Source organism: Salvelinus alpinus, chromosome 1 (assembly GCF_045679555.1).
Source record: "Salvelinus alpinus chromosome 1, SLU_Salpinus.1, whole genome shotgun sequence".
NCBI classification, from domain to species: Eukaryota; Metazoa; Chordata; class Actinopteri; order Salmoniformes; family Salmonidae; genus Salvelinus; species Salvelinus alpinus.
The window spans coordinates 30,324,947-30,613,304 of NC_092086.1; the positions used below are offsets into that span (position 1 = coordinate 30,324,947).

General features: G+C 42.7%; 12 protein-coding genes, 5 long non-coding RNA genes and 1 other non-coding gene across 25 annotated transcripts in view; 6 read left to right on the forward strand and 12 right to left on the reverse strand.

The window, feature by feature from the left end:
• Positions 1 to 4,187, forward strand: part of LOC139573091 (aquaporin-8-like) — a 7,038-nt gene extending 2,851 nt beyond the window's left edge. Inside the window, exons 3-5 of the mRNA XM_071396150.1 lie at positions 1,665 to 1,879; positions 3,142 to 3,276; positions 4,034 to 4,187. Coding sequence (XP_071252251.1) covers positions 1,665 to 1,879; positions 3,142 to 3,276; positions 4,034 to 4,076 — 393 coding nt within the window. The 3' untranslated portion in view covers positions 4,077 to 4,187. The remainder of the gene's footprint in view (positions 1 to 1,664; positions 1,880 to 3,141; positions 3,277 to 4,033) is intronic.
• A 1,473-nt stretch (positions 4,188 to 5,660) lies between these two features.
• aqp8b (aquaporin 8b) lies at positions 5,661 to 11,652 on the forward strand. The gene is made up of 5 exons (XM_071396164.1): positions 5,661 to 6,104; positions 6,878 to 7,004; positions 7,722 to 7,936; positions 9,260 to 9,394; positions 9,699 to 11,652. The coding sequence occupies exons 1-5, from the start codon at positions 5,845 to 5,847 to the stop codon at positions 9,739 to 9,741; spliced, it is 780 nt and encodes a 259-aa protein (XP_071252265.1). The 5' UTR covers positions 5,661 to 5,844; the 3' UTR covers positions 9,742 to 11,652.
• Positions 11,653 to 15,924: 4,272 nt separating this feature from the next.
• On the reverse strand, positions 15,925 to 23,915 carry LOC139573109 (meteorin-like protein). Its single transcript, XM_071396205.1, has 4 exons — positions 23,712 to 23,915; positions 22,871 to 23,274; positions 18,835 to 18,894; positions 15,925 to 17,286 (listed from the first exon to the last, which is right to left on the reverse strand). Exons 1-4 carry the CDS (start codon positions 23,801 to 23,803, stop codon positions 16,949 to 16,951), a joined length of 894 nt encoding a protein of 297 aa, XP_071252306.1. The 5' UTR covers positions 23,804 to 23,915; the 3' UTR covers positions 15,925 to 16,948.
• Positions 23,916 to 28,290: 4,375 nt separating this feature from the next.
• cbx8a (chromobox homolog 8a (Pc class homolog, Drosophila)) lies at positions 28,291 to 30,991 on the reverse strand. Its single transcript, XM_071396192.1, has 5 exons — positions 30,735 to 30,991; positions 30,554 to 30,597; positions 30,111 to 30,176; positions 29,883 to 29,949; positions 28,291 to 29,358 (listed from the first exon to the last, which is right to left on the reverse strand). The coding sequence occupies exons 1-5, from the start codon at positions 30,801 to 30,803 to the stop codon at positions 28,489 to 28,491; spliced, it is 1,116 nt and encodes a 371-aa protein (XP_071252293.1). The 5' UTR covers positions 30,804 to 30,991; the 3' UTR covers positions 28,291 to 28,488.
• A 7,021-nt stretch (positions 30,992 to 38,012) lies between these two features.
• Positions 38,013 to 47,318, reverse strand: cbx4 (chromobox homolog 4 (Pc class homolog, Drosophila)). The gene is made up of 5 exons (XM_071396179.1): positions 46,991 to 47,318; positions 46,852 to 46,895; positions 46,015 to 46,080; positions 43,370 to 43,436; positions 38,013 to 41,848 (listed from the first exon to the last, which is right to left on the reverse strand). The coding sequence occupies exons 1-5, from the start codon at positions 47,057 to 47,059 to the stop codon at positions 40,409 to 40,411; spliced, it is 1,686 nt and encodes a 561-aa protein (XP_071252280.1). The 5' UTR covers positions 47,060 to 47,318; the 3' UTR covers positions 38,013 to 40,408.
• Positions 47,319 to 93,069: 45,751 nt separating this feature from the next.
• On the reverse strand, positions 93,070 to 120,282 carry tbc1d16 (TBC1 domain family, member 16). 2 transcript variants are annotated; one of them, XM_071396219.1, is made up of 13 exons: positions 119,802 to 119,992; positions 113,747 to 113,953; positions 112,548 to 112,710; positions 111,944 to 112,264; positions 102,925 to 103,119; positions 102,554 to 102,701; positions 102,198 to 102,362; positions 101,700 to 101,848; positions 98,996 to 99,130; positions 97,172 to 97,358; positions 96,822 to 97,001; positions 96,315 to 96,461; positions 93,070 to 94,667 (listed from the first exon to the last, which is right to left on the reverse strand). In XM_071396219.1, exons 2-13 carry the CDS (start codon positions 113,919 to 113,921, stop codon positions 94,395 to 94,397), a joined length of 2,238 nt encoding a protein of 745 aa, XP_071252320.1. In that variant the 5' UTR covers positions 113,922 to 113,953; positions 119,802 to 119,992; the 3' UTR covers positions 93,070 to 94,394. The 2 variants fall into 2 exon arrangements, with proteins under 2 accessions (XP_071252320.1, XP_071252329.1); XM_071396228.1 differs by lacking the exon at positions 119,802 to 119,992 and adding an exon at positions 120,150 to 120,282 and having other exon boundaries at positions 94,260 to 94,667.
• A 589-nt stretch (positions 120,283 to 120,871) lies between these two features.
• gaa (alpha glucosidase) lies at positions 120,872 to 138,690 on the reverse strand. Its single transcript, XM_071396242.1, is given in 21 exon segments — positions 120,872 to 121,668; positions 122,547 to 122,699; positions 123,159 to 123,323; positions 123,667 to 123,765; positions 124,566 to 124,707; positions 124,851 to 124,999; positions 125,254 to 125,405; positions 125,807 to 125,940; positions 126,100 to 126,217; positions 126,318 to 126,402; positions 126,539 to 126,652; positions 126,956 to 127,066; positions 127,315 to 127,446; positions 133,675 to 133,793; positions 135,750 to 135,869; positions 136,083 to 136,179; positions 136,294 to 136,459; positions 136,862 to 137,013; positions 137,260 to 137,306; positions 137,309 to 137,963; positions 138,248 to 138,690. Coding segments are annotated over 21 exon segments (3,042 nt in total). The 5' UTR covers positions 138,314 to 138,690; the 3' UTR covers positions 120,872 to 121,602.
• A 10,935-nt stretch (positions 138,691 to 149,625) lies between these two features.
• Positions 149,626 to 157,831, reverse strand: LOC139573127 (uncharacterized). Its single transcript, XR_011674544.1, has 2 exons — positions 157,795 to 157,831; positions 149,626 to 150,649 (listed from the first exon to the last, which is right to left on the reverse strand). It is a non-coding gene; the product is annotated as an uncharacterized lncRNA (long non-coding RNA).
• An 8,515-nt stretch (positions 157,832 to 166,346) lies between these two features.
• On the forward strand, positions 166,347 to 169,424 carry LOC139573128 (complement C1q-like protein 4). The gene is made up of 3 exons (XM_071396264.1): positions 166,347 to 166,494; positions 167,762 to 167,917; positions 169,010 to 169,424. The coding sequence occupies exons 1-3, from the start codon at positions 166,422 to 166,424 to the stop codon at positions 169,297 to 169,299; spliced, it is 519 nt and encodes a 172-aa protein (XP_071252365.1). The 5' UTR covers positions 166,347 to 166,421; the 3' UTR covers positions 169,300 to 169,424.
• Positions 169,425 to 176,491: 7,067 nt separating this feature from the next.
• LOC139573137 (uncharacterized) lies at positions 176,492 to 181,034 on the forward strand. The gene is made up of 3 exons (XR_011674545.1): positions 176,492 to 176,667; positions 176,769 to 177,961; positions 179,940 to 181,034. It is a non-coding gene; the product is annotated as an uncharacterized lncRNA (long non-coding RNA).
• LOC139573144 (uncharacterized) lies at positions 181,026 to 183,462 on the reverse strand. Its single transcript, XR_011674548.1, has 4 exons — positions 182,832 to 183,462; positions 182,315 to 182,720; positions 181,779 to 181,993; positions 181,026 to 181,505 (listed from the first exon to the last, which is right to left on the reverse strand). It is a non-coding gene; the product is annotated as an uncharacterized lncRNA (long non-coding RNA).
• Positions 183,463 to 186,426: 2,964 nt separating this feature from the next.
• LOC139573147 (serine/threonine-protein kinase/endoribonuclease IRE1-like) lies at positions 186,427 to 213,958 on the reverse strand. The gene is made up of 15 exons (XM_071396292.1): positions 213,824 to 213,958; positions 207,763 to 207,816; positions 207,095 to 207,343; positions 201,391 to 201,639; positions 198,753 to 198,824; positions 198,478 to 198,540; positions 197,862 to 197,943; positions 197,525 to 197,729; positions 196,626 to 196,728; positions 196,064 to 196,257; positions 194,454 to 194,601; positions 188,905 to 189,032; positions 188,574 to 188,697; positions 188,219 to 188,289; positions 186,427 to 187,998 (listed from the first exon to the last, which is right to left on the reverse strand). Exons 2-15 carry the CDS (start codon positions 207,779 to 207,781, stop codon positions 187,747 to 187,749), a joined length of 1,959 nt encoding a protein of 652 aa, XP_071252393.1. The 5' UTR covers positions 207,782 to 207,816; positions 213,824 to 213,958; the 3' UTR covers positions 186,427 to 187,746.
• A 415-nt stretch (positions 213,959 to 214,373) lies between these two features.
• Positions 214,374 to 221,384, reverse strand: LOC139567801 (uncharacterized). The gene is made up of 2 exons (XR_011673466.1): positions 221,321 to 221,384; positions 214,374 to 215,838 (listed from the first exon to the last, which is right to left on the reverse strand). It is a non-coding gene; the product is annotated as an uncharacterized lncRNA (long non-coding RNA).
• A 10,219-nt stretch (positions 221,385 to 231,603) lies between these two features.
• samd9l (sterile alpha motif domain containing 9 like) lies at positions 231,604 to 243,515 on the reverse strand. 6 transcript variants are annotated; one of them, XM_071396340.1, is made up of 5 exons: positions 243,281 to 243,476; positions 243,057 to 243,105; positions 242,458 to 242,512; positions 237,079 to 237,135; positions 231,604 to 236,971 (listed from the first exon to the last, which is right to left on the reverse strand). In XM_071396340.1, exons 4-5 carry the CDS (start codon positions 237,080 to 237,082, stop codon positions 232,347 to 232,349), a joined length of 4,629 nt encoding a protein of 1,542 aa, XP_071252441.1. In that variant the 5' UTR covers positions 237,083 to 237,135; positions 242,458 to 242,512; positions 243,057 to 243,105; positions 243,281 to 243,476; the 3' UTR covers positions 231,604 to 232,346. The 6 variants fall into 6 exon arrangements, with proteins under 6 accessions (XP_071252441.1, XP_071252414.1, XP_071252422.1 ...); XM_071396313.1 differs by having other exon boundaries at positions 231,604 to 236,974; XM_071396321.1 differs by having other exon boundaries at positions 231,604 to 236,974; positions 242,012 to 242,512.
• A 2,444-nt stretch (positions 243,516 to 245,959) lies between these two features.
• Positions 245,960 to 273,749, reverse strand: ern1 (endoplasmic reticulum to nucleus signaling 1). Its single transcript, XM_071396382.1, has 22 exons — positions 273,423 to 273,749; positions 267,132 to 267,252; positions 263,526 to 263,559; positions 263,107 to 263,179; positions 262,446 to 262,518; positions 260,732 to 260,854; positions 257,133 to 257,234; positions 256,241 to 256,502; positions 254,884 to 254,962; positions 253,331 to 253,490; positions 252,918 to 253,033; positions 252,624 to 252,827; positions 251,869 to 252,100; positions 251,576 to 251,666; positions 251,085 to 251,274; positions 250,748 to 250,847; positions 250,342 to 250,541; positions 249,966 to 250,113; positions 249,154 to 249,281; positions 248,884 to 249,007; positions 248,095 to 248,162; positions 245,960 to 248,006 (listed from the first exon to the last, which is right to left on the reverse strand). Exons 1-22 carry the CDS (start codon positions 273,501 to 273,503, stop codon positions 247,380 to 247,382), a joined length of 3,336 nt encoding a protein of 1,111 aa, XP_071252483.1. The 5' UTR covers positions 273,504 to 273,749; the 3' UTR covers positions 245,960 to 247,379.
• A 74-nt stretch (positions 273,750 to 273,823) lies between these two features.
• LOC139573196 (uncharacterized) lies at positions 273,824 to 275,188 on the forward strand. The gene is made up of 4 exons (XR_011674557.1): positions 273,824 to 274,074; positions 274,161 to 274,274; positions 274,473 to 274,591; positions 274,777 to 275,188. It is a non-coding gene; the product is annotated as an uncharacterized lncRNA (long non-coding RNA).
• On the forward strand, positions 274,922 to 275,063 carry LOC139540284 (small nucleolar RNA SNORA50). Its single transcript, XR_011668151.1, has one exon. It is a non-coding gene; the product is annotated as a small nucleolar RNA SNORA50 (small nucleolar RNA).
• Positions 275,189 to 275,689: 501 nt separating the features above from the next.
• tex2 (testis expressed 2) overlaps positions 275,690 to 288,358 on the reverse strand; it is a 56,549-nt gene continuing 43,880 nt past the window's right edge. For both annotated transcript variants that reach the window (XM_071396369.1, XM_071396360.1), the window contains 7 exons: positions 287,581 to 287,736; positions 287,240 to 287,339; positions 283,186 to 283,306; positions 280,301 to 280,408; positions 279,655 to 279,864; positions 279,104 to 279,224; positions 275,690 to 278,145 (listed from right to left, as the gene is read on the reverse strand). In XM_071396369.1, coding sequence (XP_071252470.1) covers positions 277,990 to 278,145; positions 279,104 to 279,224; positions 279,655 to 279,864; positions 280,301 to 280,408; positions 283,186 to 283,306; positions 287,240 to 287,339; positions 287,581 to 287,736 — 972 coding nt within the window. In that variant the 3' untranslated portion in view covers positions 275,690 to 277,989. The remainder of the gene's footprint in view (positions 278,146 to 279,103; positions 279,225 to 279,654; positions 279,865 to 280,300; positions 280,409 to 283,185; positions 283,307 to 287,239; positions 287,340 to 287,580; positions 287,737 to 288,358) is intronic.

The following is a 288,358-nucleotide window of genomic DNA, read 5'->3' on the forward strand; positions in this document are numbered from 1 at the left end:
TGTATATGTTCAGTACTAGTCAAAAGTTTGGACACACCTACTCATTCCAGGGTTTTTCTTTATTTGTACTATTTTCTACACTGTAGAATAATAGTGAAGACATCAAAACTATGAAATAATACATATGGAAGAATGTAGGAACCAAAAAAAGTGTTAAACAAATCAAAATATATTTTACATTTTATATTTTTCAAAGTAGCCACCCTTTGCCTTGATGACAGCTTTGAAAACTCTAGGGATTCTCTCAACCAGCTTCATGAAGTAGTCACCTGGAATGCATTTCAATTAACAGGTGTGCCTTGTTTAAAGTTAATTTGTGGAATTTCTTTCCTTCTTAATGCGTTTGAGCCAATCAGTTGTGTTGTGACATGATAGGATTGGTATACAGACGATAGTCCTATTTGGTAAAATACCAAGTTCATATTATGGCAAGAACAGCTCAAATAAGCAAAGAGAAACGACAGTCCATCATTACTTTAAGACATGAAGGTCAGTCAATCCAAAACATTTCAAGAACTTTGACAGTTTCTTCAAGTGCAGTCGCAAAAACCATCAAGCGCTATGATGAAACTGGCTCTCATGTGGACCGCACAGGAAAGGAAGACCCAGAGTTACCTCTGCTGCAGAGGATAAGTTCATTAGAGTTAGCTGCACCTCAGATTGCAGCCCAAATAAATGCTTCACAGGGTTCAAGTAACACATCTCAACATCAACTGTTCAGAGGAGACGGAGTGAATCAGGCCTTCATGGTCAAATTGCTGCAAAGAAACCACTACTAAAGGACACTTATAAGAAGAAGAGACTTGCTTGGACCAAGAAACACGAGCAATGGACATTAGACCGGTGGAAATCTGTCCTTTGGTCTGATGAGTCAAAATTTTTGATTTTTGGTTCCAACCGCTGTGTCTTTGTGAGACGCAGAGTAGGTGAACGGATGACCTCTGCATGTGTGGTACCCACTGTGAAGCATGGAGGAGGTGTGATGGTGTGGGGCCGCGTTGCTGGTGGTTTGCGCTTAGTGGGACTATCATTTGTTTTTCAACAGGACAATGATCCAACACACCTCCAGGCTGTGTAAGGGCTATTTGACCAAAAAGGAGAGTGAAGGAGTGCTGCATCAGATGACCTGGCCTCCACAATCACCCGACCTCAACCCAATTGAGATGGTTTGGGATGAGTTGGACCGCTGAGTGAAGGAAAAGCAGCCAGCAAGTGCTCAGCATATGTGGCAACTGGAAAAGCATTCCAGGTGAAGCTGGTTGAGAGAATGCCAAGAGTGGGCAAAGCTGTCATCAAGGCAAAGGGTGGCTACTTTGAAGAATATAAAATATAAAATGTATTTTGATTTGTTTAACACTTTTTTGGTTACTACATGATTCCATGTGTTATTTCATAGTTTTGATGTCTTCACTATTATTCTACAACGTAGAAAATAGTAAAAATAAAGACAAACCCTTGAATGAGTAGGTGTGTCCAAACTTTTGGCTAGTACTGTATATTATTTTTTATCACACTTGAAAAGACAAACTCTGAACAGATGTAGAATATGACCAGTGGAAAGTAGCAGTCGATAAGCAAATGTTAAATAATGTTCTTCTGTATCTGGACCTATACTTTTCTCCCTACATATCCTATATTCATATCAGTAATATCTCCTTCTCCAGGTGATTTCCCCATCCATGAACTATGCCAAAGTTTCAGGGGCAGCATTCAACACAGTGCAGGCAGACACCCAGATAGTACCAGCCACGGTGGCAGAGGTGATCATGACTCTGTTCCTGACCATGGTGGTGTGTATGGGGGCCGTGAATGGACGCACCCGCAGCCTGTTGGCCCCTCTCTGCATCGGGCTGACCGTGACCGCAGACATCCTGGCTGGGTGAGGACCCATGGGGTAGAAGGTATGGTGTAAGAGGGGTGGGTGGGGTGGTCGTGGAGTGGATTGATGTAAGGTGTGTGGGTAAGGGATGGGAGGAGGGCTGGGAAGGTTTGAGAAATTAGCCTGGAGAAAGACTGTACTGTACATTCTGCAGAAAAACTTTTCAGATACAAACAAATCAAATCAAATGTTATTAGTCACATGCGCCAAAAACAACAGGAAAATAACAGACCTTACAGTGAAATGCTTACTTACGAGCCCCTAACCAACAATGCAGTTAAAAAAATACAGATAAGAATAAGAGATAAAAGTAACAAGTAATTAAAGAGCAGCAGTGAAATAACAATAGTGAGACTATATACAGGGGGGTAGCGATACAGAGTTAATGTGCCGGGGCACCGGTTATTTGAGGTAGTATGTACATATAGGTAGAGTTATTAAAGTGACTATGCATAGATGACAACAGAGAGTAGCAGTGGTGTAAAGAGGGGGGGGGGGGGGGGGGGCACTGAAAATAGTCTGGGTAGCCATTTAACTAGATGTTCAGGAGTCTTATGGCTTGGGGGTAAAAGCTGTTTAGAAGCCTCTTGGAACAAGACTTGGCGCTCCGGTACCGCTTGCCGTGTGGTAGCAGATAGAACAGTCTATGACTGGGGTGGCTGGAGTCTATGACAATTGTTAGGGCCTTCCTCTGACACCGCTTGGTATAGAGGTCCTGGATGGCAGGAAGCTTGGCCCCAGTGATGTACTGGGACGTTCGCACTACCCTCTGTAGTGCCTTGCGGTCGGAGGCCGAGCATTTGCCATACCAGGCAGTGATGCAACAAGTCAGGATGCTCTCGATGGTGCAGCTGTAGAACCTTTTGAGGATCTGAGGACCCATGACAATGCTTTTCAGTCTCCTAAGGGGGAATAGGTTTTGTCGTGACCTCTTCACGACTGACTTGGTGTGCTTGGACCATGTTAGTTTGTTGGTGAAGTGGACACCAAGGAACTTGAAGCTCTCAACCTGCTCCACTGCAGCCCCGTCAATGAGAGTGCTCGGTCCTCTTTTTCCTGTAGTCCACAATCATCTCCTTTGTCTTGATGTTTGATGTAATGGCCTACCTTTGTACAGTATAGTTAACTACTACTGAGATAAATACCTGTACACTACCAATAAAACACAATGTACACCACAATACACTCCTTACTGTGTACCGTAAGACACCACATGCTCTATCATTCATTCATGCATCGCTTTTATATCACATCCTCTACAGGGGAGCAGTGTCTGGGGCATGTATGAACCCAGCTCGTGCCTTTGGCCCGGCCGTGGTGGCCAACTACTGGAGCTACCACTGGATCTACTGGGTGGGACCCATGTCTGGAGCCCTGCTAACCGCCAGCTTCATACGGTACTGTACGGCTCTGATCTTCTGGGGCCTGGATACCTGGCTGTTTACATCATTGTCCTGTTTGGATTTAAACAGAAACAGACTGGAGCCCAAGCTACTATTGAAACACTTTGGTTGGGAAAGCAGCCTTAATCTTTGTCCTTGAAATGACCATTAATACTAAAATAATGACCCAACTGGAGCTCCATAGATTAGAATGGAATATATTTACTATTGAATGGAAGTTGCCTACACTAGCTGCAAGTGTGGGATTAGAAGCCTTGTCTGCCCATAAATTCTTGCAAATCAGCAAGAGAATCTACCACCACCATATGTTGTCTTGTGCGATAAAACACTGTATCGTAACATAGCTGTTAGACAGGGCTGTTAGACAGGGCTGTTAGACAGGGCTGTTAGACAGGGCTGTTAGACAGGGCTGTTAGACAGGGCTGTTTGTCCTCAACTTGATAAACATGAACTGTCCCTCTAAAATCAATGGCTAGCTATGTGATGGAAAGTTACTCTTACAATGGGTGCTTTTATACAATTCTTAAGTCTGGGAGAGTCATTAACCTAGTTTTAACAATGTGTGGATTTAACACCTTTTTATCTTGATTTTCCTTGTTAAAGTCTTGTGTTGTCTAAGACATATTTTGGGGAATTATTTACATTTCTGTTAAAAAAAACTAAAGAAACAATGTGTGGAAGCAACAACTTGTTGAGTGATTACATTCAACAATTCTGTACTATTTTGATGGTGTGTTTTTTCTATTTTCAGATTACTGCTTGGGGATGAGAAAACCAGAGTTCTCTTGATGTGATACAGTTGTAGGTTTCCAGTTCAAGTCCATAAAAATGTAAATTTCCAAAATCCACATAAATTCTAACAGTATTTTTCTGTTACTATTTCCATGTCTCTTAGTTTAAAATAATCTTACCAATGTAACTTTATTCTATACCGGTATATATAGATTATCTATTGTCCATAAATGTAATCTATTTTATTCAATGCCATTTGTATAAACGAATTTTTGTGCATTAAATATTGCATTGCATATTTCTTTCTATGATTGATCCCTTTTGACATAGTAGAAGTGACTTCTGGCCCATAGTCTGTGTTTTATACCGCCACCTTTTGGTTATGTGGTGAACTACAGCCTTGCATTGATCTGACTCTCACTGTACTGTGATACAACCTTCCATATGCGTCATGCCTTTTCACTGATTATCTGCACACAGACATCCAAAAACTAGCCACAGTAGATAACATTGAATTTGACACTGTAATTGCTATCTTGACTGAAAGTCTAGCAGCATCTGTCATGATATGAGTGTCTCAGCCATAGAAATATAATTACTAGAAAGGACATAGCCCCTCAGACAACCGGTCCTCCCATTATGGCCTCATTGACTTGAACGTGGACCTCTCTTCTAGTAATTATATTTATATGGCAGACACTCATTTGAGACAGTAGTATGTGAACGTTCAAAAAAAATTGCAGTGAAGATTCAAGAAATTAAGTATAAACGTGTACAGCAGAGGCGTCGTCGTCATGTCCATTTATTGATTTGTACGTTGGAAATATAGAAGATACTGTTTCTTTCATACACAATTAATACAAATTAATTATTAAATTAATTCATTAATTCCATTAGTGCCCCCTCAAGAATAAGTACATACATGATGCCTGTAAGCACAGTAACAGTCTGATTTTGCCACATTCTACACATTTACAATGTCAATTTATCACCTGTTATTTGCTGATGGATGTGTCTACCATTTAGGACAAATAATAAGATATTATGCTAACGTGTAAAAAGCCAGTTTCATGTTTCACTGGATTGTCTTTTACTCCCTTCAGAGAATAACAGGAGCAGACTTTGCACAGGTGCAGAGACTTCGTCAAACTGTCTAGTTTTAATGCTTCATCCTATCTAGCTGGGACTGGCTAACATCAATGATCTATGCATGATTAATACAAGCAGGTTAACCAAGATGAAACTGTTTTGCTTGACCTGTAAATCTAGAACATTATGTCTGGTAGTAGGCTGCTGTATTAACAAACTAACAACACATTTAGTTTATTTAAATAGTCAAAACATATCATAATCATATTGACATATGCTCTATGCTGAAAATGTTGTTTTCAGATCAGTGGCAACAAAATATCTGTCTGCTGGACGATTACTATACTTTTAAACTGTGAACTGGTTGTCTGTTGTACTGTGTTCACTAGAGTAAACTGACTTGGATTAATCATAACATGGATATCAGTGTCAAAGAGTCCATCGTTGGTCAATGGAGCAATTCAATTTTATGCTCTCTCTCTCGCTCTCTTTCTCTCTCCACTCTCTATCTTGCCCTATCGTTCTTTGAACTTACCAAAGTTCAAGTGATTAGCAACGCAAACGGGTATTTGGACACACACCTGCGGACATTATCGCTAGTGCTGCACTGTATCTCTAGATACAAAGACTTCTCTCTCTCATCTATTTTCTCTCCAAACTCCTCCATTCTCTCTCTCTCTCTCCTCTATTCTTGCTCTCTCTCCTCTATTCTCACTCTATCTCTCCAAACTCCTTTCCACTATGACAGAAGGGACAATGGAACTGGGTGACATTGGGACATCCCTGATGGCATCAGACTCTAAGAAAGCACCGGTCAAGCCTCCCAACAAGTTTGAGCGCCTGGTCCAGCCGTGTCTGGCTGAGCTGGTGGGGACCATGTTCTTTGTGTTCATCGGCTGTGTGTCGGTCATAGAGAACGTGGAGGCAGCAGGGAGGCTGCAGCCAGCCCTGGTCCATGGTCTGGCTGTGGCAGTCATGGTGGCTTGCATGGCAGAGATCAGGTCTGTGTGTTTATATACAGTGTATTGATACCCTGTCTCACTGTACTCTCTGTACTGTGTTGTTTTGGATAAAAGTGTCTGCAAAGTGTCTCATATTACATCATTACAGTGTTGTACTTTGGTCTCCTTTTGAGATTAACGTTAATCATTTGTTTTCAATAGAGCATTTATATTTTGCATGAACAGTATGCTGTGTGCTTTAATATGAGTGGAATAAATGCATTTGAGTGCAATGCATGCCCATTATTCCATTATATTTGCAATGTTTTATGTTGCTACAATGTTCTATACTGCTACAACGTTCTATATTGCTACAATTTTGGGGTCAAAATACTGAACACACACGGAGTGGAAACCCATTAGTCACGTATTATTTTTGTGGTGATTATGTGTTTCTTCGTCATGTGCAGAGTTCAAAAACAGTCTTTCACAGATAAAGGTAATAGACCTAAGGTTGTAAAACCATTCTCATTCCAGTGAGTGCCATTCAACTTATAAACAGTGGCCATTGTGGTGTAATGATTTCACAGATGCACCTGACACATACATATCCCAAGTTTATAAAGCAACTGACCCCATTCATATTGTTATACCTAATAATTGAGTGAACATATTAACAATGTCTAATCAATATCTAAAGCCAATCTCCTTGAACTGATACAAAGGTGAAAGTGTGAAGGTGAGTAATGTTAAACTGTGAAATATACTGTGTAAAACCCAACCCTCCTGGGCTATCTGACCATTCTTCTGCTATTTCTCTCTGACCTCCACAGCGGCTCCCATTTTAACCCACCGTTTACCATTGCTATCTACCTGTGTGGAGGCATGAAGCTGAATATGGTGGGGCCCTACCTCATCAGTCAGCTCATAGGGGGTGTGCTAGGTGCTTCTATGTCAAAGGTGAGGGTTAATGTCACGTTCTTTATACGAATCGGACCAGGGCGCAGCGTGGTATGCGTACATTCTTTATTATAATAAGAATGAACACTGAACAAACTAACCAAAATAACAAAACGACATGTGAAGCTATACAAAACGAGTGCTGACAGGCAACTACACATAGACAAGAACCCACAAACACCAAAGGGAAAATGGCTACCTAAATATGATCCCCAATCAGAGACAACGATAAATAGCTGCCTCTGATTGGGAACCATATCAGGCCACCATAGACATACAAATCACCTAGACCTACAAAAACCCCATGACATACAAAAACCCCTAGACAATACAAAAACTAACGTACCCACTCTAGTCACACCCTGACCTAACCAAAATATAAAGAAAACAGAGATATCTCAGGTCAGGGCGTGACAGTTAAACCTGATATCAGTGTTCATTCAATGCACATCTATGACTAACAGTATCTGTGGAGGTAGAATTGTGTCATGCACCTTGAAATTATTTTAAATGCAGAAAAAATTATAAATTGGATTGAGTCAAATCAAAACTAATGCAAAAAAACTATAAAATGAATGTTCACAACTACAGTGATTAGATATGCAGACAACAGACATGACAGCAGTTTAGCTCGTCAGACAATGCATTGGGGTTTGTAGAAGTATAATGACATCACTGCCAGTAAAAGTAAATGAACCTGAATCCATTGTTCCTCAGCTGATGACCACAACAGAGAACTACTCCAAGGCCCAGGGGGCAGCGTTTGCCCTGCTGCAATCACAAGATCAGCTGTGGGGGGCTCTGTTTGGGGAGATAGCCATGACCTGCCTGGTCACCATGGTGGTGCTGCTGGGGGCGGTCAACGCCAAGAGTAGCAGCCCCATGGTGCCCTTCATGGTGGGCTGTACTGTCATCATCAACATCCTGGCTGGGTGAGATACTGAGAGGGCCAAGAGTGGAATTTTTCACTTGTACTGTAACTAGGCCCAAACTTTTTCCTGGCTACTTGACCTGGTCAGTTCTTGCTATAGGGTTATTAGGGCCTAGAGGTTTTCCTGGCTACTTGACCTGGTCAGTTCTTGCTATAGGGTTATTAGGGCCTAGAGGTTTTCCTGGCTACTTGACCTGGTCAGTTCTTGCTATAAGGTTATTAGGGCCTAGAGGTTTTCCTGGCTACTTGACCTGGTCAGTTCTTGCTATAGGGTTATTAGGGCCTAGGGGTTTTCCTGGCTACTTGGCCTGGTCAGTTCTTGCTATAGGGTTATTAGGGCCTAGAGGTTTTCCTGGCTACTTGACCTGGTCAGTTCTTGCTATAGGGTTATTAGGGCCTAGAGGTTTTCCTGGCTACTTGACCTGGTCAGTTCTTGCTATAAGGTTATTAGGGCCTAGAGGTTTTCCTGGCTACTTGACCTGGTCAGTTCTTGCTATAGGGTTATTAGGGCCTAGAGGTTTCCCTGGCTACTTGACCTGGTCAGTTCTTGCTATAGGGTTATTAGGGCCTAGGGGTTTTCCTGGCTACTTGACCTGGTCAGTTCTTGCTATAGGGTTATTAGGGCCTAGGGGTTTTCCTGGGCCTGGTACAAGTCATTCCCAAAAAAGGATTTGTTCTCTTAATAATTAGCCTGGATAGAGAAGGTTTGGAAAAAGTTTATTTGGAGGTTTGTTTATTAACTGTTTAGAAACCACTATTATATAATTTGTTACCTATTAAATAGAGTTTGTTATAAATTATTTACATGGATATAACATGCATTATTATACACTGTTTAAACGAATTATATGCTGATTTATAATATGTTAATGCTAATAATGTACAAAGAAATAATTAAAGATAAACAAATATTCAAGTAGAGTTGTTATCAACGATTACATCCACAACTGAAGATATGGAACAGCCACTGCTAAAATGTGCATTATTGTGACATAAAGATTAGATAAGCATCTTAGATAGGTAGTGCAGATAACACGCTCATTACATTGCAATTATGACCTTCTGGGAATTTTTAAGGAAGGTATTTACTATTCCCACACTACACCATGATCATGGCAAAACATGAAATAGTTGTTATCTCAACATTTAGTTTCGTAGCATCATGGGTAGAGATACAGCACATGGTTGTTTTGATGGACATGGTTCTGCTGCATACCTGGAGATAATCATGTTTTCTACTATCATGGTTCTGCTGCATACCTGGAGATAATCATGTTTTCTACTATCATGGTTCTGAAACTCTTTGTGGTTATTATTTCTTCAGTGGAGATGTGTCTGGAACCTGTCTGAACCCGGCCAGAGCCCTGGGTCCTGCTATAGTGGCCAACTACTGGACCTACCACTGGGTTTACTGGGTAGGACCTATCACTGGTGGACTGGTGGCCGCTGCACTGGTTAGGTGAGGATAGACTACACACAGAGATCCTACTAAATGACTTCTAATATGTAATTCTATGAGGCTACGTCCCAGACAGAATAGTCTGGTTCAGCAGCTATACTGTAAGAATGTGTTCGAGATTTTGCAGGATGATGCATGGAGAAACTGAAGTACTCGCACACCATTTCACTGTATGTGTTTTCTCATGTTCCTCAATGTGTAGTCTTTTTATTACTGATGTGAAAGCGAGCATACTGAATGAAGATCTATAATGTCACAAGAAAGCATCATCTTCAGAACCTCTTATGCTATCTGTTTTTTTCAGACTACTGCTTGGAGACCGGAAGACACGTATTCTCATGAAGTAATATCATATATCGAGTTGACAGGTCTGAGATTACCATTGTTGTTACATACAGTACCAGTCAAAAGTTTGGACACACCTACTCATTCAAGGATTTGTCTTTATTTTTACTATTTTCTACATTGTAGAATAATAGTGAAGACATCTAAACTATGAAATAACACATATGGAATCAAGTAGTAACCAAAAAAGTGTTAAACATATCAAAATATATTTCATATTTTAGAATCTTCAAAGTAGCCACCCTTTGCCCACTCTTGGCATTCTCTCAACCAGCTTCACCTGGAATGCTTTTCCCACATATGCTGAGAACTTGTTGGCTGTTTTTCCTTCACTCTGCGGCCCAACTCTTCCCAAACCATCTCAATTGGGTTGAGGCCGGGTGATTGTGGATGCCAGGTCATCTGATGCAGCACTCCATCACTCTCCTCCTTGGTCAAATAGCCCTTACACAGCCTGGAGGTGTGTTGGGTCATTGTCCTGTTGAAAAACAAATGATAGTCCCACTAAGCGCAAACCAGATGGGATGGCGAATCGCTGCAGAATGCTGTGGTAGCCATGCTGGTTAAGTGTGCCTTGAAATCTAAATAAATCATTGACAGTCTAAATAAATCATTGACAGTGTCACCAGCAAAGCACCCCCACACCATCACACCTCCTCCATGATTTACGGTGGGAGCCACACATGCAGAGATCATTCATTCACCTACTCTGTGTCTCACAAAGACATGGCGGTTGGAACCATAAATCTCAAATTTGGACTCATCAGACCAAAGGACAGATTACCACTGGTCTAATGTCCATTGCTCATGTTTCTTGGCCCAAGAAAGTTTCTTCTTATTATTGGTGTCCTTTAGTAGTGGTTTCTTTGCAGCAATTAGACCATGAAGGCCTGATTCACACTGTCTCCTCTGAACAGTTGATGTTGAGATGTGTCTGTTACTTGAACTCTGTGAAGCATTTATTTGGGCTGCAATCTGAGGTGCAGTTAATTCTAATGAATTTATCCTCTGCAGCAGAGGTAACTCTGGGTCTTTCTTTCCTGTGGTGGTCCTCATGAGAGCCAGTTTCATCATAGCACTTTATGTTTTTTTCATCCTGCACTTAAAGAAACTTTCACAGTTCTTGAAATTTTACGGATTGACTGACCTTCATGTCTTAAAGTAATGACAGACAGTCCTTTCTCTTTGCTTATTTGAGCTGTTCTTGCCATAATATGGACTTGGTGTTTTACCAAATAGGGCTATCTTCTGTATACCACCCTTACCTTGTCACAACACAACTGATTGGCTCAAACGCATTAAGAAGAAAATAAATTCCACAAATGAATGTTTAACAAGGCACACCTGTTAATTGAAATGCATTCCAGGTGACTACCTCATGAAGCTGGTTGAGAGAATGCCAAGAGTGTGCAAAGCTGTCATCAAGGCAAATGGTGGCTACTTTGAAAAATCTCAAATATAAAATATATTTTGATTTGTTTAACACTTTTTTGGTTACTACATGATTCCGTATGTGTTATTTCATAGTTTTGATGTCTTCACTATTATTCTACAATGTAGAAAATAGTACAAATAAAGAGAAATCCTTAAATGAGTAGGTGTATCTAAACGTTTTACTGGTACTGTATATTATCACCATTATTGTTATATTATCACCATTGTTGTTGTTATTATCATCATTATTGCTATATTATCACCATTGTTGTTGAATATATTACCACCATAATTGTTATATTATCACCATTGTTGTTGTTATATTATCACCATTACTGTTATATTATCACCATTGTTGTTGAATATATTATCACCATTATTGTTATATTTTCACCTTTTTTGTTTTCCCAGTATATTTTGGGGACACTATTTTCCTGTGACTATTTGGGATTAAAAGCTTTTTATAAACAAAGTGACAAGCTATTGTCAACCATGTATTTTTAACATACACTTAGTGTACAAAATATTTAAAAGACACCTGCTATTTCCATGACATAGACTAACCAGGTGAATCCAGGTGAAAGCTATGATCCCTTATTGATGTCACTTGTTAAATCCACTTCAGTCAGAGTAGATGAAGAGGAGTACAGATTAAAGAAGGATTTTAAAGCCTTGAGACAATTGATACAAAGGTGCCTTTGAACGGGGTAGTATGTGCCAGGCGAACCAGTTTGTGTCAAGAACTGCAATGCTGCTGAGTTTTTCATGCTCAACAGTTTCCCGTGTGTATCAAGAACGGTCCACCACCCAAAGGACATCCGGCCAACTTGACTCAACTGTGGGAAGCATTGGAGTCAACATGGGCCAGTATCCCTGTGGAACGCTTTCGACACCTTGTAGAGTCCATGCCCCGACAAATTGAGGCAGTTCTGAGGGCAAGGGGGGGGGGGTGGTGGGTGCAACTCAATATTAGAAAGGTGTTCTTAATGTTTTGTACACTCAGTGTATATCAGTCAAGTTATTATCAGCACAGAACAGTTTGTGTCGAGGACTGACTATTGCAAACACCCAGGAATAGTGGAAATGTGGTTATCACTGTCAGATACTGAGACTCAATTTCAGTATTCCCTTAAAGAAGACCAACAAAAGAATGCCCAAATGCAGAACATTTTGTAGAAAAGAATGTGGAAAAGCCAACTGAATTTCCAACCAGGTGTTTTGTGTATGGAGGGCTTCACCACTTTGTAAAACTTTGGCCCAACTCTCCATCTCATTACCTTATGAATCAGCGGGGATATAAAAAATTTAAAATAAACTTTCCCCATAAGTCAATTACCAAAACACTCAGTTCAAACGCAAACAACAGACGGCAAAATAATGAAGGACCTTTTCAAAACCACAGGGTCCATCTCTGGCATGAGCGTTGTGCTCCCATGCTCCTGGTCCTATAGCCTGTAAAGGAGACCCAGTCAAAGGCTGGCCTGGAGGGTCTCATGCTGTTTCCACATTGTACCCCGGGCCTCCCCACAGCAGTGGCCCACATGGGAAAGCTGGCCAGGCGGCGGGATAAACCAATTACCCCCCAGATGGAGGGGACTCCTGCCGGCACACCATCCGAGGGGCTCACGGCCTCCCGCTTCCAGGCGCTCCTGGAAAACCCCGGGACGTCGTTCCCTCAGAGTCCGGCTGGAGAATTCCCAAAGATGGGAATTGTGTGACCTCAAAGCCCCGGAGAGTAGACAATATTCAGCTCGGAAATTTGATATGGTACGCCCCTCAGGAGGACAATGGTGACTTGGTGAGGGAGATCTGGGTTTGAAAATATACTTTTTTGGAGACTTTAGGAGATGAGTTAGAGTTGAGAGGGGTTCATAATTTTTTCACACCACAGTTTTGCATTTAATAGTATTTAAAATGTTGGTTAAAACGCTATGCCATTTAGGGTTTTTCAAGGGTGCTTTTCTAAGACAAATGTCCTGCCTGAGTTGGCGAACAGCAAACATAGTGGATTTTAGCAGGTTAATCTTATAGGTTTAACCTTAACCTCATCAAGTGGGAGGAGAAGAAAGAAGAAAGTGAGAGAAAGCAAAAAATTGTGAAGAGAGGAAGCCTAGGGGATTATAGTATCAGGAGTTATTATGATCAAAACCTCACGAAGAAACTAAGTTTGACAATAACTGGACGAACTGGAAGGATAAGAGAAGAGAGACAGAAAGAAATAGAAGAGAGATGGAAAGAGAAGATAGATAAAAAGAAAGAGGAGAGATAGAAAGAGAACAGAGATAGAAAGAGAAGAGAAAGAGAACAGAGATAGAAAGAGAGAGATAGAAAGAGAAGATAGAAAGAGAACAGAGATAGAAAGAGAACAGAGATAGAAAGAGAAGAGAAAGAGAACAGCGATAGAAAGAGGAGATAGAAAGAGTAGATAGAAAGAGAACAGAGATATTAAGAGGAGATAGAAAGAGAAGAGAAAGAGAACAGAGATAGAAAGAGGAGAGAGATAGAAAGAGAAGATAGAAAGAGAACAGCGATAGACAGAGAAGAGAAAGAGAACAGCGATAGAAAGAGAAGAGAAAGAGAACAGCGATAGAAAGAGGAGATAGAAAGAGTAGATAGAAAGAGAACAGAGATAGAAAGAGAAGAGAAAGAGAACAGCGATAGAAAGAGGAGATAGAAAGAGTAGATAGAAAGAGAACAGAGATATTAAGAGGAGATAGAAAGAGAAGAGAAAGAGAACAGAGATAGAAAGAGGAGAGAGATAGAAAGAGAAGATAGAAAGAGAACAGCGATAGACAGAGAAGAGAAAGAGAACAGCGATAGAAAGAGGAGATAGAAAGAGTAGATAGAAAGAGAACAGAGATATTAAGAGGAGATAGAAAGATAAGAGAAAGAGAACAGAGATAGAAAGAGGAGAGAGATAGAAAGAGAAGAGAAAGAGAACAGTGATAGAAAGAGGAGATAGAAAGAGAACAGAGATATTAAGAGATAGAAAGATAACAGAGATATTAAGAGGAGATAGAAAGAGAAGATAGAAAGAAAACAGAGATATTAAGAGATAGAAAGAGAACAGAGATATTAAGAGGAGATAGAAAGAGAAGAGAAAGAGAACAGAGATAGGATGAAAGAAAGAAAGAAAAAAAGAAAGAAAGAAAGAAAGAACGAACGAAAGAAAGAGAAAGGGTTAAAAGATAGAGGAGATAGAGTTGATCTTGGTGGATAAAGTGACCGGTCTAATGGCTTGAAATTGCCCCCTTGGATTCATGAGGCCCAGTGGTTCCTGGCTAACAGCGTATGATCATTATGTCTGTCGGGGCCTTGTCACCGTGGGCCCATTGTGGGGGCCCCATTCAGCCCACAGTCATTTACACTTTCATTGGCAGCTATTTAGTCCCAATAAAACATTCAACACAGCAATTTGTGAATCCTGCTCAGCCAAGTAGACGTGTGGAATAGGCATAAAAAGGAGTCGCTTTAAAAGTCAATGAATTGTTCCATCTTTTTGGGGGAGGGGCAAGGGGAGGGAACTTAGATTTTTGGGGCCCGAAAAGTCCCCCTCCCACCTCTGCTCACTCTGTTTCCCAGGCTGTGATCGGGGAGCAACAGCCCCAAAAGAATAGACTGATTCAGCCTACTCATTTTCTGTCCCCATCTTAGCCATTTGTATATCATTTTACGCTGAGTTATTCCATTAACATTAGCACTGCAGATAATTAGGCCGGTATAGGATGCAGTGGAAAAGGGCCAAAGTAGAAACTTGTTGGACAGTTGGCTCTAAACTCCCATATCCCTATAAAATAGAGATGATGCACTGTGTTGCATATGGATGGGGGTATAACATCCCATTTAAGCCTATTCCATACCAGATATATCAAAAGAAACAAAAGCCTTGTGCTTTTAGATGCTGGTCTTTAGGAGGGGCTCATGTCTCTGGACTTTACTGTTCATGTCTCTGTTGTGAAACACTCTATAGACCACAGCTAGATGGACTGGATAGACTAAATACAAATCTATATTAAGAATTTGCATTCAGACGCAGGTTGTAATACTTTTAAAATTCAGATTTTAAATGGATCGTTTTCTATCACTAGGGTTATTTGAGGCTATATTAATAAGCTCCTTGAACATTGGCCATTAACTATCTATTAAGTATTTATTAACTCTTATCTAAAGAATTTCACCTTCAACACTGCTGAGATTGCTAAGAGAAAGAGCCCAAACTATGTACCTCTGCAGTCTAATAAAGACTCCCACATTCATCACCTCAGCTTTCTATCTGTCTGTCTGGTCCACAGTTTGCTGAGCTAGCAAGACTGGCAATACTAATGTGATACAATATGTTATAGTGCCTTGAGTTGTCTCCAGCCTCTTCTGAGACGTGAGTTTAAATCCCACTGCTTCCAACTAAAGCACAGGTCTGTTGAATGTGGCTGATGAAGGACAGAGGGTCTGAGACATATAATCAATCTTAAAGCTGAAGAAAAATAGTCTTCTTCATTCACTATCCCAGCAGCTCTGTAAAACCCCACTCTGTCTGCGTCACTCAGTCCACTGACTACCCACAATAGAGCAGGAGGGGCTGCCACGCCCAGGCTAACACTGAGGGGAGGCCTGGTGGTTGGGGGGGCAGAGGTGAGGGGGTTTGGTGTTGACATCCCCTCATCTTTCAAACTCTCCCTCTAATGCTTACGGTTGTCTAACGCGTAATGCCAAAAGCTCAATGAGTGAAATGAAAAATGCATCTGTACCACATGTTTAACAGTATTGTTTTAATAGACAATAGATACAATAGTGCAATAGATGTTTTTGTCATTTAAATGTGTTGCAGAAAATTGTAATGCAAATATTCATGATCATTATTTCCTACAGGAGGAGCTATTTTCAACAAATATTTTCTCATAACGCTCAAGAACCACAATAAAGAATGTTATGAAGAACAAAATAAATCTCTTGTTCAAAAGTTTAAGTAATTGCTTGAAAGTGCATTTCAAGTCAGTCAAAAAAGTACACAAGAAATCCCCACAAACATTGCTTATATATTTGGCAATAAATGGTAATCAAACTGAAGGTTTGCACCTTCACTGTAGCATCATCCCATACCCTGTAATAAAACCATAATGATACAATCAATATGTAAATAATCAAATCCTTGTGAATTTACACAACATTTCATTTACATTACAATAACATATTTCAAAACCTATTGTACAAAGGAATAAACAAGACCACATAAAACCTCTAACAACAATCAGACATTAAATTCATATGATTTCCTGCCACAGTAGTTCAGAGGACACCTCTCACGCCGAGACCCTGAAGTGAGCAGCAGTTGGTGTGGGGAGAGACAAAGCGTGAAGCAGCAGTCTAACCATTTTTAGTATCTGGGAGCTGTGGGCGTTGAGAAGAGAGACAAAGGGCCAGGCTCTCTAAGCCTTTCCCTGCTGGGGCCGGCAGGGGCCCCTCTAGTGCTGCCTGGATGGGTCCCCTGTGGGCCCCTGCCCTGGGCCTTGTACTCCTTGTGCTCTACAAGTGCTCCAACAGATTTGTCCCTGCTGGTGTTGTGAGCGGTATAGCATCAGGAGGAGTAGAAGGGACAACATCTCTCAAACCGCTGTGGTCGTGAGGAACTCATCTCGCTCGCTTGCTGCCACGGCGACATAATCTCGACCACGCCAACTGGGGTAGAAAGAAGAGACTCAATGTGTTCCATTTAAGAAAATAAACCCTACCTACAGGTCAAAGGGCTCATGGATCACCACTAGGAAATGGGACACACCCTCAGTCCAGCGGGAACTCACAGGGGTTCTGGCGAGCCGCCCAAGCTGATTGGTAGAGGGACATGAAGTCTTTATAGCGGGGGGCACAACCCAGCCAGGCCTCCCCAAAGTGTTCTGTCCCTGTGAATAGGAACTCTCCGCCCCCAGGCTTTACGTGACACTGTAACAGTGTGTGGATGTGACCGTGCCATGAGGAACTGGAACCGGGAACCCCTATGGTGCCAGTGTGGCGCTCAAACACCCCGCTACGCTGCCGGTACACCCTCCCCTCTGAGACCTCCACCAACGATGTCTGCCGCTCAGCATTGTGGGATACGCTCCTAATGGAGCCGCGAACCACTGGAGGGGCAGAGGAGGGGACTAACATTAGAGACTGTTTTCAGTCATCCCAATCATTTATGGTTATGTTTTATTGTAATGAAAACCAATTAATATGAACAGAAAGATGAGAAATGTATCAATTAAACAGCCACCAATACAGTATGATTCAGCTGATCTAAATTGTTGTGTGCATTTCAATAATGTGCTTTTTTAAAGCGGCCAAGAGGGAAATTAAAAAGTTAACAGGATCTTGCTGTGTGAGCATGAGTGGAAAAAGGATTCAAATCTTCCCTCCAAAAACTCCACTTTTAGTCTCCACATCCCCCACTCACTCTCACTCCTCTCAGTCTCCACATCCCCCACTCACTCTCCCTCCTCTCTGTCTCCACATCCCCCACTCACTCTCCCTCCTCTCAGTCTCCACATCCCCCACTCACTCTCCCTCCTCTCTGTCTCCACATCCCCCACTCACTCCTCTCTGTCTCCACATCCCCCACTCCCTCCTCTCTGTCTCCACATCCCCCACTGACTCTCCATCCTCTCTGTCTCCACATCCCCCACTCACTCTCCCTCCTCTCTGTCTCCACATCCCCCACTCACTCTCAGTCTCCACATCCCCCACTCACTCTCACTCCTCTCTGTCTCCACATCCCCGACTCACTCTTCCTCCTCTCTGTCTCCACATCCCCCACTCCCTCCTCTCTGTCTCCACATCCCCCACTGACTCTCCATCCTCTCTGTCTCCACATCCCCCACTCACTCTCCCTCCTCTCTGTCTCCACATCCCCCACTCACTCTCCCTCCTCTCTGTCTCCACATCCCCCACTCACTCTCCCTCCTCTCAGTCTCCACATCCCCCACTCACTCTCCCTCCTCTCTGTCTCCACATCCCCCACTCATTCTCCCTCTTCTCTGTTTCCACATACCCCACTCACTCACACTCTTCAGTCTCCACATCCCCCACTCACTCTCCCTCCTCTCTGTCTCCACATCCCCCACTCACTCAACAGAAATCCCTCCATTCCCTCCTTTCACTCTCTGTGGCCATTTACACTTTCATTAGCCAGCTATTTTCTCACATCAAAAAGTCGATGATGGCGATTTGTGAGATCAGGGCACGGGAGTCAGCCTATAAATGAAGTGGACTCAATGGTAATATTGCTTCTGCTCTGTTGCAGCCTTAAGCCAATGGGTCTCCCATTGTGCAGCCTCAGCCCTCACATCTGTCAGGCCCCTCTGCCCAGCTACAGAAGCTGTTCGCTGGGAACAGATCAGGCCCACTACCACCCCCCCCCCCCCCCCCAACACATCCACACAGACACAAAATCTCCTTTCCAACACCCACTCACTCACTCACTCCACCCCAGGCCTTTATAGCATAAATTAGTGGTGATACCCAGCTGATGAGGGGACAGATTGGGCTACATGGATCTATAGAGAACTAAGGAGATAAGACACAACGAGTCAAAAGCTATAGCTGTTCACCGTATTTATAAATGTTTGATATAGTATCTAGATTTGTAAATAAGAACAATAATGAATTATTTATGTTCTATTGATACATACCAAAGTCACTGCTGCAGATGGCCAGGAGGAGCTCTGTGTCATTGCAGGGACGGCAGCTAGCTGTGGGAGGAGAGAGAGAGAAGTTTAGAGAAAGAGTGTGTGTCTATGCAGAGGAAAGGGACACACATCACCCTGTGGAGCACCAATGCACATCCTTTCACTTCACTTGTCTTCTCACAACTCTCTCTCTAATCATTCTCTCTCTCTCGCTTCACAATCTCTCTCTCTCTCACTCGGCCCACTCCATACTCTGCATCACCACCCATTTCTCTCTTTCTCTCATATTAACCATCATCATCTACACTTCTTATAGTGATCATCTTACTGAACACTATCACCCTACTGTGAGGGTCCACTTTCAACACTTCAGACCACACCCAACACCCTACTGTGAGGGTCCACTTTCAACACTTCAGACCCCACCCAACGCCCTACTGTGATGGTCCACTTTCAACACTTCAGACCACACCCAACACCCTACTGTGAGGGTCCACTTTCAACACTTCAAACCCCACCCAACGCCCTACTGTGATGGTCCACTTTCAACACTTCAGACCACACCCAACACCCTACTGTGAGGGTCCACTTTCAACACTTCAAACCCCACCCAACGCCCTACTGTGATGGTCCACTTTCAACACTTCAGACCACACCCAACACCCTACTGTGAGGGTCCACTTTCAACACTTCAGACCACAACTAACACCCTACTGTGAGGGTCCACTTTCAACACTTCAGACCACACCCAACACGCTACTGTGAGGGTCCACTTTCAACACTTCAGACCACACCCAACGCCCTACTGTGAGGGTCCACTTTCAACACTTCAGACCACACCCAACACCCTACTGTGAGGGTCCACTTTCAACACTTCAGACCACACCCAACACCCTACTGTGAGGGTCCACTTTCAACACTTCAGACCACACCCAACTGTGAGGGTCCACTTTCAACACTTCAGACCACACCCAACACCCTACTGTGAGGGTCCACTTTCAACACTTCAGACCACACCCAACACCCTACTGTGAGGGTCCACTTTCAACACTTCAGACCACACCCAACACCATACTGTGAGGGTCCACTTTCAACACTTCAGACCACACCCAACACCCTACTGTGAGGGTCCACTTTCAACACTTCAGACCACACCCAACACCCTACTGTGAGGGTCCACTTTCAACACTTCAGACCACACCCAACACCCTACTGTGAGGGTCCACTTTCAACACTTCAGACCACAACTAACACCCTACTGTGAGGGTCCACTTTCAACACTTCAGACCACACCCAACACGCTACTGTGAGGGTCCACTTTCAACACTTCAGACCACACCCAACACCCTACTGTGAGGGTCCACTTTCAACACTTCAGACCACACCCAACACCATACTGTGAGGGTCCACTTTCAACACTTCAGACCACACCCAACACGCTACTGTGAGGGTCCACTTTCAACACTTCAGACCACACCCAACACCCTACTGTGAGGGTCCACTTTCAACACTTCAGACCACACCCAACACCCTACTGTGAGGGTCCACTTTCAACACTTCAGACCACACCCAACACCCTACTGTGAGGGTCCACTTTCAACACTTCAGACCACACCCAACACCCTACTGTGAGGGTCCACTTTCAACACTTCAGACCACACCCAACACCATACTGTGAGGGTCCACTTTCAACACTTCAGACCACACCCAACACCCTACTGTGAGGGTCCACTTTCAACACTTCAGACCACACCCAACACCCTACTGTGAGGGTCCACTTTCAACACTTCAGACCACACCCAACACCCTACTGTGAGGGTCCACTTTCAACACTTCAGACCACACCCAACACCCTACTGTGAGGGTCCACTTTCAACACTTCAGACCACAACTAACACCCTACTGTGAGGGTCCACTTTCAACACTTCAGACCACACCCAACACGCTACTGTGAGGGTCCACTTTCAACACTTCAGACCACACCCAACACCCTACTGTGAGGGTCCACTTTCAACACTTCAGACCACACCCAACACCATACTGTGAGGGTCCACTTTCAACACTTCAGACCACACCCAACACGCTACTGTGAGGGTCCACTTTCAACACTTCAGACCACACCCAACACCCTACTGTGAGGGTCCACTTTCAACACTTCAGACCACACCCAACACCCTACTGTGAGGGTCCACTTTCAACACTTCAGACCACACCCAACACCCTACTGTGAGGGTCCACTTTCAACACTTCAGACCACACCCAACACCCTACTGTGAGGGTCCACTTTCAACACTTCAGACCACACCCAACACCCTACTGTGAGGGTCCACTTTCAACACTTCAGACCACACCCAACACCCTACTGTGATGGCTGAGCTTGAGACAACTGATTGATGGATGAGGATTACAGACAGCTTGCCACTCCATTGACACACACATACCAGCAGCTCCATCCGGCCATCCATCCATCCCTCCTCAGTTCATCCAGACAACAAGCCAAGGGGTCAGATGGAGGAATGTCTGCCATGTGTCTCTACTCCATTCACATCTCCTCCACCATACTAGCACTACCCACACAAATCAAAAGCATTGATGAGTCTCGACCTCCATGTTTGACTTCTATTGTTTAGCGGTCTAATTGAATGACCCCAGACTGGTGACCCCAATCACTGGTATTCTCCACGGAACTCCTCCACTCTGTCAATATTGGGAGAGAAGGACTCAGACAGACAGACATCACATCATCAGGACAGGAGAATGACATCACCCCATTGAGACAGGCCCACACACACACACAGAGAGATGAGGCATCTGTAGAATCCAACAAGTATCTGCTGTCTCCATTGAGATACCCGGGGGCCAATGGCCCTCCGCCACCCTGGTCCCTGCTCCCTGGTTTTGTCCCTCCGGTGGAAATGAGACCACCAGACAAAACAACAGACAGGTCAGCAGCTGCTTCCTAGACCAGGCAAGATTGGATTTGGTCTTTAATTGGATAATTGACTGATTTCTTTGGGCCTCAGTCTCCCCAGAACACCCCTCCACCCACACAGTGAATGAGCCCACCTCTTGTGCCGTGTGCTGTGATGCTAGGAGTTCATTGTCTTCTATGATTAAGTTAGAATGTATCAGTGTTTTATTATTGATGCACTTGCTTGGAAATGGTTAAATGAATCAAGAAGATGGGTCTAAAGTAAAAAACACTTAAAAACAACTGAAGGCATGATGATTTGCATTAAGGATACTTGTTGACACTTTCATTCTTCACTGCAATGTTCTTTTTTGACACCAATACAACTGACAAAACATACATAATTTTTTTTATATCAATAAATTATTAGGTCTATTTACAATTGGGATTGCAACTCCAACAAAAGTGTCAAATGAACATCTTATCACCATGGCATACAAATAGTGAATTCGTATTATCTCCAAATGTCAGTGGTGCAAAGTTCTTAAATTCGAATAATTTAACGTAGCCTACTACTTAGGTCGTTTTTTGTGGTATCTGTACTTTAAATTTTTGACAACTTTTACTTCAATACATTCCTAAATAAAATAATGTACTTTTTACTCCTTACATTTTCCCTGACACCCAAAAGTATACGTTACATTTTGAATGGTTAGCAGGACAGTAAAATGGTCCAATTAACGCACTTATCAAGAGAACATCCCTGTTCATCCCTACTGCCTCTGATCTGGCAGACTAACTAAACACAAATGCTTCGTTTGTAAATGATGTCTGCGTGATAGTGTGCTCTATCGACAAATATGCTTGTGCCGTCTGATTTGCTTAAAACATAAGCAATGTTTTATTATTTATACTTTTACTTCACTTTTTATGCTTAAGTATAGTTTTGCAATTACATTTACTTTTGATATTTAAGTAAATTTAAATCCAAATACTTTTAGACTTTTACTCAAGTAGTATTTTACTGGGTGACTTCCTCTTTTACTTAAGTAATTTTATATTAAGGAATCTTTACTTTTACTCAACTATGACAATTGGGTAATATTTCCACCACTGTCAAATACTCACCCTGCAATACACTTTGGCCGAGGTTGGGCGCAGTGGTCCGATTGCCCAGCAACTCATATCTGAAGCCTACTGCGCGTTGGCTGATATCCCTCTGCGGGTTTGCCAGGAGGAAGATGGCTGGCTTCTGAGGTCCGTCCGCCGGGAAACAGAACACCTGCTCCGGCCGCCCGCCATCCGTCATCAACAGGTCCAGTTCCCCAGCCCGCTCGATGTAGACGCTGGCGCCGTTGAAGCTGCGGAACGGTTTGATACAGACCGTTGTGTGGCGCGCAGAGGACAGGTTGGGTTCCAGGACGACCCGAAGCGCCTGGCCCGGGTAGACCCACTCCACCGAACCCTCCGTGCAACGCAGCCGCACCTGCTGCACAGTCCGCGAGTTAGCCTCAGCCTCACGCGCCAAACCACTGCAATCCAAGAACAAGGAGAAGAGTTCAAATGGGCACACTCACTCAGAAAACAATGGGCCAGCCCAGCGGCACACTCACTCAGAAAACAATGCAGGTCAGAAAATAATATACGACGAGAGAGATTAGCCTATACTCACATAGAATATGTATATTATTTCCCCCCACTCAATCCAAGTGTTAAAACATTTATTGTTTTGGCAAAACCCATTTTGATAGGATAACTGCAAGTAGCGCTATTGCATATTATTGCTTGTTGTTGCAATAATATGCAACAATAAGAATACACAATTACCTGAAAACGATTAGGATATTGGTATAAACAGATAATAATCATAAATATTTAGACAACAACGTTTTTAGAACGGCTAAACGCAATCCCAAAGTCAAATACCAGTTTGGAATTCTGGCTACTAAAACAAAGCATAATCCCTCACCTCCCAGTCCAGTTGCATAGGTCTGCCGCGCAGGGAGACAAACAGCACAGGAACAGTACATACATGACAATCAGACTTAGAGTTGGCGACATTGCAACCACCAAATATAGGAATAAAAATAGAATCCAAAATCAACTTGGTGAGAAGACATCACCAATGTTCCGCTCCAATCCTTCTGCTTGCTCACTGAGATGGTCTCTTAGCAACATGTGTGGACGCCTGTGACTGACGCTGCGGCTGCATTGTATGAGTAGTAATGTCCACCCTAGCCCCCTGACAGCGTTGGTAGAAAATGGATGTCCTCGCTATGTGTCTCTGTGTGTATGTGTGTATGTGTGAGGATGATGATGGTTGATACAACCGGGAATGGATTTCGTCATCATTACCGTTGGACCACAATGGAAATAAGCTGTTGAGCTTAATTGTGTTATCCTTGATGATTTTCTTAAATTGTATGTGGAGGCGTCACTGGCTGGAGCACCCTTATGTATGTATTTTACAACTTGTCAAATAAATTCAATCAATCAATCGCGTAATTACCAAGCCCAAAGATTTGTAAATCGAAACCGTTTCAAAGGCGGTAATTTGCATTTGTCGTTACATAATTTAATGATAGAAGTTGTGTAAAATGGATAAAACAACATGTATGCTATTTGTGGCAAATTGTAGGTATAGGCTATCAATCGGAATAGCCTGTGGGTACAATAATCGAAAAAGCTTGACCAAAACGTAATTACATTTTTTTTATCGCATTATTTAGGCCTGCGTTCCCACACGACTGAGTACTTAATACGCGTTCAATCTCTTTTAGCTTTTGTTTTAGGTCAGTCCAGTGAAAAGACGATCCGCAGTACTGGCTCCAGCCATCTGTCACCTTCAAGTGCACTGCGCGACTCACAGCTTTTCCACACCTGGATAATAGGAGCCTTCATGAAACTTTGGGAAATAAATGCCGACAAATGCCAATGACTTCTTATTTAGAAGCCTTTTATTTATGCAGGCTAGTATTGATACGTATTTTCTGAACACTTTATATTTGCACATTCAACCCCTAAACATTGGCCTATATAAGTAAATAACTCATAAAATAAATTAACAAAATAATACGATGTTTTTTGTATATATATAGATAATTGAAATCGCATTTTGTAATGATAGGCTTGGTTCTATAAAACGAATGGTAGGCCTGACGTCCACAGATAGTATAGTTTGGGTGGTGAGTGGGGGTGAAGGAGGTGGGGAGGGCGAATAACGGTAATGACGACGAAATCCATTCCCGGTTGTATCCAACTAGGAACAGGCCCAGGCCAAGAACTGAAAAAGGCACAACGTATTTTTGATACTTGGGCTCTATCTAGTGGCCGTGTACATGTAATGCACATCTGGAAAATGCAGGGCATGCGCGTCTCGGTTTAACGTTAATGAGGGTTAAAACCTGTGAACGAAATAGCAATCCTTCTGCGCCCAAGCAACAAAAGGTGCAAGTCAAGTCCATGGCGACATCTTGCGGGGTTATCCAGCAACCACATGTGTATAATACTGTTGGTTGTTCACAGGACTTGGTTGGCCCCCTCCGGTGGTGCGAGATCAAAGGCTTATGCATTTTGATGGGAATGTGGTTTGGTAAATTGCACTCATATGGAGAATTTAGGCAGATGTTTTCTCAGCTGCGGGGAAAGTCCACTGCTAGGGTATGGGCTTACGAAAGGATATGTCCTTTCCTCAACCAGGTGGAAATTTAACAGACATAGGCCTACTGTGTAGTAATAACATAGTCTATAGGCTAGATTTTAAAAACTGCTAAGAGTTCAAATAGGGCACCTTTTATTCATTTTAAACACTAATAATGTATGTATTTCTTAACCTACACTATTTTAATTTAGTCTATAAAAAGTATTCCGAACTATACCCAGGAATAACTATTATTTTCAATCCTATATCAGAATTCAGCTGTAAGGGAAGGCCTTGTAACTGTCAATGGCAGTTGAGTGGCTCACGCTGTTGTCACAGCCAGGTTCATTTTCACACGCGCTCTCAGGTTGGTCTGTTTGTGTCACGTGTTCGGAGGCCAGAGCCCAGTTCCCTAGGGAGAGCAACATGAATGGACACTTTGTTATTCAAAAAAAAAGAGAGAGAATAACCCTCTAGTCCGAGTGGCATTCAGCTCCCAGACTGACTGAATTCTACAGAAGGCTAGTGGTTCAGTGTCCCATAGGGGCAGACTAGTCATCTGGCATTTCGGGCAAATGCCAGAAGGGCTGATCCATTTTTGCCTGCATAACTTGTTTTTTTTCTTCGCAAAAGTATCATTATCTGGCTAGTAATGGGGGCCTCAAGCAATAAAATGGTCTCGTTTGGGGTCCCCAATTAAAATGATGGGCCAGAGTGTTAGAAATGCCAGAGATTATTTAAGGTCACAGTCAGCCTCTAGCTCAGCACTCTAATATTTCTGTCTCCCTGCAGGCATGTCATTTACATTTTACATCATTCTTTAATGTGAACCCCTTAAAAAAGTTACAAAATCATGCAAAATTTAAATGTAACCTAGTAGCAGTATTATAACTCCTATTGAATAATATATATTAAAATCGTGAATAATAAAATAAAAAGCTCATAGGCAACATAGTCTGTGACACTCCACCCAGTCTTGAGGGTTACTGCCGTACCTGCAAGGGCAAGCACCCCATCCCATATCGAGGCACGACCACATCTTATGAAAATAGTCAAATATGCCACACAGACGTCCCATCGTCACACACATCCAGCAGCATCTGCGTTTCATCTGCACCTTTTGAACGATCATGGCCCTCCTGCCCAGGAGCAACCCATGGCTGGCTAAAACGGTCCCCGACGGCAACCACCTGTGATGAGACTCCTGTGCCCTCTGGTCCCTGCATTGTAATATAGCCTACCCCACTGCCGTGCGTCTGGCACCGTCTATACATTGCTTGTCGCAAAAGACATAGGCCTAAAACAATTAGGAGACATAACGTTGCACATACACATGGGTTGGCCTATAGTCCCGGGCGTGCGAGAGAAATTGATTGCAGTACATAAATGGTGTGAGGCCTACTGTATTAATATTTAACCTTTATTTAACCAGGCAAGTCATATAGCTCAGTTTATTAAAGGAGGCGTGGGTCATCAGGGTGTGTGATGAGTCATATTTCGTATTTTCCAAAAGAAAGAAACGTCAACTGTTAGGCTGACATGAATGTAAAACCTGTATTATATTAGGCTATAGATAACGAAGCAAATCTACAATGCAGAAGCCATTAGATATTGGCATTATCAAAAGTAGGAATACTACCCAAGATGCAATTGGACATGATATATATTTTTTTAATGAGCGTTCGACTAATTTAATTCAAAGGTTGTGGTCCAATTCAAGATCCAAAAGATGAAGCCGTCTGTGGCCCCATGTGTGCCATTTCTTTCGGCAGTCTGTCAATAGACCTAAGAATAACAAGTAAAGTGATCAAATATTGACTACATACATGCACGTCCTTGTCTGCTAATCAAGACCCCATGCGAATATCCCTCTAGATTGTGAACAAATAATTAGAAAGGACAAAATTGGTCTAACGAGCAATAGATCATCAAAACTCATGAGCTCGCACCATGACCAATGCTTCAGAGCTAATCGGTAATGAATTGTTATCTACCCTAACTGAAGTAAACCTACCATTTAGATACTGTCAAAAAGTTAAACTCTGACAAATCCTGTCCTTAAACCCCGAATTTTCTTGACACCACTAGTTGTTTGCCTGAAGAAACCCAAAACCTCAGTTAATCATTGTCCCATTTAATTATCTTGTTCGAAGGTTTCTTCAAGCAAACAATTAGTTGTGTCAAGAAAATCCATTGACGGGTTATTTTGAATATTGCGCAAAACAATTCCCAAATGGCTACTTGAATAAACCAACAAAATACCTTTTACAAATGATTACCTCAAATCCCAAAACAAATTAACTCAGCATCGGAAACTAATTTGTTTTGCTCGTGCATTTTTAGTGGAAGTCATACCTAAAATATCGCTAGTCCCAGTCCCCGCTGTGCTGAACTGATTTGACACACATCAGGGCGTCCAGGGAACAATTCAACCGCCGAGCTCCAACTACACTGGCTGCTGCACCGGAGCACAGAGTTGTGTATTAGGGTAATCGTTAGCTATAGGTCAAGGTCGTCCATTGAACCTTATCTGACATACATTTTCACACGAATATTCTCGATTTATTGCATAGAATATGCTATGGATAATGGAAGGTAATTTCCAAATATTTTTAAACATTAGGCCTACCCACTAGAGTAGGTCTACATGCATGTCTATCCTTGCAATTATGTTAATACAAAATATATATATATATATTTTTTAATGTGTCCAGAAAATCGTATGAAACGTTAGGGAAAGTCCTTATTGCTATATTAAATAACAGCTATTACATACCTCTATAGCCTACCACATTTAAACCAGGCTGAATTGATAGCCCCATTAGAAGGTGAGGAAATGTAAGACTCTTAATGTATTTAAAAGTTTAAATGAAAATACGAAATAGTTATCCAAAAAATTATATTCAAATAAACTATATAGACATGTTTAATTTGGTCATTATTACATTAAATACTTTGACATAATACATATTAAACATACAACTCTGGATATAGTTAGGCCTATAGAAAATGTATCTCAAATTATCATGATTAAGCTATTACCAACTTCTTACACATAGCTGTTGCATTGTTAGTCATGTTATGTGAAGCAGATATTGACTTCATTTCATCTTTTATCTTTGAAAAAACCTTTGTCTGTGCTGCTCTCTTTGATGGTGACTGTCAAAAAGTTTGTTGTCACATCTGTTACCACCACCTTCTCAACATTATCCAGACGTGGCCTCCAAGACCCTGCTGACTGCTCTCCAGAACTCCTCGATGCAGGCAATTTGGCGCCAACAATGGGCCTAGACTGTTGCATGGATGAAGAAGAGTCACTGGCTCTGTAGAAATGGTTTTTGGACACATGCTTCAGTTTGGGGTGGGGGACAGACATGCCCCCAGGGCATTCTAAAGTCCTGCGGCTCTGGTGATCGAGTCTAGCCTTATGGACGAGTCTACCATCATGGCTATTGGTGCCAGGATGGGACACAGTCCCCACCCGTCTGTGAGCGTTGTTTGATTTTGGCACAATGCTGGTTCCCTCTTGAAACCTGCGTGTCAACTGGATGACACTTCTCTCAGATGTTTCGCCTTCATGATGACAATGTCTGGACATTTTAGACAGACCGTATGGGACCTGCTGCTCCTCTAACCGACTCCTCTTCTCGGGCTCCTCTGTTGGACAGCTGTCTGGCTCCATGTTGAATCGTAAACGTAACTTGGGTTTAGGTCCCCTTTTTTTAGGGATGTTGACAAATTCCTCAGCCATGAATGAGGGCGGAGGCGCCGGTCGCGACCTTCTCTCTGGCAGTCTGACCCTCACACTCTCTCCTCGGTTGACCGTGCTAGGGGGAAAGATTGTGGGCACGACAGCCCGTAGTCCCTCTCGAGCTCTCGGTGTAATCATAGGCGTCGGAACAGGGTATGAAACACGAATCTCCCTTGGCATTTCTCTTCTGCATTCATAAGTCTTTGCTGTGGCTTTCGCCTTTGCCTGTATAAAGGTGGTCAAGTTAGATAAGTATGGGGTTTCATAAACATGTACTTGGAAGGCTAAATCCTGTTATTTATAAGCTGTATTATAGCAGATATTTTCCAACGATGAAATAGGCCTATAGCCTATTTGACATTGTTCATCCACATGCCATTTCCCTACACCAAAATTATTATTACAATGATGCCAATTTTGTTGGTAATGACAATGTTTTGCATACATTTATTTCCCACTGTAACTTGGAAACCTGTGTTACTTTATTCAACTTGGAGCTTGACCAATAGCATCAAAACGGAAATTAAAGCAGGGGTAAAAAAATAAAAATAAAATAAAGAGCAAGATAACAGACAATGTTGCACTTTCATCTATTTATTAGCTGAATCAGACATTTTGTAGTCTGACATTATATCAGACCACAAGACTCATGATTCAATTGTCGGAAAACATAGGTGATGAGTAAGAAAAGAAATATGACTGAAATATGGACTAACTAACTCATGACCGTCACTGTTTAATTCCCCCACCTTCAGCAGAAATGTCTCGGGCTTCGGTCCCCTCTTCTTAGGCCCAAATAACTCCCTTTCACGCTCCCTGTGAAATAAATACATACAATTTTCGTATGAAACGTAACTCGCTCTAAATAATTGAGTCTTATTTGAGTTATGTTAAATGCATGTCGTCTGTTGGGGATAGCCCAAGATGACATATTCGCACTCTGCCAGAAGAGGCCTGCTGTGCTGTCAAAACCTTACCTCTCTTCGAACGCAGCGAAGAGGCGCGCATCTAGAATGTTTTCCTCCGGTTCCCAGGTGCTATATCTATCCAAAAGAACGATACGGTAGCGTAAGAAGAGTGTCACATTTGTGGCGAAAGCGTTCACCAAATGAAACAATGTCGGCTGAGAATCTCGTTGCTTTCATTCTGGCATTGCCTAGCGGACAGCGACGTATGTGAAGGTAGCAATCTGCTAATGTTAGCAACACTCTTGTCGTGTGCTTGTGTGTTAAAATAGCCTAAGCAAAGTACGCGAATGTTACCAAAACCATGCCCTTTACGCAATCAACAAGCCTCGGTTACATGGCCTAAACATGTCATGAGCACACGTTGGTGCACATAAAAACAAGCATTCCGAGAGATAAAACGACAGGCTGGAAGCTCTGCTGTCAGCTTCCAAACCAGAGTGTAGCCTACTCACTTTTTAGACCAGCCCTTCCATTTCACAAGGTATTCCATTCGACCCTGCAATATAACAACAAATATGGAGAGAATTAGGCCTACTTATTGTCGATAGAATGTCATTGCGATGGTGCACAAACACACGATTAGCATACATTATTGTTAGAAACGCAGAGGTGTAACGAAAATAAACTGCATACTCTTCTTATGCGTTGTTTGTTGATGGACTCCGCAGCGAAGACACGCTCTCCAACAGCCGATAGCTCCATGTTTACTTCAACCTCGTTTATAAGCTATATATTGTTTTCTTTCTACTGCCCTCGCTGTTTAATTCCACACATCCCATAATACGCTCAGTGAGGAAGACGTCATCACGTTTTATATGGGTTGCCAAGCACCACAGTCGGTGGGACCGTATCTTGTAGAGCGCATTGGCTCAGCTGTTGCTACGTGCTCTGGGTTGCTAAGTGAAGGGGAGGAGTTAATTCCTCTTGAGTCTAAGGAAATGACGCTGATTTGGTGGTTGTCAGGTTTGTGCGCAGGAATGTCTTTGGCATAAGAGAATAAATAACCGTCTGACTATGGCACACAAAAGTATTATCCATTTCAAAATAATTTGTTCATTTATATTCATTGTATAGTCTACCCAACCTCTTACCTTGCATTGTGACTATTTCCTTGAACAGATATTTAAATAGCCAGTCATCGGCATTTAGAAATATAAAAAAGAGCATTCATTTATTTGATATGAAAATATCAAAGTGAGAATCAATAAGAACATGACCTTGAGGCTCGATTGTATTTCCACCGAATCTAACTGATAAGCTAGTTGCCAGGAATCCCATGCACCAACCTAAATACAAATGCATAGGATAGCTATGTGTAGCCTAGAGATGGGAAAGTATGTTATTTTATAATCTTGCGCTATTGTTCATTAATGTCCAACTACGTGAGGCTAAACTCTACAAAGGTCAATTAAAATTGACCTTTCAAGTTGTATCATTTCATGAAGATATTGTTTGTTTTTTATAGGTAATTTACTTTATTGTGGGGTGCTGAATCACTGGTCTCTTTGGTCGTCCGATAGTTTAAAAAAAACTAATTCGGTTGAAGAGTTATGAATTTATGAAAACAATTAAAAGTCAAATTAAGAAGAGTTGAATGTTAAGTTTTACTGTCTGAAGATGAATAGGTAAACACAACTGAAAACGATCAAATATTTCAAACACAACTTAGCCATAGAAATGTGAACATATGATAACATAGCCATAACAAGAATAGACAGGTCTTTGGAAAAAAGAATGACGTGATAATGACATATAACTATATTACATAGTCTAGCACAAGGTAATAACAATAATCATGTTTATACTTACTAATAATAATCATAACAATATTAATACATTGCTAAATAACCAAATTACTTAAAATAAATTATGTTGGTTTGTTAAAAATGTATACCAGTTTTTGTATTTACTATAACGAATGTTATTGTTTGTTATTATTATTATTATCAAGACGCTTTGGTTGCTTTAATTGCCTCATGAACGTATATATTTTTTAATAATTAGGCTTACTTACACAAGTTTTTAGGCTTTGTGTTTTCAGAATGATTTTGTTTTTATAAGGAATTTTTATACAAGAGAAAAGAATAATATGATTTACGCCTCCTATAATAAAGAGATAACTGAGATCTGAAACATATCCTACAGAAACCTACATTCATTTGAAACCTATAGTATTTGACAAAATGTGGCTATCAGTCCTCGTTAGGTAACTTATTAAACAAATTAATACAAATATAAACCCCTTGAGTTCTGTCCCTTGATCCATGCAAACTACAGACTTTCTTTGGTGAAAAATAAAGAAAGGGTAATGAAGGCAGAGCTATGAATTACATAAAGATCAAACTGCGAAAACCCGCGTTTGTTATCTTCTGAATGTATTTAAGAGTAGGCCTAAGTCATTAGAGTACAGTGTTATTCAAGTCCACATCAAAGGTTAAACTTGTTCAGAAAATGAAATTGGGAAAATTCAATTATTCGACTATAGCCTGCAATTTTTTGTACACAACTAAACACGTTGTACAAGTAAGAGAAGAATCTATAGAAAAAGTGCAGAGTTACCAAAGGGAATCATACGAGTTATGAAAATATAATGAGACAAAGAGATATGTATGAATTTGATTTAGATAGAGAGAGAGAGGGAGAGGAGAGGGAGAGAGAGAACGCGAGAGAGACTTACATATCATACTAAACATTACATTGTAGGTATTTTACAATTTTGTATGATAACGAAATTATGGAACGTTTCTGTCAACAATGTGAATTGATATATGACTAAATTACTCAGGCGTTTCCACAATATCAATAGAAACAGGGAAATCCTGCTATTACACAATTACAGTGTATTGCTGAATAGCATACAAAGCATGGCGAGTGTGCACAATGTGTGATAATATAGTGTTTATAACGCCATAGCGGTTCATCAAACCGACAATATGCTTCGGATTTGGAAAGAAAACGCTCGTGCGTTTGGTGGAATGGCTCTAGAGCCTATGCGAAGGGGAGAGCAGAATGTACATCGGATTTGTTCCGTATTTGACCTTCAGATGCCAGATTATTTCGCCCTACACTGTTACCCAACAACACATGCTCAACATAACACGTAGATATGGCCACTGTAGCCTTATTACAGACGAGGAGACAAAGGACGGCGGACAAAAGATGCATGGGTTGCATTGGAAATCATATGCCACCATTTTGATACGCTCAAAAAATGATACCGACATTTCAGCGCAATGTGGGTATTAAAACGACAACATATTAAGGGAACGCGCTAAGCCTAGAAGAGGTAACGCCTAACTGCAGGACTCCATATTTGGTGGTCTCGATGATTGGTCTCAGCTTTACTGCAGTGCAGCAATGGCGACAGCCATACATGGATACACAGTGCGAGTTGGTAAAATATTATTGGCTCGCTCGTTTCTGGGCAACAGCGGTTACTCAGCTCACTACAAGCGCTGATCGCTGTCCTACTTTCATGGAGGACATTATCTGTTGTGCAAAACGCGTAGCCCGAGTAAGAGGAAAACCACAGACACACATAAAATACATGTATGTTTTCAGCTCGAGAAGAAGAACCACAGCCTCGAAGCAAACTGAATTTACTCTGCCTCTCTCTCTCTCGTGTTTATTCAACAACGATGCTGCAAATAAGTCTTGGCGGATTGTATTAGTGTTTGGCCATGATTTAACACTAAATAAATGTAATCTTCACAAATTACATTTAATTGACTTATTTGTGAATCCTTTATAATTAGAGTGGCATATAGGCGTGTGCTACTGGCCCCCATCTGAAGTGTTTTAAAAAATCTCATAAAAAATACACAAAACAGTCATTCGAATTGATTGGTGTTATTAGTTGTTGTTTGCCCTAGGCTACATGGCAAATACGCCGTGCAGTAGGCTACGTCTGCAAATGTAAGATGATACAGCAATGGCTGGCTGCACTGGAAGGTTGTGGTGTGGTGATAAAGGGGGAATGTGAAACATCGCACTTGTTCTATTTATATGCTCCAACGTGTACAACGAGGTTTCTGTTTGACTACAGAAAGCTGAGTCATCTCAGAGTCATGCGTGTCAGTCATATCTCAGGTTCACGCAATCTCTTATGCGATCTTGAGGTTGGCTATTTCTATAATGTCCTTCACTTGTAAAGATAGTCCTGTGTGTGTTTGCTTGTTCCAGTTCTGTGGCCCGTCTTGTAGCCTAATTATATCTTCTTCAAATTGACCGCCAAGTGGCCTCACCTTATATGACTGTGTGTATGTGGCAAAAATGGGCTACCTTGAATCATAAAGGGTTATTCGCCTCTCCCAGTTACAGAACATTTTCACCAAAAGGGTTCTTAAAGTATTCATTGAGGGTTAATTTGTTAGGTGAAAGAGGTCTACCTGCAACCAAAAAGGGTTCTGCCTGGAACTACATTAGGTTATCCTTTAGACAGCAGAAGAACAATTTATGGGCCAATTTTTATAAGAGTATGTCCAACTCCAGATATATTTAAACCTATTTTCCGATATGTATTATGTGCACCTTTGGCAATTTGCTATCCACACCAAACACCTTGATTGAAAATAGACTTGTTGATGAATTTCGATGAATCATTTCTGTTGGTTACTATCCAAGTGCATTTGTCCAACACTAAGGTTGTTCGTTCCCCTTACTAGTGATTCTGGCTTTCGTTAAGATCAAATACAATTTCTCGAAATGTGCCTAAGTTTACGTTGCATTTGCCTATGTTACACTGTGTAATAAACTAAAATGGCGTGCTTCTTCGGTCAGTAGGCTAATTCAGAACGGGATTCTGTATTGAAACTGACATGAAACGCCCATTGCACTACTCAAATCTGTAGTTTATTAGGCTACACCTCCAACTCTCAGCGCGTTATGCCGAGCGACCATTTCATACACCGCAAAGCCCCTGCGAACATTCGATCCGCTGCTTGAAGCGGGTATAGACGAGAGAAAATGGCTGTCTCCTTTTCAGCAAGTTACAAACGCTGTGTATGAATAATGGAACCTTTGACTATAGGGCCAAGATATTATCCTAAAAAAGGAAGACTTATAAACGTAGATGCAATATAGCTATCCTCTAACCCTTGCATCTACAACGGATTCCAGTGCAAATCAAATGGAGACTGATACAAGCTGGCTATGTGCCGAATTGTTTAATGATAAACATTAGTTAAGTTACTTCAGCTGTAAACATCTAAAACATTTAACGCTGAAAACGGAAAACAAACACATAGGCTACTTGTGGGACAGTTGGAAAGTAGATGCCTCAACAAACGAAATGTAGCCTTCATTCACCTTCATTCACCTCGATAAAGTCCTCATTCCTGAAATGCATGATGAAAACACGCAAACCAATTAATTTAAACTTTTCTATATGGTTCACCAAACGAAGAACCGTCATTCTAGATAAAATAGACACATTCTCTATGGCTCTTAGCCTAATGATATCCGATTAAGAACCATTGACATTTTTTTTAATGATATAGGCTATACTAACACGATTACAATACAGTTATACACTTTAACCTACAAATTAAAAAGTCTAAAATATGTGTCCATGAACATGGACAGCTGCATACTGTCCATACGGACAGCTTTGAATTCTTAAAGTTGTGATTAAGCCCAAAGTGAGATTTCAAACTTGCAACAAATGCATAGGGAAAGGGATGTCAGTGAGCCTATATATGACACCGATATAGTCTACCTGATCAGACTCAAATCTATGGCGAAACGATTTTTCATTCTCTGGACAATTTCAACATTTATTGGCATGATATAGCCCAGAGAGCAATTCAGAGGTACCGCGCTGCGCTTCTACAAATGTGCAGGACTTGTCAAAAACTCCGCTTGGTTTTGTGTATGAGAGCTATCTGCAAAAATATGAAACAACATTTGATAGGCTACAGACAAGTTGAATGTGTAATTGGACTTTTGTGCATGGATCAAATAAATGGAAATAAATTTAGAAGTGAACGCATTCCAAAAGAGAATTGCTGAAATGATTTTATTTGTCCCTGCTTTTTAGATTAATAGAAGTAGCTATTTCCGAAAAAGTCTTTCAAATAAGGACATCACCGGCCACTCCCCATGTGCGTGCATCGCCAATTTACATTTAATACAGAAGCAACATTTACTGCCTTGCTCAAGGGCACACCGATTTTGTCACCTAGTTGGCTCTAGGATTAGAACCAACAACCTTCCAATTACTGGCCCAACACTCTTAACCGCTAGGCTACCAGCCGATTAAAACTTCTCTCAAAATGTGTTCAGTTGGCCCATCAATCTTGACATATCTATCTGTTCCAAGGTTGAATGACACACTCCCAGTCTAAAAAACATTATTTGATAAGCAACTCCCATTGAAAGACCTCGGCATGTTTTCCAGTCCAGTCCAAGGTCTTTCACAATGTAATGGTTACATTGGTTTTAGATTAGGTCTATAGACAAGGTCATGGCCCATATTATGTTATATATTATATTAAGTCTAAACAAGCCATACAACATGTTCTGATGTTCATGTAACGTTTATGTATAGGCATACTCCCTCCCAATATGGGTAGGTCTACTTTCCCTGTTACACTTGACTGGTCTGGGGCCGAATCATTGAGAAGCGCGACCGCCTGTAAACTCGAAGTTCCAGGAAGCAATACATTGACACATTTTGAGCCTAAATTCCAGGTATGTGCGCTTTTTTGCAACTGCATTCGCGCCATCATTTGGGTTGTCAATAAATTGGGCTTTGGGAGTTACTGTAGGCTACCATGCACATCTGAACAGAGTTAAGCATACATCTCAAATTGTCTTTAGGTATTTGAATTTGGAAACCCTAGATACAGTTCACAAATCTATAACTCCCACAGCACGTCTCCCACCAAAAGACAAGGCAACCTGACACATCTCACCGCCTATATATAGGACGAATTATGAATGGATCGACTGCATGATCATTAGACGAGCCTACTGGATAGGCCAAGGTTATGCGTGTGTGGGAAAAATAACAACCGAAGACGAGGCCTACCACCCCATGACAAAACTTACCTGAAGGACAAATCTTGCATGTAGTCAGGCCAAGACACATTGCTGAAACGGCACGTGAGTTTGTCAAAGCCTCAGTTGTGTTCGTACAAAAATGGAGTGAGTGTGGGAATACGTCAATTGTAGCCTACATCAAACAGCCTAAAGATGTGCAGCTGTGCGACTTATTCAAAGTTAATGTAAAAGACTTGAGACTTGGTTGATAGAAGTGAAAGCCTAATAGAGGTCTTCCTTCCCATTCCACAAAGCCTTTCACATTGTGATACAAGAGGTATCACAATGTGATATTGCATAAGACCCTCACCTCCCCGCTACGTAGTGGTTCTGACTACATTCCTGCCAAGGGTCACGCTGTCTTGCTCCAACAGAAAAATAACGCATCAGTAAAGTAGTAATAACACAAGTGCCCAGTACAGTTATTTAACAGTTATTTAAGACAGAAGGCCCTTTGTTCTGGATTGTAAATGTGCTTAAGCAACTTCATACGTGGTTCCATTCAGAGGTCACATTATTACCAACATTAATGTTTTTTAAAGGAAAGTTAGCCTTTTTTGTCAAGCTGAAAACAAAAAACGTGGTCGGTAGCCAAGGCCTAAATATTAACTTTAGTGTCAAAATAAAGAACATCACATGGCACATAAGTAGAATAAAGTGAATAATTATTTTAAAAAATATGTATATATATAACATATTTGGGGGTAGTTGAAGGAAATTATAATGCCTGTTACAATATGCCAGTCTACAAATAAAGGATTTTCCCCCATACTGACTGAAACAATACTTCAATTAATTTGCCTTAAGAACTGAATGTCATGCACAGCATGTCCCCATAGCAGGCCAAAGTCAGACAATGTCAGAAAAAGGTCAGTTATCTTGCTTTATTGTAAAACATACCATAGCTGTGCCAACAGTACTAATTCCAGCCCCTCCCCATCGGAACACACCTTAAAACAATTATTTTGCCTTTGAACCAACAAGTGCAGGGAAATGTAACCTGGCTCCAACAAATCAATGGTAACCAAAAGGATTCAAAAAGGTACAAAGTTGTGCTAAATGTTGTACAGACAGGTATAAGATGTTCCACCTCTAATGCAGAGGGCATCTAAGTGAGCTTAGTTTTGGACAGCAAAATAATAATGATAATAAATCATATCTATTTAATCATTATCATCATAACAATCATATGTAAATCCATAATCCGTCATTTTCTTTCTTGCTTTGCATTCAGTGTGCATCGAAGGCAATTTAGACTGTAATGTAGGTTACATCCAACACGGTTTCAACGACAGAAGAAAGTACTCTAACATACACTTTAGCAGCAATATCAAAAGAGCTTGTGCTCATTGGATCATGTATGTTAGGATCAAAATATCAGCCTCTAAACATAACCGACTCACAATTAGCTTTTATATTTTGCACAAAGATGGGTGTTAGGAAACACTGAAAATACACATCTATGACTAGTAACCCAGGTAGCTTCGATAAGCTAAAGACAGAGAAGTTATACATGTCAATCTATCAGGCCTTTGTAAAGCAAGCATCAATCGCAAGTTAAGATGAATGCCCCTACTGTATGTGTGAAATGCAGAGGAGGCTGGTGGGAGGAGCTATAGGAGGACAGAGGCATTGTAATGGATGGGATGGAATAAATGGATTGAATCAAACATGTGGTTTCCATATGTTTGATATGTTTGACTCCAATCCATTTACTCCACTCCAGCCATTACGATAAGCCTTTCCTACCAGCCTCCTCTGGAGAAAAATGTCACCCTGTCATAAGGTCAACTTAAATGCAAAAATAGTCCTACACAGACCTGCCACAAATAGTTCTGCATAGACCTGCCACAAATAGTCCTACATAGACCTGCCACAAATAGTCCTACATAGACCTGCCACAAATAGTCCTACATAGACCTGCTGTATGGGCTTAGTAGACCATCTGTGGGTCTTCACCAATGCAATACATCAACCTAATTAGGGTCACAAGTCAATAAATCAGAATTTATCTTAAAGGAAAAATGACTCAGTTGATAAATGAAAACTCTGGTCATCATTACTCACCCCTGAGAGCTAATTTCTTAAATGGTTTGCCTGCCTGCCACCGTGCAATTCAATAGTGCAAGTTATATTTTACACTTTGTTTTCTCAAAAGGAAAACATGCAATGTAGCAGCTCATGGCTAAGATTGACAGGGTTTGCTGAAACCGGTGTTCAGTTAGTTGAAATATATGTGTGTAACTCTAGTTTTCAAACGAGAGCATTGGAGGATTTGTCAGAAGTTGGCTTCAACCTCATGTCAGAGTACACCCCTCGGTGAAACTGGGACTGTATGATGTCGCTGTGGGTGCCCGGCACACCCAACATTCATATTTGCATTTCTTCTTCCATTCATTTCTCCTGCACTCACAAACAATAACAAAACTCACCAACGTGAAATATGACACAGTAGCCTCAGACTGAGCACACCTGGCTGGAGTAGATTGTAAAGCAATGGAAATAAGTATAACTCATATGGAGAATACATATACAGTACATAGTACAAATTAATATACACACATAGGTGAATGCAATGAAGTGCTTTTAAACGGATCTTTGATCACCATAGTTACTCAACATCATCTACTTATGGACCAAAATAACCACCATTATTAAGTAGAACATACTGTATGTATAAAACGGCATACATCTCAGGCTAAACTCTTAGAATAAAAGGTGCTATCTAGAACCTAAAAGGGTTATTCGGCTGTCTACATAGGAGAACCCTTTGTAGAACTCTTTTCGGTACTAGGTAGAACCCTTTTGGTTCCAGGTAGAACCCTTTTGGGTTCCATGTCGAACCCTTTCCACAGAGGGTTCTACATGGAACACAAAAGGGTTCTACTTGGAAACAGAAAGGGTTCTCATATGGGGACAGCCCCAAAAAACTTTTGGAACCCTTTTTTCTAAGATTGTATATGTTTGGTATATATCCATCAAGCCACAACAGCAAAAGCTATTCTATATGACTTGATATTTCATAATGGACATTTCACTAGTAATTAACATCCACCTGAATGCAGTCACTGAAATCCATGAGGGCACTTTCTTGGCTACCACATTACCGGAGAGTTGAAGTATAAAACATCATAAGAAATGTATTGATTTTGAATTATAAATTATAAATCTCCATATGTACAAATCTTCACGTTTCTTTTTACATATACACATATTGATAAGGCCGTCAAATCAGTAGTCCTCTGTCTCGATTGGTCCAGGGACTGTTAAACAGAAACGTATTCCTTAAAAGTGACCGTGAGACAGTTCGTGGTGATGTCAGTGATGACAATGTTGCCCATAAAAGGAGAGAACTTTAAGACAGGCTCTTTTTCAGCCTCCTCTGTTGTTGTTGTTGCTGTTGTTGTTGTCGTTGTTGTCGTCTCTGACTCCTGTACCACTGCAGTTGGATCCTTAGGCTCTGGTTCTGGCTCTGGCACTGGCTCAGGTTCAGGTTGTTTTCTGGTTCTGGAACAGCTAAGATCCATAGGTTCTTCCTGACTGGTGCTGGAGTCCGTAACCTCATACCCATACCCGCTACTGCTGCTCCGGCGGGGGACAATGAGGTGGAGGTCCATGGGTTTGTCCTGGGGCGGAGTGGGCACAGCACTGGGGACACTGATGCTCCTGGAGCTCAGAAACTTTTTACACGCGCCCCTGTCCTCCTCGGGATGGGAGAGCTTGCGTTTGCGGTTGTTATTTGTGGTGGGGAGTGTCCGGATCTGGTCCATAGGGCTAGGGGTGGGGAGGCTAGTATCCATCGCCCAGGGGGAAGGGGTTGGGTTGGTGGTTAGCTGTAGGGGGTGATCATCCGGTAAGTCCGCCTGGCCCCTCGCAACCTCTGTGTTGTATTCCTCAGCCGTGCTGGGCGATGGTTTGGAGAAATGTCCGTCTTCTGGAGAGCATTTCTTGGGATGCTCAGCGGCCGGAGGGGAACTGGCATTACAGATCTCTTTAGGGACATTGGTGGTCCCCTGTACCTTGGTCATGTCTGACTGCTCGGCGTGTTGAGGTTTCTCTTCTCCAGTCAAGTCTGAAGAGTGTTTACCCTTGGCCGCCCCAGCCTTGTTGCCGTCCATGTACTTGCTCATGACGATGACGATGCGTCCATTCTTGTTCTTGTTCTTGATGATCTTCATCTTGCTGCTGACGGCGCTGGGTAGGGCTGCCTCCTTTGGGCTGGGCTTCAGGGCGCATTCGCTCTCAGCCTCGTTGACACGCACCGCTGCTTTCTTCATCTCCACCACCGTCACGTCTTTGACTTTGCTCAGGCAGCCCGTGTTTTTGTCGCGAACCCATTTCTGCTGCAGTGCCGGCGGCAGGTTCCACCCAGGGTTGGGATTGGTGGGCGGACTGGGTTCCTGACCTTTGACCACGTCTTTGGGCCTGGTGGACTGGGTGTTGTACATATTGGGGTCAGGCTGGTAGTGGTGGTGTTTCTTGCTGTTGAGCTGATAGAATAACTTCTTCTTCCCGTTGCCTAGTTGGTCCGCTGAGACTTCCTGTTTGCTGGGCTGGTACTGGTGGTGCTTCTTGCTGTTCAGCTGGTACTGTTGGGGCTGGGAGCGGTGCATCTGGATCGGGTCTGACCTGAGGTGGTTCTCGGTCTCCGGAGACGTCTCCTCGAATCCAGCAGGGATGCTGGATCTCCGTGCAAACGAGGGAAGCTGAAAAAGTCGGAAGACAATGGAAGGTTATTATTCTGGAAAAATGAAAGCACTCCTTTCATCTTTTATTGTTCGGGTTTAACTGACGAGGGAAATAGAAAAGGCAAAAGATAACCAACAGAAATCTATCCTAAGTCTACATTTATGCTATGTTGCTTTTCATAACTAGTCATTAGCCTTAGCCAGCAATCCAATAAGACATTATCAATCCCATCAAGGGTAATTCAAAGACATTGTCAGAGCACAAGAATACAATATCATTGCATAAATTATCCACATACTGTAAGCCTAAATGCAACACACAGGCCTTGGCTAATGGCTACATTTGTACATTGGGATTCAGATGTTATCGGAACATTACATTCTAGTTCCTGGCTATCCTGGCATAAAGGACACAGACAACCGATCTATAACTTTGTGTGAGGAGAGCATCCAGTCAGTGCTCTCCTCCTGGGATTCCTTCCTCCATCTTCTCAGATCCCTCTCCCTTCTTTCCCTCTCCACTTCCCATGCATGACCCACCCCCCAGGCCACGAGAATGCTATTTCAGAAAGGGGAGGAAGACGCTATGTCTGTGACCTCAGGGTCACTTAGGTGCCACTAGACATGTCACGCTTGATCCTTGATGTCAAACCACGTGTGGTTGTAGCAATGTGGTGTGTCTCTTAAAGGCCCACTTTGTACAGACATTTTTGAGGATTGTCTATCCTTGCATCCATATCTATGAACTTGAGAGTGGTTACATTTCTCCAGCCTTATCCGTCAGCTTTGTAGCAAACTAAGTGGCAGGGCTGCCATTTTGTTGTTTTTCAAATGAAGTGGGTCTTTCAGGGCTTGACTACTCGTAGTAATAAACACAGTGGCACTAAATCACTAGCCGTTAGTAATTAAATCTGGCTCCAAGTGTGTTCTTACAAAATCCTCAACCTCAGGGAACTGTGAACTGTGTTCTGTTATTCTTTCACTTCTGCTTTGAATAATTCTAGAAAAGGCACATTTTAGAGCTAACAAATTGCAAGCGTGAAAATGGAATGGCATACCAAATTTCCCATAGGCAACATGGTTATTCATTTGGGGAGGAGAAAATAACACTTGTAAAATCTTAAAAGGGAAACATCCATTTGCACATGTGGCTATTAGCATAAAATAAAATGAATGCGCTCAAGCAATGCTTCCAGAGCCTGAGGCAACAAACTGGGTTTCATGATGAGTGTGTAGGCCAGACCAGCTGGAGGACCCCATACCTCTCTCTCTCTCTCCTAATGCAAATCTACTCAAAATAACCACAGATATAATGACAGGGATCTCCAAAACACCTGACACTGGTGTGTTACAGGAACTTCTGTTCTCTCTCTCTCTGTCTCTTTCTCTCTCTGTCTTTCTGCTGTTCAGTGGCATCGCAACTGCAGTTTAGTGGCATGTCAACAGAATGGCTGACTGAAAATCCTGTTCTTTTTAAACAAATGGAACTATTAAACATAAAAACAATATGGACAATAAGGTGGGGATGATGATCGTTACCTGGACTAAGAGATGTTTTGGTTTTGGTCCACGTTTACGATATCCCATCAACTGTTCCTGTCTCTCTCTGTAAAAGATGATGAAAAAAACATATATTTACCATGAGGGTGGAGGTTGGCAGGAAACATCATCTTGTGTCATCAAAAAATGTTTGACGTATTGACATACTGGTAGCTTTACAACATATTAATGAACTGTACATATTGACAGATGTGCACAAACAATACAAAGTTTGCAAATATATCACTCTATTGGTCTTATTAATAATTCTGTAGCATCTCTAGACCAAATTATTTTTTTTAAATAATCTCTTCAAGGTTGAAAGTGGAATTCTGATTTTGAAGGCTAATGAAGACCCGAGTGTGACCTGCTGCAAAGCATTCTGGTCTGTCTGTATTTGCATAACTCTCTCCATAGTAATATGCCAATCATTCCATATTCTCATTATAATGAAGGAATTCAATTAGTTCTACAGCAGGGGGAGAATCTCCCCCTCTCTTTTCCACATCCTCTCCCACCGCCAGTCCTTACACCTACCTATGGTTCTGTCACAGTCAAATCCTAATTAGGGTCACATGGTGTGTATGAAATTGAATAAATACAAGGTTGAAGTAGGGTTTACTGAAAATGAAATAACTGCAGCACAACAGCATCTACCCTGCATAAAGATTAGGTGAACACAATGGTCTATTATTAACTATGCACATTTGAATATATTGGGTTGTATTCCCGAGTAAATTACACTCACTGAATAAATGCATTTATAACTAGATTCCAGAGAACTATAGTCTACCAAGAATAACATTATATTTGTTTGGGTTTACAAAACTCTCCCCACAAAAAGAAGAGAGAGAGCTGTGCAGGACGTTATGATTCTGTTGTGATCATATGCACAGTCATGTCCATATGAAATAATTGCTCCCTGGTTGAGGCCTTAAGTCATAACAAGCTCGTAAATATAACCCACTGGCCCAATGGCAGCTGGACTCGACGCACCCGCACCGCTGTGCATTAGCGCATGTGGCTAACACACAGCATTAATGTAGTAGGCATACTATGCTACGGTATGAATGTTTAAGCAAAACACTGAGCAAACCGGTGATGACACGGCCAGTCCCCGTGAACTTTCTGCATCATAAAGCAATAACGTGGTGTGATTTTACACCGGAGACGTCCAGCGGGGCAACCTCCCTTTACAGAAGATTTGGCAATTACAACCTCCCATGTCGATTCCCCTCCCCCATCCCCCGGGACCAGAGCAGAGCGAGCCGAACACACAGGCCTGCTCCTTCCCTCCTCACAGCGCAGAGGCAGCGCTCTGAGACCGACCGTCCAGCCCAGACACAGACAAGGCCGCCGGGACACTGGAGAATATGAGGTCGCCAACTGGAAATGCCGGAGAGCAGTGGATGTCAATTACGGTTTCCAAAAATGTGATACCCATCCCCCGTCTTTTAGGCCTTCAGCCTTCTATGCATCTCCCTGTCCCCACACCGACGTGAAACACGGAGTGGTGGTGGTGGCCTATGGGGCGGGTAGCCTAGGTTATCCCGTGGGTGAGAGAGAGACCAGCCGCCTGCACCACGCAATGCTGTTGTGATACGTTGTTGGAGTGAAATGACTGCGACATATGTTGTCATTAACGCAATCGAGTATGCATGACATTGCTTGTGATGTAGACTATTTGTGAATTTGCGGCGCAAAATTGTTTAAGCCCTATAGGCTTTCGCCCAGACATAATACTGTTATGTAGCCTTGCTTATAATCAACTCTTATAGATACTCCAAAGGTTTTAGCGAATACAAATATTATTCCGATCAATAGTTATGAAATAAAATGTGGTTTAAAATATCCCATTGCGTTTGAATGTAGCCAAACGATAGGCCTAACCATTCGTCGCCTGAATCTTAAAGCTAATGGTTGAAATCAGCCCATGTTTCGGACTACACAAGAGTGGTTTTGTCATCATAAGAACTTTCACAATGACATATTCATGAATTGACTCACAGGGACCAGACTATCAAAATACCATTAGGCCTATATGCGCAAATTCGTCGTTCATTCACAATAGCATCCCATCGCCGTTATTTCCTGCACCTGCAAGACTGGCTCACTTTTGACAGCAGCCCAAGTCTCCGATTGTAATAGGCTACACAATAGGGCCGCAAGCAGGTAAATTAGGCCAATAGGAAGATTGCTAATGAAGGATATTGACTTCATACATATATTTACATAGTTTATTGATGGACAACCTCACACCGAATGTCTAATTCCAACAACTTCCTCCGTTTATTTTTCTCCGTTTATTTTATAGCAGTTCTTTGCATAGGACTAGCCTACATTAACTGCCATGCCGCGGAGCATGGACTCATTGAGACCCAGACCTTGACAACAAGCCATGGATTTGTCTAGGCTATTCAAATGCAGAATGCAGAATTTAATACTAAAACTATGCACACGTGCGCGTATCTAATCAATCCATACGCGTGTCTTTGGAGTTCTCCCAACATTCAAACACATCCCCCCATGGGAGGCTGTGTGGTATATGAATAACATGCGCTGCTACCCACCGCCCCCCTCCTCTCGTGACCATATAAGGTCATGACTCAACTCGAGGCTGCTAGGCCATATCCAAAGTCTCTCACCTGTTTTGGAACGCCACGAGAAGGCGCGGGTCAAGGATGTTTTCCTCGGGTTCCCATGTGTTGTATCTGTAGAAAGAACAGAAAAAAAATATGTAATTCATGTTGAGAAAAACAACATAGGCTATTCCCTTTTACAATATAGAGGCTACGGTTGTCTCTCAATATATGATGGGTTATGAAGTACATGCTGTTCTTGACTCTAGCGTGCAATGTCGTTACAGTAGTCTTCATGCGTAAAGTAGCCTATACACCAGCATGTTCCATGTGTTACAGCCTACTAATGGGTTCGTCTCGTGGATTATTCACTATGTCTGGCAGGGGAAGCCAATTCCAAAACAAATGCGGATCATGCCTGCCATAGCAAATAACCCTGGGTATGTCTCAAGTAGGCTACGCGAGAGAGAGAGAGAGAGAGAGAGCGAGAGAGAGAGAGCAGTACACAATTCAAAAGACAGGGTAGGGTCCCTGCTCTATCCAAACGCGAACGGTATAAAACCAATAATCTTTGCACTGTGCACCGAGTTACAGTCGGCCATTTTAACGCCACTGTCTCGTAAATTCGCTGGCAGTGCAGATATAATTAAAACGGGATTACATGGCTGTGCCTACCCCCTTCCCTCGCATAAATTAGTGAAGGCATCCGTATCGCTCTCCCTCTCTCTTTCTCGCTCCCCTCTATCTCTCTTTAGCTCGCGCCCGCGTCCCCGTAGCTGCCTTTCGAGCGAGGATTTTTTTGTTGAAAAACAAAATCGGTTGCTCCCTGCAAAATCCACATATGGGTACTATAGTGTGTCCGAGCATTTAAATCATATGCACGAATCAATGTTTCACACTTACTTGGGAGACCACCCTCTCCACTTTACCAGGTATTCTATTTTGCCCTGTCGGAAAAGGGAGAAAGAGATTTGGTGAGAAAACCGATAACATTCGAATTGAGCTCAACGCTATTGAAATGTGCATTGGTGAGAAGTTTTACCTTCCGAATGCGCTTCTTTTCGATACCCTCCACCGCAAAGACGTGCTCTCCCGCGGCAGGTAGCTCCATTCTGGCTTGAATCCGTTTGAAGCGAACGAACGTTGAAATACGTTGATGCCTTCGTTCACTCGGTGCGTTCTCTCCTTTGGTAGTTTTCCAGTTATAAGAAACCAAACTGTAATCCCTCCACCACTCCTCTCTCTCGCTCCTTCTCGCTCTCTCTGTCGCTCTCTTGCCCTCTCTCCTCTCTCTCTCACACACTCTCGCTGGGTCCTGGCTCGAAGGCAGTAAGCAGAAAGATATCCACAGTCCACACTAGTGGAGCTGCAAGAACACTTCATGCAATAGCCAGGCACATGACGTCAGAGCGAAGAGGGGGAGGTGAATGGCAGAGGTTTGTACCCGCTCCGTGTGTGTGGAGCAGAGTTGGGCTGCAAGAGACAGGCAGCTATGGAAATTATAATCCATTACTGTATAATTTACATCCACGAGCAAACCATACCTTTGTTGACTAAATATGTATCATATACCAGGTTTATTCGATCAGCACAATACGTATGTTGAATTGGAATCTTCCAATGCCATTTAGAAAAATAAAATACAAAAATGTAGTTTGAAAACATGTTTCATGTTTAGGACTTTTCAGAGGTGTATAACAACATGGTATTAATGCTTTATAGTCTATTTTCCCCCAACATTATACTTGGCAATTTGTATCATCAACTTGCTGGGAATAGAATAGAACAGAATATAATATAAGGCGCAGGTGCAAAGTCTTCTCCGAATGTTAGACACATAAGAGCCTGTCGATACGATGATCGTGTCTGTAAATGTAATAGATACATTATGCAATGGTTTCAAGAATAGCTCATCAAAATACGTTATGAAATAGTTTTCATAATGAAGCCTAAGAGCCGAAATTGGTCAGTGGGACAACACGTGTCAACCTTCAGATGAATATACACGTGTTGTTGTGGATGCTGAACATGTTAATAATAACTTCATATTATTCAAAGGGAAATTGTGTCATATTTTAAGGTTTCCTAAAGAAATGGGCACAATTAAATGAAGAGGGGCATTCAGTGGGCATTGGTTTAATGCGACCCCAGTAGGCTAGGCGTCATGTTCTTCAACGACGACCATAAGCTGCCTATTGACTTTACCTTTTGACTTTCATGATCATACTCAATGCAGTAGCCTGCTTGAATTATTTTAAAATGTGGAGAGCCTATCGGTTATGAGGTTACCAAATATCTAGGTCATACACTAGGCTACTCTACACCGAAACCAGTTTCGTACGCTCTGGTCGTTCACAAATGCCATCTGAACATTGATAGACATCAGACGGCTGCTGTAATCGATATTTTGCGTAACTTTAGGCTTATATTAGCTATATATGGCTAAATGTGCTCTCTAAAATGTAATTCAATAATATTTCAATAGGCTATTAAAATGCATGTGCAGAAAGATAGGAGCTATAGTAAAGCAACTTCATATGCTACCCTGCTGTGTCGGGTACTACTTCATTTAATAGTTGTGCCATTAATATTTAGGCTACTCGTTTGTAGGAAATGAATGATTGATTAGACGACCGATAACACCATTGCGCATTTGGTGTATATGCCGCAATGGTGACACATTTTGATCAGGTCTACCTCAAAACGATTAGACGAGGGGTAAGTCGAGAAGTCAACACCTTAATGCCAAGTATTCTAGCTGATACATAAAGCGTTTCCCTCTCAACTATAATTCAGCACCACAAGGGTTAATGCACGATCTTTCATAGAGCGGCAACCGCCAGCCTATTGCAACCAGGCACGATACAGCTCTGCCCTTCCTTATAAGGTAATGGATAGAAACCAGCGTAATATCACACCGTGTAATAATTAAAAGCCACATGTCACACTCAAAATACATACTGGGCGACGTCCTGATACCGCCTGCCGTAAAAGCGCTCGTGAAAACGACGGATTTGGATCATATTCACGGTTTTCATTTGCCCTTCAACTGCGGTCAGAGAGCGAATACGCCCTGCTCCCTTAGCAACAGCATTCGGAGCGAAATACAATTTAACCGGGACTATAGAGCCAATACAGCCCGTAATTAAATGTCATAGGTAGAGCTCACGTTTTTCTATCGTTTGCGAATTTCCTGTCTTATTAGTTAAGCGTTTTAGAAACGAAATGCAAGGCTGAAGGCAACATGAAGCCGTGGGTTGAAAACGATATCTATAATTTAGAGGTGTTATTTTCAATGGCTGTTAAATTGTATATAGTAGTAGGCTACATGCATTCATCCCCTTTCCATGAAGTCACATTAGTAGGGATGATTTTGACACATTGAAGGGATCATTCATTCTTCATTGGCTGCTCCTGACGCAGCCATTCTGTAATGCTGCTGCCGACTTTTTCCTGATAAGAGTTTGATGGAATGTCGCAAGTGCATTTTTGTGTTGTCTCTCACGTCGATACAAACACCCAACTCAGCACAACCACATAAAATGTCTACACACTAACCTTGTATAATCACCACTGAACAGAAACGAACGACCCTACTAAAGTAGGCTTAGAAACGCATTGCACATAGTACATTGTTGTTTCAGAAGGTATTTGTCTGTTTGAACAACGTGATATGGTTTTATCTTATAGTTTTTGTTTCAGCATTTAGTTTTCAAGTAAAACAAATGTCGCCCCATTTAATAAACCCTATTCCAGACTCACAAACTACTGTAGGCTGTGAGAATTCAGGTATAGGCTAAATCAACCAACCTGCCAACCCTGCGAGAATTGGTAATCATTTGGGTGTGGTTGCACTTGCAAGTAGACTGTTTTAATACATTTTCGCACACCTTGATTACATGAAACGTTTCCCGCTGTGTAGACCTATAGCCAATGTTGTTCTCGACCCATATGACCATTATATCCGCCTCTGAACACACAGGTGCAGAAACTCACTGGTTTGGCTCCAGGCTCGGATGCATCTCTAGTCAATAGCTGTGCCAATAGTTTTAGGTAAATGCAATCAACTTCGGTTGTTCATTCCGACTAATACAGGATTAGGATGCCTAAATACAACCGTTTCTAATTGATATAGTTGGATGTGTATTGAAGAAGGTAGGTCGTCCATTCCAACAGTGTTTCTATCGCACCACCTTGTTTATTTTATAGACAGCATTTATTTAGCCGCGTTGAATCCAAACATTGTCAAATTATTCTAGGCCACATTTCGAGTTATGAAAGCAGCAATTGAACAAAACAATTACTTTAATTGATTCAAGTTAATTAACAGATAAGTGCACTTTATAAAGCGGGAATAGGCCTATGCGTAAAACGGTAGGCATAATGTACCAATGCTGCTCGCAGTGTATCTCAAAGTTTCTCCATAACATACGTTAAGTCAATATAAGTTGTGTCTATTTGTGACCGGATAAAGTATACCATATTGTAAGAACCGTGGACGATTTTTACCCACAATTACTACGTTATCTTATTTACACTAACTTCTCAAGTCTGGGAAACAAAATACATCGTTTTTGTAGTGTAACGCAACTGTAAAATTGACACAACAGCCGAGCCAAAAAGACAGAAGAAATGTTTTCAAATGAGAAATGGCATGGCACATGTTCTAAAAATGTAAAACATTTCAGCTACTGTTAAGCTATCAGATATGAAGGTCAACATGCGGTGGATTGCCACCCCTGTTGGAATGTCCATGACGGTGTTACAGAAAACGGATGTTAGGTATGCATGCACATACATGGGCCTGGGTTAGAATGAAGAAGATTTTTGTTTCGTCATCCCATGGGTAGCTCATTTATCATAGAATGGATGGTGGAAGCACTGTGCCATTTAATACATGAAATAACTGATGGTTTACCACTGTTTATCAGACTGGGCTAAGCCTTTGGGCAGGAACATACTTTATAGAATACACAAATGTGGTGGTCTCATATGTTGTATTTCGTTATTACTTGTGTACATTTGCACTATGTGTAGATCTTCACTATACCTCAGATGGCAAGAGAGGTCTGCAGATCTCCAGGAAGTGAGAGAGTAAAAGAGTTTGAGAAAGAGGTGTGCATGTTTGTGTATGTGTGTGCCTGTGTGTATATCTGTGTGTGTTCAGCAGGGCCCAGGGTCAGGCTAAACCGTGATCTCTGCTCCCCTCACCGTGGGGAGTCATGAGGCGGTGAGGAGAGAGATGCTGGGTGAGATCCCAGACTATGACCTTTACACAGCCTCATCCCAGAGCCTCTCTCTCTCTCCGCTCACAGTCTCTCTCTCACAGCCTGCCTGTATAATCATCCAACCCACAAAATGGTGTCTGCTTAGAGAGGGCTTGGCACTTGTAGTGCCCAGACTGTGCCAACTGGGGAAATGGAGAGATCTGGGTGGCGGGGCAAAGTGGGGCAGAAGAGGGAGAGAATAAAATAGAAAGAGGAGAGAGTGAAGAGGGCAAAGAGAGGGAGAGGTAATGTCAAAAAGAGAAGGATAAGAGGATTAGAAAGGGAGGGATGGGAGGAGGGAAAGAGGAGAGAAAAAGAGAGATATGAGAGAGAGAGAGAGGCAGCAGCACCAGCAGCAGTAACAGCAGCAGGACCACAACGGATGCCTGCATTGCTCAGCCAAGCATCTGATTCATCTCTCACAGAAAGATGGAAGAAAAGAGGATTGGATGAGGGGACAGAGTGGAGGGGTAGAGGGGTAGAAGGGGTTGGGGGTATTACAAAAATGTTAAGAGGGCCCTACAGCCATTCTCACAACGCTCAGTGGGCGGTCATTAAGCCCCCCTATCAAACAGGCTGATGTGGCAGGGAGAGGGGGAGACACACACAGAATTAGGAGGGGACCTTTTCTCTCTATGAGAATGCAGTTTGAGATTCTTCAAGCTGTACACTGTATATCTGGCAACCTTGAAACACTTGGATTTTCGACAATGCGGTTTAGCTTATTCCAAGCCTTGTCGAATTAGCAACTCTATTATGGGGAAGGAAGTGATTTTGTTTGCACGCTTGGAAAAAAAGCATAATCAATGCATTGTAATCACTGCATTAATTTTGATCAATTCTGTCACAGTAGAATATGCCAAGTGAACATATGAATTCATTGAAAATGATATGATAATACAGCTGGTCATTTTAAATCCAGACTCCTAGCATTGAGGTTTTAATGCAGCTATCTCCCTTCATCTTGGTTTGTTTCTGACATATGTTCAATTATGATAATGGTAACAAATGAAAGCCATTAGTATCCAATTAATCTTGGCACGCTGCAGATTTTAAAGGCCCAGTGTAGTCAAAAACGTGATTTGCCTGTGTTTTATATATATTTCCACACTATGCGGTTGGAATGATACTGTGAACTTGTGAAAATGATGATAATGCCCTTTTAGTGTAAGAGCTGTTTGAAAAGACCGCCTGAAATGTCTGCTTGTTTTGGTGGGATGGAGTTACAGATGGTAAATTAGTTAATAGACCAATAGAGAAAGAGAGTGCCAAACTTCTCTCCCAATAACAGTTCATTTTCAGTTTCCCCCTCCCCACATTCACCCCCTTGGATAGTACAAGCCAAATTCTTGCTTGAGAAATTGCTCTTTGCTAAGAAGCTATTTTTCTTTCTTTTTGACCATTTTAATTGAAAACAATCACGGGAAGGAACTTAATTATTACCCAGAAATGATTTGATATTGTGATAAAAATGGCTACATTCGACCTTTAATGCAGCCTACAGCCTCTGCATCAGCCTGCATGGGCTGTGTGTATTAATGCGGGAGGGAAGTGGAAATTCCTCCTCCAGTGTCTTTGTCAGGCCCATTGTTGTCGTGTGGGGCTGGTCCATGGAGAGGAGCTCTCTGTGAGGGTGGGCTGCCTCACTTTCCTCCCTGCCTGCCTGTCGTCGTGTGGGGCTTGCTCAGTCACCCCCCCCCCCCCCCCCACCCCTAACCCTCCACCCCTCCTGCGACCCCCCTCTACTCCCATACCCAGGAGCCTGAGCAAGGGGTGTGTGGGTGGGAGTGAGGGGGAGCGGGGAGGGGAGCTGTTAGAGAGCACCATGCTCCCTGGGGATGGGGGGTCTAGTAGGGTGTGTGTGGTGGAATCCGCTGCAGCAGACCTGTCAATAGTGTATCGAGCCACGGCGCTATGCTGGGCTGGGATGCAGTCTATGTACAGTCTTTGGATTCTACAGGGCTGTAGTATACAGCCGAGATTGAGCAGGCATAACACACAAATACAGAAGGAATAGATACAGACTACTGCCCTCAATGATACCTATGTAGCAAATGCAGTTTCCCACGCCAGTTGTGAGACAATGTATGTTTCCATGTTTGACCGTTAAGATGTGGTTTCATCTTTATGAACTACAGCCCACTGTCTCTTTGTTCTTGTAACGTGGAGTGGGTCCATTCATTAGTGTCTCAGGTTGACATCCCATAACCGGAGCTCTTTCTTCAGATTCACTTCCTCTTCCTGGCTCCTGTTATGTTAATGATGAGTGGCATAGCTAGGCCCGTCGTCTTTGGCTGAGTGCTTATAATCCTTGTTGTCTTCCCCCTCCGTCTCTTGGGACGGCTTATTTGCTTGTTTTAATTGCATTTTAATTTACAATAGCCTGGAAAGGCTGTGACGAGAAGCTCTCTCTCTCTCTCTCTCTCTCTCTCTCTCTCTCTCTCTGTCTCTCATATTCTAAGAGACCTCTAACAAACAACAGTAGCAACGTCAAGCGCAGCCCACACCGCGTCTCCAAGTCAACACAACAAACCAGCAGGTATATATCACAACCTGGTTTACTCTATAGTGTATATGAGAGGTCAGCGGAGGTTCAAAAACAATCAACTGTCTGGCCAGATAGAATTGACAGCGAGAGTGGCTGGATGTTAGAAGTCGATGATGTAGATGGAAAGAGCAGGTCTAATAAGAGGAAGGGTGGAGGGGAGAAGAGAGGAGGCAGACAGACAGTTTAATGTGCCGGCCTATCTATATGGAAATTCAGTCACTCTGGCTCCTGCCATGCTGATTCTTTTTTTATTTCAGACTTGATTTTGATTGGCTTCTGGGAAAGCAAAGAGGAGTTCAGAAGAATAGTCCAGAGATAAGGCTGGCTTTCTTATTTGGGCAAAGAACACAATGCGGATTAGAGATTTGTATTAAATCTATAGAGACAGTAGGGCTGTGGTAGGAGGACTGACGTTTTGTTTCAATCACTTAGACATTTGCAGTCCACTGCGTTTTGGGATTGGCACATAAGAAACAAAGGCATGGATGAATGGATTTGTTTTCTGTCTTTTTCCCTCTCTCTCCCTCTCGCTCAGTATCCTCTCTCTTTTTCCCTCTCTCTTCCTCTCGCTCAGTATTCTCGCTCTTTTTCTTTCTTTGTGGGACTCGTGTGTCAAAAATCATAAAAATACTGTAAACATCCACGCACGCACGCACGCACACAATAACAAAATACACAAATGTACTTCCCACTTTTCTCCTCTCATGTTTACCTACACCTGAGGCTGATGTCCTACGGCATTCCTTTCTCTCGCTCTCTTGCTCTCTCTCTCTCTCTCTCTGTGTTTGTGTATGTTGGTGTGCACTTGTATGTGCATGTGTGTGTGTGTGCATGCTTTAGTGCCTATGTGTGCACATGCATGCGTGTGTGTGTGTGTTTCTCTCATCAGCCTGACATACCTTGTAACATGCATTAGAAAAAAAGAGAACGAAATCACTGTCATGTCCCACAGTGAAGTGTCACTCAGTCAATCTGTCCCCTCTTTCACCTAGCAGACCCTCCCAGTGGCATCCATATACCAGCTGACCAACAATAGAGACCCTGCTTCATAATGTGCTTAACAAGACAAAGAGACAACATACCACAGATACAATGGAGGCTGGTGAGGGGAGGAAGGCTCATAATAATGGCTGGAATGGAGTCAATGGAATGGTATCAAACACATCAAACACCTGGTTTCCATGTGGTGGTTACCATTCCATTGACTCCATTCCAGCCATTATTATGAGCCGTCCTCCCCTCACCAGCCTCCACTACACAGATAGAAGAAAGCACTACACAGTAAGTAATGAAAGCTGATACATTTTAAGCTGTAAAAGGTCTTATTCAGCAAAGTGTTTAATTGATAACGATGCTATGGGTGTTATCATTAGAAATATATTTGAGAGCAGGAGAGAGGGTATTTACCAGGATAGGAGGATTGTGTTGGTTATTTCAAGCCTCTCAAATGACTTGCGCCCCAAATGGCACCCTATTCCCTTTATAGTGCACTATATAGGGAATATGGTGTAATTTGGGACTCACCCAAGGTCTCCAATATTGTTTCTATATGACATACTATATGTCTCATGTCTGTGTGATGGTTATTTAAAGGGAGCGGTATGGATTTTCTCCCCCATTCAACTTAATGGTAAATCAATAGCCTAGCTGGATAAAAGATGGGAGACGGAATTGAAGTGGAAACACAGAAACAATATGAATAAATACATATTTAAACTGCTGTTTTTAATCTAATGGGCTGGTTTATGTTTTTATTTTTCTTATACTTTTATTGAGCACCAACGTGCTATCACTGTAAGTATGGTTGGTTGGGGCCTCCCGAGTGGCGCAGCAGTCTAAGGCACTGCACCCGGGTTCGATCCCAGGCTGTGTCGCAGCCGGCCGAGACCGGGGGACCCATGAAGTGGTGCCCATGAGGCGGCGCACAATTGGCCCAGCGTTGTCCGGTTTAGGGGAGGGTTTGGCCCAGCGTTGTCCGGGTTAGGGGAGGGTTTGGCCCAGCGTTGTCCGGTTTAGGGGAGGGTTTGGCCCAGCGTTGTCCGGGTTAGGGGAGGGTTTGGCCCAGCGTTGTCCGGGTTAGGGGAGGGTTTGGCCCAGCATTGTCCGGGTTAGGGGAGGGTTTGGCCCAGCATTGTCCGGGTTAGGGGAGGGTTTGGCCCAGCGTTGTCCGGGTTAGGGGAGGGTTTGGCCCAGCGTTGTCCATGTTAGGGGAGGGTTTGGCCCAGCGTTGTCCGGGTTAGGGGAGGGTTTGGCCCAGCGTTGTCCGGGTTAGGGGAGGGTTTGGCCAGCCGGGATGTCCTTGTCCCGTCGTGTTCTATTTACTCCTTGTGGCGGCCGGGCGCATGCACGCTGACTTCGGTCGCCATCTGTACGGTGTTTCCTCCGACACATTGGTGTGGCTGGCTTTTGGGTTAAGCGTGCAATGTGTCAACAAGCAGTGTGGCTTGGCGGGGTCGTGTTTCAGAGGACGCATGGCTCTCGACCTTCGCCTCTCCTGAGTCTGTACGGGAGTTGTAGCGATGGGACAAGACTGTAACTACCAATTGGATACCACGAAATTGGGGAGAAAAATGGGGTAAAAAGTAAAAATAAATAAAAAGTATCATTATTTGGATAGTTGGTGGTTTGAACTTTGGAGGTTATTATTGGCCAGAACATACAGAATGTTGTAGGGAGAAATGCTGTATAAAGCAGATACATTCTATCCAGAACAAAGTGACGTTTAAGTGTGTAGGTGCGTTTCCTGTTTTGTTTGGATTGGGAACGTGTACGCGTGTATGTTTGCGAGTGTGTGTGTGTGTATGCATCCATGCAGTCATCTGACAACATGTTCCAAAAGGGATAATTCCACGGGCCCAGGGAAGGGAAGGGAGGAGGGACAGGTTGTTACCATGACTTATGGATTTCTCTGCATTTTCCGGCAGCACTGAAATATGGGAGAGGAACAGAACAGTAACTCATTCTGGGAAACAGAATAGTACAGGCAGAGATGAAAACATGAAAACTGAGGAGAGGAGAGGAGAGGAGAGGAGAGGAGAGGAGAGGAGAGGAGAGGAGAGGAGAGGAGAGACAATAGAGGAGAGGAGAGGAAGAGACAATAGAGGAGAAGAGAAGAGAAGAGAAGAGAGGAGAGAGAAAGAGACAAGAGATGAGAGGAGAGGAGACGAGACGAGAAGAGAGGAGAGGAGAGGAGAGGAGAGGAGAAGAGACGAGAAGAGAGAAGAAGAAGATAAGAGAGGAGAGGAGAGTAGAAGAGAGGAGAGGAGAGAGGAAGAGGAGAAGAAGAAAAAGAAAACCCACCACTGTGGTCATGAACTCATGCTGGATGACATAGAAGGTGAGATGGATCCTCTCAGAAGCCTTTCCATGATCTCAGTCTCCTCTCTCTTCCTATCGTTAACACAACAACCAGCAGCAACACACCCTTGCGTGAGTCACCAGCCATTCAGTCACCACACTCACACTGACGTCGCCTTTGCTTTGTATAGGGGTCAAGGAATCACATTAAATCCTGTTTAATTATTTCTACCACCATAGCTGATAGACTGTGTCACATTTTCATGTTCTTCTCTCACTCTGTGGTAGCTTGGTTCCACACCTGTTTGTGCTTTCTTGCCTACTCCTTTGGTAAGTGTAATGGCAACAACCATAGGAGTTGGCTATACAGCACAAACAGATCTGAGACCAGGCTAGGGAGGTGGAGGGTGTGGATGGAAGATTACTAGATGATTCAGGTACAACGCCTTCAGAAAGTATTCAAACCTCTTGACTTTTTACACATGCTGTTGTGTTACAGCCTGAATTTAAAATAGATTACATTCATATTTTGTGTCACTGGCCTACACACAATACCCCATAATGTAAAAGTGGAATTATGTTTTTAAGTATTCAACCCCTTTGTTATGGCAATCCTAAATACGTTCAGAAGTAAAAATGCTTAACAAGTTACATTACAAGTTGCATGGACTCACTCTGTGTGCAATAATAGTATTTAACATGATTTTTTAATGACTACCTCATCTGTGTACCCCACACATACAATTATCTGTAAGGTTGAGAAGTGTTTTTCAAACACAGATTCAACCACAAAGACCAGGGAGATTTTCCTTTGCCTCGCAAAGAAGGGCACCTATTGGTAGATGGGTAAAAAAAAAAGCAGACGTTGAATATCCCTTTGAGCATGGGGAAGTTACTAATTACACTTCAATACACCCAGTCACTAGAGAGATCAAATCAAATCAAATTGTATTTGTCACATGCTCTGAATACAACAGGTGTAGACCTTACAGTGAAATGCTTACTTACAAGCCCTTAACCAACAATGCAGATACAGGCATCCTTCCTAACTCAGTTGCCGGAGAGGAAGGAAACCGCTCAGGGATTTCACCATAATGGTACTTTAAAACAGTTACAGAGTTTAATGGCTGTGATAAGAGAAAACTGAGGATTGATCAACAACATTGTAGTAACTCCACAATACTAACCTAAATGACAGAGTGAAAAGAAGGAAGCCTGTACACAATAAAACATTTCTAAAACATGCATCCTCTTTCGAACAGGGCACTAAAGTAAAACTGCAAAAAATGTGGCAAAGAAATGAACTTTTTTGTCCTAAATATAAAGTGTTGTTTTCGGCAAATCCAACACATCACTGAGCACCACTCTTCATATTTTCAAGCATGGTGGTGGCTGCATCATGTTATGGGTATGCTTGTCATCGGCAAAGACTAGGGAGTTTTAGAAAAGAGAAACGGAATAGAGCTAAGCACAGGCAAAATCCTATAGGAAAACCTGGTTCAGTCTGCTTTCTAATAGACACTGGGAGACAAATCCACCTTTCAGCAGGACAATAACCTAAAACACAAGGCCAAATATACAGTTGCTTACCAAGACAACATTATAGCCAAGTTAGAGTTTTGACTTAAATCAGCTTGAAAATCTATGGCAAGACTTGAAAAGGGCTGTCTAGCAATGATCAACAACCAACTTGACAGAACTTGAAGAATAAAAAAAATTATATACAAATATTGTACAATCCAGGTGTGCAAAGCTCTTAGAGACTTACCCAGAAAGACGCACAGCTGTAATCACTGCCATGTGATTCTAACATGTATTGACTCAGGGGTGTGAATACTCATATTTGCAAACATTTATAAAAATATGTTTTCACTATGTCACTATGGGGTATTGTGTGTAGGTGGGTGAGAGAAAAAACGATATTTATAATCCATTTTGAATTCAGGCTGTAACACAATACAATGTGGAATAAGTCAAGGGGTATGAAGACTTTCTGAAGGCGCTGCATGATGCAGATTGCAGCAACAGTGCCATTGTTCCTGCATATCTCTCCTCTCTTGCCCACATACACTCCCAGCCAGTCAGACAATGCCTCTCATTGTCTCCCCTTTGCCTACGTTGGAGAGCTCTTTCCTGGGTAGCTCCCTAGGCCAGGCCCTCTGGTTCCTGGAGCTCATTCTATGCTAGCTGATGTGTGGTGAGCGTTCTGGCACCAAAAAATGGTTGCCTGCATCACCCAGGTGGGTGCCACACATTGGTGGTGGATGAGGTGAGTTTCCCCCTTACTGTGTAAAGCTCTTTGAGCTTTCACCTCAATTGGTAGAACGGTCTTTATAAATCCAACATTTTATTATTGTCATCTCTTAAAAGAGCCAGAGGACAAAACCTATCTGATGCCTTTCCAATGGGATTCAATGGGATTGTCTCTAATGGGATTTGAATACAAATGGTCAGATAGAGAGAGGAGGAAATGGTACTCCTCTAGGGTCATGACAAAGCTATTGGCAATGTTGAGTTGAACGGTGCATGAAAATGTTGCACATAGTGATGTTGTTCTGCTGTTTATGTCTCTTCTCTCTCGTGCGGACACCTTCCTCATGATCAGTCGAAGTGTGAAAATGAGAAGGCACAGCCCTTTGCTTGCCTTCAAGGCCACAAGCCACAGGATGTGCCTGACACCTTTGCAAACACACACACTCACACACACTGCAATGTTCGCTGTTGCTGTACTCATGCATGGGCAGATTTTGGATTGGAGCCTATGGCACGCACGCACGCACGCACGTGCACGCACACGCACACACACACTTGACACTGTGTTTCTTCTCCTTGTCCTCTGTGTGTATTTGTGGTCTTTGTCAGTTTGATGGGTGAGAGAGGTTGGGGGTGGGAGGTATGATGTTAATCTAACACTCACATCCTCCCCTCCCCAATCTTGCCTGACAGTGTGCTTCTCTCTCACACACACACACACACACACACACACACACACACACACACACACACACACACACACACACACACACACACACACACACACACACACACACCCTTACTCTTGCACAAAGACGCACACACCACACACACACACACACACACACACATGCATGCACATAGGCATACTTGCTTTGTATGGTCAGCTCTAGCTGTTTATAGCAGATTGAGAGGCAGACATAGAGATGGCATGTTTGAGTAGAGATGGGGCATTTAGCACCACATACACACACCTCTACTGTTTACAGCCTGGGTAACCTGAGAGACAGAAGTTGACAGTAGAAAACCTGACGGCTGCGTAACAGTCCCTCCCTTCCCTACTGTACACTTACACCCTCTTTGACACTAAAGCGCAAGCTACTTAAAAGAAGACTGCTTTAGGAACATACGGAACATACAGGGAATTCCAGGGCAACGATAAGAAGAAAAAAGCAGCGTTTGAAGATTAACATAAACAGCTTTAGTCCCTCAATACGATACTTCATAGCCACTGCATGAGGCACTCAGAAATCACATCATTAAAAATGAATGAAAAAAATATATATTTTTACTTACCTCTTTCAGCAGGTGTTTACCTGGTTGCACTGAGAAGCATAACAAGCAATATTGGTACTTATCAAACAGAACTAAACGAAGGGTAACTGTCTGGTAGAATTGTTTTATTTTTTTGTGCTCCTAACAACAGAGAAATGATTAGGTCATTATTAATAAGTAAGTACCTATATTACTATGTCATTGGAATGTAAATAGCAGGCGGTAAAAAGTAACAGGGTGTAGCAGGCGGTAAAAAGTAACAGGGTGTAGCAGGCGGTAAAAAGTAACAGGGTGTAGCAGGCGGTAAAAAGTAACAGGGTGTAGCAGGCGGTAAAAAGGTGTTGTTGAGCTACATAGAGATTACCTCATCTCAGAGTGAGGTCACATTGGCATTATGGATTTCATCACAGCTTACATTATTGGAGATATTGAATTATGGATGGACACTTGCAGAATGAGTTTGTAATTAAACACTCCCTAGTGTGTGTTTGGGGTCTGAGTCTCCAGAATTACAAATCAACCCTATAAGGAGGAAACCAGATAACAGTAGAGCATCCATATTAGGAAGTCTTTAGATTTCAGGCAAAAAGCAGAGCAACGGAATCTCAGAAGGACGAGGAATTCTGAAAGTAAAGACGTATTATCATTTAACATGTGGAGAGGTATTATCATTTAACATGTGGAGAGGTATTATCATTTAACATGTGGAGAGGTATTATCATTTAACATGTAGAGAGGTCTTAACATTTAACATGTGGAGAGGTATTATCATTTAACATGTGGAGAGGTATTATCATTTAACATGTGGACAGGTATTATCATTTAACATGTGGAGAGGTATTATCATTTAACATGTGGAGAGGTATTATCATTTAACATGTGGACAGGTATTATCATTTAACATGTGGAGAGGTATTATCATTTAACATGTGGAGAGGAATTATCATTTAACATGTGGAGAGGTATTATCCTTTCACATGTGGAGAGCTATTATCATTTAACATGTAGAGAGGTATTATCATTTAACATGTGGACAGGTATTATCATTTAACATGTGGACAGGTATTATCATTTAACATGTGGAGAGGAATTATCATTTAACATGTGGAGAGGTATTATCCTTTCACATGTGGAGAGGTATTATCATTTAACACATGGAGAGGTATTATCATTTAACACGTGGAGAGGTATTATCATTTAACATGTGGAGAGGTCTTATCATTCCACATGTGTATAGGTCTTATCATTTCACATGTGTACAGGTCTTATCATTTCACATGTGTACAGGTCTTATCATTTCACATGTGTCTGCTCTGCTTGATAACTACTTACTGTTAATGCTTATTATTTTGGGGTTGTTGTGCCCAGTCAGTTGTATTGAGTCAATCAGTAACCACAGCAGGTGCATGAAGCAGTTTTTCTTCAATGACCTTGTAGCCTACTCACTGCCATTCCTATAACTTTTCTAGTCAAAGATACCTTGTACATTGTATATCCTTATCTTTGACAGTGCATTCGGAAAGTTACAGCCTTATTCTATAATGGATTCAATCCTTTTTTCCCTCATCAATCTACACTCAATACCCCATAATGAAAAAGCAAAAACAGGTTTTTAGAATTTCTTAGCAAATTTATACAAATACAAAAAATGGAAATATGCCATTTACATAAGTATTCAGACCCTTTACTCAGTACCTTGTTGCAGTACCTTACGCAGTGATTATAGCCTTGACTCTTCTTGGGTATGACACTACAAGCTTGACACACCTGTATTTGGGGATTTTCTCCCATTCTTCTCTGCAGATCCTCTCAAGCTCTGTACGGTTGGATGGGAAGCGTCGCTGCACAGCTATTTTCAGGTCATCTAGCTGTTGGGATTGGTTTGGTTGAGGTGTCTTTCTCAGTCTAATACAGCATTGAGTTCCTTGTTACATTAGGTTTCCATGATACTGTATTTGATAAATACACCCCAATAATCTGTGCTACACATGGTAATGATAATAAATAATAAATCACACAATCTTATGGAGGGAAATGACTTTGATTCCTCTCCTAGTTATTCTGTATCCGATCTCATTTATCTAGCTTCAGGAGCTTTGTATTTCCTCAGGCTGCATTTACATGCCACACAGGGATCCACACGACACTGTACAAAGACAACATTTTGACAAGCATTAAAAACCGTGAACACACAGGCTCACCGGGCTCCCCTTCCCTCCCGAATTCCAACGCAGAAAAAAAATCTCTTGATGTGGGAAATCATCAGAGCACTGGTGGAGGCAGCACCCTCAGCCTTTGCAGAGGTTACACACACACACACACACACACACACACACACACACACACACACACACACACACACACACACACACACACACACACACACACACACACACACACACACACACACACACACACACACACGGTGAGCTGCGAGAGAGGAGCCCATTAAAATACACTACGGAAAATGAGATTTGGGAAGCCCTGTGAAAAACGATGCGTGTAATGATCTCTTTCCTCCTCCGTTTATCTGCTGAGGATTTGGAGGAGGCTTTAAGGTTTTCCACCCTGTGGCCTCCTCAGCCTCCCCCGTACTCAGCATTAATATTCATGCTTATTCTCTCTCTCTGTAGGAGTTTTGTTATTTTTAATATACAATATACAGACTCTCTAGTGGCTTCTATTGTTGTGAATACTCAAAGACTGGATTATCATTATGAATTTATAGACACTGCAGGAGTTTGTGCTGTTATGAATATGTAGTCTAGAATCAGTGTTTGGTTGTTGTAGACTAGATGTACATAAGGATTGTTTTGGGTTGAGTGTTGTGGAAAGGTGAGTCAGAATGAAAGAGAAAGATCCCTTGTTTCACTTCTTGTTTTTTGGTTTCTAATGAACTTCCTGAGAGGGGGGGGGGGGGGGGGGGGGACAAAGAGACAGAGATTGAGAGAGTGTAATGTTTACTGTATATTTTTTATTGTTAATTTCATTTTAGATTTTTATCTATTTCACTTGCTTTGGCAATGTAAACATAAGTTTCCAATGCCAATAAAGCCCTTTGAATTGAATAGAGAGATAGAGAGAGAGATGACTCATCACCTCAGTGCACCCAGATCCATTCAGATCCAGTCTGGCCATCTCTCAACAACAAACTCAACATCAACATATTACACCATCTGTACTCGCTCATTTTTGCCATCAAATTATTTTTCTTCACATTTCAAATTTGTTCCCTATTCAAAACAAGTTCCTAAATATGTATATATATATATATATATCTCACTCTCCTTCCCTCTCTCTTTCTCCTTCCTTCCCTCTCTTCTTCCCTCTCTCTCAGGATGTTCATAGGAAACCAAGAGAGGCAGATGTAGTGTCAGCCTACATACACTATGTAAAAGCCCAGCTGTCTACCGGTACAGCAGCACGCTGCGCTGTGGCCTGCTGCTATTCTACACAGAGTGAAACCACACTGACAGCCACCACAGCGGATAACAGCTAATGAAACACAGAGAGAGAGAGCTCACAGTCCAAGGCCAAGACATACATCTGCAATGTAAAGGCAACTACAATATCGGGTATTTTGACACAACAAGCACTGTAGTTGTTTGGAGTTAGTTGACAGGGGTGATGCAACTAGAAGATATTTCAGACTTTTTTTCAGACTCCTCTCCTCTCCTCTCCTCTCCTCTCCTCTCCTCTCCTCTCCCTTTCACATGCAAATCAGTGTTTAATCTCAGTGCCTTAATAGAGAACCATGGCAACAGAGACAGTCCTAATTAAGCAGAGGCTCAGGTTAAGAGCTGCCTGTATGTTGCTACCACTCACATTCAATCAGCATATATATACATATACACACTCACTCAAAAACACACATGCACTCACACAAGTTCTATAGCAGCTTATAAATCCCGTAGCTGTGTTCATTGTCATGTGACTATGACTCTAGGTTCTGCCTCTCTTATTTCCAGCCATATTAAAGCTATTAGGAGAACACATGTTCCAGACCAGACCTCCTACAGCCAGACAAGACCCAGACTGCACTTCAAACTGATGAAAACTACTGCCAGACAAGACCCAGATCACACTGCAGACTGATAAACTACTACCATACAAGACCCAGATCACACTGCAGACTGATGAAAACTACTGCCAGACAAGACCCAGATCACACTGCAGACTGATGAAAACTACTGCCAGACAAGACCCAGATCACACTGCAGACTGATGAAAACTACTGCCAGACAAGACCCAGATCACACTGCAGACTGATGAAAACTACTGTCAGACAAGACCCAGATCACACTGCAGACTGATGAAAACTACTGCCAGACAAGACCCAGATCACACTGCAGACTGATAAACTACTACCATACAAGACCCAGATCACACTGCAGACTGATAAACTACTACCATACAAGACCCAGATCACACTGCAGACTGATGAAAACTACTGACAGACAAGACCCAGACTGCACTTCAAACTGATGAAAACTACTGCCAGACAAGACCCAGATCACACTGCAGACTGATGAAAACTACTGCCAGACAAGACCCAGATCACACTGCAGACTGATGAAAACTACTGCCAGACAAGACCCAGATCACACTGCAGACTGATGAAAACTACTGCCAGACAAGACCCAGATCACACTGCAGACTGAAAACTACTGCCAGACAAGACCCAGATCACACTGCAGACTGATGAAAACTACTGCCAGACAAGACCCAGATCACACTGCAGACTGATAAACTACTACCATACAAGACCCAGATCACACTGCAGACTGATGAAAACTACTGACAGACAAGACCCAGATCACACTGCAGACTGATGAAAACTACTGCCAGACAAGACCCAGATCACACTGCAGACTGATGAAAACTACTGCCAGACAAGACCCAGATCACACTGCAGACTGATGAAAACTACTGTCAGACAAGACCCAGATCACACTGCAGACTGATGAAAACTACTGCCAGACAAGACCCAGATCACACTGCAGACTGATAAACTACTACCATACAAGACCCAGATCACACTGCAGACTGATGAAAACTACTGCCAGACAAGACCCAGATCACACTGCAGACTGATGAAAACTACTGCCAGACAAGACCCAGATCACACTGCAGACTGATAAACTACTACCATACAAGACCCAGATCACACTGCAGACTGATGAAAACTACTGCCAGACAAGACCCAGATCACACTGCAGACTGATGAAAACTACTGCCAGACAAGACCCATATCACACTGCAGACTGATGAAAACTACTGCCAGACAAGACCCAGATCACACTGCAGACTGATGAAAACTACTGCCAGACACATACAGGCTTTTACTGTCATGCGTGACAATTATACAAAGAGAGAGTCACCCACACACAGAGAGAAAGAGAAAGAGAGAGATGGAGAAAGAGAGAGAGAGAGATTACCTATTCAAAATAGTAAACTTACAAACGTAGACCGTGACAGTCCTTCTGGCATGTCTGAAAGCTTCATGTACAGAAGTGTATTATCATTCATTCATATTGTGTTGATCTATAATCCGAGTCAGGGCTTTACAGGAAGATTGGCAACTGGTGGCTGGGGACTATAAACACATGTGCATGTCTCCAACACTTCCTTCATTTGACTAATAATTCCCACCTCTCTTACACTGGAGGTTGGGGGTTGACATCCATGGAAATGTTCAACTCTCAGTCCTTTTATTCTATTTGTTTATGCATAATGTACACGTAGCCTTATGTACGGTAGGTGTTAATGTGGGGAAACAAGACAAAAACACCACCACCAGAACCACACTAGTTCACTTCCCCTTCCTGTCACTATCCAGTCTCTCCACTGTCTCTCCACTGTTTCTCCACAGACCTTCTCCACTACCTTCAGAATGAACATTCCTCACCACGTAGGACACACCAGGAACAGATGGACACATGTGTCTTCTGCTCCTACAGTTTTAATTGCCTGTGAATATAAACACATCAGTCTCACCTCGTTGCTGCAGTCTGCTGTCTGTACGTGCTACTGTCCTAATGATCAGGTAATCACCAGAGCACTGTAAACAAACATCCTCAATAATGACAACACAGAATAAAGGTGTGTGTGGAAAATGCTTGTTTGATACGACAGGTATTTGCAACAAGGACCGAAATATAATCCATGAGCTATATGTGTTAGGTAACTTTTCTTTATTGCTTCAACAGTCACTAGATACATGTGAGATGTGTACAGTATGTTCCTGGTGGGCATATCTGACATATTTGGGTGACAAAGCATTCACACACACACACAGACATCTTATCTAAATCTCTCTAAATTGATCAATCAGAAGAAAAGCATTTGGACATCTTGGAATGCGTCCATAAATCAATACGAAAACTGAACGCAAGACACCGTAAATCCGTTTGTTCACTGGAACTGCCAACTAATAAAAGGCATTAATTTATAGCCGGTGCAGGAAGGGAAGTGAAGTATGAAATATGAGTAGGTAATCACAGGCTGGGATTTCTTCCGGCAGGACGGGATGCTGAGAATGCGGAACCCTGCGGAACATTGAGTGTCAGAGTGTCAAAGTTCCACTGAAAGAAATAAAAATAAGAGACAAAGAGAGAGAGAGACAGAGAGACAGAGAGACAGAGAGAGAGAGAGACAGAGAGAGAGAGCGAGAGCGAGAGCGAGAGAGAGAGAGAGACAGAGCGAGACAGAGCGAGAGAGAGAGAGAGAGAGAGAGAGAGAGAGAGAGAGAGAGAGAGAGAGAGAGAGAGAGAGAGAGAGAGAGAGAGAGAGAGAGAGAGAGAGAGAGAGAGAGAGAGAGAGAGAGAGAGAGAGAGAGAGAGAGAGAGAGAGAGAGAGAGAGAGAGAGAGAGAGAGAGAGAGAGAGAGAGAGAGAGAGAGAGAGAGAGAGAGAGAGAGAGAGAGAGAGAGAGAGAGATCCGAGAGAGAGAGAGAGAGAGAGAGAGAGAGAGAGAGAGAGAGCGAGAGAGAGAGAGAGACAGAGAGAGAGAGACAGACAGAGAGCGAGAGAGAGAGAGAGTCAGAGAGAGACAGAGAGAGAGAGACAGAGAGAGAGAGACAGAGAGAGAGAGAGAGAGAGAGAAGGCTGAGTGAAGGAGGAAGAGCTGTAGGAAACTGATGATAAGAAAGGTATTTAGGTGACAAGGAAAGGGGAAATAACCACTTTATGTGTATACAAAGGATTTGTGTATTTTACCATTTGTGTAACGTACAGATCATAGAATTTACATGTTGATAGTACATACATTAATTACAGTATACACAACATAATCAACTCTTTGAGTACTCATTGAACTAATATCTGAGTCTCACTGAGCCAAACAGTATGATGGGCATGTGTTCGTGTGGAACTGAACTACCTATGAGAATGTTTATTATGGAGCTCACTACCCAACTCATCCCAAATCCATTTAGAAAGGATTTGATGACTATCATCTCTTATTCCTCACCCTTTCTTTTCCAGCCCCCAAAACCTTCTCCCATAGTGGTAATATACTGTACCATCCCACCATTCACCATCCACCTCATTAGCATGTTCTGTACATGCAGCTCATGAACTCATCCCACTCAACAAAGATCAGAATTCACTATAAAAAAGGAAAGGCTCACATCCAGAGGGAGAAAAGATGCATGAAAAGATGCATGAGCCTCGTTGTACAATACAATTCAGAGGTGTGAAAATCGCCCCCTTAATCCAGAAATCTGAGCGCTGTAAAAGAGGGTTTGTGTCTGTCAGTGCTAAGGTCCTTGTCCCTGCTGCACTGTTCCAGTCACAGTGTAGAGGAGACAACAACCAGACCATGTTGCTGCTGCATCTTCAGAGTCACAGTGTAGAGGAGACAACAACCAGACCATGTTGCTGCTGCATCTACAGAGTCACAGTGTAGAGGAGACAACAACCAGACCATGTTGCTGCTGCATCTTCAGAGTCACAGTGTAGAGGAGACAACAACCAGACCATGTTGCTGCTGCATCTTCAGAGTCACAGTGTAGAGGAGACAACAACCAGACCATGTTGCTGCTGCATCTACAGAGTCACAGTGTAGAGGAGACAACAACCAGACCATGTTGCTGCTGCATCTACAGAGTCACAGTGTAGAGGAGACAACAACCAGACCATGTTGCTGCTGCATCTTCAGAGTCACAGTGTAGAGGAGACAACAACCAGACCATGTTGCTGCTGCATCTTCAGAGTCACAGTGTAGAGGAGACAACAACCAGACCATGTTGCTGCTGCATCTTCAGAGTCACAGTGTAGAGGAGACAACAACCAGACCATGTTGCTGCTGCATCTACAGAGTGACAGTGTAGAGGAGACAACAACCAGACCATGTTGCTGCTGCATCTACAGAGTCACAGTGTAGAGGAGACAACAACCAGACCATGTTGCTGCTGCATCTACAGAGTCACAGTGTAGAGGAGACAACAACCAGACCATGTTGCTGCTGAATCTTCAGAGTCACAGTGTAGAGGAGACAACAACCAGACCATGTTGCTGCTGCATCTACAGAGTCACAGTGTAGAGGAGACAACAACCAGACCATGTTGCTGCTGCATCTACAGAGTCACAGTGTAGAGGAGACAACAACCAGACCATGTTGCTGCTGCATCTTCAGAGTCACAGTGTAGAGGAAACAACTACCAGACCATGTTGCTGCTGCATCTTCAGAGTCACAGTGTAGAGGAGACAACAACCAGACCATGTTGCTGCTGCATCTACAGAGTCACAGTGTAGAGGAGACAACAACCAGACCATGTTGCTGCTGCATCTACAGAGTCACAGTGTAGAGGAGACAACAACCAGACCATGTTGCTGCTGCATCTTCAGAGTCACAGTGTAGAGGAGACAACAACCAGACCATGTTGCTGCTGCATCTACAGAGTCACAGTGTAGAGGAGACAACAACCAGACCATGTTGCTGCTGCATCTTCAGAGTCACAGTGTAGAGGAGACAACAACCAGACCATGTTGCTGCTGCATCTTCAGAGTCACAGTGTAGAGGAGACAACAACCAGACCATGTTGCTGCTGCATCTTCAGAGTCACAGTGTAGAGGAGACAACAACCAGACCATGTTGCTGCTGCATCTTCAGAGTCACAGTGTAGAGGAGACAACAACCAGACCATGTTGCTGCTGCATCTTCAGAGTCACAGTGTAGAGGAGACAACAACCAGACCATGTTGCTGCTGCATCTACAGAGTCACAGTGTAGAGGAGACAACAACCAGACCATGTTGCTGCTGCATCTACAGAGTCACAGTGTAGAGGAGACAACAACCAGACCATGTTGCTGCTGAATCTTCAGAGTCACAGTGTAGAGGAGACAACAACCAGACCATGTTGCTGCTGCATCTACAGAGTCACAGTGTAGAGGAGACAACAACCAGACCATGTTGCTGCTGCATCTACAGAGTCACAGTGTAGAGGAGACAACAACCAGACCATGTTGCTGCTGCATCTACAGAGTCACAGTGTAGAGGAGACAACAACCAGACCATGTTGCTGCTGCATCTACAGAGTCACAGTGTAGAGGAGACAACAACCAGACCATGTTGCTGCTACATCTACAGAGTCACAGTGTAGAGGAGACAACAACCAGACCATGTTGCTGCTGCATCTTCAGAGTCACGTTGTTGATTTGCTGGAAGAAAAAGTCATTTTAGTACATCTCAGCACACCATTTCAGTGCATGTCAGTCCATTAGCTACTGAAATCTGTTTGACACATGCTATGTTGTTCATCTCAACACAGCTGTATTAGTGACTATGAAATGCAGCATTTCCATTTAGCACTGCAATCTTCAGTTACATAGCTGATGTGCTGAAATGAGCATCAGGGACTGACTGAATAGACCCCCGGCACTCCATAGGATAAGCATCTAAACAATGGAAGTGAATGCTGATGTCTGCATGAATAAACACATGGCTGGTACTGTAGAGGTCCATTCAAACGAACAATTAAGGGAAAATGATTTAAGATGAATGTGCCTCAGTTTATTCTTTCCCCATTTAATGCATTTGAACACGACACAGGATGTGTTCCCTGCAGACCTGGTGAAGACAGTAGTTAGTGAGCTGGCTGGAACATGACACAGGATGTGTTCCCTGCAGACCTGGTGAAGACAGTAGTTAGTGAGCTGGCTGGAACATGACACAGGATGTGTTCCCTGCAGACCTGGTGAAGACAGTAGTTAGTGAGCTGGCTGGAACATGACACAGGATGTGTTCCCTGCAGACCTGGTGAAGACAGTAGTTAGTGAGCTGGCTGGAACATGACACAGGATGTGTTCCCTGCAGACCTGGTGAAGACAGTAGTTAGTGAGCTGGCTGGAACATGACACAGGATGTGTTCCCTGCAGACGTGGTGAAGACAGTAGTTAGTGAGCTGGCTGGAACATGACACAGGATGTGTTCCCTGCAGACCTGGTGAAGACAGTAGTTAGTGAGCTGGCTGGAACATGACACAGGATGTGTTCCCTGCAGACGTGGTGAAGACAGTAGTTAGTGAGCTGGCTGGAACACGACACAGGATGTGTTCCCTGCAGACCTGGTGAAGACAGTAGTTAGTGAGCTGGCTGGAACACGACACAGGATGTGTTCCCTGCAGACCTGGTGAAGACAGTAGTTAGTGAGCTGGCTGGAACACGACACAGGATGTGTTCCCTGCAGACCTGGTGAAGACAGTAGTTAGTGAGCTGGCTGGAACACGACACAGGATGTGTTCCCTGCAGACCTGGTGAAGACAGTAGTTAGTGAGCTGGCTGGAACATGACACAGGATGTGTTCCCTGCAGACCTGGTGAAGACAGTAGTTAGTGAGCTGGCTGGAACATGACACAGGATGTGTTCCCTGCAGACCTGGTGAAGACAGTAGTTAGTGAGCTGGCTAGGTTACTGTAGAGCAGGGCTAAGTGTAAGGGCAGGCGGTCAGGGAGGCACGGAGGTGAGTGGGTCGCTGTTCACTGTTCCAGCCCTGAGCTAAACATAGACCCAGACGATTGCAGGTTCACCCTCCAGGGAACGGAGCTGATGGAGAGGGAGAGGGAAAGAGAGAGGGAGGGGGAAAGAGAGAGGGAGGGGGAAAGAGAGAGGGAGGAGGAAAGAAAGAGGGAGATGGTGGAAGGAGGGAAAGATTGAGGGGAAGGAGAAGGAGATGAAGAAGGAGAGAAAGGGGGATGAGAAAGGAGAGGAAGAAAGAGAGAAAGGGGGATGGAGAAAGGAGAGGTAAGAGGAGAGAAAAGGGGATGAGAAAGGAGAGGTAGGAGGAGAGAAATGGGGATGGAGAAAGGAGAGGAAGAAAGAAAGAGAAAGAGGGATGGTGAAAGGAGAGGTAGGAGGAGAGAAAGGGGGATGGAGAAAGGAGAGGAAGAAAGAGAGAAAGGGGGATGGAGAAAGGAGATGAAGAAGGAGATAAAGGGGGATGAGAAAGGAGAGGAAGAAAGAGAGAAAGGGGGATAATGGAGAGGTAGAAGGCAGAGGAAAATCAAGGTAGAGGGAAGAAGGAGCGGCAGCAGGAGAAGAGAAGGAGAGCGAAGGAGATGAAGGGAAATGGAGAGAGAAAAGGAGAGAGGGAGAGAGGCAGAAAGGGAGAAGGAACGGAATAGGGAGAGATAGAGGACAATAGGATGAGTCATTGTAATAACTGTAATAATGGATTGAATTTAAAAGTGTTTCAATCTTTCCATTCATTCCATTCCAGCCATGACAATGAGCCCCATCCAACGATTTGTCCAATCACAAGCCTCCGCTGGATGAGTTGGCGAGATAGGCTTGAGGACCTTACACCCACTTCAGATCCAGAAGCATGACAGACCTGTTTCAATGCAGCCATTGCAGTGTTCTGTTCTATAGGGGGAACATCCCTGTGCACTGGAGAATGTATCCTCCTGGACTCACTCCAGTGCTCTCTCTCATGAACCCACAAGGCCAGATAAAGGAAGAGCTGCCACAAACATGGACATGGTGCTGGTGTGACAGCCTGGCCCTGCCTCTGTGTGACAGCCTGGCCCTGCCTCTGTGTGACAGCCTGGCCCTGCCTCTGTGTGACAGCCTGGCCCTGCCTCTGTGTGACAGCCTGGCCCTGCCTCTGTGTGACAGCCTGGCCCTGCCTCTGTGTGACAGCCTGGCCCTGCCTCTGTGTGACAGCCTGGCCCTGCCTCTGTCACCACCAGCCGTGAGTCTCAGAGTCAGAGAGGCTGGTGTCACTGGGATGATTGGGATGATCCTCTATGACCTGGTTACTCAACCCTGCACCTTAGAGGCTGCTGCCCTATATACATAGACATGGAATCACTTTAATAATGTTTACATACTGCTTTACTCATCTCATATGTATATACTGTATTCTATTCTACTGTATTTTAGTCAATGCCACTGTGACATAGCTCGTCCTAATATTTACATATTTTTTAATTATATTATTTTACTTTTAGATTTGTGTGTACTGTTGTGTATTGTTAGATATTACTGCACTGTTGGAGCTAGGAACAGAAGCATTTCGCTGCACCCACAATAACTTCTGTTAAATATGTGTATGTGACAAATAAAATTAGATTTGATATTTGGTATCTGTGACCGCATTGTGATCGGGACCCAGAGGAATCAAAAGAATCATCTATCACCTGCATGTAAATCTTCTGGTCCAGTGTGAGGACTCCAGCAAAACTCCTTCCCTACTTCACCGCCGCACGGTCAACTTCAACAGATATCAGCCCTCAGTGTCTCCTACTACGTCTCAGCCTGCCGCCACCCAGACACTGGCTGCGTCTCAAATGGTACCCTATTCCCTGTGTAGTGCACAACTTTTGCCCAGGGCCTATAGGGTAAGTAGTGCACTACATAGGGAATAAGATGCCATTTGAGACGCAGACAGTCTCTCTCCTCTATGTCTGTCTGTGTTCCTCCTGCCAGATTCCAGAGAGGGAGGAATGCAACGAGGAGAGGCCCTCATAGCGCGGCAATTAACATTTCGACAGTGTTCCCACACCTATGAGGTCACACCTATGAGGTCACTGCTTAATGACAGCATATTCATGAAAGGAAAATATTTGCCCAAAGCTGTTTCCAAGCGGCCACGGACCGGTGTACAGTAACCACTATAAGATCATAGAAAGGCGTTGGATGGGGGGTTTAGAAAGATGATAGGAGAGGAGGGGAGAGGAGGAGAAGAGACAAACGACGGCGTTGGCTTTGAAGACGCGGGTCGGCGTGCTGAGTGGACTCCCTGTGAAGGGTCTCTAATGACAGAAGAATGCCCCCACTGTTAGAGCTGGCACCAAGCAGAGGGAGGGAGACGACATTACCAGATAACCACCCAACCAGGAGGGCATCTGCACAGAGGGAGAGAGGGGGGAAGACAGAGATGCATACATGGGTAGTAGGATAGAGCAAGAGAGTGCTAGAGGGATGGATAGAGACATGTTGAAAGGAGAGACAGGGTTAAATGGTGAGAGGGAGGGAGAGCAATTACAGAAAAGAAAGAGTTACAGTCTCAATCAAAGAGACAGAGAGGAGAAATAGAGAGAGAAGGAGATGAGAGAGAGGAGAAGGAAAGAGAGAGAGAATGAGAGAGGAGAAGGAAAGAGAGAGAGAATGAGAGAGAGAGAGACAGCAGGAGGCAGATAGTCCTCCAAACGAGCAGACTGCACACTGTCCTCCATTTCCCCAAATAACATCCCTCCCTGCTGCTGCCCCCGACTGAGAGATACACACCACACAGCCCCAGTCTGGGGGAGGGGAACAGAGACAGAGAGATGGAGGGAGGGAGACGGAGAGATGGAGGAGGGAGGGGGTAGGAAGAGAAAGGGAAAGCGAGGGAGAGAAATAGAAGGGAGAATGAGAAAGGGTGAGGGAGAGGGAGGAAGAATGGGAGAGAATAGGAAAGATACAGAGGTAAAGGAAAAGAGGAATGGGGGAAGGAGAAATTAAAGTAAGGGGAAAGGAAGGAGAGATGGGAGGACGGGATGGAAGACTGATGGAAGGAATATGAAAGATATCCAGAGACTTGGGATTGAATGAAATCCATTAACCACTTTCCAGGATAGGTGGATATTAGCATTTTTCCTGTGCAGTGAGAAAATCCATGTTGGAATGATGAGTCCAAGTCCACACCTGCTTCTCTTCACCATGGAAACATCATCCACACCTACAACATCCCCCAACTGACTCAGCATCTACACACACACACACACACACACACACACACACACACACACACACACACACACACACACACACACACACACACACACACACACACACACACACACACACACACACACACACAGCTTTGTTTTCGTGAATATTCTGGAGGTTTTGTGGAGTAAAAATGTGCGCCCCTTCAAAATCCTTTTTTCCCTAACCCCTAACCCCTAACCCTAACCCCTAACCCTAACCCCTAACCCCTAACCCTAACCCCTAACCCTTGCCTTAACCCCTAACCCTTGCCTTAACCCCTAACCCTTGCCTTAACCCCTAACCCCTAACCCTAACCCCTAACCCTAACCCCTAACCCCTAACCCTTAACCCTAACCCCTAACCCCTAACCCTTGCCTTAACCCCAAAATAGCATTTTAATAAATTCAGGACGTGGAAAAAGTCCTGACTTTTAAAAATGCTCTTGTTTTCCTACCTTGTCAGGACATTCTGGTGACTTATTAGGACATTGTGGTCCTTATAAGATAGGAAAACGAGTTCACACACACACACACACACACACACACACACACACACACACACACACACACACACACACACACACACACACACACACACAGCTTTGTTTTCGTGAATATTCTGGAGGTTTTGTGGAGTAAAAATGTGCGCCCCTTCAAAATCCTTTTTTCCCTAACCCCTAACCCCTAACCCTAACCCCTAACCCTAACCCCTAACCCCTAACCCTAACCCCTAACCCCTAACCCTAACCCCTAACCCTTGCCTTAACCCCTAACCCGTGCCTTAACCCCTAACCCCTAACCTTAACCCCTAACCCCTAACCGCTAACCCCTAACCCTTGCCTTAACCCCAAAATAGCATTTTAATAAATTCAGGACGTGGAAAAAGTCCTGACTTTTAAAAATGCTCTTGTTTTCCTACCTTGTCAGGACATTCTGGTGACTTATTAGGACATTGTGGTCCTTATAAGATAGGAAAACGAGTTCACACACACACACACACACACACACACACACACACACACACACACACACACACACACACACACACACACACACACACACACACACACACACACACACACACACACACACACACACACACACACACACACAAAAACAAAACAAATAACCCCATTGCAGAGAAAGAAAATGGTGGACGTGATTCAGGACTGGAGTCAATAACACCACTATGACATAACCACACTCCACCATCATCATCATCCTCCTCCCATCCACAACCAAGCAGCAGCAGTAGACAGCTGGAGCTATCAAATCAAAGCCTGGGAGACTTCCTCTTTCAGATGGGTTTGAGATGGTGGGCTTTACGCTCTCGTCTGGCTGCCAGGGATCTACTGCTGGGAATGAGACGTCACTTGAAGCCACTGCAACCTTATAAGGCAAGACTCTCTGCCAGAGTGGGGGAGGGAGGAGGCTGCTTTCAATTATCTGTGACAAAGACCAAATTAAGGCACCTGTCTTTTTCAGTATGGTTCGTTATAATACAGTTTCCTGGGATCACAATCAATGGGATGTGATTCAGATTCAGTCATAGTGAAGATATAGATGGGTTCATTGCAGGGAAATTAGATGAAGCATGGTATTTCATTCACATCCTTAGAAATGTAGGCCTAATATTTTGATTGTATGAATTATTGATCACAGGTCCAACGCTTCATATAGGGAGAATGCAAACTGTCCTCTCACATTGACTGGTTCTCAATCAATATCACCTGATTATGGGGGTAGACTGACCAGCCACGCGCTCAATGACTGGGCGTGCTGGCGCACACACACCAATATTTGGGGCTTTGAGTGTAATACTCTTTTGGCTGCACTGGCCACACAGTTATAGCCCACACAGTTATGTGCCACACAGCTATAGCCCACACAGTTATGTGTCACACAGCTATAGCCCACACAGTTATGTGTCACACAGCTATAGCCCACACAGTTATGTGTCACACAGTTATGTGCCACACAGTTATGTGTCACACAGTTATGTGCCACACAGTTATGTGTCACACAGTTATGTGCCACACAGTTATGTGTCACACAGTTATGTGCCACACAGTTATGTGCCACACAGTTATAGCCCACACAGTTATAGCCCACACAGTTATGTGCCACACAGTTATAGCCCACACAGTTATGTGCCACACAGTTATAGCCCACACAGTTGTGTCACACAGCTATAGCCCACACAGGTATGTGCCACACAGTTATGTGCCACACAGTTATGTGCCACACAGTTATGTGCCACACAGTTATAGCCCACACAGTTATGTGCCACACAGTTATAGCCCACACAGTTATGTGTCACACAGTTATAGCCCACACAGTTATGTGCCACACAGTTATAGCCCACACAGTTATGTGCCACACAGTTATGTGTCACACAGTTATAGCCCACACAGTTATGTGTCACACAGTTATAGCCCACACAGTTATGTGTCACACAGTTATAGCCCACACGGTTATGTGCCCCACAGTTATGTGCCACACGGTTATGTGCCACACAGTTATGTGCCACACAGTTATGTGTCACACAGTTATGTGCCACACAGTTATGTGTCACACAGTTATGTGCCACACAGTTATGTGTCACACAGTTATGTGCCACACAGTTATGTGCCACACAGTTATGTGCCACACAGTTATAGCCCACACAGTTATGTGCCACACAGTTATAGCCCACACAGTTATGTGTCACACAGTTATGTGCCACACAGTTATGTGTCACACAGTTATGTGCCACACAGTTATGTGTCACACAGCTATAGCCCACACAGTTATGTGTCACACAGTTATGTGTCACACAGTTATGTGCCACACAGTTATGTGTCACACAGTTATGTGCCACACAGTTATGTGCCACACAGTTATGTGCCACACAGTTATAGCCCACACAGTTATGTGCCACACAGTTATAGCCCACACAGTTATGTGCCACACAGTTATAGCCCACACAGTTGTGTCACACAGCTATAGCCCACACAGGTATGTGCCACACAGTTATGTGCCACACAGTTATGTGCCACACAGTTATGTGCCACACAGTTATGTGCCACACAGTTATAGCCCACACAGTTATGTGCCACACAGTTATAGCCCACACAGTTATGTGTCACACAGTTATAGCCCACACAGTTATGTGCCACACAGTTATAGCCCACACAGTTATGTGCCACACAGTTATGTGTCACACAGTTATAGCCCACACAGTTATGTGTCACACAGTTATAGCCCACACAGTTATGTGTCACACAGTTATAGCCCACACGGTTATGTGCCCCACAGTTATGTGCCACACGGTTATGTGCCACACAGTTATGTGCCACACAGTTATGTGCCACACAGTTATGTGTCACACAGTTATGTGTCACACAGTTATGTGTCACACAGTTATAGCCCACACAGTTATGTGCCACACAGTTATGTGCCACACAGTTATGTGCCACACAGTTATAGCCCACACAGTTATGTGTCACACAGTTATAGCCCACACAGTTATGTGCCACACAGTTATAGCCCACACAGTTATAGCCCACACAGTTATGTGTCACACAGTTATAGCCCACACAGTTATGTGTCACACAGTTATAGCCCACACAGTTATGTGCCACACAGTTATAGCCCACACAGTTATGTGCCACACAGTTATAGCCCACACAGTTATGTGTCCACAGTTATAGCCCACACAGTTATGTGCCACACAGTTATAGCCCACACAGTTATGTGCCACACAGTTATAGCCCACACAGTTATGTGCCACACGGTTATGTGCCACACAGTTATAGCCCACACAGTTATAGCCCACACAGTTATGTGTCACACAGTTATAGCCCACACAGTTATGTGTCACACAGTTATAGCCCACACAGTTATAGCCCACACAGTTATGTGCCACACAGTTATCTGCCACACAGTTATAGCCCACACAGTTATGTGTCACACAGTTATAGCCCACACAGTTATAGCCCACACAGTTATAGCCCACACAGTTATAGCCCACACAGTTATCTGCCACACAGTTATAGCCCACACAATTATGTGTCACACAGTTATGTGCCACACAGTTATGTGCCACACAGTTATGTGTCACACAGTTATAGCCCACACAGTTATGTGCCACACAGTTATAGCCTACACAGTTATGTGTCACACAGTTATAGCCCACACAGTTATGTCACACAGTTATAGCCCACACAGTTATAGCCCACACAGTTAAAGCCCACACGGTTATGTGTCACACAGTTATAGCCCACACAGTTATGTGCCACACAGTTGTGTCACACAGTTATAGCCCACACAGTTATGTGCCACACAGTTATGTGCCACACAGTTATAGCCCACACAGTTATGTGCCACACAGTTATAGCCCACACAGTTATGTGCCACACAGTTATAGCCCACACAGTTATAGCCCACACAGTTATGTGCCACACAGTTATAGCCCACACAGTTATGTGCCACACAGTTATAGCCCACACAGTTATGTGCCACACAGTTATGTGTCACACAGTTATAGCCCACACAGTTATGTGTCACACAGTTATGTGTCACACAGTTATAGCCCACACAGTTATGTGTCACATAGTTATAGCCCACACAGTTATGTGCCACATAGTTATAGCCCACACAGGCAGTACCTGCAAAACAGGTGAGGTGGTCGTACAACTGCCATCGTGCCAACTGGCATGGAGTAATGCCATGAAGAAAACTGGCATGGTGTCACACTGAATCTATGAACGTGAGGGTTTTTCGACTCGTATCCAGATAAGAAAGCATGCTTTCTAATGTGGAATACCTGAACTGTAGCATTTTTAAAGTGTGAAAGGAATGTTTGAGTAACATTTCAAATAATATACAACATCACCACTCAAACATCCAGCACTCATCTTCCCGATCACCCCTTGTATAGTTGACACTGTATTCAAGAAATCTAAAACAAGAACCTAAAGCACCAACACCTCTCCAGTGTGAGTGTACTCTGACACCTTCTCCCATCTCCACATAGTGCCCTGGCTGCAAAAGGAGCAAGCGACCCCTCGCAGAAACCAAGACCTCGTCGTGCCTCGTCTGTGTTGGGTAATCCCTTGAGCTGCTAAAGAAGAGAGTGCTGACTGTGCCCTTTCCCATCCTAATCCCGGGCTGTGGGCCCTGCCAGAATAATCCTGGATTTAGGAGCTGCTCCCTACGGAGCGACCGGGGACTCCAAAGGGGGCTGATTGTACACAGCTGCGCCTCAGGCACCGGCTTTACCCCCTCACAGTCACTCACAGAGGAACGGAGAGGAGACAATCCATCCAATCCAATAACACAGACAAACACAGGCTTATTAGACAAAATGGCAGCAAACCCTACCCCAGCCAAGGCAGGCAGTCGCCTCAGGGGCATTGCATTGATTCAACCAGTTATGAGAGAAAAGCATGGGGAGATGAATGATATTGAATGATGATGGTTGATAAAGAGGGATAATAGTGGATGATATTTGTATTCAACAGAATTGAATTAACTTATCTAAGAGGTTGGTGGTGAGATTGTTAGAAGAGAACCACCAACGATGTGTGGTTACGGTGCAGCGCTAGACTAAATCATCTTCATAGCCCACGGCGGCCATTTTGTCATAGAACGCTCAGTCGCTCACCACACATAACACACTCACACACTCTGTAAAATATCACATCTTATTTGAAGAGGCAATGAAACATGAAACAAGCATGACTTCTGTACACGTATAAAAGCATTGGGCGAGGCTGCTGTACAGGAATAATCCTGTATGCTGACATACAGAGAGCCCTTACAGGTGTCTTCTGTCTGGTAAAGGGATGTTTTGACTGTCATCGTAGCCACAGGCTCGGCAGACATTAGGGTAAGGCCTGAAACAATCTCAAGTAGATATACGCCAATGATTCTTGGTTTGATTGTTCCATGGCATTGACTGGGACCACTGGAATTTATTAGCACATATTCACAACATGAGTAAAGCAAAATAACAAAGTACACGTGTCGGGTGAAAGCCCTGAACGGTGGGAGGGAGGAAAAGAGGAAGGGGGAGAGAGAGAGAGCGAGAGAGCGAGAGAGAGAGAGAGAGAGAGAGAGAGAGAGAGAGAGAGAGAGAGAGAGAGAGAGAGAGAGAGAGAGAGAGAGAGAGAGAGAGAGAGAGAGAGAGATACAAGAGAACGAGAGAATAGAAAAAGGCATGAACAAGAGAACGAAAGAATGAAAGCGTGAACCACAGATATGGAACAAAGCCAGAGTTGCCTGAGGGGACAACCAGAGGTAGGGACCACAAAAGAGGGACCTCACCATCATTTCTAAAACCACAAGGGGGTTTCACAGGACATTAGAGAGTGACAAATCACCCCTTTAATGTTGGTCCTCCTAGACGTGAGAGAGTCACCATGCTCTGAGCAACAACACCAGGTGTGTCAACACCACAAGCCTGCTAGGAATGACCCCAGTACTGCCCTCCCAGAGAGAGCACATCATAGGGAACGCTAGTTAACAGCAGATCTAGTACTGCCCTCTCAGAGAGAGCACATCATAGGGAATGTTAGTTAACAGCAGATCCAGTACTGCCCTCCCAGAGAGAGCACATCATAGGGAACGCTAGTTAACAGCAGATCCAGTACTGCCCTCCCAGAGAGAGCAGATCATAGGGAATGTTAGTTAACAGCAGATCTAGTACTGCCCTCCCAGAGAGAGCACATCATAGGGAACGCTAGTTAACAGCAGATCCAGTACTGCCCTCTCAGAGAGAGCACATCATAGGGAACGCTAGTTAACAGCAGATCCAGTACTGCCCTCTCAGAGAGAGCACATCATAGGGAACGCTAGTTAACAGCAGATCTAGTACTGCCCTCTCAGAGAGAGCACATCATAGGGAACGCTAGTTAACAGCAGATCCAGTACTGCCCTCTCAGAGAGAGCACATCATAGGGAACGCTAGTTAACAGCAGATCTAGTACTGCCCTCTCAGAGAGAGCACATCATAGGGAACGCTAGTTAACAGCAGATCCAGTACTGCCCTCTCAGAGAGAGCACATCATAGGGAATGTTAGTTAACAGCAGATCCAGTACTGCCCTCCCAGAGAGAGCACATCATAGGGAACGCTAGTTAACAGCAGATCCAGTACTGCCCTCTCAGAGAGAGCACATCATAGGGAACGCTAGTTAACAGCAGATCCAGTACTGCCCTCTCAGAGAGAGCACATCATAGGGAACGCTAGTTAACAGCAGATCCAGTACTGCCCTCTCAGAGAGAGCACATCATAGGGAACGCTAGTTAACAGCAGATCCAGTACTGCCCTCCCAGAGAGAGCACATCATAGGGAACGCTAGTTAACAGCAGATCCAGTACTGCCCTCCCAGAGAGAGCACATCATAGGGAACGCTAGTTAACAGCTGATCTAGTACTGCCCTCCCAGAGAGAGCACATCATAGGGAACGCTAGTTAACAGCAGATCCAGTACTGCCCTCTCAGAGAGAGCACATCATAGGGAACGCTAGTTAACAGCAGATCCAGTACTGCCCTCCCAGAGAGAGCACATCATAGGGAATGTTAGTTAACAGCAGATCCAGTACTGCCCTCTCAGAGAGAGCACATCATAGGGAACGCTAGTTAACAGCAGATCCAGTACTGCCCTCCCAGAGAGAGCACATCATAGGGAATGTTAGTTAACAGCAGATCCAGTACTGCCCTCTCAGAGAGAGCACATCATAGGGAATGTTAGTTAACAGCAGATCCAGTGACTGTCCTCTGTACTCTATGAGTTTGGCTTGAAGAATGGATGGTTAACGGATGATAGCCAGAACCTTTATCATTTCCTTTGGCGTTTAATTTGTCAAAACAAGGACTGATAGTAAAATGGTGTTCAATCAATGGTAAATTAGTTTTCAGATGCTTACATTTCACTGTGATGGTTAAAACTCAAACAGAAACAGAAACCAGGTTGCTGAATACAGATGACACAGTGTTAAGCCCTGGGAAAATGGGCTGGAGATATAGTATGTCAGTGACATAATATTAACCTAATAACTACTGCACTATGATACTAAAATATAACCTACATTGTAAATTACAATAAGTCAATTAAATCAGTTTATAAAATAAAAGGATAGCCTTCCAGTGAAAATGCATCATGTACTTTGTTTTGATCAACATGGCTCACCGTTTATCATCGGTGTTACTGTGCCTTCAACCGCTGAGCTCTGCTAACCGGACTGCTTATTTACTTGCTGGCTCGTGTCGTGTGGGGTTTTAACTTGCGTCATCACCCGTATCCCATGGCTCCGGTGGAGCATGTCAGGGGAGAGACTGGAGCTAATGTTTTAACCCTTAACAACCCTTAAAGGTCCAATGCAGCTGTTTTTATCACAATATCAAATCATTTCTGGGTAACAATTAAGTACCTTATTGTGATTGTTTTCAAATAAAATTGTCAAAAAGAAACAAAAATAGCTTCTTAGCAAAGAGCAATTTCTCAAGCAATATTTTTTTTATCTAGGACGGTCTGAGATTGGTCTGAGTGGGGAGGGAGAAAACTAGCAGTTATTGGCAGAGGGGCTTGAAACTCTCGTTGTCTTGGTCTATCAACTAATTTACCGCCTGGTGATGTCACCATGGAAGGCCAAAACTCCATCCCACCAAAACAGGCAGAAATTTCAGGCGGTCTTTTCAAAACAGCTGTTACACTAAAAATGCATTATCATACTTTTCACAGTATTATTCCAACCTCATGGTGTGAAAATATATATAGCACACAGGAAAATCTAGTTTGACTGCACTGGGCCTTTAACAGCACTACTGTGACCATGTTACATCATTCACATTATACAGTACATGAGTCACGTTACCCCAAGCAGGAGTTTCATCATCTTCAGAGCAGTTGTTATTCTAGTCTATTGTATTTTATTCTATTCTGAGAGCCTTACATTGAGAAAAATACTAATATCTTATATCGGTTCTTACATACATTTTATTTTAAGAGCGATGCAATTTTAAAAAATCAGAGGTTCAACCTAATGTATAAAAAGCAGTCAACAATATTTTGTGTGAGCCATTGAACGACTGAGGCACAGAAACAGTGACGTTTAGTCTGATGAGGTGATATGACATGACATAGAGGCTACAGTAAACCCATCACCATGGCAACACATTTTCCATGCTTCATTCCATGTGGTCTACATTAACCTGAAAGCTGAGTTACAAAGTGAGGGCTGCACCTGAACAGCTGATCTAACATCAGTTTTCCTCACCCCTGACTTTGTCATTATAAGTCAGAGAGCCCAACTGTTCCATAATATCCAAATATTTTCCATCTCCCTTCTATTCCAGAACCATTATGATTACAATTTTAGAAAAATAAATACGCAGCTCTCTTAGTAATTCATTTTCTCTCTCTGGACGTTCATTACAGTAGCTGACACACATCCACAAGCACGTACAGTTGAAGTCAGAAGTTTACATACACCTTAGCCAAATACATTTAAACTCAGTTTTTCACAATTCCTGACATTTAATCCTAGTAAAAATTCCCTGTTTTAGGCCAGTTAGGATCACCACTTTATTTTAAGAATGTGAAATGTCAGAATAATAGTAGAGAATGATTTATTTCAGCTTTTATTTATTTCATCACATTCCCAGTGGGTCAGAAGTTTACATACACTCAATTAGTATGTGGTAGCATTGCCTTTAAATTGTTTAACTTGGGTCAAACGTTTCAGGTAGCATTCCACAAGCTTCCCACAATAAGTTGGGTGAATTTTGGTCCATTCCTCCTGACAGAGCTGGTGTAACTGAGTCAGGTTTGTAAGCCTCCTTGCTCGCACACGCTTTTTCAGTTCTGCCAACACATTTTCTATGGGATTGAGGTCAGGGCTTTGTGATGGCCACTCCAATATCTTGACTTTGTTGTCCTTAAGCCATTTTTTAAGCCACAACTTTGGAAGTATGCTTGGGGTCATTGTCCATTTGGAAGACCCATTTGCGACCAAGCTTTAACTTCCTGACTGATGTCTTGAGTTGTTGCTTCAATATATCCACACAATTTTCTTTCCTCATGATGCCATCTATTTTGTGAAGTGCACCAGTCCCTGCTGCAGCAAAGCACCCCCACAACATGATGCTGCCAGCCCGTGCTTCACGATTGGGATGGTGTTCTTTGGCTTGCAAGCCTCCCCCTTTAACCTCCAAATATAACGATGGTCATTATGACCAAACAGTTCTATTTTTGTTTCATCAGACCAGACAACATTTCTCAAAAAATTACGATCTTTTTCCCCATGTGCAGTTGCAAACTGTAGTCAGGCTTTTTTATGTTGGTTTTGGAGCAGTGGCTTCTTCCTTGCTGAGTGGCCTTTCAGGTTATGTTAATATAGGACTCGTTTTACTGTGGATATTGATACTTTTGTACCTGTTTCCTCCAGCATCTTCACAGGGTTCTTTGCTGTTGTTCTGGGATTGATTTGCACTTTTCGCACCAAAGTACGTACATCTCCAGGAGACAACGCGTATCCTTCCTGAGCGGTATGACGGCTGTGTGGTCCCATGGTGTTAATACTTGTGTACTATTGTTTGTACAGATAAACGTGGTACCTTCAGGCATTTGGAAATTGCTCCCAAGGATGAACTGGACTTGTGGAGGTCTACCATTTATTTTCTGAGGTCTTGGCTGATGTCTTTTGATTTTCCCATGATGTCAAGCAAAGAAGCAATGAGTTTGAAGGTAGGCCTTGAAATACATCCACAGGTACACCTCCAATTTGTACATGTAAACTTCTGACCCACTGGAATTGTGATACAGTGAATTATAAGTGAAATAATTTGTCTGTAAACAATTGTTGGAAAAGTAGATGTCCTAACCGACTTGCCAAAACTATAGTTTGTTAACAAGAACTTTGTGGAGTGGTTGAAAAATGAGTTTTAATGACTCCAACCTAAGTGTACATAAACTTCCGACTTCAACTGTACACACAATTTGACACAAAGTGCACATTTCAAAGTTACTACTGTTTTACACAGACAACCAAGCATAATATGTTGCTATTTTGTGAACCACTATATTTCTGTAATAAGTCATACTTTTCACCAGCATGCCACCAATGTTGGAATAGTACCGTTGTGGCAGAGTTGAGTTTTGACATTATGGTGAGAGGCCAAGACAAGTTAAGCCATTTGCATTAGAGCGTGAACATGAATCTATTTTTTCCCTGATCCTTACATGGACAGAGAACACAGAGTACAGACAAGATGGCTGCTCCCAAAGTGACACAGCAGAGGCGATATACACTGAGTGTACAAAACATTAGGAACACCTTACTAATATTGAGTTGCACCCCCATTTGCCCTCAGAACAACCTCAATTCATTGGGGGATGAACTCTACAAGGTGTCGAAAACGTTCCACAGGGATGCTGACCCCAATGCTTCCCACAGTTGTGTCAAATAGGCTGGATGTCCTTTGGGTGGTGGACCATTCTTGATACACACGGGAAACTGTTGTGTGTGGAAAAACCCAGCAGCGTTACAGTTCTTGACACACTCAAACCGGTGCACCTGGCACCTCCTACCATACCCTGTTCAAAGGCACTCAAATATGTTGTCTTGCCCATTCACCCTCTGAATGGCACACATACACAATCCATGTCTCAATTGTCTCAAGGCTTAGAAATCCTTCTTTAACCTGTCTCCTCCCCTTCATATACACTGATTGAAGTGGATTTAACGAGTGACATCAATAAGGGATCATAGCTTTCATCTGAATTCACCTGGTCAGTCTGTCATGGAAAGAGCAGGTTCCTAATGTTTTGTACACTCAGTGTATAAAGGAAAATAATTATCAGCTGTCTAATGAAATAACATGCAATACACTTAGAAATATGATTACAATGTATGAAATACGGATATATTGTTTTCCAATGCCATGACTCTTTTTGCTCTAGCTAAGAATAAGCATTATGCAAGGAAAATTCCTTGTTTATAAGATTTTGTCCTGATACAAACTTTGGCCTGACCTAATCTAGAAGTAATTGAGAATGATCAGCCATAATTTATGGCCCATAATTCTTTCATAATGACATCACAAATCCAGACGGAGGGAGAAAAGGTTTTCATATTTCTGTCAATAAGGCAGTCATCAGAGTATATTCAATAAGTAATCTCTCTCTCTCCCTCTCTCCCTCTCTCCCTCTCTCTCCCCCTCCCCATCCCCATCCTCCCACTCCCATGCAATGATAATAGCATAGATAGTGTGGCCAATTTAGGAGAGCGAAACTGTGTCTGTATCATTGATCATAAAATATCCGAGCTTCATAATCGCATTGAAAGCTAAACTAAGCCTGTGGACTGGGTCTTTATGAAATTATGTTTCAGAGTCATTGTTATATGCAGTACTTCTCCATATAACACTACTTGTATACTACTGTGTACGTCACCATAAGACCAGTATTTATTCTGGACTACTGTTACTGTACTGAAAGAACACAACATATCATATCTTGAGTTTGAACAAATGAACAGGAAAACGTCAGTAATTTAATTTTTTTTTAAAAAAGCCTAAATAAATTCCAAAACAATGAACCAAAACAAACATAAAATCCAACCGAACAATACCAGGAAATGAGCCAATGAACACAGAGAACATAGTAGCTTCCACAAGCACCAAGCTTCCCTGTCACTCTCCATTCACTACTGTTTTATGGTGGTGACTGACTGTGGCAGTGGCAGGTCCATTAACACCTCCGCACCACACCGCCCAGCCCCCTCGATAAACAGCCCAGCCGGGGTCCACCCTAATGGGCCAAACTCATTCTTAGCCCAGCCTGTCTCCAGGTGTGGAAGTGTGGCCCTGTAATTGATAATTAAGGGGCAATAACCCAGTGGTCAATGCAGACCCACAGCAGGGGAGGGGGAGGGAGGGGCCAGGCCCCACACTGTCACTCAAAGAAAAGAGAGAGGGAGAGAGATGGGGGTAGGTTGTTGGCTGCAATTCAGTAAGGGAAGCTTGGAGGGACAAACACACAAACAGGCAAGTATGGCTTGCACATAGGCAGGCATGAACGCAGGCATGAACTTAGGCAGGCAGGCATGCCCTCACGCACACACACAATGCTGAGAAACAGATAGATGTGATAAAGGAGTTTGGCCGGTAGGGAGGGTTTGGCCGGTAGGGATATCCTTGTCTCAGTATGTAAAAATGTAATAAAATGTATGCACTCTACTGTAAGTCGCTCTGGATAAGAGCGTCTGCTAAATGACTAAAATGTAAATGTAAATGTAAGGAGGACCACACAGATGAATCACACACCCACACTGATCTGCAGCATACAAATTCTAATGGACAACACAGAGACTGACACACACACACACACACACACACACACACACACACGCACGCACGCACGCACGCACACACACACACACACTCTGTTAGTGCTGTAGGTGTGGCACAGTGGCAGAGGTACTGCCTGGAACATGTCTGAATGTCTATGGTGGCAGCAGTGTGAGGTTGCAGATGGTGCTGGTTGGTTGGTTGGGCTTCCACCCAAGTCTGAGAAAGATAGAGCACTTACAGTTACACCTCAGATCTTATCAATCACACAGAGCTGTGATGACAGCTGTTTAATCCACCTCGCCACTGTAGGTTTAGGCAAAGCAACACATGACGATGAGCGCCTCTCAGATGAACACTTTACATGAACATGAAGGCATAAGATGACATCTGCTTTTCCTGTAATGCTGCTGCACACAGATCAGTTTAGCCTTTTAGATCATAATGAATAAGATTAAATGTTCAGGGGGAAACCTGATCCTAGATCAGCACTCCTACTGTAAGACGCTTCATGAATACGGGCCCCCACAGATCTTATAGTGCTCTTCCTTCACATGTGCAATTCCTCAGTCAGCTTCCATCATCACTCAACAGTAATGTTGTTGTGTAGATGAACCTCACAGGAGTTACTCAAAGGAGACTGTAGATAGGAGTAATGACAAGTGGCGTTTTATTCATTTATGTATTTATTGTCATTTTCCCTTTATCTGGTTTACTGCTCTTGAAAAGCATTAAGCCTGACAGGGGCTATCAATCAGCTGCTAATGGGTTGTGTAATTTCAGTCAGTTCCAAGCATAGAAATATAGTTATTAGAACGGAAATAAAACGTGCATTCTAATGGGTACACTCAATATGGCTGACGATCCACCAATTAAAGATCATTGACTTGAATGGGGATGTCCATTCTAGTCATGGTATTTCTTTGGTTCAAATCTGAGAGGCAGTAGCCACTCAGGATGAAACCGGCCAATAGGCCTGCAGCATCAGCCTGTGAACTACAATGAACATGATCACATTTTGAAATCATGTCCAATTTATTTTACATATCTAAATGTCATAGAACATTGCTATCAAATTCTTGTTGGCTAGTTTCAGCGACCTCCCCCTTTTCAAATGATGAACTATGATAAATATGTCAGAGTTGCAGTGATATCTTAAACTAAATAGACAGAGACCATCTTCTTATAAGGCTTCAATTGATCCAACATGAGTAAAGAGCAGCGACTGGGGGATTTTATACAAATCTGGCAACCATGGTTTGAGTGTTCCTGTTGCTCTCCAAGACAAGGCCACCTGGCGATCATTCTGATGCCATCTTAACAGATGTTGATGACAGGCAGTTTAAGAATCCAGCACGTGTTACAGTCCTCCAACCATAATGAGAAGCTACAGCAAACAATCATTCCAGGTTAGATTGTGTACTAAATAGCCTAGTTTTCAGGGTGGAACTCGAGGAAAAACACCTATACTGTCACCATGTTAACAACCCTTTACTGGCAGACACCGATTCTATCTGGTTCTTGTTCATTAGCAACAGAAATAATTTTAAAACTGTTTCAACGGGAAAACAGAAAGAATGGTTTCTTATTGGACAAGTCCAAGTAGTCTCTCGCTGTTTTTGAGTTCTCTTTCATTTGGGGGCCGATTCAGACATAGGAAATGTATGCCTTTTCCTACTCACTTCTCAGTAGTTGCTATTCAGACTTAAAGACGATTTATGGTTGATCTAGGAATGCGGACCGGAGGCTCCGTATGGACGTGTGACACAATTGAGGAGCCTCCGGAAGCTTGCAGAGGCCAAATCGAGCTCTGTTACTGCATCGTCATGCCCCTCCTAAATGTTGTAACAATGTGGAGGGCTCCGCATAGCTCCACATTGACATGATTGGTTGATGGTAGGTGGGGGCGGTACATCCTGTATAAACACAAACTAACTTCCTTGACAAACACCCGGAGAATCTTTGACGAAAGGCTATTATAACAAGATCACAAATAAAATACATCTTTATGATACCTTGTGTTGGGATTTCAAAAGACACCAAAATGTGTTTGAACTCATGGAAAGAGATCGGGGATGTAATGGGGATAGACGTTCAACAAATCTGATTCTAACAAAGTGGATATTTGTCAAATCCGTCATGATTGAGGTATTGCAACAGGCCCACAATGTGGCTATGAAAATCAGATTTTTTTCGCTGCATAACATTTAGAAGTGACTGCTCATTTAGAAGAAACCCTTTTCAGGTTTAGAAGAAGTGACTGCTAAATGCTAACTCCCGTTTGGATAAGCTGATTAGCATAGCTAGCATAGAGAAATGGGTGATGGTAGTCAAAATCATTCTTAACTGTAGTGCAGTTGATTGGTAACGATGACAGACATGTATTGGGGTTGACATCCATACCAGCATTATACTCCAATGTTTACCTCAACATACTGTGAAATACACATATACAATAGCCTAAATGTAGGATCATTTTGCTGGGGGGCAGTGAGGAGATTCAGGATGGAGATGCAGGTGGGAAAACAGTGCAGTCTTTTTACTTCATGCCATCTTGGCTGTGCTCTTATATCAAGCACCGGGAAACAGACGCCAACATCTCAGAAGAGGTAAGGTTTAGTCTTTTCGTTTAGCCAGTTGCTCGTAATTAGCTGGATGCCTATAGAGATTAGCCCTGAATCACTACGAGTGGTGCGGTGCACAACTATTTATTGGATGCCTATGACAGCTCCCTGAGGCACAAGAAGTCTGAATGCTCTGACTTCTGCAGACTATTGCTGTAAATGCTGTACTGCTTCTGCAGATGTCCAATTGACCATAAATCGGCTTTTACCGTATGAAGGTGTGTAGCAAGGTTTGTGGGTGTGGCTCCCTTGCGCACACTCAATAAATATAATTCCACCCCAGAATACACACCCGCTGGGTAGCCTACCAATTTGATGAGGGAGTTGTTCAATTTGTTTTTCTGTTCTTTTATCTAAAATAATCCATTTAATACTGTGTACCTTTAATTTGAATTTGGTCGGCACCAGACTACAATGTAGACTATGTTCACAATATGGAAAGATAGCCATGAAAACATATACACAAAGCATGCTCTTCCATGACAGACTGACCAGGGCAATCCTGGTGAAAGCTCTGATCCCTTATTGATGTCACCTGTTATTTTCATTTCAATCAGTGTATATGAAAGGGAGGAGACGGGTTAAATAAGGATGTTTAAGCCTTGAGACAATTGAGACATGGATTGTGTATGTGTGCCATTCAGAGGGTGAATGGCCAAGAGAAAATATTGAAGTGCCTTTGAACAGGGTATGGTAGTAGGTGTCAGGGCAACCGTTTGAGTGTGTCAAGAACTGCAACACTGCTGTGTTTTTCACACTCAACCGCTTCCTGTCTGTATCGAGAATGGTCCACCACCCAAAGGACACCCAGCCAACTTGACACAACTGTGGTAAGCATTGGAGTCAACATGGGCCAGGATCCCTGTGGAAGGCTCGACACCTTGTAGTCCATGCCCCAACAAATTGAGTCACGTTCCTAATGTTTTGTACAATCAGTGGATAATTGTCTCCATTTCAGAACCCACCATTAGATTTAAAAACAGGGATTTTACACACATTTATGTTTAGGGAATAATCACAAATCCTACTTCATGGAAAAATAACAAAGGTGTTGAAGTTATTAGGGAAGGTCAGAAAGTCAAGTTCTGAATACATGTAGAGTATCTGTAGACACACCTCTGCCAGACCGCCATTTATGTGATCTCCACCTAAACGAATAGCTGGCTGGCACATGCATTTCCTCATGCTTAAGTTCAAGGTCAGAATGCAGAGAGAAAAGTGTGTTAAAAATAAAAGTTCCATTTACACCATTTATTTCAAATCACCAAGGTTTCTGCCTTCACCACGGCCCTCCAGCATGTGAAAGCCAGTCTTGTATGTGTTGGCTACACTACAGCATAGGACCACAGTAGGCCCTCTTGTCAGTGGCCTGTGTCTTATTATAGAACCTTATAGAACTGTACATTGTGATAACTCAGTCACAAACATTTTTTTAAATAGAACTAAAGCCAAAGACATGTTACAGTGACTCACGTGCAGAAACAGTTTCAACATGTGAGATAAGCAGTCCATGGAAAGAGATGAAGAATCGAGATAAGCAACTAAATAAACACACAAAGCTCCGCCGCCTTGCCACCCAATTATTTTCCAAACCACGTTACCATCCATCAGTTAGCCCTTTATAAAGTGGTTGGTACAATCTTCTAAATCTCCAGGCTTTTTCAGCGAGCAGCAGCCACAGATGACTAATGGACGCAGGGGCCAGTAATGCTTGTCATTTGCAGAGACTGCATGTTGAGCGGGAGAGAGAGGGGAAGCAGCTTGAAGATCCTAATGTTACCTTTTAGTGGCAATTTGAAGATGTTTTTCCCCCAGGAGTGGCACTCTAACACCCACCCCCAGAACCATCGCCACCGTGACAACTCACAGATTACAGGAAACATGCAGATCTCAACACTTCACTTGATAGGCCTTGATAGTTCTCTGGGAAATGCATTTAAATTAAAATCTTTCAAATACCTTAAGCTTTTGGTGTTGTCTGCCTACCTTTTGAGACTAATCTATTGGCCCATTATTCAGCCAGGCAAGCTCACTCAACCACAAATAAACCATTAAAAATGAGTTGAAATAGTATTTGGAGCAGGTCAGGTACAGAGCTGCCATTCCTCTCTGGTTGGTTCTCTTCCGCCCGCTCTCCCCCTTTCGTTCTCTCTCTGTGATGATGTGTTGTGTAATTGAGATTAGTCAGTGGAGGCCTATTGGTGGCTGCTCCCCAACTCACTACCAGATGTTGGGAGGTCACTGCCGTTTACACACACACACACGTGAAATAAACAGTCAAGAGAATAGAAAGCAACAAAGTGGATACATTCATATGGACAAATTCACTTGTTTGGTGCAGGTGAAGAACCTTGAGATTTCATTGTATTTGATTGAAGCTGTGCTGAACAAATCAAATGAATTATAATATTGTTTAGTGCAGTGACAACAATGGTGGTGCTCATTCACTTGGAGGTCAATGTGTTTCTAGATATGAAAAAACAAAAACACTCTGAGCTTTTACACAACCGCCCTGTCTGACATTATTTAACAAAAACAAACTTAAAGTAAACTTACAAACACATTGTCTAATATCCTGCCTCGTATTCGATATGTAGCTAGCTGACCAAACTGTACTCTGACTGGTAATGGTGTGATATCCACAACCATCACCGCATATTTTTCACAAACTCTACATCTGGTCCAAAAACATTTTTCAATCCCTATTGCTTTGATAGATGCCATATTTATTCATATCCCCTCTTATCAAAGATAAATGAAATCCCACCTTCCTTCTGCCTGACAGGGAGTGTCATCTGATAATGTGAGAATAAATTAGATTTCTGAACAGGAATCTGATAAGGATGTTTGTAGAAAACTTGTTGTGGAAACAGTTTCCTATATACCTCTGTTTTGGGCTTTGTGTTATTCACTAAACAGGTTGTGCCCTCTATACTTAAAGGGTTGCTCATGCAAGGATATAATCGTACTATATTGCTAAATATTGTAATCGCAAACCCACAGATACATACACTCCCTCTGAAGGGAACGGAAAAAATATATGATTTGAAAAGTAACAATATTTCAACTTACTGACAGTTGAAATGACAGCTTTCCTCTCTTGGTTGATGGAGGTTTATAAGTGTGTAGTGTTAAAAGGCTTCAGTCTGATTGCAATATGCTGAGATAATATATCATTCCATTTTTCACACAAACATTCCATTGTGAGCATATGAAAACCTTTCAATGGAGTTCAAATCACGACAACACACCTCAAGTCAGTATTTGACCGTTGGAGTCACCTTGAATCCAGTCCAGCAACCTTAGACCACAGTGTGGACCCTGAACGGTTACAGTCCAACACAGAGTGATGATTGTCCAATCTCCTCCAATAGCAGAGCAGCAGCTTCTTCTTCATGGGAACCGTAGTGCCAAGTGTCTGTGGTACTGAATGTTCCAAATAAATATACATTCTTATAAGGCAGTGTTCCATGTCACACCGGACAAAAGGATCAGGTGGAAAATCCCTTTAATAAGATGGGGATTGTGAAAAGGGGGAGAGTGTGAAGAGAAGCACATACAGTATGTTGGGAATCCTAGTGGCAGAAAAGTGGTACTGCAGCTCCTGATTTACTCAACAGTTATAGTTAGCACCATTGTCTCCCCCCTATTTCAACTCAGGACTGCTTCCGAAACATGAAGATGTCTCTGCTCTTGGAGCCTCTCTTGCCCTCGGGGAGTGGGGTGGGGTTGGGCGACGGTGAGGCCGAGGGCTGGGGGGTGGCTGTGCCTCCATAGGGGCAACTCTGGGAGTCGGGGTGCTCCCCAGAACACTCCACGGCCGGGATGTAGCGACTGTCCCACATCCCTGGACCGCACAGCTTACACAGGTCATGGAGGCTGCACGGGATTCTGGGTAACAGACGGAACTGGTAGAGCAGACTACGGGCCTGGTAGTAGGAAGGTTGGGAGAGAAGAAATGGAGAGAAAGAGAGCATGTGAGAGAACAAGGGACTGGAGGAGAGGCAGTGCATGAGAGAACAAGGGACTGGAGGAGAGGCAGTGCATGAGAGAACAAGGGACTGGAGGAGAGGCAGTGCATGAGAGAACCAGGGGGTTCTGGAGGAGAGGCAGTGTATGAGAGAACCAGGGGGTTCTGGAGGAGAGGCAGTGTATGAGAGAACAAGGGGGTTCTGGAGGAGAGGCAGTGTATGAGAGAACAAGGGACTGGAGGAGAGGCAGTGTATGAGAGAACAAGGGACTGGAGGAGAGGCAGTGTATGAGAGAACAAGGGACTGGAGGAGAGGCAGTGTATGAGAGAACAAGGGACTGGAGGAGAGGCAGTATGAGAGAACAAGGGACTGGAGGAGAGGCAGTATGAGAGAACAAGGGACTGGAGGAGAGGCAGTATGAGAGAACAAGGGACTGGAGGAGAGGCAGTATGAGAGAACAAGGGACTGGAGGAGAGGCAGTATGAGAGAACAATGGACTGGAGGAGAGGCAGTATGAGAGAACAAGGGACTGGAGGAGAGGCAGTATGAGAGAACAAGGGACTGGAGGAGAGGCAGTATGAGAGAACAAGGGACTGGAGGAGAGGCAGTATGAGAGAACAAGGGACTGGAGGAGAGGCAGTATGAGAGAACAAGGGACTGGAGGAGAGGCAGTATGAGAGAACAAGGGACTGGAGGAGAGGCAGTATGAGAGAACAAGGGACTGGAGGAGAGGCAGTATGAGAGAACAAGGGACTGGAGGAGAGGCAGTATGAGAGAACAAGGGACTGGAGGAGAGGCAGTATGAGAGAACAAGGGACTGGAGGAGAGGCAGTATGAGAGAACAAGGGACTGGAGGAGTGGCAGTATGAGAGAACAAGGGACTGGAGGAGGCAGTATGAGAGAACAAGGGACTGGAGGAGTGGCAGTATGAGAGAAAGGTTAAACATGAGGAAAACACGTAGAAAGGAGAAAATAGAAGGCAGCTAAGAAGCTACACCTCAAGACTTGCAAAACAGCATCACACTTAGTAACATGGAGATTTGAATAACATTTGACTAAATCAATAGCTCCTTCAGACATGGAAGAACATGATCTAACGCAGCCAAAATCAATTAATGTGATCTAATTTAAACTAAATAGGGCTGAGCTGTTCACAGACACAGAGATATCAAATCTGATAGGGGTTCTATAACAGTCCTAACACCTGTATGCTAAAATGTGCTGTTGCTGCAGCAGCAGTTCTAACATGGCATCCATAAACATGAGGAGAAGACAGACACACACTACCGTCCATGACTCAGAAATCCTCAACATGGCAGGATCACAGCAAGTATTTCAAGACTCCTTCAGGGCTGGGGAGCAACAATGACTATTATGCTTTGTTGTATTACAAACGCCATTCCTTTTAAATCCATTCGGCGCAGTCGATGAGTGTACACTGAGGGGATGAGTTAAGAATTAAGCAACCACCATAGTATGCTAACTGGAGGGTAAAATGCTAGCGTTGCATAACATGCTAGAATAGCCTAGCATAGCATGAGGAAAAGTGGCCCAGCCTTGGATGGAGTAGCGCATCGTCATGCTAAGGCTAACTGCTAGCGTTACCTTGCGCAGCACCAGCTCCCCGTTCATGTGCATGGAGAGGTTACTGAAGTGGAGCAACATCTGGTCGGTGGCTAACTGCTGCTCCGTCACGTCATCACCGTACAGCACGATGATGGCCACACACGCAAACAGATGGAAGTAGTCCGTCTGAGGGAGCGATAGCGTGTTATTGACAACGTACATTTATACTGGACTGTGGAGAGCCTGCCTACAGTACAGTTTCTGTGTCTGGTTGTGTCTACATCCAACTCTAATGTCCATAACCAGTATGTTGTATGAATGATGGTTATACCTATACCAGGCTATAAACTCCTAACATTGTTACACACAGTTGTTAATACACATTATTACACACATTGTTTGATATTTGTGTATGTATGCCAATGTTGTGTGTTTGATATTGCTCTGTGTAAACCAATGCCATGTACAAGATGATGTTGCTCTGTGTACACCAATGCCATGTACAACATGATGTTGCTGTGCGTATGCTGATGTAAAGTTGTGTACCTGGTAGTGTGCCCAGCAGGCCTCCCACATACGCAGGGCCTCTGTGTCGGGGAACTCCCGTTTGAAGCAGAGTAGGATCCAGCGGTGACAGAACAGCAGCTGTAGCCCGTCCTCCCCTAGCTGGGTCAGGTGCTGGTGGAACCGGGGCAGCATCAGACGCAACAGCTCCCTCAGGTACATCTGGAATGGGGGAGAGAGAGATGGTTAGGGCACTAATGTGGATATGAATGTAACGCCACACACACACACAAAATAAAACACGAGAATCACAGATAGCGAGAGAGAAGAGAGAAAAGTGTGTGTAATAAAAAGGAGAGAAAGAGACACGTTCTGTCCCTCTGTCCCCTTACCAGTTGTCTCTCCATGTCCTCGTCGCGGGGAGAGCTGATGAAGATGGTGTTCTCCATCAGGCCGACGAAGCACCAGAACGTGTCACTCTCGTCCTGCACCTCGGTCAGCAGGGGAGCCACCAGGTCAGACATGCCCTGGCAGTAGCCCATCTCTGGGTTGAACACGGCGTAGTTCAGCAGCACACACCTGGAGGAAGGGAGGAACACCACCACAGACAATATCAACAGATCAGTCACCTCATACCAAGTCATACATATTACCTCATACCAAGTCATACATATTACCTCATACCAAGTCATACATATTACCTCATACCAAGTCATACATATTACCTCATACCAAGTCATACATATCACCTCATACCAAGTCATACATATTACCTCATACCAAGTCATACATATTACCTCATACCAAGTCATACATATTACCTCATACCAAGTCATACATACAAATTCATACTAACCCATCACACTAACCAACAGGTCATATAGATGTTTAGACACTGTCGTTAAAACAATCAATTAGATCAAATCAAATTGAATTTTTCACATGCTTTGTAAACAACAGGTGTAAACCAACAGTGAAATGCTTACTTCTCATCCCAACTATTCAGAGAAAAATGCAGAAATAATAGGTAACAGGATCGATAATAAACAGTAACAGCAGTGTACGCGATGAATCAAAAGAGTTAAGGCAAAAAGGGTCAATGAAGATAGTTAAATAGTTAACCAATAGCTACCCAGACTAACTATTTAGCAGTCTTATGGTTTGGGGGTAGAAGCTGTTCAGGGTCATGTTGGTTCCAGAATTGGTGCATCGGTACCGCTTTCCGTTCGGTAGCAAAGAGAACAGTCTATGACTTGGGTGGCTGGAGTCTGACAATTGTTAGGGCCTTCCTTTGACACCGCCTGGTATAGAGGTCCTTATTAATGGCAGGAAGCTTGGCCCCAGTGATGTACTGGGCCGTACACACTACCCTCTGTAGAGCGTTGCGGTCGGATGCCAAGCAGTTGCCAAACCAAGCGGTGATGCAGCCAGTCAAGATGCTCTCAATGGTGCAGCTGTAGAACTTTATAACGATCTGAAGGTCCCTGCCAAATGTTTTCAGCCTCCTGAGGGGGAAGAGGTGTTGTTGTGCCTTCACGACTGTGTTGGAGTGTGTGGACCATGATCATTCCTTAGTGATGTGGACACAGAGGAACTTAAAGCTAATTAACACTATGGCATTAAAACAGAGTAAGCGAATGAATAAGACAAATATGAAAAGTGGTGAGATAATATTGGGCCATAATAATACATGACAGTTCTAACCTCCCCCACCCCTACTCTACTTGACCCAGTTACTTTTACCAATACTGAGATCCAGCCATGAGAGTCACTTAACAAAGAGCCTGGTTCTGAAAGCCTTTAGCTCCTCGTTTAGGAAGCTATTAGCTGTAAGTATGCATCAGAACTAGTGCTCTAACAACTTACTGGGAGTCAATAAAGCATGAAAGTCATTAGCTAGCTTCCCCCAGGGTTCAGAATATGATATTCATGTACAATATTACCTCCTGTGCACTGGACTATGGGATAGGAAAGATGATGAGAAATTGAAAAGGTGAGGAAGAAAGGGAGGGGAAAAGAGTGAGAAAGAGTGGTAAGAGAGGAGAGAGTGAAATATAGAATAAAGACAGAGAGGAAAGGATATGGATAGAGATGAGAGGAAAGAGGAATGGTAGGGGAGAGAAAGTGTAAGATTGAAAGAAAAATAATGACAGCAGAGAGAGTAAGAGAATAGAGAGAAAAGAGGGAAATGCCCAGACAGAGCCATCTGTCCTGACCTCATGATCTCCACATTGGGGTTGTTCTCTCCCCTGAAGAAGTGGTTGCTGCGGTCTGTTCTCACCACGTCCTTATCCACGGTGAACTGAACCTTCCTCCAGAAGTCACTGTGCTCCTCAGGACTCATAGACAACCTGGGGATGGCAGGGACAGACACGGGGAGGAAGGGGTTTTAAACTGGGTTAAATACTGGGGCTATGCACTAATGTCAACCAAACTGAAAGGCAGTTACTCAACTTCAAAAATTTACTTTTCATTTAACCCTTGATAGGATGTCAGAAAAAGGGTAGGGTGAGGATGTTGGAGCACTGTAAACCACTTAAACAACCTATGATCTAACCCTAACCCCCTGCCATCACTCTCTGGCTGAGAACCTGACCCCTACCCTAACGAGCAGAGCAGAGGGGATTTAATTAACACTATTTGTTTTCCATTGAGCCTCGCCAGGAACAATAACACTAGGCCTGATGCAACTTCACGCAACTGTTTACTTTCTGGGTCTGTGTTTGTCTGCCTCTCCCTCGGCGTCTCCTCCCTCACTCCTTCTCTCTCCCAGTCCCTTGATCCCTCTCTCCCAGTCCCTTGTCCCCGCTCTCCCTCCATGCCTCTCCCTCTTCTTCCCTTTCTGGAGAACTGTCAGCAGCTGTACCTGGTCCTGCTACCAGAATCCCCTAATCGTGTAACTCAACATTAACATGTAAGACCACAGAGACATCAGACCTTGTAGAAAATAGACGAGCAAACTGAATCAACTCTCCACAACCCTCTCCTCTCCAGTGTTTGTTCAGAACAGGTATATATTGACATCTCTCTCCTCTCCAGTGTTTGTTCAGAACAGGTATATATTGACATCTCTCTCCTCTCCAGTGTTTGTTCAGAACAGGTATATATTGACATCTCTCTCCTCTCCAGTGTTTGTTCAGAACAGGTATATATTGACATCTCTCTCCTCTCCAGTGTTTGTTCAGAACAGGTATATATTGACATCTCTCTCCTCTCCAGTGTTTGTTCAGAACAGGTATATATTGACATCTCTCTCCTCTCCAGTGTTTGTTCAGAACAGGTATATATTGACATCTCTCTCCTCTCCAGTGTTTGTTCAGAACAGGTATATATTGACATCTCTCTCCTCTCCAGTGTTTGTTCAGAACAGGTATATATTGACATCTCTCTAGTCTCCAGCAGGATCATCCATGTTTAACATCTTCAACAGTACTGGCTACAGCACAGAACATCAAATCAAACAAGCAATAATTGATTCTTCAAAATGTGACTTATATATATAATCTAATGTTATATTTCCATATAGAACTAAATGATTTAATTAACAGGGGCTGGTCTTTAGTCAGGATCACAAACAGATGATTATAAGGGTGTCATACATGTTCATGACAAGTCTAATCAGTTATTATACCTGCATCATAATGCATTACATCTGCAGGCTTTAAGCAGAGTGTTACCGGTGCCACCACCTTTAGAAGGCAGAGACTGTAGTTCCAGGGTCTTAATGATGAGCCAATGGCCCCTGGAGGCTCAGTCAACTGTTTTTCCATCAGCCTCATCACATCACACGAGGAAGAGAGCATCTAATTGGCTGGTTTGGATTACATCTTCTGATGTATTCTAAAGGTTAATACGCCATTCCGCTGAAGACCGGCCAATTATCATACCAATTCTGTGCACTCGTGCACACACACTTGCGCACACATGCACACTGTGTGGAAGCTTAGGTAGCCTAGCGGTTAAGAGCGTACGGCCATTAACCAAAATGTCGCTGGTTCGAATATCCAAGACGACTAGGTGAAACATCTGCCAATGTGCCCTTGATCAAGGCACTTAACCCTAATTGCTCCTGTAAGTCGCTCTGGACAAGCGTCTGCTAAATGACTCAAATTAGGGACAGACACACAGACAAGTAACGCTGGGAGGCTAAAATAAACTGACTGGTTGCACCCTTTACTCTCTTTTAGTGTGTGGTGTGTGGTGCCTGCGTGCGTGGTGTGTGGTGCGTGGTGCCTGCGTGCGTGGTGTGTGGTGCCTGTGTGCGTGGTGCGTGGTGCCTGTGTGCGTGGTGCGTGTGTGCGTGGTGCCTGCGTGCGTGGTGCCTGCGTGCGTGGTGCGTGGCGCCTGCGTGCGTGGTGCGTGGCGCCTGCGTGCGTGGTGCGTGGCGCCTGCGTGCGTGGTGCGTGGCGCCTGCGTGCGTGGCGCCTGCGTGTGCGTGGCGCCTGCGTGTGCGTGGCGCCTGCGTGCGCGTGGCGCCTGCGTGCGTGGCGCCTGCGTGCGTGGTGCCTGCGTGCGTATCGAGCTGTAGTCATTATATTGATAGAATATGAGAATATGATTTGATCAGCGATTACATGTTTTTACCCAGGAGGCCTGTTAATTTACACCCAGCACTCCCATAACACGTTCTGTAATTGTGTCTATTGATTGCTCCATTTGCAAAGTGAAACCACAAGGTGTGTGTGTGTGTGTGTGTCTGTGTGTCTGTGTCTGTGTGTGTGGTGTGTGTGTCTGTGTGGATATGGCTTGGTGCCACCTTATTCCTTTGTATAATTTAACCACATGAATGTCCTTCTTTCATCGAAAACAACACAATAGAACCCCCCACACACACACACACGTGGTCAGCACGTGGTCAGCAGCAGTGCAGCTCCCCTGGATGGAGAGCCATTAGTTATAGTAAACCCCCCAGCCACCTACCTCCTCTGCTGGATGTGATGGTACTCGGAGCGTTTCTGCAGTCTCCAGGCCTCTCTCTCCTGGGAGGAGGAGTCACAGCTGTAGTAGTGCAGTAAGAAGGGCCACACCTCCCCGCGGATGGAAGGGTCAATGCCCCCAAAGAAGATGGCCTGGGGGGGACAGAGAGGACATGATCAGCCTGGGTAGTAGAAGTCTAGAATTCAACAATGTTAGCTACAGTAACTACACCAGGGTTCCCCAACTGGTGGCCCATGGGCCGAATTAGTGCTGCAGGTGGTTTTATTTGGCACCCAAGAATTTTGTAAAAAGAAAATGTGTTTTTTTGCATTTCCATTGTTTGACATAAGACTAAAAACACCAGGAAATCAGCTCCATGTCATTTTTATTTCAGAAATCTGCTCCCAAATATTCCCATGCATAATAGAGAGACACATGATCGTATACAAATGTAAGCAAGTCTGTCAGTCTTCCAAGGTCTTATCCCAGTTACAGACTCACCTTGCGTAGCTTGTACTCCTCCTCCACCTGTCCGTTGTGGTTGAGGTGTCGGAGCCAGGTGGTGACGTCCAGGCGGCGGTACAGACGTTCCTCTGGGTGGGTCTCAGCGGACGGCAGGGTGGGCCTCCGGATGGAGAACTGCATACATGACTTCTCATCCACTACCTGGAAGAGAGAGGGAGGAGAAAGAGATCGATAGGTGGAGGGCAGAGAGAGAGCGAGACAGATGGGTGTGGGGCAGAGAGCGAGAGATAAAGGAACTAGCCATTATGCTAACACTGAAATAACATGGTATCTAGCCACAATGCTAACACTGTAGGAACATGATATCTAGCCCCAATGCTAACATGTCTCACCTGGTCTTTGAGCTGGGTCTCTCTGCAGCACTTCCACTGTTGAAAGACCTCAGCTAGCTTGTCCAGACCTGCGTGGTGGAAGTGGAGGACCTTATACTGGCTCTCCCTGCTGGCGATCACCAGCTGACCACTGTTACACGCCTCATCACTGGAATCACAACATTCCATTCAAACATACAGAAACACTGGCTGAAAGAAATACACATACAATGTTCCTGCACTGCTAAAACATGGCTTATAACATATACAGCAAACTCTGTTGGAGAAGAATTTCAGAAACATTTCCTGGATTGAGTTGTTATGAGAGTAAAGTTCCTGAGGTCATAAAATATCCAGACATCATGACCCCCCCCCCATGACCCCTGGCTGACCTGAAGAAGAGGCGGAGCGACCTCATGTGACCCAGGTCGACCCGGAACACTCCCCCCAGCTGCTCCAACGCCAGCACCTTCTGCTGTTCCTCCCACCGCATGCCCTGTGATTGGCTGTTGTTCTCAGAGGGAGCGTGGCTGTCCAGGCTGGAGGCGGAGCTAGCCGAATGGGTCATGGACTCATCACACAGCTCCCTGAGAAAATGAGCGGGGAGAAGTTGAGTTGGTTATAGGATCAGATTAACTTACACCCACAACTATTACTGGCTAAATGAAAAACAGACCTTAGATCAGCGTCTAAGGGAAACTGATGGGACCATGATTTTGGAGAATCATTGCATTGCACACAGATGTAATTCTAACAACACATAAGCATAGATATGGCAAACAGGGTCCGGAGGGCTATGTACTGCCTGTGACTAGTGTTGAATATCAGGAGTCTATTTACTGCCCTGTTGTGGTCTCTTGTTTAATGTCCTGAGATTGTTCTGGCTTACACCATGGGACAGAGAATGAGAAGAATGCATGGCGGTTACTGTGGGGGGAACCACGCACGTCACACACACACAGTGCATACAACAGAAACTGTGCACACACACACAAATCACAGCGTCTGCCTTCCAATTCCCCAGTCTTTCCCCCACGGCCACTGTTTTCCCCACACTGTAACCTGAGCTGGGGGTTCCACAACTGCGTTAACACACACACAACTGGGTAAGGGGGTAAATCAAACAATTAAAAAACAAAACACACCCCAAGACACGTCTCGGAGAGCGAGACCAGAGAAGCACAGTGATGTATTAATTGCAAATGGGGCAGGTAAACACAAGTCAATAATATGGAAAAACATGTACATTTAAATGCTGTTTCCTTGTATGCTGATGGAACAGTATATCTATAAGTCCATAATAAATACAAACAGCCTATTGGTCCCATGAGAGGAGCCAGAGCTGGTCAGTTTCAAACTAAATCAATGGTTGTGAATTGATCATGTCTCGGGTCGTCACATACCTGTATATGGGAAAATAATGTGAGATCCACAGAGACAGCAAGGTCTCCCCTCATTGGTCAGATTCACTGCCCTCTGGATCATGTATCAAATCATGAACACGGTCCCAGTTCTGGGACACTACAGCACAGAGAAGTGGGGAGATTCTGTCTGTCTCAATATAAACCTAGTCATAGCAAACCTGGGTTCAAATACTATTTGAAATCTTTCAAATATTTTGAGCCTTTGCTTTAGCCTGTCTGGAGTGCCAGGTGAGTGGGCTTTGCAGATTTGGGACTTTTCTATCGGAGCCACTCAATCAAGCCCGGCAGAAGCATTTGAAATTATTTTTTAAAGTATTTGAACCCAAGTCTGAGTCATAGGCCTATTGTATTACATTGAGGTGCAGAGAGAACATACAGAAACCAAGTCTCACACTTAATGGTCTGCTTGAATATAACCTGACAACATTTGATTGATTAAAACATTGTCTCAAAGGAATATTTTAACTGCGCTACATGCTAACTACTGTAACTGTCAGAGATATTGCTAAGCTAACTGTCTCTATGGTCTTTCCAGTTAACTAATCAGCATCAACAGAAGGTGTTGAACATGGGCCTGTTTAAAATGTCGTCTACTTAATCAATGAAGTGAAGATAGCTTACAGTAACATAACAGTGGGTGCTTACGGAGAGCTTTTCAATGCCATCTACCTCATCAGTGGATCTCAATTAGTTAATGCTAAATGTTCACACTAATAGCTGATGCTGTTCTCTATAGCGACTACACTATAGCCTATGTATACAGTGTTATACATAGACTATGCACTGAGTGCACAAAACATTAGTAACACCTGCTCTTTCCATGACATGGACTGAATCCAGGTGAAAGCTATGACCCCTTATTGATGTCACTTGTTAAATCCACTTCAATAAGTGTAGATGAAGGGGAGGAGACGGGTTAAAGAAGGGTTTTCAAGCTCTGAGACAATCGAGACATGGATTGTATGTATGTGTGGCATTCAGAGGGTGAATGGGCAAGACAACAGATTTAAGTGCACAACAGTTTCCGGTGGGTATCAAGAATGGTCCACCACCCAAATGACATCCAGCCAATTTGACAACTGTGGGAAGCATTGGAATCAACATGGGTCAGCATCCCTGTGGAACGCTTGACACCTTGTAGAGTCCATGCCCCGACAAATTGAGGCTGTTCTGAGGGCAGCCACCAGGACATATACTGGTGGGGTGGTGCAACTCAATATTAGGAAGGTGTTCTTAATGTTTAGTGCACTCAGTATATGTCAACAGCATGTTTTGATGGAAAAGCTGTTTAAATGGCATGTCCCTCGCCAGGGGAGCTACAGCTACAAGCTCCCCACCTACGTGATGCTCTACCCTAGGGACAGAGCTCTGGCGTCACCCTGAGAACCAGAGCCTGGGGCTCAACCCCCATGGTCCCTAAACGCAATGAATAATGTGGCTGTTGAGCAAGTAGAAGAGACTACACTTCTTGGTGTTCTGTTAGATTGTAAACTGTCAAGGGCAAAGCATATTGATTGTAAACTGTCAAGGGCAAAGCATATTGATTGTAAACTGTCAAGGGCAAAGCATATTGATTGTAAACTGTCAAGGGCAAAGCATATTGATTGTAAACTGTCAAGGGCAAAGCATATTGATTGTAAACTGTCAAGGGCAAAGCATATTGATTGTAAACTGTCAAGGGCAAAGCATATTGATTGTAAACTGTCAAGGGAAAAGCATATTGATTGCATTGTTGTAAAGATGGGGAGAGGTCTGTCTGTGATAAAGAGATGCTCTGATTTTTTTACATCACATGCAACCAAACAGTTGTACGGTCAGGTGCGGCAAAAAAATAGCTAGAAAAGCTGCAGCTGGCACAGAACAGAGCAGCACGTCTGGCCCTCAAATGTACATGGAGGGCCAATGTGAATAATATGCATATCAGTCGCTCCTGGCTCAGAGTGGACGAGAGATTGACTGAATCAGTGTCGATCGCTGTAAGAAATACTGATGTGTTGAAAGTACCAAGTTGTCTTTTCAGCCAGTTATCACAGCTCAAAAACACAGTCCCCAAGTAAGAACAGAGGCTGGGAAAATGACATGGTAACTCAGGCAAGAAATATGAAACACCTCAAGGAACAACGTGGACTGTGAAGAGACACACACTAACAGTTTCCTTTAGATGTTCTAAATGTAGCTTTACATTAGTGTTCTGCAAGTTGTCATGGTCTATGTTGTGTGGCTGCTGCTTTTTCAACAGCTAATGGGGATCTGAATTAAATACACAAATATGCAACAATTTCAACGATTTTACTGAATTACAGTTCATATGAGGAAATCAGTCAATTGAAACAGATTCATTAGGCCCTAATCTATGGATTCACATGACTGGACTACAGAAATGCATCCGTTGGTCACAGATACCTTCAAGAAAATGTAGGGGCGTGGATCAGAAAACCAGTCAGTATCTGGTGTGACCACCATTTGTGTCACGCAGTGCGACACATCTCCATCGCATAGAGTTGATCAGCACGCAGATGAGCTTCCCTCAAACGGTTTCTGACAGTTTGTACAGAAATTCTTCGGTTGTGCAAATCCACAGTTTCATCAGCTGTCTGCGTGGCTGGTCTCAGACGATCACGCAGGTGAAGAAGCCAGATGTGGAGATCCTGGGCTTGCGTGGTTACACGTGGTCTGCGATTATGAAGCCGGTTGGGCTCTGCCAAATTCTCTAAAACAATGTTGGAGGCGGCTTATAGTAGAGAAATAAACATTAAATTATCTAGCAACAGCTCTGGTGGACATTCCTGCAGTCAGCATGCCAATTGCATGCTCCCTCAAAACATCTGTAGACTTGTGTTTTGTGAAGAATAAAAATGTCCCCAGCATAAGGTGCACCTGTGTAATGATCATGCTATTTAATCAGCTTCTTTATATGCCACACCTGTCAGGTGGATGGATTATCTTGACAAAGGAGAAATGCTCACCAACAGGGATGTAAACAAATTCGTGCACAACATTTGAGAGAAAAAAGCTTTTTGTTCGTATGGAACATTTCTGAGATCTTGTATTTCAGCTCATGAAACAGGGGACCAACACATTACGTGTTGCGTTCATATTTTTGATTAGTATAAAAACATCTAATCAAAACTCTGGGGAGGGCAGGGAGAGGAAGAGAGCTAAAAATAGCTTTTATGTTATATAAATATATTACTGTACATTTGCATGGAAATTCACTATCATTTAATTACCTATGTTAAGGATTCTAACAATTGTACAGGGCAGAAAAATACTTGATACATTATGAATTTAAAAGTTTTAAAGATAAAGAAAAATAATAGCAATTTTGTCCTACAGGCGCACTACATTCAGTGGTTTAGAATACTGTACTGGAGCCATATACAGTGGGGAGAACAAGTATTTGATACACTGCCGATTTTGCAGGTTTTCCTACTTACAAAGCATGTAGAGGTCTGTAATTTTTATCATAGGTACACTTCAACTATGAGAGACGGAATCTAAAACAAAAATCCAGAAAATCACATTGTATGATTTTTAAGTAATTAATTTGCATTTTATTGCATGACATAAGTATTTGATACATCAGAAAAGCAGAACTTAATATTTGGTACAGAAACCTTTGTTTGCAATTACAGAGATCATACGTTTCCTGTAGTTCTTGACTAGGTTTGCACACACTGCAGCAGGGATTTTGGCCCACTCCTCCCTACAGATCTTCTCCAGATCCTTCAGGTTTCGGGGCTGTCGCTGGGCAATACGGACTTTCAGCTCCCTCCAAAGATTTTCTATTGGGTTCAGGTCTGGAGACTGGCTAGGCCACTCCAGGACCTTGAGATGCTTCTTACGGAGCCACTCCTTAGTTGCCATGGCTGTGTGCTTCGTGTCGTTGTCATGCTGGAAGACCGAGCCACGACCCATCTTCAATGCTCTTACTGAGGGAAGGAGGTTGTTGGCCAAGATCTCGCGATACATGGCCCCATCCATCCTCCCCTCAATACGGTGCAGTCATCCTGTCCCCTTTGCAGAAAAGCATCCCCAAAGAATGATGTTTCCACCTCCATGCTTCACGGTTGGGATGGTGTTCTTGGGGTTGTACTCATACTTCTTCTTCCTCCAAACACGGCGAGTGGAGTTAGACCAAAAAGCTCTATTTTTGTCTCATCAGACCACATGACCTTCTCCCATTCCTCCTCTGGATCATCCAGATGGTCATTGGCAAACTTCAGACAGGCCTGGACATGCACTGGCTTAAGCAGGGGGACCTTGCGTGCGCTGCAGGATTTTAATCCATGACGGCGTAGTGTTACTAATGGTTTTCTTTGAGACTGTGGTCCCAGCTCTCTTCAGGTCATTGACCAGGTCCTGCCGTGTAGTTCTGGGCTGATCCCTCACCTTCCTCATGATCATTGATGCCCCACGAGGTGAAATCTTGCATGGAGCCCCAGACCGAGGGTGATTGACCGTCATCTTGAACTTCTTCCATTTTCTAATAATTGCGCCAACAGTTGTTTCCTTCTCACCAAGCTGCTTGCCTATTGTCCTGTAGCCCATCCCAGCCTTGTGCAGGTCTACAATTTTATCCCTGATGTCCTTACACAGCTCTCTGGTCTTGGCCATTGTGGAGAGGTTGGAATCTGTTTGATTGAGTGTGTGGACAGGTGTCTTTTATACAGGTAACGAGTTCAAACAGGTGCAGTTAATACAGGTAATGAGTGGAGAACAGGAGGGCTTCTTAAAGAAAAACTAACAGGTCTGTGAGAGCCGGAATTCTTACTGGTTGGTAGGTGATCAAATACTTATGTCATGCAATAAAATGCAAATTAATTATTTAAAAATCATACAATGTGATTTTCTGGATTTTTGTTTTAGATTCCGTCTCTCACAGTTGAAGTGTACCTATGATAAAAATTACAGACCTCTACATGCTTTGTAAGTAGGAAAACCTGCAAAATCGGCAGTGTATCAAATACTTGTTCTCCCCACTGTAGATGCTGTACTGGAGCCATATACAGTTGAAGATAGAAATTTACATACACCTTAGCCAAATACATTTAAACTCAGTTTCACAAATCCTGACATTTAATCCTAGTAAAAATTCCCTGTATTAGGATCACCACTTTATTTTAAGAATGTGAAATGTCAGAATAATATGAGAGAATTGTTTATTTCAGCTTTTATTTATTTAATCACATTCCCAGTGGGTCAGACGCTTACATAAACTCAATTATTATTTGGTAGCATTGCCTTTAAATTGTTTAACTTGGATCAAATGTTTTGGGTAGCCTTCCACTTGCTTCCCACAATAAGTTGGGTGAATTTTGGCCCATTTCTCCTGACAGAACTGGTGTAACTGAGTCAGGTTTGTAGGCCTCCTTGCTTACACATGCTTTTCCAGTTCTGCCCACACATTTTCTATAGGACTGAAAGTACGTTCATCTCTAGGAGACAGAACGCATCTCCTTCCTGAGAGGTATGACGGCTGCGTGGTCCCATGGTGTTTATACTTGCGTACTATTGTTTGTACAGATGAATGTGGTACCTTCAAGCGTTTGGAGGTCTACCATTTATTTTCTGAGGTCTTGGCTGATTTCTTTTGATTTTCCCATGATGTCAAGCAAAGATGCACCGAGTTTGAAGGTAGGCCTTGAAATACATCCACATGTACACCTCCAATTGACTCAAATGATGTCAATTAGCCTATCAGAGAGAAGCTTCTAAAGCCATGACATAATTTTCTTGAATTTCCCAAGCTGTTTAAAGGCACAGTCAACTTAGTGTATGTAAACTTCTGACCCACTGGAATTGTGATACAGTGAATTATAAGTGAAATAATCTGTCTGTAAACAATTGTTGGAAAAATTACTTGTGTCATGCACAAAGTAGATGTCCTAACCGACTTGCCAAACTATAGTTTGTTAACAAGAAATTTGTGGAGTGGTTGAAAATGGCATCCTACCTAAGTGTTTGTAAACTTCCGACTTCAACTGTAGATGCTGTACTGGAGCCACTAATAGCTTAACCATATAGATGAGAGTTTCAAAAGTGTGAAACAATAATAGCATTGTGAACACGTATGCATGCACACACACACACACACACACACACACACATACACACACACACACAATGTACTCTCTCGCTTTCTTACACACTGCCTCTTTCTCCCTCTCCCCACTCACTTTCTTACACACAGATTATTTCTCTCTGCATGATTCCTAGTGACATGTTTCCAGTCCCAGGCCCCTTAACAGTGTCAATTAAAGCTGAGAGCTGTGCTGTTCCAGAGGGGTTGGCTGCTGCCTGTAGGCCCGGACCAGACCACTCTCCATTCCTCTAATCCACCCAGTTGACACACAGCCCAGCACAACAACCCCAGGAGCAGGGAGGAATCAAAGAGACTTTCACACAGACCCAGGGAGGGAGAGGGAGTGAAGAGGGGGAGAGGAAGTACAGGGAGAAAAAAATGGAGATTGGGTTAAAGAGAAACATTAGCGAAGGATAAAGAGAGAGAGAGAGAACGAGTGAAAAAGAGAAAGGAAGAAAAAGAGAAAGAGAGAGGGAGAGGAAGAAAAGGTTAGAGGCAGTGCAAGAGAACGCTGCCAAGTCACACACTAACTGCACTTACAGTGTTAAATGGACACACACACACACACACGTCAAACTCCCTCATCCTGGGCTGTGTTTCTGGCCAAATACCTCTGTGTGGAAACGACCTCTGAGGGATGTATAAAGGAGAATGGCCATAAGGTCAGTACAGCAACATGATAGTGGTTTAGTCCAGATGGTTTAGTTGGTTGGAGCAGAGTGTTGGCAACACCAAGGCTGTCGGTAGAATTCCTGCATGGACCATATAATGAATGTGTGTGCTAACTGCTAACTCCTAACTGCTAACTAAGCTGCTTTAATTGGATTGATTTAGCGAAGGACAATGTGTGTGTTTTGGCCCATGTTGCCAATAAGAACCTACATCTACAGGATATTACCATAACCTTGTAATTATCTGCTTTAACAGCCCTTTCTCTCCCTACAGAGTGCACACATCCAGCCTTGGGAGGCAGTAATAGTTAAGAACAAATTCTCATTTACAGACCTGCCTAGTTAAATAAAGGTTTCATTTTAAAAATGTTTTTTGAAGTGTGAACCTCCCACAATGACAGTAAGAGTACTTATGCTCTTCTCTGTGGCTCCACCATGTGGTAGGTTTGGCCTATTACAACTACCTTGATCTGGTGAGAAATTCTGTCTTGTGAGGTGAGAAACTGGCATTTGGAGTGTGGGTTCAACATTATTCAAGGTTATAGCCTTTAAAAACGGACAACTGTTGCTGCTCTCTCTCGCCCTCTTTTTTAAACTCTTTTATAAAGTGGTGGGGAAACGATCAAATTGCCAGTTACCTAAAATATACATAGAATATTTATGCAAATGGTTGCAGGTTCTTGTTGGGATTCAGGCAGTCAGTTTCAAATATGTATTTAACAAGTTGGATGCTTCTCTACCCAAATAATTGGAAAAGCATTTGTCATGTGCTTCTAAGCTTAAACTATTTCAATATGTCTCCACTGCGAGATAAGACACCAATATTCAGCGTCTGAACTGACAGAGACTGGATTCAATACATACATAAATTATAAATACCATGGAAACTACAGCTCCATTTGCGCCCTGCATATCAATAGCTACCTCGCATAGATAATTCACACAAACTCCAACTGATAATAACTTTCATTTTTCTCACCAAAACACCCTATTCGTATCCATGTCAAACACAAGTCACAAACAAATACGTGCACACATAACAGACCTGCATTCAAATACTGAAATCTTTGAAATACTTTTAGTATTTGCATTAGCCTGACTTTTTCTATTGGTTTAATGACAGCATGCAAACTCAATCAAGCCCTGATAAAGTATTTGAAATTATTAAAATTACAATTTGAACCAAGGTCTGTATTATCCACACACACAAACCCATCCCCTCCCAGCTCACCTGCTCTCATTGTCCAGGAACACAGAGCCGCTGCTCTCAAAGAGGGACTCGCTGACGGGCGACAGGCAGAAGGGTGAGGAGAAGGTGGTGTCCGAGTCCGAGCCCATGGTGCTGTCCCTGCTCACCTCGTCAGCCGACAGCTCACAGGACCCCTCATCCCCCTCATCCCCCCCAGACTGGGACTGCTGCTGCTGGGGACGAGGGGGCTCTATGCTGGCCTCCAGACCCAGGCCCCCTCCATTCCAAGTTCCGTTCCCGATCCTCTCCTCCTCCTCCCGGTCCTCATCTTCCTCCTGGGCAGGAGGGTGTCGGGAGTGGGGCCTGCAGGTAGGATTAACATTACAGTGTTACCGTAAAATATGTTTTTCAGAGGATGAAATTCAGTTAGATAAGACCAGATGGAAATGAAGCACCATCCGGAAACAGTGTTCACCTAAATTACAAAAGTTCAGGCTCAGTTGTCAGGATACAAGCAGTTATCACAATAAAACTAGTTACTGCAATAAAACCTGTTACCGCGATACAAGCCGTTTTCACGATAACACCAGTTATTGCAATATCACTACCAACAGAAGTCCATTACGTTCCCCTCTCCCCACTCTACCTGCGGGGCCTGCGCCGAGCGTTCCTGCGGACAGGTGAGCTCTCTGGGGTGATGTAACGCAGTGCCTCCTCGTCCTGTCTCTGGATGCGGGAGTTGGGAACCCAGGTTAGGATCAGAGTGGTTCCCAGGCTCTCATCCTTCTCCATGTGCACACACAGGTACCCTGGGGAGAGAAGGGAGTCATGAGAGAGATCGAGAAACATGGCCGCAAACACACAGGAACACAGACATGTGGACAAGAACACAAACAAGAACACACACACTCACCCTGATGAGATCATATCATCAGAGGTTTGGAGACAGGTTGAGAAAGAGAGGACACACACAAGAAAACACAAGCACCGAAGTCACCTGAGAAGATCACACTATAAGAGAAAAGGATGCCTGAACCAAGTCAGTTCTCCTCAGGACAAAACCTTCTTCCCATGAACCAGAAGTCAGATAGATAGATATACCAAACCTGGAGTCAATCTGACTTATGGTTCATGGGGAAAAGATTTTGGCCTGAGAACTATAATAGATTAGACATCTATAACCTTAATAAGTTGATACACAAACATACTGTTCATAGCTAACATACCATACCATGATGGAAAAGGTGGCAAAGCAGTGGCATACTGTACGTGGAAACATTACTAGGTATGACACAAAACAAGTGAGACAAAGAGGAAATAACCTGAAAAGAAGGTAAGGAGATCTGACTCGTGAACAAACAAGGAAATGCAGAGACGAAAGACAATGAACCATACAGTCTCATATCTCTCAGGTGAGAGTTCATCTGTACATGGCGGAAAGAGAGAGAGACACTATAGGACACACTGGGAAGAGAAGAACAGCAGAGGAATAGGTGAACGCTATAGTCATAGCTGGGGCCTGTTCAGGAGGATGTAATGTTACAGAACATTCAGATAGAAATGTATGGTGTAGAACAAATATGATTGTTGGTCAGATAGAATAGGGAATCGTGTTAGTGCTATTCATTACATGTCTGTGATGTTCAGAATAGTTCCGCTCACTGGATACACCCCAGGGTTGTATGTATTAGGCACCAAATGCAAAAAAACGGACTGAAACAGGAATGGACTGCCTGAACTTGTCCGATAAGAAATGCTCTTCTCCGTTGCAAAGACGTTCGCTACGGTGTGCCCTAATGAATAGGACCCTTATGTAGGGGACTCTTAGACAGCTATATACTGTACCTGGGTGGTGTTCGGGCAGGCCCGGCAGGGGCTCGGCAGGGTGCACACACACATTGTTCTTGGAGAAGATGATCTCTCCGTCCAAGCCATTCCGCGACCCCGCCGACCCTGGGTTAAAGGTCAGGAGGTCCGAGGCCTTGGAGGAGGCGCGTCGCAAGAGCCGACCGAGAGACATCTACACCGACACCAGGACTCTGCGCCCATCCTCTGGGGTGGGGGGAGGAGGAAAGGTGAGAGAGGGGGACAGGGATGGAGAGAGACAGAATCAGGTCAGAATGGAGGACTAGTGTTTTACAGTATGACATTTGCCTATTCAAATGAACAAATCATATATATACAGTGCCTTCGGAAAGTATTCAGACCCCTTGACTTTTTCTCCATTTTGTTACGTTACAGCCTTATTCTAAAATGTATTAAATTGTTTATCCCCCTCATCAACCTATACACAATACCCCATAATGACAAAGCAAAAACAGGTTTTTATAAATGTTAGCTAATTTATTAAAAATAAAAACTGAAATATCACATTTACATATTCCTTAATTCCATTATTTTACCTAGGTTGTGCGTATTGTGTGTATTGTTGTGAATTGTTAGATACTACTGCACTGTTGGATCTAGAAACACAAGCATTTCGCTACACCTGCAATAACATCTGCTAAACATGTGTATGTGACAAATACAATTTGATTTACATAAGTTTTCAGAACCTTTACTAAGTACTTTGTTGAAGCACCTTTGGCAGCGATTACCGCTTCGATTCTTCTTGGGTATGACGCTACAAGCTTGACATACCTATATTTGGGGAGATTCTCCCATGCGTTGTTTTGGCTGTACGCTTAAGGTCGTTGTCCTGTTGGATGGTGAACCCTTGCCCCAGTTGGAGGTCCTGAGCAGGTTCTCATCTAGGATCTCTGTGTACTTTGCTCCGTTCATCTTTCCCTCGTTCCAAACTAGTCTCCCAGTCCCTGCCACTGAAAAACATACCCACAGCATGATGCTGCCACCACCATGCTTCACCGTAGGGATGGTGCCAGGTTTCCTCCAGACGTGACGCTTGACATTCAGGCCAAAGAGTTCAATCAGACCAGAGAATCTTGATTTTTTTGTATGAAAAGAAACAAATAGAGCTAAGCACAGGCAAGATCCTAGAGGAAAACCTGGTTCAGTCTGCTTTCCAACAGACACTGGGAGACAAGTTCACTTTTCAGCAGGACAATATCTTAAAACACAAGGTCAAATATACAATGGAGTTGCTTACCAAGACGATATTGAATGTTTCAATGTTGCCTAGTTACAGTTTTGACTCAAATTTACTTCAAAATCTATGGCAAGAATTGAAAATGGCTGTCTAGCAATGATCAACAACCAACTTGACAGAGCTTGAAGAATTTTTAAAAGAATAATGTGCAAATATTGTACAATCCAGGTGTGCAAAGCTCTTAATTTCCTAACATTTCTAAAAACATGTTCTCACGTTGTCATTATTAATGTGTGTAGATGGGTGTGAAAAATATTATTTGATTCATTTTTAATTCCGGCTATAACATAAATGGAGGGGTGTGAATACTTTGTGAAGGCAACGTATATAATCGTTATACAATCTAACACGGCAAAGCTAACTCTCTGACAGTTTGAGCTTTCATTTAAAGGCCGTGACAGACATTTGTACTCAAGTTACACTGTGATGTTTGTATAGTATTAGTGTGTTCTTACCCCGACAAGTCAACCCTGGCATGTAACAAAGATTCACAGTTAGTGTTTCCCTATGCCACGTCAACTATCTTGACTCACACACTTGGCTCTGTTAGTGTAGGCGTGTGTGTGCAAGTGTGTCCCCCACCTTGAATAAACACACACACACACACTACACAAACCTGGTCAATCATTCTATGTGAAACCCTAGTCTGTTATTAGGAGCTAACAGATGTCAGCATCTATGGCTATTCTCAACATGTCACAACTGTGCACTGTCTGGTCTCACGTGCCAGACTCATAGCTTTCACAGCGGATGATGAAAGAGACTAGACTATGACTGGTCTCATGTGCCAGACTCATAGCTTTCACAGTGGCTGATGAAAGAGACTACACTATGACTGGTCTCATGTGCCAGACTCATAGCTTTCACAGTGGCTGATGAAAGAGACTACACTATGACTGGTCTCATGTGCCAGACTCATAGCTTTCACAGACTCATAGCTTTCACAGCGGATGATGAAAGAGACTACACTATGACTGGTCTCATGTGCCAGACTCATAGCTTTCACAGTGGCTGATGAAAGAGACTACACTATGACTGGTCTCATGTGCCAGACTCATAGCTTTCACAGTGACTGATGAAAGAGACTACTATGACTGGTCTCACGTGCCAGACTTATAGCTATCACAGTGGCTGATGAAAGAGACTACTATGACTGGTCTCATGTGCCAGACTCATAGCTTTCACAGTGGCTGATGAAAGAGACTACTATGACTGGTCTCATGCCAGACTCATAGCTTTCACAGTGGCTGATGAAAGAGACTACTATGACTGGTCACATGCCAGGCTCATAGCTTTCACAGTGGCTGATGAAAGAGACTACACAAGGACTGTAAACAAAACCATTTTGCTGTTCACTCCAGTCAATCTTTCTGCTATGACTGGAATTGGCCACTAGCGCTACTGGCATATCAGTGTTACTCCATACTGTGTAAGTTCCTCTGTGCGACCCTATGATAATGTAGCCCAGTTCCCTATCACTACAGTCTATGATAATGTAGCCCAGTTCCCTATCACTACAGTCTATGATAATGTAGCCCAGTTCCCTATCACTACAGTCTATGATAATGTAGCCCAGTTCCCTATCACTACAGTCTATGATAATGTAGCCCAGTTCCCTATCACTACAGTCTATGATAATGTAGCCCAGTTCCCTATCACTACAGTCTATGACAATGTAGCCCAGTTCCCTATCACTACAGTCTATGATAATGTAGCCCAGTTCCCTATCACTACAGTCTATGATAATGTAGCCCAGTTCCCTATCACTACAGTCTATGATAATGTAGCCCAGTTCCCTATCACTACAGTCTATGATAATATAGCCCAGTTCCCTATCACTACAGTCTATGATAATGTAGCCCAGTTCCCTATCACTACAGTCTATGATAATGTAGCCCAGTTCCCTATCACTACAGTCTATGATAATGTAGCCCAGTTCCCTATCACTACAGTCTATGATAATGTAGCCCAGTTCCCTATCACTACAGTCTATGATAATGTAGCCCAGTTCCCTATCACTACAGTCTATGACAATGTAGCCCAGTTCCCTATCACTACAGTCTATGATAATGTAGCCCAGTTCCCTATCACTACAGTCTATGATAATGTAGCCCAGTTCCCTATCACTACAGTCTATGATAATGTAGCCCAGTTCCCTATCACTACAGTCTATGATAATGTAGCCCAGTTCCCTATCACTACAGTCTATGATAATGTAGCCCAGTTCCCTATCACTACAGTCTATGACATCGAACACATTCCCAGTGCCCCACTACTCCTGAATGTGTGGAATGTTCCCTCCTTTTCCTCTTCCTCAGAACCCTGCGTCATGACCTGTGACCCAAATGGCACCCTATCCCCTATATGGTGCACTACTTTAGTCCAGAGCCCTATGTGCCGAGGTAGAAAGTACTGCGCTACATAGAGAATAGAGTGCCATTTGGGAGGTAGCCATGTTTACCTCCTCTGATTAACTCAATGCCCCTGACTTCCTGTTAACAGGGCTCCAGGGTGACGTTTCCCCTCTGTAAAGATTTAGGATCAGCTTCCCCTCTCCCACTTCTAACCATTTGTGGAGGAAATGCAAAACTGACACAAGATCAGCATCTAGGGGTAACTTCACCCTACTGGCTTATCAGGACTCGGACAGGAAGTCTTCTGCCCTGGAATCCGGGCAAGGCCAGTGAGTATGTACTGAAGCCTGGTCCCAGATATGTTTGTGCCGTCTTGCCAACTGCTATGGTCTTTGGACTGACAATGATCATAGGAGTTGGCAGGACAGCACAAAAAGACCGGGTACCAGGCTAGGGAGAGTGAGTGAGGTTCCTAGGAATGCAACAAATGTACTCATTTGGCCAGGTAACACTATACAATGATTAAGTTTCTCTTTTAGGCTACCTTTCTTAGAACACTGCATGTACACACTATACTTCAGTACTACAACCATCCTAAAACCACTCTGGCCATAGCGCTGAGCTGCTCACATGGACATTTGCATGGTAACTGCTTACAGAACAAAGCCAATCCATTGACACCACTTGCAAATGAGCAGTAGTAAACCAGGCTGAACTCACTATACCAGGTGTTCAGTGTCAACCATACCCCCTGGACCTTCCATCCATACCTCAGCAGATTAAAGCTACATCTCATAGTCCATTTTTCTCCTTCTGGTCACCCCAGACAACAGCTACCCCAACCAGTTGATAGACAGTGGAGATCTCCACCAAAACAGGGAAGTTAGAGGTTATTTGGTGGTAAAACAGCTATAACCAGTTCTCTGTGTGTATCCATAGCCTGAGGTTATTCTGGTCGGTATGATAGCAGCAGGGCGAGAAGAGGTCAGAGTGTGATATGATTCCATATTCAGCATATGACTAAGCAGGGAGCCTGACTGATATAGCACAATGCTCTCTCCTTCTTCCATGCTGTCATCACCTCAGTGTGTGTTCACACATTGCCTTGTCTCCTCCACTTCAGCCTCGGTCACCTCACACTGGTCCTACTGTAACATTCCAACAATGGAGACAGCTTTCCAAAGAACGTGTTACTCTCCTGTGAGTGTGAAGTCTGCAGTCGGTCATCATTTTTTCTGCAGCCATTAATCTCATTTAGTATTCATCTCCTTCTGCCTTGCTGTATGGAGTTGTTTTGTTCAGAAAAACTTCAAACAAAACAGTCCTAAGGATTTTCTGAGACAACTAAACGTTCCCCAACGAGATGACAGAGCGAGTGTATCAGTACAGTATCCCACTGTGTCCTGCCAGCCTCAATGACTATACAGGCAGAGGATTCCAGTGCCTCAGATCAGTGGGTCCTAGTTCACCTCCGGGCCACGCGAACAAACTTGTCAGGCTGCTGACATTTGAATAGAGGAGGCTTCCATAATTAACTGCCTCTCCTGTTCATCTGGATTGTGACACCAAACCACTGCCTGGGGGGCAGCTAAAAGACTTGAAATAACCACATGCACTCAGTGAGTTGCAATCCCTCAGGCTGACTCACTTCCATGAGCAAAGAGTCAATAGACTATGTATCAGACACAGACAGAGCAATACGTATTCTGTTTACATTAGACCTAGTAAAGTAGAGCTTGAATGGAAGTAGCCTAGGTGAGACAACTCGAATGGGAGCTGAAAATTGTTGGCTTAGCCCACCTTCCCAAATCACATTCACAAGGCATAGGACTATAATTTGACCCTGTTATAGCTATAAACAGATAGATATGAAGTCAATGAGATAGCTATATGGAAATTATAGCTGTAGGCTATCAATAGCCTACGCGACATAGTAACAGATGAGTATCCTCAAGAGTGGCGTGCAGTCCGTGATGACGAGGCTACATCAACTATTGACACATTGTATCAATGACAGGCAACATCCATTTGACAGGAGAGGATGAAACAGCGGGATTCTCGCTGCCGCACCATTATTTTTCACGGGCCCGGTCCTTCTCCTGCCTCTCCGACATTGCTATCGGTTTGGCCGGGCAGGGATTGTATCTGTAGTTAAGCCTACCATCACGAATACATATTTTAGTCTAGCTGGCTGGCCTATGTCCTCAAATTTCTCCCCATCACATGCAGTGCACATCCCGACCAACCCGCATAGTTCGCCAAAGGAATGGCCTAGCTTGGGAAATAAGGGGGTCGTGTAGGCTACAACAGCATAACCTTATCCATAATAAACGAGGTCGTTTGATTCCTTCTCGGTCATCGGTGTACACCTGTGCGAGCAGAGGACTTAATAAATAAATGCACACTCAAAAACACAGGCGATGCGGTCTTGCTTTCTCACCCTCTGTCCCACCCGAGACTACTGTCTTTGCCGCTTATCCACTCCGAAGCGATGTTTATGGTGGTTGTATCCGTGTAGTTTGAGGTCACGTCTTCGGTATTTTGTTACGCGGTGTGAGTGTTTGTATCCGTGCGGTCTTTCTCTACCGCACGCGGAGCTGCTATGTTTCTCTAACCCAACCCCCAAATTCCTCTGCTTCCGGGATGGCAGACTGGATAAAGGCTGCTTCTGTGAATGCACGGACCAGTCAACTATTAGGATCACCTTACATTTGGAAGTATGTTTGTCTTATTAGCAAAAGCAAATGATCGTCAACACATCACAATGATATATCTAAGTAAGGCTAACCTTTTATCATAGTATGACGTTTTAGAGGTCAATGCCGAAAGCTTCACTGCAGTTGGCTGTTCCCGAACTCACATGAGCATCATCAGGACCAGGAGCTGGAGTCGGAGCATCATGACGCGGATCTCAGATGTCCCGCTGGAACTCTTATATATGGCAGGTAAACCACTAGCAGCAAGGACAATGAGCAGTCATTTAAACAATAAACAGCACATCTCAAAATGACTTATTTCAAAACAAGGTATTTGAGGCCAATGTTTTAAACAATAACAAAAAAGAATTTAAAACATAAGCTAACATAACCATACTACAGGTATGATATTTTGTACAATTCAGAATTGTTTACAATATGTAACTGTATTGAGCTTAACTGCACTGAGTTATAAGGCAGATGTTCCAGATGGGAAGACTATTTGTATTTAACTAGGCAAGTCAGTTAAGAACAAATTCTTATTTACAATGACGGCCAAACCCGGACGACGCTGGGCCAATTGTGCGCTGCCCTATGGGACTCCCAATCACGGCCGGAAGTGATACAACCTGGAATCGAACCATGGTCTGTAGTGATTCCTCTAGCACTGAGAAGCAGTGCCTTAGACCGCCCTAGGGACTATGAAGTAGATTAAGAAAGAGATAATTGACTGCACATTCAAACACTGAGTGGTGACAGCTCACTAATAGGAGAACATGAGAAACAATGCTTAGCTTAGGAGAAACAAACCCAGAGCTATCAATTGCCTTTAATGGTAACAATGTGGCAATATCACTGGAAGTAATTTGGTGAGACTTAACACAGAGCCTACCATCATACTAGAAGAGTACAGAATGGGCATATTCTGGTCAATTTTAGATGTTCAAATAATTCAAACAATTGTGTAGAGCCAATGCTGTCCTCCTCAGCACAGGATTTATCAATCAATCAAATGTTATTTATAGAGAACATTTCTTACAGGTGATGCATTTCAAAAGTGCTTAACAAATAAAATAAAAGGTTAGAAAGATAAAAAAACAGATTTATATATTCTTAGAGACAAATTAAAATAGTAAAACAACAATACATTTCGCCCTAGTGTTCTAGAATGACCACAATTCTCTCTCTCACACCACTGTCTCAGCAGCTCACCTGAGACAATGTCATGTAATCACTCATCTGCAACAACAAGGAAATGGAGAGATATCTGATAGAGCTTTAACCCACACAGTTCACTCAGTTCACATCATTTTATTGAAAATACAGTTGATTATAAAAACATGATTTCCAAAGATTCTTCAGTGTAGTCTGTCCATTCAGAAACCCAGGAGTCTATTAGAGCAATGTCTTACCCAGGGTAGCAGTGATTGAGGGGAAACTTTGGGTGGAGGTTTTTGTTAGAGATGTGCGAGGTCAGGAGTTCCAGAACCACCTGAGAGGCCGTCTACTGGGTCAGAGTCCACTCAGTCATACAGTTCATAAGGCTCACAAGGTCCACAGGACTTCAAACACCTCTGACATGGGCAGGGCCAGGCTGGTCACCGTCAGAACCTAGACAGACACAGAAAGAAAGGATTATAAACAATTGATCAAATTATACCATAGATTAGAATAGAATAGACAGGCAGGCAGAATTAGACTGTTCGTTCTACTATTTCTTAATTCTGAACTCTATAGAGGTAACTCAGCCAGCTACAGCTCACCTTGGTGTCAGTCTGATAAGAGAAATCCCACACTCTATAGAGGTAACTCAGCCAGCTACAGCTCACCTTGGTGTCAGTCCGATAAGAGAAATCCAACACTCTATAGAGGTAACTCAGCCAGCTACAGCTCACCTTGGTGTCAGTCCGATAAGAGAAATCCCACACTCTATAGAGGTAACTCAGCCAGCTACAGCTCACCTTGGTGTCAGTCTGATAAGAGAAATCCCACACTCTATAGAGGTAACTCAGCCAGCTACAGCTCACCTTGGTGTCAGTCCGATAAGAGAAATCCCACACTTTATAGAGGTAACTCAGCCAGCTACAGTTCACCTTGGTGTCAGTCCGATAAGAGAAATCCCACACTCTATAGAGGTAACTCAGCCAGCTACAGCTCACCTTGGTGTCAGTCCGATAAGAGAAATCCCACACTCTATAGAGGTAACTCAGCCAGCTACAGCTCACCTTGGTGTCAGTCCGATAAGAGAAATCCCACACTCTATAGAGGTAACTCAGCCAGCTACAGCTCACCTTGGTGTCAGTCCGATAAGAGAAATCCCACACTCTATAGAGGTAACTCAGCCAGCTACAGCTCACCTTGGTGTCAGTCCGATAAGAGAAATCCCACACTCTATAGAGGTAACTCAGCCAGCTACAGCTCACCTTGGTGTCAGTCTGATAAGAGAAATCCCACACTCTATAGAGGTAACTCAGCCAGCTACAGCTCACCTTGGTGTCAGTCCGATAAGAGAAATCCCACACTTTCTTTCCATTGGCCCATACATAGCGGGGTGGGGAGGGCACCCCAAACACCCGCACCCCTCCCAGCACCAGCCCGTCCAGCGCCCCGTTCTGACGCAGGGGGTCACTCACCACCTGGGACTGGATCAAATGAAAACCGTATTGATCTCCACTGGCAAACACACACATGTATAGTACCACAATACATTAGACATTACAGTTAGGTCTACTGTTTACAGGATGGCAGGGAAAGAGTATGTCTTCTATCCTGATTGGATTGGACCTGGATCTCAATCTTGAGAGCATTGCTAGAAATATACTGTACTACAGAAACATCCAAATCACCCGAGATAATTCTCTGATCTCCATCCTCTCTTTAAAGTCCATTTAGGGCCCTACGTTTTTCCTACCCAAATGTCATGAAAAACAAAACGTTTGATGATCCGCACTCAGAAAGATGTCGCATAAAGCTTACTTAATTTTTTTCACTGCATCAGGGATAGCCTTGAAGTGGGCTATAACTAGGGCCCAGAGTTTTCCTTGGTCAGGTCATGTGATCAGGAAAAACTCAGGACGCTATGTGACCTCTACATCTCCTACCTGTCCAGCGATGAAGATAACATAGGAGTAGTCTCCTCTCTGGAAGGTGTCCAGACTGTCCCCGTCGTCCCAGAACAGGTCACCCCAGGCCCAGCCCCCAGCAGACAGCGCCACCATCAGGAGGAAAGGGTTACTGCGAGAAGCTGAGGTAGTCAGGCCTGGCTCCTGTCGCAGAGGGGGTTTGAAGGGATTTTTCATTGAAATATATAATATAATTACTGATTAAGACAGGCAACAGGTTTTACACAAACTCACACAAGCTTCAAAACAACATTGTCAGATTAGTACGCAGAGAGTATTTCATTTTAGGTTTTATCACAAAGGAATTGTGGGTGTCTTGTTCTATAACAAATAACTTGAATTGATTTCATGATATGAGAGTTTGGCAGCTCATTCATCTCCTCCACCATCAGTATGTAACACCCACAATATGGGCCTAAGATTAAGCTTTGTCACACGATGAAACAACAGACAACCAAATTCTATTGTGTACAGAGAACACCCACACCTGCTGTGGGATGATGTGTCCCTCTCTCACATGGACATTGATGGTGTCCAGAGGGGCTGGGAGGAGCAGGTACTGACCCTTACTGTAGAACGGCTGGCCCTAGGGAGGAAGGGATGAAAGAGGTGACCACTGAAATATGGTTCTAGTATACACAGTACAACAGTATTACAGATCTTTGTCTGGTCCTAAAGTAAGCCTACAAGACCCTAAGAAAGGCTCACACAGATGGATTTTTATCAATTTATGTCTGTTAACAACATAAAAGATGGTCTTGGTCTCCTAGGAATCCCTTTAATCAGTTGCGAACTAATAGCAGTGACATTATGAAAGGCCTATAGAAATACACTGAGTATACAAAACATTAGGATCACCTGCTCATTCCATGCCATGGACTGATTGAGGTGAAATCTATTATCCCCTGTTGTCACTTGTTAAATCCACTTCAATCAGTGTAGATGAAGGGGAGGAGACAAGTTAAATAAGGATTTTTAAGCCTTGAGACAATTGAGACATGGATTGTGTATGTGTGTCATTCAAAGGGTGAATGGGCAAGACAAAATATTTAAGTGCCTATGAACGGGGTATGGTAGTAGGTGCCAGGCGCACTAGTTTGTGTCAAGAACTGCAACGCTGCTGGGCTTTCAATAGTTTCCCGTATGTATCAAGAATGGTCCACTACCCAAAGGACATCCAGCCAACTTGACACAACTGTGGGAAGCATTGGAGTCAACATGGACCAGCATCCCTGTGGAAAGCTTTCGACACCTTGTAGAGTCCATGCCCCAACGAATTGAGCCTGTTCTGAGGGCAAAAGGGGGGGTCCAACTCAATATTAGGAAGGTGTTCATAACGTTTTGTACGCTCAGTGTATAACTGTATTGAATCTAGGAGCTGTTTACATTGTGCAGACTGTACCAAGTCCCCGGGGGGAGGTAGGCAGCCAGCTCCACTGCCCCCTGCTCTAACACTGGGCTGACGAGCAGAGAACTCCCCCACAGGAACTGTCTGTCTATGGTCTGGCAGTTAGGGTCCGAGGGGAACCTGGGAGAGATGGACAGAGAGGGAGGGCCAGAGAACAGTATCAACACAGTAAATAAGATGTGTTACAATAGTATCCAAATGTTGAAGAGAGAGAAGGGAAGAGTGGACAATGGCAACTGAAGAAGAGGAGTAGAGGGACATACTGGAGGAAGAGAGGCGTGGCCACGGTGTCTGCGGAGGTGTGTGCGTGGTAGAAGAGTGTGTAGAGGAACGGCAGGAGAGAGTAACGTAACATCACCACGCTACGCATGGCTGCCTGGGCCTCCTGACCAAACACATAGGGCTCCTGGGGCTACACACAGAGCTAGAGTTACCTCCATTCATAATACATGGGACTGATGGACTGTTACATAGACACAGTGAAAAGACACTAGCAGGTCAGCCACCATGGTAAATAGGAAAACATTGTCACTTGGTTACATAGAGACAGTGAAAAGATATTAGCAGGTCAGGAAAAAATTGTGGTAAATTCCTATCCAACTGAGTTAACTGTAAAGACCATAAAACCACCCACACACACACACACACACACGCAGCACCACTCACAGCGTTGGGCTTGTCGTTGTGGTTCCTCATGAAGGGGTAGAAGGCTCCAAGCTGGGTCCAGCGTACACACAGCTCCTCTGTGGTGTCCCCCCCGAACCCACACACATCCGCCCCCACCAGGGGCACCCCAAACAGGCCAAACAGCAGCACCGCTGGGGGGGGTGGAGGGACAGATGGATATTGAACATATTAATTCCCTTTATTCATTATTACTGTATTCATTATTTAACTTTGATGTCAGGCAGTCAGAGGCATCTATCTGTAATTGCTAGCTACATACAGTCAAATAAATTGGTTCCATTACAAGTCTGGGTATTTTTCTGTTCAAACCCCTCATTCAAGTCCATAGATAACTACCACTGAAAAGACTCCAACTCTGTCTAGGCACTCTTTCAACTAAAGACAATAGAGACAAACTGCTGAGTAAGAGCACACTGCAACATGTACTGTCTGGATGGTGCATCGGTACCATTAATACTCTGATGGCTAAAACACACAGAATAGGAATGGCTTGGAACGGAGATGGGAATGTTGGGGATGTCTTTCCCCTCACCAGGGATGGAGTATCTGAGCTGCTCCCAGTCGCTCCTCACGTCTCCCGTCCAGACTCCGGAGAAACGGCCGATGCCAGGGAAGGAGGAGCGGGACAGCACGAAGGGTCGCGACCCCCGGACCTTCACCAGGGCACTGAGAGGGTCAAAGGCTATAACTGATCTTCCAACTACAGTTACAAATGTGTAATGTAGACAAGATAAATCAAATCTGCTTCATTCAAACAAGCAGAAGTAAAAGTGCCAACAGTCTCAGGATAAGTGAGACACTGATCCCTGTAGTGCTGTCTCTGACCTGTGGGTGGCGCTAGCCTCCGTCAGCCCATAGAGGTTATGCAGGTTGTAGTGAGTGGACAGGTTCTGCTGAGCTGACATGCAGAGTGTACCAGTGTTCAGCTGTCCTCCAACCACCCCTGTATGTGTGTATGGAGACAGAATGGAAATGAATGAATGAACTAAATTCCTCCATTGATTTTATATAGACAGGAAACTACTCAGCTGCAGTACACTCACATGGCACGTAGGGGGGGCTATCCAAATCACTGTCAGGACACCCTTCCACAGAGCCCTGCACAAAACTGGCTGGTTCATTCATATCCTGAGAACAGAGGAACAAGAGTATGCTGGATAGCCTGGATGATGCAAGCTTGTTAGTGCAAATATAGAATATAATACAATACAATAGGAGATGATTTCAGCCCTCTACGAGACATTTCTATCTGAGACACACTCACAATCCACAGGCCATCTAGCGGGACTCTGGAGTGGAACTCCCGAATGCAGTCCTCCCACCAGCTCTGTGTCTCTGGGTTGGTGAAGTCAGGGAACGCTGTCGGACCAGGCCACACCTGGACACAGAGGAAGAAGAGTGAGGAACCGAACATGCATACCTTTCCACACTACACACACACACACACACACACACACACACACACACACACACACACACACACACACACACACACACACACACACAGCTTCAAGAGGGGTTTTTGTTTAGTGTAACCTTGCTTTTCAGAGGACACATTACTTGAATACACAATGTTATCAAGCAGATAAAAAATATGTTCTTTCCAAACTATTCACAGTATATGTAGCCCAGTTTACAGTGGGTCTCCAGATAGAGGAGAAGTGAGAGTTTTAGGTCTGACCTTCCCTATGAGTGTCTGTCCTGTAGAGTTCCTGATGAAGACCCCTCTCCGCTGACCCTCATCAAAGGGTGGGTAAGTACCAGGGGGGCTGGTGCTGCTGATCCCAGGGTCCTGGGAAAGAGAACAAACAGGAAAGATGCTTCTAAAATAAACAACAGTAATGCTTTTGCTGCCATCTTGTGGATTGAGAAGGAAAGTTTCCTTGACTTGTACCTTCCAATACTGCACATTTAACAATTTAATCACAACGCAGACTGTTATTTAGAATAAAAAATGACATTGAACCACTATTTCAACCTAATATATATAAGTGTGCCTATATGTCCCACATGTTGGGAGGGTTGAGGCCTCTCTCTTACCAGGATGAGAATGTACTTCATGCCCTTCTGATGGAACTCCTTCACCATGTCTGGCAGGTCCACAAAGCGCTGGGGGTCAAAGGTGAACACCCGACGCTTGTCTGCGTAATCCAGGTCATTCCACTGCACGTCCTGACCAAAACCAAAAGCAGTTGAACTAAAGAATGCAGTGAGTGTTTTCCATGAGTTGTGAACCCTCAGTGGCATGATAACACTGTACTTGAGAACGCAAACATCCAATTAGCATTAGCATGGAGAAAACCCATTGTAGCATGATAATACTGTAATGAGTTTTCTCCATGCTAATCTGCTAATCCAATGTTAATGCTCATTCAATGTTAGCATTACCCAATAGTTTTTTTTTTTTTTTTTTTTTTTTTTTTCAAGGGGTTTTCTTAATTTTTTATTATTTTCTACATGGTAGAATAATAGTGAAGACATCAAAACTATGAAATCACACATGTGGAATCATGTAGTAACCAAAACAGTGTTAATCAAAATATATAGCAGTCATTTACAACATTAACAATGTCTACACTGTATTTCCGACCCAACTTGATGCCATTTCAATGGACAAAAAATATGCCCTTCCTTCAAAAACAAGGACACCTCCAAGCGACCCCAAACCCCTGAATGGTAGTAAATAAAAGTTTGGGGTCACTTAGAAATGTCCCTGCCTCCGAAAGAAAAGCACACCCCCCGTCCACCAAAACAACACCAAACTGATCAGAAACACAGTGTAGACACCGCTTTTTTTTTTTTTTTAATAATATGTTTATTATTTTCCAATAAAAATAAAGTAAAAAAGACAGCAATACAAACAATGACATTCATTGTACTGTTGAATGGGATGGCCAGTTTAGAGGACAAAACAAAAGTTAACTCACACATACACAAAATAAAACAAAATCCTATTAGGTGGTACATGTATAAGAAGACAGCATATAGTCATTACAAGCAGTGTAGTTCAGCCAAAAATAAATATTGAGTGGAGTACAGCACAGAGTAGCAGCAGATCGTCAGCCCAGTTATGAAGCGGGGCTAGACCATTTATCCAGTATCGGCTGCCATATTTTGTAAAACAATGGACTTCTATTGGAGGTGTTGTATCGAATCTTTTCCATATGTATTACATTCCCTAAATCCCGTAACCACATTTCAAAGGTAGGTACAGTCTCCAATTTCCAAAATTGCAATATGAGCCTTTTGGCTAATAGAGTACACAGAGAGACAGCTTTCCCTTCCTGGTTATTCCCATCAACTGTACCAAACAGAGCGATCAATGGGTCTGGGGCTAGAACTCTATCAAAGGCCTTAGATAAGTAATCAAAAATGAGAGCCCAGTAAGCATGTAATTTAGGGCATGTCCAGAATAAGTGGGTCAACGTCCCCTCATCCTGCTTGCACCTCTCACACAGTGGTGAGGTGTCCGGGAATATTTTATGCAGTTTTACTTTTGAGTAGTGTAACCTGTGTATCACCTTAAACTGTACAAGGTTGTGTCTGGCATTCACTGAACTGTGGTTTATATTCCTGAGAGCTTCTATCCAGTCCTCATTTGAGATTTCTGAACCAAGTTCTTGTTCCCAAGCCCTTTTAATGGTGTCTGTGGATACCTCTATGTGGGCCTGTAGCACATCATACAGTCTAGAGACCGACCCTTTTGAATGGGGTTTGACAAGTATCAAGCTATCTAATGTAGGACTATTGGGCTTAATGCCATACTGTGGGATATGTGTCCTTAAGAAATTCCTGATTTGGAGGTATCTGAAAAAATGTGTTGTTGGCATGTTGAACTTTGCCTGTAATTGTTGAAATGAAGCTAACTGACCATCTATGTATAAATTACCAATTGTTGTGAGCCCCTTCTCCCTCCACTGTGAAAACACCACATCATCCAATGCAGGGTGGAAAGCATGATTCAGGCTAATCGGGCTGTCTATGTAAACAGTGGGTATGTTAAGAAAATCCCTAATCTGTTTCCAGATCCTAAGCGTATGACAAATGACTGGATTGGAGTCATAAGTGGGTTTTTTCACATATGATGGGCTATTAACAAGTGCAGGGAGTGAGGAACGTTGACAGGAGGCCTGCTCGATCAAAAGCCATGAAGGCATATCCTTCTGTCTCATCGCAGGTAAACTTTCCCTCCAGAAAGACACAATGTTCAGATTAGCAGCCCAATAATACAGTTTGAAGTGAGGAAGGCCAAAGCCCCCCTCTATCTTGTACTTGCATAAATGCTTCTTTGAAATTCTGGCTGCCTTGTTATCCCATAAAAATGGAGTTACTATTGAATCCAGTTTCTTAAAATAGCTTTGTGGTATGAAATTGGGTAGACATTGGAAGAGGTAAAGAAACCTGGGTAGGACAACCATTTTAATAGCGTTTATACGACCAACCAAGGAAATAGGCAGAGTTTTCCAGAAATCTATATTTTGTTTAAGCTGATATATTTTCATGTCCCAATTCACTTTCAATAGCTGGTCAAGGTCTCTTGTCACTACAATGCCAAGGCTTGTGAACTTGTCCCTCACTGTTCTAAACGGGGTAGATTGCAGAAATTGCATATCCACAGGCCGTGATATTGGCATCAACTCACTTTTTTGCCAGTTTATCTTGTAGCCAGAGAAGGAGCCGAATGTGTTTATCAAGTTAAGTAATGGTGGAATAGAAGTTTTAGGCTTAGACAAAAACAAAAGAACATCGTCTGCATATAGGGAAATTTTGTGCTGTGTGTCTTTTATTTTAACAGAAGCTATATCGGCACATGCCCGAATGCGAGTAGCAAGGGGTTCCATGGCTATAGCGAAGAGAGCAGGCGAAATAGGGCACCCCTGTCGGCACCCCTTGAACAGGCGGAATGACTGCGACATTTCCTGATTGGTCACAACGGACGCCATTGGGTGTGCATAAATAATTCTTATCCAATTAATAAATTCCTTTCCAAATCCGAAATGCTCCAGAACCGACATCATATACTTCCACTCAATCTGATCAAACGCCTTCTCTGCATCAAGAGCTATTACCACTGCCTCAACTTTATGATCATGATACATTACGTTGAAAAGGCGTCTCAAATTGTAGTATATATGTCGGCCCGGGATAAAACCTGTCTGGTCAGGGTGTATGATGTCGGAAATATATTTTTTCAATCGGTTTGCCAATATCTTTGTCAACACCTTGTTTTCTATGGGGAGTAACGACACGGGGCGATACGACGACATCTCCATGGAATCTCTATCTTTTTTCAAGATCAGGGCTATTGTAGCCTCATACAGTGTTTGCGGGAGTTTGGTATTTTCTTTGGATTGTTGAAACATTCGCAGCATAAGTGGAGATAGACTAGCGCAGTACTTCTTATAGAATTCTATTACATATCCATCGGGCCCAGGGGCCTTGCTGTTTGGAAATTGTGCTATCGCTGTGTTAATTTCATCTAAGGTTATCCCTGCATCGAGTGCGGCAGCTGCCCCCCTGTCTAGTTTAGGAAGTTCACATTCAGCGAGAAAGCGTTCCATAGTTTGTGGATCAGTAGCATCGCATTTTGATTGGTATAGCTCTGAGTAAAACTGCGCAAAGCATTTATTAATGTCCTGCGGATCTGTTACTATTTTACCCTTCTTGTCTTTTATTTTGTGAATAGCTCTAGATGCTTGTACATGCCTTAGCTGTCTTGCTAATAATTTATGTGGTTTGTCCCCCAGTTCAAAATAACTTTGTTGCGTTCTAGCAAGTAAAGAGCCCACCCGTTTCGAAAGGATGGTATTGTATTCATACTTTAACTTTGTGATCTTCTCAAGGACTGTATACGAGGAATTTGTCCTAAAAACGTTCTCCTGTTCCTCTAACTCTCTTTCAATTTCTCTCAGCCTAGTATTGGCACGTTTCTTCCTCTCTGATGTATAAGAAATAATGTAACCTCTAATCACAGCCTTTAGAGATTCCCAAAGGGTGGAGTCGTCAACATCCCCCGTGTCGTTAGTACTGAGGAAAAAGGCAATCTGCTCCTTCAAATACTGACAAAAAGCCTCATCTTTCAACAGGTATGCGTCTAAGCGCCACGGTCGCCGACCTGTCGACATATTGTCGAGTTTCAGCACCATGGACAGAGGAGAGTGGTCCGTAATTAGAATGGGGTGATAGGTAACCGACTCAGCTGCTGAAATTAGTTTGGAGTCCAACAAAAAATAGTCAATTCTGGAATATGATTTATGAACTGATGAAAAGAAAGAATAATCCCTGTCTGTTGGGTGCGTCAGTCTCCAAATATCGACAATGTTAAGGTTTGTCATCAATGTATTTAGACAGACACTGGCATTTGATTGTTGAAGTGACCTTGATAGCTGTTTATCTAAAAGAGGATCTAACGTACAGTTAAAGTCACCTCCAACAATAACACTTGTATCCGAGATATTTGGTATGGCCTTAAATACCCTTTGAAAAAATAATGGATCATCGAAGTTGGGTCCATATAAATTGACCAAGGTTATTGGTTTTGAATTCAGTGTACCAGCCACAATAATATACCGACCATTAGGATCTGAAATCGAGGTTGAGTAAACAAAAGGAATGTTTTTCCTTATCAGGATTGCTACCCCTCTCGCTTTTGCATCAAAGTTAGACTGGTATATCTGACCGATCCAGCCGACTCGTAGCTTGGCCTGCGCGGAGCGTTTAATATGAGTTTCTTGAAGAAGCACTATGTCAGCACCCAGTGATTTAAGATGAGAAAAAACCTTAGCTCGTTTCACGACATGCCCTAATCCATTACAGTTCCAGCTGACTATCTTTATTCCACCTGGTCTACTCTGTGCTCGGTCACTATGTGGCATTTCTTATTTTAAAGCAAATTGCTGCTGTCAAACAAAACCCTGAAGAAAAACGTCCCGCCGTGCGGGAGCTTGTCATGCCACCTGTACTAATAAACGTGAACATAAAACACAGACCCCATCCCCCCTCCCGTCCCTCCACCCGTCCCTTTACTGAGTGACTTCCCCAAACGAAGCGCTCCTTGACTAACACACAAACCTTAGGGTGTCTAGACATAAAGCTTGAACTAACTCGTCGTCTATAGATGCTCCGCATATAAACTAATATTAAATAACACTTAACTTAACTCTCACGTTAGGGGGTGAGTGGCGTTAAAACATGACATGCCAAACAATGCTATATTAGCCACAACATCTCACCTATCATATAAGTCCCAATTTCTGATCTTCTGATCGAAAAGACATAGGCCGGAAATTCAATTCACACACATTCCTGGCCTGTATTTGGCCATTTAGCCTGCTGGCACAGCCGTTCTGTATCCTCAGCCGGGGAGCTTGCTTGTCAAGAACAGATCGGCCTCTTTTGCGTTGTCAAACGTACGTGTTGATCCCTCGACTGTCACCTTAAACCGGGCTGGGAAGAGGAATCCATATCGGATGTTGGCCGCCCTGCATTTGTTGCGTACCTCATCATACTCTTTCCGTTGGTTCCTCACCTCCAAGGTAAGATCTGGGTAGAAAGACACCCTGGCTCCGTTGTAGTTAAGGGGGAACTTTTGACTAGCCAGCTTGAGGATGAGATCCCTGGTGTGGGGATAGTGCAGCCTTACAATGAATGGCCTTGGTGGCCCGCCCTTGGCCGGCTTCGTTGCCTGTGCTCTGTGTGCGCGGTCGATCAGGATGGCCGTTTTGAAGTGTTCACTCCCCAGCAATGCCGGTATCAGCTCCGAGACAAATTCAGTGGGTTTCCCTTTCTCAGTGTCCTCCTGGATCCCACATATTCGGATGTTCTGGCGTCTTGAATGCGACTCGAGCATTTCCAGTCGGGCCTTCAGGGTTTTGTTGTCATTTTTGAACGTTGCGCACTGTTTCTCTATGTCCTGTAGCCTGGCCTCGTGATCGATTGTCGTCTGCTCAACCTCGTGCACCCTTCCCTTAGTTGCCTTCACAGTTTCGGCCAAAGTCCCAATACTCTTTGAGATATCAGCCAACCTTGTGTCCACCTTCTTGCTTAGTGCGTTTATGGCAGCCAGTATGTCCCTTTGAGTAGGATCTGTGGGGAACTCTTGGAAGCTAGCCTCTTCAGCTAGCTCCTCGTGGGTCGGCGACGTTGAAATTGGTTCGTTGTCTATCTCATTCCAATTATCTTGTTTAGCGCCCCCTTTTTTGTTGCCTTTTCCTTTTGTCATATTTGTTTGAAGTTATAGGTTGTGAGAGGTTAAGATAAATATTAATTTGTTTCAAAATTGAGCGGAGCTCTAGCAATGCACGTCTACTCCATAGCACGCTCTCTCAGCATTACCCAATAGTTGTCAACCCAAGTGATAATACTGTACTACAATACAAGTGTTTTCTCCAGCATCTTTACCAGGGGGAAGTTGGCGTTGTGCATGCGTCGCACCACCTCTCGGGTTGCGTTGGTGGACCGGTAACCCCAGCGACACAGGTGGAACCCCAGTGACCAATAAGGAGGCATCATAGGGTACCCTGGGGGAGGAAGACGGGGTAAATATTAGCTATGACGGAAGATTCACAAAAGGTGAAAGCAAACCAACCTGCTCAAATTGGACTTACGTAGCAAAATTTGAAATGGTGTTTTTTTACATTGGATAAAAGTAGAGACTCACAGCTACAACATGGTATATAATACACTGCATGTTTGAGGAACAATGGGAAAGAAATTCTGCTTTGAAAGTTGATAAACTTGTGAACTCACTTTTGAGAAAATGGCCTTTGAATGATTTGGTACTGACTGGAGAGCTCTTTGTTTACACCCCCACCGCATTGTTCACACCCTCTTAAGCCAGCCCCACCCATCTCTTTAATGAAAGATTAAGATTTAAAGTGGTAAAAGTAGTAGTCTACAATAATGAACAATTCCAGGTAAACAGAAAGTGTCCAGATAAAAAATATTTTATAAATATTGATTGACTCTTACCCAGACACACTTAATTGATGGGTCATGTGAAAGAAATGCTATAACCCCAGCCACATCTTACCAAGTGGATGGGTCTCTATAGAAGGTGTAAACGGTACAGCCAAATGGTTACTTGCATAGTAGCAATATCAGTGTCAAAATAAAGAAAATAATATACAGTATGTACAAGAACAATATCAATAACAATATCAGTGATAGATGAGGTAGTTATATGCATACAATCAGGGGTAAAGTGATTGAGCAGCAGGATAAATAAATAATAGTAGCAGGAGTCATTTGAATAGAGGCACTGCAGATAGTGCTGATGGTCTGTCTGAACCACACATGAACAAGGGAATCTATATTTATTTGGAGAGCCTGTTTCTGTCCTGCCCTTGACTTTGGTGCAGGGCATGTGATGTTCATAGCCTCTTAGTCAGCAAAAATCCCTGATCTTCTCAAAAACATATGTTTGTCTAGCTGTGTCCAGGTGGTGCTTGTACAAACAGACCATCCGTGGGAGGAAGAATGTCAGCATTGGCAGCAGCAGAGTCCGAACGCTCCTTGGCGACAACACCAGGCTCACCAGTCCGAACGCTCCTTGGCGACAACAACACCAGGCTCCAGAGCATTGACGATGTAAAACAGGAAATAACCAAAAAAACGTAGAAGACATCAATTCACCTCCCAAGTTTAGATAAGAAGAATAACCTCATACAATGCAACGAAAATTATATTCACCTGAAGTGCTGGTACTGCTTGAACTGTGGCAGCGGCCTGAAGTACGGAGTCAGGTGTTGTTGCCAGCCAGTCCAACCAGCTGTGGGATGTTGACCCCTGTCACAGTGCTGTCCTTCACAACACCAGCAATCTCAGACAAAGTGTTCACTCTGGTCTTTCTGAAGCGCTGCTTGATGAGGCTGAGGCACCAGTCGCAGGCAAACTTGGTGTGGCCTGTGATCAGGAAGTGAAGGTCCAGACTATGGTGGAGCTTGTGCATGGTCCATCAGGCACAATACCAGAGCACAAACTTGATCTTCTTTTGGCCACTGCAGTTATCACAATTCAGGTCCACACGTGTTTCCCCAACTCCGTAGTTGGTGAAGAAATGGTGCATGTAGTTGATGACTGCGCTGCTGCCTTTGCTGGATGACATGCCTTCATCAATCAAGTAGTTGACTTGTTGTGGTATTACTTCACAGCCGACACCAAACAAGCCACACCATATTATGGTGGATAATGCCTATATGGTGGATGGTGCCTAATGGTAGAAAATGTACTTGCTTTCACCAGTCTAGTTCTTTCACATAAGTGAAAGGAGATAAAGGAAAGGAGATGAGGCAGCAAGTTCAGACTACTAGGACATTGGGACACAGACAGCCACTATCTTTTCCTTAGCTATTACCCAAAACGAATTAGTTGTGACCCACCAGTGGCCCAACCCACCATAGCAACACTGGGATATGAGACAAGAAAAGGATATTCAGTAACAGGAAGTTACAGCTAAAGGTCATATATAGCCATACCTATAACCTGGAGGTACTGTCTGACAACACTCTGAGGGTCAGGGCCCAGGAAGATGTACAGGTCCAGGATTCCTCCCACAGCCACCCAGGTCAGAGCAGGGCTAGGCTGCAGCACCACCTCTACAGAGAGAAGGAGAGGTCAAACTCAGCTCAATCATGTAAACCTGTATCTTGATACAGTTGAAGTACTGTGCCATGTGAACACAAAAAAAATCTGGCCAGATTAAGTAGCATGATACATTACAAACTCTACTAGCTCAAACCAAAGCTTTTCTATTAGAACAAAACATTTCTGCTTAAGGATATGGTACATGGAGCAACATGCTTTCTTACCCATGGCATTACTGTTGAGCAGGAAGACCCCGTGAGCCTGTCCATCCCCCTCCTGCACCATGTAGAACGGATGGGAGCCATAAAGGTTGGCATCGCCCTGCAAGGTGGACAAAGAAGAGACATCTGACTTACTTACCACTCCTGACCATGATTTAAAAAGGAAACAAATGAATGATAATGATGACGATAATGACGATGACGTCAGACTCACGTGGGGCGCCATGTCCCTGTTCCAAAGGGTAAGGGAGGTCCAATTGAGGTCCAGGCTGAGGGGGGTGTAGTGTTCCCCCAGCCCAGACACCAGTGAGGAGGCCAGGGAGGTGGACAGCTGCAGGTACTGGTCAGCATACAGCAGCGGGGCCACAGTGGTGTTCACACTGACAGACAGAAGACAGAGGTGTCATGCTTATGACAGTTGTAAGTCAGGACAGAGAGCACCTTATGTTATGCTTTTGGCAACTATAAGTAGGGACAGGGGCACCTCATATCATGCTACAAGTAGAAACACAGCGATATAAATCAAATAAAATTGTATTGGTCACATACACATATTTAGCAGAAGTTATTGCGGGTGTAGCGAAATGCTTGTGTTCCTAGCTCCAACAGCACAGTAGTATCTGCAAGCCAATTTACCCTTTGGGATCTATAAATCCTAACTGATCTTATGTGTTAGGCCTATGACATGGTTACAACAGTTTTATGTCAGGTTTATGAGATCTGATCAATGAACCAGTGCCAGACATATTAGACATAAAGAACAACTGACAATGAATACTCACAGGACACGGCCGTTGGATTTTCGGCGCACTATGAACCCAAAAGGGTCGGGTTGAAACTCAGTGACATATTGGTGGTCCTGGGTGTCAGTGCTACCCCTGGACTGGGCAGTGGATAAAGGAACTTCATATCGCCGGGACGACGGATCCTTCAACTGTCAGGAGAAGAAAAGTGTTATGACTCTTACACAATAATGTGGTCCGAGGAGAATGATTCTCGGTGATGAGCGATTGGTTATAATAAAAGTCATGAAAAAGTAATGAGATAAAACATTTAGCAAATACTGTACGCCCGTTTCAGAGGCAACACTTTTAAAAGCAATGTTATTGAGAAAGACAATGGCAATCAAACCCTGTTTGGCAGTAAATATACGAGTGGTTATACAGCCACAGAGACTCACAGTGAGGTGCAGTCGGCCTTCTGTCTCATCCAGGATCTCCAACGCTCCGTAGAGATATCCCGGGGCAGGTAGGAGGGAGTGGGCTTCATAAGGGTGGCAGCCTGGCCCCTGGAAGTGGGGGTGAGGGGCCCCATCCTGTAGCCGCTGTATGACGGGGGGTAAAAGCACCAAGGGGGTCCTCCAGAGAGGCCTTGTGGTAGGGGGGCATAGCAGCACCCTCTCCCCTGACACTCTGTCTGGCTCAGAACTCGGTCCCGGGCGCAGTCAAAGCGGTTCTCCAGGGCTACCCTCCTACACTCTGCCTCTCTGGGACCACTGGAGCTGGCTGGATGGGGGCCTTCCCACAGCAATCTGTGGCTGGGGGCTGGATGGGAGCTACCCCTCTGGAGGTTCACTATCTCCCTCTCACCGGCCTGTTTTGTTGCTGGATCTTCCTCTAAACCAGGTCTTACTGACAGGTGTATTGGTGTCTCATCTGGTTGTTGTTTGCTAGTTAACTTTATCAGTGACAACTTTTGGTCAGACAGGTATCTAATTTGTAAACATGTTATCAAGGCCAGGGTGAGCAGGGCTGAGAGAGAAAGGGCAGACAGGGCAGACAGACAACTAGACAAACCCATGTCCTGTGTCGAGTTGGGACATCTGGGAGGTGGTGGGAAAAACTGTCTGCAAATGCTGACGAGCCCGCATTTCAGTGTAGAAGTCTGAAAAATGAAAATGATATGAAACGGTCGCCTAGGATAATTGGTAACTATGGACGTACTACAACAAATTGTGGACCTACCACTTACGATAGATGTTATTTGTCAGCTGACAGATGTAACGTTGCACAGTCTACACACATTAACAAGGAAGTGTGCAAGCTAGCTAGAACAGACTGTAGCTAGAATTGTATACCTAGTGCATACATAGCTAAATGTTAGCAAGGGATATTAGAAAGCGGGTGAAAATGAGAAGATTAAATGTATGCATTTTCCCCAGGACTTACTGAATGTCGCTTGTCCACGCACGTGAAAAGTTGTTGTTGAACTGGACTGAGCAATTTCGACAGCATGCCGCTAGGGACAAACTGGGCGCTGCCTATTGGGCTACCACACAGTGGAAGTAACCTATACTTCGATTATTTGAGTCCATCTATCTAATGCAAAACGTATTGTGTTGTATAACTACCAATACAAACATAATACCAATACAAACATGATCCATTATGCTCCTGTGTTAATTGTGTTAAATGTGAAGTGAACCCATTTCCAATTACTGGGACTTAGAGAATATTGAGGATATCGAGGCACCATGTGAACCACTAGTTTTGAGTGATTAGATTTCGTGAAGCAGGCTCGCATATTAGCACTTCATAATGAATCAGTAGCTACAGTACAGACATCATGTTATCACATTCGGAAAATATTCAGACCCCTTGGCTTTTTCCACATTTTGTTATTGTAGTGTCTTAGCTCTTATTACTTATTTATATAACAAGAAAGACTCTGAATACAAGAAATTGAACTGGAGCTTCACATTTACTAAAACAATAACATAGAACAACACTGCGCATGACCAAGGATGCTCCATTCTTAAAGGGGACATCAGTAATTAACAGAACATAACATTCCTTCTCTTATACAATCAGAGTTACTTTTACCAAACCACAACTGAAACATTTCCCAGAACTTGTTGTAGTTATTTAGTATTTTTTCATTTGAACTTGAACAGTTCGTTTTTGTTTGTTTGTTTATAAGTCCAGTCTGTCTGGTGGACGGTGCCTTCGTTCTGGGTAGCGCCTAAGATTGTCTGGAGGCTCCTGAACATCCTCAGTGTGTGCTTGTTCCATTATAGCTTCTGCTATAGCAGCACCTTCATCAACACGTTCCCTTCTTTCAGCCTGGGGTCTCTTTACTGCCCCACCGTCCTCTACAGTTCCCTGTGTGTCACTCTCAGGAGCTCTCTGTGCCTGTTCTCTCTCGATTGTTGTGCTGTTTTCCGTGGAATGCATTTGGTTAATGTGACGCCGCCACATTATGTCTGGGCTCACTTGAACCTGGTAAGTTCTGGGTCCCGTTTGTGTATGTACGGTCCCTCTTGTCTATTTCCCTCCTCTTCTGTAGTCTCGCACCATCACTTCCTGTCCTGTTTGGAGATGGCGCTACCGGCCACCGGAGAGCATCTTGGCTTGTTTGTTCAGCACTTCATTACGCCTGTTTGGCTTCATGATGTCCAGCCGTGTGCGGAGAGGCCTCCCGAACATCAGTGCGGCTGGGCTTTCATTTGTCGTGGCATGTGGGATGTTTCGGTAGGAGGCCAGGAACTTGGCCAGTTTTGTTTGCAAAGTCCCTTTGTCTCGTTTTGCTGCACGGAGTCCTTGCTTTAGGGTTTGCACAAAGCGTTCTGCCAGCCCATTGGTGGCAGGGTGGTACGGAGCTGAGGTTGAGTGTTTGATTCCATTTACTGACATGAATCTTGTAAACTCGTCACTTACAAAAGCTTGCGCGTTGTCACTTATCAGCTGCAGTGGCAATCCGAAGCATGCAAACGTTGTTCTGAGACACTCTATCGTCTGAGCTGAGGTGGAGGAGTCAGTGCAAAACACCTCTGGCCATTTGGAATGGGCATCAACTATAACCAGAAACATGTGCTTTTCAAAGGGACCAGCGTAGTCCACATGAATTCTCTGCCATGGCTCTGTGGGCCATTCCCATGGGTGGACTGGGACAGGAGCAGGCATGTGAAGGGTTTCCAAACATCCGCTACAGTTCTTCGCCATATTTTCTATCTGTTGATCCAGACCTGGCCACCAGAAGTGGCTCCTTGCGAGCAGCTTCATTTTGACAATTCCAACATGACCTTCATGTAGTTGCTGCAAAAGCTGATGTTGGCATTTCTGGGGTATCATGACTCTCATTCCCCACATCAAACATCCTTGGTACGTTGTAATTTCGTTTCTCCGCTGGAAATACGGAGTCAGCTCCTTTCTGCCTGTAGCTGGCCATCCTGACATGGTGTAGGTGTACACTTTTGACAAGGTCACATCTTTCCTTGTCCCCTGTTTGATAACTGTGCTTGTGACCGGTAGTGCCTCGAGCTGAGCGGTATGGAAAATGTCCACTGCATCCACACTCCTTTGTCTTTCTCTTATACACGGCAGTGGATAATCCATCTGCATTTGTGTGGAGGGACGACGGCTTAAACTCAATGTCATACATATGACTGGCAAGGAACAAGGCGTATCGCTGTAACCTGGCTGCTGTCATTGCCGGAATGCCTTTCTTTGGACTGAAAATGGAAAGCAACGGCTGGTGATCCGTAACCAGTGTGAAACGCTTGCCATATAGGTATGCGTGGAATTTCTTTACGCCACACACTAGCGCCAGTGCTTCTTTGTCAATTTGTGAGTAGTTTTTCTCTGCATCATTCAACGTTCGTGACGCAAATGTAACTGGCCTCTCTGACCCATCTTTCAGTGTGTGTGAAAGGACAGCCCCTAAGCCATAAGGGGACGCATCACAAGCCAACTTCACTGGCAGTTCAGGGTCGTAATGTATCAGGACCTGTTCAGATGTGATGAGACGTTTTGCCTCAAGAAATGCATTTTCACACTGTTCTGTCCACCGCCATGTCCTATTCTTTTCCAGGAGCTGATTTAGAGGCTGGAGTACTGCTGAAAGGTTTGGGAGGAATCTTCTGTAGTAATTGATCAGTCCCGCAAAAGATCTCACTTCTGTGATATTTTGTGATCGTGGTGCCTGTACCACTGCCTCGATTTTGTCCTGTGTTTTGTGCAATCCATTGCGGTCGATTTCATGTCCACAGAAGACAATCTTGTCTTTGAAGAACTCACACTTCTGTAAGTTTGCCTGTAGACCATACTCTTTCAGTCTTTTCAGGACCTCTTCCAGGTTAGCCAGGTGCTCTTTGTCGGTGCGTCCTGTTATGATCATGTCATCCAGGATACACTGGGTTCCTGGGATTCCTGGCAAAATCTGGTCAATAGTTCGTTGCCAAATGGCTGGGGCCAATGCAATGCCAAAAACCAGGCGGTTATACCTGTATAGACCTTTGTGTGTGTGTAACCGATGTGAAATGGCTAGCTAGTTAGCGGTGGTGCGCGCTAATAGCGTTTCAATCGGTGACGTCACTCACTTTGAGACCTTGAAGTAGTGGTTCCCCTTGCTCTGCAAGGGCCGTGGCTTTTGTGGAGCGATGGGTAACGATGCTTCGTGGGTGACTGTTGTCTGTGTGCAGAGGGTCCCTGGTTCGCGCCCGGGTCGGGGCGAGGGGACGGACTAAAGTTATACTGTTACATGTGTTTATTGTCAGGTACTGTTTGGAGCTCTCTTCAACCGGTAGCTGCAGGAAAGCCTGTTTCAGATCGATTTTACTGAAGTGTTTCCCACCAGCTAGTGCAGCAAAGATGTCATCCAGACGTGGCAGGGGGTATTGGTCCACATGCAACATTGAATTCACAGTTACCTTGAAGTCCCCACACATTCTAACAGACCCGTCTTTCTTCACAATAGGAACTATGGGTGTGGCCCATTCGCTTCTGTCCACTTTCGTCAGGATCCCTGTATCCTGCAAGCGATCGATTTCCGCTTCCACCTTTGGTCTCAGGGAGTATGGAACAGATCTGGCTTTGCAGAATTTTGGGGTTGCGTCATTTCTCAGTACAAGTTTTGCTGTGAAGCCTTTTACTGTTCCCATCTGATCACTGAACACTGTGTTGTATTTCTTCCGCAAGTGTTCCAGTGTTTGGTCTGTGCCTTTCTCTTTGGACTGGAACGTGTGGAGCATTTCCAAGTCACACCAGTTCAGCTTTATTTTTGAAAGCCATTCCCTGCCAAATAATGGGGGGCCAGTTCCAGGCACCACATACAGCTGTAACTGCTGTGTTTGCCCCCCATACCGCACTCTGACCTGCAACGCTCCCATTGGGCTCAATCTCTCTCCTGAGTAGGTCTTCAGCAACACATTTGTGTTCTTCAGCTTGATAGCCTTGAAGTGCTCATTGTAGACAGTAGTGGAAATTATAGACACTGCAGATCCTGTGTCCAGCTCCATTTTGAGGGGTTTGCCTTCGATATCTGGTGTCACCCATATTATGCTACTGCTGGGAGAAGTCACTGTGTTTAACTCCATTGTACCAATTAATCGTTCATCTGAATCACTGCCACTGTTCTCTGCTAGTGCATTCACAGACCCTTTAATTTTCTCAGTTTTCCTGTTGTGACTGGATTTTGCTCTGCATGCTCTTTGAATGTGCCCCCTTCTACTGCATTTGTGACAAATTTCGTCTTTGAAACGGCAGTCCTCTGCTCTGTGACCATCTCTGTCACACCTGTTGCATTTTTCGGCCACACGGCCACACGTTGTCGGCTGCGTGAAAACTTGTGCAGGGAAGTTTGTGATAGGTCAGTATTTCTTTTACTTTGCAACTCAAATGCATCTTTAGTCGCGATTTCCATAGTCACAGCAATTTCAACAGCCTTTGCAAACGTGAGATCTGATTCTGTGAGGAAACGTTTTTGAATGTGTTCATGTTTCAGTTCACAAACAAATCTATCCCTTAAAACCTTTTCTCAATAGGGGGTGCTGTTTTCACTTTGTAAAAATGTCGTTCCCAAATTAAACTGCCTCGTACTCAATTCTTGCTCGTACAATATGCTTATTATTATTACTATTGGATAGAAAACACTCTCTAGTTTCTAAAACCGTTTGAATTATATCTGTGAGTAAAACAGAACTCAAGTTGGAGCAATTTTCCTGTGAGGAAGTGAGAAATCTGAAATCAGGCAGGCTGTTCTGGGGTCAGTTTATTAATTTGCATGTCTTCTATTGGTCGAGATGCACTGCATACGCCTTCCCCTAGATGTCAGCAAATAGTGAGAATTGGAATGGAGTTGCTAGGCAGATCTGAGGCCATATAAAGGGTCTGGGAACGTGGGGTGCAGTCTTTTCAACATTCGCCATGACGCAAGACAGACCTCAGGATTGCGTTCTGGAAAGCTCCCATTATAGGCCTTAGATATATCCGGCTCTGATTTTATTGGATATAGGTGTTAAAGACATCATAATGTTGTTATTTTAAACCGAGTTATATCAGTTTATATCAGTATATTGCGATTTTCGGATATTTCTTAGTGCTGCGTTATAGTGAGTTGGACACGTCTTCGCCACATGGCTAATGTTTACTGCTAATTCCAAAGTTGAAGGCGACAATCTACAACCGAGTAACGATTCCTCTGGACAAAGGACAACTTGCCCAAGATTCTGATGGGAGCTCATCAAAAAGTAAGAAGTATTTATGATGTTAATTCGTTGTTCTGTTGAAAAATGTAAAACTCCTATTCCGCCATTAATTTCGGTGCGGTCTCGCTTTAACGCACGCTGTATGTCGTAGTAACGTTAATTTTATAAATCTAACACAGCGGTTGCATTAAGAACTAATGTATCTTTCATTTGCTGTCCAACCTGTATTTTTTTGTCAAGTTTATGATTAGTTACTGATTAGATTAGGTGCCTCTCCCAAGATTTCTCCCGACATTTTGTTGGCAGCTTGGCTACTATTCTCATTGTATAACCACGATTTGTGCCGCTAAATATGCACATTTTCGAACAAACTCTATATGTATTGTGTAATATGATGTTATAGGACTGTCATCTGAAGAAGTTTGAGAAGGTTAGTGAAAAAATTAATATCTTTTGCTGGTTTATTCGTTATCGCTATTGTTGGCTTGAATCAATGCTGTTGTGTGGTTGGCTATTGTAGTAAGCTAATATAATGCTATATTGTGTTTTCGCTGTAAAACACTTAAAACATCTGAAATATTGGCTGGATTCACAAGATCTTTGTCTTTCATTTGCTGTACGCTGTGTATTTTTCATAAATGTTTTATGATGAGTATTTAGGTAATTCACGTTGGTCTCTGTAGTTATTCTAGTTGCTTTGGTGAGTTGTGATGGTGGCTGCAATGTAAAACTATGATTTATACCTGAAATATGCCCATTTTTCTAACAAAACATATGCTATACAATAAATATGTTATCAGACTGTCATCTGATGAAGTTGTTTCTTGGTTAGTGACTATTTATATCTTTATTTGGTCGAAATTGTGATAGCTACCTATGCAGGAAAAAAATGGTGGAAAAAAAAAGTTGTGTCTTTTGCTATCGTGGTTAGCTAATAGAAATACATATTGTGTCTTCCCTGTAAAACATTTTAAAAATCAGAAATGATGGCTGGATTCACAAGATGTGTATCTTTCATCTGGTGTCTTGGACTTGTGATTTAATGATATTTAGATGCTAGTATTTACTTGTGACGCTATGCTAGGCTATGCTAGTCAGCTTTTTTACTGATGGGGGTGCTCCCGGATCCGGGATTGTGACCAAGTAGATGGTCATTTAATGTGTCATTTAGGTTCTCTCCAAACTGGCAATGTTCAAACAGTTTCTTCAACTCTGCTACATATGTACTAACACCCTCCCCCTCATTCTGATCTCTCTTGTGGAAACGAAAACGTTCCGCGATGAGGAGTGGTTTAGGTGATAGGTGATTTTGCAATATCTCCACAATCTCTGAATGTTTTATTGGAGGTGTTCAGAGGGGCAGTCAGATCTCTTAGCAAACTGTACGTTTTTGGGCCAATTCAACTCAACAACGCTGGTACTCTCTTGTTATCAGCAATGTCGTTTGCAATGAAGTACTGTTCCAGTCGTTCAATGTAAGTTGCCCAGTTTTCTTGCGTGTCATCAAACACATCTATTTCCCGATGCCATTCTCTTTACCTCCGGCTCCACGGGTCTTTGATCTGCCGCCTCGTCGTAACTGCTTGCTAGCTGTTGTGCTACAGGGCCAAATCTTCCTCTCTTACAGGGTCAATATCTTCCTCTCTTACAGGGCCAAAATCTTCCTCTCTTACAGGGCCAAAATCTTCCTCTCTTACAGGGTCAAAAATCTTCCTCTTTTACAGGGCCAAATTACAGGGCCAAAATCTTCCTCTCTTACAGGGCCAAAATCTTCCTCTCTTCCAGGGTCAAAATCTTCCTCTCTTACAGGGCCAAAATCTTCCTCTCTTATAGGGCCAAAATCTTCCTCTCTTACAGGGTCAAAATCTTCCTCTCTTACAGGGTCAAAATCTTCCTCTCTTACAGGGCCAAAATCTTCCTCTCTTACAGGGTCAAAATCTTCCTCTCTTACAGGGCCAAAATCTTCCTCTCTTACAGGGTCAAAATCTTCCTCTCTTACAGGGTCAAAATCTTCCTCTCTTCCTACGAGCTCCATCTGCATTCGTGATTCACACTGCAGGTAATCATCCTCGTCGCCATTGTAGTGTCTTAGCTCTTATTAGTTATGTTACAGCCTTATTCTAAAATTGATTAAACGTTTTCCCCCCTCATCAATATACACATAATACCCCATAATGACAAAGCAAAAATAGGTTTTTATTTATTTTGCCAATTGTTTACAAATAAAAACTGAAATATCACATTTACATAAGTATTCAGACCCTTTACTCAGTACTTTGTTGAAGCACCTTTGGCAGCGATTACAGACTCAAGTCTTCTTGGGTATGACGCTACAAGCTTGGCACACCGGTATTTGGGGAGTTTCTCCCATTCTCTGCAGATCCTCTCAAGCTCTGTCAGGTTGGATGGGGAGCGTCGCTGCACAGCTATTTTCAGGTCTCTCCAGAGATGTTTGATTGGTTTCAAGTCCGGGCTCTGGTTAGGCCACTCAAGGACATTCAGAGACTTGTCCTGAAGCCATTCCTGCGTTGTCTTGGCTGTGTGCTCAGGGTTGTTGTCCTGTTGGAAGGTGAACCATCGCCCCAGTCTGAGGTCCTGAGCGCTCTGGAGCAGGTTTTCATCAAGGATCTCTGTATACTTTGCTCCGTTCATCTTCAGCCTCCAGTATTTATGCTGCAGTAGTTTATGTGTCGGGGGGCTAGGGTCAGACTGTTATATCTGGAGTATTTCTCTCGTCTTATCCGGTGTCCTGTGTGAATTTAAGTATGCTCTCTCTAATTCTCTCTCTTTCTCTCTTTCTTTCTTTCTCTCTCTCAGAGGACCTGAGTCCTAGGACCATGCCTCAGGACTATCTGGCCTGATGACTCCTTGCTGTCCCCAGTCCACCTGGCCGTGCTGCTGCTCCAGTTTCAACTGTTCTGCCTGCGGCTATGGAACCCTGACCTGATCACCGGACGTGCTGCCTGTCCCAGACCTGCTGTTTTCAACTCTCTAGAGACAGCAGGAGCAGTAGAGATACTCTGAATGATCGGCTATGAAAAGCCAACTGACATTTACTCCTGAGGTGCTGACCTGTTGCACCCTCGACAACCACTGTGATTATTATTTGACCCTGCTGGTCCTCTGTGGACATTTGAACATCTTGGCCATGTTCTGTTATAATCTCCACCTGGCACAGCCAGAAGAGGACTGGCCACCCCTCATAGCCTGGTTCCTCTCTAGGTTTCTTCCTAGGTTCTGGCCTTTTTAGGGAGTTTTTCCTAGCCACCGTGCATCTACACCTGCATTGCTTGCTGTTTGAGGTTTTAGGCTGGGTTTCTGTACAGCACTTTGTGACATCAGCTGATGTAAGAAGGGCTAAATAAATACATTTGATTGATTGATTGATCTTTCCCTCAAACCTAACTAGTCTCCTAACTAGTCAAACCTAACTGGGGCCGCACAGCCCTCCATGTGCTCGCCAGAGGTAGCCTGACAGCCATTAGGTACCGAGCTGAGATCCTCAGACCCCTTGTGAGACCATATGCTGACACATGCACATTTGTGGCCTGCTGGAGGTCATTTTGCAGGGCTCTGGCAGTGCTCCTCCTTGCACAAAGGCGGAGGTAGCGGTCCTGCTGCTGGGTTGTTGCCCTCCTACGGCCTCCTCCACGTCTCCTGATGTACTGGCCTGTCTCCTGGTAGCACCTCCATGCTCTGGACACTACGCTGACAGACACAGCAAACCTTCTTGCCACAGCTCGCATTGATGTGCCATCCTGGATGAGCTGCACTACCTGAGCCACTTGTGTGGGTTGGTGACTCCGTCTCATGCTACCACTAGAGTGAGAGCACCGCCAGCATTCAAAAGTGACCAAAACATCAGCCAGGAAGCATAGGAACTGAGAAGTGGTCTGTGGTCACCACCTGCAGAACCACTCCTTTATTGGGGGTGTCTTGCTAATTGCCTATAATTTCCACCTTTTGTCTATTCCATTTTCACAACAGCATGTGAAATTTATTGACAATCAGTGATGTTTCCTAAGTGGACAGTTTGATTTCACAGAAGTGTGATTGACTTGGAGTTACATTGTGTTGTTTAAATGTTCCCTTTATTTTTTTGAGCAGTGTATATATAGACAGGTGTGTGCCTTTCCAAATCATGTCCAATCAACTTAATTTAGCACAGGTGGACTCCAATCAAGTTGTAGAAACATCTCAAGGATGATCAATGGAAACAGGATGTAAATAAGGTATTTCTGTTTCTTATTTGTAATACATTTGCTAACATTTCTAAAAAACTGTTTTTGCTTTGTCATTGTGGGGTATAGTGTGTAGATTGATGAGGAACTTTTTGTATTTAATCATTTTCAGAATAAGGCTGTAACGTAACAAAATGACAAAAAAGGGAAGGGGTCTGAATACTTTCCGAATGCACTGTATATAGACTAATGGACTAGCAGTGATCAGAAGGACCAGGGTAGACTCTAATGGACTAGCAGTGATCAGAAGGACCAGGGTAGACTAATAGACTAGCAGTGATCAGAAGGACCAGGGTCGACTCTAATAGACTAGCAGTGATCAGAAGGACCAGGGTAGACTCTAATAGACTAGCAGTGATCAGAAGGACCAGGGTAGACTCTAAAAGACTAGCAGTGATCAGAAGGACCAGGGTCGACTCTAATAGACTAGCAGTGATCAGAAGGACCGGGGTAGAGTCTAATAGACTAGCAGTGATCAGAAGGACCAGGCAGGGTAGCTGGCTGAATATGTTTTGACTTATAAATATTTCAGGTTTGATGATGAATACTCCCTCCAAACTAATGGAACATCGATGGGCTCGACATTCGCTCCAAGCTATGCTAACCTTTATGTGGGTAATTTTTGAATACATTTTGTTAACATTGAAAATTAAAATAATTTTGGGAATAAAATCCTGAAGTGGTATCGATATATTGATGCCATTTTTTGCATATTGGGAGGAATGAGAGAAGAGCTGTCAGACTTTATGGCATTACTCAATGACTTTGACCCCAATCCCAAATGCACTATTGAATGTGACATTAAACGTGTTCATTACCTTGATATGTGGACTTGTAAACAGGGTTCCATTTGATTTCTAACACTGTACAGAAAAAAAACGACAAATACTATATTACAGGTGAACAGCTTCCACCCTGAGCCGTTAAAAAGAGGACTTCCAGGAAGCCAGTTTTTCAGACTGCGCAGTATATGCCAGAGGACTATCTAGCAGCGGAGATGCGCAATACGTTTCTAAGAGGCTACTCTCCACAATGTGTGGATGAAGCTCTTGATTTGGCATTGGGGGAAGCACTAGATGAACTGTTACAAAAAAGACCCACTAAAGGTAAAGAACACTGTAATGTTCACCACCACATATACTCTGAACTCGCGCAAAGTGGGAGATGCTGTCAAGAAACACTGGCATGTTTTATCATCGGACCCAGCTCTGCCAGCTGAATTTAAGAACCCACCACTTATTGTATATTGGAGAGGTCGCAATTTACGCGGCAAATTGGTCCATGCCAACTGCCAGCCAAAAAAGAAAATGAGCCAGGCTCTTTTACGCCCTCTTCCGAATGGTAGCTATAAATGCAGAGGTTGCTCACTGTGCAACAATATGATGAAGTGTGAATATTTCTGCCACCCACACACAGGAAAACGGTTCCAAATAAATTACATTATTACGTGCTCCACCACCCATGTTATCTATATGATTAAATGTCCATGTGGGCTGTGTTATGTAGGTAAAACCTCTCTCAAAGTGATAATTAGTGAACATAAAAGTTAAATCAGGAGAAAGGACAGGGATTATCCAGTTGCAGTACATTTTAATGACAAAAAACATGACATTTCTACCTTTAGATTTTGTGGCATAGAGAAAGTCAAGATATCAGACAGGGGAGGTGATATGAATAATACTCTGAGCAAAAGAGAAGGTTTTGGATTTTCACCCTCCAGACATTATACCCAAAAGGTCTTAATGATGAAATGCCCATGAGTGTTATGTTGTAAATGTGAATATGAGTTAATGCCGCCACTTCAGATCACTCGGATGTTTGTTCTTGTACTGTACCCAATGATTTATGAAACCTTAGTTGATAGGTCGATGTCCTCATTGTGGTTTCACAGTCTTGTTTAATAAGTTTTATGTACACACTTTATTAGAATTATTAGAATACTTATGAAATGCACATTTTTATATTTGGTAACATATACTTGTTTTCCCTATACTCCAAACCCATTCGATGCATTGAACGGATGTGGGAGGAGCAATGTCTACATAAGGGTGCCAATTAAAAACACTCAAAAGAACTCTGACGAAGGCCTTGAGGCCGATACGTAAATCTTAATAAAGAGCAGGGAAACTATCAAGAGCAGTGTGCGGGTTTCTTCTTTTTTCTCATTTTACTCCACAATGATACAATAATACAAAATACAGATTAAAAATAAAATTAAAACATTGTGGACCACTCAAATTGAGTTGAGGCACTAAAAGCAATCATAGTCAAACATGGTGCAGGCGTCATCTATAAAGCATTACATCATCTATACACAGACATCAACAAAACAAAGTACAGCAATAAAAATAAAATGATGAACTCCGTTGGATGTGCCTATGTCAGGGTCCACAGAGGATCAGGAATACATGAATGCATAAAGAATACTATTTCATACAGAATACAATAGAAAAACAGATTTAATAAAAAAAGGTCACTTTTGTGTCACAACAATAAAGTACATTGACAGTACAGTAAACTGACAGTCTCTATCTAGTTATGGAATAGTTATTGTTGGTCTACATAGAAGGAATGTCTCTGGATTCAGTGCACTGCAGGTTCATGTTATGAAAACAACAATAAAAGCAAAGCCTAGAAAAAGACAGAATATTTGGGCTGGTGGCTTGGTTGTCATCACTTCAAAGGTTGGTGTAAAGTACTTTTTGGTCTTAGGCTGTGGGTGTGTCATAAACCATCCACGCCTCTCTCAACTTGGGGTAGTATTTCTGGAAAGTCAGCTCCTCAGCACAGGTGCGCATGGCCAGGTATGTGTGCAGCAGCAGGTGGGGGAAGCAGGAGGTGAAGTAGGACATAAAGCCTTTTTGGAACGTCTGATGGAGATCAGGAATTTCATCGTAATGGTTACTCTATGGGAAACAGCATACAATTTATAGAATGTCACTTGCACACATTTAGTGAGGCTAACAATACTGAACAAAAATACAAATGCAACATGTAACGTGTTGGTCCCATGTTTCATGAGCTGAAATAAAAGACCCCAGAAATGTTCCATACGCACAAAAAACGTATTTCTCTCAAATCTCGTGGAGAAATATGTTTACATCCCTGTTAGTGAGCATTTCTCCTTGCCAAGATAATCCATCCACCTGACAGGTGAGTAATATCAAGAAGCTGATTAAACAGCATGATCATTACACAGGTGCACCTTGTGCTGGGGACAATAAAAGGCCACTCTAAAATGTGCAGTTCTGTCACACAACACAATGCCACAGATTTCTTAAGTTTTGAGAGAGCGTGGTATTGACATGTTGACTGCAGGAATGTCTACCAGAGCTGTTGCCAGATAATTGAATGTTAATTTCTCGACCATAAGCTGTCTCCAACGTCATTTTAGAGAATTTGGCAGTATGTCCAATCGGCCTCACAACCGCAGACCATGTGTAACCACGCCAGCCCAGGACCTCACCTGCGGGATTGTCTGAGACCAGCAACCCGGACAGCTAAACATCCGACTTCAACTGTACATAGTCAATGAACACTGGTCACTTTAATGTTTACATACTGTTTTACCAACTTCATAAGTATATACTGTATTCTAGTCAAGGCTCATCCTGATGTACACACCTTTTCTGTTCATATACTGTCCATACTGTCTATACACACCATTATAAACACAGTGCACAAAACATTAAGAACACCTTCCTATTATTGTGTCTAGTTTGCAATGAAACTGTCCCTGTTTGTAAATGATTAAATCTGAATAGGTTAATCAATTGATAGTGACAGAATTAGATTACTTCCCAAGCAAAGTAAAGTTTTTCTCTCCTCAGCTATAGAAGGTTATAGCTCTGCCTCAATGTCAAAGAAACAAAACAATGATATCCCCATATGCATCGGAGTCACGTCTTTCTCTGGTATTTTAGAGCTTGTTTCTAGCATAAAAAATCTTGGACCAAAGCGTGTTATAGATCACTTTATAAATCAGATCCTTTGTATTGTCTTCAAAATCTTAAGCTAACAAGAGGTAGGCCTGTGCTTTTTGACGTTTTCTTTGATAAAAAGTAGGCCTATGGCAAACCCTCTCATACTCCCTTAATTTCAGTCTTGGTTTTAACCTAACAGCTCTTCACTGACACAGAAGTATGCTATTTAAAGAGTGCATGGTGGGTGGAGGAATTGACTGACAATTCTATGGATATAGCAGCCTTTAGCTTCATTTTGTCTGTCAAACAGGTACTAGGCCTTCCTCTTATTTATTAAATAGGAAGACAAATAGGCTTCAACATAAATCCCTCTTGTTGTTAGTAAAGAGCCGCCACCGCGGACAGATGCCCACCCAGACGCTCCCCTATAGGTTTAGGTTTTGCGGCCAGTCTGATCAGAAGGACCGGGTGGGGGGGGGGGGGGGGGGGTACTGTCACGCCCTGACCTTAGAGATCCTTATTTATGTCTCTATTTTGGTTTGGTCAGGGCGTGAGTTGGGGTGGGCATTCTATGTTTTGTGTTCTATGTTTTCTAGTTCTGTGTGTTTGGCCGGGTGTGGTTCTCAATTAGAGGCAGCTGTCTATCGTTGTCTCTGATTGAGAACCATACTTAGGTTGCCTTTTCCCACCTGTCTGTGTGGGTAGTTGTCCATGTGTAGTTGCCTGTGAGCACTACGTTGGCTTCATGTTTCTTTTGATGTTTATTGTTTTGTTGGCGAATTTTTATATTAAATAAGCATGTACGCTCACAACGCTGCGCTTTGGTCCACTTCTTCCCAAGACGATCGTGACAGAAGCTATGGGTGATTTAACCAAATACACACATCCTACAATTGAGGTACTTTGGATATGTACGAAGATTTGGCATTTATAATGTTCTAATTAATGCCTCAAGGCCAAACAGACTCCAGAAAGAGATTCCAGTCATCGAGAATGAGGGCTACAGTATTGCCTCTTGTAGTTACATATACACTCAGAAGAAAAGGTGCTAAGTAGAACCATACAGCATTCTTCGGTTTTTCCCCATTTTTGGTGCTGGGTAGAACCCTTTGCAGGGGGTTCGATCTAGAACCATATGTGTAGAGTTCTTCAAAGAACCCCCTGTGTATAGTTCTACCTAGAACCCTCTATGAGGGGGTCTCTCTCCCAGAGAATGGGGCATCAAACACCTTCTTAACCTCTCCCACGAACTCCTCCAGACTGCTGCATATGACCAGCTCCCATACCACTGTAGCCCAGGCGAGCGCCCTCCCGGACATCAGCATGATAAGGTACGCTATCTTAGAGCGGTCCGAGGGGAAGGAGGAGGGCTGAAGCTCGAAAATGAAGGCTAGAAACGCCCAATAGGTGCCTGGCTCTCCCTTGAAACGTTCCGGGGGAGGTAAGCGGTGCTCCCGGGAAGCCGGAGTGACCGGTCCGCCGAGTTACAGAGGAGCTGTGAGGTTCCCGTGGTAGTAGGCTGCCTCCCAGCCAAACCGTGGAATTGCTCCAGCAAGATGTCAAACGCCTGCTCATGTTTGACACAGAGTCTACCCCCCCCCCCCCCCCCCTGGATGGCCACAGCGAGGTCATCCAGTTAAGTCTCCTCAGGTTCCCGTGGTATTGGGATTCTCCTGGCTCCAGCGACTCGATCCCCTCATTAACTGGTCTACTGGTGCCATCATGGGCTGGAGCCCGTTCTACCATGCCCATTGCCTGAAGTCAGCACAACCTGCCGCGGGACGTCTTCCGGGGGGCTCGGAAGTTGCTCCGGGCCCTCTCCGCCATTCCTGCGGAGTACCAGGATCTCAGAATAAGATGAAGGCATACCTTTTACTTATCCCCAACCGATTGTGTTTTTTGTTCATTTATTTGCGTTGTTTGTAACTTATTTTTTTACTTATTTTGTACATAATGATACCGCTACCATCTCTTATGACCGAAAATAACTTCTGGACCTCAGGACTGCGATTACTCACCACGGACTGGCAGAATCCTTTTTTTCCTTTAACGAGTCTGACGAGTTCGATATACTGCTTTCTTGGAAACAGACCCAGCTCCGTGTGATTTGCGTGAAGAGGAAGTGGAGAAAAAGGGGCCAGAGGGCAGGCTGCCTTCTAAGAATTCGTAGGCGATCGAATAAACCCCCACTTCCGTCCATTCTGCTAGCAAACGTGCAATCTTTGGAAAATAAAATAGATGTTCTACGCGAAGATTAAACTACCAACGGGACATTCAAAACTGTAATATCTTATGCTTCACGGAGTTGTGGCTGAACGACGACACTATCAACATTGGTACCTGGTTATATGCTGTACCTGCAGGATAGAACAGCGGCATATGGTAAGACAAGTGGCGGCGGACTATGTATTTTTGTAAATAACAGCTGGTGCACGATATCTAAGGAAGTCTCGAGCTATTGCTCGCCTGAGGTAGAGTATCTCATGATAAGCTATAGACCACACTATCTACCTAGAGAGTTTTCATCTGTATTTTTCGTAGCTGTTTACATACCCGCACAGTCAGAGGCTGGCACTAAGACAGCATTGAATGAGCTGTATTCCGCCGTAAGCAAACAAGAAAACGCTCACCCAGAGGCGGCGCTCCTAGTAGCCGGGGACTTTAATGCAGGGAAACTTGAATCCGTTTTACCAAATTTCTATCAGCATGTTACATGTGCAACCAGAGGGAAAAAAACTCTGGACCACCTTTACTCCACACACAGAGACGCACAGACTACTAAAGGAAGCACAGCCGAGAGCTGCCCAGTGACACGAGCATACCAGATGAGCTAAACTACTTATATGCTCGCATCGAGGCAAATAACACTGAAACATGCATGAGAGCACCAGCTGTTCCGGAAGACTGTGTGACCACGCTCTCCGCAGCTGATGTAAGACCTTTAAACAGGTCAACATTCACAAGGCTGCAGGGCCAGAAGGATTGCCAGGACGTGTACTGCGAGCATGCGCTGACCAACTGGCAAAAATGTCTTCACTGACATTTTCAACCTCTCCCTGTCCGAGTCTGTAATACCAACATGTTTTAAGCAGACCACTATAGCGCCTGTGCCCAAGAACACTAAGGTAACCTGCCTAAATGACTATCGACCTGTAGCACACACATCTGTAGCCATGAAGTGCTTTGAAAGTCTGGTCATGGCTCACATCAACACCATTATCCCAGAAACCCTAGACCCACTCCAATTTGCATACCGCCCCAACAGATCAACAGATGATGCAATCTCCATTGCACTCCACACTGCCCTTTCCCACCTGGACGAAAGGAACACCTATGTGAGAATGCTATTCATTGACGACAGCTCAGCGTTCAACACCATAGTGCCCTCAAAGCTCATCAATAAGCTAAGGACCCTGGGACTGAACACCTCCCTCTGCAACTGGATCCTGGACTTCCTGACGGGCCGCCCCCAGGTGGTAAGGGTAGGTAACAACACATCCGCCACGCTGATCCTCAACACAGGGGCCCCTCGGGGGTGCGTGCTCAGCCCACTCCTGTGCTGTGCTCCCTGTTCACTAATGACTGGCCGTGTGGTGCCAGGACAACAACGTCTCCATCAACGTGTCCAAGACAAAGGAGATGATTGTGGACTATTGGAAAAAGAGGACCGAGCACGCCCCGATTCTCATCGACGGGGCTGTAGTGGAGCAGGTTCAGAGCTTCAAGTTCCTTGGTGTCCACATCACCAACAAACTAACGTGGTCCAAGCACACCATGACAGTTGTGAAGCGGGCACGACAAAACCTATTCCCCCTCAGGAGACTGAAAAGATTTGGCATGGGTCCTCAGATCCTCAAAAGGTTTTACAGCTGCACCATCGAGAGCATCCTGACGGGTTGCATCACTGCCTTGTATGGAAACTGCTCGGCCTCCGACCGCAAGGCACTACAGAGGGTAGTGCGAACGGCCCAGTACATCACCAGGGCCAAGCTTCCTGCCATCCAGGACCTCTATACCAGGCGGTGTCAGAGGAAGGCTCTAAAAATTGTCAAAGTGCTACCCCACGGCAAGCGGTACCGGAGCACCAAGTCTAGGTCCAAGAGGCTTCTTAACACCTTCTACCCCCAAGCCATAAGACTCCTGAACATCTAGTCAAATGGCTACCCAGACTATTCACATTGCCCCCCCTCTCCACACCACTGCCACTCTCTGTTGTCATCTATGCATAGTCACTTCCATTAACTCTACCTACATGTACATAGTACCTCAACTAACCGGTGCCACCGCACATTGACTCTGTACCGGCACCCCCCTGTATATGTTATTTTTTTACTGCTCCTCTTTAATTACTTGTTACTTTATCTCTTATTTGTGTGTTTTTTAAACTGCACTGTCGGTTAGGGGCTCGTAAGTAAGCATTTCACTGTAAGGTCTACACCTGTTGTATTCGGCGCATGTGACGAATAACATTTGATTTGAGATACTATGTGTGTGACGTAAGGATGACAACAGTATAGACGGTGTGTGATGAGGCTGGAAAGACAGTTGGTCCATTGGCCAGCTCGGCTTGTTACTTTGTAATAAAGTCTATTTGAATTCACAAGTTACGGTATCTGACAAATATTATTGGCCGAATATTTCCACAACAATTTCTACACTACTTTCCCTCTGTAACGATGTTCGTATGAGGAAGAAGGAGTAGACCAAGGTGCAGCGTGGTACGTGTTCATGATTTTTAATAAAGCTGAACACTAGAACAAAAAATAACAAAGAGGAACAAACGTAACAGTTCTGTCTGGTGCAGACACACAAAACAGAAAACAACTACCCACAAAACCAACATGGAAAATGGCAACCTAAATAGGCTCCCCAATCAGAGACAACGAGAAACAGCTGTCTCTGATTGGGAACCAACTCAGGCCACCATAAACCTACAAACCCCTAGACCATACAAAATCCCCATAGACAAACAAAAACCCTAGACAAGACAAAAAACCTAGACAATACAAAAACTTAACAAACCACCCTTGTCACACCCTGACCTAACCAAAAAACAAAGAAAACAAATATAACTAAAGTCAGTGCGTGACACCTTCCATCTATAGCATTTCTTAATATTGTGCAGTTCCTTTGGCTTTGATGCCTCATGACTGAGTATTGATTTGTTCAGGTAAATTTTGCTGTGATCTGAAAGGGGTGTTAGTGGGCTGACTGTGCACGCTCTGAGAGACTCTGGCTTGAGGTCAGTGATAAAGTAATCTACAGTACTACTGCCAAGGGGTGAGCTGTAGGTGTACCTACCATAGGAGTCTCCTCGAAGCCTACCATTGACTATGTACAGACCCAGCATGCGACAGAGCTGAAGGAGTTGTGCGACAGGTTCATGCTTGTGTATGTATGTGTGTGGGTGTGAAACCATCTATTATCTGGGCAGACAGCAAAAGGTGCTTGCTGGCTAATTTAGGAGGAACTATGTCTAGAGTGATTTCCTGTTGCTCTGACACCTATTGTCCTTTGTCCTCACTAGAAGATTAGAATAACCAACAGTTGCTACAGAACAAGACGACCAAAGTCTATACCTCTTATCCCAGTTTCGTCCTGTTTCTCCACACACGTACACATACCAAGATCACGTGTTTTGTATATGCTTGCATAAGACAGTCTGACTATATAAGGTTCCTGCACTCGTGTCATTTGAGCTCTCGACCTCCCATCTCAGAGTGTGGGGTCGACAGCTACATTATTGCAATTCTTATTAAAGGTCAATTGTTTGAATAAATAACAAGGTCTCTCCTCAATAATTAGTTATTCCACGACACCGCGTTTTCATGAATTTGATTATATACATTTGAAGCCCATTCAAGTATGGGAATTTCTCATTGTATTCATATTTTTGCTATAAATTAAACACAAAGCTAAATATACAGTGGCTTACCAAAAAGACAGTAGTTGGCCTATGTGATAAATCATTTCAATATTGGTAATTATTGGCAATAAAATATTGTGTGAAATGTAGGGAGGTGCAATATAGCCAACAAGGTCTCTGGACTTGGGCTATGATTCTTTCTTTTTTTTGTCTGATGCTATCTTTTGTCTTTACATCCAACCTTTGCCCACTGGGCTCTTACTTCGCCTCTTCCCCGCTGCCTAAACCCACGATGCTGCTGTCGTGTCTTTGACTATGCCAGATTGATTGCTATGACATGCTATTCTGTAAAATCATTTTTCCGGTATTAATATTACCTGATTGAACTAATCATGTAAATATTAATTAACTAGAGAGGGACACCACGAAAGAATATTTATAGAGCTGTTATCTTTCGAATAAACTCTTAAAGATTTAGTAATATTTTACTAAATAGCCGTCACATTAATCGTCATTTTATTCAGTCTCATCTGAAAGTTGTAAATCCTTGATTATCTGCAAGAATCCTGGCTAACAAGTTGAATCAGCAATACAAAATTGGGTTTAATTATTTATTTACTAAATACCTAACTAATCACACAGAATCACACATATACAATTAGATCATAACTTGATCACAAATTACGTCACAGAAAACGTCCCTAGCGGGCGGAATAGATATGACAGCTTGTTACACAAAGGGAAGGGGCGGGATTTTAGTGAAAGAGCGGGAGATTCGGAACAGGGCAAAAGCTGTGCTCTCGTAAATATAGTTTCTTATGCATTCTAAATACCGCCCATTTGACAAGGAAAATGCTATACATATTTACTCTGAGCTGCGCTTCAGTAGGTTGGTGGTAGATGGAAGACCGTATCGCCAACCCGAGTCCTCTGTCCTTTGGAGGATGTCTCTGGTCTCTGGTAGTCACGGGATACTTTGTAGTACCGTTGTGTGTGGAAGACGGGATACTCGGACCGTCCTTCCTAACCTGCGTTTGTAGCAGCTGTTGCCAACTCAACGGCTAGGAGATATCACTTCTGTAGTGAACACGAGTTCAAAGTTCATACCATTCACAATCAAAGTCCATGCTGATGTTGGCCTAGTTCTGTAGTTATTGTCTGAACCATCTTGACATCGGATCGTCATCCAAAATGTGCCCGGAACAGGAAGTTACATTTTTGTCACTGCCTTTATATAGTGGAGGTAGAGGGGTGTGTCTGAAAAGTCTATTACCCAGGTCTCTTCACAGGGGCGGGCCCCTGGTTGAGCAGAAGCCACATTTATGAAAACACAGATCTCTCATTTGGATGGTAAAATTACATTTCACCTCTTCACAAACAATGTCATATTCAAACATTTGAATTAAACAACAATTCCATGTGAATCCGATACCTCTGACGTTTAGACTTTTCACAGTAGAGTTTGTCATTCTATCATTGATGAGAATGTGTCAGCGGGCAACCGAACTGACGTAATATACCTTAAGTACCACCGCATATGTTCAGTTGGTTGGATTGCCAGAATATAGTTCATTTCCCCCCAACTTCTGATGTTACCCAGAATCTATATGTTAACCCATGGGTTTCCTTATGTCACATCAGTTATAGTGGGGAGAGAGAAAAAGGGGGAAAGAGGTATTTATGACTGTCGTAAACCTACCCCCAACCCAACGTCATGACACTGCCATTCCTCATTTGTGAAGAAGTTTTAAGGAGTGTCATTTCTTGATTCAAGTCACGACTTCCACCGAAGTCGGCTCCTCTCCTTGTTCGGGCGGCGTTCGGCGATCGACGTCACCGGCTTTCTAGCCATCGCCGCTCCATTACTCATATGTCCATTTGTTTTGTCTTGTTCCATACACACCTGGTTTTCATTCCCCAATCAATCTACATGTATTTAGTCCTCTGTTCCCCATCATGTCTTTGTGTGTAATTGTTTATTGTTACGTGATATTCTGTCAGGCACTGCACTTTTGTTATAGACCGTGTTTTTGGCACTAGTATGTTTTATGTGCTGTCGTTGTTGACCGGTATTAAAGTGCGCCTGTTTATATACTCCACTCCGCTGCACTTGACTTCGCCTCCCATATACACGCAATTCTGAAGAAACTCTATTCCTTATCTGTAGCAACACCCCACTCAACAACATTTTTTCCTCATTATCAGGCAATGACACTCTCAACGCCGAAATCTTGCTTCATTCATTTGTTGACTTTTAAATTAACAATATATACTCATTGATTCTTGAAGTAGGTAACTTATAAATGCCCCGTGAACTTAGTTCAACTGGCTTACCCTAGCAGTGTCAACATTTATAAAAGGTCAAAAATATAATTCTGATAAATGTAACAGCTGCATAATGGAGTAAAATACTCAACTCTTTTTGTATTTAGAAAATCCATCAAATATTGAGTGTATTATTAGCACATAAACAAGTGTATAATGAAAGACAGAACATTTATGGAATCCAGACATTTTGGTGGGACTGGATTGAGGCTTGATACTAAATATATGCCATTTAGCAGATGCTTTAATCCAAAGTCAACTTACAGTCATGTGTGCATACATTTCACTTGTGGGTGGTCCTGGGAATTAAACTAACTATCCTGTTGCTGCAAGCGCCATGCTTTACCAACTGAGCTACAGAGGACACCATCAGAACCCCAAATATAACCTTTTTCACTCCATTCTTTGTAAACAATGTCATTGTAAACAAACGTTGTATATCCTTATTGTACATCCTTAAAACATGATTGAATCTATCATTTCGATCTCATGGATGGTCAGTCCTTGCATCCATAGCTCTGTCCATACATTTCTCTAACCCCATCCATCATGTGTTTACCAAAACAGTGGCAGGGAGGAACACTTTGTTATTGTTTGAACTACAGATCACCCCTTTTACATCAGCACTTCTTCAGAATTGAGCTACCATACTGCCACTCCTTCATTCTTGTCACGTTCCTGACCTGTTTTCTCTTGTTTTTGTATGTGTTTAGTTGGTCAGGGCGTGAGTTGGGGTGGGCATTCTATGTATTGTGTTTCTATGTTGGGTTTAATTTGTTGCCTGATATGGTTCTCAATTAGAGGCAGGTGTTTGACGTTTCCTCTGATTGAGAACCATATTAAGGTAGGCTGTTCTCACTGTTTGTTTGTGGGTGATTGTCTTCCGTGTCTGTATGTATGTTCGTACCACACGGGACTGTAGCGTTGGTTTGTAGTCTGTACCTGTTCGTGCGTTCTTCGTGTATTTGTAAGTTCTCATGTTTTAGGTCAGTCTACGTCGTTTATTTGTTTTGTAGTTTGTTTAAGAGTTTTCGTGTTTCGTCGTTCTGTTAATAAATATTCATTATGTCTTCATCACCCGCTGCGCCTTGGTCCGCTCATTCACCACAAGACGACCGTTACAATTCTGAAGAAGTTGCGTTTTATGCAGTTTCATTATCAGATTCTGAAGAAACACATTCTTGGTCTGTCGTAATACTAGACCCAACCAGGCAGCACCCCACTCAACAATACATTTTCGTCAGAGTCAGACAATGGCATTTCCTCATCGTAGGCCAGTTTGGGAGGGAGAACTATGCAACATTGCACACATGAAACAAGCTCTTTCAAGACTCAGGCAAAGAAAGCATGTGGTCCAGATCGTATCAGGATTTTAAAAATAGGATCTAGCTCCAGTGGTCACACACTTAACACTTCCTTTCAGCTGGGCTCTGTACCTACAGTGTGGAAGAGGGCTAACATCCATCTGCCCTGTTCCTAAGGTCCCCAGTCCTGGAGAGAAAAGTGAATGTAGACAAATATCCCTGACACCCGGTCTGGGCAAAGTCCAGGAAAGGCTCAATGTCAAGAAGCTCATAACAGTTGCTCTTGAGGAATGCAAAAACTAGTATTGCAGGCTTGCCTCAAAACAGATCCTACAACAGAGAAGAGGAGACAGTACTTTCAGAGTCCTCCACAACTGTCCAGCATCCACGCAAGGACAGATAGGTCATCGCCACTTCCATCAGAATTTTAAATAACCAAATGTGAATTTTTTTTACTTTAATTTCTTATAAACTAGGACCTTTAAAACAAATTGAATGTAGTATATTGTGTTTTTAAAGTATTGTCTAGTGTAACTGTTAGTTCTGCATAATTCAGTCTTGTCGAAAGCGAGCATGAATGAAATAAATCAAATTAATATTTAATGGTAATGTCGGGGTACGTTCCTTGTTCCTTGTCAATCATTGGCTCATTGGTGAAATTAGCATTCAGACAATATCTTTAATTAAGTCAATCAAAAACCTTTATTAATGCAATTGCAGACAGAAGTTGACAACGGGAACATAGCACACATATTTCCGAGTAAGTTCTGCACCCCTAAGGGCTCAGCTGATTTTATGCATGTGATCACTCCCTAGTGGTATGATCACCTACGTCAATGTATGTGTGTATCAATAAGCTGAGGTTACCTTATAAGGCAACCTAGTACAGTAGCTTCTCTGAATTTATTAGAATTGTCCACTGTCTCACAAGATCAAAATATCAAAACCAGACAGTGGTTACTTCCCTTTATCTAGTTTCGGTCTGCCTCAGACCTAGCCTGCAAACACACTCTCGCAACAGCCAGGGCTTAACCACAAAGACTGATATAGATATCTTGTGAAACGTATAGTGGCAGAGTTTTTAGACACGTAACAACCGTATCTTATTATAAGGCCTGCAGCAAAACATATGAATCTTAAGGTCCCCTTAATCAATAATGGGGAGGGTCTTTGGGACCCACCGCCTACAGTAACAACATGCTGGAGTAGATGTTCCTCAGAATCAGAAAATGACACTAGAGAGAATAAAGTAGATGTCACGCGTCAAAATGTTGATATATGACCCTATGTCATGATGACGTGTGCATGCCCATATTTGGGCTTCCGGTCAGGACATCCTGGTGGGGTGGGGGGCGGGGGGTAGGAAGTGACCATGTGTTTGGGCAGCCTGTTCCTGGTTCTCACTGTTTATAGTGTGAAAATAGTTTTTTTTATAGTGTCTTTGAAGTTGTCATGATGTTTGATGTCTAGTGTCCTGTTTGGAACGGGGTGGGGGGGAATGAACATTTCAAAGAGTAAGGCCCCCCCCTATTTTATTGCCCTCAGGGTTGTTGTATATGAAACACGAATGTCCTGGGGTATTGGGCTTTGCAGACGCCTTATAAAGCCCCAGAACAATACATGCGTAAGACTGTACATGATAACCCCCGGAATATTAAACAAAAATGACACCTATGCCAATTTGCGGTATGTTATGCGCGTCATGTCATGAACCCAGTGACCAAAGTCTTGAGGAAGTTCTGTGTGAAGCTCCAGAATGTTTTAAAGGAGTTTTGGGTACGAGTGAGGGACATATGTCTTACATATTCCAGCCGGAGGATTCTACGGTAAAGATATTCAACGACAGTGGCCCCAAACCCCTTTATCCGGCAAAACCTGGGAGTTTTTCTCCTGCTCTGCGGATGAGAGAATGGCTAAAGATTAGGCTGGCGCTCTGTAAAATTGAACAGGCCCTGAGTGGTACAAATGTGCCTGGATATGCGTTGGAAGAACAGGTCTGCGGCCGCAGTGATCTGAAGGCCCTAAGAATAGCTTCAATGGCCTATAGCCCTGACACCAAAGTGACAATTTTAGCCTGTGAACTTTATGATGGTGCTAATGCTACAAAGTCTGTAAATTCTCCTGTATCTTCCCCAGCATGCAAAGATGTAAACTTTTTTATTCCTGTGTTTAGTTTTAAATGGGTGGATTATCCAATTTTCATAACACTTATGAATAAGCTGGACAGTCTTTTCCAAAATCGTGAACAGTTAAAGCGCTGGCCACGGCTATCCTTGAGACATACACAGGACCTAAAGGCCCGAAGGATTATATACCCCTGGAGTGAAAACTTACGGAGTTTTGATGGACCGTGCAAGAGAGCCAGGCAGTTTGAAGGGGAATTGGACACGGATAATGGTGGATGGCTATACCAGGCCCCTGTATCTGTAAGAAAGGCATAGTAAAAGACCTTAATTATGAACGGATATAAATTGTATGTACATGATTTTTTGAATGAATTAAAGATGTTTTTAAAAGCAGTATCTAACGACGTCCTGAACTCTCTCGTTTTTCACTCTTACCACAGTCTGTCCCTGAGAAAAAAACTTGCGGAAAAAGCCATGTGCGATCGTGTGTGTGCGTGCGTGCGTGTGTGTGTGTGAGAAACAAGGTCCCTTCGCATTGTGTACATTTCAAGCTTTCAACAACAATAAAACAGCCATCTAAATAATGTTTGTAGGCCTAACACACTGTTGAGTTTCCTATTTAGTTGTCTTTATATGTACATGCACAGAGCTTCCAGGTGGCTCCAGCCTATGGTTGTTCGGTGCATGTACACCGGGGAGATTAGAACCCCAAAGAAAGATCCTAAAGGTCATTTCAGATTCAGGTTTAGGGTGTAATAACTTTAGTGAAACCGCATTTCACACTATGTACAGACATAGAGAGCCAACACATAAAGGTGTAACAGGGATGAATGGATATTCAATGTACAACAGTAGTCTTCTGTAACAAGCAATACGGGTTAAATATGGGCCACAGTCAATCATGACAGCCTTTGTGAGATACAATTTTAAAACCATTTATTTAATTCAAAATATTTAGTACATACAGTTTATAGCCGTTCATAATTAATGTATTTTACTATGCCTTTCTTACAGATATAGGTCCTGGTTAGCCCTGACCATTATCCGATCGCTAAGACGCTTGCACACTCCCTCAAAGCTCCGTAAGTTTTCCCTCCATGGGTAGATAATCCGTCCGGCATGTAAATCCTGGGTATGCCCACAGCATTAATGAATAAGATGTGTAGAAAATGAATCTGTTTAAGTCATAAGTAAAGGCCTTTCATAAAGAGGCTGTCATGATTGACTGTGGCCCATATTTAACACGTATTGCTTGTTACAGAATACACCTGTTGTACATTGAATATCCATTCATCCCTGTTACACCTTTATGTGTTGGCTCTCTATGTCTGTACATAGTGTGAAATGCGGTTTCACTAAAGTTATTACACCCTAAACCTGAATCTGAAATGACCTTTAGGATCTTTCTTTGGGGTTCTAATCTCCCCGGTGTACATGCACCGAACAACCATAGGCTGGAGCCACCTGGAAGCTCGGTGCATGTACATATAAAGACAACTAAATAGGAAACTCAACAGTGTGTTAGGCCTACAAACATTATTTAGATGGCTGTTTTATTGTTGTTGAAAGCTTGAAATGTACACAATGCGAAGGGACCTTGTTTCTCACACACACACACACGCACGCACACACACACACGATCGCACATGGCTTTTTCCGCAAGTTTTTTTCTCAGGGACAGACTGTGGTAAGAGTGAAAAACGAGAGAGTTCAGGACGTCGTTAGGTACTGCTTTTAAAAACATCTTTATTTCATTCAAAAAATCATGTACATACAATTTATATCCGTTCATAATTAAGGTCTTTTACTATGCCTTTCTTACAGATACAGGGCCTGATATAGCCATCCACCATTATCCGTGTCCAATTCCCCTTCAAACTGCCTGGCTCTCTTGCACGGTCCATCAAAACTCCGTAAGTTTTCACTCCAGGGGTATATAATCCTTCGGGCCTTTAGGTCCTGTGTATGTCTCAAGGATAGCCGTGGCCAGCGCTTTAACTGTTCACGATTTTGGAAAAGACTGTCCAGCTTATTCATAAGTGTTATGAAAATTGGATAATCCACCCATTTAAAACTAAACACAGGAATAAAAAAGTTTACATCTTTGCATGCTGGGGAAGATACAGGAGAATTTACAGACTTTGTAGCATTAGCACCATCATAAAGTTCACAAGCTAAAATTGTCACTTTGGTGTCAGGGCTATAGGCCATTGAAGCGATTCTTAGGGCCTTCAGATCACTGCGGCCGCAGACCTGTTCTTCCAACGCATATCCAGGCACATTTGTACCACTCGGGGCCTGTTCAATTTTACAGAGCGCCAGCCTAATCTTTAGCCATTCTCTCATCCGCAGAGCAGGAGAAAAACTCCCAGGTTTTGCCGGATAAAGGGGTTTGGGGCCACTGTCGTTGAATATCTTTACCGTAGAATCCTCCGGCTGGAATATGTAAGACATATGTCCCTCACTCGTACCCAAAACTCCTTTAAAACATTCTGGAGCTTCACACAGAACTTCCTCAAGACTTTGGTCACTGGGTTCATGACATGACGCGCATAACATACCGCAAATTGGCATAGGTGTCATTTTTGTTTAATATTCCGGGGGTTATCATGTACAGTCTTACGCATGTATTGTTCTGGGGCTTTATAAGGCGTCTGCAAAGCCCAATACCCCAGGACATTCGTGTTTCATAGACAACAACCCGGAGGGCAATAAAATAGGGGGGCCTTACTCTTTGAAATGCTTACTCTTTGAAATGTTCATTCCCCCCACCCCGTTCCAAACAGGACACTAGACATCAAACATCATGACAACTTCAAAGACACTATAAAAAACTATTTTCCCACTATAAACAGTGAGAACCAGGAACAGGCTGCCCAAACACATGGTCACTTCCTACCCCCCGCCCCTCACCCCACCAGGATGTCCTGACATTTTGATGCGCGACATCTACTTTATTCTCTCTGACACTTCTCCCGAAAACGAACTAAAACACTCCCATGTCACATTTCTCAGAATGTGTCACGCCCCGATTGCAATAACGTTTTTTTTTCTTTTTATGACCTGCAGGGAATATAAATGGGTGCCATGCACCTGAGCATATCCAAACGGCAAAGGAACACCAGATAGTCAGGATGGATGACTCTATTCGCACTGAGGTCAAAGAACTGAGGTCCATGGTGGATGAGCTCAAGAAGATGCAAAATGGTTTGGATTTTTTTATTAATATTTCACAGTTGAGGTCAATTTCAAATCAAATGTTATTTGTCACATGCGCCGAATACAACAGATATTCACCTTACAGTGAAATACTGACTTACAAGCCCTTAACCAACAACGCAGTTTTAAGAAAATACAAAAAAAAGTATGAGATAAGAATAACAAATAATTAAAGAGCAGCAGTAAATAACATATACAGGCCTATATATAGGGGGTACCGGTACAGAGTCAATATGCGGGGCATCTGTGTCGAGGTAATCGAGGTAATATGTACATGTAGGTAGAGTTAAGAATTTCTTCTCAATTTAGTTATTTCAGGATAATTTTTCAACTCTTGGAAATTAAATGTTAGTGAATTGTAATAATATAATAATTAATAGTATGGCACTATGGACATTCATGCAGTCGGCATGCCAATTGCATGCTCCCTCAACACTGGAGACATCTGTGGCACTGTGTTGTGTGACAAAACTGCACATTTTAGTGTGGCATTTTATTGTCCCCAGCACAACGTGCACCTCTGTAATGTAATGATCATGCTGTTTAATCATCTTCTTGATATGCCACACCTGTCAGATGGATAGATTATCTTGGCAAAGGAGAAATGCTTACTAACAGGGATGTAAACAAATTTGTGCACAACATTAGAGAGAAATATGCTTTTTGTGCATATGGAACATTTCTGGGAACTTTTATTTCAGCTCATAAAATATGGGACCATCACTTTACGTTTATATTTTGTTCAGTATATGTGTAACATACATGGAGAATGATTCCATACATGGCAATACGTGTCTCAGTATATATAATCTATTTTTAAATATATTAGCATATACAGTACCAGTCAAAAGTTTGGACACACCTACTCATTCAAGGGTTTTTCTTCATTTTTACTATGCCAAGAGTGTTCAAAACTGTCATCAAGGCAAAGGGTGGCTACTTTGAAGAATCTCAAATATAAAATATATTTTGATTTGTTTAACACTTTTTTGGTTACTACATGATTCCATATGTGTTATTTCATAGTTTTGATGTCTTCACTATTATTCTACAATGTAGAAAATATTACAAATAAAGAAAAACCCTGGAATGAGTGGGTGTGTCCAAACTTTTGACTGGCTCTGTGTCTGTTTCATAAGGGCTTCATCATATTGTTGATAGTTACGGTTAAAATATTGTCAATGCAATGGCTCTCTGCTAAATACCACTTTTTTTTCATAATAAGCTAATTTTGTGTTGCTTTTCCCTTACATAGATACATCCATGGTGGCTTTTTCAGCGGCGCTTAGACCACCACCAGGTGTACCTATGGAATCTGGTTATGGCAACACTGGACCAAGCACCTCTGCCACTACCCTGATCTTCAGCGAGGTGATCACAAACATTGGTGATGGCTATAACCGCTACACAGGTGAGCTTTATATTTCTATCTTAGTACTGGTCAGCTGTGTTTTACCATGTTGGTACCTGCAGTAAAAAAAAAAGAATGGTTAAAAATTAAATGGATGTAACTACACTAGGGTTTACTGAGATTTACCGGGATATTCTGCCCAAACCCATTCTCATTTCCCGAGATACATAATGGTGAGAAACCGATGACTTATAATCAATTGAAAATGTTAATCCCAAAACGCTGTATATCAATTTCCAGAAATGTTGGTAAATTTGCTTTTACAGGTCGTTATCAATAAAATGTCACAATAAGGTGCAGAGCATTCGATTTACCTGCTGGGGGGCAAGGAGACTCCCAGCTCCGCTAAAACCATTGACAACGGGTGCCGTTTTCAAGGGATTGTTAAATAAATGTTAACTGTTTCGTTGTAATATCATCACCTCTTGATGATCATAGTCAGAACTACACATTTATTCAATCATACATTTAGTTCTATCATCAGTTATTATAGGAGCAAAACTCATGATAATGATTACATTTCCAGTATCCGGACTGACCATTTTGAAGTATTGAGACAGAAAAACATATATAACGGATTAAACATATGTGAACAGAATATCTGCTGAGCTCAGGTAAATGGACAGAGCTAGATAAACAAAGAGTTAAACATTGGACTACAGTAAAAACATAATGTCAGCAGAAAAGACATATGGAACTCATCACCAGACATGTAGAAACTGAATGTCAGCAGAAAAGACATATGGAACTCAACACCAGACATGTAGAAACTGAATGTCAGCAGAAAATGTAACAAAGAAACCATGGTTGTACTGATCTAGGATCATCAGAAAATAACTAATACTGGAAATGTGATAACTATCTGACTACAGGTGAGCTACTGTATATGTGATCACAGATCATAGATTAGCTATTAGTATCTGAGTACAGGTGAGCTACACACACAAGTGATACTTTTCCATGTGCGAGCATGTGCGTGCTTTCTCCTATCACCACAATGGAAACAAAAAAGCATGCGCATGCTTGCAAAAAAACCTTGTCCTTTAACCATCTACTAATTGGGGAAATCTCATTGATTTCCCTCTGATACAGGAGTGTTTACAGCTCCTAAGAGAGGAGTCTACTACTTCACCTTCACCGTGTATTGCTGGAGCAATGGAAAAAAAGTTGGTGCAGCCATGTACAAGGATGGCAAGGAGATATTGTTTGCGTGGCTAGGGGCCAAAAAGGGATCCAATGAAGATTTTGTAACAAATGCAATCACCTTGCAACTGGAAAGGGGGAATGCTGTCTACATGTGTCTGCCCGAGGGCTTCGTAATTACTAGCCACGAGTCCTCTAATGTCACCACCTTCAGTGGGTTTCTCCTGAACCCCATGTGAGAATAGTGTGAGAGCAGTTATCCAAATGTCCAGAAGTCGAAACCCTTTTCTCTTGTTATCTCTCAACACCAATTTTCTTCCAATCAATTACTTTCAACAATAAAAGTGTGATTAAAGCATTAAAACATGTTATAGTGTTATTCATAATCAGGTCTGCTACTATCATGCAACTGTTTGGGGTTTTGGCCAACTTCAAAAAAATAAATGTCAAATAATAAAGCTGTTGTTACTGCAATGTATGTAGGGAGGCAGCCGGGTGCAGCCAGCCTGACCGCTGGTTCCACCAGGCTAGTAGGGAGGTAAGCGTAAGCTGTGGGAGAGAAGGCTAGGGGGTGAGTGACGGGGAAGGGACAGAGGCCAAGGGTAAGAGGAGGTGGTTGGAGGCGGTACTGAGAGAGTTATAAGATGAGTGAGGTAGTTGGGAGGCCTGTCACTGGTCATCTGCCCAAGTGAAGGGACCAAAGAGACTGAATTATGTAAGTCGCTTTGGATAAGAGTGTCTGCTAAATGACTAAAATGTCAAATGTACTGTGTACCTGGCTGTCTGGGTTTTGTTCCATATGTCCTATCCTCCATTGCAGTTTATTATTTGTGTATTTATTTGAATTGCACTGAATTTGTTACTGCATAGGGCAGTAACCCATCAGAGTGGTATACTACGAAGCAAGCTAGATCTACTCCGCTTCAGTTAGCTTCACATTCCTGCAGCCAACTCTAGCAGGCTTGTAACTGTGCATGCATGTCACACATGGCTAGTCGAATGCCGAACTCTTCATTGAGACTATGATGAAACATCAATCCAGGGTCTAGTCAGTGCCACATTTTAATTTGTGCCAATTTCAAATTGAAATAATTATCTTGCAAATTCGGCAGGCTATGGTGTGAAATAGTATTTTAGAAGTGCAGTTTTTATTTTATTTATCGTTAATGTCGTCTTTGGTGTGCTTTGTGGAGCCAATTTGAGTTCAAAAGAATTGGACCAAAAGAAAATAAATGAAAAAAATTATATTGTAAGCAAAAGTGAAGTAATGCACGTTTAAACTGAAAAGTAAAAATAAATGTAAACAAAAAATATTAAATTGTATGAAACATTTTTGTATTTAAAACGTATTGATAATTATTTTTGAAAGCATTCAGTTGATGTTTGCATCCAATCTTAGTTTCTTTGGTCCAAAAACTTATTTTGACTCTCAGTTCTTGTCCTTGCAATACATTTGTTTTCTTTCCCCACCTTCCTTCAAATATTTTTTTCTCTCCACTGAATTGTGGTACTTTTTTCACGTGGAGGCGGGGTTACGGGGATGGGCGTGTTTTTCCTGGTAATAAAGGTCATTGCGATCTGCTTCCAGCAACGAACGACTTCCTGTTTTTAGCCATTAGTCGCCTGTATTAGTATTAGAAATGTCACACCCTGACCTTAGAGATCCTTTTAATTCTCTATTTGGTTAGGTCAGGGTGTGACTAGGGTGGGCAATCTATGTTTTCTATTTCTTTGTTGGCCTGGTATGGTTCCCAATCAGAGGCAGCTGTCTATCATTGTCTCTGATTGGGGATCATATTTAGGCAGCCTTTTCCCACCTGTTTGTGGGATCTTGTTTTTGTGTAGCTGCCTGTGAGCAGCCCAGAACGTCACGTTTCATTTTCTTCTGTATTGGTTTTGGTGAGTTTAATATTTATTAATCATATGGAACTCTAAGTACGCTGCGCCTTGGGCCATTCATTCAGACGATCGTAACAAGAAAAGACAATACAGTATGAATAAACTGCTTCTCCAAGAGAAATCCCCGATCACACTAGTAGGCGATGTCATGGCGACATTGGCTAGCTAAGCTCATGCGTAGAAACACGTCATCGGATGTAACGGTCGTTTCGTGCCGAACTGCGCATGTGCAAGCCGTCAAAATCAAAGGCACTCCTTTGATATATAGTTGCTTTTGACAAATGAAAACCTGTCAGTTTGTCACTTTCACGAGGTTCGACTAATAACATGTTCAACTACTTAAGACATTTGCTTGAATCTAGGTATACCTTTAGATTTCAAGAAAATTATCAACTAAGGAAGAATTTTTCACTTCTCTCTGACTTCACAAAACCTAAACCTAGGCCTGGGGCCGGATTCACAAAACATTACTTACGAAAAAACTTAAGAAGCTGGTTAAGACAAAAAAATAAGAAGTTCATGAGATAGTTCATTAATGCAATTCCTCAAAATGTTCTTAGGAATTCGTAGTTTACTCAGGAACTTCGTAAATATATTTCTTAAGAACTTCGTAAATACCTTGTAATTGTTTTTATTTAACACAAATCAATACAGGAAGTACATGTGGGAACACAAGTATATATAAATAATATATATAAAGGACAATTGGGATAGGGGGTACATTATCACATTACACAAGGACCTTAAGGAACATACAGTACATACACTTATTATTCGAACAGCTTTTTGTTAGGTAGAGTATTTAATTGTCTTAAAATACAGTTCAATTTCTTTTTGTAAGAAAAACCTGGGAGTTTTTCTCCTGCTCTGCGAATGAGAGAATGGCTAAAGATTAGGCTGGCGCTCTGTAAAATTGAACAGGCCCTGAGTGGTACAAATGTGCCTGGATATGCGTTGGAAGAACAGGTCTGCGGCCGCAGTGATCTGAAGGCCCTAAGAATAGCTTCAATGGCCTATAGCCCTGACACCAAAGTGACAATTTTAGCCTGTGAACTTTATGATGGTGCTAATGCTACAAAGTCTGTCAATTCTCCTGTATCTTCCAGAGCATGCAAAGATGTAAACTTTTTTATTCCTGTGTTTAGTTTTAAATGGGTGGATTATCCAATTTTCATAACACTTATGAATAAGCTGGACAGTCTTTTCCAAAATCGTGAACAATTACAGCGCTGGCCGCGGCTGTCCTTGAGACATAGCCAGGACCTAAAGGCCCGACGGATTATATACCCCTGGAGTGAAAACGTACGGAGTTTTGATGGACCGTGCAAGAGAGCCAGGCAGTTTGATGGGCAATTGGACACGGATAATGGTGGATGGCTATACCAGGCCCCTGTATCTGTAAGAAAGGCATAGTAAAAGACCTTAATTATGAACGGATATAAATTGTATGTACATGATTTTTTGAATGAAATAAAGATGTTTTTAAAAGCAGTATCTAACGACATCCTGAACTCTCTCGTTTTTCACTCTTACCACAGTCTGTCCCTGAGAAAAAAAACTTGAGAAAAAGCCATGTGCGATCGTGTGTGTGCGTGCGTGCGTGTGTGTGTGTGTGTGAGAAACAAGGTCCCTTCGCATTGTGTACATTTCAAGCTTTCAACAACAATAAAACAGCCATCTAAATAATGTTTGTAGGCCTAACACACTGTTGAGTTTCCTATTTAGTTGTCTTTATATGTACATGCACCGAGCTTCCAGGTGGCTCCAGCCTATGGTTGTTCGGTGCATGTACACCGGGGAGATTAGAACCCCAAAGAAAGATCCTAAAGGTCATTTCAGATTCAGGTTTAGGGTGTAATAACTTTAGTGAAACCGCATTTCACACTATGTACAGACATAGAGAGCCAACACATAAAGGTGTAACAGGGATGAATGGATATTCAATGTACAACAGTAGTCTTCTGTAACAAGCAATACGTGTTAAATATGGGCCACAGTCAATCATGACAGCCTCTTTAGGAAAGGCCTTTACTTATGACTTAAACAGATTCATTTTCTACACATCTTATTCATTAATGCTGTGGGATAAATCAGGTGTTTCTAGGTGGGCTTAAACAAATCTATAGTGAAACAAAAGTGTACATTTTACACATGTTTATTGACTTTTAAAAAGACCACAGTAACATGACAGATATAGTGGAGATGCATGCTACACAAATCTGCTAGTGGATATTCAATGTACAACAATAGTCTTAGGTAACAAGCAATACGTGTTAAATATGGGCCACAGTCAATCATGACAGCCTCTTTATGAAAGGCCTTTACTTATGACTTAAACAGATTCATTTTCTACCCCTCTTATTCATTAATGCTGTGGGCATACCCAGGATTTACATGCCGGACGGATTATCTACCCATGGAGGGAAAATTTACGGAGCTTTGAGGGAGTGTGCAAGCGTCTTAGCGATCGGATAATGGTCAGGGCTAACCAGGACCTATATCTGTTAGAAAGGCATAGTAAAATACATTAATTATGAACGGCTATAAACTGTATGTACTAAATATTTTTGAATTAAATAAATGGTTTTAAAATTGTATCTCACCTTTTAACGATAGGAATAAGTCCTTTCCATCTATCACCAAGCATGCCCCCGGAGAAAAAAACTTGCGGAAAAAGCCATGTGCGCGCGTGTGTGTGTGCGTGCGTGTGCGGTAGTGGATGTGTGTGTGTTTCAAAACAAAGAAAACGGGGCGGGGTGTGTGTTCATAAATGGCTATGCGGTTGCGCTCAAGGCTCTCTCTCTCTTTACAATATCCTGCAAAACAGAGGCCTACCCCCCCCCCCCCCCAAACAAAAAAGTGTGTCTGTGTCTTACGGACACTTACGCTTCATTAACAGCCTTTCAAAACCTATGTTGTTTTCACGAGTGTACGAAAATAATTCTAATGATTGAAGTGTATGTACCTAATATGTTGTACTAGTTATTACTGTAACGACCCTGGGTTTATAAGCGCGGAAATCGACTCTGCCGCTCGAGCATGCTTTTGCGGCACAGTCGATAGCGCGCCGGACTTCGGGCTAGAAGGTCGAGGGTTCGAGACCTGCTCCCTGCCTGTTTCATTACACTGGTGTCAGAAGTGGGATTTGTCAGGTCATTACAATACGTTAAGCTGACTTAACTAACACATAAATATGTTTTTATTTTTTTAATTAAGAAGCTGAATATAAAAATGCTGCTTCTTACATAGAAATGGGTCAGGCCTCTTGCTCAATAGCACACAGCAGATCATTCAATCAATGGTGTTACTGGTTCTAGACTATGTTGAAATAATCTAAATTAAATGCAGCGGCCACTTCATTAAAAACTTTAGATGCATTTGACCGTAGATCGCTATGTTTTATAATGGGGTACATGTTCAGTACACATCCCTGCATTCTCTATTATAAAGTAGGCTGTCCTTTGAGGTCACGTAGGTCAATTTGTTGCTCTCTTTGCCTTTATACATCTAATTGACCTACTGTAAACTCCCTCAGGTGTAAACATCTACAATAATCATTAGACATACGAGTCAGAGTTATCATACCCAGTGTCAGGGTTTGCTAACTCTGGAAACTCCTTTGGTTTGTACAGGGTTAGGTAAATCAGCTCTTTGCCCCCCTTACATGGGGAATAATCTCCAAGCTGCTCTAAACGTTGATGTTTTTGGGGTCTCTAGGTTAATCTCTAGACTGTTGAATGAGGCCTGTTACAACTTTCTTACAAAACCTTTAAAGGGAGTTTGTGAAACCACTCAGTCATGGCTGTATGTAAAACATATTTAACACGTATTGCAGGTTACAGAAGACTCCTGTTGTACTTTGAATCGCCACTCATCCCTGTTACATCATGATGTGATGGCTCTCTATGTATGTACATGTTTATAATCCACATAGTTTGAATATTGTTTTCACCTGTTGGTTGTAACAAAAACCAAACATAAAAAATACATTTCACCCCCCAGCTTTTCACATACTGGGTCATTTTAATTTAGCCTGTTGTATGTCTCCAGCCACTTGGAGGCTCGGTGCATCTACATAGAAAAAGTACCAAATTCAACCATTGGTGGATGGTAACTAAAAAATAATGGCAGTGCATGTAGTCATGTTAAGATTTTCATTGTTTTCTTGTGAGAGTTTTATGGTTTTGCATATGTCTGTGCATTATAGGATGTTGTGATAGGGTTGAGGATCAGATCACGCCTATTGGTATTCTTGATCATTTATTGTTCCAAAAAAAGACCCACAACTGTTCTGGGTTAATTCCCTAGCTGTTTGCATGGCTTGGTAGTGTATTAGCCTGGTATGAGGCAAGATAAATAATACAATTTAAGTAAAGTATAAAATAAACCGTATTATCCTAAATTGAGAAATGAATTTTTTTAAATCACATCAACGCCGAAAATAGTGTATTGGTGAATGGGCTACGTAAAGGACCGGGCGCAGTTTGCTTCTGAGAATCCCCGTCTAACTCTGTCGGTTCCCAATCCATTATGCCCTGTAGCCTCTGGGTATCATACAGACGTTAAATAATGTTAACCTGTATTTATACGAAATAGATACATTTTAACTTATAAGAATACGTCCATTTAACATATTGCCTAAAAAATATATTTAAAAAACAAATTATCTCGTAAAATTCTGTGTCCATCCGTTGCTCTTCGGAATTCCATTCTAATGAAGGCGGTTCCATATCATTTATCCCCGGGATGCAGTTGGCTTAATGTTGCATATACTGCGAACGTTAGATAATATTAACATGTTATATACATTTTTAAATTACATGAATATGTGCATTTGACTTAAATAAAATAATAATTGTTGTCATCGGTTAAAACCCTTATAACTCCTGTTTAATATTACTATAACATCCACAATGTTCAAACAAGTCCCCGCATCCCAAATCTAATATATACGTTTTCACGAACTCACCTTCAGAAAGCGGAAGGATTTACAGATGATCTTGTCCGATAACTATTCTGGGGCTGCTGTCCTGCCTGTGTGTAACTGCGCTAAAACGATGCGAACAGTGGGAAACTATCTGTTTCACTAGACTCGTTGAGAAGTTTGCGGCCTTGGCTCAAAAGTAGTGATAGTACGGAATGAGTTTACAGAGCCCGGGGTGACGGGTTTTTTATTTATTTTATTTTTTTCCGGGCGCTATCCGGTATATTTGATTACTAAGTTAGTGGGTTCAAACATTAGGATTGGGGTGTCGAGACAGTATTACCCTTTTGATATTCTACAACCTCCGGTGGGGCTAGCACCTCGATGCTGGGGGGGTTGGTCTAGACATAGCTATTATTTCTGGGCTGTTTGACTTTTTAGCCCCCACATCCTCTGGGGGGTGAGCTAAATTAGGTTTTGAAAGGCTGTTAATGAAGCGTAAGTGTCCGTAAGACACAGACACACTTTTTTGTTTGGGGGGGGGGGGGGGGGGTAGGCCTCTGTTTTGCAGGATATTGTAAAGAGAGAGAGAGCCTTGAGCGCAACCGCATAGCCATTTATGAACACACACCCCGCCCCGTTTTCTTTGTTTTGAAACACACACACATCCACTACCGCACACGCACGCACACACACACGCGCGCACATGGCTTTTTCCGCAAGTTTTTTTCTCCGGGGGCATGCTTGGTGATAGATGGAAAGGACTTATTCCTATCGTTAAAAGGTGAGATACAATTTTAAAACCATTTATTTAATTCAAAATATTTAGTACATACAGTTTATAGCCTTTCATAATTAATGTCTTTTACTATGCCTTTCTTGCAGATATAGGTCCTGGTTAGCCCTGACCATTATCCGATCGCTAAAACGCTTGCACACTTCCTCAAAGCTCCGTAAATTTTCCCTCCATGGGTAGATAATCCGTCCGGCATGTAAATCCTGGGTATGCCCACAGCATTAATGAATAAGAGGGGTAGAAAATGAATCTGTTTAAGTCATAAGTAAAGGCCTTTCATAAAGAGGCTGTCATGATTGACTGTGGCCCATATTTAACACGTATTGCTTGTTACCTAAGACTATTGTTGTACATTGAATATCCACTAGCAGATTTGTGTAGCATGCATCTCCACTATATCTGTCATGTTACTGTGGTCTTTTTAAAAGTCAATAAACATATGTGTAAAATGTACACTTTTGTTTCACTGTAGATTTGTTTAAGCCCACCTAGAAACACCTGATTTATCCCACAGCATTAATGAATAAGATGTGTAGAAAATGAATCTGTTTAAGTCATGAGTAAAGGCCTTTCCTAAAGAGGCTGTCATGATTGACTGTGGCCCATATTTAACACGTATTGCTTGTTACAGAAGACTACTGTTGTACATTGAATATCCATTCATCCCTGTTACACCTTTATGTGTTGGCTCTCTATGTCTGTACATAGTGTGAAATGCAGTTTCACTAAAGTTATTACACCCTAAACCTGAATCTGAAATGACCTTTAGGATCTTTCTTTGGGGTTCTAATCTCCCCGGTGTACATGCACCGAACAACCATAGGCTGGAGCCACCTGGAAGCTCGGTGCATGTACATATAAAGACAACTAAATAGGAAACTCAACAGTGTGTTAGGCCTACAAACATTATTTAGATGGCTGTTTTATTGTTGTTGAAAGCTTGAAATGTACACAATGCGAAGGGACCTTGTTTCTCACACACACACACGCACGCACGCACACACACGATCGCACATGGCTTTTTCCGCAAGTTTTTTTCTCAGGGACAGACTGTGGTAAGAGTGAAAAACGAGAGAGTTCAGGACGTCGTTAGATACTGCTTTTAAAAACATCTTTATTTCATTCAAAAAATCATGTACATACAATTTATAGCCGTTCATAATTAAGGTCTTTTACTATGCCTTTCTTACAGATACAGGGGCCTGGTATAGCCATCCACCATTATCCGTGTCCAATTGCCCATCAAACTGCCTGGCTCTCTTGCACGGTCCATCAAAACTCTGTAAGTTTTCACTCCATGGGTATATAATCCTTCGGGCCTTTAGGTCCTGGGTATGTCTCAAGGATAGCCGCGGCCAGCGCTGTAATTGTTCACGATTTTGGAAAAGACTGTCCAGCTTATTCATAAGTGTTATGAAAATTGGATAATCCACCCATTTATAACTAAACACAGGAATAAAAAAGTTTACATCTTTGCATGCTATGGAAGATACAGGAGAATTGACAGACTTTGTAGCATTAGCACCATCATAAAGTTCACAGGCTAAAATTGTCACTTTGGTGTCAGGGCTATAGGCCATTGAAACGATTCTTAGGGCCTTCAGATCACTGCGGCCGCAGACCTGTTCTTCCAACGCATATCCGGGCACATTTGTACCACTCAGGGCCTGTTCAATTTTACAGAGCGCCAGCCTAATCTTTAGCCATTCTCTCATCCGCAGAGCAGGAGAAAAACTCCCAGGTTTTGCCGGATAAAGGGGTTTGGGGCCACTGTCGTTGAATATCTTTACCGTAGAATCCTCCGGCTGGAATATGTAAGACATATGTCCCTCACTCGTACCCAAAACTCCTTTAAAACATTCTGGAGCTTCACACAGAACTTCCTCAAGACTTTGGTCACTGGGTTCATGACATGACGCGCATAACATACCGAAAATTGGCATAAGTGTCATTTTTGTTTAATATTCCGGGGGTTATCATGTACAGTCTTACGCATGTATTGTTCTGGGGCTTTATGAGGCGTCTGCAAAGCCCAATACCCCAGGACATTCGTGTTTCATAGACAACAACCCGGAGGGCAATAAAATAGGGGGGGAGTTACTCTTTGAAATGCTTACTCTTTGAAATGTTCATTCCCCCCACCCCGTTCCAAACAGGACACTAGACTTCAAACATCATGACAACTTCAAAGACACTATAAAAAAACTATTTTCACACTATAAACAGTGAGAACCAGGAACAGGCTGCCCAAACACATGGTCACTTCCTACCCCCCGCCCCCCACCCCACCAGGATATCCTGACCGGAAGCCCAAATATGGGCATGCACACGTCATCATGACATAGGGTCATAAATCAACATTTTGACGTGTGACATCTACTTTATTCTCTCTTACTTCAAATAAGGTCTGTGTTTCGTGCAGGCTTAAACCGCCTCGACGTTTTGATACCCGTGTAAATCTCACTAGGATAAGGTAACGTTTGTCAACATATTTTCATAAATCCACTCTACAAAAAAATGATCTTCGCTTATATTTAGCCAATATTGATCAGAGTTACCTTGTCCTATGGATATCTACACAGTTATAAAATTGGCACGGTGGTGTAAGCCTACATGAAACACAGACCTTATTTTAAGTGAATCTAAAAAATATCCTATGGAATAAATGAAGGAACCGCTTTTCAGATGTTGCTAGAAGGTGTCATGGGAATTATGACTCGCACTTTGGTTGTCAATTCTTACCATGCCCATTGTTAAAATAGGATTTCCTGCATATAGAAATTAAAGTTTTTGTTTTCAACATTCATCACAGGTAACTTAAACTCTATTTTTATTCAAACAGTTGAGAGTATTTGTCTCCTAAGCAGACTCTTCAGTATCATTGTCACTTCAGAGCTGTGTGTGTGTGTGTGTGGGTGTGGGTGTGGGTGTGTGTGTGTGTGTGTGTGTGTGTGTATTTATGTATTATATTAAGTTAAAATAAAAGTGTTCATTGTTCATTCAGTATTGTTGCAATTGTCATTATTACAAAAATGTGTGTGTGTATGTGTGTGTATGATATATATATACAGTATATTATAATCAACAATGATTTGTGAATCAGACAAGGGATGCAGTGAAGGGGATCTCTGACCAGTTATCCGCCACCTTCCTCATGACTTGGCAAAATAGGCTGGCTCTCGATATGTTATTGGCTGAAGAGAATGGCGGGATATGTAGAGTGGGGGGTCATTGCTGTATGTGTATTCCAAATAATACAGCTCCAGATGGATCAGTGACCAAGGCCCTGGCCGGTTTAACCACATTGGCTAATGAGTTAGCGGAGAACTCTGGGGTGGATACCTCACTGACTGGGTGGTTCGATAGTATGTTTGGAAAATGGAAAACTGTGATTATGACTATGCTATCGGCTGCTTTCACCTGTATGAGTGTGTTGATGTTGTGTGGGTGTTGTTTGATTCCGTGTGTGAGAGTTCTCATCATCAGGTCTCTGGAGAAGGCAGCGGCTGAGCAGATGTTGGGTTATGGTCCGATCCCTGACTCAGAGCAATGGAATGAGCAATACATGCCTCGGGACCTAGTAGATCCCACGGGACAGGCTAACACAGAGGAATCTGAGGAGGATGAATTTGATCCAGAACAACTCCAAATTGATGAGACTATGTTTGCTGTTTAGATATAGCCATTCATTAAATGAAGATTGTGATGAAAATCTCCAAAAGAAGAGTCATAATTGGAAGTATTTATGAATGTATTGTTTTAGCTTTTATATGTTCTGATAATCATCTTAATTATTGTGAATGTTTGCTTCGATTATATGCTGTTGTTTAAATGTTTTTCTTGATTTATGTTATTAAAGTTTTTAACGTGTGTAATATTTAGTCAAAGGGTGGATTGATAGAAGAATTTGTATGTTAAAAATAATGACTAAAGTATTCCACTCTGAAACCATATAACTTTGTGAAATGTATTAGAATTTTAAGGCTATAATAATGAGTGAGAGACTATAATCCAATACTGTGTGTGAGTAGACTTTTTAAGACTAGGATACTGTTACTATTTAAAAATGAGCAGGGCATAGTTGATAAGACGACCTTGTGAAAGTAACAGGAAAAGGGGCCTCTCTCCAACTTAGGGAGGGGAGGAACTGCCAGGAACGGCTAAGCTAGTAGAAGATAATGAAACCTGTTGCAGAAGTGTGATGAACAATGTATATGTGCTGTGGAAAAATACAACCGCCTAAAGCGGGGTGGAGTTCTCTACTGATGTGAGTTCATTTGTGTGTGTGCATATAAAAAGACTGTGTCCTCATCTTTAAGCAGAGCTCTCGTGAATAAAGATCCTGATTATTGTAAGCTGGGACTCAGTCTGTAACCCAGCGTTTGTAAGGCTCTAGTTGAATGAAACAGACAGAGTAATTTATTGAACTTGAGTTCAACAATTGAGGTAACAAAATTCTCGTAACAGACATCCCGGCTCCCCTAACCCGGACGACCCTGGGCCAATTGTGGGCCGCCTCATGGGTCTCCCGGTCACGGCCGGCTGCGACACAGCCCGGGATCGAACCCGGGTCTGTATCTGTATCATTAGTACTCTGATGGCTCAAACACACACTCAGGGCTTTGGGAATGGCTTTGGCTCTGGGAATGGGTGTGAAAATGGCTTTGGGAATGTGGCTCTGAGGTGCTCCCAGTCGCGCCGCACGTGTCCTGTCCAAACCCCAGAGAAACGGCCGATGCCAGGAAAGGAGAAGTGGACGGTCGATGCCAGGAAAAGAGAAGCGGGACAGAATGAAGGGTCATGACCCACGGACCTTCACCAGGGCACTGAGAAGATGTCAAAGATGGGAGGTCATGTCAAAGTCTTAAAACAAGGTAAAACATAGATTCAACATTTATTTGACTCAACACTGTCACTTCTGCTATAATGGATCCTCCAACTAGTTACAAAGATGGCAAATTTGTAATCTACACAAGGTAAATAAAATCTGCTTCATTCAAACAACCAGAGACGTAAATGTACCAACATATTTTCAGGATAAGGTGTGACACTGATCTCTGTAGAGAGAACAGTCTATGTGACACTGATCCCTGTCTGACCTGTGGGTGGCGCTAGCCTCCTTCAGCCCATAGAGGTTGTGCAGGTTGTAGTGAGTGGACAGGTTCTGTTGAGCTGACATGCAGAGAATACCAGTGATCAGCTGTCCTGGCGTTGTACATGCGTCGCACCACCTCTCGGATTGCGTTGGTGGACCGGTAACCCCAGTGAGACAGGTGAAACCCCAGTGACCAATAAGGAGGCCTCATAGGGTACCCTGGGGGAAGAAGATGGGGTAAACATTAGCTATGACGGAAGGAACTCTACAGGACAGACACTCCTAGGGAAGGTCAGACCTAAAACTCTCACTTCTCCTCTATCTGGAGACCCACTGTAAACTGGGCTACATATATTCTGAATAGTTTGGAAATAACATATTTTTAACAGGCTTGAAAAAACATTGTGTAAGTCCATTGTGTATTCAAGAAATGTGTCCGCTGAAAAGCAAGGTTACACAAAACAAAACCCCCTCTTAAAGCCGTGTGTGTGCGTGCATGCAGGTGTGTGTGTTGTGTGGAAAGGTATGCATGTTTGGTACCTCACTCTTCTTGTGTCCAGGTGTGGCCTGGTTCGACAGCGTTCCCTGACTTCACCAACCCAGAGACACAGAGCTGGTGGGAGGACTGCATCCAGGAGTTCCACTCCAGAGTCCCCCTGGATGGCCTGTTGATTGTGAGTGTGTCGCAGATAGAAATGTCTTGTAGAGGGCTGAAATCATCCCCTATTCTATTGTATTGTATTGTATTGTATTCTAACAAGCTTGCATCATCCAGGCTGTGTCAATGCTACTCAGCATCCCAGCATACTCTTTCTCTTGTCCCTCTGTTCTCAGGATATTAATTCATCTGCCAGTTTTGTGCAGGGCTCTGTGGAGGGGTGTCCTGACAGTGATTTGGATAGCCCCCGCTACGTGCCACGTGAGTGTACTGCAGCTGAGTTGTTTCCTGTCAATATAAAATCAATTGAGGAATTTAGTTCATTCATTCATTTTCATTCATTCTGTCTCCATACACACATCAAGACAGTCGTGATGAGGGCACGACAAAACCTATTACCCCTCAGGAGACTGAAAAGATTTGGCATGGGTCCTCAGATCCTCAAAAGGTTTTACAGCTGCACCATCGAGAGCATCTTGACGGGTTGCATCACTGCCTGGTATGGCAACTGCTCGGCCTCCGACCGCATAGCACTACAGAGGGTAGTGCGAACAGCCCAGTACATCACCAGGGCCAAGCTTCCTACCATCCAGCACCTCTATACCAGGCGGTGTCAGAGGAAGGCTCTAAAAATGGTCAAAGACTCCAGCCACCCTAGTCATAGACTGTTCTCTCTGCTACCGCACGGTAAGCAGTACCGGAGCGCCAAGTATAGGTCCAAGAGGCTTCTAAACAGCTTCTACCCCCAAGCCATAAGACTGCTGAACAGCTCATCAAATGGCTACCCAGACTATTTGCCAAGTGGATGGGTCTCTACTAGAGGTCGACCGATTAATCAGGATGGCCGATTAATTAGGGCCGATTTCAAGTTTTCATAACAATCGGTAATCGGCATTTTTGGACACCGATTATGGCCGATTCCATTGCACTGCACGAGGAGACTGCGTGGCAGGCTGACTACCTGTTACGGGAGTGCAGCAAACTTATCTTATAAAAAACAATCAATCTTAACATAATCACTAGTTATCTACACATGGTTGATGATATTACTAGTTTATCAAGCTTGTCCTGCGTTGCATATAATCGATGCTGTGCCTGTTCATTTATCATCGAATCACAGCCTACTTTGCCAAACAAGTGATGATTTAATAAGTGCATTCGCGAAAAAAGCACTGTCGTTGCACTAATGTGTACCTAACCATAAACATCAACGCCTTTCTTAAATTCAATACACAAGTATATATTTTTTAAACCTGCATATTTAGTTAATATTGTCTGCTAACATGAATTTCTTTTAACTACGGAAATTGTGTCGATTCTCTCGCGTTCTGTGCCAGCAGAGTCAGGGTATATGCAGTTGTTTGGGCCGCCTGGCCCAAACTCAGTGCCTCTTTGCTTGACATCATTGGAAAATCAAAAGAAATCAGCCAAGACCTCAGAGAAAAATTGTAGACCTCTACAAGTCTGGTTCATCCTTGGGAGCAATTTCCAAATGCCTGAAGGTACCACGTTCGTCTGTACAAACAATTGTACGCAAGTATTAACACCATGGGACCACGCAGCCGTCATACCGCTCAGGAAGGAGACGCGTAATGTCTCCTAGAGATGAACGTACTTTGGTGCAAAAAGTGCAAATCAATCCCAGAACAACAGCAAAGGACCTTGTGAAGATGCTGGAGGAAACAGGTACAAAAGTATCTATATCCACAGTAAAACGAGTCCTATATCAACATAACCTGAAAGGCCGCTTAGCAAGGAAGAAGCCACTGCTCCAAAACCGCCATAAAAAAGCCAGACTACGGTTTGCAACTGCACATGGGGACAAAGATCGTACTTTTTGGAGAAATATCCTCTGGTCTGATGAAACAAAAATAAAACTGTTTGGCCATAATGACCATTGTTATGTTTGAAGGAAAAAGGGGGAGGCTTCCAAGCCGAAGAACCCCATCCCAACCGTGAAGCACGGGGTGGCAGCATCATGTTGTGGGGGTGCTTTGCTGCAGGAGGGACTGGTGCACTTCACAAAATAGATGGCATCATGAGGGAGAAAAGTGATGTGGATATATTGAAGCAACATCTCAAGACATCCGTCAGGAAGTTAAAGCTTGGTCGCAAATGGGTCTTCCAAATGGACAATGACCCCAAGCATACTTCCAAAGTTGAGTTTAAATGTATTTGGTTAAGTTGTACATAGTCAATGAACACTGGTCACTTTAATGTTTTCATACTGTTTTACCAACTTCATATGTATATACTGTATTCTAGTCAAGGCTCATCCTATATAACTACTGCTGTACACACCTTTTCTATTCATATACTGTCCATACTGTCTATACACACCATTATATACACAGTGCACAAAACATTATGAACATCTTCCTAATATTGTGTCTAGTTTGCAACGAAACTGTCGCTGTTTGTAAATAATTAAATCTGAATAGGTTGGATTACTTCCCAAGCAAAGTTAATTTTTTCTCTCCTCGGCTATAGAAGGTTGTAGCTCTGCCTCAATGTCAAAGAAACAAAACAATGATATCCCCATATGCATCGGAGTCACGTCTTTCTCTGGTATTTTAGAGCTTGTTTCTAGCATAAAAAAGCATGGAACAAAGCGTGTTATAGATCACTTTATAAATCAGATCCTTTGTATTGTCTTCAAAATCTTAAGCTAACAAGAGGTAGGCCTGTGCCTTTTGACGTTTTCTTTGATAAAAAGTAGGCCTATGACAAACCCTCTCATACTCCCTCAATTCCAGTCTTGGTTTTAACCTAACAGCTCTTCACTGACACAGAAGTACACTATTTAAAGAGTGCATGGTGGGTGGAGGAATTGACTGACAAATCTATGGATATAGCAGCCTTTAGCTTCATTTTGTCTGTCAAACAGGTAGGCCTTCCTCTTATTTGGGATAGGCCAAATGCCAGTGAAAATAAAGAGTGCCAAATTCAAATAAATTACTATAAAAATCAAACTTTCATGAAATCACACATGAAAGACACCAAATTAAAGCTACACTTGTTGTGAATCCAGCCAACATGTCTGATGTAAAAAAGGATTTACGGCGAAAGCACATCAAATGATTATGTTAGGTCAGTACATAGCCACAGAAAAACACAGCCATTTTTCCAGCCAAAGAGAGTCACAAAAAGCAGAAATAGAGATAAAATGAATCACTAACCTTTGATGATCTTCATCAGATGACACTCATAGGACATCACGTTACACAATACATGTATGTTTTGTTCGGTAAAGTTCATATTTATATCCAAAAATCAGAGTTTAGGCGGGACGCTACTGTCTCACTTGTCCAAAAGCCAGAGACAATGCAGAGCGCCATATTCAAATATATTACTATAAAAATCAAACTTTCATGAAATCACACATGAAGACACCAAATTAAAGCTACACTTATGAATCCAGCCAACATGTCTGATTTCAAAAAGGATTTACGGCGAAAGCACACCAAACGATTATGTTAGGTCAGTACATAGCCACAGAAAAACACAGCCATTTTTCCAGCCAAAGAGTCACAAAAAGCAGAAATAGAGATAAAATTAATCACTAACCTTTGATGATCTTCATCAGATGACACTCATAGGACATCACGTTACACAATACATGTATGTTTTGTTCGATAATGTGCATATTTATATCCCAAAATCTTAGTTTACATTGGCGCCATGTTCAGAAATGCCTCCAAAATATCTGGAGAAATTGCAGAGAGCCACATCAAATAACATAAATACTCATCATAAACTTTGATGAAAGATACATGTTTTACATAGAATTAAAGATACACTTGTTCTTAATGCAACCGCTGTGTCAGATTTCAAAAAAACTTTACGGAAAAAGAAAACCATGCAATAATCTGAGACGGCGCTCAGAAAATAAATAAATGTATCCGCTATGTTGGAGTCAACATAAATCAGAAATTACAATATAAATATTCCCTTACCTTTGATGATCTACAGTGAGGAGGCAAGAATTCAGAACTGATTTTTCCTGCCCAGAGTGAGGCTTTTATTTGCAAAGTGAGGATAAAGAGCCGGCAAACTGTACAATTATTTACACAATCAAATAAATAGACCTTACCCTGTCTGTCTCTAAAACCATGAGTATACAGGGTTCTTATACCCCTACCCATAATGCATTGAACCAATAAAAACAAGGCATTTCACACACTGATCAATCAACATTCAAAAGACATGAATTATAATATAAATGTCTTCAGATCATAAACATACTTGAATATACAGTATACATGCACACATATCAATAAAGGGGCTTCACCTGCTTTAAGCATCAATACAACCTGGGATATAAACATGTACATCTCCCGGGATAGGCTACTACCGCATTACCCGTCCCATTCAATAACTACGTACTCGAACGCACCACTGCTTGCCCATCAATTCTCAGACCAGGAAATGAACATAACCCTCTTCAATAAACAAAGAATACAAGGTAATCATACACATTTCTGACTACCTTCACGTTTTAAAGCTGCAATATGTAACTTTTTGGATGACCTGACCAAATTCACATAGAAATGTGAGTTATCGATCTGTCATTCCCATTGAAAGCAAGTCTAACAAGCTGTAGATGTTCTATGTGCACTATTTCTATGTTTCCCGTTCTTTAGTTTTGTTTTTGCGTCTTTTACTTTCAGTTTTGTACACCAGCTTCAAACACCTGGAGATACAATATTCTTGCTATTGAAAAGATATTTCACCACAGTTTAGATGGTACAATGATTCTCTACACTATACAGTATATTACTTGTTTTGTTACATAAACTGAAATTAGGCAAACTATTGCAATTTTAGAAACCAGGAAATGGCATAGTGATTTCTGCATATTGCACCTTTAACGAACTCATCAACGTTATTTTTGAAGGACAGCCTATCATCAATCCAGATGCCTAGATATTTATTAGTTGGGCACATAATCAATGAGGGCACCATCCAATGTACTTATGCATAAATCATCAGATACATTTTTATGTGATTTGGAATATATTATATACTTGGTTTAACCTGCATTAAGAACCAATTTCAGTTAATAAAGGCTTTCTGCAAGGCAATAAAGGCAGATTAAAGCTCTGACAGAACCTGATCAGCCATTGGGGAAATAGCATACACAACAATGTCATCTGCATACAAGTGAAAGTGATTGCTTCTTCTTCAGACAAACCAATATTGTTCATGTAAACAGTAAAAAGAACCTTGACAATACAGTGTACTGACAGAGATTGGAGGTTTGCTGGTGTGGGATGGTGTACTTCTCAGCGGAGCGCCTGACGTCACACTATGGTCACATTTTTTTAGTTGTTGGCTTGGTTGTCGTCACGTCAGGCTCTGGGTGTGTTCTCTTCTGCCGTCTAAGTCTCGTGTTGAACTTGAGGTAGTAATCTTGGAAAGTCCGCTCCTCAGCAAAGGAACGCATGGCGAGGTAGGTGTGCAGCAGCAGGTGGGGGAAGCGGGAGGTGAAGTAGGAGACAAAGTCATCAGGGATGGAGCCCAGAGTCTCCTGGACCTCCTTAGGAGAATCGTGGTAATGGTGTTTCTATGAGAAACAACATGTTGCTTATAAAATGTCATTTACACACATTTAGTTTCTTGTATCAGATTTACATAAATACTACATTTAACAGGTTTATGGGGGTAGTAGGTGGTCATGTTTTTGACTAATTAAATAATGTTTTGCAAATATACCAACACGTTATTATTATGCTTCATTTGTGTATTTTAATATAGTGTGGCAATTGCATTTGGACAGAACGCACCTTGTTTCTTATGGCACGTAGAAGACTTTTAACAGAGCCCTCTTCATATGCTCCTTTACGTATTTCTAGATCTGCAGAAGGAGGAAACACAGCCAGTAAACAAACAACAACAATTCTATTAAGATACAGAATTATGATATCAAGAAAGTTTGTCATTAGTGTAATATAATACAACAAAAAAGAGATGTGGCTGTTGTCTGGTCCAGTAATAAACTCATCTTGCAAATGTAGTCCTGTCATTCATGACACCTCTGATCTGGATGTTAATGCTACTAGAAATATACTGTAATAGAAAATGGCTTTACAGGCTGTAAAGTGTCGCTGTTCAAACGCTGATCTCAGACCAGTCACTAACCTTTCCGCAGAACTGCTGTGATTTGTTCCATCCAGTTATTCTTCACCACTTCCTGTCCCCTTGACTCCAGCTGCTGTATGATTGGACCATCCGATGTCTCCATTACAATTCTGTCACTCACGTCCTACAGGGGAAGACAGTACTTTAATCAAACATCTCATTTACCACCCTCTTGCTGTATGCTCAATGGACTCCACTATTGCTATATATTCTATTGATAGAATACCCATTGTTTCTGTTGTTGCAGTTACATTTGTCCCTACTATAATTAAATGATATTGTAATCTAGCTAACTGACACTAACTATGCATTGATTATACTTGATTGTGACCTGGAAGAACTGCAGCTGTTTCTTCAGGCTCCAGAAGAAGGGGTGTTTGAGCACGCTCTCAGCAGAAGGCCTCCTCTGGGGCTCCATATTCAGCATCTGTTCTATCAGGTCTGTGGCCACGATGTCCTCTGGGAAAGACAAGACCAAACACACACACAGACACAGTAACCATGGGCAGGTTCAAGGCCAAGGCACTTTGTTCATTCAAAAATTTGGTGATGAAAGTACCCACACAGCGTCATTTCAAAGTGGACAACTGGGTAATATTTGGTGGAGATTTTGATCAATGAGAATATAACCTACAGTATATTCACCCACTAAAAAGACAGCCAACAGTTGTTGAAAGTTTGTTGTTATTGTAACCGATGTGAAATGGCTAGCTAGGTAGCGGTAGTGCGCGCTAGCAGCCTTTCAGTCGGTGACGTCACTTGCTCTGAGACTTGAAGTAGGGGTTCCCCTTGCTCTGCAAGGGCCGTGGCTTTTGTGGAGCGATGGGTAATTACGCTTCGTGGGTGTCAGTTGTTGATGTGTGCCAGTTGTGTGTCAACTGGCATGTGTGTCAGTTGTTGATGTGTGCGAACCAGGGTCCCTGGTTCGCGCCCGTGTCGGGGCGAGGGGACGGTCTAAAGTTATACTGTTACATTATCACTAAGCTTTGAACCATCTACTGTAAAAGCACAACCAAATTACAATGGAACAATAATGTCAATTTTTGGTTTGTTGTTACCTAAATGTGTTATCACTGCACTTTCAAACATTTAAAAGCACAACAAAATTCAAATGGGATGTGTTATTAGTGTGCTTCAGATTACATAGGAAGATATTTATTGTTACAGTTACATCAAAATGTGGCCATGGATGTGTTACTTATTTTAAGGTTGAATAAATACTGTTACAATAGTTTGTAAGATAGCCTAAAGTTAAGGCTATATTACAAAAGTAATTTTGAATTGTGTTTGGTTGACAAACATGTAAATGAGATGTACTGTATCTACTGTTTGGATAGTTCCATCTGAGCCACTGGCTTAATCCTTCATCCTTTTATTTTTGGTTGAGTTAGAGACGTGAATCCAACATATCATTTATTAACTGGTCGACGAGTTAATAGGCTATTTACTGTATCGCGAAAGTTATAATGAATTTGTGTTTGGTTGTCAACACAACCAAATATCAACATTTGAAGGGTTTCATTCTAAAACACCATATATCCATTTTCAGAAATGTTGGTAAATTAGCTTTTATTGTTTAAAGAAATGATTAAATAGATTGGTGTGTTTTTTCACAATCTAATCATGGCATGGGGTTGTTCAATGACAGACAAGTGTTTGTTTAAAATCTATCACTTGATGGTGTCATTTGAGTTTTTTTGCTAAATGCTATATATCTATCTCACTCAAAGATAAATAATTTGTACTGCTAGGTTTTTACACATGCAAATGTAACAAATAACTAATTGTTTAATAAAGAAATGTACAAATGATACTTTGTGACATCAATTTTAAAACTTTTTTTTGTCTGTATGTCACACATTTACATTAACATTTTAGTCATTTAGCAGATGCTCCTATCCAGAATGACTTACTTAGTGCATTCATCTTAAAATAACTAGGTGAAACAACCACAAATCACAGTCAAATATCCATTTCAGCTAAATAACGGACATATACAGTGGGGCAAAAAAGTATTTAGTCAGCCACCAATTGTGCAAGTTCTCCCACTTAAAAAGATGAGAGAGGCCTGTAATTTTCATCATAGGTATACTTCAACTATGACAGACAAAATGAGAAAAAAAAATCCAGAAAATCACATTGTAGGAATTTTTATGAATTTATTTGCAAATTATGGTGGAAAATAAGTATTTGGTCAATAACAAAAGTTTCTCAATACTTTGTTATATACCCTTTGTTGGCAATGACAGAGGTCAAACGTTTTCTGTAAGTCTTCACAAGGTTTTCACACACTGTTGCTGGTATTTTGGCCCATTCCTCCATGCAGATCTCCTCTGCAGTGATGTTTTGGGGCTGTTGCTGGGCAACACGGACTTTCAACTCCCTCCAAAGATTTTCTATGGGGCTGAGATCTGGAGACTGGCTAGGCCACTCCAGGACCTTGAAATGCTTCTTACGAAGCCACTCCTTCGTTGCCCGGGCGGTGTGTTTGGGATCATTGTCATGCTGAAAGACCCAGCCACGTTTCACCTTCAATGCCCTTGCTGATGGTAGGCTTTGTTACTTTGGTCCCAGCTCTCTGCAGGTCATTCACTAGGTCCCCCCGTGTGGTTCTAGGATTTTTGCTCACCGTTCTTGTGATCATTTTGACCCCACGGGGTGAGATCTTGCGTGGAGCCCCAGATCGAGGGAGATTATCAGTGGTCTTGTATGTCTTCCATTTCCTAATAATTGCTACCACAGTTGATTTCTTCAAACCAAGCTGCTTACCTATTGCAGATTCAGTCTTCCCAGCCTGGTGCAGGTCTACAATTTTGTTTCTGGTGTCCTTTGACAGCTCTTTGGTCTTGGCCATAGTGGAGTTTGTAGTGTGACTGTTTGAGGTTGTGGACAGGTGTCTTTTATACTGATAACAAGTTCAAACAGGTGCCATTAATACAGGTAACGAGTGGAGGACAGAGGAGCCTCTTAAAGAAGAAGTTACAGTTCTGTGAGAGCCAGAAATCTTGCTTGTTTGTAGGTGACCAAATACTTATTTTCCACCATAATTTGCAAATAAATTCATAAAAAATCCTACAATGTGATTTTCTGGATTTTTTTTCTCATTTTGTCTGTCATAGTTGAAGTGTACCTATGATGAAAATTACAGGCCTCTCTCATCTTTTTAAGTGGGAGAACTTGCACAATTGGTGGCTGACTAAATACTTTTTTGCCCCACTGTATAGTTTAGCAAAAAATAAATAAACATTTTCATACACATCATACAAATCTATGAATAAAAACAGTAACATTTTACACACACATGAAGGTACCCATAAGCAATCATTTGTGAAGAAAAAACACAAATGTGAAAAATTGGTGGTTGTAGCGTTTTGGAAATAAGCTCTTCATTTGAAGGAGATTATCTTCTGCTTAGATAGTTCCATCTGTGCCACTGACTTAGTCTGGCTTAGACTGGCTTTAATTACAGTTTGTCTACAAATTAATAATTTAGATGTTGGATGCGGGTCTCCAAAAATCTAAGTTACAGAAATAGGACAAAATCAAATCAGATCAACCTTTAAATGCACTTTAAAGGTGCACTATGCAGAAATCGCTCCGTCATTTCCTGGTTGTTAAAACTCGAATAGTCTGCCTACTTTCAGTTTATGTTACAAAATAAGCTAGTATAGTGTAGAGCAGGGGTATTCAACTCTTTCCCTACGAAGTCCAGAGCCTGCTGGTTTTCTGTTCTACCTGATAAATAATGGCACCCATCTGGTGTCCCAGGTCTAAATCAGAACTTGATTACAATGACAATACATAGTGGTACTAGCTTCGAGGTCCAGAGTTCAGTTTGAGGGGTGTAGAGAATCATTGTACCATCTAAACTGCTGTGAAGTATAATTACCATAGCCAAAAATATTGTTGTTTCAGCTGTTTGAAACTGGTTTACAAATCCAAAGTAGAAGACGCAAAAACAAAACTTAATAACAGGAAGTATAGAAATAGAGCTCATAGAACAGATCTACTGTTTCTTAGACTTGCTTTCAAGTAGAATGATAGATTTATAACTCACATTTCTATGTGAATTTGGTCGGGTCGCCCAAAAAGTTACATTTTGCCACTTTAAATAAAGTTTGATTTCATTATTAATTTGTAGATTAAATTTGAAATTAACCAAAGTTTGAAACCCTAGGCCTATATGTATTGTCTATTTTTAGTTGAATCCTGGGCTGAATTTAAACAATAGCTGTTGATGACTTGGTGTATAGGCCTAAATAGCATCATGGATGACATATGATTGATAAAGTATGTTTACCTTTAATTTGCCCTGTTAAAAACTTCTTAAGGCTCCGCTAGCGGAACCTGTCTCCCTGCCTCCCTGTTCCACTAGCGGAACCCCTCGACAACATCCGCTGAAAAGGGAGAGCGTGAAATTCAAAAAAACTTCTTAAGGCTAGGGGGCAGTATTCGGAAGTTTGGATGACTGAGGTGCCCAAAGTAAACTGCCTGTTACTCAGGCCCAGAAGCTAGGATATGCATATGTATGGCAGTATTGGATAGAAACATTCTAAAGTTTCCAAAACTGTTAAAGTAATGTATGTGAGTATAACAGAACTGATATGGCAGGCGAAAACCCGAGGACAATCGATTCAGAATTTTATTTTTTTCACCCTACCATTGATTTCAATGGCTGTCATTTTTTATGTTTTTTTTTTTTTTTTTTTTACCTTTATTTAACTAGGCAAGTCAGTTAAGAACAAATTCTTATTTTCAATGACGGCCTAGGAACAGTGGGTTAACTGCCTGTTCAGGGGCAGAACGACAGATTTGTACCTTGTCAGCTTGGGGATTTGAACTTGCAACCTTTCGGTTACTAGTCCAACGCTCTAACCACTAGGCTACCCTGCCGCCCCAAAATGTGAAAGGAATACCTCCCAGATTGCAGTTCCTAGGGCTTCCACTAGATGTCAACAGTCTTTAGAAAGAGTTTCAGGCTTGTTTTTGGAAAAATTAGCTGGAATTTGTAGTTTTTCTAAGTGGCTCCCATTTTGGCTGTAGTGTTTTTTACACGTTCTTGTGAATGCGCGTACTTTGTTGTTTATCTCTGGTAATGACAATAACTATTCTCCGTCTTAAATGTTATCGTTTATTTACGTATTAGGGTACCTGAGGTTTGATTATAAATGTTGTTTGACTTGTTTGGAGAAGTTTATTGGTAACATTTAGGATTCATTTTGTATGCATTTTGAAGGAGGGAAACCGGTGGATTATTGAATGAAGCGCGCCAGCCAAACTGAGTTTTTGGGGATATAAAGAAGGACTTTATCAAACAAATCAACAATTTGTGATGTAGCTGGGACCCTTGTGATTGCAACCAGATGAAGATCTTCAAAGGAAAGTGATTCATTTGTATCGCTATTTCTGACTTTTGTGATGCCTATGCTTGGTTGGATACAATAAAAACAATAAAATTCACGAACATTTCTGAAAATGGATATGTAGCGTTTTGGAATGAAACTCATTCCCCCTCTGAGCTCAGAGTAGATGAGAGATGTAATGTTTGTCTCTGTTGTGTTGAAGCCCAATCAAGCAGGAGAGACCAGCCTTCCCTGTACCCAGCTGTGTGTCCATGAAGAGTTTCCGGTCTATGGGTCAACCTTTAAACTTTGGAGACTTTTCTACTGAACAAAGGTAAGAATAACTACTGGATCATGGTCAGTGAGTTAAACAACACTGTCTCTAGTCATTTCTCCGCTCCCATTTTCCCATTTATTTTTGTTATTTTATTAATCCGTATGCTAATCCTTTTTTCCATTTTCATAGTCCTTCAACAATGTTAAATTAAGAAGTACTCTGATGATCATTTCAGAAACAACCTTTCAGTTGTACACTAACCATGTTTTTCTTTCTGTAATCCGTCAAGGTTGTATTTGCCATCCTCGATGTTACCAGCCCGCCTATTGGGTTTTCCAAATGGATGTTCTCCTCCTGTCAACACATAGTAAAACACACAGCCGGCAGAGAAGATGTCCACAGCACTGGTCTGTAGAGGAAAGGAGTGTCTTTAATAATAGTTGTTTCAGAACAGTACCACAATCACTACTAGTTCTAATCTACAGGCAACCTAAAATAATAGTTCACAAATTTGTCAGACTATAGTTAGGTTTCCATCCAATTGGCAACAGATTTTCATGCGCATATTCTAAAATCTACATAAAGAAAAAATTTGCATTTTCCCGCCTGTAGTGTTTCCACCAAACGGACTTGTTAAGGATAACGATCAGTGCGTCATGAAGTAGACAAAATGTCATTATTTTTTTCATGTCCTGAATAAAACTCAAAAGTGTTTCCATTGCATTTTCAATTCTACTGATAGTTTTGTCACAAAAACTGTTTAATTCAACAGAAATGTGCCTACTCTGGTCTTGGCACTTGCTCTCTAGCCAACAGCTAGCAGATACAGTGTGGGTAGGCTAGTCTACATGATGAGATGATGATGGCTAAGAGTGAGAATATTTTTTGTCAAATGGCAGTCAAGCATCGATCATCATGTCACCAGAATAAGACCCTCGATGTTTATTGGAAAGGAGCATCAAGCTCATCACCGTGCACTTTCACTTTTTGGGGGCAGCAGGCAGCCTAGTGGTTAGAGCGTTGGGCAAGTAACCGAAAGGTTGCTAGATCGAATTCCCGAGCTGACAAGGGAAAATCTGTCATTCTGCCTTTGAACAAATCCCCGAGCTGACAAGGTAAAAATCTGTCGTTCTGCCCTTAAACAAGGCAGTTAACCCACTGTTCCTAGGCCGTCATTGTAAATAAGAATGTGTCTTTACTGACTTGCCTGGTTAAATAAAGGTAAAAAAATAAATATAAATCACCCTCCTGTGAAGTTCATCTTAATTTATTTCATCTGTAGCTGAATAAACGGCTTGGTTTCTGAAGTTGTAGTGGGAGGACCACACAACATATCATCGCGTGACTCCAAGTTTACGTCAGTATGATGGTTATTACATCAATATTTGCGTATGAAGCCGTTTCTACTGCCATTTCTCGCATAATTAATTTTACAGACACAAAAAGATCCCACCATGTCGAACGAACAAATTATCTATTGGATTCATAAAATTGTACCTAAACTTCCTGGTTCCATCACATTTTTAAAAATATAATATGACTTTACTGGCATAAACCTGTGGATGGAAAGTGGTTAATCTTTTATCCCCAAAAGTGGTCTAATGTCGAGCATAGTCCACATCCCACACCATGGTTGTGTAGATGGTGCCTATCTTTCTTATGTATGTATAATATACTGTAGCTTGATCTCCACAACAGATCAACTTTGATTTTAGGGTGAACTGTTCCTTTGAGCAATGGATCAATCCTGTTTTACTCCTGTAAGGAAATCCCAATTAGCCTATTTCATCACATTTCTTTCTGGATTATCTCTGAATCTGTAATGACTTGAACAGTTCTCTGGTCCAGTGTAAAGATCAGGAGCCACTCACAGGGTTTACTTTCCTGCTGTCATCCAGGACCTCTGGGGCATTCCAGCCCATGGTGCCAAGGGCTCCCGACCTCATGCTGTAGCTTTGTCTGCCGTCCGCCAACTGCTTACTCATCCCAAAGTCTGAGATCTTGACCGTGACTGAGTCAGAGTGGTCTTTCAACAGGATGTTGTGGGGCTTCACATCACGGTGGACTGTGGAGAAAAGATCAGGATGAATCAGTCTACTGGAGTTGAGGGAAGATCATAGATCTGATCAATGATAATATAAGGAAAAGTCATCAATACTGTAACTTCACTAAGATTATCTACAGTCTACAGCATATACTGGGCTCCTGAGGGGTGCAGCGGTCTAAGGCACTGCATCTCAGTGCTATGGGTGTCACTACAGACCCTGGTTTGATTCCAGGCTGTATCATAAACCGGCCGTGATTGGGAGTCCCATAGGGCGGCGCACACTTGGCCCAGGGTCGTCCGGGTTAGGGTTTGGCCAAGTGCTTTCTTAACTGGCTTGCCTAGTTAAATAAAGGTTAAATTACAAATGTAAAAAATGTAATTAGAACCTATGTTGTGAGAGTGCAGGTGTTCCAGTCCTATCATGGTCTGCTGCAGCAACATCACTGGTTTCAGTCCACGAAGGTCAAAAGGTTTTTCTTTAGTAAAACACTGGAAGAGACACCCATGTATTAGTGGGCTGATGAACCCCAAGCATTCTAACCTTGGAATGTACACTGAACAAAAATATAAACGCAACATGTAAAGTGTTGGGCCTATGTTCCATGAGCTGAAATAAATAAAAAACAGAAATGTTCCTTACACACAAAAGTCGTATTTCTCTCAAATTTTGTGCACAAATTTGTATACATTCATTGGTGATCATTTATCCTTTGCCAAGATAATCCATCCAACTGACAGGTGTGGCATATCAAGAAGATGATTAAACAGCATGATCATTACACAGATCCACCTTGTGCTGGGGACAATAAAAGGCCACTCTAAAAAGTGCAGTTTTGTTACACAACACAATGCCACAGATGTCTCAACTTTTGAGGGAGTGTCCAGCAACTTCGCACAGCCATTGAAGAGGAGTGGTACAACATTCCACACCCCACAATCCACAGCTTGTGTTGCAGTGCATGAGGCAAATGGTGGTCACTCCAGATACTGACTGGTTTTCTGAACCACACCCCTACCCTTTTTAAGGTATCTTTGACTAACAGATGCATATCTGTAACCCAGCCGTGAAATCCATAGATTAGAGTCTAATGAATTTATGTCAATTAACTGATTTTCTTATATGAACTGTAACTCAGTAAGATCTTTGAAATTGTTGTTTGTTGCGTTTATATTTTTGTTCAGTATATATTCTAACACAGATAATCATGATGTGAGACTGTTATATGATCAAGTTTGATCCCCTTGGATGAGTCAGAGAATAAAATAGTGAGTCATTGAATTAGACCTTATCTAAAGAGGCGGCACACCGCTCGATGGCAATGTATAGGAATTGCCCGTCCTTCTCAGTGCAGAAGTACCGGACGACATGGGGATTGTCGTCCAATTGAAGAAGCAAAGCGACCTCTCGATCAGCACTGCTTTGTTTTGCAAGTTCAATTCTCTTCACTGCCGCAGGACGCTTGTTGGCATCATCACAAAGGAAGTAACCTCTGGAGGATAGAGGTAGAGAAAGATAAACATCTAGTCAATGAACCGATCGTAAAGACATTTTTTTCTACAAAGAGCAAAGAGAGGATTAGGGTTACAAACACATTTCCACAATAACGTTTAAGCTAGTTTACCTGAACACAATTCCATCGGCACCTTTTCCAAGATGGTTTTTGGTGTAGTATGTGATCTTTCCAACCGATTCCTCATCTGATGCTGTATCAAAATTAAAATGCTGTGTTCAGACAGAAAATACCACCCTACTGTACTTTTATTGTCAAGACATAGAACCTTATCTGTTAAATCAAAGGCTTATGAGAATTATACATACTGTATGTAGGATTTAAATTTGAGCAAGTTTGCTACAGCAGGAAAATAATCATGCAGCAACAGGAAATGTAAATTATTATATGGAATATAATTAATAGACATTTGTGTAGGGGTTGATAGATTTGTCAGGACAATCAAGACTGACATTTCTAAGTGGAATTTACAAACTTCAGAAGCCTTTTTAAACCTCAAATACACTACAAGTTGTACATTTCCCACATTGCAGAAAGTTCTCTAGCTACAATTACACATTGTATTAGCATACTTGGGAGCATTGCACCTATTGCTGTCTTTCCTTTAACATAATCTGTAAGGAGTATTGAAATGATTGGATTTATGTTGCATACATGCTCATGTAAATTGGGAACCAAATTGGATCTTTAGGTTTTAACAAACTTGTCAAAATGGTTGATAACTCACCAAGTTCAGCAGGTTTTCTTCCAGTCCCAGGCAATATATTGGAGGCAGGAGGTAATGCAGGACCTAAAATAGCATAACATCATACATATCAAGGGTGATAATAATGATGGACCTGACTGTATATAATGCACAACATCATGTCATTGAGAACTATCATACCAGCACAATGGTAGATATACTGTATAAAATATATTTTATAGATATAAAACACTAGCAGGCTGTGTGTGTTTATAAAATACAAGACCTGGCTGAAGATGTCTCCATAACGTCATTACCTTCCAATGCAATGCTCCCTGAAGAAGATTCTCCAATGTTCAAACCATCTTCTCGATCTCCAACAGCGTCCTCTAGAGAGAGAGAGGAGAGAGGAGAGAGGAGAGAAGAGAGAAGAGAGAGAAGAGAGGAGAGAGAGAAGAGAGGAGAGAGAGAGAGAGACAGGAGAGAGAGAGAGAGTCACAACGAATTAATAATCTAATATGTCCCATTGAATTACTACATTATAAAGGGCGTGTCTATATATTACATGGGGTCTTCAAACTGGGGTCTGCAACCCCCTAGGTGTCCACGCATGTACTGCAGGTAGTTCACAAATATATTTTTAAATAAAGTGGATTTAAAAAAAATCTATATTGCTAGTAATAACATAATAAACTAAATGTACATTGCATGACTACAATATAAAAGAGGTGAATATGTTATTTCTTATCATGTCAACTTTAGTTCTCAACTCCTAATATTCAACAAAGCATCTGACATAGGGTTTGAAAAAGCACCCACGAGTATCTTTTTTGACTTGGACATTCATTATTGCCAACACATGGCTAACCTTTGTTTAACCAGCTAAACAGTTGCTACTTGAGAAAATGTGTTTGGAGTTACCTTTCTATCTAATAGGCTATGTTAGAGTTTACACTTCCTCTTCCAATTATAATGTGGGGATGTTAAAATAATATAAACTAAATCCTGGAGCTTGGCCCATATAACTGCAGACAAGTGCTTCTTGCAGCCATCAATGAGCTTTCTGCACCTTTCTACTGACAATTTGGGCAACTTTTCAGCAGCAAACTGCTCTAATTCTTCAATGTTTGAGGGGTGCCTGCCCTCCACCAACTGCTGTTTTCAGATCTTGCCATGAGTTTACAGATCTGGACTCTTCGTTGGCTACTTCAGAACAGTCCAGCATCTCTTCCTAACCATCCTGGGTGCTTTTTGATGTATGTTTTAGAGGTGTTTTTGGACACTGGGTTGAACATTGGACTCCAAAACACCTGATAATCTGCTGATTTCATGATGCATTGCACACGTTCAATGCCCCCAGCACCGGAGGCAGCAAAGCAACCCCACAGCATTATCAAACCTCCTCCATCTTTGATTGGGTGTTGTTTTCATTGAATGCTTCATTTGGTTGTCAGTAAACAGCGCTGATCTGTATTGCCAAAGAGCTCTAATTTAATTTCATTGGTACACAGAACATTTTCCACAGGATACAGGCTTGTTTAGGTGGGTTTTTGAGCAATTCAATCAGGCTTTCTCCTTCAGCAGTGGAGCCTTCCTCTGGTTACCAACAACCAAATGAAGCATTCCTAAGAAAATACCACTTTCCCTACAATCAATTATGGGGAAGGTTCATTAATGCTGTATGGTTGCTTTGCTGCCTCTGGTACTGGGGGCCTTGAACATGTGTAATAAATCATAAAATCAGCAGATTATCAAGCTTTCCCATTGTTCAACCCAGTGTCTAAAACACTGTGTCTCTGTTGAATGTTGTGGGTCTTACAGCAAGACAACAACCCCAAACACACATCAAAATCACCCTGGAATGGTTCCAGAAGAAACACTGAAGTGTTCTGGAGGGGCCAGTGAAGAGTCCAGATCTGAATCACATCCACATGGCAAGATCTAAAAACAGCAGTTGGTGGAGGCCACCACTCCAACATTGAAGAATTAGAGCAGTTTGCTTCTGAAGAGTGGGCCAAATTGCAGTAGAAAGGAGCAGCAAGCGCATTGATGGCTACAAGAAGCATTTGTTGGCTGTTAATAATTTTGTCCATGCCATTGTCTTTATTTTCTAAATTAAAATTGTAAACCTAAGGGGGGTTCCTGGGTCACCGATTTGCCTGGGTGTGGGTCCCTGGGCAAGAAAAGTTTGAAGACCCCTGTATTACTGAATATTACACAAGAACATTTGTCTTACTGAGTATTCTTACTAAGTATTAATCACCTACAGAATATTACACAAGAACATTTGTCTTACTGAGTATTCTTACTAAGTATTAATCACCTAGAGGGAACATGGCAGGTAAGGAAAGGAATGTGCTTTTGATGGGGTAAAATGGAGAAGAATGCATGCATTCAGAATTGAAGCACCAGTTATGATCAGACAGCTTCTTTTGTTTGACAAAACAGACACTTTCAAAGCACGCATTACCTTTCAATACATTGATTGCCTTCCACCGAGGACAGGAACATTTGAAATTCCATTCATAGGCCAGTAAGCCTTGTCTGTTACTATGTTGTCCTAGTAAGTCTTCTGGCATGATGAAGTTAGCGTTAGGGTAGGGTTAACCCTAACCCTGATCTCCAACTGCTTATCTCTACCTTGCTGAGGATGCTGTACTCTGGTAAAATTGGGTGGTAATGAAATTCTGCTGCTTAATGACATTAACATTGAGAGTATAATGGTCAGTTATGGTCTGCCTCTTGTCTGTTAAGACAACCACTTACAGAGACTTACAGATTTCACTTTTGAGTTGTGACTGGGTTACATTTCTACTATACCTAAATAAAACAAACAGCAGAGTGTAGCCTATGTTCTTATCCACAGAATGGGGAAGAGTGTGACAATGTGTAAAATGCAATATTCTACAGTAGTCCTACAAACTGCACCAAGAAGAGGAAGAGAAAGGACTTTACCCAGATTGATGACCAGATGAGGTTCCTGTTTCAGCAGAATCCTGTAGAAGGCTGATTTAACTTCTGGCCCTCCTGACTGTACGGCTTGGTACAACTCTCTCATCTGGTCCTGGCTGGTCTTGAAAGTTTGAATATTAGAGTACACCTCAGGATAGATCATGCCCCTTCTGAGCAGATCATCTGCTATGGATATCACCATGCAGACCCTCTGGATGAGCTCAGCCCTGTGTCTATCCACAAACTCAGCAGCTGGTAGTCAGGTTAGAAAATAAAGAGTTACAGTTATCAAGACAATACCAGACAATCACACTTCGTGTATGTGCCCTAAATGGACAAGACTAAACATGTAGGAAGCTGGGAGGTTTTGTTTGCATTCAGGACAGGACAAATGTGAAATTCTAGTTATAGGCCAGTAAGCCTTGTCTGTTACTATGTTGTCCTATTTATTATTTTTTATTTTTATTTATTTAACCTTTATTTAACCAGGTAGGCAAATTGAGAACACGTTCTCATTTACAATTGCGACCTGGCCAAGATAAAGCAAAGCAGTTCGACACATACAACAACACATAGTTACACATGGAGTAAGACAAACATATAGTCAATAATACAGTGAAAAAAAATAAGTCTATATACAATGAGAGCAAGTGAGGTGAGATAAGGGAGGTGAAGGCAAACAAATATATGTATAAATAAATAAAAATATAAAACGGCCATGGAGGCGAAGTGAATACAACACAGCAAGTAAAATAAAAACTAAAAAAAACACTGGAATGGTTGGTTTGCAGTGGAAGAAAGTGCAAAGTAGAGACAGAAATAATGGGGTGCAAAGGAGCAAAATAAATTAATAAATAAATACAGTAGGTAAAGAGGTAGTTGTTTGGGCTAAATTGTAGATGGGTTATGTACAGGTGCAGTAATCTATGAGCTGCTCTGACAGCTGGTGCTTAAAGCTAGTGAGGGAGATAAGTGTTTCCAGTTTCAGAGATTTTTGTAGTTCGTTCCAGTCATTGGCAGCAGAGAACTGGAAGGAGAGGCGTCCAAAGGAAGAATTGGTTTTGGGGGTGACTAGAGAGATATACCTGCTGGAGTGCGTGCTACAGGTAGGTGCTGCTATGGTGACCAGCGAGCTGAGATAAGGGGGGACTTTACCTAGCAGGGTCTTGTAGATGACCTGGAACCAGTGGGTTTGGCGACGAGTATGAAGCGAGGGCCAGCCAACGAGAGTGTACAGGTCGCAGTGGTGGGTAGTATATGGGGCTTTGGTGACAAAACGGATGGCACTGTGATAGACTGCATCCAATTTATTGAGTAGGGTTTTGGAGGCTATTTTGTAAATTACATCACCGAAGTCGAGGATTGGTAGGATGGTCAGTTTTACAAGGGTATGTTTGGCAGCATGAGTAAAGGATGCTTTGTTGCGGAATAGGAAGCCAATTCTAGATTTGACTTTGGATTGGAGATGTTTGATGTGAGTCTGGAAGGAGAGTTTACAGTCTAACCAGACACCTAGGTATTTGTAGTTGTCCACATATTCTAAGTCAGAGCCGTCCAAAGTAGTGATGTTGGACAGGCGGGCAGGAGCAGGCAGCGATCGGTTGAAGAGCATGCATTTGGTTTTACTTGTATTTAAGAGCAGTTGGAGGCCACGGAAGGAGAGTTGTATGGCATTGAAGCTCGCCTGGAGGGTTGTTAACACAGTGTCAAAAGAAGGGCCAGAAGTATACAGAATAGTGTCGTCTGCGTAGAGGTGGATCAGAGAATCACCAGCAGCAAGAGCGACATCGTTGATGTATACAGAGAAGAGAGTCGGTCCAAGAATTGAACCCTGTGGCACCCCCATAGAGACTGCCAGAGGCCCGGACAACAGACCCTCCGATTTGACACACTGAACTCGATCAGAGAAGTAGTTGGTGAACCAGGCGAGGCAATCATTAGAGAAACCAAGGCTGTCGAGTCTGCCAATGAGGATGTGGTGATTGACAGAGTCAAAAGCCTTGGCCAGGTCAATGAATACGGCTGCACAGTATTGTTTCCTATCGATGGCGGTTACGATATCGTTTATGACCTTGAGCGTGGCTGAGGTGCACCCATGACCAGCTCTGAAACCAGATTGCATAGCGGAGAAGGTGTGGTGGGATTCGAAATGGTCGGTAATCTGTTTGTTGACTTGGCTTTCGAAGACCTTAGAAAGGCAGGGTAGGATAGATATAGGTCTGTAGCAGTTAGGGTCAAGAGTGTCCCCCCCTTTGAAGAGGGGGATAACCGCAGCTGCTTTCCAATCTTTGGGGATCTCAGACGACACGAAAGAGAGGTTGAAGAGGCTAGTAATAGGGGTGGCAACAATTTCAGCAGATAGTTTTAGAAAGAAAGGGTCCAGATTATCTAGCCCGGCTGATTTGTAAGGGTCCAGATTTTGCAGCTCATTTAGAACATCAGCTGACTGTATTTGGGAGAAAGAGAAATGGGGAAGGCTTGGGCGAGTAGCAGAGGGGAGGGCAGTGCTGTTGTCCGGGGTAGGGGTAGCCAGGTGGAAAGCATGGCCAGCCGTAGAAAAATGCTTATTGAAATTCTCAATTATAGTGGATTTGTCGGTGGTGACAGTGTTTCCTATCTTCAGAGCGGTTGGAAGCTGGGAGGAGGTGTTCTTATTCTCCATGGACTTTACGGTGTCCCAGAACTTTTTTGAATTTGTGTTGCAGGAAGCAAATTTCTGCTTGAAAAAGCTAGCCTTGGCTGTTCTAACTGCCTGTGTATATTGGTGTCTGGCTTCCCTGAAAAGTTGCATATCACGGGGGCTGTTCGATGCTAATGCAGAACGCCATAGGATGTTTTTCTGTTGGTTAAGGGCAGTCAGGTCAGGAGAGAACCAAGGGCTATATCTGTTCCTGGTTCTAAATTTCTTGAATGGGGCATGCTTATTCAAGATGGTGAGGAAGGCATTTTTAAAAAATGAACAGGCATCCTCTACTGACGGGATGAGATCAATATCCTTCCAGGATACCCCGGCCAGGTCGATTAGAAAGGCCTGCTCGCTGAAGTGTTTCAGGGAGCGTTTGACAGTGATGAGTGGAGGTCGTTTGACCGCTGACCCATTACGGATGCAGGCAATGAGGCAGTGATCGCTGAGATCTTGGTTGAAAACAGCAGAGGTGTATTTGGAGGGCAAGTTTGTTAGGATGATATCTATGAGGGTACCCGTGTTTACGGAATTGGGGTGGTACCTGGTAGGTTCATTGATAATTTGTGTGAGATTGAGGGCATCAAGCTTAGATTGTAGGGTGGCTGGGGTGTTGAGCATGTTCAAATTTAGGTTGCCTAGCAGCACGAGCTCTGAAGATAGATGGGGGGCAATCAGTTCACATATAGTGTCCAGAGCACAGCTGGGGGCAGAGGGTGGTCTATAGCAGGCGGCAACGGTGAGAGACTTGTTTTTAGAGAGGTGGATTTTTAAAAGTAGAAGTTCAAATTGTTTGGGAACAGACCTGGATAGTATAACAGAACTCTGCAGGCAGTCTTTGCAGTAGATTGCAACACCGCCCCCTTTGGCCGTTCTATCTTGTCTGAAAATCTTGTAATTGGGGATGAAAATGTCTGAATTTTTGGTGGTCTTTCTAAGCCAGGATTCAGACACGGCTAAAACATCCGGGTTGGCAGAGTGTGCTAAAGCAGTGAACAAAACAAACTTAGGGAGGAGGCTTCTAATGTTAACATGCATGAAGCCAAGGCTATTACGGTTACAGAAGTCATCAAAAGAGAGCGCCTGGGGAATAGGAGTGGAGCTAGGTACTGCAGGGCCTGGATTCACCTCTACATCACCAGAGGAACAGAGGAGGAGTAGGATAAGGGTACGGCTAAAAGCTATGAGAATTGGTCGCCTAGAGCTACTAGAGCAGAGAGTAAAAGGAGGTTTCTGGGGGCGATAAAATAGTTTAAAGGAATAATGTACAGACAAAGGTATGGTAGGATGTGAATACAGTGGAGGTAAACCTAGGTATTGAGTGATGATGAGAGAGATATTGTCTCTAGAAACATCATTGAAACCAGGTGATGTCATCGCATATGTGGGTGGTGGAACTGAGAGGTTGGATATGGTATAGTGAGCAGGGCTAGAAACTCTACAGTGAAATAAGCCAATAAACACTAACCAGAACAGCAATGGACAAGGCATATTTACATTAAGGAGAGGCATGCTTAATCGAGTGATCAATAAGGGTCCAGTGAGTAGAGGTTGGTTGGGGTCGTGGCGATCCAGACAGCTGGCCGGGTATATGGCTATCGGTAGCAGCATAGGATGGAGGTCTGTTTGTAGATACCTCGTGCGTTTCCGTCGGTAGGTTAGTGGGGTTCCGTGTAGTGGGGTTCCGTGTGATAGAGGGGATCAATCCAAATTGGCAAAATAGATATAGTGACCCAAGGAAAAAAATACAAAAAATAAATAATAATAATAATAATAGTTGTCCGATATACTTATTCAGATAGCAGCCGATAAGACAGCTAACGATTAGCGGGCCCCAAGATGAGCGTTCAGGTAACGTCGGGACGGAGGTGCCAGTTGGATAAATCCCTCGGGCAGATAAGGTCGGCAGTCAGTCGCGGCAGTCAGTCGTGAAGGCCCGGAGGGGCTCCGTATCTGCAGCAACAACAAAAGAAACGGGTCCGGATAGGTGACTTGAACCCAGGAATGGCTGATGGAACTCCTCAGCTGGCTAGCTCCAGAATGATTTGAGTTTGCTCCGGGGTCGACGTAAGCCAATAGTCACACGGTTTGCAGCTAGCTAGCTGCGAGATCAAGGTGCAAGTGTCCAGAGCCTGCGGCTGGAATCCGGAGAAACTGAGAGAAAAAAAGTCCCGGAATGCTCCGGTCCGAGTCGCGTTGCACAAAAGTGCCGGCAGATTATCAAGCTAAAGGAATAGCTTATGACCACAAAACGTGGGCAGCTGAAACACCAACGCTAGCCAGCAAAACCGGCTAATTTCGGGGCAGCTACAGATTAGCTTCTGGCTAGCTATCGGAGTAGCTTCTGGTTAGCTTTCAGGCTAGCTTCTGAATTAGCCCCTGGCTAGCTTCCACGATGGATTTTCAGATTGAGGTAAATAATACTTTTTTGTAATTGGTGAAGCGGGTTGCAGGAAAGCTTTTGCAGGAAAGCTTTTGTAGTTGAGTTCTTGGATAATAAAATAAATAAAGGATATGCGAAGAAAGGTGTAAATATATATATATACAGGACACGACAATACGGAACAGAAAAAGACGTCTGAACTGCTAAGCCACCTTGGGAAAGGAGGGAGTAAGAGGGAGTAAAGAAATGACTGAGTTTGCTGGCTCGATTAAGGTAGGGTTAACCCTAACCCTGATCTCCAACTGCTTATCTCTACCTTGCTGAGGATGCTGTACTCTGGTAAAATTGGGTGGTAATGAAATTCTGCTGCTTAATGACATTAACATTGAGAGTATAATGGTCAGTTATGGTCTGCCTCTCTTGTCTGTTAAGACAACCACTTACAGAGACTTACAGATTTCACTTTTGAGTTGTGACTGGGTTACATTTCTACTTTACCTAAATTAAACGAACATCAGAGTGTCGCCTATGTTCTTATCCACAGAATGGGGAAGAGTGTGACAAATGATAAATGTGTAAAATGTCATATTCTACAGTAGTCCTACAAACTGCACCAAGAAGAGGAAGAGAGAGGACTTTACCCAGATTGATGACCAGAACACGTTCATTTTTCAGCAGAATCCTGTAGAAGGCTGCTTTAAGTGGTGTCCCTCCTGACTGCAATGCTTTGTACACCTCTCTCATCTTGCCTTGGTTGGTCTTGGAAGTTGTAATATTAGCAAACATTTCATATTTGATCATGCCCCTTCTGAGCAGATCATCTGCTATGGGCATCACCTTGCGGACCCTCTGGATGAGCTCAGCCCTGTGTCTATCCACAAACTCAGCAGCTGGTAGTCAGGTTAGAGAAGAAAGAGTTAAAGTTATCAAGACAATATTAGACAATCCCACTTGGTGTATGTGCCCTAAATGGACAAGACTAAACATGTAGGAAGCTGGGAAGTATTGTCTGCATTCAGGTTCAACACACACAACATCAAAATGTCATCATACTGTAGTATTTGTCCATGTAATATCAATGGTGTAGTATTAATGCTCTCTAGCAGTATGATTCTTGCTACCTTAATGTCATTTGTTATCATTCCTCACAATGTGCATCTTTTAGGATGCCTTTTTATTTTAGAACTACAAAACATGGCAGACCAATTATATACAAATACAGCAAGTGAACTACAGCAGTTGTCTGCAACTTGCACAAATCAATAGTATTATTTTTGAGTTGATCCCAAAGCAAATATGTCACATTTACCATCCTCTTTTGATGTCATGGCAGCAAACTAAGAATGGTGAGAAGTAGCTGGTTCTGGAGAGGGAGAGAGAAAGACAGAATGGGTGAGTGAGTAACAATGCACTAAACATTTCACATGGACAGAAAAAAGGGTATAGGCTATCCCCTACAACTGATAACCAAACTTTACACACATTATGTCCACTTCCCTTTTCCTATAACGAACATGAGCTGACCATACCCAATCTTTAAAGAGGTCCTGATTAAAGAAAGTCAACTGAATAAAAATACAGAAAGAAAGTTTCACACTCTATATTCTTCCAACAAGTTAATGAGTAAACATATGGGTTTACCCATTTAATTGCTGGGAGCATATTTAAAGTGTGCAACTTTCTGTCATTATTTTTCTACACTTCCTCTTTCCGCTCACTAATCTTCTCTCGACAATGTTTACTTTTTGTCTCCAGATATGTGTTTGAGTCATGTTTTACGGTCTCATGAGGGTCTCCTACTTGAAGCAACTAACTTCCTAACTACACCCATGAAACATCCAGTTTAATCCTGTCCTATAAGAGTGGTATTCTATCCCATTTCACATATAACCATATCCTTGACTCTTCTAAAAGTCTGATAAACCTTGCCAAAATCACAATGTTCTGGCTCCTGTAGTTGGTTTGAGTTCATTTTAAGGTCAATTGCTCACTGATAAGGTCTGTTCTTTGCTTAAATTTCTATATCCTGTAAAAGAAGATTTTTTTTAAATTATACCTTTATTTAACTAGTTTAACTAGTCAGTTAAGAACCAGTTCTTATTTTCAATGACGGCCTAGGAACAGTGGGTTAACTGCCTTGTTCAGCAGCAGAATGACAGATTTTTACCTTGTCGGTTTGGGATTCAATCTTCTAACCTTTCGGTTACTAGTCCAACACTCTAACCACAGGGTACCTACTGCCCCAAAAAGAATCCTTGTTAGCGTTACAATTCATGATGCTATTTTGTATGGATGATCATTTAAGTAGAGGATTTACGTAATTTCGTAATATCTGCATGGTTGGAGATATCTGTTCTATGTAGCTAATTGATCTTGCCATGTTTGGGAAAATACATTTGTGGAGTGGTTGAAAAATGAGTTTTAATGACTCCAACCTAACTGTATGTAAACTTCTGACTTCAACTGTAGGCTTCTACCTTCAGTTTATACATATTATACACATTTTACAGACACAATCTATTTTCCAATAGTTATATTTAGTTTGTTTTTAGTCCTTCCTCTATTTCTGATGTCCATCCAGTTTCTATTTGTAACTGTGCTATTTCACAACATGTATGAACCTCTACATGGTTGTTATCTTTCTACTATTTATGTTTTACTCTGTTTCTAATGCTGTACCTACGAACTGGTGGTAATAAAGCATTATTTAATACTACAGTAGCTGGAAAGAGTTTATCTATCTGCTAAGCTTAAGAAGGGGACTATTTGCAAGGGCAAAATACACAATGTATACAGCATGAATAGACTAAAGGGATGGTACTTATGGTACCATCCCTTTATCAATCAAATCTAATTTTATTTGTCACATGCGTCAAATGTCACATACGCCGGCACAGGTTAGTCGAGGTAATTGAGGTAATATGTTCATGTAGGTAAAGTAACTATGCATAGACAATAAACCGAGAGTAGCAGCAGCATAAAAATGGGGGTGAGGGGGAACGGTCAATGCAAATAGTTACAGTAGGGTAACCATTTGATTAGCTGTTCAGGAGTCTTATGGCTTGGGGGTAGAAGCTGTTAAGAAGCCTTTTGGACCTAGACTTGGCGCTCCAGTCTCTCTTGCCATGCGATAGCAGAGAGAACAGTCTGTGACTAGGGAGGCTGGAGTCCTTGGCAATTTTTAGGGCCTTCCTCTGACACCGCCTGATATAGAGGTCCTGGATGTCAAAAAGCTTGGCCCTAGTGATGTACTGGGCCGTACGCACTATCTTCTGTAGTGCCTTGTGGTCGGAGGCGGAGCAGTTGCCATACCATGCGGTGATGAAACCAGTCAGTATGCTCTCGATGGTGCAGCTGTAGAACTTTTTGAGAATCTAAGGACCCATGCCAAATCTTTTCAGTCTTCTGAGGGGGAATAAGCATTGTCGTGACCTCTTCACGACAACCTGCTCCACTACAGCCCTGTCGATTAGAATGGGGGCGTGTTCGGCCCTCCTTTTCCTGTCGTCCACGATAATCTCCTTTGTCTTGATCACGTTGAGAGAGAGTTTGTTATCCTGGCACCACACTGCCAGGTCTCTGACCTCCTCTCTATAGGCTGTCTCATCGTTGGTGGTGATCAGGCCTACCACCGTTGTGTCGTCGGCAAACTTAATGATGGTGTTGGAGTGCTTGGCCATGCAGTCATGGGTGAACAGAGAGTACAGAAGGGGACTGAGCATGCACCCCTGAGGGGCCCCTGTGTTGAGAATCAGTGTGGCAGATGTGTTGTTACCTACTCTTACCACCTGGGGCCGGCCCGTCAGGAAGTCTAGGATCCAGTTGCAGAGGGAGGTGTTTAGTACCAAGGTCCTTAGCTTAGTGATGAGCTTTGAGGGCACAATGGTGTTGAACGCTGAGCTGTAGTCAATGAATAGCATTCTCACGTAGGTGTTCCTTTTGTCCAGGTGGGAGAAGGTAGTGTGCAAAAGAGATTGCGTCATCTGTGGATTTTTTATATATATCTTTTATTTTACCTTTATTTAACTACAGTCGGCAAGTCAGTTAAGAACAAATTATTATTTACAATGACGGCCTACTAAATGACAAAAGGTCTCCTGCGGGGACGGGGGCCTGGGATTAAAAACAAATAAAAAATACAATATAAATATAGGACAAAACACACATCACAACAAGAGAGACAACACAATAATACATAAAGAGAGACCTAAGACAACATAGCAAGGCAGTAACACATGACAACACAGCATGGTAGCAACACAACACGACAACAACATGGTAGCAACACAACATGGTAGCAGGACAAAACATGGTACAAACATTATTGGGCACAGACAACAGCACAAGAGGCAAGAAGCTAGAGACAACAATACATCACACAAAGCAGCCACAACTGCTGAAAAAGGGAGGATGCTTGCAAGCCGAAGAACACCATCCCAACCGTGAAGAACGGGGTAGCAGCATCATGTTCTGGGGTGCTTTGCTGCATGAGGGACTGGTGCACTTCACAAATAGATGGCATCATGAAGAAAGAAAATTATGTGGATATATTGAAACAACATCAAGACATCAGTCAGGAAGTTAAAGCTTGGTCGCAAATGGGTCTTCCAAATGGACAATGACCCCAAGCATACTTCCAAAGTTGTGGCAAAATGGCTTAAGGCCAACAAAGTCAAGGTATTGGAGTGGATATCACAAAGCCCTGACCTCGATACCATAGAAAATTTGTGGGCAGAACTGAAAAAGCGTGTTCGATTAAGGAGGCCTACAAACCTGACTCAGTTACACCAGCTCTGTCAGGAGGAATGGGCCAAAATTCACCCAACTTATTGTGGGAAGCTTGTGGAAGGCTACCCGAAATGTTTGACCCAAGTTAAACAATTTAAAGGCAATGCTACCAAATACACTCAATTAGTATGTAAACTTCTGACCCACTGGGAATGTGATGAAAGAAATAAAAGCTGAAATAAATAATTCTCTACTATTATTCTGACATTTCACATTCTTAAAATAAAGTGGTGATCCTAACTGACTGAAGACTGGGAATTTTTACTAGGATTAAATGTCAGGAATTGTGAAAAACTGAGTTTAAATGTATTTGGCTAAGGTGTATGTAAACTTCTGACTTCAAATGTATGTATGTAAGAATGCTGTTCATCGATTACAGCTCAGCATTTAACACCATAGTACCCTCCAAACTCGTCATTAAGCTCGAGACCCTGGGTCTTGACCCTGCCCTGTGCAACTGGGGGCGGCCCATCAGATAGTACAGGACCCAGGTGGTGAGGGTTGAAAACAACATCTCCACCCCGCTGATCCTCAACACTGGGGCCCCACAAGGATGCGTTCTCAGCCCTCTGCTGTACTCCCTGTTCACCCATGACTGCGTGGCCATGCACGCCTCCAACTCAATCATCAAGTTGGCAGACGACACTACAGTGGTAGGCTTGATAACCAACAACGACGAGACGGCCTACAGGGAGGAGGTGAGGGCCCTCGGAGTGTGGTGTCAGGAAAATAACCTCACACTCAACGTCAACAAAACAAAGGAGATGATCGATGACTTCAGGAAACAGCAAAGGGAGCACCCCCCTATCCACATCGACCGGACAGTAGTGGAGAAGGTGGACTGCTTTAAGTTCCTCGGCATACACATCACGGACAAACTGAAATGGTCCACCCACACAGACAGCGTTCAACCTCAGGAGGCTGAAGAAATTTGGCTTGTCACCAAAAACACTCAAACTTTTACAGATGCACAATCGAGAGCATCCTGTCGGGCTGTATCACCGCCTGGTACGGCAACTGCTCCACACACAACCGTAAGGCTCTCCAGAGGGTAGTGAGGTCTGCACAACGCATCACCGGGGGCAACCTACCTGCCCTCCAGGACACCTACACCACCCGAGCCACTGCCTGATCACCCCGCTATCATCCAGAAGGCCCCAAAAACGTAATCCTTCCAGATCAACTGTAATGTCAATACCATTGTAAAGCACAATTTCTCCCCTTTCCAACACAATCAATTATATGACCTAAATGCTGCCCGTTTCGGCATAATTCAAGAAGGCAATGAGCCCCGTCGGGTCTTTTAAAAAATGGTGGGTGGGGAAGCCAAAATAATGCATGATAGTGAGATGGAGAGATGTGTGGGAAAATTGCTTTTTTTCACTCGATCTGTCCAACTTATCACCTTATCGCCTCTAAAATGTAAATAAAACACTATAAAGAGTTTATATAATGTGTCATGACATACCTATTTGAAGGTTTGTGTCGAATTTGAATCGGGTTTTTAGGGCGGTGCTAAAGTGATCTTAGAAGTCAACAGCGGCTTTGAGAATGATGATGCATGCAATGATGACGCAAAAAATGACTAGGTATCCCCCTTCCCCCGTCACTGTCCATTTCTTGTTTTAAACGATGAGAGAAGTGCTACACCTGGTGGAGAGAGATTGTAAGACAGAAATAGTTGCTTTATGCGTGCTGTACGTTACGACATGACATGATGTAACGGAGGGTCCGTTTTTTCAACTTTTCTCCAATACTATAGAGCCATTACCATGTCGATCAACGCTTGAATAGAAACCTAGTTCACACCCCAGATTTTGAAGTCAACACAGTCGCTACAGTTCCATTAGTTTTCTTTGTAGCCTCGTTTGAATGTTGCGGTTGCGCACATTTGTACGGAATGGGGTGAGTTTACAGGTAGCTAGCTAACATACCGGTACATACTGATGTAATGATATGTTATGTGGTTCGTGAGGACAGCATAGCTAACAAATTATCAGCCAACATAACGTGTAAGGTAACTTATTTGAAAAGTAATAACTTTTTTACATTACTCAACATTTCTCATAATTAGTTAAAGCAATGCATTTGTATCCGCACTCGTACTTCGGCTGCATATTTTCCGCCATTTTCAAATCTGAAAACGATGTGAAGCCACGCCCATTTCCTGAAGAATTGCATTATGGCCCTAAAGTACAGAAATAGCACTGATAGAACATCTTTGGAAATAGTGTACTTTGCTTCATATTTTGTGAATTTAGTACGACATCCGGGAACTTTTGGCATACTAATTATATCCATACAATGACCAATAGGCATACTATATACTCAATTCACGTCACACATAGTACGGTTAGTGTGAGTATTCAACACAGCTCTGGTGTGTCAGCGATCAAGCAAACAAGACTTTGGGTGATGCCATGCAATAAAAACACAATCAGATCACATTTCTTTGTGCCTTATGTACAGCACAAAGCTATCAGAGATAAAAGTAGAAAAGATGAACACATGCTTTTACCAGTGTTCAATTCAAACACCCTTTGGAATCTGTCTAAATACATGAGTAATTAATGTTAACTCACCTCAAAAAATAAGCAACACTGTATCACTGTGTTTAAATGAAGAGTGAGAGCTGTGGAATAAGAGCTGTGAAATCAAGAAATTACATTTTTTCAGTCCCACCCAAATCACATGGCTGTCAAATAAATTGCCCTTCCCTTGTCTTGAGCACTGTAAGTTTCGCTTTGTAGAAAACAAGAGTTATGCACTTTGGGTGACGCCCTGCAATAAAAACACAAGCTGATATTTCAAACACCCTTTGGCATATCTGTCCTAGCCTGCACAGGAAGACAGGCACTAAAATAGTCTTGATTCAAGAGAGAAAAGCTGTCACTATCAGCATGTGCAGCAGTAAGCAAAACAATTTCAGAGAAGTCTACACTCACAGAGCTCACATACATAACACAGTGTTATTTAAAAAGGCACAATGGCCCCATCCCATGATTTATCAATGATCAAATCATCACCTATACACAAATATACACCTATTTACAGCAAATAGGCTCACTGAGGGAACATTGCACAATAAAACGACCATTGTGTAACGATGTGCGCTGAGAGTCGGGAAGCAAGTTCAGGGAGTGAGTGATTTAATCAATAAACGAAACATAATAAGAACCATGAACAACGCACAGACATGAAACTGAAACAATGACGCCTGGGGAAGGAACCAAAGGGAGTGACATATATAAGACAGGTAATCAAGGAGGTGATGGAGTCCAGGTGAGTGTCATAATGCGCTGATGTGTGTAACGATGGTGACAGGTGTGTGCGAGCAGCCTGGTGGCCTAGAGGCCGGACAGGGAGCACACGTAACAATTGTCAACTTAAGTCTTCCAAAAACATCAACACACAATTCCTCCCTTGCTTTGCCAAGTATTTTGTGCCCAACACGTCAAATCAAAATGTATTTGTCACATGCACCGAATACAACAGGTGTAGACCTTACAGTGAAATGCTTACTTATACAAGCCCTTAACCAACAATGCAGTTTTAAGAAAAATAAGTGTTAAGTAAAAAATAGATAAGTAAAATATAAAAAATAAAAGTAACAAGTAGTTAAAGAGTAGCAGTAAAATAACAATAGCGAGGCTATATACAGGGAGTACCAGTATAGAGTCAATGTAATATGTACACCGGTTATTCAAGATAATATGACAATACTTAAATACCTCAAAATACTTGACATTAGGAGAGATTCTAGTGAAAATAAAAGATTATCTCTGTACTACACAGTACGGCCTAAACTAGTTCATTTCCACCCTGGCTTCTTGATGCTTCGGGGGACCTCGAGGACAGATACATTCTGAGCCTGGTATGTGCTGCTGCTCCCCCCTGTCGGCGGCTCCCAGGCAATGCAGGCCTGGTCCTCACCAGTATAGGACAGAGCCACAGCGTCTGCAGTGGCTCTGTGGCCTTGGGCACGGTGTGTGTGCGTGTAATTGCTTTAATGCCAAAGAGCTGCTACTGTCTAAATACAGAAGTAATTCATGTTTTCAACTACCTCAAAAAAATAAGCAACACTTTATCACTGTGTTTAAATGTATTGTAGGCTAAGAACAAAGCAGCACCTGATGGGCTCTGTCCTGTCTGTGGAGTGGAGAGTGAGAGCTGTGGAATAAGAGTTGTGAAATAAAGTAATGGCCCAAATCACAGAGCTGTCAAAGAAGTTGCCCTTCCCTTGTCTGAGCACTGTATGTTTTGTTTGGTAGAAAACGACAGTTATGCCTTAGGGAGGGGAGGTAAGAGAACATTTAATCAGAGTGCTTCTATAGGAGGAAGACAAAAGAAGAACGATTAATATAAACGTCCATCATTAATCAGGTAAACACACATAAGAGGCTGTTGCACAGAGAAGGGTATGCATACACTGTTACATCAAATTATAATTCTGTCACTTCTTCCTTCCAGCCATAAATAGTACATCATAAAAGTATTGGTGTTCCATTTAGCTGGAAAGACACCCATACCTTGTTTCTCATGGCATGGAGATGATCTCTGACGGACCCTCCTTTATACAACCAGAATTTACATAGATCTGTCAAGAGAAAATACATGCAATGAGTAATCCACACAGTACATTCTAATAATTTATTCTAAAATCTGTAAAACAAACCAATCCCCTAGTCAAGTCTATAAATATAGTCTACCTCTCAAGAAATCTTCAGCCGACTAGTTCTCCACAAGGCATAAAAACAAAAACATACCAACAAGCTAAATAGGACAATTAATATATAGTGCAAATTAAAAACTCATGAATGCAACAGTCACAACATTTATTTCATATTCAGGTAGCATATTAAGTAAGCAAATATGTTGAGGATAAAAACTTGTTAAGGATAAAAATCTGTGGATAAAAATCACTTTTTCACTTAAGTTTTCATGTACCAAATAAAACTCATAAGTTGAATGTGTTTCCATTGTATTTTCAATTCTACCCATAGTTTTGTCACAAAAACTGTTGAATTCAATAGGAATGTGCCTACTCTGGTCTTGGCACGTGCTCTCTAGCCAACACATTCATAGTGGGAGGACCACACAACATATCATCGCGTGACTCCAAGTTTACTTCGATATGATTGTTATTATATCAATATTTGCACATAAAGCCGTTTCCACTGCCATTTCTCGCATAATTCATTTTACAGGCACAAAAAGATCCCACCATGTCGAACGAACAAATGGCATCTATTGGCATTCATAAAATTGTACCTAAACTTCCTGGTTCCATCACATTTTTTAAAATATAATATGACTTTACTGGCATAAACCTGTGGATGGAAAGTGGTTAATCTTTTATCCCCAAAAGTGGTCTAATGTCAAGCATAGTCCACATTCCACACCATGGTTGTGTAGATGGTGCCCATCTTTCTTATGTATGTATAATATACTGTAGCTTGATCTCCACAACAGATGATCAACTTTGATTTTAGGGTGAACTGTTCCTTTGAGCAATGGATCAATCCTGTTTTACTCCTGTAAGGAAATCCCAATTAGCCTATTTCATCACATTTCTTTCTGGATTATCTCTGAATCCGTATTGACTTGAACAGTTCTCTGGTCCAGTGTAAAGATCAGGAGCCACTCACAGGGTTTACTTCCCTGCTGTCATCCAGGACCTCTGGGACATTCCAGCCCATGGTGCCAAGGGCTCCCGACCTCATTGTTATGGGATTTTGATGAATAATGAATAAATTATGTATACATTTAGCTTAACACTATAACTAAACAGAATACTACTATGTTACTGTATGGATGTATGAACATTATTCTAATCATAGTCCTGAATATAATGTGTGTAATTTTAATCAAGAATTAGAACAAGGACTGTCTGTTCCTTGTTAGAAACGAATGGAGCTATCGTCAGACAGGCTGGAATGCTGTGTTCCTTACAGGACATTCTGTCTCTACCCAGGGAGGGGAGAGACCCTGGGCTGGTAGGAGATTGTTTAACAGGTGGCAGACAATGTGAGAAGGCTTGTGAACTGTATTGCCATTGTATTCGAGAGGAGGAAGGACATTTTAAAACCTATGACGTCATTTTTATTATATAACCTGATGTAAATTGTACTATGATCAGTACTCTCGAGAATAAACGCTATTGATTGATTGATTTTGAGACTGGTTTCTGTCCATTTTATGCAAATAAGTATCTTACAAATTCTTATGAATGGGCAGAGTATTTTAATTGAATTGGTTGATGAACACATAGGAATGAAATTCCTTTAAAAATTTGGTCCTTCGAACCGGAACTCAAGACCTACCTCTGTAGTTCCAAGGAACTGCTGAAAACCGTGCACGGGCGGATCCAGGATCCGTAAGACAAAGACCTGACCTCTGAATTGAGGGTTTATTTCAGGCCAGTGGTGAACTGGTACACGACAGAGGTGGTGACGAGATTCAACCTACATTGCTTTCCCCAGTCAGCGACAAGGTCAGTAGCCTTTATTTTCGATTCTGGGGGGAATGATTTAAGTTATCCTTGATTTGATGTTCTAAAATGTTTAGAATTTATCGATAATAGGAGCTTTGCTATTCCAAACAGATCCAATGGGTTTTTGTATGACCAATATACATATATCGATAATGGGGCAGGTCCGAAATGACCTGAGGTAAGGTGCACTACCATAAATAAAATGTGCTTAATAGATCTGGGTGCCTTGGTGGCCAGAGGGGTTATTAAGCCTTAATAGATCCGGGTGCCTTGGTGGCCAGAGGGGTTATTAAGCCTTAATAGATCCGGGTGCCTTGGTGGCCAGAGGGGTTATTAAGCCTTAATAGATCCGGGTGCCTTGGTGGCCAGAGGGGTTATTAAGCCTTAATAGATCCGGGTGCCTTGGTGGCCAGAGGGGTTATTAAGATGCCCACCAACTTGTTACTATCATACTTTTTTTTTTACAAGTTTCTCACATGTCACATGCACTTATTTAAGTAGTTTTTAAAGACTTCATTAATGACAGTGTACAAGATCAATTTGTTTTAGGGCATCACACAGCAGAACAGGCTGGGGTAGACCTGGGCTTGCTGTGTGTGCTTTTGGAAGCTTTCCTAGGAAGCACGGACTTGATGATTCACTTTCACTCTTGCCAGAGCTGTATTCATATTTACTGTACATTGACTATAATAGTTTGTTGTACTCCCTATAAAGACAATGTACTTATTTATTTCAATCACCAGAAACAATGTTCACACTGAAAATAATACAATGCATTAAACTTCACAAGCACAACTGAGGAAGTCTACAATACACTAACCAAACTTTACTTAGTGCCTCCTTCTTTTATCCTCTCACTAAACTACTTTCATCAATGTTTACATTTTGTCTCCAGATCTATCTATTTTTGGTTCATGTTATTAGCTCTCATGAGGTTTTCTGCTCAAAACAACTCATTACCTGACTACACCATGAAACATCAAGTTGAATCCTGTCCTAAGGGTGGTTTTCTCATAATTTCACATCGTTATTTCATTACACACAACATATCCCATACTACTTACAGGATCGGATAGTCTTCAGCTCTTGCTAATGTTGAGTCAGCTTATACCCAAGTGAGATGGGTTAGAGAAGTGTCTGATAAGTTCAGGTCTACCAGTACCATGCAGGGTGTGATTTACTGAGGTAGGGAATGTAGAATGTAGACAAGTCATAAGCCCTTAATGTAAACAAGGAAGGTAGAAACAGTATGAGAGAGAAAACAGATGTACACTATAGATGTACAGTAGGTTGTAGAGTAGCTACTGTACATAAACAGCTGGCCCCTAATTAAATGAAAAAAAGTAACCAGAATAAGACAATAAAAGTTTATATGGATAATGTCAAAAGTTTGACAGTTATTATACAGTTGAGTTTCTTTATTTCACTCAGTAGGCCTACACTGTATTGTTGAGTGAATAACATGAGTCCAAACCTGCATTCCTGCAAGACCAGATTTGATGATTTTTATTTATCACACAGAAGTGATATACTGTCTGTCCTTTATGTTCACTTCCTGTTTTCTGTAAAAAGCATGAGCTGACACACACCCAATGTATGTAGCGGTGCTGACTAATGGAGAGTAAACTGTATAAAAATACAGAAAGAAAGTCTCACACTCTGTATATATGCAACTTTCTGTCTTTATTTTTCTACACTTCCTCTTTCCTCTCACTAATCTTCTCTCGACAATGTTTACTTTTTGTCTCCAGATATCTGTGTTTGAGTCATGTTTTACGGTCTCATGAGGGTCTTCTACTTGGAACAACTAACTTCCTAACTACACCCATAAAACATCCAGTTTAATCCTGTCCTATAAGAGTGGTATTCTATCCCATTTCACATATAACCATATCTGTGACCCTTCTAAAAGTCTGATAAAACCTTGTCAAAATCACAATGTACAGTTGAAGTCGGAAGTTTACAAACACCAACTACATTTAAATTCAGTTTTTCACAATTCTTGACATTTAATCTTCGTAAAAATTCCCTGTTTTAGGTCAGTTAGGATCACCACTTTATTTTAAGAATGTGAAATGTCAGAATAATAGTAGAGAGAATTATTTATTTCAGCTTTTATTTATTTCATCACATTCCCAGTGGGTCAGAAGTTTACAAACACTTAATTAGTATTTGGTAGCATTGCCTTTAAATTGTTTAACTTGGGTCAAAACAATAAGTTGGGTGAATTTTGGCCCATTCCCCCTGACAGAGCTGGTGTAACTGAGTCAGGATTGTAGACCTCCTTGCTCGCACACGCTTTTTCAGTTCTGCCCACACATTTTCTATGGAATATAGGTTAGGGCGTTGTGATGGCCACTCCAATACCTTGACTTTGTTGTCCTTAAACCATTTTGCCAAAACTTTGGAAGTATGCTTGGGGTCATTGTCCATTTGGAAGACCCATTTGCGACCAAGCTTTAACTTCCTGATGGATGTCTTGAGATGTTGCTTCAATATATCCACATCATTTTTCTTCCTCATGATGCCATCGATTTTGTGAAGTGCACCAGTCCCTCCTGCAGCAAAGCACCCCCACAACATGATGCTGCCACCCCCGTGCTTCATGATTGGGATGGTGTTCTTCGACATGCAAGCCTCCGCCTTTTTCCTTCAAACATAACGATGGTCATTATGGCCAAACAGTTCTATTTTTGTTTCATCAGACCAGAGCACATTTCTCCAAAAAGTACGATCTTTGTCCCCATGTGCAGTTGCAAACCGTTGTCTGACTTTTTTATGGCGGTTTTGGAGCAGTGGCTTCTTCCTTGCTGAGTGGCCTTTCAGGTTATGTCGATATAGGACTCGTTTTACTGTGGATATAGATACTTTTGTACCTGTTTCTCGAGCATCTTCACAAGGTGCTTTGCTGTTGTTCTGGGATTGATTTGCACTTTTCGCACCAAAGTAGGTTCATCTCTAGGAGACAGAACGCGTCTCCTTCCTGAGCGGGATGACGGCTGCGTGGTTCCATGGTGTTTATACTTGCGTACTATTGTTTGCACAGATGAACGTGCTACCTTCAGGCATTTGGAAATTGCTCCCAAGGATGAACCAGAACTGTGGAGGTCTCCAAGTTTTTTTCTGAGGTCTTGGCTGATTTCTTTTGAATTCCCGATGATGTCAAGTAAAGGGGAACTGAGTTTGAAGGTAGGCCTTGAAATACATCCACAGGTACTCCTCCAATTGACTCAAATTATGTCAATTAGCCTATCAGAAGCTTCTAAAGCCATGACATCCTTTTCTGGAATTTTCCAAGCTGCTTAAAGGCACAGTCAACTTAGTGTATGTAAACTTCTGACCCACTGGAATTGTGATACAGTGAATTATAAGTGACATAATCTGTCTGTAAACAATTGTTGGAAAAATTACTTGTCATGCACAAAGTAGATGTCCTAACCGACTTGCCAAAACTATAGTTTGTTAACAAGAAATTTGTGGAGTGGTTGAAAAACACGTTTTAATTTTAATGACTCCAACCTAAGTGTATGTAAACTTCCGACTTCAACTGTATACAGTATTATTAGAATAAAGGGATTCTACTTACGGTACCAGATAACTTGTTCTGCTCTCGCTGATGTTGATAGCTTGTGAGACGTAACAGAATGAGGATATAAATCCGCTGGATGTGGGATGGGTTAGAGGCTTGTCTGAGAAGTTCAGGTTTATCAGTAACACTAACAACGCAGGGTGTGATTTACTGTTGTAGGGAATGTAGAGAAGTCATAAGCCCTTAATGTAAATAAGGTAGAAACACAGTATGACTCTGTAGAGTACAGTACATAAAACAGCCGGCCAAAGGCCCTATTCAATGAAAATCAATAATCAGAATAAGTCAACATGTTTCTATAGACAATGAGAAAAGCATGTTTGAAATGATTATACAATTTAGTTTCTTTATTTCACTCATTAGGCCTGATGTTTGTATTGTTGAGTGAATAACAATAGTCCAAACTTGTATTCCTGCAGGACCAGAAGTTTGATGATGATTTTGACTTATGTCGTGGAAATTCAGTACTGAGAGAGACTTGGTCATTTCTTCAAACAATAATCTTTATTGCATATCGATTAATTATTGCAATAATGATACAGTCAGCCCAACAGTCTTGACTTCTGGACTGAGAGTCTAGCCTTTACAGACAATGCACAGTTTATATAGCTAATACCCAGAATGTGTTAGGGTTCGTTCCTTTCGTCCTTGTCAATCATTGGCTCATTGGTGAAATTAGCATTATGACAATATCTTTAATTAAATAATTCAAAAACCTTTATTAATACAATTGCAGACAGAAGTTGACAATCAGGAACATAGCACGCATGTTTCCGAGTAAGTTCTGCATCAAACAAAAGTTGTTTTGTTACACCCTAAGTCTAGCCTGGTGATGTCACTACCTACGTCATTACCTTTTTACTCCTGAGACCAAAACCATGCCTACCAAGCTATATAAACAATGGCTTTTAGTGTTATCTAACACTTAGCAGTAAACGTCCACTCCCCAAAGTTGATTTATTGTGGAACGTTTGACTAGTCTTATCTCCTTCACTCCCCTGCAGAGTTCTGTCTCTGTCACACATTCTCAGAGGGGCCTTTTTATAAGAAAGAGAGAGAGAACTAAAAAACAATTGTGGAATACTAAACCTCTACAATTAATATATATTGTTCATCTGTAGTCTATGACCCTATAAATGTAAGGAGGGAGGGGTCTTATAACCCCTCCCCTTCTATTAATACAACATAAGAATAATCAATTATTCTAATACATCAAACATTTTGGTACAACCCTTATCATGACTCAGTAGGAACATGAGCTCCACATCTGGGTCCTTATGCTCAGAATTGGGGTCCATCAATACTGGCAGAAGGTACATGTATATTAACCATACAATTTATTCATCCCATAACTATAGTATTAAGTTCCTTATCAGTATAGTTCCTTATAATTACATATCAGTATCTCAATGCATTCTTAGCCTAAATCACTATAAATTTAGCAGTGTAGACATCCAAGTCTAAATCAATTACAGGTACAGTTGACCAACCCCCCTCCCTTCTCCGGCACTCAATCTTCTGGCATTTCTTCATTTTTCAGTTAGCTTCACAGTTCAAAGTGGATGGCCCATGATAATGTCCCAATTTTAATGTCTCACCTGAACCCCACGACAACTCATATCTTGTCCATTTGCCAACCAGTATACCAGCAATATGAGAGAAGTTTTGGAACGGATCTCTCTTCATGCTCACTCCACGTGGACGTCTGTTGCACTCCTGAGAGAAAAAGGCAGTTTATAACTTCAACTGGATGCTGTACATCGGTTGCTGGTTCGGACTCAGGTCTCTCGATCGAAGTTATGCAGGACAAGGCTGTAGTGAACACCATTTCTTCAGCAAGTTAGAGGGGGTTTTGAGGTCCACACCGTTTGGTCAAATTATTCTTCCCAAGCATTTAGATACCATCTCCACCATAACCACGAGAAAGGACAAATCAGAACAACAATTCAGTTTATTTCTGATTCAGGAAATACAGACAAGCATTCAAGAAATCCAAACAAATGATCTACTGTATGACAAACTATTACTACGACCAATATTCTTAATGAAAATCTCTAACGCACATGTCAAAGAAAAAGAAAATAACATCACATTCCGTAGAATTATTTAAAAAAAAATGATTTTATACTCCCTTATCACACCGTCAACCTCATCGCAGAGTCATAGGATCAGGAAATTATCCCGATCATCCAGCAGACCTAATCTGGTGAAATTTGTCAAAGCAAAACAGAAAAAACAACGCAACAAAACACTCTTATACATCATTCAATACATACCTTCATATCACTCAAGGTGTAAACTTCAATCCCAAAAAACTAAACAAACTGGTAATTACCCCATTTTGACACATAATTCACCATAATGACTAATGTGTAAAAACAACACTACAGATCACATTTGTATTACTACCCTTAATTCCATAAAGAAAATTGTACCCATAACTTCATAGTAAAAATAGACTAGAGACAGGTCTATCCTTCTTGTGGTCCTATTAGTTATAAAACTTCTCCGTAATTATCAGCATTACAAATTACCTTCAAATCAGTATTAAATATGACCTATAATCTACCCCAACATTTATGTGTGCTTAATTTATCTACCCTTAGACACAGCAAAATGTATCTCGCCACCGAATCTAACAATTCAATCTCATATCGTATTATATGACTGGTCTCTCTTTTCGATAAGCATGTAAAATGATCCTGGTATCATTACTAGACCAACGTCCAACACCATATGGAATAGCTGTTTCACCTTAGACTGTTCCTGTTAACCCTCTAAATGTAATCATGTAATAGCTGTTTCACCTTAGACTGTTCCTGTTAACCCTCTAAATGTAATAATGTCATGTAATAATGTAATGTCGCAAATGTAGCCAACGTCTCAGCGTAAGGAATCAGTGATCCTTTAATCTAATCATTTCAATCTGTTGCATTAATTTTGTAAAAATATTAACCTGTTGTTTAACAAATGTAGAACCTTCAAAAAGTTGGTGCTGTCACGCCCTGACCATAGTTTGCTTTGTATGTTTCTATGTTTTGTTTGGTCAGGGTGTGATCTGAGTGGGCATTCTATGTTGTATGTCTAGTTTGTCTATTTCTATGTGTTTGGCCTGATATGGTTCTCAATCAGAGGCAGGTGTTAGTCGTTGTCTCTGATTGGGAGCCATATTTAAGTAGCCTGTTTTGTCATTGTGGGTGATTGTCTATGTGTAGTGTTTTGTGTCAGCACTATTATTCGATAGCGTCTTGTTTGTTATTTTTGTTTAGTTCGTTCATGGTTCTCTTTTCGAAATAAATTCAAGATGAACACTTACCATGCTGCATATTGGTCCTCCGATCCTTCCAACTACTCCTCCTCAGATGAGGAGGACAACGAGCATGACAGGTGCTGTCTTATCAGCTTAATATTCAAGCCTTATTCAATTCTACTTTAATTACTGGACACTGTTCCACGTAATGGAAAGACTATAATTTTGGAATACATTAACTTCCTGCTCAAATTCACTTGTTACCTAAACTATAAAACCAAGCAACAATAATCAGAAACTGTCAAAGAATGTTTCTCATACCTCTACTTCAAATGTCCCACTGCCTGCTAGCATTCAATCACAGATAATATTTTTACAATCTCAAGGCTCAATCCCTCTACTCATCATTTAACCCTGTATCTTGTATTACTAAAATATTGCATCACTACGGTGCTATAAAAAAACACTAATAACGTTACCATTCACATACTATCAACACTCATTAAGTTTACATCAATCCTTCTTATCAATGTTACTCTATATTTTTAATACCAACCTCTGCTGGATATTCCCTTTCTGCTTCACACTCATTAAACGTCTGTTATTTTAAGATGAACTTGTAATGCCCAAATGTAGAAAATATAATCAGCCAATTCTTAATCAATCCAAACAATTCAAATGTGAAATTCTTACTTTCCAATTGACTTACTCTCCTTTGTTTCCTTCACTAGTCTACATCTCTTCCATTAAACTCAGAAATCCCTCTACCTCTGTCTTTCCGTCTAACCAGGTGAACAATAAAGCATGTATAGTCTAAACAAACATCAGGGAGGCAACTTTAATTCCTCTGTTATCTTCCTCCCTTTCGTCAATTCAATAAAACCTATTTTAGAATAAAACTACTAGGGTTTTCCGGAGTCGCGTTGTTCTCGAAACCCCCAAATATGTTCTTGTTTCGTCGGTTGTACTTTACCATATAATAATTCCTTGTGACCCTGCGCTACCACATACTGTACTAATGTGGCGATGTTGGGCATACGAGTTTTTTCCTCTTTTTACGCCAATAACAAATTCACTACATATTGTATCATCACAAAACCCCCCCAGATCTAACCGAGGTAAAGAAGGTTTCAAGTTGGATATTCGACGGATATTCGGGCTTTCAAACCACTTGAGCCACAGACTCCAAATAAGTGTCATGATGTTGGAAAAATTGCGCACAACATTGCACAGGTTTTATTTTCACGATTTGGCTTTCCAAAGCTAATAAACGTGAAAATGTGAGCAGCATTTTGTATTCCTAGTTGAATTAATTAGGGAGCGTAAACAAAGTACAAACTTTTTGTTTTTGTTTTTTTTACATTTGAATTTCAATAGCTCCTTGGTCATGTGACCTACTTGACTCAAACAAGGTTCAAAATGTCCACTGACTACCCTTCTATATTGCACACCCTTTAGTTTGTCACACAAACAAAAACACAGCGGGGAAAGACGCTTAGCGCTGTTTTTAGATTTCAAAACCTTGTCTATATAAACAGGGAAACCATACCATTATCAAAATATTGCCTAATTAGTGGTCCCACAACGGGGTGTTGTATCCACACTGGTATATCGCCTACTGCGATTACTATGGTATAGATCATTTTACATCTATCCAAATGTGCAAAACTACCAACAGAGTACCCGTGTCTTCTATCTAATTGCCTAACACGGTCCCAAGTATCAGGAATAACAAAACACTTACAATAACACCTAACAATAGTAACCCAGGGCGTACCTGTTTACCTCATTTATCAAAAGATTTTATCAATTACATACACGTTATAATTTGAACTTCACCAAAGTCAGATGCCCTCGCAAGGGCGTCACCTGCGCTATAGTCCCTCGCTCTAAACATAAACCTCTCCAGTCCTACTGTGATCAAACCAGTACCACGGATCTGGACTTTTGGTTGCCCGCAACTAGCTAATTAACAATCATGCTAAAGGATACCTCACTTAAGAACACTCTTATCAACTCAACTCAGTCCTGCTAGTTACCTCAGCTGTGGCCATCTTAACATGTGAAATGCACGTGACCAGGAAATTTCTCTCTGCCAGTAGCATGACTCATTCAGCTCTTATTCAGCCCCACAACACAGTAGACACCTAATTTAAGTTTCTATAGCTGGTTGACATCTAGTGGAAGCCGTAGGAAGTGCAAACAGATCCATATCCTACTGTTTTTTCAATAGGCGATGAGTTGAAAATCGACCAGCATCAGATATCCCACTTCCTGTTTGGATTTTTTCTCAGGTTTTTGCCTGTCATATGAGTTCTGTTATACTCACAGACATAATTCAAACAGTTTTAGAAACTTCAGAGGGGTTTCTATCCAATACTAATAATAATATGCATATATTAACAACTATGACTGAGGTGCAGGCCATTTACTCTGGGCACCTCTGTGCACCTTTCATCCAAGCTACTCAATACTGCCCCTGCAGCCATAAGAAGTTAAGGAAGACCTCGCTCCGAGCGTACCCTCAACAGGGGCTGTTTTTTTCTTTATAATTTCATCACTTATTGATAGATTGTCCAAGCCTACCTCTCTCAGTACTCTGTCCGAGATCTGGTATCCACCCGTGCCCGCTACCTCTGAGATCATAGGCGGGTCCAGCTGAATAATAATAATAAGGGTGGATTACCCTGAGATCACCTCCTCGTCGCCAAAAATGTCATGGAAATTCAGTACTGAGAGAGACTTGGTCATTTCTTCAAACAATCATCTTTATTTAATATCGATTAATTATTGCAGTAATGAAACCGTCAGCCCAACAGTCTTGCTCAAGCTATCTCTAGTAAAACCATACGCCCAGATTATCTTCAAGGTGCTAGAGTGGAGACCATAAAACATAGCATTAGCAGGACAGAAATATCTTACTGTTGTTAAGAAAATAATTGTTACATATCCAACAAATAAGGTGAATACATAATTTTTCTATCACACTTATCCCACAAAACCGATATCTGGGTTTCATTGAGAAGAGGCCAACTGTCTCTAATCCACTATTCTGCTGATGAATACTCATTTCAGCAACCCCTTCATGAAAGGATATCTAAGGGTTCAAATAGTATTAGAGTACTCACTACAGTGCTGCCCTGGATCACTGCCTGTCCTGAATCGACATCTGCTGTCCTTAGGAGTACAATACTATACTGCCAAGAGATGAGTCCTACTTTGCTGTACATGGCCTTCAGGTTAGAGACAGAAGAGGAAGCGAGAGATCTCACTCATTCCTTTTTTCTGGTTCATATACAGTGGATAAACTAAGCAGACAAGACCCAGCTGCTAATGCATTGTTGTCTGTGGGAGAGCCACCCCTTAAGCCGACCGGAACTGTGACAATTATTTTCAATGGTAAACTGCCTGAGTGGGAGATCTTCATTCATCCATCAACTTTGCTTGAGGTCTCTAGGGCCTCGCTCAGGAGAGTGGAATGATCATGTTTTGTGTAGAGTGCAACATGCAACAATTTCAAAGATTTTACTGAGTTAAAGTTCATATAAGGAAATTAATTAATTTGGCCCTAATCCCCAATGCAATAGACTTCACATTCCACTGGGCAGAGGCGCAGGTCTATCCCAGGCCCACCCACTTGGGAGCAAATCAATCAGAATGAGTTTTTCCCCACAAAAGGGCTTTATTACAGACAGAAATACTCCTCAGTTTCATCACCTGCCTGGGTGGCTGGTCTCAGACGATCCCTCAGGTGAAGAAGCCGGATGTGGAGGTCCTGGGCTGGTGTGGTTCCACATGGTCTGTGGTTGTGCATACTGCCAAATTCTCTCAAACAACATTGGAGGTGGCTTATGGTAGAAAATGTTACATTAAATTCTCTGTCAACAGCTCTGGTGGACATTCCGGCAGTCAGCACGCTCCCTCAAAACTTGAGACATCTGTGGCATTGTGTTGTGACAAAACTACACATTTTAGAGTGGCCTTTTATTGCCCCCAGCACAAGGTGCACCTGTATAATAATCATGATCTTTAATCAGCTTCTTGATATGCCACACCAGTCAGGTAGATGGATTATATTTGCTAAGGAGAAATGCTCACTAACAGTGATGTAAAAAAAATGTGAGCACAAACTTTGAGAGGAATAAGCTTTTAGTGCGTATGGAAAATTCTTGTGATCTTTTATTTCAGCTCACAAAACATTGGACCAACACCTTACATGTTGCATTTATATTTTTCTTCGGTGTACATCATTGGAGAGGAAAATTTGCAACGCTCGCTCACTATTAAAAATTCATCGTTTTATTAGAAAAGTTTAAAGATTGACGTTTCAGCCTTCAATGGCCTTCTTCAGAATAATCACAACGGGAATGGGCAAGTTCATATAGGGCATAGAGAAGACAACTAGTGAGAACTCTCTTCAGCTGGTAGTGCTAATGAGAGACAGTGTGGTAGACCATACAGGTTGTTACTCAGGGTGTGGTGTGCTGTGGTCAATGTCGCCACCTAGTGATGAAAAACAGAAGTAAAACCTGCAAACAACTGGAAAACTGGACAAGCTTTTTTCAACTACAGTAGCTGTAACTGATATACAACCATTACTATATAATATATGTTGGTTATTGACAATTAAACAACAGGGCTGAGCAAAACTAGGGATAACAACACAAAACATCAACCACTTAGGCAATGACAGAGAACCATGTCTTTTCTCCACAATATGTCTGCACAGTATTTCCATCTGAACATTCTGTAAAGTCGAACTCGACCCAGATGGATTCCATGACAGGACAGTGCAGACATTAATCATCTATGTAATTAGTTTGTATTCTGAACATAAATGTTAGATATTAATTATACCTTACCACAACAGATAGTCATAATCAATCATCCCTTACTACAGCAAGTTGTTGGCATAATAAGAACACATTTTATCCATAAACCTTACTGAGCCTTGTGATGAGACCTCTCTTACCAGGATGAGGAAGGTCTTCCACTTCTTCTAGTGGAATCATTTACTTATAAGAGTTGGAAGCAGCTGTTAGAAGTCTTTCTCCATAACAAAGGTCCCCGAAATGCTGAAGGTCAAAGGTGAACACTGCACTTCACTATGTAGTGATCTGTGACTGTTACTGCACATCCTGACAACAATGCAGTGGATTGTGAATGTTAGCATTGGTCATATCAATTGTGAAATACAGTTGACTCCTGACAAAATGTTCATTGTTTTCAACTGCAAGCCGTTTTTTATTTAAACAGGGAGTCACATTGAGATTAAAATATATTTTACAAGAGAGCCTTGTACACATTACAATAAAAACAGAATATTAAAACAATATACACATGTATAAAACAATCAAATTCAGCACAATAAATAAAAACATCTAATAAAAGCAATCAATTCAATTACATAGAGATCCTCAATCAATGCAATTACATAGAGATCCTCAATCAATTCAATTACATAGAGATCCTCAATCAATTCAATTACATAGAGATCCTCAATCAATTCAATTACATAGAGATCCTCAATCAATTCAATTACATAGAGATCCTCAATCAATTCAATTACATAGAGATCCTCAATCAATTCAATTACATAGAGATCCTCAATCAATTCAATTACATAGAGATCCTCAATCAATTCAATTACATAGAGATCCTCAATCAATGCAATTACATAGAGATCCTCAATCAATGCAATTACATAGAGATCCTCAATCAATGCAATTACATAGAGATCCTCAATCAATGCAATTACATAGAGATCCTAAATCAATGCAATTTCATAGAGATCCTCAATCAATGCAATTACATAGAGATCCTCAATCAATGCAATTACATAGAGATCCTAAATCAATGCAATTTCATAGAGATCCTCAATCAATGCAATTACATAGAGATCCTCAATCAATGCAATTACATAGAGATCCTAAATCAATGCAATTACATAGAGATCCTCAATCAATGCAATTACATAGAGATCCTAAATCAATGCAATTGTGCAATTACAGTAAATTAATGTTTTTGTGCTGAGTGATGAAATTAACAAAGATGTGCCGTTAATAATGCACAACGATTGGTCATACATCTACTATATTCGATCTGATTGGTCATACATCTACTATATTCGATCTGATTGGTCATACATCTACTATATTCGATCTGATTGGTCATACATCTACTATATTTGATCTGATTGGTCATACATCTACTATATTTGATCTGATTGGTCATACATCTACTATATTCGATCTGATTGGTCATACATCTACTATATTTGATCTGACTGGTCATACATCTACTATATTTGATCTGATTGGTCATACATCTACTATATTTGATCTGATTGGTCATACATTTACTATATTTGATCTGACTGGTCATACATCTACTATATTTGATCTGATTGGTCATACATCTACTATATTTGATCTGATTGGTCATACATCTACTATATTTGATCTGATTGGTCATACATCTACTATATTTGATCTGATTGGTCATACATCTACTATATTTGATCTGATTGGTCATACATCTACTATATTTGATCTGCATGCCTCATATTGAGGAAAATATTTGACTACTATTGAATACACTTGAGTTTACAACAAGAGGGTAAAATATCCAGATATGATTCTATGACGAGATGCTCACTTATGTGTTGTTGATGTCGTGGATACACCTTGGCTTCATGCCATTTTGTTCCTCAGAGAAGGAATGGGACATCTAGTTGATGTTGACCACTGAAGTTATGTTGACAACCCAGAGTTCATTTCAGTAGACTTTACACAATGGACACTATCCATCACAGTTCTAAGTGTTAGAAGCATTGCACTTAGGCCTACATACCTGCTTGTGGGTAGTTTGAACTCAACTGTTTTTATTATGTGGTCCTATGGATTCATGGGACTACCATTAAAATGTTTATTTTGTATTTTTTCTACGTGTGAATTTCATGTTACTATTTTAGCATTGTTCACACATTTGCTAAAAGAAACAGTCACACAATAACCATTCAAAACAAACAAAAAGTTAAGGCAACTTTATTAGGTGTAACTCCATTTTTGAACTAGTCATTCTTCATACAAAAAGACAATATTAAAACTGGTTAGAAAAAAATACATAAAATGTGAAAATCCTATATAAGGGACCATTTCACTGGGAAAACTATCAATAAAATGAATGAGAGAAGTACAAAGTAGTTTGGTTATCAAATACCACATTTTGGGCACAATACACATATAATATTACACAGGCTTCCTGCATAAGACAAGATTTAATATAAAAAAAAATATACAGTATTCTTCAAGAATGAAACAAAAACAGATCATGACTGCATAACTTGACAACACATTCCTTAATATTTTCAGTCCACATAATGGTTGAAAACTTGCAACAAAGCATTCAAAGCATTCAAACAGAAATAACTTTACACTTACGGTATGCAAAATACCCATACATTTGCCTTGTTCATTTTTTTTTTTTTTACAGGCAGAATTTAATTCAGTCTTAAGAAACTAAACTGAATTTTGTACACACACACACACACACACACACACACACACACACACACACACACACACACACACACACACACACACACACACACACACACACACACACACACACACACACACACACACACACACACACGGTCTTCCTCTGACAATGCGCTCTAAAACATGCTCATTCATTGGTATGTTGGTCCAAAATGTTCAGGAGATATTCCATAAGACTCCTTTTCTGGCAGCATTTGTCTAAGTGGCGACCCTACTTTTTCACAGTGACGTTGTACGCAACAGGTCCTCTAAATGTGAACCCCAAGTAGAATGTGATGTTTTCATTGCCATAGGGCACGGAGGCTGCTTTCAGATGAGGAATAGTGAACTTTCTCTCTTTTGGGCCCTCAAGGTACACTATCCCATCTTCTGTCCACCCAGACACAGTCCTGAGCAGTTTTGCCATCTCTGGCATTTTCCACACCTCCCCACTGAACCACTTCATTCTCTTTTCTGAGATGGAGAGGACCTTCGTAATCGTTTCAACCTTGCTTTTGTGAACAATCTTGTCCCACCCACTTCCATTACTTAGGAAAAAGTGGGTGTAAATCCTTTTCTTCCTTTGTGGTATATCCTTCATTTTGGTCCAGTAGCTCCTTTTGAGGTACTCAACAGCTGATAGAACAATGTTGTATTTGGTCTCCTTTTCAGGGTCTGTGTCATGATCTTCTGGCCAGAAGAGCAAGATGAGCAGGAACAGAGCACTGGACAGGCACTTCCGTTTCTCTGTTGGGAACTGCTGACTAAGTTTCTGAAGGTCTTTCAGAGCAGCCAACTTTGGAGATTGGGTTGTAAGGCAACTCAGAGCAATATGAGCTGCTATGTAATTGACGAGATCCATTTGATCCAGCCTGGCCATCAGAGGGTTGCTGGGGTAGAGAGATATGATATTCTCTAGGACTTTGACTTGGTCTCTTTCTTTCTGGTCAGTCAGTAGGGAGAAGATTGAAGTTATATTCCCCCCACCAAGCTGGTAAATGATCATGCGTTTCATGAAAGGAGTTAAACTGCCAGGGTTCGACTGGCACAGCTTTGGGGCAATGCTGAGAGAGTAACCACTGAAATATTTACCATACTCAGAGGATTTTCTTACCAACCATGTCATTGGATGGCTTATTTTCATCTCAGAGCTTTCAATTGTCTCCTCCTCATCTGCACTGATGTCTGTCTGGAAGTAACTCAGGTCCTCCGAGATCCACTCCAGGGCATCATGCAGTGTCATTTGAAGGCCTTTCAAATTGATGTGAAAATTCTCCCAGGGCTCCTTCAGTTCCTCAGGAATGTAATCAGTGAGAAGGTACTTCATACATTCTGAATGGCCATTCGTTTTGCTTGAGAAAATACGCAATGAGAATACGAGCTTCAGCAGACTGCAGCCAACTTCAACTGCAGCAAAAAAGCCACTGTTGTTCATGTTTTCAAGGTCCGAGAGAGCAGATTTCTCACATTCTCTGAAACACTCCATTGCTTTCAGCGCAGTTTCAACAGCGTCTGCTGTATTTTCTGCCGTTTTTGGTACTTTCTCAATTGCTTTACACTTGGCGTTGAACCATCTTCTGTATACCTGGCCTTTCGTGTCAAGAATGTAAGAGTTGTTAGGCATTTGTTTTGCTGCTATCTCTGCCCAATCCTTTGCCTCTTCAAACTTCTCATGGGAGTAATTCAGGCGAGCAAGTTGCTGAGCAAAGAATGCATCTTTGTTGAAGCGTTTGTATGCCTCCTTGAGGAGCTCGATTGCCTTGTCAGGGGTTTCCTTTTCACTCACATGTTCAATGAGAGGAGAGAAAAAGCTGTTTGATTCATCACCTTTACTTACTCTGCAACGTCTCATGAACAGGGCTCGCAAAAACTTACCATAATCTTCTTTTCCAAATCTGTGCTCAAAAAGCACATCCTCGTGGAGAAGATCCATGGCCAACCCACTTTGCTGCTTTTGGTCACCAAGGAGCTGCTGAAGGATTTCCTTTGCAACAAGTGGATGAATGATTCGAACTGATTCAATGTGCGTCTTGTCATCTCTCAGATGTATAAAGACAAGTTTGGCCTGCTCACTCAGTGATCTCTCAAAAGCATGCTGGCGGAATCGATCCATATGAATGGTAAATACTAGCAGAGCTTCGCAATGGGACTGGGAAATGAATGAGTTCTGAACATAAGTGTTGAGCAATGCCACATACCGAATGAGCTGAGTGACAACCGCTTCATGATCAATGTCTTGGAGCAGATGTTTCACAAATTGCGCAACATACTCAACAATCTTCTGGTGTTCAAATTCTTCACTCATCAAGACGAATGTCAAGATGAATTCTGGCTGGTACTGTTCTTCAAGCTTCTGCCGTTTCCCAGCAAACTGTCTCTTCTCTTCTTTTGATAGTTTGTGAGTGACAGCTACATTCTGCAATGGTGAGTCCTTGCACATCTTCTCTGGGTTATGTGATCGTCTGCAGCTCAACAGAATGAAGCAAGGTGTTCCTTGTTTGATTTTCTTAGTGTTGATGGCAAACTCTAATTCATTCCTCAGCTCATCAAGGTATTCTTTGTCACAGTCCTCAATCAGCAGGAGCACTGGGAGACATTTCTCAGGATCTTTTTCCTCATACTCTCGGAGTTGAACAGCATGTTCAGATACAGTGGCTGCTGAGTATGACGGCTTCACAACAGCACATCTTAGGTCTGTCCTCTTGTTCCATAACACTTGCCTTCCCACTGTGCTTCCACCGCTTCCTGGGTGATGGTAGATGTTGATAATGTTCACAGGTCTGTCTACACCCCATTTCATAGTGTCAGTGAGAAGTTTGGAGACATCTCTGTATGCATCCCTTTGAATTACTTCTCCAACAAACTTCTTCTCTGCAAGCCAGAAATTCAACCAGGTCACTCTTCCCCCGTGGTAAAACTGTCTTTCAATGTTTTCTTTTTCTGCTTTGATGTAATCATCGCTTGTTTCATCACAATGATTGACACTCAGGATTTCCAAGGAATACATCCTTTCCTCGTCACGAGTTTCAAGAAGGCACTGTCCTTTCAGGTAGATAGGCAAGTGTTTGGTGTCTCGAGATGTTACAGGTTGGATTCGCTGCAGTGTCGCATCAACATGGCTCATTTTCATCCCAACAACACTGGAACGGTTCACAGTTTCTGTTCCACATGAACCCTCTGCAAAACTTTGCCATTTCTGATAGTTATCCTCAGATTCTGAGATGCAAATGATGTCTTCATGACCTTCCATATCTGTGAAGAACTCATAGAAGGTGTGCAAAAGGGGTTTCTCAACTGGGGATGTGAGAAGGAAGACCACCAGGAATGCTCCTTTTGGCAAGATCTGTTTGCAGATCAATGACACAGATTCCCTCAGGAGTGTAATTTTTGTTTTGATCCATGTCATCTCATCACAGGGGTTTTCATTCCCTTTGTAATCGCTTCGTCCATTGCAAAATATCCAGCTGGTTTGCTCAAACAAATGCAAATGGCTCACAAATTCACCAATGCTCATACCACTTGGTATTTTGTAGTTCTGCATGAAATGCATATTTGCAGCATGGTGCTGAATATATTTACTGCACAGTCCTAACAGCTTGGAATCTGTGTCAAAGTCGAACACACAGAAAATATTCATGTTGAGCAAGAAGTCAATGCTGCTCAAATCATCTGGTTTGAACTTGTTAGTGACAAGAATGTACCATTTCTCCTTTTCAATGAATTTCTTGCCACTGGTTATCAGCATGGTGAGTTTCCTTCCGAGGTCTTGGCAGATGTCTGGGGTGTTAACATATCGACAATGCTCAGCCTCTTCTCTTTGGGCATCTCTGTCTCTGACTCGCTGGTAGAAGTCATTTTGATCATTCACTGGCTCGGTTTTTGATCCTACCCTGCGATAGATTGTTTCCTTTTCATGCTCAATCTTGTTAGAGGACTCTTTGAAGTTTGGCAGGCGAACAGAGTACACTCGGTTCTTAACAATGCTTATGGAGGGCACAATATCAACCTCCACCACGTATCTTTTTTCTGTGCTATTTATGTCCATAACCTCTATAAACTGAGGTGGGCGTATGCACTGTCGCACATGCTCGCTGTCAGAGCAAGAGAAACTCCTTTCAATGTGATCCAATGCATCAACATATATATCTTTCTCAAAAACCGGAACACCGATTATCTCACCATGCACATAGCCTGCATCATCCCTACTGTCCATCACACCAAAGTGTATTGTGCCATTTGATCTGATATTCATGCAGCCACTACCGAATTTGAGAACCTCTTTGGCAAATTTTGCCTGTAGTCTTGTGCGGTCCAATTTGGCAGCATTGTCAAATGACTTGTACTCATGACAGGGAGATATCAGATCAAATACACCAGATTCAGGTTGCAGAACACTATGTTTGACATATGTGAAATCAATGCCTTCTTTGCCAAATGGCCGTGGCTTGCAGTCTCTCTTTGTGGTTAACACATTGTCCTCAACAGATTGTCCTTGATGAGTTTGTTTCTCTTCCTCTGAAAGACCTTGATCTGTCGCTGGAATCTGGGGAGCTGATCCCTGCTTCTTCTTTTTACTTTCCTGTTCAGTATTGTTGCTACATTGAGGCTTTTCCTTGCCCCGAGTTCTCTGTTTGGTGTCTACAAGCTCATTTCTCTTTCTGATGATCAACAGAGCTGGTCCTGATTTCATTCCAATCTCTTTTCTCAGATAGTCCTCAGTCAGTACAAGGAGAATTCTCCCATCTACCTCTTCCTCATAAAGTTTCTTGATGTATTGCTCCTTCACTCCAATAGTTCTTAACCAGGAGCTCACGTTGGAGTCAGTCCATTTTTCAACAGGCAGTTCATCAGGTTCCTCTGCTGTAGAATATAATAGAAAAATCAAATAACTGATGTATTACCTATATTAAGTATTAGTAGAATATAAAAACATCATTACACCAATATCTCAAACAATTTCTTACCCATTATTGCACTTCAGTCTACGAGATCACTGCTGTGTAGGGTCTTGCATAATCAGTCTGAGGAAAACAGTAACTATTAATCAATCAATCAACTACATAATCTAAAATAGCACTGCTTGTTTTTTTACTGTGTGTTGCTCAGTGAAACATATTTGAAATTAACAAACTACAAAAGAAGTACATAATTTAGTAGGCTGTGAATATATTTTTTTATTTTTTATTCTTCTTTCTTGGTAGCCCACTAAGCAAAATGACCTTGAAATGATGAAAACATCTGACATTGGAACCATGTTAATTTTCAGTTGTAAGTGAAAGATTTTAGGGACGTTGAAAAGACGACTCCTCTGGATGTTGAAATGGTGTCGGACATTAAAGCCATGTTCATTTTCAGTTCTAAGTGAAAGATAAAAATCTGTATTTTTTCGGATGTTGAAAAGACGGCTCTGCCAGACGTTGAAAATCTGTATTTTTTGTTGTGGTTTCATAGGGTCAAATTGTAACCGTAAACAATTTCACTGACATCTCATGTCAATGATGAAAGTATTATGTCTCAATCCCAAAAATATTTGGTTCTGATTGAAAGCAAAAGGTAGATGATTTATTATTGCTCTCATCTGTCACTTGCACTTATATTAGCCATTTCAAAAGCTGAAGAACTGGCAGTGATCATGTTCAAAGTTTATAGACACAACCAACCGAACACTAACTACAACAATATTCTCTATCGACATAACGTTTCAAAATATACACTTGCAAATAACACTGGGTATTATTCTAATGAGGTCCACCCCAAACAAGGCCAAATTGAGTTGGTCCGTCGCCGTTAATCGCATCTCCATTTTCTTCACTGCACGGATCCTTTTAAGCACACGCATTTCCGCACGGAAGCTTTTAAGCACAGAACACAACACGGAACACAGCTACAGTCAATGCTTGCGCCTATACATCGCTGATGACTCTAGCCAAAATCATGTAAAAGTTATGCCCAATATCACAGGAGCTATGTTTTTTTCTTCTTTCTGACACTGCTTTTTAAAAAATGGACTAAACTTTTAGGGCCAAATTTGAGCAAATTCAAATTTTTTCAATAATCTTGATTAATCGCAATTAACTAACGCAATTAACTATTTTAATCGTTTGACAAACCTAAAGAATAGACATTTTCAACATCCGTAAATTACATCTTTTAAACTTGAACTTAGAACTGAAAATGAACGTTACTGCAATGTCAGACGGAGAATACTTTTCAACATTTTCTCTCTCATTGGGGTCTGTCTAAAAATTATAGTAAGACAAAAACAGTATGCCATAGCTCTATGCCTATGTTGGTGTGAATGGTGCAGATCTCTTGTAAAGAGAGGCCTTTGCACAGTGCCCAAGACGCCAAAACACCGGTGGAATGAGCACTCAGAATCTCCGGGGGCTGTAAACCCTTGCTAATATAATCCACAATCCAATGGGACAGCTGTTGATGAGAGAGGGGCCCACGTTTGCAAGGGGGCGCCCAGGAAACGAAGAGTAGGTCACCCTTTTGCCATGCTCTAGTTTGTCCAAGTAGAAGCGCAACATGTGTACTGGCCATAAACGATGGAGACGCCCTTCTTCTGTAGAGTAGAACGGTGACCGGTGGAAATCAATTAGCTCCAAGGCGATACAATTGTAATTGCTGCTGACCTTAGGCATAAAGGCGGAATCGAGTAACAACGTTACTTGGGGGAACCCCAGGGCAACTGTAGGCATGAATGGTGGACTAAAGTGCATGCAGCTCACTCACTCGCTTTGCAGAGGTAAGGGCAATCAGCAAACGTGTCTTAAAAGGAGAGATATTTAATACTCCACGCATTCCAGCTGCTCAAAGGTTGCTGAGAAATTAATTGCATCAAGCACAATAGACAGGTCCAAAGACAGGGCTAAAGGGAAAGGGGGATACCTAGTCAGTTGTACAACTGAATGCATTCAACTGAAATGTGTCTTCTGCATTTAACCCCTCTGAATCAGAGAGATGCGGGGGGCTGCCATAAATCGACATACACGTCTTCGGCGCCCGGTGAACAGTGGGTTAACTGGCTTGGGGATTAGAAGTAAGCGACATGCTTCCTTCATGAAACACAACTGAAAGGGGTTACTCTACTCTAGTTGTCAAAGCCTAGATGACAGGCCGAGAAAGCTGCTAAATGGATCTAAACAGTTAACTGTTTTGGTCACACCACTTCTCGCAAACGAGCCACTTTACAGTGAGCGTGTAGAAGGGGCTCCTGCACTCTGGGTAGTCTAGAAGACAGAGGCAAGTCGCATTCAGATTCTCCTCCTCACAAGCCATGCACGGCGTGCCATAGTTTCCTAGAGGGCGGAAAATAGGCTATAGAGACAGCGGTGATATGCTACATGAAGATGAAATTGACAACCATTTCAAAATAGAAACACATGCATTGGCTAAATAGATACATTGCTGCATTGCAAACATAAACAAATCGAGACAAAGAGAAATTCATTCACACAAGGAACCCACAGACCTGTCAGTGGCAGTGTCCCAGATAACAATATCTAACCTGTTCCGAATAAATAACTGGCGGGTTGCGGTAGGACGATATTTGTAAATTGGAGTGAACGGTGTCATTAAACAAGACGTGCTCATATTATTTATTTTATGTACTTGGTAAGAAAAGTGCCTTTAGCCGTGTTAGCTATTTGGCTAATAGCTTCGCTAGCTAGTGCCACCTTAGCCGAAGACAACTGCGTGAATATTGTTGTTTCTCCGGTCTTGAGTCTCATATCACCATAGCATCGTGAGGTGTACTAAACGAGAAGCAAACTGGCCAGTAGCTAGTTGGCTTTTCAGCATTGTTGTGAATTAGCCTTCACAGGCGTGACAGCAACACTACCTGAGCAGGTAGGGAACTCCAAGTTATCTAGCCATGTGTATGCCACTATGTGCAGGTAGGACTGCTAGTGTGGCTAGCTTGCTAGTTAGAAGCCTCACAGCTAATGCTAGCTAGGGCTAGCACAGTGTGAATGCCACGGCCATGAAGCTAGTAATGCATTATATAGCTAGCAACTGCCTTATGGCTAAGGTAACTAGCATATTGCTGGTCGGAGTGTGGGCTGTTCACAAACGAGTAAACGTAGGTTTTAACCAAACGAGAGAATGGCTCAGTAAGAAGCTAGAAATCTAGTCATGCTGAGGAGAGCTTTAGTGGATGCAGTCACATCCACAAGGAAGAGAAGCAAGAATGACCAGGGCTGTGTTCAGTACGTTTTTACGATCTGGAATGTTCAGTTGAACGGAAACAGCGCTTTACTAAATGACCAGTTAAAAATGGGGAGTGGTTGGGTTGTGGAACAATTTCAGCATTGCCACTGCCCGTAAAATAAACTCAGCATAAAAAGAAACGTCCCTTTTTCAGGACCCTGTCTTTCAAAGATAATTCATGAAAATCCAAATAACTTCACAGATCTTCATTATAAAGGGTTTAAACACCGTTTCCCATGCTTTTTCAATGAACCATAAACAATTAATGAACATGCACCTGTGGAACGGTCGTTAAGACTAACAACTTACAGACGGTAGGGAATTAAGGTCACAGTTATGAAAACAGGACACAAAAGAGGCCTTTCTACTGACTCTGAAAAACACCAAAAGAAAGATGCCCAGGGTCCCTGCTCATCTGTGTGAACGTGCCTTAGGCATGCTGCAAGGAGGCATGAGGACTGCAGATGTGGCCAGGGAAATAAATTACGATGTCTGTACTGTGAGATGCCTAAGACAGCGCTACAGGGAGACAGGATGGAGAGCTGATCGTCCTCGCAGTGACAGACCACGTGTAACAACACCTGCACAGGATCGGTACATCCGAACATCACACCTGCGCGACAGGTGCAGGATGGCAACAACTGCCCGAGTTACACCAGGAACGCACAATCCCTCCATCAGTGCTCAGACTGGCCGCAATAGGCTGAGAGAGGCTGGACTGAGGGCTTGTAGGCCTGTTGTAAAGCAGGTCCTCACCAGACATCACCGGCAACAACGTCGCCTATGGGCACAAACCCACCATCTCTGGACCAGACAGGACTGGCAAAAAGTGCTCTTCACTGACGAGTCGCGGTTTTGTCTCACCTGGGGTGATGGTCGGATTCGCGTTTATCGTCAAAGGAATTAGCGTTACACCGAGGCCAGTACTCTGGAGCGAGATCGATTTGGAGGTGGAGGGTCCGTCATGGTCTGGGGCAGTGTGTCACAGCATCATCGGACTGAGCTTGTTGTCATTGCAGGCAATCTCAACGCTGTGCGTTACATCCTCCTCCCTCATGTGGTACCCTTCCTGCAGGCTCATCCTGACATGACCCTCCAGCATGACAATGCCACCAGCCATACTGCTCATTCTGTGCGTGATTTCCTGCAAGACAGGAATGTCAGTGTTCTGCCATGGCCAGCGAAGAGCCCGGATCTCAATCCCATTGAGCACGTCTGGGACCTGTTGGATTGGAGGGTGAGGGCTAGGGCCAGGGCCATTCCCCCCAGAAATGTCCAGGAACTTGCAGGTGCCTTGGTAGAAGAGTGGGGTAACACCTCACAGCAAGAACTGGCAAATCTGGTGCAGTCCATAAGGAGATGAACTGCAGTACTTAATGCAGCTGGTGGCCACACCAGATACTGACTGTTCAGTTTATGTCAGTCGTTGAATCTTGTTATGTTCATACAAATATTTACACGTTAAGTTTGCTGAAAATAAACGCAGTTGTCAGTGAGAGGACGTTTCTTTTTTTTGCTGAGTTCACATCACCAATTGCTTCAAGCCACACCTTGCTACACTCAACAAACCGGAGCAAACGTACCTCAGTCTGTTCAAGAACATTCAAGAACGTTTAGGGAAAACGTGTCCTTCAGTACAAACCGTTTCACAACGTAGCAAATATTCAAGCAAACTGAACGAACCTCAGTTGGCAGGCGAGTGGCTCCCTTTATAGATCCCCACAGTGGATGTGTCATAATACCCATAAAACCTAGCGGTCAAACAGGGAAATGGTTGAAATTATTTTTCCACCATTCATTTTTCCCCATTTTAGAAACACTTAAAACAAGGGCTGTGTTTTGTGTAGGCTTACCCTGGTGTGACGTTTTGATATTCGTGTAAATCTCTTTCAGACAAGGTGACGTTTAAATCAATACATTCAGCTCTATTTACGCTCAGATTCAAAAATGATAATTAGCACCAAAGTAGACATCATGCAAGACTACAAATACATGCATGTCTCTCTAGCTGACACCTTTGCTAACAGGTATTGTTTTATTTTAAAACATGACCAATTTTTTTTTTATTTTGCCAATTTATGCATTACTACATTTTGCTAACATTAGATAGTTAATCCAGAGATTCTTACCTTTGCCTGGATTCAGCAGTCTCGTCCAGATAGTAGATAGATAGTATTTGTAGTTCTGTAGGATAGCCACATTAGCAGCTAATTAGCATTTCATTTTTCGGGGTGGGGGTACCAGCGAATATATTAATAAGTCACCTTGTCCGAGAGAGATTTACACAGTTATCAAAACGTTACGTCAGGGTAAGTTTACACACAACAGTCTAAAATCCTCTATGGGAAAAATGAATGGTTTAAAAACGATTTGAACCATTTCCCTGTTTGACCGCTAGGTTTTATGGGTATTATGACTCATATTGTGGTACTCTTTGGAGGAGAAGCCCACCTAATTCACCACTTCACCTGTGTCTCCAACAGATGTGTGATTGGTTACGTTGAAACGAATATTTGAAATATAACCCATTTCAAGACAACGAAGCTGTTAAAATGTTTAGTTGATTATAAAAGCACAAGGGAATGCAGGCCAATGCACGGTTCCAAATAAAATGGCTCAAGCCTATTAGCTATTGAACATTTAAAAATACTAAGTAGCTACATACATCCTTTTAATAAAAAATTAAGTTTAATCTGTAGTCGCCAAGAAAAACAAATATTGGGTTTACCAATGAGCGGGCGAAGATGAACCAGACGTTGGCGGCGATGTTGTCCTCTCTGGAAAAAAATATACTCCAGTTTTAGATTGCAAAGATAAGACTTCAATATAGTTTTTTTTTTTCCTACAGCAGATACACTTTACACCAAACAGAAATAAAGGGCTAAGAATGTGTATTTCCTTTGTTGGAGAACACTCTCGACAAGCGTAGCCTATAATTGATATAGTTCTCACCTCTTTAAATTGTTCCATTGCCAACATAAATATGTTTAGCTCTTAATACGCCGCACGTCGTTAATGCTTTAGAAGACTCGGTGTGATAAAAGACTACTCTTTTCAGCTGGTAGATTTCTGCTGCTGTACTAGATAGGTGGTGTCTAATGCTAGCACCCTCAGTCACTCCATTGAAAACCATGGACCCGAACTACGTCAGATCAGAGGAACGACGTCATGAGGGGGCTTGTTTTTATCCGTAAGTTTCGTTTAGGAGAAAAGGAGAGTTATGAGGGCCAACAAGGCAGCCAATGGCAACTTGGCATCGACCCCCTCAGGCTTGCAGTGGAACTCCGTTACATAACAGGCAATAATGAATGTATTGTGTTTGCTTAGTCCCAAGAATAACTGACAAAAATGTAAAGTTCAAAGGCACAAATATAACGCAGATTTATTTGGCTTTTTCACTTAAACAGCTGCATATTCGTTGGCAATGCAAAATTAGAAAATTGTGAAACAGTGTGTAGTATGGACAGTACATAAAAACACCGTACAAAATAAATCAAATAAACTATTACAGTTAAATACCTATTAATCTGTTATTCAATGGATATGATTGAATAAAACATGTTGCATTGGATCATCATTAAGGAATATGGGATGAGAGAATATATATATATATAATTCCTCCATTAAAGAATGGTCAAAAAAACTAAAGCCCATAACCCAGAATGTAAGGTGAATACTTTCTGTAATCATCCTATCATGACTTGTAGCCGAACAAGTTTTAGTTATGCCTAGTGTGTCAAGAGATCAAGCAAACAAGACTTTGGCTGACGCCCTGCAATAAAAAAAAAACAATATTTCTTTGTGCCCGATGTACAGCACAACGCTAACAGAGATAAGATAAAAGTAGAAAAGAAACACATGCTTTTACCAGTGTTCAATTCAAACACCCTTTGGAATATCTCTCCTTGACTGCACAGGAAGACAGGCACTGAAATAGTACTGAGTGAAGAGAGACAAGCAGCATCTGCAGCAGCAAGTAAAACTATTTCAGAGACATCTACCCTTACAGAGCTCACATACATAGCACAGTGTTATTTAAAAAAGGCATAATGGCCACATCATATGATTATCATTGATCAAGTCATTATCAAGTAGTCACATATACAAAAATATACACCTCTTTACAGTGAAAAGGCTCACTGAGGGAACGTTGTACAGTAAAACTACCATTGTTGACTTAAATCTTCCAACATAAACAGAAGAATTCCTCCCTTGCATTGCCAAGTATTTTGTGCCCAACAATACATGACATGAGGCAGGACTCCATTGCAAATAAAACAGGTTCTCTCTGCCCACACTAGTTCATTTCCACCCTGGCTTCTTGATGCATCGGGGGACCTTGGTCCGGTTCCATTCTGAGCCATTTTGTCTCAGTAGAGTAGGAAAGGCACCTGGTTTGGGCTGCTGCTGCCCCGTCGTTAGGTCCCAGGCAATGCAGGCCTGGTCCTCACCAGTACAGGAAAGAGCCACAGGGCCCCAGTATGTGTCCACTCTTAAGGCAATCAATCAAATGTATTTATAAAACGCCCTTTTTACATCCGCAGGTGTCAGAGTGCTATACAGAAACCCAGCCTAAAACCCCAAGGCAACGCTCCTCTGTGCCGTACCCATCACCTGGCTTTCAGGCAGGCTCCGTGTCCAGTGTGGCTCCGTGTTCAGTGTGGCACCGTGTTCAGTGTGGCACGGTGGTTCAGGTGGCACGGGATTTGTAGGGGAGATTTCTGAGGGTGTGGAGGGTTCTGAGGGCTGGGTGGGCAACTGTCTGTGGGGGCAGGTCTGGCAGTGTGGATGAGGGTGATGTAGGCAGTACTGGTTTGACTGGTAATGATGTGAATGATACTGGCTCTACTGGTAATGTGGTTGTGTTTGATAGTGACTATATGGGTGTAGAGTCTGATACGGTCACTGACTGTATGGGGTCTGTGGATGGATATGTGCTTGACACCATCACAGGCTGTGAGGGTACTGTGTTTGACGGTGTTGGTTCCTCTGGCTGCGACGTGTGTGTCTGCAGCAGCTCTGTGGCCTTGGGCCCGGGGTGTGTGTAGGGAGTCCGTATCCAGGCGAGCTGCTCTGAGCTGGAGTAGTAGGGAAGGAAGTGCCTCCTGTGCATGGCCAGGTAGGTGTGGCACGGGAGGTGAAGTAGGTGACAGTCATCAGCGATGGAGCCCAGAGTCTCCTGGACCTCAGCTGGTAACTCCCTGTAATGGTGCTTCTATAGGAGGGACAAAAGAAGAAGGATTCATATAAACTGACATCTAAATCAGGTTGCATAGAGAAGGGTCTGCATACATTGTTACACCAAATCACAATTCACCAACTAAAAGTACAGAGCTTTCATGGTTGTTAAAAAAACGTTAATAGATTGCTTTTTATAAATGTTGTGCTACATTTAACTGCCGAAAATGCTGTTGGTGAAGTCACTTCCTTAGTAGGTGATGTCAGAGGTCAGCATGTGGGAGAAGTCGAGATCAGGGATGATCGATGAGTTTCCCACTAGTAATTACAAGTTGTAGGTGCGTTCAAGTGGATTTTACCCAGTCTACCGACTGGTAAATACCACCTTCCCACTTGGTTATGAACACAGCATTAGTTCCACAAGCTCAAAATATCTGCAAACTAACACAGTAACAGATATTAATGCTGATTTAATTTGGCATTTTCACTCCAACAATGGCAGACATGTTGGCAAAAGGAGACAATTGCAAAACTGAAAATGGAATATCATAAAACAAACTATTCTTGCATTCAGGATGGCATGTTAGAAATTAAATCTTAACAGTAAAAGGCATCGTCAGACAAGACTGCAAAAGATTTACTGTTCACTTTTGCAGAAAACCCTCTTCACTTAACTTTAAACAGCTTGCATTAGACAAAATACTGTACATTCTTGGGGGTTTTGATGTACAATGAACAGTACAAAATAAACCTGAAGTAAATGCATTCCACTTAAAAAATAAAATATTAACAAACTATAACAGTTAAATTCATGTAATAAATGAAGACCTATTTAACTGCCAATCATTATACAGACAATACGATTGAATAAAACATGTTGCATTGGATCATCCTTCATCAAAGCTAGGATGAGAGAAAACACATCATTCCTCTGACAGCAAAAACCAGAATGAAGTGAATGCTTTCTGTAATCATCCTATCATGACTTGTAGCTGAACCAGTTTTAGTAAAGGCCTAGTGTGTCAGAGATCAAGCAAACAAGACTTTGGGTGACGCCCTGCAATAAAAACACAATCAGATCACATATTGCCTTGTGTCTGATGTACAGCACAAAGCTATCAGAGATAAAAGTAGAAAAGATAAACACATTATGCTTTTACCAGTGTTTAGTTCAAACACCCTTTGGATTATCTGTCCTCGCCTGCACAGGAAGACAGGCACTGAAATAGTATTGATTCAAGAGAAAAGCCGTAACTAGCAGCATCTGCAGCAGCAAGCAAAACTATTCCAGAGACGTCTACCCTCACAGAGCTCACATACATAACACAGTGTTATTTAAAAAGGCACAATGGCCACATCCCATGATTTTCAACGATAGTCATTATCAAGTCGTCACCTATACAAAAATATACACCTCTTTACAGTGTATAGGCTCATTAAGAGAAATAACAAGATTCCACAGTAAAACTACCATTGTCGACTTGTCTTTCAACATCAACAGAAGAATTCCTCCCTTGCTTTGCCAAGTATTTTGTGCCCAACAATACCTCACAATACTTGACATTAGCAGGGACTCCATTGCAAATAAAACAGATTCTCTCTGTACTACACAGTACGGCCCCCACTAGTTCATTTCCACCCTGGCTTCTTGATGCGTCGAGGGACCTTGGGACGGTTCCATTCGGAGCCATTTTGTCTCAGTCGAGCAGGAAAGGCACTTGGTTTGGGCTGCTGCTCCCCCTTGTCGGCAGCTCCCAGGCACTGCAGGCCTGGTCCTCACCAGCACAGGACAGAGCAACAGAACACCAGTATGTGTCCACTCGTAAGGCAATGCTCCTCTGTGCAGCACTCATCCACCACCCCTCGTTGGCTCTCAGGCAGGGGCCGTGTCCGGTGTGGCTGGATGTGGCACTGGCAGTATGTGTGGCTCAGGTGGGTCGGGATCTGTAAGGGGGGTTTCTGAGGGTGTGGGGGGTTCTGAGGGCAACACTGTCTGTGGAGGCGGGTCTGGCAGTGTGGATGAGGGTGATGTAGGCAGTACTGGTTGGACTGGTAATGATGTGGATGATACTGGCACTACTGGTAATGTGGTTGGCACTGACTGTGGGGGTGTTGTTGTGTTTGACAGTGACTGTATGGGTGTGGAGTCTGATACGGTCACTGACTGTATGGGTGCTGTGGATGGAATTGTGTTTGACACCTTCTCAGGCTGTGAGGGTACTGTGTTTGACGGTGTGGGTTCCTCTGGCTGAGACGTGTGTGTCTGCAGCAGCTCTGTGGCCTTGGGCCCGGGGTGTGTGTAGGGAGTCCGTATCCAGGCGAGCTGCTCTGAGCTGGAGTAGTAGGGAAGGAATGACCTCTCGTGGGCACAGGTGCGCATGGCCAGGTAGGTGTGGCGCAGCAGGTGTGGGAAGCGGGAAGTGAAGTAGGAGACAAAGTCATCAGGGATGGAGCCCAGAGTCTCCTGGACCTCTGCTGGTAACTCCCTGTAATGGTGCTTCTATAGGAGGGACAAAAGAAGAAGGATTCATATAAACTGACATCTAATCAGGTAAACACACATCATTTAGCTGAAAAGACACCCATACCTTGTTTCTCATGGCACGGAGAAGATCTCTGACAGACCCTCCTTTATACGACCGGAATTTGCGTAGGTCTGCCAAGAGAAAATACATGCAATGAGTAATCCACACAGTACATTCTAATAATTTATCCTAAAATGTAGAATTTATCCTAAAAGTCTCATAATACAGCAAGATTGAAATACCTCACAATGTCCTGGTTTAAAGTTAGATATCCTATAAATATAGTCTACCCGTCAGGAAATCTTCAGCCGACTAGTTCTCCACAAGGCATGAAAACATAACAAGCTAAATAGACAAATGACTGACATGCAAATTAAAAACTCATGAATGCAACAGTCACAGCGAACCTTCTCTTACCATTTCTTTCATATACAGTAAGTAGCATATTAAGATTAGAACAACCCTATGAAACAGCCCTATAAAGATGAAGACTCAACAGGAAGCAAAGCAGCCTTTCAGGTTGAGAAGAGCTCAGCTAAATGCTGCAGTCTGGATTGACAGGAAATGCAAACCACATCCACCGTCACTGCATTTTATAATCACTGCACTTGAGAAACATTAACCCTAACTGGGCAACTAATAATCAGGTTCAGTACAAAACTGTAGTAGGTCATATCATTTCTTAACTCATGAAATATATACCCTTTAATTTATTAAAGGCACTAGCATAGTAGTAGGGTTAAAACTGAACTCGGACCAGTCTCTTTACCAGTCTACACTCATGATGTGGACAAAGTCTTGTAAAACAGGTATGTGGTTGTAGCTACAACTGATCTCAGGCCAGTCTCTCACCAGTCTGTAGAGGCACTGTGATGTGCTCCCTCCAGTCCAGTTTCACCACGGCCCGCCCCCCTCGCTCCAACTGCCTTACGATTGGTCCGTCCAGCGGCTCCTTCTCTATCCTGTCACTCAAGTCCTACAGGGGAAACAAGATGAAATATGGGTTTTTATTTAAACAAAGAAAATGTCGTTATTGGAAAATGTTCCGTTCACAGTTGCATCTCGTGCTATACTGATTTATGTGGAACAGTTTTAATAGAAAAGTATTGATTTGATTGTGACCTGGAAGAACTGCAGTTGTTTCTCCAGGCTCCAGAAGAAGGGGTGTTTGAGCACGCTCTCAGCAGAAGGCCTCCTCTGGGGCTCCATGCTCAGCATCTGTTCTATCAGGTCTGCGGCCACGATGTCCTCTGGGAAAGACAAGACCAAATACTCAGTCACTATGGGGCGGTGTTGTGGCAGAATTGGGGTGAGCTATTGTCACTTCTCAAGGGTTATGTTATTGTTCTGTGTTGGACTGTGATGTTATGCATTTCATAACTCCTGTTATATCTGCACCCTAAAACAAGGCCATTGTGTTCTGGAACTGTTGCTTGTATAAAATAACTTGTAACAATATGATTGTATTATTACCTTCCACTGTAAAAGGGACATGTAGCCATTTACTCTTGGAGCTCCTTCCCTGACTGCGATCAGAGAGGGATCTACCTAGCAGCTTCTCGTCTGCATTAAAGATTCACTATTATAAATTAGTCTCTGCCTAATCTTTGGATCAAATTTTCCACAACAGCGGTCTCTGATGTGAAACAACTGATTGTCAATGTTTGGGTTTGCATTAAACAAAATTGCAATAACATCAGGACCCCGTCTGTCTATAATAACTCTAATAATGCCTTTACCAAAATTGTCCAATGTAAACTTATTGCCCTCTTCTTTGTACTTTCAAAGGCTGAACTGATGCTCACCAGCAAGAAACTACTGTTTCTTAGACAGTCAACATCCTGGTTTAAATCAAATTACTTCAAAACCAATCCTACACCAACTTCCCCTCACCGCCTTCCTGTGGGTCTGAGAACAGGAAGTGATGTCCTCACCATGTTTGTCAGGCTGTAGCTGGTCCAGGCTGTAGGCTCCCAGCAGTATGTTGGCTTGCCTCTGCAGGGACTTGCCAAAGGGATGACATCCCCAGGACACCACATAGTAGAACACACAGCCTGCAGAGAATATGTCCACCGTGCACGTCTACAGAGGAAGAGAGAGAGAGGTTAGGAGTTCAATAATGGCGTTCTGTTGATGGTTAGCAATCAATGTCTTTGATAAAGTCAAGATAAGTATATGACAGTGAACTGCATTCACACCAATTGAAATTAGTTTCAGACAGCGACAGTCACACAGGCTTTTGTTTCATGACAGCTGCTATCTGTAAAATCAGGACCAGTCATGTCTCCAGTAGAGAGAGGGACCACTCACAGGGTTGTCCTTGCAGTCCTCACTGAGGACCTCTGGGGCGATCCACCCCTCGGTGCCGGGCACCCCGGACCTCCTGCTGAAGCTGTGTCGGCCCACCGCCAGCTTCTTACACAGGCCAAAGTCGGAGATCATGGCCCGCGCCCGACCGTGGGCGTTGGGCATGGACACCAGGATGTTGTGGGGCTTCAGGTCTCTGTGCACTGGGGACGGGAAGAGTGGAGAAGATCAGATCAGGCTGGAAGAATAACCTGTAACCTAGGAGATCTTAGATGTTTACTGTACCTAGTCCAGCTGCAGTAGTCTTGTGAATCTTATTGAAAATATTACTGTATGGTAAGAACCTTTCTGTTCTTCATGAAAACCTATATTAAAACCTAGTGGGAGGTGCACATCTTGTGATTATTACCTATATTGAGGGAGTGCAGGTGTGCCAGTCCTGACATGGTCTGCTGCAGCAGCATCACAGGCTCCAGTCCATGCCGATCAAAATCCTGTCTCTCCACATACTGAAAGAGGAAACACAAAGAGTCCGCATCCAGTGAGTGAGTAAAAGTAACAAGAAGCAAGTTTAAGAGGATTAATTAATTAATGAGAGCGTAAGCTGAAAGGTCAGGAAGAGAGAGGGTGTTGTAGGGCTTAAGACAACTTTGGAGGGCCAGAAACATTTGGCTTGTGGGCCGCATTTGGCTCGTGGGCCGGGTGTTGCAGACCCCTTGGTTTGGTGGTCAGTGAGGCTGCAGTACCTCTTGCAGTGAGGCGGCACACAGCTCTATGGCGATGTACTGGAACTGGCGGTCCCTCTCTGTGCAGAAGTAACGGATGACGTTGGGGTGCTCGTCCGACTCGCGCAGCAGGTCCACCTCACGGTCAGCAAAGCTGAAGCATTCTGGGAGGATCCTCTTGACTGCCACGGCACGGTTGTCAAACTGACCCCTGGTGGACAGAGCAAGGGAAGGTTAGTAGAACATTCCTAAACAGACACTTTACAAAGAAAGGTTGAGTTCTTGTCTGTATGTTTGTAAAACTGAACATTTATCAAAATAAATGAAAAACGAAGGTTGTCCCAATTCTCTACCCACTTGCACAGAAATAATGGGGATGCGGCCAAAGACTCTCAAGAGAGTCTATATGACGAGTAGAGATGATTGAACGACTGAGCAGCCTCAAAAAGACACTTGACTTTCATTTCACTTTGTTACAAAATGTAGATACATTAGCCTGGGTTGAGACTTACTTATACACAATGGTTCCCTCTGCACCGTGTCCCAAAACATTTTTGGGCCGGAATGTTATCTTTCCAACTCTGACCATGTTGGAGTCCTCATCTGATGAACCACAAAAAAAAGCACATCAGATATTGGAATCAGAAAAGTATCTTACTCTCATTTTCAAAACAATTGCCAGGCATCAAGAAACAGAGCAGTGCTAGACCTGTTGTAAGTGAGTGTGTACAGTATGTGTGAGTAATTGTGTGCATCAATGCATGTTATCTTTATCAATGTGTGTATCCACTTGTGTCCTCCATACCTCCGTCCTCGGGCTCATTGGCAGAGCTGCCCAGCTCAGGCACAGACAGGTTGGAGTGGTTGGATGCATGGGGGGTGATGTTGGGGCTGCTGTGGTCTGAGTCAGCGTCCGGGGCCAGCAGGGGCAGGTCAGTCCCCGGGGGAGAGAACGGCTGTCTCCTGAGGAGATCCAGCCGCTCATCCAACTGCCTCTGGAACTGTTCATGCTGCAGCTGCTGCTGTTTGTGAACACTCTGGGAAGTACATGTATAAGTGAGCTATAGTGTTCATGTCAGGTTTGTGTTATATCCATAACTCAGCATTTCAACTAAACTGTGGCCTTACTTCCTACATTTAACACAGAGCCTACCATCATACTGGAACTAAACTGTGGCTTCCTACATTTAACACAGAGCCTACCATCATACAGGAACTAAACTGTGGCTTCCTACATTTAACACAGAGCCTACCATCATACAGGAACTAAACTGTGGCTTTACTTCCTAAATTTAACACAGAGCCTACCATCATACTGGAACTAAACTGTGGCTTTACTTCCTACATTTAACACAGAGCCTACCATCATACTGGAACTAAACTGTGGCTTTACTTCCTACATTTAACACAGAGCCTACCATCATACAGGAACTAAACTGTGGCTTTACTTCATACATTTTCGTCACTCATGTTCAGCTTGTTGACTGACAATCTGTACAGCCAGGTAGTAACAGCCACAGCCATACACCAGATCACCACTAGGTGTCAGTGCTCCCTCACCTTGGGGTAGATGATGATGAAGGCTACCCAGCCAGTCAGGAGGAAGGTGCTGAAAATGATGGTGGCCATGTCTTTAAGCATGGAGTCCACAGGGGCCTCCACCCTCACCGGTGTGGTCTGCCCACGCTGCTCCTGGATGGAGGTGACCGCCGGGGGGCTGGGGCCCACAGTGGGGCCTTCTCCCATGTCACTCTCATTCACCTTCTAGGGGAGGACGAGGGAGAAGATATTTTTTATACCCCAACAAAATCAAAGGAGAGGTCAGTTGGCATGCTGAAGGACTGAAACACACACCTCCTCTAGGGTCTTCTCTGTGGTGGTGGGGATGACATTGCCCTGCTGGCGTGGGATACTGTCAGGGAACTTCTCCAGGATCTTGTTATGGGCATCAGGAGGCGTCTCATGATGACCTGGGAGAGAAACGCATCCAACCAGCATCAGCATCATCACTATGATGACATTACAGTGTGTGTAATAACATCTATATAACATCAATAACACATTCTTAAATCCTTGAATCATCATCATGCTGATATCACTCTCAAAACCAACGTTCATCCTTATTCTACTGCCACAACTGCATGGACTTGGACAATGCTTGTGTTCCACATCTGAGAACTGACTGAGCATCCAGTAGAGGGCACTATAATAACACAAGGTAGACACTGGGGGGGGGGGGGGGGATGCATGAGTGAGGTGTTTTCTACCTATGAGGAGCAGGTGGTTCCTCATGAAGTTGATGTGGTTGCGTTCCCTCAGGGCAGAGTTGAATTTGACGCTGGTCCTGGGGGTGATCACACACTCCTCCTCCATTGTTACCTCCTGGCTGTTAGGACCCTCCAGCATGGGGAAGGTGCTGCCGCGGGGCTACAGGAGACACACAAACCACTAGATTATTATGGATCCTTTATTTAACTAGGGAAGTCACCTAGTCATTAACATCCTTTTCAAGTACTAAGTAGTTCAATGTTAATATACACTACCTGGACAAAAATATGTGGACACCTGCTCATCGAACATCTCATTCCAAAATGATGGGCATTAATATGGAGTTGGCCCCCTTTGCGGCCTCCATTCTTCTAGGAAGGCTTTCCACTAGGTGTCGGAACATTGCTGCAGGGACTTGTTTCCATTCAGCCAAAAGAGCATTATGCACTGATGTTGGGCGATTAGGCACTGATGCTCACAGTCTGCGTTCCAATTCATCCTAAAGGTGTTCGATGGGGTTGAGGTCAGGGCTTTGTGCAGCCCAGTTAAGTTTTTCCACACTGATCTCAACAAATCATTTCTGTATGGACCTCTTTGTGCACAGGGACATTGTCATGCTGAAACAGGAAAGGGCCTTCCCCCAAATTATTGCCACAAAGTTGGAAGCACAGAATCGTTTAGATTGTCATTGTATGATGTAGCGTTAAGATTGACCTTCACTGGAACTAAGGGGAACCTAGAAAAACAGCCCCAAACAATTATTCCTCCACCAAATGTTACAGTTGGCACTATGCAGTCGGGCAGGTAGCGTTCTCCTGGCATCCACCAAACCCAGATTCATCTGTTGTACTGCCAGATGGTGAATCGTGATTCATCTCTCCAAAGAATGGGTTTCCACTGCTCCAGAGTCCAATGACGAAGAGATTTCCACCACTCCAGCTGACACCTGGCATTGCGCATGGTGACCTTAGGCTTGTGTGCAGCTGCTCGGCCATTTCATGGAGCTCCTGACGAACAGTTCTTGTGCTGATGTTTCCAGAGGCAGTTTGGAACTCGGTAGTGAGCGTTGCAACCGAGGACAAGCGATTTTTATGCGCTACACGCTTCAGCACTCAAATAGCCCGAATCCACTCATTTGAAGGGGTGGCCACATACTTAGTGTAGTTTAATGTTGTTAAATGTTGATATAAATGAATACATCCTTTACTACTTGGAAGGAAACTGAAATAAGTGGGATGTCAAGATCAAATGGATTACGTCAAATTAATCTCAACATCTTATTGTAAATAGATAGAAATAAGGGGTCTTGCTGATACTATCCCATGTTCCTCTGTGCTGCAGGGACCCAGGCCTGAGGGGATTGTGACCTGGGTTGTGGTCAGGTAAACAACCAAACCAACACTAGTGCAGGGTCCCTGTGACTCTTAACTCACATCTTTGATCTTGGGCTAAGAGATCAGCTCCCAGAAGCTTCCAGTTGTTTGGTGATGTTCTAGATTCTAGACGGAATGTCACATTTTGTTCTGACACAGAAGAGCCTAGTGCCACTCACCACGACCGTGACCCCATCATGCACCAGGGAGGGCGATGCGTACAGGCTGGTGGAGTACTTGCCTACGTAGAGTGTGGCCCTGTGAAAACAGAACAGGATAGTCTTAATGTTAGCTTTAAACAAGGAAGAGAAGCCTAATAGTATACCTCAACCAGGACATTTAGAATAGGGAGATTCTCTATTATATTGTAGACAGCTTTGACTTGAGTCAGAAAACTGCACTATTGGTTACAAACAGACAATTTCACACACACACTACAAGATCACCCACTGAAACTCTTATTTCTCCTTTCTTCTGAAAGCTGGTGTAAATAGAAGTACAGAACTGTATTGTGAAACCACGACTGAAAGAGTCCATCTGTGTTGGTTAGATGTATCACTTTATGAACAAATGATGCACATCTCTACAAGTCCTGACTACACCACTGGCTCGTGCAATCATCAAACATAGATATAAAGAGATCTTCAATACAGCCCATCAATGATTCAGAGCCCTGGAATGCATGTCAAAGCTCTAACACGACAGGTAGAGATGGGGCCAACCCCTGTTCTCAGGATGGGGAGATCAACCGTAACACGTGCTGCTTGCAAAATCAACTTACTCAACCCATCTTAAATTACTTGTGAGACTTCAAGAGTTTAGCTAAAGCATTTTCAAAGGGGCCCCTGTTAACAAAAGAAATGTCTTGAAGGAAAACAGAGATTCGGAGTAAATTATTTAATTAATCATAAAAGAGAGAAGGAAGTGGCTAAATAAGCGTGATAAATTAATTCAACAGAAGTCAAAGGAGAATGGTCTCGGCAGAAATGCTGTTGCAAATGCTAAAGGGGAGAGGATATGCTTGGAGTCTTGCTGAGCATAGACTGGAGCTGATAGAAACCAATCAACATCGTTTATAGAAAAGGGTGGGGCTTCTATTCCTAACCCATCAGGACAGAATCCTCAACCCAGATATGCAAATATATACAGTACCAGTCAAAAGTTTGGAAACACCTGCTCATTCAAGGGGTTTTCTTTATTTGTTGCTATTTTCTACATTGCAGAATATATGTGTTTGCACATTCAATGCCCATGATTATGGGAAGATTTGCATGAAAGTTCAAACTAAAACAGTAGTGAGCTCTACACTTTAAAATACCCACCCCTGGGGAGATTTACTCTAGAAAAACAATGACATGAGGGTAAAATGGAGACTCTTCCCTGTCCAAAAGTGACAATGAAAAAGTTTCATCCCATTGTCTGTGTTTTTCTACGAAAGCATAAGCCACCTACAAAGTCATATCTTAAGTCAGGGTTTTGCGGCCTCCATAGCTGAGTACCTAATGGGAAGCCACTGTCGATCACAAGTCTACTTACATGAGCTTGTTCTTGGGCTTCTTCTCCTTGGGGAAGGGATACTTCCACTGCGTGATGCGGCCCACCTCGCCTGACATGAAGGTGAGGTAGCGCAGCGTTTCCACAGCGACGTTGGTGAGCGGCACCTTGCGCAGGCCCTCACGCTGCCATATGTACATGGCCACCACGGGGGAGTTGTAATTCTGGATCCACTGGACGTCACCCGACTCACTGTCCACTGTCACCACCAGCCCGTCACCATTGGAGACAAAGTGGGCCATCTCTATAAGGGGAGGGGGAGAGGGGGGTTACGTAAACTGGGTGTATGTATTGCATCATTGCAACTATGTGAAAGATGACGTGAGGTGGATAATACACATATAGAAAGAGAGGTAGAGGGGGAAAGAGAAACGTGAGGAGAGAGAGGATATTTAATATTAGTTTCCTTGATATTGGATGATGTTCAATAGTAATATGTTGTGAGGATAATGACAGTAGAAAATCATCTCCCTGGATCTATGTAGCATGAGATATGCTTTCAACCAGAGAGCAGGGCCGGGACGATATCAGTAACACAATACACGTTAGTATCATGGCAAGAAAACAAAAACATGAAGCGGATTTAACTTCTTTAGAGAAACAGCCCTGATGTTGGAAACAAAAATCATTGTTGTCATCCAGAATCAGAGGTATTTATTTTCCAAGCTGTAGCACACAATATGTTACATCCTGCAGGTTCTTACAGGACCAAAGAGTTACATCTGCTTACTGTTTTCATTTTTGCCATGGAAAATATGTTGTGATACTGGCATCATCACAGCCCTACCAGACAGCATATCGCAAACAACTCAGTCTCTCACATACATAGCCTACATTCACTGTCGCTATGGAGAGATATAAAAGCATGTCTTACTGTATTTGGTGTCGTCGTCAGGCACCGTGGAGGCGTAGTCGAAGTAGGTGGCATTCCAGCGGAGCTCTCTACTCTTGGTGTCGTACATGGTGATAGTGTACTCTGGGGAAGGGACAACATCATATACTGTAGCCTAGAACATGTAGGATATGCCAGAGTAGTGAAACTAAACTCAGCAGGACTCAAACCATGGTGATATTGTGTTTTGGGAAGAAATGGTGAGAGCGCTCATTACAACTATACAGCCATGCTAGCTATGGTGACAACAGTGGCCAACTTAGAAAAACATGACAGAAGTCCAAATTTATGTTCCCCTGACAGAGGTATCCCACGTCTCAAAGCATTTATAGGCTACTTCTTGGACTGCGGCCCTGGCATCCTGACCTTTACAAACACCATAAATATCTACAACAAGCCACACACAAGTCATCTAAAGTGACATCAAAATTAAGCGGATGCCATAGGACACAGGGTATGACAGATCACCGCAGTAATAACTGGGAGTACAAATGGGCATGGAAGTAGCGTAGCATTTCCAAGGCAGGAAAGTTGCCCCTAATTGCTGATCTTGGGTCAGATTCACATTTTCCCCTCTAATGGTTAAGGTTAGGATTGGGGGAGGGGAGCTGATCCAAGGTCTGTAAAGGGGATGTGAATGAGGATGTGGAAAATTAAACCCAGTACAACAAGATCCTGGTTAAAATGTCAGAGGGAGAGAAATTTCACTTGCTTTGGCAATGTAAACATATGTTTCCCATGCCAAAAAAGCCCCTTAAATTGAAAAGAGGCTTTGCGTCGACGCCAGACTTTTACATAAGTGCCATTAGCAGAGAGGGTTGAGGCGTCTGCATTCTTCCCAGCTGAAACAGTTCGGAAGAGTTTGTGCATATATTATGATGACATTTAGTGATGTTTTTGTTTGTTTTGGACTTCAGTGAGGGTTTTTGAGTGTTCGGGCACACACATTTCTGTCTGGACGCAAGACGAAGTCGGTAGCCGAAGTCTTCGCCCCTTCCTCTGAGATTGGTCAACAGTAGGGATTCTTCAATAAAGTCTGTTGTCATTCGACGAGAGACGACTCATTTTCATGCACATTGTTTCATTGAGAAATAATGCACCAAACAGCTTAGTTAGATTCAAAATTGTGCAACAAAGATCTCCTCGGGAAAAAAAAACTTTTAACCTGTTATGGCTGAAAGAGCAGCATTGAGTAACCTGGAAAGAGGTGGCCATTTCAAACGGCCTCGTTCTCAATTCTTGCTCGTACAATATGCATATTATTATTAGTATTGGATAGAAAACACTCTAGTTTCTAAAAACGTTTGAATTGTGTCTCTAAGTGAAACAGAACTCTTTTTACAGCTCATTTCCTATCCGGAAGTGAGATTTCCAAAAAGCGAAGTGTCTCTTCAAGAGCTTGTCTATAAAAGGTCATGTCACTTAGGACTGTAGAAACACGTCATACACCTTCCTCTGGGTGTCATGCGGAAGTGAGAGCAGAAATCAGTTGATTATCTCTTTCAGAGAATGCATACACCCTCTTGGAGTGAGAGGACCGTCATAATTTTTTTTTTCTGAGGCGTGAATTTGGACCACGACTCTCCACCTGGAAAACGGTCGTTATAGATGAATATGACCCCTGGCTTCGATTTTTTTTGATAGATGTCACAATATCATCCTAAAGTATGTTTTTTCAATATAGTTTAATTATATTATTGAAATTTATTCGTGACTTTATACGTGATGCGTTTGAAGACGAAGGAGAGGTTAGCGCAGTAAGGCCAGTGTGCTTGCTAATTCAAGAGGGAAATAGTTATTCTGGATCCAAATAAAGACGGTTCTGAACAAAAGACCCCTTGTACAACATTCTGAATGAAGATCAACAAAGATAAGGACCCAATTTGGGATGCTATTTCATATATATCTGTCGAACTGTGCTATGCTACCGTTTGCTTTGTTGTGATGTTAGCTATTGTAGTAAGCTAATATGACGATATATTGTGTTTTCGCTGTAAAACACTTAAAAAAAACGGAAATATTGGCTGTATTCACAAGATCTTAGTCTTTCATTAGCTATCCACCATATATTTTTCTGAAATGTTTTATGATGAGTAATTGGGTAGTTGACGTTGGTGTCTGTAATTACTATGGCTGCTTCAGTTCTATTTCTGACTGTAGCTATGCTGGTAGCTATGATGGTAGCAGTAATGTAAAACTGATTTATAGCTCAAATATGCACATTTTTCGAACAAAACATAGATTTATTGTGTAACATGTTATAGGACTGTCATCTGAGGGAGTTTTTTCTAGGTTATTTAGGTTGGTTCTAGGTTGGTTCTAGGTTAGTTAGGTTAGCTTTGTGCATGCTACTTGCATGCTACCGTTGCTGTGAAAAATGTCTGTCTGTCTTTTGTATTTGGTGGTGAACTAACATAAATATATGTGGTGTTTTCGCTGTAAAACACTTCAAAAATCGGAAATATTGGCTCTATTCACAAGATCTTTCTCTTTCATTAGCTATCCACCATATATTGTTCTGAAATGTTTTATGATGTGTAATTAGTAGTTGACGTTGGTGTCTGTATTTTCTCTGGCTACTCCCGTGCGATTTCTGACTGTAGCTATGATGGTAGCAGTAATGTAAAACTGATTTATAGCTAAAATATGCACATTTTTTGAACAAAACATAGATTTATTGTGTAACATGTTATAGGACTGTCATCTGAGGTAGTTTTTTCTAGGTTATTTAGGTTGGTTCTAGGTTAGTTAGGTTGGCTTGTGGATGCTACTTGCATCCTACTTGTGCTGTGAAAAATGTCTGTCCTCTTTTTTATTTGGTGGTGAGCTAACATAAATATATGTGGTGTTTTCTCTGTAAAACATTTAAAAAATCTGACATGTTGGCTGGATTGACAAGATGTTTATCTTTCAAATGCTGTATTGGACTTGTTAATGTGTGAAAGTTAAATATTTTAAAAAAAATAGATTTTGAATTTCGCGCCCTGCACTTGAGCTGGATGTTGTCATAGGTGTACCGGCGTCGGGCTTGCAGCCATAACAAGTTAAATGAATGACAGATTCCTTGAGTTAGATTAATTCTGACTATTTTGAGGAAGTGTATACTGACTACGGTGTCTCAAAATGGACAAATAGAACTACAGCTGCGTTTTTCTCGTTTTTCAAGCGAATGTCTTTTAAGGGAGTATGTGAGCACACACGTTCGGTTCGCCTAGCTGACTTCGGCTAGCTGAACTGAAGCATGCTGACGCCTTTAGACAGTACAAACAAATTAGCTGGGATAGGCTGGAGAGAAGATACCTATGGAGATTAAGTAAGTAGATTTGGGGCTGTGGGGGAAGGATAGGTAGGGCTGACCAGGTGAAGCCAGGAAGAGGCAGGGATGTAGAGGGGACAGGGGTTGGGGGAAAACGGGTCTATTCATAGAAACGAATAGACAGAACACATCTCTATGAGCCTGGGCCTAACTGAACCTCATAGGTATTGCCCAGTGGCTTAAGGGAGAGAAGTAAATAATGAATATCCCATGGAGATGTTTAGACCCCAAGCCAGCCAGATGGGTGTGGTCTACAGGTGCCTACCGGTACGTCCCAGGTAGAGCAGGGAGGAGGAGGGACACAGCATCTCAGCAAAGGAGGAAGTGAGGGTCTGCTGCTTCTCCCCTGTCAACAGGTCCACCACGTACCACAGGTCCTGCTTCTTCCCTGTGCACACACACAAAGTGATACAAAAACAGACATAAGGACATCATGAGGACACAAACACATGGACACAATAGGGCTGAGTGATATATATTGAATTCATTTGTTTTTATGGCCACTTCTTGTGTCTTTTTGGTCTCATCTCCTTTTCATGCTCAGTTTCTGTCGCACGTGGCATTGCGTACCACTAGGAGAATTTTTGCCAAAGCCTATTATTCAAGCTGTCTAGTCTGTGTTTCAATAAATATGCAATATGCATAAAAACACAAATATATACGGAATTGGCAACTCATTCTCATTCTAGGTAGGCCACTTGATTTCAACATCTGGCTAGCACGCTGGCTAGCACGCTGGCTAGCACGCTGGCTAGCACGCTGGCTAGCACGCTGGCTAGCACGCTGGCTAGCATGCTGTTCAAACAGTTGGAGACGGACAGAAGGGTGTGTTCATAACAATTCAACTGTTCTATCTTGTTAACTACCAAATAGATCCAAGTTGGTTAAACTTGAAATCTAAAGATTAGCTGGCTACTCACGAGCACGTGGGCTTGTAATTGAGAGATTGTGTATGAGACCCGTGTTAATGTTCTATAATGCCTGCTACAAGAAGTGAAAAATTATTAGAGAATGTGCATTATGCATGGTTCTTTTTAGGCCACATTGCCCAGCCCTAGGAAACACAGAGCAGTCAGCCTAATAACATTGTAAAAACCTACTTGTCTCAGGTCTGAAAGCAGAGCCATACATGCAGTTGAACCACATTCAATCTGAGTTGTTTATTATCCTTATTATACTTGAGTGAATGGGAGGGACAGAGGGCGGGCAACCTCAGTTAAGTAAAGGTGGGCTAGACAAGCACCCAGCATTCTCCCAGAGGGTAATGGGTGTAACCTACCTATAGTCTTATTAAAAACACCCCATGCCCTGGTAGTGCATTGTCTCCCTATTGTGTTGGTGAAGGGAGTGACACTAATCGTTATTCTGGCTGAACTGTAATAACTAGCCCGATGGATTACGAAACAGTGTCCCATCTGCAGTGCTGGTGGCCCCACCCGTGAGTAGGATGTTGTTGGCTGAGCTGCTCCTCAAACTGACTCTGGAGGACGGCTTTAGACTGAAGATTACGGTTGTTTGTCTAGCACAATGTGAGGTGAAAATTGCCATTGGCCAACAGGTTTGACAATTAACACAGAATATTCTCCCTTTGTGCCTGCAGTGGCTTCAGTGAATGGGTGTGAAAACTTCTACAGGACTGAGAAGAACCGTGGCATCCATTTTCTCCGCTGAACAATGGCACGGTAGATAGGTTAGATTACGGTCACGCCTTCGTACCGCAGCATATTCAAAGGAGCAGGGGTTATGATGACCGTGAGGTGAAAGGAATGTAAATGTAGTATAACGTCTTCTAGTTCTAACAAGATTATATTCATTCATTCGAGGTCAGCCTGATCGGGACTTGAACGGTAGTCCCGCTTGGTAGAGTAGATAACCATGACAACGTAGTCCAAACTGTTCCTGGTCTGTTCTAAATGTATACATGTCATGTCAGTGTGTGTGTCGTCATATACTCCAGGTCTGAGAACTGGAAGACTTACCCATGTAGATGATCCCGTCAGAGCTGCGGCAGGGCGACGCCTGGACCAGCTCAGGTATGGTGAAAGGCAGTTTCTGTGGAAAACAGGGAAATGTCCATTGGCCCACTCATAAGCATGTTTACTGTGAGTGTATCAATATCAAGGGGTCAATGTTGAGTAATGCCATTTCATCACAAACCACATACTCGTGATCTCACACAGACTCTGCTACTACAACCACGCCAAACAGAAACATGATGTGCGCGCACACACACACACACACATACCTATGTGCACTACATGTTTTGCGTGACTTGCTTATCACCTGTGGTTGGCAGATATGCAGTGGCCTTCTAGAGAAAGAGGAAACTGTCAGTTCCTCTCTAGTGAGGGGGGAACCTGTTAGTCTAATAAGGGGGTTCAGTGGTTCCTCTAGTGATGGGTGACCCTGTTAGTCTAATAAGGGGGTTCAGTGGTTCCTCTCGTGAGGGGTGACCCTGTTAGTATAATAAGGGGGTTCAGTGGTTCCTCTAGTGATGGGTGACCCTGTTAGTATAATAAGGGGGTTCAGTGGTTCCTCTAGTGATGGGTGACCCTGTTAGTATAATAAGGGGGTTCAGTGGTTCCTCTAGTGATGGGTGACCCTGTTAGTATAATAAGGGGGTTCAGTGGTTCCTCTTACAGTCAGTCCCTCATTGTTCTTCCCTCCTAGAGAGTACAGGCTGCCATCGTTAGGGTCAGGCAGAAAAGCTGGCCTAAGGCGAGAGAGAGAGATGGGGTAGAGAATGTTAACACTCCGACAGATCATACATAATTCAAGGTGAAGTGTGTTATGACACCTGTGCACTATAGGCCTAAATAAAGTTGGATTAGATTTTTGGATAGGGCTTACACATTGTCAGATCAGTCATCAATGAACCCTGTTGTATTTTGAATAGATTACAATCTTATTGCTCAAGCAAAAAAGGACAAAACACAGTTCTGCATGCTCAGCACATTGTGTTAAGCACACTGTTGCACTCAATACACTATGACATCCAAACTGACAGACTCGCACACACACACAAAAACTGACAAACACACACACTTCAGGATACTTACTCTGCCACATGCGTTGGAACCTGCAGAACAGGATCTGTCCACAAAAGAAAACGGAAGAAAATGTGCCTTTCAGTCATCAGCGCCATGAATAGTACACTACAAATGATGACAGTACCGGTTGATCAAGAATCAGCAGCATGTATACAGTACACAATATGAACCACTACACTGCTGTCTTTCCTGTTTGAATATAAACCCCATAGTTCTTCAGTCCATAAACGATTACTCCCAAACACAGAATTAACTCAGAAGGTTTACTGAAAACTTTAAGGTCAGGGACCTTTCACTCTCTGACCTTGAGAAAATAAAAATGAAGGATCCAGCTTTAATAACTCAAATATTTTGCTCCTAAATTAATATTTGTGTGCGCCTATATTTTTCAACTTACGCCACACATGCTCCTTGTAAAAATGGTCAGCATAGACCCCTGCAATGTTGGTCTCAGGTTAAGCGGCTCCTTAAACCACACTTGTCCTAACTGATAAGAGGCCAACGCCACTTATTTATCTAATGACAACAGTATAGCCTAAATAAACAGTGGCCAGTAGCCCACAGGGGACACATTAATACTCACTGTAAAGACCCAGGTCGTATTCTGAACTTCACAGCTAGAAATGTATTGTATAGAGCGGACATGATTCCCTATTCTACATGATAGAGAAGCAGGTCTGTTCTACATCATATATTACTATCTGAATGTCCTGTAATGTCACACCCCACTGAATGTGATACAGCACCCAGGCCACCCTGCCAAATGGGCACACACAGGGACCAGGGCGTGATGACATTACTACTAGACAAACGCACACAGTGGCAGTGGAGTCCACAAGGTCAGCCAGATGTAACCTCTGCTCTGACTGGCAGAGGTCTGTGCTGGGTGGTTTAGCTGGAACTGCGTTTACACAGGTAGCCCAATTGTGATTAAAAAATATATATATTTTTACTAATTGGTCTTTTGACCAGTCAGATCAGCTTTGAAAAAGGTCTGATGTGAAAAGATCAATTAGACCAATTAGTGGGGGGGAAATGGCTGTATTCCCAAGGAATATTCAGTAGGGAACAACACTCAGAACATCGTAGATGGAACAACAAAGCCCACCCATGGAAATACTAGGGTATACAAATGATTACGATCATGACCGGTGGTGATAATATCTTTTACGGACGACCATGCTGGAGATGTATATATTTTTTAGTAGAACGTTTTCTCCATTTGTAACAATAGAGAGCCGTGTTCTGACCTCAATGTTCTTTCCCTTCACTGAATATGCACTTCGCCTGATAGCGTAACTGTTTGTTGAGGACACACTGACTATTAATGTGTGTGTTGTCGTATGAAAGAGTATACTTGGCCGGTGTGTCATAAATGTCACTGGTAGGTGCAGCAGGGTCAAGACAGTGATGCGTCGTTTTATCCACGCATAGCATTTATCCTAGCAACATTCAAAGCCGCGCTGATTGGTCAGAGTTCAGTTGTTCCTGCGTTTTAAAAGAACAAACGCTACAGACAGAATCGCCACCAAAACATTGCCATCCATACTGTAACGACCCTGGGTTTATAAGCGCGGAAATCGACTCTGCCGCTTGAGCATGCTTTTGCGGCACAGTTGATAGCGTGCTGGATTTCGGACTAGAAGGTCGAGGGTTCGAGACCTGCTCCTTGCTGTTTCATTACAATACTTTGCATTTCCCGTGAATTTGGATATGTAGTTGCATTTAACTATGTAGCTTTTTAGTTAGTGACTGCAACCAGCCTGATTGACCAGATGGATAGCATTGACATCATGGATAGTTTAATTGTTTTTGGAGATAAGTAAACTGTGAATTATATCAAGTGTTATCGCTAGCTTACATCGCCGATTGGGCTGAAGCTGTCTAGTAGTGCGTTGACCACACTAGGAGTTCGAAGTGTTTACAAAATGACTATTGAGATACTTAGCTACATGACATTTGTGCTAGTAGGCAACTAAAAGAGATGCTAGCTCCATTCATTCACCATTACTGACAATAATGTAATGTTAGCCATCTACAGTCACTTGTTGCTCGCCTTCAGTTAAGCTCATTTCAAAACGAGGCCGCGAAACTGCGCATCTCCCGCGGTTCGTGGCATGGCAGGCACGAGCAAACTATGAACTCCCAGTTCGCGGGGATTCCTCTTTAGGGTTCTTCCGCTCATTACGTAATCAGTATCTCCGAACTCTGACCAATAAGCACGGCTTTGAATGTTGCTAGGTTACTTGTGGGCGTGGTTTTGACCCATAAAAAGGACACACCAGGGATGGGACTCAAGCCAACCCTGGGTTGGGTCCTACCTGCTGGGCCTGAGTGACAGGTTCCTACCTCCCTCCAGGCTCCTTCTGTGGGCATTAGTCAGTTAGGCCTCAAGGAAGACCTGCCTACCTCCTGGATGTGGGCTTTAGTTAGTTAGGCCTCAAGGGACGACAGCAGATGTTTGAGAAAGGTGACCTGGTGCTATCCCTGTCCATGTTCATATTAAAAGGGCATTTTGAGGAAACACAGGGCTCAGATGGGACCGATTCCATATTCTCATGTTTATTAATGATGTTATACGGTATCAGGTGTGACTCGCTGGTTTGACATGAAAGGTCAACCATTTGTGATCCACCGTTTCCCTGTTATTCAGCCCATCTGATACGGTTTCACCTTGAATCCGAAATTGTGTTTCAGTAACGTTACTAGCCTAGCAACATAACTTCTAGTAAATGGACCCTGCTTTAGTATGCTAATCATACCAATGCTCATTCTGACCATGTAACCTCAGACAGGATGTTTAGATATGAAAGTTTTTTTTTTTATTGTCATGTGCACAAACAAGTACAGTGAAACGCCTTTCTTGCAGGCTCTTTTCCAACAACGCAGTAATCATTATCAGTAGTACTATAAAATAAAGTAGAACAAAAACAAGAGAAATATAAATACAGCAGAGCAGTTCACCCCTGCCTATTATGGCTGACCACGATTAAAGGCTATATCTGTCCCACTCTCTCCAGGTTAATGATTACCAGGTTAGCATGCGTGAGCAAAGCGTTCACTGCATTTACTCATGCGCCGGGAGAGCAGAAAATACAGTGAAAACACCCACCATTATCTAAACCCAGAAATGCCTCAGAAATGCCATTTACACAGTGAAAAATAAATCTGTCAATACATCCCTTTATGAGAGGTAGGCCTGAGAATAACACAGCTACTGTAGTTTTTGATCGGCAGCCTACTCCCACGTTCACAGTGTTGATTTCTCTAACCATTCAGTACTTCAATAGCTGTAATTACAGTATTGGTACATGCAATGATACGCAGCTGAGGTAAAAAAGTAGGCCGACACGTGCATTCCTCCCCACTGCCTCGTACACTGTGTGATTAGTTCTCAAAATAATGTTTATGCTCTGAATCTGGTTTCCACCATTCAACAAAAGACGAAACACAGAGCTGGTCTTCACTTTCACAAACTAAAGGGGTCTCGGTTGTGATCCTTGTGGAACAACAATGGCACTTTGTTTCACAGGTGTAACTCAAACAGCACCTAAAGATTGAGAGAGACACAAACAAAGGCGCTAGTGAATTACTCAGGACTCTCTTCTTCCTTACCCTCTTTCAGCGTCCATTTGATAGAGCCTGATTTCTTGCTGACGGCGTGTAGGTTTCCATCCAGGGTGGACACAAAGAGCAGGCTTTCGGGGAGGGAGACGGTGCTGGCGTGGCAGAAACTCTGCAAGACAGAACACAAAATACTGTTAAAGCACATCTATAGGGGAACAGAAGATAGTCTTCTTTAGTGGTATTCAACATAAGCCAAGGGCCTAATCTTAGTATTCACCTCTTTCAAAAAGAGTTTAATCTACAGCCAATGCAAGTACATTCTGTCGACCAAAGAGCTCTGGCCATATCAGCCCTGATATGACAATGGCCTCTATGGCTAGACACTATAATAATGGAAACTATAGCCATATCAGAGCCAAGGCCACATGTGTGCCGTTGTATTGTGTACGTGATGAATAATGAACGGTTGCTACTAATTAAATTGTGGTATTATTGAACACGGATTCATAATCAGTTTGATCATACATAACTAACTATAAAATAGTCTACACTACATAGGAATACAGACAAAGTGCTGCCATAACAGAGAACCTCCTGCCGTTTATAAGGCCCCAGAGGAATGCCAATACTGAGAAGGACTGTTTCCCTCATTAACTGAATACATATCCTGAATACTACTACTAGACTGGGACATGGGGGGGGGGGGGGGGTGCAGGGATGCCAGAGGGTTAACTGCTGCCCCATATCGCCAAACATTACCCCCTCCCCAAACTGGCTGTGTAAAACACTTAGGAGCAGATGAGGGGGAGTTAAGGCTTCTGCAAGCTTCTGTTCGTCTGTGCTCGCATAGTCCCTAACAAGACCATCGCTTGAAAAATAAGAAAAGGATCAATAGTACTATCTGACCATCTTGAGACACCAAGTCAGAATTAATCTAAAAGATCATTTATGACAGATTTCTTGAGTTAGCGTCTTTTCCAAGGAGATCTTAGTCGCAATTTTGCACCTAATTAAGATAGATGTGTGGTGCACTATTTAGAGAGTTAATTGAAGAATCCTTACTGTTGACCAATCACAGACTTCTACTACAGACTTCAGCTTGCCTCTTTTCCCCCCATGTGCACAGCTGATGAACTGTTACAAACTGTTTCGGATGGGAAGCATGCAGACGCCTTTAGCCGAAAAGGAGGCTTTGTATGGAGGGTGTGACTGCATTGAGGAGCCTCTCGAGGCACGCAGAGACCAAATCAAGCTCTGTACCGCATCTCCGTGTGCCTCATTTCTAAAATATATATTTTTTACAATGCGGAGGGCTCTGTATAGGTCCGCGTTGACAGTAGGTTGGGGCGGTACATCATGTATAAAACAAACTCACTCCCTTGACAACTTCCTTCACAATAGCTCTGCTCCGCTAAGCACAATAAGCATGAAAGCTCTGAAGACTGGAGGCTGCTTTGCAGTAAATGCTGTATGGCCACTTCAGATGTCAGATTGACCATGCAGAGCCTTTAATTGAACACAGTTGTTTTAAAAAGGGAGTCTGTGATAAGTGGGGAGGAAGGCTAGGTAAGGGTCTGGGGGTCAGGACTGGGAGACTGAAGAGTGGGGAGGAAGGCTAGGTAAGGGTCTGGGGGTCAGGACTGGGAGACTGAAGAGTGGGGAGGAAGGCTAGGTAAGGGTCTGGGGGTCAGGACTGGGAGACTGAAGAGTGCAGCTAGTGCACAAAGGGTGTGAGGAGGAACACGTGCGCCAAGATTCAAGAACTTCTGCAAAAGAGCCACGCTGCTGTCTGCAGAGTCACCAATATCACTATTTTGGCCCCCGAGTGGCACAGCGGTCTTAGGCACTGCATCTCAGTGCAAGAGGCGTCATTACAGACCCTGGGTCAATGCTAGGCTGTATCACAACTGGCCGTGATTGGGAGCCCCATAGGGTGGCGCACAATTTGCCCAGTGTCGTCCTGGGTATGCAGTCATTGTAAATAAGTATTTGTTCTTAACTGACTTGCCTAGTTAAATAAAGGTTACATAAAAAAATTATTGGGCTGATAAAGCAAGCATGGTCGGCTTGCTTTACTGTGAAACTCAGGGAGAAATGCGTTTCTCAGTCACCGCACAGACGAAGAGTGGGCTGAGATGGACATGTGATTGTATTTCTCTCCAGTCCTTCTCATATCACTCTCTCTGTGAGAGGGCCACAAGCCCACATGGGCAGACTTTGACTGGGTTCAGTAGCACAACATGGACAGCAATTTTGGAGAGAGGGAATGAAACAACCAAAGAAAGAGAACTGTATGCAGGCGTAAGTGGGCGTATGCCGCGGCTGAATCACTGACCACACTTTAAGCTCTGACAGAGGCCCAGTCAAGCCAAGGGGGTGTTTCTTTCCTTGGAAGTCTCTGTGGTCAGTGAGTGCAAGGGATTTTTTTTTTTTTTTTAAACATCACACTGAAATGCGATCCGTAGTCTTCATTTTGATTTTGGCACAGGAAGAGGCCGGGTGGGGGTGTCTGTACTGTAGAGTGCTCTGGCTGCTCAAGGGTTTTGACTAGATGGGATACAGCTTTTGTAAGATTTTACCTTTCCCTAGCAAGTTAGGATAATTAACGTAGCAGGTTAAGGTTAGGAAGGGTTAGGGATAGCTAAAATACACCAAAAAATAAAAACATATTTTGACATTCATTTCACAAAAGCTATACATCTCTTATAGCCATGACCCAGCTAAAGGAGGCAGCTAGGGCCAGAGGGATTTTAATACCTTGCCTGACTTGTGTGTGTACCAACCTACTCCATTAACCCCATCCACACTCCTCCAGCCGAAAACAAAGTTAGGACAGTAGAACATAGAATTGAATGTCTTAATTCAATGGGATGAAACATCCCCTGCAAAGGGCCCTCTGGATAGTATAACTAGCCCCCGCTGTTTCTGTTAAAGGCAGATCACTGATCTATAATTACTCGAGGCCCTACCCAGCACTCAGACACTTACAAGGGAGAACTAGGCCTAAGTGCTGTTAGGCCAGACACCAATGTGCCCCCCCCCCACCACCACCCACCAGTGAGCTAGGGCCTGAGGAGCACATGGCATCCAGAACAAACAGAGTACACTTCAGTGAATCACCCCTGGCCTTCTATGAATCAGACAGCCTTGTTATCTTGTCTTCCTCCCAGCCGTCTACAGTCTACAAAATGGACCAGACCAAACACACTCGGCCTGCTGGAGCAACGAAAGAAAACCAAGGTTACTGTATGAAGCTAGGCCTATCTGATGAAATCAAAGCAATAATAACCTAACCACTTCACTTAGGTGCTGTTTGTTAGCTACAGCTCATTTATTTAGCAGTTTATCTTAAAATGTCTTTGGTAAAAAAAGGAACCGTGTGTGTTCCTGGGTTTGTTTGTTCAGTTAACCCTGCTGTAATCTTACAGTCTACACACCAGAGAGAGCTTGTGTCAATACTGGACACCTGTGGTTGTTCCCACTGGCTTATCACCTCATAAGAACTGTACCAGGAACAGTAAAACAATAACCATCAATGTCGATGTATTATTATTCATCCCCACAAACCTCCAGCCTGCTCTCAGTTTCAAAATCAACATCTCTGGAACATCTGTCGGACGGTTGAAGTTTGTGAGAAGCAACACTCTGTTCGAAACAACGTTTAACACCTTCAGGCCTAAAAGTACATCCTTGGGACATCTGTACGTGGTTGTTAGGCTATACGGTATGATTGATAGTATAGGGGAGGGGAGTTCAGTTCTATACTGGTCTGTATCTGGGAGCGGGAGTAGAGAGAAAGGGTCATTGGAGCAGGCCCCGTTTGGTTTACATGTCCTAATGCCTTTTACCAGGGAAAGCAGTCAGACATTGCGTAACACTGCTAGGGTTACATAATGTACCCGAACTTGGCGAAACAATTCTTGGCAGGTTCCGAGCTTTCACTCTGCCTCTGCAATGAGGCCATGTTCCATTAGAGAGACAGAATGAACATGCCTAAGACTTCTCGTGCAGTGGTATCAGGTACATGTGATTGGCAGGTTTCCCACCGTTAGTCAATAGGAATCAAAGCCTTCCAGGGAAGAGGGAACACAAAGGAGGGGAAAACAAGTAATTTTTCAGTGTAATGTAATGCTACTGATGCTTAGAGCTAAAGGTCTCACTGGTAGAGACAGGTGAGAAAGTGTATTATTTTTTTTACATTGCATCTAGACTTAGGTCTAAATGTGTTCAAATGTGATAAAGTAGGGGTGCATGCTAGCTCTCAACCACTACTGGAATCACTAAGTGAGGCACTAGCCTACAGAATTCATAGGCCTAATCAAAAAGAGAGTGAAAAACATTGACGCTAGATGCACCCTCCAGAAGGGACATGGAGAACAGAAACCGGACACAGTACAAGCTGCTTCAGAAATACTTAGTGGAACTGAATGTAGAAATGACCTTCCAACCCAAATCTGCAGGATCCCTGTTAACTGACCTACTATATCAGACTATACCATTGCCTTGAAGAGGTGTTATTGACAGCAACTTCGACAATTTGAACAAGGTAATTAATGCTTGACTCTATCAAGTGCTTTATCAACCTTGCCTCCATTAATTCACCTTCAATGGAACATTTCCAAAACAGTCCGAATGTTTCCTCCCATTTGTAGACTTGCTGTAGCGCTCACAGTTTGTGTGCAGGCATGAATTAAGACAGGAACTGATGACGCTCATTATCATTTCACTTCTGGTGACCACAGATCAAAATCTAAGAGGAAATGTTTTTTTGAAAAGGTGAAGAAATTAAACTGACATGATGTGCAAATGGCCATGCATGACCAGGTTATGTGTATTTTGTGTTGAACAGCCTGCGTGTCCCATCTTGAGCATCTTGACCTCATCACCACCTTGCATTAAATGTCACTGTGGTTTTATTTTAACTGTCTACTTGTTTTGCCCACATGCAATGCACACGTAGGCAGGTCGGATGGCCAGATATTAGTGTGTGCAGAGACTTAAAACATCAAGCATGTTTGTGTTGTGATTTTTCTGTGCATGGCCATTTGAGCTCCCTTCCACTCGTCAACATTCAGTGGCACTGTCTCTGCCGTGGCTGCACGTAGACCCTAATACAGCCGCACAAAGTGCCTGCACAGCCGGTTGGCCTTGTGATAAGATAGGACGCGCACACACAGTCAAACAGAGCATGCAGACTGAACTCTGTCTATACGCACATGGTAGCACGGCCTGCAAGTATAACTGGGACAATAAACCGAAAATTATCAACACCAACCAAACCGACCACTTATCATGGACATTTTGCTGATATCATTCATTACGATAAATAACCTATAGGGGCCTACTAGAGAAATGTGAAGTTTTAAATTAAATACGTTTTCTAATATGGGTGACTGTTGATGGGAAAACTGATAGCTACAACATTCAAAGTAGTATTATTAAGGGTAATAAATAAAAAATAAACTGGTGCACATTAATGTTAAACTTATAGTTCAACTTATTGTTATCATGACAATAGTCCATCTATCGTTATATGGATTTTTGCCCAGCTCTATCTACAAGTCTGACTGCAAGAGTGTGCGCACAACCAGAACAAGCATGCTGAATTAATGGGGCACTGAGTGTGTTAAACATCCCTGCACTGCTATTCATAAAGCTACATGTTGGATAGCTACATTTTGAAAGCACTATGACAATATTTTTCTTTTATGTTTTTTCCCAATTTAGAAAGAAACATTTAACACAGAGCAATGGGCTTGCTCCAGCAACCAGTGAGGTGGTGGAACTTCACCTGATTGGTCTTTACTGACAGACTCTTTACATGGGGGTCTAAAGTCTAACCGTATCAATTTAGCCAGGGTCCCTAGCCTGGCTCTAATGCCTTGGCTTCATCTTATGGCATGGTTAGATTAGCCAACTAGTGTGACTAAACGGCTAGGTTGTTGAATAAATGCTGTACAATACATTACCTGTAACATTACCCCTACTACAAAAACAGGAGACTAGCTAATACTACAGTAACGTTAGCTACTTCAAGCAATTTAACAGCATACAATATTGGCCTTAGCTTAGTTGGAATCGACACTAGTTAACTAGGCATAAAATATATAACTGGTTGTTAGCTAGCCAACCAGCCAAGTATACTAGCTAACGTAAGCTAGCTAATAACCATTTAGCCAAAAATATCAGCTAGCTAACTAGTTGTAAATATTAGCTAGGTGGTGCCATGCCCGTCTTTTCTCTTGTTAGTTAACCCCTAAACCCATTAGCTAACTAGCTAGCCAATATGCCAATTCCTCCCACTAAGGTTCAGTATCGTAAATTAGGTTAGCTACTTACCATTTGAAGTGGGTCAATACTACACAGTAAGGTGAAAATGCACCACAATAGGGCCCGACTGCTAACCGTCCAGTCCATCATACAGTCCAGAAGGGGTAGTACGAGTTACATAGAATGCAATGCGTCGATACAACCAAGTTTTAAAGTGGCATTCCCAAAGAGTTACGGTATCAAAACATTTCAGTTTGTCTGTGGCGTTGCTACTCTTCTTGCTTCGGTAATTAAGTGTCTCTGGCTCTGTGCCTGTCCAACTTGCATCTTCCTGAAATTAATATGTGGGTGTTGGATTTAGATTGCGATGTCCGAAACAGTGGAGGAGGGGGGAAATTCTAGGATGTCTCTCCACCAATAAGTACACAGCTAGCTACCGGATATGCTTTGCAAGCAAGTATAAATTCGTCGGGGGTTTTCCGGTTACATTACATCTAGCAAGAGAAACATGGAGCGTATGGCTGATTACAGACGCATGGCTCAATCTGTGCAGACTAAACTCGAATTTTGTTTATCCATATTGTTTGATGGACGCTAAAAGATTATGCATTGAAAACTGTAGTGAGTGAATGTCAACTAATCCCTATTATGTAATTTGGCAAGGAAGTTAGTAGAAAGGCCAGTAGCTAATGGCTAACTAGCTACTTAGGACTCGTTCAAGGTAAGGTTCATTTATCGACATCTGGATTGACTTTAAACATCCTTGATGCTAAATCATTTCGTTAATGTTTTGAATCTATTCCTCAGAAAAGTCGGAGGCATTACGAGCACCACAATCATGTGCGGAGACTGCGCACGTGGTCCGCAGCATGGCCCCTTGCGTCCACGTTGGGACCATGGAACCCCTTGTGTTCTCTTGAGGTAGTTGCATGCAATGGCAATCCAATAACCTAGGAAAATATCCATGGTTGTATGAATGATGTTTTAACGCGTTAGACTTCTGATTGATGGTGAAGTTACCTTTTGTTGTTCTGACTCATAACCCAGGCATGGACATCAATGTGGTTGTCTCCAGTCTTGGTGAATTTAACTATTTTTTTTTTGCCTTTGCCACTTCAGGGAATCGTCGAGTTAATGTGGCTTAAGTCTTGGAGCAGGTGGCGTGTAAGCCATTAACAGCGTGGCTCCTTTCTACGAAGGAACCCTGCATCATTCAGTTTTCCCTCAAAGACTTGAAGGTGAATACTGTGATCTTGACATCTGTAGTGCAATGGGGGGGGGGTTATGAATGATGTTTTACGCGTTAGACTTCTGATTGATGGTGAAGTTACCTTTTGTATTCTGACATAACCCATTCTCATATCAAACTGACTGTCTGTTTGAAATAGTAGGCTAATTTGTGCCCTTTTTGTCATGGATCTAGATGCAGTCATGGAACAAGTCCAAGATGAATACCATGGAGAGAATTCAACTAATACAACTCAATTTATTGAACATTATTAAGTTGTCCAATAAAGTCACATTTGTAGTGGAATGTTTTGTGTTATGGTCATTTATATCGTAACTGTATGCACTGTCTTTGAACCAGCAGAGCCCTCTCCATGGCTCTGTAGGCCAAGCTACAGCTGCAAGAACAAATCAAAGGCTTGTTATAACTGGGGTTACTTGGCATTTCATCCCAAGTTTCTCTTTTAAATGCAACTCACATCTAATCACTAATAATTGTCATGTGTGTATTTTGATCTTTAATCTGTATATGTCATAAGGCTTTGGGTGATTGGAGGTACCCATTCCCTCATTTTAGAGCTACAAGGAATAAACCAGTATACATTGTTTATAGGCAGATTAAATCAACTATTTTTTTGTTTAGTTCTACATACTATTTATTCAGTGACAATTGAACCTGTGTTATCTGTCCACATGGGCAAGTGTCCCTTTAACTCAAAAGCACACAGTCCTTATGGCCCAAACTGCACTCATTAGTTTGAATGATCTAATCTTAGCCTAGGATGTCAGCTACCATTGTCAAAGCATTACTAGTTACATGCAAGCAAAAAAAAATATTGATCAGAACTGTAGTGACATCGCTCAACGCAACTGAAATTCCTGATATTTTTCCCGTCACTGCAAATGTAACAAACGGTGGCGAAAGAAGCTATGGCATGGCCTCAACATGCACACTTGTTTGCCTAGAATTTCTGGTTATTCAAATGGCACTTCTGCCTCATACAAACATTTGAACAAAGTTGTGGCAAACAACCCATGTTGCCTGTAAATGGAGTTATTCTTGGCAAATGTCATGAATCTGAAAGGTTTCAAAGCCATCTACGCCAGTCTTTGCTGTTTGAAATTGTTTAATATTTGTCATATGTACACAGCATGAAGTCAGGTATTTCAAGACAGGAAATTGATCAAGAAAAGCTGTTGTATTTACTGAATGGCTTGTTTCCATTGGTTGAGCGGTATGGCTGACATTAGTTATGGCTGTTTGAATCACCGGCTGCAGGCATCTTAACATGTTCAGAATCTGAGTGTGAAAGCTGTAATGTGTCCTAGCTGGTGAACGTGGTCTGAGATAGTGATGCTCAACCTCTGGGCCCTGGGGTGTTGCTGATCAGTCCCTCTGATGGGTGTCTGACAATTAATGTAGCGCGGTGGTGCTCCAAAGAGGAAACGCATAGCTTTGGCAGTAACTAAGCATGCCTTGTCCCAACTAGAATGGACCACAGGGCAGGAGCCTGTTTCTGTATTGTGAGACTTGCTGTACAAGTTCACCCCCTGAATAAGACACCAGATTTGCCAGTTGCTGGTACAAAAAAGGTTGAGAAACACAGTTTTAAAAAGAGGTGTGTGTGAAAGTGCTGCTTGGCCTATAAGACAGCTAGAGACAAATGCATTTGACCTCCGTTTTAAAACAGTTGATAGAAAATTTACTCTGAAAATATCTCCTACCACTGCCAAAGTAATGCCTAGATTCAATCAGATCAAGCATTTACCAGCGATAGAGGACACCCGCAAAGATGTTTTGGAGGTGTAACTGTTGAAGCTGTGAAATCGGTGAGCAGCTGCTCTTGTGATCATTGTCACAAAGCCACACCGGCCCACACAGAAGTTCAGAATGAGAAAGTACAGTCTATATAGAAATAATGACGCTCAAATTGAAAATCATTCAACAACAAAAAAGAGGATTTCTATCAGCCTAATTAAGGTGTGGAAAACATCTCACATTCCAATGTTCGAACTTGTAAACGAGTCTGCATAGGATTTCTCTTAATGCGACTCCAAACAGACAATGGCCATGTCTGCTTTAGGTATAATTCCAGAAGCCGCTTGTGGATTTGATTGCTCGAACGCAGTTCCACCGGCAAAACAACCGTTATGCAGATGTCGCCTAAAGCAGATCTGATTGAATCGAGCCCTAAGTTAGCAGTCTATTAGGGTCCTTTATATTTGACCCAGTTAGGGAACTGCCTGCTTTACATGTACAGGTACATTCATTAGGCCTTCTGTCTACACTACACACCTCTTTTGACATCATAGCTGTAAGACTATTGTGACAATACATAAATTTATGGTTGGTATTTCGTCAACAATGTGGTTTGACTTCAGAATGGCTGAGGCAATGGTGGACAGAAGACACTGAAGGCCCTATGCCTTTTGTGAAAGCTCCCAAGCTATACAGTCAGTAACTACTATATTTAGCCTTCATCTGTGACTTACTCGGGTTTCATACCCATGCCACAAGAGTGTGTGAGCACGCTGAGCTAAAGCATAGACATTATCTTGAGGATCCAACACATTTTCAGGTCTCAGGCAAGGGTATTCATCCCAGGCTATTCAGTAACTACCACATGAGCCTGCCTTCTGCAGTTTGAGTTGTTTTGGGGGTAGGATGGTATTGTTGATCGATGCACAGTGGCGTTGACCTGTTTGCATAAGGAATGCCACACGATGGATAGGGAGGGGGCGGAGAGAGGGATAGACATTGTCTCACAATGCCCATATGTGCATTAGATGATGAAGCATGTGACAAATCACACACACACACACAGCCTTCTCTCTATGACCATCTACACCCATTCTTTTTTCATGGGTTTCAGGTCTGAATCTCAATGGAAAAAGAAATGCAGGGCATATCATGGACTCCGATTAGTACACACACTTACATTTAAGTCATTTAGCAGACGCTCTTATCCAGAGCGACTTACACTTTTCATTTTCGTCTATGACGTTTGGTGTAGCTGCTGTATATCACAGGTAGTGTGGTTCTTCAGTTTACACTGCATGGCAATTTGTCTGACCACACACTTACAATCCAAATGGTCTGTGAATCCATGACCTGTCTGATTGACACCATCCTCGGATTAATATTCCCTCAAACCAATGATGCAGTATTTCCCAGCCAAGTGAGAAGTAAGCAGGCTGTCTCTCCATCTCTGCCTTTCTTTACTTCCTGGTAGAGGATTCACAGTCTGGAGTGGCTGTGGGATTGGCCCACTGTTCTGAGGGGAGAACAGTAAGCCCCGCCCACTGCGGCGCTGGCACCAGTGGTTACTGGGATGTCAGGTCGCCTGGGCCTTGTCCTATCGCCAGTGACTTATCCTTAGCAACACCCCAGAAACGGAGAGTCTTGTCTTCACATGTCAAAGAGTTCAGGCTCCGAGAGGTCTGGGTCCCTCAAGGCATCGGTCGATGTTGTCACAGTAGCCAGGTTGGCGTTAGAACGGGTGTCCGTGGCAGAGTGCATGATGGGTAGCCAGAGGTCGTCCATGTTTGGCATCACAAATATTTTCTGTGAGAACAAAAACGAGAACTTGAGTAACTAGGAGTAAAACAGAAAACACTTCAAGCTAAAGGGGTGCCACGAATATTTATTACATTTATGATAAGCGTTTTGTCTGCATGTTTGACAAGAACACAAATCTTAGTTTATCACTTGAATGCTGAACGAGGTGCTTTGGTCTAGCCGGTATCACAAAATAGCAATTTATAGTAGTTATACAGTATATGTTTCTGTGAAAACAACAAACAGGCCACAACAGCAGAAAGGCAGATTTCGGACAAAAACCCAGGAGACTGCAGTCAATCTTATTCTGTGTGATTGGATTTGGGGATTGTCTGGAGTCTGGTATTTTTGGGAAGCCATACATAGCCACTCACAACTGATGTGTGCGTACTTCTGTGCCTGGGTGTGTGTGGTAAGGATAATAATAATGTAGAGAAGTCTTAAACAGGGATACATGTAGTTCTACTTCGTAGCCTGGCAGAATAACTGAGTTGTCAACAGGTGTGCCTCAGGGCAGAGTTCTAGGAGCAGCCTGATCATTATATGAAGACAGAGAGCCACAAGCATACTGTCTTTGAAGTACAGCTTGGTGGGCTGCTGTAAATACATCACAAACCACTCTTCTGTTGTCCCATTCCCATCATTGTCTAACACTGGGAAGACATTCACTTTGTTGACAAGGGAAGAGATGCAAAGCTAAGAGAAATGGAAAGCTTTCGATACATATTGAACAAAAGACACATTCATGTGATGATATGATTAATCAAATTGTATTCACAAATAGTTAGGGGGACTTAGATCTTTCTGACCAGGAAAGACTATAGAGCCCAGAGATGTTCCCAGGCAGATCCCATGTTCAGGAAAAACTCAGTCAAAGCTCCTGGATTTCAGATCACACAATACAGTTATTACATAATCCAAGTAGAGAGCCGTTATTGCTCTACTCTCCCTGGTCTCAGCGTACCTGAAACTCCTGATCCAGTTTCTTCTCGATCCAGTCGGTGACGTGGGCCAGCGTGACCTCCCTCTCACCCAGCTTGGGCCGGGCTTTCAGCTCCAAGTGGGGGGGACTCCTGAAGCCATACCTGGACGGGGAAGGTTCCCTATGTTACACCCATTGGCTTACTGTATCCTAATATCCTGGGGAAGGTTTTTCTTACACCCATTGAACTAGTGAGCTACTAGTCTTCCTTTTTACAATGCTTTGACTCCTCTACTTCATATTACCAGCAGAGGACATGTGGGCTACTGTGTCAACAAGCCAGGCTAAGCTCTTCTGTATCTCTATAGCTGAATAACATGCATATTCACACTGGATATTCAATATTCAGACCTTACCCATGGAGCGGAATGTACCAAATTCTGTCTGCGGGGGTAGATGTTATGTATACTGTATGAGGGTGATGGGGCATTCTATATCCTAATGGTGGGGGGAGGTGGTATGTAACTGTATGAAGGTATTGGGACGTACCATTATCCTGTCAGTGAGGGGAGGTGGGCATGGATGGAACGTACCATATCCTGTCGGTGGGTGGGGGTGGTATGTTGACAGCCAGCACCCCGCGGCACTCCAGCACCTCCACGGTGAGAAGCAGTGGCGTGTTGGACACCTCCTCGATCTTCTTCTTGATAAACTCTGTCTCCGTGGCCTTCTGGAAGTACTTAGACTTGGCGATCTTGTCCACAAACCTCATGATCTTACTGGGCCGGTGGCCTCCGACGAAACTGAGGGAGGAGGAGATGGAGTAATAGGAGGGTGAGATGAGGAGGAGGAAGAAGAAGGGAGAGAGGACAGAATGAGGGAGAGGGGGGGAAGTGAAGGAGGTGAAAGAGGTGTCGGAAAAGGAAGTGGGGGGAGTGAGGGCAGTGAGTGGGTACATTCTGTCACTCTGGGCCGGAAAGCAGTTCCTGCCTGTATCTGTTTGTGGCACTTAGGACAATACCTTAAACCGGGCTGTAAAATAAAGTGTAACCTACAATTGCTGCACGATTATTAGCCTGCATAATTGACTGTGTTCTCTGTATCTTCTTCATTGTAATATTCTAACAGCTAAAATGAGCTGCAATTCACCAATTAGTGTTAGAAAGAGTCTCTGAAGTCTATAAAAACACACTAATGGAAACAGAGACAGACACGGTCTGATGCTAATGATGTTCTCACCCCTCTGCCCCCAGCATGTCCATGGGGATTTCTGGGGGATCCTCTTCGTCAGACGATCCAGCACTGGAGGACTCTTCATCACTGTCTGCCAGGCAGTAGGCCCGAGGTCTGGACCTGAACACACAAAACACACACCAAAACATGAGAACAAAGGGGATGAGTATTAGTCAGCTTTAAGAAATGGAAGTGGAAAACTGATGAAAATGAGTATGAACAATTGTCTGTTATTGGGGAGCGGTGTGGGCAGCATTTGTGCCTAGGAAGCCCTCAGCAAATCCAGTCTGGACACAGCAGCTCGTTCCATCGGTCAAAGCTGAGGTATTGACACTCCTTCAGTCCTGAACGGGGACTAACATTTACCATAGACTAAAGCCTAAAGGACTCCCATGTGGTACAGCATGAGAAGTCATGTTTCTGTTCACAAGGCCATCCCCACTGTTTGCAGAGGGATTTCCTTCCCTTTTCGTCAAACCAAGTACACTCCGAAGAGCATTTGCTGAGCAGCTCAAAAACTATCATCAAACCCCCTATTAAACATTCCCAGAACGATTGATCCCTCAGAGGCCTCGGCTGGGAAATAGCCTGGTCCCACATCTGTTTGTGCTGTCTTGCTAATTCCTATGGTCATTGGCAAGTCATAGGACAGTGGTCACCAACCGGTTGATCACGATCGACTGGTCGATCTCCAAGGCATTCCTAGTAGATCACCAAACATTTCTGTAAAAAAAACAATAATAAAGCCTTGTGTTCCTTTTTATTATTTTCACTGTTGGTGGGAAGTGCACTTGATTCAGCATCATTAGTTGCACCAGGAAGGCAGTGTTCCCATTCTTTTACAATTTCATGTGTCTGAAGGTAGAACTCCGACAACACAGCAGGCCCAAAGAGCAAATCAAGTGCACCTATAGGCCTACCACTGGCCAATCAGGTAGCTCAGATCACCGTGTGTGCACAGTTTCCTCGAGCCATAGACGGTAAAAAGAAGCCTCGGAGGCACAGTAAAGTTGATACTGTGAGATTTCAAAAAGTTTACGAATACAGCAAAGAGCTGCTGTTTTTGTGAGTAAGTTTATGTTTAAGTTGTTATTCAGCACCGTCAACACTTTAACCAATAAAATGTGCGTTCTCCCTACTTCCACTTACGCTAAAACTAGCACTGCAGCTGCATTGAAGGAGTAGTCGATAGCAAAGTGCTCCGATAAGCTTGCATTGCTATTAACAGTGTGATCATATACCAAAATATTTTTAAATGTCATTTCAAAATGGTCAGAGAAGAACAACTGTGGCAGGGCAATTCAAGCATAGCAATATGCAATGATAATGTATTGGGCCTATAGTCTACTGTACAAACCTCATTGTTACAGAACTGTTTTTAATGGGCTTACGTTTAAGTCATGTTTAAAACAAATCTGAGCTGTAGATATCGGCTTGCATCTTGACTCAGAAAAGGTTGGTGACCACTGCCATAGAAGATGGCAAGACAGCACAAACAGATCTGGTACCAGACGACTTCCTTGCCGGGGAATTTAAAGGATCGACTGGCTTGCAGGGAAGCTGATTCCATGAGACAAAAGAGGGTGAAATATGAAAAGAGAAAAAAAGAGGGTTGATTTCAGTATAAAAGGCAGAAAGAAATCTTTCCCAAACTCACCAGCAATAAGACACATCCACCGAGGTCAGAGGTAGAATCCAGAGAGAGAGGGCATAAAGGAATGAGAGAAAAAAATATGCAAATGTGACAGTTAATAACAATGCCCCTCATTCAAACGCAGTGTTTTCAATCCTGCTCATGTGGTGCGGGTTTTTGGTCCAGCCCAGCACTAACACACCTGTTCTTGAATCATGTGTGTTAGTGTGGGCTGGAACAAAAGCCTGCAAATCCTATGAGTCCCCAGGACTAGCGTAGAACAACACTGAACAAACCCTATCAATTCAGCCATTAGCACATGCTCAAAGCCATGCTGTTGATCCTAGATTTACAGCAAAAAAAATTACTTCTCATTATCCCCTCCCAGCATCCACTAATTGACAAATAGCATTTTTGTTGGATGTCAAACAAAACACTTTGACAGTTCCAGATGAAGTTAGGCAGTGAATGGAGCCAATAAGTATTTAGAAAAGGTGTTGCTAAGTCACTCTGTTCAGTATCATACATCCTGAATGCCACTAATTCCTCACATGTGATTGCCTACATAGCCAAAGAGGTGCACATACTTTAAAGTACTATATAAGTATGTACTTTATTTTAAGATTTATAATATCTCCCTTGGTGCTCTTTTTTAACCACATATGTAAATAGAACATTTTAAATACCACCTATCTCTATGTCCTTACCCCTCTCTCCCCTGCTCCCCCAGCCCCTCTCCCTCCTTCATACTCACCCATCTCTCCCCTGCTGCCCCAGCCCCTCTCCCTCCTCCATACTCACCCATCTCTTCCCTGCTGCCCCAGCCCCTCTCCCTCCACCATACTCACCCCTCTTTCCCCTGCTCCCCCAGCCCCTCCTCCATACTCACCCCTCTTTCTCCTGCTCCCCCAGCCCCTCCTCCATACTCACCCCTCTTTCCCCTGCTCCCCCAGCCCCTCCTCCATACTCACCCCTCTTTCCCCTGCTCCCCCAGCCCCTCCACCATACTCACCCCTCTTTCCCCTGCTCCCCCAGCCCCTCCTCCATACTCACCCCTCTTTCCCCTGCTCCCCCAGCCCCTCCTCCATACTCACCCCTCTTTCTCCTGCTCCCTCAGCCCCTCCTCCATACTCACCCCTCTTTCTCCTGCTCCCCCAGCCCCTCCTCCATACTCACCCCTCTTTCCCCTGCTCCCCCAGCCCCTCCTCCATACTCACCCCTCTTTCCCCTGCTCCCTCAGCCCCTCCTCCATACTCACCCCTCTTTCCCCTGCTCCCCCAGCCACTCTCCCTCCTTCCCCAGACGGGCCAAGTTCATCTTGGTCTCCAGGGTCATGATGAAGGAACCAGTGTAGGACACCTCCAGATCAAACCACAGACCTAGAAAGTGTAGGGAGTGAGAGAGAGAGAGAGAGAGAGAGAGAAAGGGATAAAAGAGGGATGGTAAATCATTACTAACATACCATCGTTGGCACATTGGATGACAATAGTGGAATAATGATGCACAACTGTTTTCACACTTCCCTGTAATGAAAACGTTCTCCACCGTTGAGGATGCAGCCAACAAACTACACAGCCATATCGGATTAGTTACCACAAAAGCACAAAAATGTATAGCTAATGCTGACGGTATATAAAAGCTCTTGGTCCTATGTGTAAGTGGATAAGTCACTCATCCACTGTGAGCCTGAGGCAAAGAGCAGTAAGAGCTCCCTTAGTTTTATCCCACCTGGACTACTGCCCAGTTATATGGTCAAGTAAAGCAAAGAAGAATATAGGCAAATTACAGTTGGCCCAGAATAGAGCAGCACGGCTGGCCCTTAAATGTAGACGGAGGGACAATATCAATAACCTGTAAGTCAGTCTCTCCTGGCTCAAAGTAGAGGAGAGATTGACTGCATCCCTACTTGTGTTTGTGAGAGGTGTGTTGAATGCACCAAACTGTCTGTTCAAACGGCTAACACACAGCTCAGACACCCATACATACCCCACAAGACATGCCACAAGTACAGAACAGACTCTGGGAAATGCACAGTACTACATAGAGCCATGACAACATGGAACTCTCTTCCACATCAAGTAACTCAAGCGAGCCGTAAAATCAGATTGAAAAAAACAGATAAAAAAACAACTCACAGCACAACGTGGACTGTGAAGAGACACATGCACACACACACAATGCAATGTTGTCATATTGTGGTATAGTGTATTTTATATTGTAAATGTTGTATAATAGAGTAATAATGTATGATGTATTGTGTTATTGATGATGTAGGCTGTTGTTGTGTTTTGCTGTGATGTAATTGTTTTAACACTGTTTAGACCCCAGGAAGAGTAGCTGCTAATCTCTCTCTCTCACTCTGGTAAAAATGTTGTAACGTATACGACGCTCCGTCGCTCTGTTTGCGTGAAGTGTGTAGCGGCCTTAAGCAGCATCACATCTGCCTTTGGGGAACTCTGGTCGCTAGCAGCCCCTGGTGGGAGCACACATGAACAACAACTTGAATACTAAGTTCTTATGTTACCCACTGTTAGATGCAATTTCAAGATAATTAATTCACCATTGTTTGCTTTGGCCCTGTATTAGTACTATTGTAAAACTCTGTTAAACATTGCATGTCTCTAAAGTACAAATGCTAATGTTGTTTTTGTAGACTAACCAGAGGTTCCCCACCTGACTCCTAATTGCAGTGAAGCCACATGCTGTGTCTGACTGGTAAGCGAGTGGAATGATCCTCTAGTAAACACACCAAAAGGTCAACTCTAGGGCAGCCTCACCTCTGATTGGCTCAGAAGCTGGCTAACTCACCAGGCTTCTTCCTGGTTTTGGGTGGGAAAGGTCAGAACCCAGCAGCGTTTTTTGGTGTATACAAGTGTGTGTGTGTGTGTGTGTGTGTGTGTGTGTGTATGTATGTGTGCACACTAGTGAAATTAAGCTCTTCAGTCATATCACGTCTCTATACGGGAGGAAATATCAACATGTTTACTCTTCATCTCGATCTCTCTCCAAACACTCTATCCCACACAATGAAAGTGGGGAGGGATTTCTGTTACTAACTCTCTGGAAACTCTTCAGATGATAACGGTTATAAAGCCCTTAACTTATATCAGCTTCATCATCCTCCTGGAATAGAGGAGCACAGAGCTGCTGAGCAGTAATCCCCATAGGGCTCATTATGTGCAAGCATTTAGCTGATAATGCCTGGGGGGAAAGCCCATGGGAACTGTGTTGTGTAGGACAGTGTGCAATAAATCACTCTCTAGACTGAGGAGCTTATGGGAAAGGGGATACCTATTCAGTTGTACAACTGAATGCATTCAACCGAAATGTGTCTTCCGCATTTAACCCAACCCCTTTGAATCAGAGCGGTGTGGGGATCTACCTTAATCGACATCATCGGCGCCCGGGGAGCAGTTGTTGTTGGCGGTTAACTGCCTTGCTCAGGGGCATTCAAACCAGCAAACTTTCGTTTACTGGCCCAACGCTCTTAACCACTAGGCTACCTGATGCTTCTACTGTAGCAAGACAGCAGAGCAGTGTTTCCAAACTCAGTCATGGGGACCCGAAGGGGTGCACGTTTTGGTTTTTGCCCTAACACTACACAGCTGATTCAAATAATCAACTCATTATCAAGCTTTGATGATTTGAAATCAGCTGTGTAGTACTAGGCACCCCTTGTGGTCCCCAGGAACGAGTTTGGGAAACGCTGCACCCCTTGTGGTCCCCAGGAACGAGTTTGGGAAACACTGCAGTAGAGCCTTAGGAGTTTAACCCTTAACCTTGAATTGAATATGGAAAGCTTCCCAAATCCCAGACTGTAGCTTTAATGGCCTAATGCAGCCTTTTTTTAATCTCAATATCAAATAATTTCTGGGTAACAATTAAGTACCTTACTGTGATTGTTTTGAATTAAAATGGTCCCCAAACAAAATGCTTTTTGGCAAAAAAAGCAATAATTTTAATAGGACTGTCTGGGAGTGGTCTGAATGGGGAAAACTGAAAACTAGCTGGTATTGTCAGAGAGGTTTAGAACTCTCTTTGTTTTTGGTCTATTAAAACGTATACCGCCTGTTGATGTCACCAGGTAAGCCAAAACTCCATTAAAGTGTTAGTTTCATCAGCTGTTGTACAATATGACACAAAACCAAGGGAAACTGCATTTTGACTGCACTGGGCCTTTAAGGAGAAGTGGCCCGTTAAAGCGAGACAGTGAGACATTCAAGCTTAGCAATGAAAGGTTTTTCAGGTAAAACATGAAAAACAGACTTAACCCACATGACTGGATCAATATGACCTCCCACTCACTAGCCTCCCACTTCTCCCCCTCATCCCATCCCAAAGTCAGACATATCAATGCAGGAATGAATGTGCCTCGGGCTGTATTCACATTCTCAGTTGGAGTGCTGATCTAGTTTGGCCTTTTAGATCCTAATCAATAACATATACAGTGTTGTGATAAAGTATCTGCCCCATTTCTAACTTTCTCTACTTTTGCATATTTTTCATACTGAATGTTATCAGATCTTCAACCAAACCTAATATTAGATAAAGGGAACCTCAGTGAACAAATAACACAACAATTACTTAATTGATTTATTTCATAAACAAAGTTATGCAACACCCAATACCAAGACATAATGGGACCCATCTCATCCAAAAAGTTGACTCAAGTTTGTCAAAAAGCACCTGGATGATCCTTTTAATTTTTTTATTCAATTGTTTGAATTTTTGTTTTATGGATAGATGAGTCAAACGTATAACATTTTGGACGACATGGGTCCCATTGTGACTGGCAAAAATCAAACACTGCATTCCACAGTAAGAACCTTATGCCAACGGTTGAGCATGGTGGTGGTACTGGGATGGTACCATGAATTCTGCTCTGTATCAAAGAATTCTACAGGAGAATGTCAGGCCATCCGTCTGTGAGCTGAAGCTGAAGCGCAGCTGGGTCATGCAGCATGACAATGATCCAAAACACACAATCAAGTCTACATGTAAATGGCTAAAAAGCCACACATTTGAAGTTTTGGAATGGCCTAGTCAAAGTCTAGACCCAATCCCAATTGAGATGTGGCAGGACTTGAAACAAACAGTTCATGTTTGAAAACCCACAAATATCGCTGAGTTAAACCAGTTCTGCATGGAAGAGTGAGGCAAAATTTGAATTACTCTGGTTAATAGAGGCAGGGGTATGTGGAGACTGAAACAATAGGCAGAAGGGAGGGGGAAAGAGAGGAGATGATAGGAGGAGGGAGATGAGAAAAGATAGAGGGAGAAGAGAAAGCAGGGAGAGAGAGAGAGTGTCCAACCTTGGTGGTCCACAGAGGGCTTGGAGGCATGGAGGATCTTGGGAATGGAGAAGCCCATGTCCAGCGCTGTCAGAGCCAGCTCATTCATAAAGTACGGCAGCTGTAAGACACAGGAAATTTACACCTCAGGACAGTCTCCTTTCTTACACGTGTGTTTCCTCTGAGTTACATCTCATTTCCCTCTAGTGTGTTGAGAAGTCAGTGAGGGGAAGACGGGAGGAGAAGACGCTTGGAATTTAAAAAGGACTACCGACAAAGAGCTCTCTGGGACAAAGACAGATAAGAAGAATATACACGCTGACTGTATGTGGAGGCAGAGGAGACAGGATGCCAGTACTCACCCTGATCTTACTGAGCTTCATCTGGATCTTTTTGGAGACCATGTCAGCCCAGTACTTCTCCCCCAGGAAGTCCCAGAACACCCGGCCTATCAAGGCGTTCACCCACGCCTCTGGCACCGCCCCTCGCCTCGGCCGCTCGCACGGGCTGCTGGGTAACTGACAGGAACAACGTGGGAGTAACCAGTAGTGAGACAAAGGTTGTAAACATACATACTCTATATCCAACTGATTTTAGAGGTCAGGTCCAGGGTATATATACAATTGTATGTGAAACGAACGGAGAATACTTGCTCATTGCTTAAAGTTTGAATGTACACTGAACAAAATTATAAATGCAACATGTAAAGTGTTGGTCCTATGTTTCATGAGCTGACATTTTCCATATGCACAGAAAGAGTGTTTCTCTCAAATGTTGTGCACAAATTTGTTTACATCTCTGTTAGTGAGCATTTCTCCTTTGCCAAGATAAACAGCATGATCATTACACAGGTGCACCTTGTAATGGGGACAATAAAAGGCAGCTCTAAAATGTGCAGTTTTGTCACGCAACACAATGCCACAGATGTCTCAAGTTTTCAGGGAGCGTGCAATTGGCATGCTGACTGCAGGAATGTCCACCAGAGCTGTTGCCAGAGAATTTAATGTTAATTTCTTTACCAATGTCATTTTAGAGAATTTGGCAGTATGTCCAACCAGCCTCACAACCGCAGCTGATGAAACTGTGGGTTTGCACAACCAAAGAATTTCTGCACCAACTGTCAGAAACCATCTCAGGGAA

Excerpts from the sequence above, each read along its gene's own strand:
- LOC139573128 (XM_071396264.1), top strand. The coding sequence starts at position 166,422 with ATGGATGACTCTATTCGCACTGAGGTCAAAGAACTGAGGTCCATGGTG. Across the intron at positions 166,495-167,761 it reads GCTCAAGAAGATGCAAAATG|ATACATCCATGGTGGCTTTT; the intron begins GTTTGGATTTTT and ends TCCCTTACATAG. Across the intron at positions 167,918-169,009 it reads TGGCTATAACCGCTACACAG|GAGTGTTTACAGCTCCTAAG; the intron begins GTGAGCTTTATA and ends CCTCTGATACAG.
- ern1 (XM_071396382.1), bottom strand. The coding sequence starts at position 273,503 with ATGATGGACTGGACGGTTAGCAGTCGGGCCCTATTGTGGTGCATTTTC. Across the intron at positions 267,253-273,422 it reads GTATTGACCCACTTCAAATG|AGTTTCTGCCACGCCAGCAC; the intron begins GTAAGTAGCTAA and ends TCTGTCTTGCAG. Across the intron at positions 249,008-249,153 it reads AACAACTGCAGTTCTTCCAG|GACTTGAGTGACAGGATAGA; the intron begins GTCACAATCAAA and ends TTTCCCCTGTAG.
- tbc1d16 (XM_071396219.1), bottom strand. The coding sequence starts at position 113,921 with ATGTCTCTCGGTCGGCTCTTGCGACGCGCCTCCTCCAAGGCCTCGGAC. Across the intron at positions 103,120-111,943 it reads TTCCTGGACAATGAGAGCAG|GGAGCTGTGTGATGAGTCCA; the intron begins GTGAGCTGGGAG and ends TCATTTTCTCAG. Across the intron at positions 97,002-97,171 it reads AGGACATGGAGAGACAACTG|ATGTACCTGAGGGAGCTGTT; the intron begins GTAAGGGGACAG and ends CCCCCATTCCAG.
- cbx8a (XM_071396192.1), bottom strand. The coding sequence starts at position 30,803 with ATGGAGCTATCGGCTGTTGGAGAGCGTGTCTTCGCTGCGGAGTCCATC. Across the intron at positions 29,950-30,110 it reads TTCGCTGCGTTCGAAGAGAG|GGAGCGTGAAAGGGAGTTAT; the intron begins GTAAGGTTTTGA and ends TTTATTTCACAG. Across the intron at positions 29,359-29,882 it reads CCGAGACATTTCTGCTGAAG|GCAAAGGCGAAAGCCACAGC; the intron begins GTGGGGGAATTA and ends ACCTTTATACAG.
- LOC139573147 (XM_071396292.1), bottom strand. Across the intron at positions 198,825-201,390 it reads TCATCTGGTCATCAATCTGG|AGGACGCTGTTGGAGATCGA; the intron begins GTAAAGTCCTTT and ends CTCTCTCTCTAG. Across the intron at positions 187,999-188,218 it reads TACGTGCCATAAGAAACAAG|AAACACCATTACCACGATTC; the intron begins GTGCGTTCTGTC and ends TGTTTCTCATAG.
- aqp8b (XM_071396164.1), top strand. The coding sequence starts at position 5,845 with ATGACAGAAGGGACAATGGAACTGGGTGACATTGGGACATCCCTGATG. Across the intron at positions 7,005-7,721 it reads TAGGTGCTTCTATGTCAAAG|CTGATGACCACAACAGAGAA; the intron begins GTGAGGGTTAAT and ends ATTGTTCCTCAG. Across the intron at positions 9,395-9,698 it reads GTGGCCGCTGCACTGGTTAG|ACTACTGCTTGGAGACCGGA; the intron begins GTGAGGATAGAC and ends TGTTTTTTTCAG.
- cbx4 (XM_071396179.1), bottom strand. The coding sequence starts at position 47,059 with ATGGAGCTACCTGCCGCGGGAGAGCACGTCTTTGCGGTGGAGGGTATC. Across the intron at positions 46,896-46,990 it reads AAAAGAAGCGCATTCGGAAG|GGCAAAATAGAATACCTGGT; the intron begins GTAAAACTTCTC and ends CTTTTCCGACAG. Across the intron at positions 46,081-46,851 it reads TGGAGAGGGTGGTCTCCCAA|ATACAACACATGGGAACCCG; the intron begins GTAAGTGTGAAA and ends TTCTTTCTACAG.
- LOC139573109 (XM_071396205.1), bottom strand. The coding sequence starts at position 23,803 with ATGTCGCCAACTCTAAGTCTGATTGTCATGTATGTACTGTTCCTGTGC. Across the intron at positions 23,275-23,711 it reads CTATGCAACTGGACTGGGAG|TGGTTTGGCGCGTGAGGCTG; the intron begins GTGAGGGATTAT and ends CTTGGATTGCAG. Across the intron at positions 17,287-18,834 it reads CATCTGCAGCAGTGACTTTG|TGGTTCGCGGCTCCATTAGG; the intron begins GTATGTATCAAT and ends CTGCCCCTCCAG.